The sequence below is a fragment of the Periophthalmus magnuspinnatus genome, chromosome 22 (genome assembly GCF_009829125.3).
Source record: "Periophthalmus magnuspinnatus isolate fPerMag1 chromosome 22, fPerMag1.2.pri, whole genome shotgun sequence".
Classification (NCBI taxonomy): Eukaryota; Metazoa; Chordata; class Actinopteri; order Gobiiformes; family Gobiidae; genus Periophthalmus; species Periophthalmus magnuspinnatus.
The window spans coordinates 22,784,140-23,072,497 of NC_047147.1; the positions used below are offsets into that span (position 1 = coordinate 22,784,140).

General features: G+C 42.3%; 1 protein-coding gene across 5 annotated transcripts; it reads left to right on the top strand.

Moving 5' to 3' along the window:
* The first annotated feature begins 40,910 nt into the window (after positions 1-40,910).
* qkia (QKI, KH domain containing, RNA binding a) lies at positions 40,911-194,393 on the top strand. Of its 5 annotated transcripts, none has more exons than XM_033988888.2 (8): positions 40,911-41,372; positions 96,417-96,559; positions 125,599-125,715; positions 141,168-141,311; positions 180,684-180,771; positions 182,699-183,130; positions 188,262-188,336; positions 191,399-194,393. In XM_033988888.2, exons 1-8 carry the CDS (start codon positions 41,228-41,230, stop codon positions 191,413-191,415), a joined length of 1,161 nt encoding a protein of 386 aa, XP_033844779.1. In that variant the 5' UTR covers positions 40,911-41,227; the 3' UTR covers positions 191,416-194,393. The 5 variants fall into 5 exon arrangements, with proteins under 5 accessions (XP_033844779.1, XP_033844780.1, XP_055087039.1 ...); XM_033988889.2 differs by having other exon boundaries at positions 182,699-182,995; XM_055231064.1 differs by having other exon boundaries at positions 182,723-183,130.
* The last annotated feature ends 93,965 nt before the right edge of the window (positions 194,394-288,358 follow it).

Below are 288,358 nucleotides of genomic sequence, written 5' to 3' on the forward strand. Positions count from 1 at the left end.
GCTGCTGTGGTAAATGTCGACATAGCAGAATGTGACTTCAAAGAGCCCAAACACCAGTGCAGCACTAACACTAGCACGACTACAGTCCTCTTCTGTTCTGGACTATAGGACAGCATAGTCATTTTCAGATTTGGAGTGCAATTATGGTTAAAGGCGCAGTGTGCAACTTTTGTGGTTTAGATAGTGACCATTCAGATCAGAGAGAGGCATTTTAGGTTTAAACCAACTGGTTGTCAGCATTGAAACTGACAACCCAAATGACACGTGAGGCTCATTCAGTTTTCTGATTGGATAATCATCTTGAGAATCAATCCACCATGTCCCATGTTTTATTAATTAAAAATAAATTGGCATTACAATTGTTGTACAATTGTCAGTAAAACCTATATTGGATTGTAACATGTTTACCACGTTTCTGGGGACACAGATAGATCAAGATCTTACATGTAGTTTCTTTAACAATATAATTAAGATACAAAAGTATTATTACAATAAGTGAGCCCTCATTATTGATCTGTTAGTAGTTTGCATGTTCTGCCCATGTTCACCCATCTAGATTGAGGCCATGAACAGTGCACCTGCGTTATCAGTCGCTGGTGACAACATTTGAGTGACCAAATTATCTCTAAAGAACGCACACACACCTCTAACCGTTTTGTTTAAAAACATAAAGTCAAGATTAAAAGAATAAATAAAATCATAATTTAAAAATATTTTTTGCATAAAGATCTGACATTCAGTACATCAAGTTTCAGATTAGTTTCAGTAGAACTGGATGTTATTTTCTTACAGGGAATGAGAACAAAATTTCTGACTGGACAGTTTAGACAGGAGGGGACAGCTGAGAGGGCCTTTGGTGGCAAAACAGACACAGTTTTGTACGTGGAGTGTACATTCAGGATAGTTGATATCAGAACTCTTGATCGTGCTGTATTAGGTGTGAGGGGAGCCATTTTAATTCCTGATCTGATGAGGCTTTCTAGGTGGTTGAGAAGGACCATGGATGAAGGTGGGGAGGAAGAGGAGAGTGAAGAGTCCCTAGAGGGAGTAGATGTAGCAAAGGGGACCCAGGGCTGGTCTGTGGGCAGGGGAGGTGAGGGGGGTGCTGCTTGGACTGAAACCTCTGCTGGGGCTGTCACAGAGAGGTTCCAGGCCTGTGATGAGGGCCCTGGGGGAAGTGACGATGGAGATGAATCCTTAACTGGGGAAGGTGGAAGTGGTGGTGCTGCTAAATCGTTAGATGGAGGAGCTGTTGACTCGATCCCTGATGGAGGTGTTTGTGCCCCTGAGTTGTTTGCTGAGGGAGGTGGACGTGCTGCTGACTCATGCTGTAGTGGAGGTGGTGGTGCTGGTGATGACTCCTTCTCTGGGGTAGGTGGTTGTGGTAGTTGTGGTGGTGCTGGTGATGACTCCTTCCCTGGGGTAGGTGGTTGTGGTAGTTGTGGTGGTGCTGGTGGTGACTCCTTCGCTGGGGTAGGTGGTTGTGGTAGTTGTGGTGGTGCTGGTGGTGCTGACACATTGACTCGGTCTCTGGCTGGTGCAGCTTCTCTCATTCCTCTTTTCTCTCACTGGCCCAGGACCCTGTCCCGGCCGGTGCCTCAGAGCGTGGAGGAGGTCATCCTTCAGCTCTCTCACTCCACCTCTGCTCAGGTGCGGGCCATTTCCCTTGAACAGGTCCTCTCATTTCCAGAATAGATCAAAGATCTCAGTGTACTGCAGTCCTCTGGGTGCACACGCGTTGAACAGCCGTGTGTTCAGCTGAAACAGCCGGGTAGATTTGTTCATCTTCCTTCTGTCTATGTTAGGAAGAGGTCCACTGATGAATGTCTTAACCTCCACTTTATCAAGCTCCTCAAATAATTTAAGGAAATTCTTTTTTGAGATTTCAGTCTGTTCCATTCTGGTGTCAACTGCACCCACGTGCACAATCCGCTGTTTAACTTCTTGGTGTGTTGACAGAACATTTGGCAGGAGTTTTATCTTCTAAGAAACAGCATAACTGAAATGAACTATATGGAGTCCTCTGAGGCACACACCTCTGAGCACCAAAGCACCGTGTCTTAGCAGTAGCGTATCTCTGACCTTGATGTTTGGCACAAACATTGCCTGTCTGCCTGCGCTCTTTTGCCAACTTCATTGCTGTGGTTTTGTGACAAAAATCCATTTTTTGTTCATATATTAACATCAGTCTGTGACAGTGCTAAGCTTTATTTTGGGTGATGTAACCATATTAGTTACTGCATTAGGTTGGCATTGGTCTTTACAAGGTTTTGGAAAAGATGCAGAATTGAAAATAGCAGTTTTTTTTCACCCTCTTCTCTGAAAGTAACTGTGGGCTGCTTACCAATGGAAGTCACAGAGAGTCTGGTGAAGTCCTTTTTCAGATTTTAAAACAAATATCTGCGCTTTTAGCTCATTCATTTCTTGTTGATAGTTCTGACAGTGTTCAGAGAAAGAATTTCTTTGATTTCTTCCCCCAAACATGTTGCTGGCTCATTAGATAACTTGTTGAAAATGTAAAAATGGCTTAAAAGTCTTAGTTTACTTAAAAGAAAAAAATAGCTAAACAGATTTTCCAGCACTGGAAGAGGTAAAATTATTATAAAGTAAAGACAGAAGAAGCAGGAGCAGACAAGGATAGCATCCACACTCATCTACATCATTTCTGACCCAAGATCTTTAAAGGGTCTCCGCTTAGGTTGCTTTCACTTAAACTTAATTAACCCAAAAACCCCAATTCACTTTCCTGGGATGCAGAACACACACTTCTCCAATACTTTCCAAAGATGTAAGTCTGGTCACCAGTGAATCTCCTTTAGTTCAGATGGGTTTGACTGACAGGTGGATTATCGAATCAGGGACACACATGGCCACCAGCATCAAAACAAATATGGCTGATATGAGAAAAAAGAAGTGAAAAAATGTCACAGAGACTGAACTTGACTTATTTCTGCAGAATCAATGAGTGAAGCACTAAACTCTGTTAATCTGATGTGAGAGATGACCAATGAGCTCCTTTGTTTCACATGCATAACTGAAATAAGGTTGTCAAAAGTATCAAAAATCAAATGCTAATTGATACTAAAACTAGTATCGAGGTACAGGTTTAAATACTAAAAAAGTCACACTCGCAGGACAGAAGTGAACTTTTCCTGCATAGTTTAAAAATGATTTTGACCATCATTAGAAGATACGCCCATGGACCACTATGGAACCTGCCTTTAAGACTAAGGGACTACACAGATATACAGGCCTATAGGCGGAAATCACAGGGAGGACGGGGGTGTCCCAACATGGTGTTTGTTATGGACAAACTGTGGCTAGCACAGAAGTCCAATAACAAAACACCATTCAGGTTCAGATCAGGGAGGCCGTTCTTCCTGATAATGCCCCTCCAGGTGTCACTGTCGTTACCCACGTGAGCACTGAAGTCCCCCAGGAGAACAACAGAGTCCCCGGTCGGTGCACTATCTAGTATCCCTCCCAGGGACTCCAAGAAGGCTGGGTACTGCACTGCTGTTTGGCCCGTAGGTCGACACAACAGTGAGAGACCTGTCCCCGACCCGATGGTGCAGGGAAGCGACCCTCTCATTCAGCCTACACCAGCCCGTCGCCGTTCCCCGCGGGAAACGCCAGTGAAATGGAGAGTCCAGCTCCTCTCAAGGAGATGGGTTCCAGAGCCCGAGTGTGGAGGTGAGGCCGACTATATCTAGTCGGTAGCGCTCAACTTCCAGCACAAGCACAGCCCCCTTCCCCCAGCGAGGTGACATTCCATGTTCCCAGAGCTAGTCTCCATGTCTGGAGATCCAGTCATCAAGGCCCCCTCCTTCGACTGCCGCCCAGATCTCTCTGCACCGGCCCCTTACGTATCCTCTCGCAGATGGTGGGTCCATGTGAGGACAGCCCCACGTCGCTCCTTCGAGCTGAGCCCAGCCGGGCCCCGAAGGGAAAGGCCCGGCCAGCAGGCGCTCGCTCTCGAGCACCCACTCCAGGCCTGACTCCAGGGTGGGGCCCTGGTGATGCTGGTCTGGGCGACAGAACCTTAGTCATGCACTCGTCATAAAGGGCTTCTGAACTGCTCTTAGTCTGACCCTTCCCCCTGGACCTGTTTGCCATGGGTGACTATACTAGGGGCATGGAGCCCCCAACAACATAACTCCCAGGATCATTAGGGTGCTCAAACCCCTTCACTATGTTTAGGTGTTGGCTCAGGGAGGGGATAAAAAAGAAAATGCATTCATTTAATTTTGAAAATGGCATTTAATTGTCCAATTTAATTGTCATTGTGGGATATGAATCAGTGCTGAGTACTATGTTTATGCCTTAGTACCAAAATCAAGTATGACATTTTTGTGTTGTGACAACAGTACACTGAAAAAGCAAATGATTGAATGTTACTGTCTGAATCTAGCTCGAGGTGCGACAGAGGGAGTGGTGACCAGACTGATGTCGCTCTGTATAAAAATAGACAGATATCGTTTTGGACTTTCCAGGCAACTAATCAACCTCAACCATCTTCAGTTTTCTCACCACAGTTGGAGTCCAGTGGAAAAGTATCCTTAATTAAACCCGACAAATGATGACTGTTTGGTTCTCACAATTCCAATCCCCAAAGCTCAAAATACTCTGCTCCACCTTGTGCTATCATTCAGTGGTAGTTTTAAGGCTAACAGCTATTTTTATCCTCAATCGAACAGCTTTACTCTTTAATACTCTAGAATAACCTTAAGTTGTTGCATTTTTTAATATTTTCATTTAACCTTTTGTACTTGAGTGAAGTGAGGAGTGAAGTAGTTTCAATGAGGCTAAAACGATAGCTGTAACTTAAAAGAGGCAAATGATGAAAATTGTCCTAATTAATGTCCCACTTAATGACATCACAAGGTTTTTAGATGGAGAGAAGAACTCAACCCAAAGATGCAGGGTTTGTGTGTTAAACATGTGTGAATGAAACACAACAAAACTTTGAGTATGTTTGTGATGTGGAGACTACATTATAACTCATATATTGCATCATATTATTCTCACCATAGCTACTGCATTTTTCATCCAACTGCTTCCTGTCCGGTGGAAATAGCTTACATTCTGACCTTAACCATCCCTGTCCTCCGTGACCTCGCTGTGCAGTCAAATGGCAAGACTTACAGCGTTGTATAAATGTGATAAGATAACAGTGCTAGAGTGTGGAGAGAAAGAGCGAAGTAAAATCGCCTGTACCCTCCGCCGCTCCGAACACAACCCATCTCCAGTCCCCTCCTCGGGCTTTTCGATTCTCCACGTGGTGCCTCATTACGTCTCGAGCTCCGTGGTTAAAAGGCTCACCCGCAGAGACAAACTGGCCCGGGTACACAGGTGTGGAGAGAATAGCAGTGGAGGTAAGGGAGGGGTGGAGATGCTAACCTCCCTGTTAGCTCTGACCCAGACTCAGAAGAAGACCGCAGAGGTGTTGAGAAGTCCACGCACTGTCATCATTGTAAGGGGCAATGGATGTTCTTTTGTTGCAGAGATGTGACAAGGTGATGACAAGTTTAGCTTCGAGAAAATCAAGGTTTTATTTATGTTCAAAGAGTGTTTTGGTCTTTTTTTGGTTTTGAAGTTGGGGTAATACTAGGAATATGATGCATTAGTCTCATATAGCAATTTTCCAGATGCTCAAAGTCACTTTTTAGTTACGATTGTATCCATAGCTGCCTTGAGACAGACTGACAGAAGCGAGGCTGCCAGTCTGCACCAGGGCGACAGTAGCTCAGTTGGTAGAGTGTTTGTCCACTGATCCAAATGTTGGCGGTTTGAATCACACTGGTTGAGCGATCAGATCCACAGAGCAATAGGTTGACATTGCAATTGACCATTTCCCAGTGGTCAATCAGTCAGTAAATCTAAACCTTTCTCATAAGGTGATTTCCTGGAGACTGATGGTAAGCGTATCTATAGTCACTTGACATTAAACTAAACCCTAATTTTAACCAACTAATGTCATGGGGACCAGATTATTGTCCCCATAATCTGATGAATACCTGCTTACATCGAAATAAGGAACATAAAGATGAGTATTAAACCAACCCGAAACATGCACAATAGGTCAAATCCTCCAGTTACAATAGTCCTGACCAAGACTAGCTCGATAGCTGGAGATGGGTCCATGACAAATTTCCCAACGAAGAAAATAACGTGTACCTCAACCTTTCAGCCGCCTGGACAAGGAGTAGAGACACCAGGACACTGACACAGGGGCCCAGAGGAGAGATGACACATGAGGAGAGTGACAAAATATCACGAAAAGACTGATATCTCTCTGTATTTGTTTTCCTTCGTTGGGGCACGAGCCAGGCTAAAACATGACTGTCCAATCAGATTAGTTTAATTCCCAATGGGAGCTGATGACGCCATAAACGTCATCACAACAAAGAGCCGTGTAGCGTGTCACTCCATATACAAAGTTCGAGTGAGTCACTGTTGAGGAGAAACATCTATACTAACTCTGAAAAGTCCATTTTGCAGATTTGATCATAACAGAACCTAATCTCTCACCTCAGATTAACAGAATTCTTTCGTTGCAGAAAATCCATGATGTTTTTCAGTCGTTTGTGATTTTTTTCTTCTTTATTTTTACCTCGTAAGCAGCCATATTTGTTTGGATATAGACGGACCAAGCATGTCCCTGATTGGCTAATCCACCTGTCAGTTACGTCCATCTGAAAACAGGGACCAGACCAGAAATATTGAAGAAGTGCGTAATCTGGATCCTACGCGACTCAAAACTCAGTCTTACTTTACACATTTCTTCTACAATTCAATATAAAATCTAGACTTAGAACTCCCACATTTCTGTTCCACTACCGATACATCCATTCTTTGACAGCACAACCCAATTTCTATATATACCATCTCTTCTAGTACAAAAACGTACTTTGTCTTTTTTCTTTGAATTCACAGAGAGCATTTGGGGCCCTTCAAAAAACATAACAAAATTCATGATGCTTTTTGTGATTTTGTCATTTTGTATCTGTTCTTTTTCACTTTTTTTGTCCGCTTCTTTGCGCCGGTGGGCTCGGGCAGGTTCGCTTTTGTCTGCCGTCGTACAGTGTGCCCATTCTGTCAGGGGCGCAGCTGGAGTCCCTGCTACCCGTCAGGAGCAGAGGCGACGAGGAGATAGTGGCAGACAGGCTTCCACTGGAGAGGAGGAGTGCGGTGCAGTGCCATCTCTGAACTTGTAAGGCCTCTGTGCTTTGGGCGCGTTTGTTTTTTGTTTACAGGGACTGAACTCCAGCGCGCCAGCCAACATGAACTGACTTGTCGCTTGTGTGGAAGCGTCAGTGCGCGAGTTTGAAGTGAAGTCTTTAAAAACCATACAAACTACGTTGTACTGGCCCTGGAGAGAGGCACTAGTGCTGTTCATGTGCGGAGAGGATTTCCAGAGATCGTCCTAGTTATCACTCTCAGTTGTAGCCAAAATCTTGTAGTGTCTCTTCTTGTTATTGATACTTTGCGGTGGCATCAAGCTGGGAGGGTTCAGCATGTATGTCTACAGACGAATGTTCAGCAGTTAGCATCGTGGCACAATGCATCAGTAAACACAGCCAAAAAAGTTTTAAGATAGTCTGAAAGCTCAATGAAAAATATAAAAGTGATTTGAATAACACATTTTCAGGAGCCTGTGATCATGATTATGTTTATGTATTTGATTTTTAACAAAATGTTGAGAGTGACTAACTAAGAACTGTTGACTAATGCTAGATAGCTCATTCAGTTTTACTATTTAATTGCAAGCTTTGTATACAGTAAAAGAGTGTTTTACATGCTTCTAAAATTGTGTTTAAAAAGTAATTAGTACTTTGAGTAGTATTTTTCATGCATACTTTTATTTAAGTACTCAAGTGGAGGACTTGAAGTATCTCTGGGTCTTGTTCATGAGTGAGGGGAGGATGGAGCGTGAGATTGACAGGTGGATCTGCAGCGTCTGCAGTGAGTTGGTCGCTCTATCAGACTGTTGTGGTGGAGAAGGAGCTGAGTCCAAAGGCAAAGCTCTCGATTTACTGCTCAATCTACGTTTCTACTCTCACCTACAGCTGCGTTAGTCCCGGTTTAGATCTCTGGTCCTACTCTCACTTATGCTCATGGGCTTTGGGTAATGACTAAAAGGACAAGATGGTGGATAGAAGTGTTTAAATGAGTTTCCTCCACAGGGTGGCTGAGCGCTTTCTTAGAGATAGGATGAGGAGCTCAGTCACACAGGACGAGCTTGAAGTGGAGCTGCTGTTCCTCCACATGGAGAGGATCCAGCTGAGGTGGCTCGGGCATGTGTTCTGGGATGAGGCCCACACTGTAAAAAATCTAACTTGAAGTTACTGAGGCAACTAGGGTTTTTGACCTACAATAGCCAAAAAATGTAAATTGTAAAAACTGTACTACATTAGTTGTCTCAAGAAACTTAAATGCATCATGATCAGAAGTTGGCCTCAGATCACATTTTTGTTGACAAAATGAAAAAACACAGTTTGATAGTCATTGAGCCAAAAAACCTTCACTGATCCGTTTTAGTCATATGGGTTGTCCGCAGGAACTTTGCAAGGACTCCGGCCGCCATTACCATCGCACAAGGACTTTAAGGCATAGAAGTATCTTTTTTATGCTTTAAAACAAATTTTATATAGTTCAACCAAACCAATGATTTGGGAAAATAGTTATATTGTGTTCCTAACTTTATTCTTTCTAATTAATGTACTTGTTCTAATCAGCATGGTAGAATGTTATAACTCTTTAATCTAATTAGCAACGTATTTTTTATTACTTTCATATAATGTATTTACTTCAATCTTATAACCATTAAATAGTGGTCACCAATTGTAGCCCATTTGTTTAGCAATTTGTAGGGATGGTTTAGTCGTGCAGGGGAAGACCTAGGACACGCTGGAGGGACTATGCCTCGCGGCCTGGGAACACCGTGGGACCCCAGCCCCTGAAAGAGCTGGAGGAAGTGTGTGTGGAGAGAGAAGTCTGGACATCTCTGATCAGACTGCTGCCTCTGCGACTGCCCCTGAAACAAGCAGAAGAAAATGCATGGATGGCAGCAGTACTTGAGTAGATTTTTAGTCATGTAACTGTACTTTTACCAGGTCTTCAGTGGAGTCTTTGTCTCCCGCTCTAACTCACTGTAACTGACTGTAACTCACAGTAAAAGCATGTGCACAGGCCTGCTCCGCTCCATTCTTCTGCCGCGACACTTTCATAATACTTGTATTTCAAACGCACATTGTGAAAAGAGAGTGAGGAGAAGCGGAGATACGGAAGCGGAGTGAAAGAGAGTTGAGAGGAGAGACAGGACGATGAAGAGAGACAGAAGGAGACAGAGAAGGAGGAACAGAGCGAGGGTAGAGAGACAGAGGGAACAGGGAGAGGACAGGATACAGTCCCGCCATTTGATACTGGAATTATTGACGCTATAAATAAAATATAATAAATAAAATAAAAGTTTGAGTCCAGAGCAGATGTTGGCACCACTCAGGAAGGAAAAGGCGGATGATGTTTTGTTGTCTCTGCCCTCTCTCTCACACTACAGCCGTGGTCAATAAAACCTTCGCTGCAGAAAATCTCTCAAAATACAGATTGTGCTTGTGTCTGCTATAAAGTTATACAGTAATCCATGACACCTGTGGATCATTATGTTATATTTTGGAAATTTTGTACGTGTTTGTGGTAAAATGGCTAAAGGATGCTGATGATTTATGTATCACTGTTTAAGAAAAAAGAACAGAAAAGAAAAGTAGAACATGAAGAATAGAAAATTGGGCATGTCTGGGGGATAACTGGGTCTTTGGAATAATGGCGTCTTGACCTGCAGGACAAACAAACACGCATGAACATGTTTGAAGTGGAACCAAACGCTAAATCCATGTTTTTGTGTACGTGGTGTTTTAATAGCATTGTCTACGGCCGCTAATATTTATTGGCAATAGATACATTTGCAGCTTTCTGGTCAGAAACGCCTCAATCAAAGAGTTTGAAGTGTGGACACCTGTTAGACCAATCACACTGATTCTCATACGTCCAGACCCTGCCCCTCCTTTCCCCTGACTCTGTTCTTTAGTCCTCCACATAAACTGTATAAAGAAGCGGACTAACTGAGTGTGAAGTCACCCGTAGCGTTCATCTCCAGTCAAATGAAGCTCATCGAGGCTAGAGGTTATGGGGTGAATTCGAGTATCATAGTAACCAAAGAGCCAATCCGGAGCGAGGCTGTTGAAGGTAACCCCCCCTTCCTGCCCGCACTGCTGGTTCAGTGGCGATGTCAATCAAACCTGTTGCTAACGCTAGCAAGTGCCACCTCAGGGAAAGAAGTCACCTGATTTCTCTTTACAGACACAAAAGCAAAATAAAAATACCAGGATCATGTAGGTGAATATGAACATTTTCAGACCAGAATGACGGACCAGACAGCAGCAGTTACAGAGAGAGGGGTGACAGTTTTCCAATGTAAAGTGAATTGGAGCCAGTCGATGGATCTGGAAGTGCGCCCATGATCACTTCCTATTTGTTCATATATATATACACAGTCTATGGTCCTGCAGATGCTACCAGTTTAGCAGCTCTATTTGAAATATGACTGTGGCCTTTAAAAGCTCTGACAAGCCCAGTATGTAACTTTCTGCATGTTTTCATGGAAATTGAAAGTTAAAACCATACTTTGGAACATTCTCCATGGAGATAGATACATTTTATGCCAAACTATGAAAGATGATAGCCAAAGGAACAACATTTTCACTGAAACAAGCAGGTTTCCCAGGTTTATGGAAATGCAAGCTAAGCAAGATATTTTTCAGTGCTATAAACACAACCGTACTTTTATTTGCACATCTTTTATCTAAAAAAGTTACATACTGTGGCTTTTTGCATGGAATGTGCCCTTTAAACATGTCGTATGCTAAAGGTAAATAGCACCAACGACTATAGTGCAAACAGAACAGATACCAAACAGCAGCAGCTCCCACACGCTTTTATGACCAAGATTATGAGTTTATGGTACGATAATGAAACTTTACAGCCTTTACAGCTTTAGACAGGACTTTTACATCACAAACTACTACTTCTGACTACTACTGACAAATACTACTACTACTACTACCAAGTAATTTATGCATTTTTTTGTCTCTCGTGTTTTATTTTTATGAGAATGCAGATAGCGGCCGTGTTGAGTCTCAAACTCCATTCTGGGGTAAGGAAGCAGAGGGCCATAAAAGTGCACTTCAGATAAGATTAGAGCTACTGTTTGTCATATATGTGCGTGTGTGGGTGTGTGTGTATGTGTGTGTGTGGTGATGTATGAAACAGACAAGCTGGGGCAGGCCTACTGCACATAGTAAAACACAAGAACAGTTTGTAAATGTGTAAATCATTCACTTTTGCTCTTTTAGTACCAAGACATCGTTGGAAAGCTCCCGTAGCAGTTGTATACATGCTTTTTGCAGTTTAAATAAAACACTTCACTTTTAGATGGATGGGAGTAACCTGTCTCACTCCAGATTCTTTTGAACGACCCTCGCTGAAAGTCATAACTAGTATTTGAATCTGATTGGTCAAAGTGTAGCAGAACAGCAGAACAAGACAAACACCAAACTTCTGTTGCATCCAGTTAAGAGAAAAGCGCAGACATCCTTCCTGTTTGTAAGAAAGGGCTTGACTCTTTTTTAAAAACACAAAATAGTCTATAGTATTTCTGCTCGGATATGTTAGGGCTACAACTAACAATTATTTTAAGGTCCTATATTACAAAAAAATGGATTCTTGTGAGCCTTTAGCCACGTTAGCTCCTCAAAAATCATACTCGGGAGTTGTGTTTTGTTTCATTCACATGTTTCAGTAACCCTGGTTTATGGGGTCTACATCTGCAAAGCTCAAAATGCTCCGTTCCACCTTGTGATGTCATGAAGTGGTAGTTTTCAAGTTAGCAGCTAGATTTTACCTTTAGTTCAGAAGAGATCCCAAGGCTAAAATGATTCTAGTGAAGATGTGTGGACGTGTGCACAGTTCCAGCTCCCACAGATGAATGCTGCTGTTGTGTCCTTGGGCAAGACACTTAACCTATCACCCCCAGTGTCTGCGTACGCTGGTGTATGAATGTGTGCGTGAATGTGTGAGTGGTTCCTTGATGTAAAGTGCTTTGAATGTCTTGAAGGTGAAAAGCGCTGTATAAAAATGTGACCATGTTTACCATTTGTCAAGTAGGCGACAAATTATTTTTACTTTTTGTTTTAGTGTTTGCATAGTCCAGTTTGCCATTACAATGATTTACTTTTAACAATAATTACTCATGAATTAGTGAGTGTTTCAGCCCTGGACCATATATAAAACTCAACGCATTGTTTATGACAGAAATAACGATCAAATGTTGAACCATATTAATAGTTTTTAAGGGTTTAGCTCCACAAATGATTCATAAAATTACATCTGAAATCCTTTACAGTTACAGATAATGCGATACATAAAAAGGAATAAAACACCAAGATATCCTGTCTAGCTAGTATTAAATGCCAAGGGGGCCCATATTACGCTATTTTCTGATCTATGTTATAACGTTGTTTCCTCGTCACAAACAGGCCTGGAGTTGTGTTTTGTTTCATTCACACGTTTAACACATAAATCCTGCATATTTAGGCTTGAGTTCTTCTCTCAAACAGAAAACACTCTGTCCCACCTTGTGATGTCATGAGGTGACATCACAAGGTGGGACAGAGCATTCTGAGCTTTGGAGATGTAGACGGACTAATAGTAAAGTGTTACTCAAACATGTGTGAATGAAACAAAACACAACTCCAGGTCTGTTTTTGATGAGGTAACAGTAATTATAACATGACTGAAAGCCCATAGGAGTCTATAGGATCTGAGAGACAGGGGGCGCTGTTCCATAGTCTGGGCACTACAGTAACTCCCTCAAATAAAGAGGGAGTTTAATTAAACACAATAACATTTAGAATTTTGTGTAATGTGCTCTTGTCTCTTAGTTTTTGTCTCTCAGTCCAAAACCACATCCGTCCAAATGAAATACAGTCCTAATCTCTAAACTTTAAACTGTTTTCTAGAAAAGCATAACGCATTTTTAGTAGCACAATCAAATCATAATAATGCATTGCCCATTAAAGTGAGCATTGTATCAACGTGACCTCCAGCTGACCCGGATCTCTGCCGCTTAAGGGAGCTGTTATTACTCGGGCTCAATTAGGCCACATCAGAGGAGCTAATGGCTAATAAAGGCTAGCGCTGTGTGTTTGTGTGCGTGCGTGCATGTGGTGTGTGTGTGTGTCTTCTCACAAAAGCACTGGAGCTCATCACCGGGGGCAACAGAGTGTAAACAAACAGCTCACGCACACACACACACACATACACACACACACACACACACCTATCTCAGGCTCAGATGCACTCACACTTTTGTTTGGTTTCTTAAGCTCAGACTGATCTACTGTATGGGACAATCAATCAAATTAGCATCGTTATAGAATTGGTTTATACCAGATTTACTCCCCGTGGAACAAATATGAAAAATTTAGTAAGAGTCCAATGAGATTCATCTGGTGTGCGATCATTTATTTTAATAGATTCTTTTTCTAGACCAAGGTTTAGTTGTTTTCATACCTGACAGTTTCATAGGGACATAGGTCACATTTTCATATAGCGCTTTTCCGCCTTCAGCCATTTACTTCACAGGTGCTGTAGGTACAACTTTAGCAGGATCTCGTCATACACTGTGGACTTATGAGGGCCTGAATCCCTTTAACTCAAAGTCTTTAAAATAAAACCATAAACTCTTAAACATTGAAACTAAAAACGCAAAGACATTGAAACAAAAAAGAAAAGAACTTAACCCAGTTCTCCCCTCCACATGGTCCAGCCCAAGACCACACCCAAGCTTTTAAAAATGGCCGACATGGAGCACGTCCACTCTTTGTCTGGACCATGTGGAGAATCAGGTAGTTTTTTCCTTAATTTCTGTTGCTTTTGTTTTAGTTCAGCTCAGTTACTTTTAAATATAACTGTGTCGTAACGGTGGGTGTAGCGGACCAAAGAGTGCAGACTCGGGGAATATTTACAGTGTTTATTGTACAGATTGAGACAAGATACAAAACTGAGGGTTGATCTGATGGTGAGCAGGAAGCCAGGTGCGGGCCAGGATCCAGGAACGTGGAGTGCAGGGAAAAACCAAGACAGTACCAGGGCTGAGAAGCAGGGTCGGAGCAGGGTCAAAGCAGGGTCAAAGCAGGGTCGAAGCAGGGCTGAAGGCACACATAGGATCCGGCACCAAACACAGATAATCCAGTACGGAACAGCAAACACACATAATCCAGTACGGAACAGGGTGAAGCAACACAGAGCAACACAGGAACACAGGAGCGACAGGAATGAAGGGACGACGGCACAGAACAGGGAGAAGAATGCAGACGATCTCGCACCGAGTGTCTGGCCCCAGCTCCTCTTATGCTCCGCAGCAGGTGGAGGTAATTGCGCTGGTGAGCTGCAGGTGCGTGCAGGAGGAGCCAGGAGCTCAGCCCAGCTCCGGCAGGTGAGGGGGGGAAGGAGCAGGACAGGAGGTAAAACGTGGAGCGGACGGTGCGGATCATGACAAACTGTAAATATGTATTCTTTTTCCACGGTGGACCAAGGTGCCCTGTAATAAACTTTGGTAACAGAATTTTTCTAGGTTTGCCTCTTACTTTGACCACATCGGACCAGCTTCCCCTCAAAGCGCTTTACGTCAAGGAACCGCTCACCCGTTCACACACACGTTCATACACCAGTGTACACGGACACTGAGGGCGAGGTGGGTCAAGCGTCTTGCCCAAGGACACAACGAAATCACTCTTCTGTGGGGGCTAGTTTAGTGGATCCAACCGCTCAACCAATGATGTTTAGGTCGAGAGCGGGATTCAAACCGCCAACCGTCACATCAGTGGACAAACACTCAACCAACTGAGCTACTTTCACCCCTCTCTCGACCGACGACAACAAACATTGCCGCTGGATTAAAGAGGCTATTGAAATACAGAAATGTGGCCACAGAGCTATTAACCGGGATGAGGGGGTCTTTTCACTCTCATGGACCTAAGACACTGCCCTGAAGAAGTCGGACTGCAGATGGCACCGTCGTCCTGCGTCTACCGGTAGGAAGACGCCGCTAAAACCTGTTTAAACCAGCTGTGCAGAGGCGACACGGCAACATCACATGACCCCTGAGGAAGAGCGCTAGTGAAGAGTCCAAACTGTCAGGGATGAAAACAAACTAAACCATGTGTTAAAATACTAAAAAAACCTGATTATTATTATTATGGTGTAGATTCAGTTAACCAAGACTGAGTTTAAATCTGGCAAGAAGCACTTATTAATACTTTGCAGCCGATGTCATTAACATTCCATGGGTGGTGTGACGCTAACTGTTGGCACTGCTCTGTCTGAAGCTTTGTTACTCAAATCAGACTTTAATCTGAGCTTTGTTTTAACACAATCTGACAAAAAGGTCCGATCTACTTTCTTTCTATAACCCATTTAAAAACAGTCTCACTCCTCTTAAACACTTTACCGTCAAATCAGCTTGTTGTGCAGCTCTGCAATGCTCCTGACAGCCAATCAGAAATCTCGTGGTGCTGTTAGTTAGCGTCAAATTCCTGCAGACCACAAGAGCTGTGATTGGCTGATTCACGGGTTTGAGTTTCCTGCACAAGAGCCTAATATAATGGAATAATATAATGGAATAGAACCACAAAAACTAAATAAATAACCTCCCTGGGGCTTGGACCTCAGAACGCTCGGGGTGTTGTGTTACTATTGTCGTTGTGTGAGCGCCAACAGTGGCTCATAACTGGAAGGCTGACAGTCCAATCCAAGTCGCCACCGGTTCGTACTGTCCTTGCATCCTTGAGCAAGACACTAAATCCCTTCGCTTGTGTGAATGTGTTGTGTGAGCGATGAGGTGATTAAAAGCTTTTGGCATAGCGACAACCCACATCTCATCAGTCAGCCCCAGGGCAGCTGTGGCTGTGTGTGTGCTGGTAATGGGCTGTTGTAAAGTGCTTTTAGATCTAAACACATGCCAAGGTCAACATGATTTCAGTTCACTGTGAGTAATATACTTTGTGATCTGTCTGTGCGCTTTAGGAAGAAGTGAAACGTTTGTTCAAGTCTGCGAAAGTCCTTCAAAATAGTTAGTGACATCAGCACAGCCCGTTTTGTTGCAACTGCTTAGAAGGACAAAAATGGTACAATTAAATGTATATCGCCTTAAAGTTACAAGTTAAAAGACTATAACATCACAAAATAACCGGTAAAAGCAAAACAAATATAGAGAACAATCAAAGGAAGGAGCCGGGTGTTTCATGTTTTATAGGCCAGTCTGAAGATGTGGGTTTTTTAATGAATTTTTAAATTTGGAATCCTTAAATTTTGAAAGAGCAGAGGGAGTCGGTCACAGATGGATGGTGGGAGGGAGATCCAGATTTGTGGGACACAGCAGCTGAAGGCCCTCCAACCCCCCAGTTTAGTGTATGTAAGTCATCTCTATAAATGACAACCAGATGATTGTTTTAGAGCGGATTCACCCTAGAGCAAGTAAAACGCTGGAAAGATGCACTTATTGATACTTTGCGGCAAACGTTATCAACATTCCCTGGGGGTGTGAAGCTAACTGTAGGCGCTGCTCTGTCTGAAGCTCTGTCAAACGTCTCACAGTCAAGCTAGCGAGCATTATCCATTAGCCAGCCAGTCACTCTCAGCTTTTTGTTGAAAATCAAACGCCTAAACAGGACCATGAGCGCTCTTATTGATCACAGGCTCCTGAAAATGTGCTGTTTAAATCCATTTTGTGTTTTTTCATGGAATCTGCTGAACATTCCTCCATATAGATCCATGTAGACCACCCCCAGAGTGATGTTACTGCAACGTATCAATAGTAAATCGGGCAATAGTAAGTGCAGCTGTGACATAATCCCTTAACAGTCCCATAGCAATATTATTATGTTTGAAACCTTCTGAGGAGTATCTTGGAGGTCCAACCCACTCCTTAGACCTGACTTTGAGCCCAGACCGCCTTGCCCTTGAGTTTGCCATTTCCTCAAATGTATATGTGCCGGCTCCCACTGGGCGTATATTTAAAGCATTTGACCCTGACTACCACATAACCCCCCCCCACACACACGCACACTCACCCCTATACACCTGCCTTTGTCCTTACTGTGGCCCCGCCCCCCCAGCTAATCCCAAACCTGGCCTAATCCACCGTAACTGGACTCCGCGGGTCAGACCGGATCACCGCGGGGCCCCTGGGAACCCGCGCAGCTCCGGGGTATATTATTAGCCGTCCCGACAGCTGCCGGTCCGGGGAGCAGAGGGCATGGTGGCGCGTGGAGAGGGACATGGAAAGCATTTGAGCGGTGCGAGGGGTTTGTGCTTTCACAGAATTCAAATGTCCCTAAATAAATAAAGTTCCATTTGAAGCTCGCTCACCTCCGACTGACCGCTGGGCTCTGGCAGCAACGCGGGGGGATAGAGCCAACGCACGCCACACACCAAGGGCACAGTCTGGAACCAGGAGTGAAAAATGTGGTGTTAATTGTACTGTTTGGAGGCTGTTTATGAACAGATATTAGGCTAGGTGGCTCAGTGGGTAGAGTAGTGTTTGTTCACCAGTTTGACGGTCAACAGTAGGACGCCAGCTCGGACCAGCACGCGGTCATTGGGCAAGACACTTTACCCACTTTAGCTGAATGACACAACTTTAAAGAAGGAGTCATTCAAAATGCAAAAATAAACTTTTTGGAACTTTCTGCCAATGTTGTTCCCTCATGAAAACATGCTTGAAGAGGTTTCATATGCCATCTATGCATGTTTGAGTAATCTAGTGATCTCTCTCAAGCTCTACTTAACATTAGCTGTGGCTGTGGCTCAGAGAATAGACTTTAAAGCAGCTCTGTGTGAACAAGTCTCTCCATGGACGAGCACCAAAGAACATCTCCCACATGTTAGAGCCACATGAACCATCTCACACTCTGAGGACTTCAGGGACCGGCCTCCTGCTGGTGCCCAAAGTCCGGACTAAACGTGGGGAATCAGAGTTTTAGTTTTATGCAGCTAAAACCTGGAACAGTCTTCCTGAAGATGTGAGACAGGCCTCTACTTTGACAATGTTTAAATCCAGGCTCAAAACGGTTCTGTTTAGCTGTGCATACGACTGAAAGGTTTTTACTCTGCACTTCTGTTTTAATGTAAATTTTATGATAATTATTTGTGATTATTTATGTTTTGATTTGTGTGATTTGAATGTCTTTCTTATTCTGTAAAGCACTTTGAATTACTTTGTGTAGGAATTGTGCTATACAAATAAACTTGCCCTGTTTAATACATTTGTCAGTTTTGTTGTAAAAGCAGAACTTGGTCTGGGTGGGTTTTCTTCGGGCACTCCGGTTTCCCCCATCAACCCAAAACATGCACAGAGTAGTGGAGGTGAAAACAGCTGTTGATCAGCAAAATGGCATCTTGAAAATAAGTAAATAAAGATTACTCAGACACGGACGAATCACTCCAAATACAACCCTCCATTGTTATGAACATTATCAGTGCTAGTTTTTCCTTCTACCTTTGAGTCTTGTCTGTTTCTAAGTCCACATTTTGGCCACTCTACTTCCTCTGCCATTTCAGACATCTGTAAAAGTGAGCAGGATCCCCTCTGAAGATGAACTCCTCCTGCAGAGACACGAGCAGATGTGACAGGGAAGACCTATCCATCCACCGCAGAGTGTGTGGGCTGTGGAGACGCACGGAAAGGATGAATGGAGAGATGGAGAGGGATAGAGTGGAGAGGGGGACAGGGAAGAGAGAGAGAGAAGAAAGATGGATGGAGGAGAGGGGGCAAGAGGAGGAGAGGGGAGAAGGGGAGAATACCGATGGTTGAAGGGGATAGAGGAGAGTATGTAGAGGAGAGAGAGGAAGGGGAAATAAGGATCGATGAAGGGCAAGGAGGAGAGGAGGGAGAGGAATGTATGAAGGAGAGAGTGGAGAGAGATAGAAGAGGGAGTGGAGAGATTTAGTACCAAAACACCAGGGCTCAGAGCAGAAGAGGTCCCCACTCACACTCACCCTGAACAGGTGTGACAGCTGGTGCTCGAGCACATGAGCCTCACACCTGGAGGAGCTGTGTCAGGTCCTGCTTCATTCAGTGTCCATGTCCCTCACACTAACAGAGCATCACAAATGAACATCTTAACATTTGAACTGATTATAATCAATTTAATAAAACAGTTACATGTTTTATTGTAATGCTACGGTAAGAATTAAATGCATATCACTTTAATGTGAGCTGTATGCTTTTATATGTGCCTGTATTTAATGTGTACAACGTCCACAAGTGCGCGGCGAGTTTTCAACGACACACGACTCAAATCATTGTAGATTATAGAAGAAAACAGGGAGAGCCACTCTAATGACACGCTAACTTACAATAAAAGTCCTTTATTTAGGCAAATTGACTTCAGGGCAGAGGTAAAGAACATGTTTTTGCTTGTCATCTAACCTCTGATTAAACTGTCTCTTTTGACGTTATTGGAGAGAAAACTATAATCATCTAGATAAGCCCGGTCCCAACCAGGGTTGTACCTGTGGGTTTGTTACTACAGCAACTCTGTGCCAGCTCTGATTGGTCACGTTTTTGATTGAAGATTTGATGAGCCTGGATTTCCCAAATGAGCCAGGCTTTGGCTTTATGGTATACCCCTCCGTCTCTTTAGGACACAGCTGTTTCTTTTTAACCCCAGAATGTGATTCTTCGCCCCCGCACTCACTCTCCTCCTCTTTTTGTCCCCTTGTCCCCTTATCTCCTCCCATCTTATCTCCTTTTCCCCTCATCCCCTCATCCCCTTATCTCCTCCTCCCTCGTCCCATGCCTCCTCCCCCCCTTGTCTCCTTGCTCCCTTGACCGGTTCCTACACCACTCTCCCTGGACACAGATAGGCGCAGAGAGGAAGTATGTGCGGCCCACATAAAAGTCCCCCTGGGAGACATCTGTCCCGTTCCCTCAGCCGCATCCTGGGACCCACTGAGCATGTGCGAACGCCCTGACTCAATGGAGATTTATAACAGAGTTTGTACAAAGGCCAAATGCTCTGTAGGGACGCCTTATGGAGGGAACAGAGTAGGACTGCACAATATATCACAATCCAATCAAAATCACTATTACTGCAAGTATCAAATCACAATTTAATTTAATCTATTTTCTGATCTATGTTATAATATAATGTTGTTTCCTCATCAAAAAAAATACTTGGAGTTGTGTTTTGTTTCATTCACACATGTTTAACACAAACTCTGCATATTTAGGCTGAGTTTTTCTCTCAAACAGAAAACAGAAAAACTTTGTTCCACCTTGTGATGTCATGTGGTAATACAGGAAGTGCTCCACTGTGTTTTTAAACTCCACACACCTTCACTTGAATCATTTGGATCATTTCAGCCCTGGAATTGCCAATCTCTACTAATCTAGGTAGCTATTAACTTGAAAACTATCACTCCAGAACAGAGCATTTTGAGCTTTGGAGATGTAACAGACTAATAATAAAGTGTTATTCAAACATGTGTGAATGAAACACAACTCCAGATATGAGGTAACAACATTATAACATGTCTTAAAGCTCACAAGAGTCACTTTGGTGTAATGTAGGACCTGTTGTAGCAGACGGGGTCCTTTATCTTCACCGATGATTGTCCTAGTTGGTTTGACTCAACATATTCACGGATCTGCGGAGACGTGGCAGTGGCGTCAAACCTTCCTTCCATTTCGCAGTAGGATGCTAGCGCTGGTGAGTGACTGTTACTGTAAAGGGAATGTTCCGTCCAACTTTCTGGGACCTTACGTCTGATCTGCAACTGACTCAGGGACATTTGTTTATTTGTATTTATAAAAAGTGGGTTGGCATGAGCAAAGTCTGCGGGTAAGCCCTGTGTTTTGAAACTGAAATGCCAATTAAAACTCAAAACATGAATATAAATTTGTATATTTTATTGTTCGTCTCTGTCCTGGTTCAATCTTTGGTTTCTCTAGTACCACTAAGATCAGAGTAGCGTTGTTGATATTGTTTGGGGTTGTCTATAAAGTAAAAAAATAAAATAAAATAGCCTCCCAGAGCACTTGTTATGCCACATATACTTTGGCTCGTACTTATATTTGCAGTACTTCTTGACCGTTTCCACAGCTGTTTAATGGTGATATTAAATTAGGGATGGGCGATATTGGTAAAAACAAATATACTGATAGATTGGTTTGTGGTAATAAACATGTTGCAGACTAAATCCTCAAACAGCTGTGTCCTGCTAATGTTTCTGACGACTTTTTTTCGTTTGGATGACTCAGAAATTACACAGGTAGAGGTATTCAGTTTTAGAACTCAGCACTACTTTATGTAATTTTGTGCTTTTTTCCCCCCACAAATTTCCACTTATTTAATGTAAAACTGATAAATACTGACCACATGTACTGTCCCACCAAACCAAGTCATAATTCCCAAAACATGGAAACTCGTCATGTGCACGTTTAGTATTTGTTCCACTCGCAAGTTGCAAAATACTGACTGTGCGTATCCTTAATAGTTCTGATTCCAGGTAATTCATAACATCTTCAACGTAATGAATAATGCAAAAGTAACAGTAAGTCCAGTTCAAGATTTGATTAGGGGGTTGTTGGCGATTGGGGATTGTGGCTCGATGCGGGGACACTGGGAAGAGTAGAGTACATCGGGATTATGGATGGAATAGTGGTTGTTCTAAAAGGGATGAGAACAAAAGGATGAGCGTCTTAAATGAGTGACAAAAATGAGTATAAAGTCACAATTAAGCCAAACATTCCATTAGCATAACAGATGAGCATAATGATTAGAGACTCCACAATGGGCGTGTCTCAATTCGACGGTTGCACACTTCGAAGTACCGTTCAAAGAATCCGACTGACGAAGGATGCTTCTCTGTGTAGCCTTACGTTATGTCGCTTACGTTGCGTCGCTTAGCAATCGTGATGGCTGCTGACTCGTGACCTAAATGTGTAAAATGAACACCAAAGTAATAACAGTTTTATGTTTAATTCTTTATTATTTCATAGAAGAAGAGTCAAGGTGTCGTCTTCACAGGTGTTTATTTCTGTTTAGATTGAATGAAGTAAGGAATTCTTCTTTCCCTTTGAATATTAATAGGCAAATATAATGTTCTAAGTGATTTTTTCCCAATTGTAGCTAATATTACATAACTTCATGAAACTATACCTTGTTTCTCCCATAGAAGAAGTCTGCTTGAACGCACACTTCGTTCACAACTGATCTCCATGCTCACGTTTGTCGGCCGCATTCGTGGGGTGCATGAAATGGGAAATGGGGCCTTGTTGCGCCGGAAGTGACGTAAGTGTCCTTCAAATGCAGCCGACGAAGTGCGCAATCGACGAATTCAGACACGCCCAATGTCAGCCAGCTTCAGCTCAGCACCAAGAGAAGGAACAGGTGTGTTAGGGTGGTAATTATAAGCTTGGAGGTGGAGTAAGGCAACTCAAAGGAGGGCCCAAGGCAGGACAATGGGACTGGCTCAGAAAGGAAGCAGAGCGAGAGGAGGAAAACTTGTATAGGCCTCGACACCTCCTTCGCAGAGGTGTGACCATCTTTGACGCTTCCCAAATTGCTCTGGATGGCTCCAGATGTTGACTGATGTGTGAGGGGTTCCCGTCTGCTGCCGCGTCCCCGCCTCAGCCCTCCATCACCGGGACGTCATGCTGTCGCCCCCCCCTGCCCCCCTCGGAGCCCCTGGAGCCCCATCGGCAAACAAGACTTTCCATCAGCAGATTGGGAAAACCAGTGGAGCGTTCCTGACATGCCCAAGGTGACCCGTAAGAAAACAGAACCCAGTGAGCAGACAGGAGGCGGGCAGACTGTGTGAGGCCTGCTTTGGATTGATAGATTTACACTCAAAGACGGGCTTTTAGTGTGAGCTGCAGTGGGATTAACATTAAAGTCCTATACTACACAAAATTGACTCTTGTGAGCTTTAAACCATGTTAGAAAGTTGTTACCTCCTCAAAAACAGACCTGGAGTTGTGTTTTATTTCATTCACATGTTTGAGTAACACTTAATTATTCATCTGACTATATCTCCAAACCTCAAAATGCTCTGTTCCACCTTGTGATGTCATGAAGTGGTAGTAGTTTTCAAGTTAACAGCTCCTTTTAACTTTAGTTCAGTACGGATTGGCAATTCCAGGACTTACATGATCCAAATGATATAGTGAAGGTGTTTGAAGTTTAAAAACACAGTGAAGCATTTCCTGTATTACCACATGATGACATCACAAGGTGGAACAGAGTGTTTTCAGTTTGAGAGAAAAACTCAGCCTACGTCAATATGCTAAGTTTGTGTGTTAAACATGTGTGAATGAAATACTAACTGCCCAAAAGATATATAAGATGGACACTGGTCTTATCTCCCAAAGTTCAGATGGGCTTGATTGACGGGAGGATTGGCCAATCAGGGACCAGCATGGCTCGCCCATATCAAAACAAATATGGCTGCTGATGAGGAAAAAGAAAAAAAAAAAAAAGTGGATTTGTATGGAATAAATGAAAACTAAACGAAACTTTGTTCTAAACGACAGGTGACCAATGAGCTCCTCCCATGCGTCACTGAAATAAACACATTTGATTGGATGTCTGAGTTTGAGGGAGGAGGGTGACCAGACTGATAAAAAAAACAAAACAAAAAACAGTCTGGACCCCAGGCTTATTACAAGACTTTTTCTTATCTCATCCTATTTTATCTTATCTTCTGCTGCTCCAGACTCGAGACTCATTGTGATAATTACAGCTCTCAAATAGCCTGCAGTGTTCAACTCTGTCTTGAACATGTCTGATGTTTCTGATGGTTTTTTTTTGTAAGTAAAACCAGTTTGGCCCCTGGCTCCATTTGCATGTGTTGCGTTGCGCTGCCGTGTTTTGTTCTATACTGCAGTCGGCGTATATGTGTGAAATGTAACATGGAGGAGACAGGTCCACAGCCCCCGCACTGACCAATCTCCACTGGACATACCGCCCACGTTACATTACATAGTTCGTTTGTCATTTTTATGTTACACAAAAACAAAATTGTCTTTCACAGCCACCACATTTCAGCGCAAGAGTAGATGTAGTAAAAGTAAAATATAGTCCATTCAGTCTCTGGTTTAATAGCCGAACTGCTGCGGAGCTTTAGTAGCGCTAGTTCTGTAGACCAACTTTGGACATGGCGAAGAATCAAAGCGTTTCACTAAAAAAAAACTGTATCGGTGATGCGCCATCTTGATTGACTCTGCTTGATTGAACTCTGGAAGATTTTTGTCACATTTGGTGTAAAAAGTCTGTAGCATCTCCTTCTTAACTCATAGCTTTAGCCTCCTTACCCTTAGCATCCTTAACTATTAGCTGTCGTTTTTTTTTTTTTTTTTTTTGATGTTGGGACGGGCCATTCACTAGTCCATCCTATGCAAGGTCTTCTGTCAAATCTGCCCCCACATTTGGTGTAAAAGTCCATAGTGACCTCCTTAGCTAGCTTTTTACACGGTCTCCATGGATACAGAAGTAACAAACAGCTCAACTCACGTGACGCACTTCTTAGTTTGTTAAAATACATAGATATGACGTTAAAAACTGAGTTCAAAAAGTGCTGCTCAGTGTGTCAACCGGGTAGCCACAAGAGCAGCCAACCACTCTGCCGTTATGAGTATTGGCTTTGCAGGGAAACGATAATTAGTCAGGCAAGGTGAGCGTTTTTAAGCTTTTTTAAGAATCAATGTGAGGCTTATTGTGCTTTCTGATTGGGTAATTGTCTTCAGAAACAGAAACGACTCAGCCATGTCCAGTGTTTTTGTGTGATTTTTAAGCAGTTAGGGACATTATGAACAGTCTCTATCCAATTTACATTATGACGAGCCTTGGAAAAAGTGCGATATGAACCGATATGAGCCAATTTAAACGTAGAACCTCCAATGCAATTCACTTTCTGATCTGATAATTGGCTCATTCCGACATTTTTACATCATTTTGCATCATTTTTACATCATTTTTACATAATGGGTCACCAGTCAGCGCCCAATGTCCTCGCACTTCCACAGAGCCGCCCTATGTTTCCTCGGCGCCCGGAGCCTCTGGTAGATTTACAGCTGCTGCAGTGAAGTCCGCTGAGGAGGGTTGATCTTTTGTCCCATTAGCCTAACACGTCGTGGGCCGCTCAGGGGGGAACAATGCCCTGTCAGAGCCTATAAAACATGCAGCGTTACAGAGGAGCGCTCAGAAGTCCAGAGAGACCAGCGGACCATGAAGGCAGCACTGGTATCACTCACACGGCACACGTATAACTATGGACCTCTGCAGTCATTAAATATATTGATGTGTTTTTATTCAGTGGTGGAAGGTAACGAAGTACAAGTAGTAAAGTACTGTACTTAAGAAGAATTTTTAGGTCTCTGTACTTTACTTAAGTTTATTTTACAGAGGATATTTGTTACTTTTACTTCATTGCATTTGTAACTGAACTGAAAAGTAAAAAGCGTTTTTCGTAGGATTTTTGAGGAGATATTTTTACCATGTTCGTGGAAACAAATGCAAGTTTCAACCATGACCAAACACAAATGAATACCATATTTTTCAGACTATACGTCGCTCTGGAGTATAAGTCGCATCAGCCAAAAAATGCATAATAATGAAGAAAAACATATATAAGTCGCACTGGAATATAAGTTGCATTTTTTGGGGGAAATTAATTTTTACAGACAGACATTTTATCTTTAAAGGCAAGATAGTTATTCAGCTACATGAAGTGAACTGAATACGTGTCTGGTATGTTAACGTAAGATATTATTAAGAGTTAATCAGATAACTAAAGCATAAAGAACAAGCTATATATACCTCCGTGTCGCTTCTGAACAACTCGACCAGCTCTGGAGGTAGATGAAATAATAATAATAATAAAACTTATAGCGACTTATAGTCCAGAAAATACAGTACACAAAATTCATGAGAAAAATTAAGAAGCTGATTCGTATTGCTACTGTTGACCAAAATATATATATAGATTTGTTCACGTGATACTTTTATTTTTACTTGAGTATCTTTTTTACCTTTGTATCTGTACTTTTACTTTAGCAACAAAATTGAGTACTTCATCTACCAGTGTTTATATCTAGTGTTGTACAGAGGAATGGACTCGATACTCAATACCGATCCCAATACCACTATGATAATGAAAAAACATTCTTTCTTTAGACAATCGAACGTGATTTTGAACATTAAATGGTAATATTTCCTTTGTATTCCCATGTGTCCTTATATCTGTGTAATCCCTCAGTCGTCCAGTAGGTTCCATAGTGGCCCATGGGCGTATACTCGTCTTTCTAGTCTTCGTTTTAGTATCGATTAGTGTGTGCTTCTCGATCAAGATCTAAACTACAGTCTTTATGCAGAATAAGACAGGAGGAGGAAATGATGCTACTTCAAAAATTACAGTGTGGAAATGTTTAGTAGTTTTATTTTACAGCTGCAGATCTGGAAGGAAACTTACTAGTATTAATTCCAGAGGGATGCTGGGAAAAATTGTAACGGGGTGCCAGGCGAGCAGAGCCAGAGTTCCAGGAAAAGCGGGTAGTCTGGACCATTGATAACTAGAAACAGGATTATAAAAAATATCGAAAATGTACAAAGAAAGCAAGATATTTATGTATTTATGTCAGAAATATCGGAATATAGTGACAAAGTTGTTACTGGACCCGAAAAGAGAAGTCAAACACAGGTAGAAGTTTTTACAAATGGATTCTACTGGTGCAGATCTGGGAAATAGCTGGGGCCCAGAGTTCCATAGAGGTGCAGGTAATTTGGTGCCAGGGGACCAGAGCCGGGTAAGTGTAGAGCAGGTACTACAGGAGAGGTGTAATAGAGCTGCTACACCGGGCAGTACCTGGAGGACTAAAGACGAGAGTGTGTGTGTGTGTGTGTGTGTGTGGGAGATGGGGGAGGCTCAGTCACCCCAAACACGCACCATGAGCCACGAGAGAGTTCATCAGCTGATCGGTGAACTTATTTCCATGACAACGAGGTTTAAGAGGACAGACAGAGCCCCGTGAATACGCACAAAAGACCTCACTTCCTTTGCGCTGCTTCCTTTGTGTTCTATGTTCAGTGTTCTAAGACGTTTTGAACGACACACAAACAGTAACAGACGAGACTCACCTGCGCAGACTCAGCCGCTCCTAGACCTCCTTTTCCAAGCTCGGACCGGCCCGTTTAATGAGAATCAGAGTGCACCAGTCTCACGGCAAAATTTCTTTTACGTCGACATAACAAGTCTCAGTGTGAAAACGACCTAACATGGCGTAAGTATGACGTGAAACTTATCTATTTCCATGGAGAATGTTCTGAAGTAACTTTAACTTTCTATTTCCACACTGTTGTTAAGTGCGATGATTGAAAACCAACGGACCTTTTGCATTTGTACTTTTTGTGTTTTTTTCTGATGACACGTCTCATATTAAAAAGGTTTGCAGTCATTTAACACTAGCATTTTAACTGCGTGACAAGGTTGAAGATGCTAGGCTAGGATAAGATAGTATTAGCGGTAACCGGCAGCTAGTGAGATGCACACACTGGTAATCCTATGTCATGCTAGATTATTACTACATTATTTACATATTTGATACACGATTTTTGGTGAAACATGTTTTTTAAAGGTAATTCTCTCTCGGTTGATAATAACAAAGCTAGAAATCAGATGTGAAATCATCAACTGGACCCGGACATCATCACTTAAAGGGCCCGTATTACACTTTTCTGATCTATGTTATACACTGGTCCCTCGTTTATCGCGGCGGTTACGTTCGAAAAATAACCCGCAATAGGCAAAATCTGTGAAGTATCAGCTTTATTTTTTACAATTATTCTACATGTTTTTGGCTGTAAAACCCCTCACCACACACTTTATACACTTTTCTCACACAGGCATTAACATTTTCTCACATTTCTCTCTCGTTTAAACTCTCTCAAAGTTCAAACCTTCGTAGGCGTCTTTGTCGGTGCAGAACGTTTCATCGACATTGTGGGTTTTGTCGAGGAGAAAACTCGCAAACATACAGCACTTCAGAGTCACACTGCGATCCAACGTTTATGTAAATTTGTCTGAACACATTCTGTACTGCACAGGAGACACGGCACGGAGGAGACTGATGGACAATGGACTACAGTCCCTCAGCCAATCAGGACGTAGAACAGAATGCACGTTCAGACAATGTAAAAAAAAAAAGCATGCAAAGTTGCACACAAACAAAAAAAAAGTTCTTCTCTCAAAATGAAAAGACTCTGTTCCATCTTGTGATGTCATGTGGTAATACAGGAAGTGCTCCATTGTGTTTTTAAACTCTATTCACTTTCACTAGAATCATTTGGATCATTTCAGCCCTGGAATTGCCAATCTCTACTGAACTTACGGTAAAAGTTCGCTGTTCACTTGAAAACTACCACTTCATGACATCACAACGTGGAACAGAGCATTTTAAGCTTTGGAGATGTAACAGACTAATAATAAAGTGTTACTCAAACATGTGTGAATGAAACAAAACACAACTCCAGGTCTGTTTTTGAGGAGGTGACATTATAACAAAAGCTCAGAAAAGTACAAGGGTATTGGCAAATAGCTACAGTATCGAAATCGGTAGCGGAACTGGAAAAGCTGGTTTGGTGCATCTCTGGTTCGCGCTAACAGCTAATAGCAGACAGCATTAAAACAACACAGATACATTTTAGTTTCACTTTAATACCCAAAGTCACCAGCCGAATCCGGGCTTATTATGCAGACGACATCCCCCCTCTGAACGTTCTCCGCAGACACAACGCGCTTCGGCTTTGATACCATTGTCCTGCTCTCCAGAGTCCTCCAGCTCAAGAGCCTTCCACCGCGCAACCCGGCTCTCCGCTCAGCCCCGCGCACCGCTTTCTTAATTATCTCAATCCCTGCTAATTGGATTAATTGTTGAATAGAAACGCGTGTTATTAAAAATGACAAAAACACAAGGGCAGAGGGAGCAGGAGGAGGATTAGCATGCCTCGCGTCGACTGTGAAGCGGGCGCACACAGACACACGCGCGTACGCACGGGCACGGTCATGTGACGCAGCGGGGACATCGCAATGCGCGCACGCCAGATAACAACTCCCAGCGTTTCAAAGCGGAGTAAATGCCACGGGCGCTCTGAAGTCAGCTGTGAATGCTGACTTTGTTTAACTCAAAGAAGAATCGCAGTCAGAAGCAGAAGGAGGACGCTGATACGGTGTAAAAATGCTATCTGTTGTTACGCGCGCGCTAGCTGATGAGATGCACTTTAAGATGTAACTCGGTACAAATCCTAATTAGCCTGGTCAGCCCGAAACACACGCTTCTGCTTTTCTTTACAGACATGTACTGACTGTGAGCATATCTTATTTTACCCAGTTTTGATTGACAGGCGGATTAACCAATCAGAGAAGCCGTACATGTCCGTTGGCTAAAGCAGACCCTTTGACCCATTTTAAAACGCAATACTGATCTAAAACAACTTAATCAAAAAAACAAGAAAAGCTGTGGTGTCCAATGTGGGTCGCCGTTGCCGAAAATGTCGTCACAACAGAGAGCCGTGTAGCTGTCGTAGCCTCGGATAGCCATGGATAGCTGCACATTACACCAGCGAGTAGCAGATTTTTTATTTCATTTGTACCAAAATTACTATGCAGGCAGCCGAATCCTACATACATCATCAATTAAGAAAATAAAATTGAAGAACAAAGTATGTACGCCACAGTGGGGTCACACCGGGGGCTTGAGTCAATGCCGGAGTTGATCAGCAAAATGGCGTCTTGAAAAAGTGATTAAAGATCACTCAAACATGCACAAATCACTTTAAATACAACTTTGCGGGAGTAAAGGAGTAAAGAGAAAACCACTATAACATGGTTAAAGCTCTGAAAAGTCTATTTTGTAGAATGGGTCTAATTTAACCCTATAGCGTCGGATGCTATCGTCGGCGCTAGACTCGCGGTTGTGGACTTTCCATTACTTCCTTAAGGATTGAGCACATTATAGACCATTACAGCTCGCCTAGAGTTTTTTTTTTTCTTTTTTTAGCCATAAAAATCATGTTAAAGGAAGTATCAGCATGTACTTTGGCCTTTTTTCACACAACTTCCTCTATTTTACATATTCATCCTTATTTTTCCTGTGACGCATCAAATAACTGACTGGGAGAACCTGCGCTCTGATTGGTCGTCTTTGAGGGCGACGTAAGCACATTACCATAATGACAGTAACATATTTAAAGAGCCCCATGTCTCTGCTTTGAGACGCCGTTTGAATTTACGTGAGAGCACAATTGGTTTCAGAGTTACGGTAATGGAAAATCCACAACCGCGGGTCTATCGGCGAAGATAGCATCCAACGCTATAGAGTTAAAGGAGCAGTATGTCGCCTATTCTCTTACAGTTTTAGCAAAGGTTTTCCAATCACAACTGAACCTGTGTTGCCAGTGCCTCAACCTGAAGATAGACGACGCATATATGTTTTTCTCATTCTCAATATATGGACTGGCCTCATGTGAAAGCTCAGAACCTCCAGAATTAACTCACTGAGCTTCAGAGGCTGCACTAGCACTGATTCATGATTGTCTGCAGGTGCTGGGGTTTACGTAGTGACCGTTCAGATCTGAGAGAGGCATTTTAGGTTTAAACCAACTGGATTTCATCATCGGAACTGGCGACACAACTGAGAGGCTCATTCTGCTTTTTCACTGGATAAACATCTTGACAACCGAAGTACCAGATTATGATTAAACAACTTGCCCATCATGTCCAATGTTTTTATAATTAAGAATAAATCTGCATTACAATTGTTATCAGTAAAAGATATATTTGATTTGAACGTGTTTGTATCTGGGGACACGGGTCATTAAAATATTTCGTATGATTCCTTTAATAAATAAAAGTTAAACTGCACTCAATATTCAAAGTGCTAAAATCTGACGAGAGAGAAGTTAGATTATTGTCACACATAAAAGCAGGATATTGAAGAGTTGGATGTGATATATAGCGGGATCGGATCGAACAACAGTGTTACAAAAACCTCCTCTTCTATCACGTCCTGTTCTTCCCCCAGGGTCTGACTTTCAGGGGGACAGGCCTGGAACATGTCCCCAGAGACGAGTCCTCTCCATAGGGCACGTGAGGCAGATGCCCGGCCTCCTCTGGTCCTGCTGGGTCAGTGAACGCCTCATCTCACACTCACACTCTCACACACCTCAGCTCACCTACTGCAGCCGGGATCCAATCACAAGTCGGCGTCGTGCTCACTTTTTTGTAGCCATATTTTCCAGGGTGAAAGGTTAATCGCAATAGAATACAAACTCGAATGTACAAAATAAGCGACCTTTTTTAAGTACAATCGTTTACATTTTTTTCTCTTATTCTGCATAAAAAGTGCTAACCCTGTACTTTACATCTGTACAATCACTGGTAAATGGTCACATGTACCAAGGATGTTAATGTTGAGAGTGGGATTCGAACCGGCAACCTTCAGATCAGTGGACAAACGCTACCAACTGAGATACTGTCATTCTGTCATTATTACACGTTTTTCCCCAGTCGTTCAGCCCTAATCCATAGAATGATGTCGCAACTGTTTGGTCACAAAAGAACTTTTCCGTAACCTTTTTACTTTGACACTACTGTTTCCACTGTTGCCATAGCAGCATTTGGACTTTTACTAAATAAATACATTGAAATACTGTAAAATGCATTTCTTTCCTTTAAGATGATCAGTATAACAAGTGTCTTAGTTGTGAAATCCTCCCCTTCCTCTTATCTCACCTCCCTCTTCTCTCCTCTCCTCTCTTCCTGTCTCCTCTCCCCCTCCTCCTGTCTCCTCTCCCTCTCCTCCTTTCTCCTCACCCCCTCCTCTCTCCGCTTGTCTTCTCTCCCCTTCCCTCTCCTCCTGTCTCCCCTCCGCTCTCACCTTCTCTCTCCTCTTGTCTCCTCTTTCCCCCTCCTCCTGTCTTCGCTACCCCTCATCTCTCCTCCTGTCCTTTCTCCTTTCCTCCTCCTGTCTCCTCTCCTCCTCCTCTCTCCTCTTTCCCTCCACTCTCGTCCTGTCTCCTCTACCCCCTCCTTCTGTCTCCTCTACCCTTCCTCTCTCCTCCTGTCTCCACCTCCTCTCTCCTCTCCCCCTCCTCCCTTCTCCTCTCCCCCTCCTCTTGTCCCCACCTCCTCTCTCCTCCCCCCTCCTCTCTCCTCCTATCTCTTCTCTCACCCCTCTCTTCTCTTGTCTCCTCTCATCCTCCTCTACCTCTCTCCTCTCCCTCTATTCGCTCCTCCTGTCTTTACTCCTCCTCCTTTCTCCTTTTCTCTCCCCCTCCTCCTGTCTCCTCTCTCCTCTTGTCTCCTCTCTTCCCGCTCTACCCCTCCTCTCTCCTGTCCCTCTCGCCTCCTCTCCCTCTCCTCCTGTCTTCACTGTCTCCTCTCTCTTCCCTCTTTTCCCTCTACCCCTCCTGTCTCCTCCTCTGTCCACCCTCCCTCTCCTCCCCTCTCTGTGTCTTAAATCTCCCATTATCAGCGCCGGGCCCTTATCCAGCGTGTTGTCTCTCAGATAGTGCACTGATACGGTGGCCTCTGAGGACCATAAATCATGTTGTGGGTAATTAGTGTCTTCAGACGCATGAGGCCAACTGCAGAAGCTCTGATGTTTCCTCCTGGTGTCATGGAGTGATGGAAACCAGAGCTGCAGGCAACAGAGGAGAGGAGGAGAAAAGAGAGAGGAGGAGAGGTGATGAGAGAGGGGAAGAGAGAGGAAAGGACGAGGAGGAGAGGTGAGAGGAGGACAGGACAGAGAGAGGTGAGGAGAAGAGGGATGAAAGAGGTGGGAGGCAAGGTGAGAGGAGGAGAGGACAGGGAGGAGAGGTGAGAGGACAGGGAGGAGAGGTGAGAGGAGGAGAGGACAGGGAGGAGAGGTGAGAGGACAGGGAGGAGAGGTGAGAGGAGGAGAGGACAGGGAGGAGAGGTGAGAGGACAGGGAGGAGAGGTGAGAGGAGGAGAGGATAGGGAGGAGAGGTGAGGAGAAGAGGGACAAGAGAGGAGAAGAGAGGAGGAGAGGACAGGGAGGAGGAGAGGTGAGGAGAGAGGGAAAGAGAGGGGAAGAGAGAGGAGAGGACGGGAGGAGAGGTGAGAGGAGGAGAGGGACAAAAGAGAAGAGAGGAGGAGAGGACAGGGAGGAGGTGAGAGGAGGAGAGGACAGGGAGGAGGAGAGGTGAGGAGAGAGGGAAAGAGAGGAGAGAGAGGGGAAGAGAGAGGAGGAGAGGATGGAGAGAGAGGTGAGAGGAGGAGAAGACAGGGAGGAGAGGTGAGGAGAAGAGGGACGAGAGAGGAGAAGAGGGACAAAAGAATAGAGAGGAGGAGAGGACAGGGAGGAGGAGAAAGAGGGGACGAGGGATGAGAGGTGTGAAGAGAGGAGGAGAGGAGGAAAGAGGTGAGAGGAGAGAGAAAGAAAAAGTAAAGAAAAGTAAAGCATGAAGAAATATAAGAGGAGAGTGGAGGAGACAGAGAGGAACAGACAAGAGCGAGAGAAGGACAGGAGGGGAAAGAGGAGAAAAGGAAGGAGAGGTGAAGGAAAAAGAGAAGAAAGGATGAGAGAAGGACCAGGAAAGAGGAGAATGGAGGAGAGAGAGGAACAGATGACAGAGAAGAGGACAAGAGGAGAGAGAAAGGCGGAGACGAGTTAGAGAGAAAAGGGGAAAGAACGGAATAGAAAAGGAGAAGAATAGAGGAGAGGGATGGAGTAGAGAGAGAGGAAGTGAATCATTCCCAGGAGAGATCGCTAAATTACCCAAACACGCATGGACGACATCTAAAACCTCCTCAGGAATGTTTTTGACCTGATAGCTCCTCTTTTTAAAAAAATACCTTGGAGCTGTGAGCGGGGTCAGCTCTCCACAGATCTGACCCGTGACTCGTCTCGTCAAATTGTCCCCCTCGTCTACAAGTTCAGCGCCAGGCAAAACACGTCAGCAATGGCCGATCCTCCGTCAGAAAAGTGACACAGCGCGGCTTTTAATATGTCCTCCTAGTCCAGTGTGATCCGGTGTAAGCTTTATTGCCGTACCGGACTATTATCCGGCTCCTGATCTCCGGCGTGGGGGTCAGCAGATGTCTGAGGCAGATGTGAACACAACAGCTGGCTTAGGATAACCAGGGATAAACATGGAGGCCTGAGCTGCATTTAACAAATCTAATGTAATGTTAGACGCCCAATATGAGCCACGAGAGACAGATGCCCTCCCTGTGTCTCCATGGGGTCTTACTCTGTGTAAAAAGCTGTTAACCCTGTAGCTTAGATCAGCGGTTCTTGACCTTTTCGATCTTGGGGCCCAACTTTTTATGTACAAAGTAACGTGGGGTCCAATCTCATATTAAATCCATTATATTCTGATTGTGAATTGGTTAAGAAAAGTTGCATTTTTATATATATATATGTTCCAAAATTGTGTTGTAAATTATGAGAAGGCTGGGTTATATCAGCTTGTTAAATACAGACACTTCATTGGAAATTAATAATAATTCATTGGTCTGACCACCACAAATACTCCGACAACATATTCATACCGTGTGGCAATGTGGGTGAAGTGTCTTGCCTAAGGACACAATGACAGTGGCAGTCGTATTGTCGTCAGGGTATATATAATTGTATAAAATAAGCAGGAGGATCTAGTGCTTAATTCGCAGCCGACTGAACCACACACACTGCATCTACACGGTCCAAAAGTACTCAAAATACAATAAATACTACTAAATCGCATCCTTTTAAACTTATTCAAAGCTGCACTGTGTAACCTTTCTGATGCTGTGTCTGTCACCTGCTTGTCTCCGTGGGGATGTCATTACTTTCCATGTAATGTTACACAGTACGGCGTCAATTCCCTAGCATCATTTCACTACAGCTTTTTATTGCTCAAACATACCTCGAAAAAACATTGGTTTGGCAGCATCGCCGGCTCGTCTCCGCGGAGAAAGCTGAGTCCAATGCCATACTGTGAAATATTTTGGGCAAAGCAGTAACATCTCCACGGAGACTAGCGTACAGAGTAAGAATAGTGTTGGCGGGCAAGGCAAGCAGTTGTTGATTTAGCTTCTTGTCACAAAGGAGTGTACTCATCATGTTTTCTCCATAGACCCGCTTCTCTGCACACATCAACACTAACAAACCAACGCAGGAGGCGCTTGCGGCTTGCCGTGGGACAGGGGTGGGGTGGACTAACGGAGCCAAGGTCGAGGGGAGGTCAGGGCGGAACCGGTAAGCTCCTCCGTATGGACAGCTACCCGCTAACTGACCGGACCGCCAAACAACCAAAACTCCCAAAACAGCCTGATCACTATGTTTATGTACATGCGCAGACAACTCCAAGTGCGCTAAAGTGCAACCAAATTCAACCAAATTCAACTCAAAATTACCCACAATGCACCTTGAAAAGTAGCGGGGAATGTGGACCACGGTGAGTCGCGAGAGTCGAGGAAAACAACAGAGCGGTGACACATGTTTAACTGGACACAACGCAACTGAATGAAAGCGGATTGAAGCATCGGTTTGTCGCGGTGTTGTTACTGATTATGAATAAACCACAGTAAAACAATCTGTTGCTGTGTAAAGTTGCTAGCGTTATAGCAAAAGACGAAATTTAAATCTGCCAACTGGACAAATCGTTGAAGGAGTGAAGATGTTTCGCTGCTCATCCAAGCCGCTTCTTCTTCAGTTCCGGTCAGATTGCTGGTGGACACTGTCTTATATCAATCTGAAGTGAGGAGCTACAGTAGCTACACTTCAAATTCAATTCAACCTGTAATGGCCGACTATTGTTCTCTTTGTTCCTGTTTGTTTTGGGTCCACCAGCAATCTGACCAGAACTGAAGAAGAATGAGCAGCCAAACATCTTTACTCCTACGACGATTTGTCCAGTTGACAGATTTAAATTGCGTCTTTTGCTAGCGTTAGCCGTTCGCCTTAGCTCGAGCGATAATTTCCACATCTCAGACAGAAATGTAAAGAATCTAGTCTGTTTCTGCGAGATCCAGCTCGATGAAAACTTGCATTATTAGTCCATAAATACTCGTGCGCCGATACAATCTGATCATTGTTTAGCTGGCTTTTTTCGCGCAGACGCCAGAGTCACGTGACCTGTGTATCCCAATCAGAAACAGCCCAGATTTACAGCAGGTCACAGAACCCAATGGTGCGAACAGGAGGGCTATGAGGCGTTCAGGAGTGACCAGTAATGTAGAAAAACATACATCTATATCGTTTCATCGTCTCATTTACGTTTGAGCGTTAGATTTTCAGACTTGCTATGAACTACCACGAGTTATTTGCTCTAGTGACGTGACATTTGCGTATGAGTCGACTCTTTTCAACAGATTCTTAGTGTGAACTGTTAAAACCGGATCAAATTTTTCTTTTTCGTTCGACTTTTTTGGCATTTTTATCCAGACTAACGCTGAACCAAGATGAGAATCAGCACAGAAGAATAGCAGACGACACGAGTGAGAGCATTTGTGCACAAAAAAACAGATTTAGCGTCATAATAACAGTTTTTGAGTTGTTATTATTGTAGTCCAACGTTTTATTTTGATTACGCATTATGAATTTCAAAGGGTAAACCGTAGATTATGGACTAAGGGAGTGTGACGTCACCCGCAGCGTTCGGCTCCAGTCAAATGAAGCTCGTCGACGCTAGCAGTTTGGAGCCGAGTTTCGTATTTGGAATTCCGACCTCGAGTATCATAGCGACCAAAGAGCCAATCCGGTGCAAAGCTGTTTGTTTTTCCGTGTAAAGTGAATTGGAGTCAATGGAGCCGGAAGCGTGCCCATGAGAACTTCCTATTTTTTAACACGGAGGCTAACGGTTTAGCTTTGTCTATGGGGTAAAAACACTTCCCACTCTCAGTTTGAACCATTTTAAACACATCTGAGCCTTGGCCATTTCTTTCTGTGATTAGCTTTGTAGATAAAATAAGTTTTCACACTGGCTTCTATCGTAAAAATAAAAAAATAAAAGAGCCAGTCTTTTGAATGGATCCAAAAGATTCGTATCCCCATAAAGGAGTCGAAAGTCCCATAACTAATTTGATCTCTGAAGCACAAATAAACACACTGAAGCTCTGGCAGTTTTTTTCTTTTTCTTTTTTTTTTACTTTAAACGCCTTGTAACTGAGTTTTCCCATATATTTGAGCACATTTTGTCTTGCCCCTGTACAGATATATTGTATAAGCAGCTCTTGAGGTCAAAATACGTCTGCGGTGTACTGTCTGCGTTTTATTGTCCGACGTCCGACCTTAGCAGTACCACAAATCTACACGGAGCAAAGGAAAACAGGTTTTAGATTCTACGTCTCTCATTTATGAAACACTCTCGTAAAGCAAAAACTCAAACTAAACGGTGTAATTCCCTTAAGTAAATGTAAACACACTATATCTGTCATCTTTTCAGAGCGTTGTAACTGTTTTAACTGAAGTCTGTAGACTATAGTTTCAGTATTTATTTAAATGTACATTTTTATATACTGCTGTTCCATCTTCGAGGTAGTATTCACACACAACAACAGTATTGGAATCGCACCGCCAACCTGTGGATCAGTGGATCTGACCGCTCTACTAATGATGTTTACGTCAAGAGCGGGATTCGAACCACCAACCTTCAGATCAGCCCGTAAATGTTTATGTTTTAACCGTGTACTCAGGACTCCCTTGAAATTAAGATGCAGTCTCAATGGGACTTCCTGATAAAATAAAATAAAATAAAAAATGTGCGTGCTAATTGTCGTTAGCTTACCGTCATGGCGAAGCTCTGACCTCTGAAAGTTGTAACTCCTTACGAACTCATCGCGGTGAATAATTGGGATGCACTGAATGAATAAGGTGAGTGAGGAATAACTTTGGACCACTGCAAACCGTTTCAAATAAACTAGTTCTGTTTTTCACGTTTTTAAGACGATAAAAATCATGTACGGCGATTTTAACTTAGCGAACCCCAAACAATGAAAAAGCATGTGTGAGTCCACGGTGGAGGGGTTGTACACGTATTATCTCAAAATTTATCCATCTGGTTTTACTTACTGTGCAGTTGAATGCCTCTCCGACTCTTAATACAACGGGCATCACAAACTTCTCCAGATGTGTTATTGGAATCTTTGAGTTTTGCGCTTGTAGACACTGAGCGGCGTGGACGAGCAGCAAAACGTCGTCACTACTACGATGTTTTGTCCAGCCGGCAGATTTAAACTTCAGCTTTTACGACGGATCTGGACCCGGACGACGCAGGGATTACGCAGATATAGTGAGTATGAGTACCATGTCAGAGATGGATGAAGTACTCAATGTTGTTACTTAACTTAAAGCACATATACAGAGGTAAAAAGTTACTCAAGTAAAAGCTAAAGTATCACCTGAAAATTCTGCTTGAGTAAAAGTCTTTAAGTCGCTGTTTAAAAATGTACTTTCGGAGTAAAACGTAAAAAGTGTAGTGTTAATATTGATTTTAAAAAGTATACATATTTTGGTCAGTAGTTACAATACGAATCAATTTCTTATTTTTTCTTATGAATTCTGTATATTTATTTTGTTTCGTGCAAAGCCAAAGCTTGAACTCGAAAACTTTAGTCAGGATGTTTCCACGAACACGGTAAAAATAACCTCTGAAAGTACTTTTTACTTCTCAGTCCTGTTCAAAAATGTAGTAGAGTAGAAAGTACAGATACTGCTCTCAAATGTAGTGAAGTAAAAGTTAAAAATATCCACTGTAAAAACGTATTTAAGTAGAGTGCTGATACTTAAAAATTCAACTTTAGTACCGCTTCCACCATTGGCCCCTCCACGCCGACAGCTGCCCCAAACCCGGCCCGGCGTCTCGCTCTCCCTGCCGCCCAGGACGCTCTTTTGGTGCCCGCGCATTGATCAGTGATGTTAATCTTCAGAGGATATGGAGAGAGAGAGAGCTCCTCCCAAGGACAGCACAATAAAACGCTCGTATCGATCAGCGCTGCGTCGATCAATCGTTCCCAAGACGCTAACAAGATGTAGGTCTGCGTGAACAAAAAGGCCGCGCCGAATCGTCCTTTTCATGTTCCATATCCCCAAACACGCGTGCACTGACTCTGTGTGTTGTGTTACCGTGGCGATGTCATTGATATTTTTATGCGGATGGTGCGGTCAGACGGCGTCATCGGGGCTCGGGGTTTAGCTATGGGCCGACTTCCAACTCTATCCAAATGTTTTTATCTTACGCTCATTTGGGGGATTCCAAAAAGTATGTTGTTTTGTTTTTGTTTTTGTTTTTTTTTTATTTAATCGTGTTATTTATTCATTATTTTGCTTAGGATCATGAGCTAGTCTTGGTCAGGACTGTCTTAGTTTTGGTTTGATGGTGTTTGAAACCTCACCGCCCAGACAAAATCCACCCAGAACCAAAGAGAACGTGCATAATCCTCACTGAGACTTGAACCCGTTACCTTCTCGTGACGTGCTTCATGCTCAGCGGGGTTGGCCGAGTGCTTGTCCTCTGTCCGGTCGTTCGTTCGTTCGAGTCCCCGTCCCAGCGTAAACATTGTATCGTTGGCAGAATGGTCAGATCTACACATCGTCCACCTGCAAGTTCACAATCTTTAGTTTTACAGTTGATACAGAAAAGTGGGAGGGCAAAGGTCACGGTCAGAAAACGCCGCAAACCCCACTGACCCTATTTCTGCCGGGGTTCAAATCCCGGGATGTAGAAAATCAAATCAGGGTTAGTTAGGTAGAGGCACTTCCCACAGTTTAAAGCAAGAAGCACCACAGACTCTCCAGAACTCTCTATGAACGCCGTTGTTGTGTCCTTGAGCAAGACTCTGCGTACACTGCTGTATGAATGAATTTTATTTTCAGCTCCATGTGCAAAAAAGGAATGATTCTATTTGAATACCGTCCTAGTTAGTAGTTACGAGCTACTTTTTACCTTTAGTTACGTAGAAATTGGGAACTCCAGGGCTGAAATGATCCAAATGATTCTAGCGAAGGCGTGCGGAGTTTAAAAACACAGCGGTGCACTTCCTGTATGACCACATGATGACATCACAAGGTGGAACTTCTGGTCTTTTCTGTCTGAAAAGAAGGGTTTGCGTGTTAAACATGTGCGAATGAAACAAAAACACAACTCCAGGTCTGTTTGTGACGAGGAAACGACATTATAACGTAGATCAGAAAATGGCGTAACACGGGTCCTTTAAAGGTTAATAGTGCGTTTCAACATTTTGCGGATCATACTAGTGGATATTTCTTTCCAAAACTAAAATATAACTTCAAATTTGTACGTGTGAACCTTGCTTATCAGATTTATTGCTGTGTAGTAGTCTAAGGACAGTGGTAAGGATATAGACTCTGTGTTCTGGGCACTGTGACATACTGGCAAAATGACAAGCTTGACTCAACCTATTACACGAACATTTTTCTTAGTTTCCGGTGCGTTTTCTGGTCTGTACGAAGAACAAAATTTTAGTCAGCCACCATCTATTATATATGACAATTGACATGTTGTGTGTGATCAATTATAGAAGCCATTTTTCTGTAATATTCTCAAATGGGAGCAGGCATCTGTTGACAACACATCAGAGGCATTATGCACATTCCTGCGCACGGCACGTCATTGGCCCGTCGCTCTGTCAATCATTCCCTCGCTCCCGCCCCCTCCGCACGTTCCTCAAACCCCATTGGCTCCGCTGTCAGCTCTTTGGGAGGCTCCGTGGCCAATGGGAGCGCGGGGGGGCGGGGCCTGACGGGTGGATCGGACTCTCGCGCCTTCAGTGGCAGAATCCCCGAGAGCGAGTGCACACGGCGGACACGAGAGCACCGCGACCGACCGACCAACCGACGGCTCTCCGCACGGACATAACGGTTTCTTTTTGGCTCCTCTCCGCGCGCGCCACGAGAACTAACCCGGCCTGATTTTTTAAGGTTTTAACAGATTCTTCTACTCACGAGGAGGAGGGAAACGTGGGATTTGAGATTTTAAGTTTTTTTTTTCTTTTTTTTTTTACGTTTTTGTTCTCCTTTTACCCCGAAAGAGGATTCTGTGCTGTGCGTTTCAGCGGTGGTTTGTGTTTCGCTCTCGCCGCAAACATGATGGTCGGAGAGGTGGAAGTGAAGGAGCGACCGAGGCCGAGTCCCGACTATTTGATGCAGTTGTTAAATGAGAAGAAGCTCATGACCAGCCTGCCAAATCTCTGCGGCATCTTCACACACCTGGAGCGGCTCCTGGATGAAGGTAAGACGCGGCGCGCTGGAGCCGAGTGACCGCGGGGAGAGAGCACAGGGGACCGGGGAGACAGCCGAGGGGAACCCGGGGAGGAAGCGGGACTGAAGCGCAGGGTTTGGGGGCTCCACGACAAACCCCACACGGTCAGGCGCAGCGACGCTTTGTCCAAAATGCTGACCAAGCCAAGGGTTGAGAGCAGAAATATAACCCGCTCCGCCAAAGCGCGGAGCTTCTGGACGAGAATAAGTCGAGTTTGTTTGTTTACTACCCCCACTGCTCTGAGACACTCCAGAGTCATGAGGCTAACCCGTCAAGTTAGTTGGTTCACTCTCGACTTGTGGAGACAAGTCCAAAACTTTGTTTTTCTTCTCCAAAATGAAGGGAATCTGAGTGTGTGTTGGCGTTACCACTAAAAGGACTAGTTTGACTAGTTTGGAGCGGGGCCGTGCGTAAAGAAGGCTTTTTGGAGCGGAGTTGTGACGGGGCCTGGCTGCACATGTTGGAGCAGCGCTGTAGCTCGGGTTAGCCACATTTGAGGCTAGCGACTCCGGGGTTTTTCTCAACTCAAGAGGAGCCCGAGCGCTGCCTCCGCTGCGGCTGTGTGCGCAGAAGACAGCGCCAAATGTGACATGTTTGTGTAAATGTGGCGTTGTGCGCGTCACAGCAGCGCTCACGGACAGTTGTTTTTACATGAGGGGGATACTACTGCCCAGCGGCCGAGCTCAGAGCGGAGGAATGTGTCTGCTTGTTGCCCAAACAATGGCCCGCGCGCAGCTGAAGGGAGGAGGAGGCGGTTACAACCGGACAACTTTTCCTCGTGACGGGGCTCGCTGCGGTGACATGGCCGTGCTCGGTGCCACATCAGCGGCTTTCACGGGGATATTGTGCCCGTAGTAGCACATGCCACAGTGTCCTGCTGCAGTCGTCGTGTGTGCCCGTGTAGCAGCGCGTGTAGCAGCGCGCCCAACCAAAACTGCGTCGCCTTTTTGTGTGTCCAGACGGGATGTGTGCGCTACGTCAGCTCTGAGCAGAGCTGCTTTGGGCTCAGATAAAGACGCTCTTGTGTCCCTTCTGTTGGTGGCATCCGTGGCATAAGCCGGTCTAAGCGGTAGGTTGAACCCGGGCTTTATGTAACGGAGCGGGGGACACTAGAGAGCGCCACAGCCCCCTGCGCACTGTCCCCGTGCGCCACAGCCCCCTGCGCACTGTCCCCGTGCGCCACAGCCCCCTGCGCACTGTCCCCGTGCGCCACAGCCCCCTGCGCACTGTCCCCGTGTGTGAGTGACAGCACAGTGACAGGCTGCACTCATGTCATCATGTTAAAGCATTCCACAGAGTCCGTCTTTAATAGCAGTGGGTTAAATATGAGGTGAAGGACAAGAATCTTCAAATGGACATGTTTTGACCTGGTTTATGATTAAAACCCAGTAGGTTATTATTGGACCTAACCATCAAAAAACAGCACAAAGTTCAACGTCTTCTCTGTCAACAAAGACAAACCGAAGTGACTTTTTAGTTATCATTTCACCCAATCCACAAAAATAGTAAATATGTGAGGTCAGAACATCACACACAAAAGCACATTCAGCTCAGCACGTGTGGATTTGTATCTGGATATTTAACAATATGTCACACGTACAGTCATCTCGACCCATGACCTCTATTTAAAAATGTGACATTTAAATTGTGAGAGGCGATGCACTTGAGCAGTTGTGAGTGTGTGGGTGTTGAACCAGGCCGGCTCTGTGTGACGGCAAGGAGCAGCACCAGTCAGTCTGCAGTAGCTCAACCGGTCGGTGAAGATTCCCTCCTCTGTGTGAGCTGATAAACGGCACACTTAGCAAATATAGCCATGTATTGTTCACCGGAGTCTGTGCTATGCAAACAATAATCCAAGATACTACAGTACAGGCTTTGGTCAATACTTCTGGAGCACAGTGGTAGTTCTTATCTTAAAAATGAACACTCGCTGAATAGATTCCACTACTGCTTTATTTCATGAATTTATACAATGTTAAAGATTTTAATTTAAAACTTGTTGGGTTAATTCATCATGACTGACTGATTTTAGAAGTACAATACAAAACTTTATATCTGTACTGGGGTCAAATACATGGGTACAATGCCTTTTAATAAATATGCTGATAGAAAATGTTACCTAGCCTAAAGATTTTAATTAAAATGTTTTTTTTTCTTTGCTAAATACATCACAACTTGACTATTTTACAAGTGAACATTTGAATTTGTTTTAAAATAAGTTAATTTGGAGATTTATTATGATGTAGACTATAACTCCAATGATGCGTACCAGAGAACACGCTGCACAAATCCCACATTCTTAATTAAATTCTTTTCATTTAATTTAATTTCTACTGTTTCAACAATAGAAGTACATTTTCAGAGTAACAAAGGCTCACTTTTCTTATGTTAATTCAAGATTTTATAGATATAACAGATGCGCTTTTGTTAAAAACACATTTTCAGTCAAGTTTACATTTTAAAATCACTATGCATACTATTTTATATATACTATACTACGTTATATACTATCCATTCTGTTTATGTATGATCGGGGGAATAATGTGAGTCTTTGTGACGTTCGAGTAGCTTTTCAAGGCACCAGTTGCGCGCGTTGAGCTAGCATCCTGGGCGTAGTACATCTGCTAGCTCCATTTGGATCCATAGGGGTGTTTTTGTTTTGCAGCCCGGCACGGAGTCAGGAAGCCGGTATGTTTATTCTCCTCCCTCCCTCCTCCTTTTACCGTAAAGCCCCCCCCCCCCCCCCTCAAATTCACACCACAGCGAAATACCAAAGACGCTACAATGTGATTTTTAGTATTTGTTTACTCAGAGATCCGCAGTAGTTTGCAGTCTGCTGGCCCGTTGTAGTCCCGTTTGTTTTGTTTTCGGGGGTATATTTGTGAGAGGGGATTCGGAGAGAAGCAAGTGACAAACAAGAATCGTCTTCCTGCTCTGAAATGATTTGAGCAAAATGCGTAATTGCTTATTTCGCCGACAAATCCGGCGGGTTTGATTAGAGTTGAGATTTTGTAGTTGGGAAATGTCAGTGTCGAGTTTGTATTAAGATTTGGCAGAAGACACATCTGAACAGCTAAACTAATCCAAGAATCCCATGCATTTCAGAATATGTTTGCGAAGGTGTAAACTACAGGGTTAGTGTTTTTTATACAGGATAAGGCCCCACAGACACACAGGGAGGGCATCTGACACACAAGGATATGTTTGTAGAGGTCTAAACTACAGGGTTAGCAGCTTTTACACTGAATAAGACACAGGGAGGGCATCTGGTCTGCACCAGGTCGACATTACAGGGTTAGCAGGTTCTATGCATAATAAGACACCATGGAGACACAGGCACTTTTAGTTATCCACAGAGGGCCTTATATTATCCAAATAACCTCATCCTTCGTCATTTGCTACTTCGCGATCACAATCATAGGACCAATCAATAAAAAAAAAAGATGTAATCCAGAGAAATTAAAAAATAAAAAATAAAATCAATTATCTGGGGGCTTGTTTTGCTATTCCTCTAAAGTCAGAGTAAAGCTATTTCTGTAATTTACTAGCAAGGCAAAGCGAGGAAAGTTTATTTGTACAGCACCATTCGTACCCAAAGTAATTCAAAGTGTTTTACAGAATAAGAAAGACATTAAAATCACAATAAAACAAATCAAAACATAAATAAGCATCATAAAATTAACATGAGAAGACAAAGAGTGCAGAATAAACCCCTTTTAGTCACGCTGTGGCTACAAAACATGGATCACAACACGGTTCTATATCCATAGTCTTCTAAAGGTTAAAGGTCGACAGTGCTCCAGTTGCAACACTTTATTTTAGGTTATATTTATTAAACTTGCACTATGTAACTTTCCTGTTTGTCTCCGCACATATTCAACGTATTTTTCACATTTATTCAATTCATGATGTGCCGAAGTGTTCAAAAATACCTCGGAAAAAAAAAACCATGCACTGTTATTGTGCGCGTGCTCGCCTCTCAGTAGATCTGACCTGTCACCTTTAACAAAACACTAGCTGCTAATTAGCATCCATGTACCTGGTTAATTTGATGTCAGTTACTTTTCTGACCTTGTTAATGTCGTCTCCTGCGTAACCGGAGAGGAGGTTGTGCCGTCACGGTGAAGCTAACAACAGCTAGCATTGTGCACTTCCTGATTAACGGACGATAAAACGTTTTTTTTTTTATTATACGCAGGCAGTGTTTTGACCTCAAGAGCTGCTTATAAAATATTTCTGCAGTGGGGTGAAATACATGGGTAACTACTAATAACTACTTTCAAGAATGCAAATTAGCAAATCGTTAGCGAGGTTAAAAAGTGTACGTTATTATAAAGCGTTAATTAAATTCTAACCTGGAGCCAGTCGTCACTTTCAAATTCAAATGTGGGTAGTACTCAGTTACATTTACTTAACTAACTTTGAAAAGAAATTGTACTTTTCTAGCAACATACTTTTACCCCTACTTGAGTAATATTTTTATTGAAGTAACAGTACTCTTACTTGAGTAAAGTCGTGGTCCAGAAGTGACAAACGCTTTATGTTGATGATACGGAATGATTGGAGTATTTGTGTTTCTTGCGGCGTTACTTCAGACACAGTTTAGTTTGTGTCATTTTTCACTCATTCACTCTTTGACGATACCAGATTTTGTGCATTATTTAATGTTTTAAGTCGCATCAGCTTCAAATTATTATTGCGTTTCAACAATTACGCTGGAAGTTACTCTTGTACTTCTACTTTTGCAATAGTATTTTGAAGTAACAGTCCTCTCGCCTCTGATCAGATTACACATTTCGCAGTATGTCATGTCTGGCCGCTAACCCGCCTCAGCCGCAAATAAAATGACATTTATCGAGCACAGCTGAAATATCTTCACAACAAGTTTATTTGCGTTTCCACGACGACAGCCCATACTTCACCCGGTGGCTAAATACTACGAGTAAGTGTGATGTAATGTACCCGCTGCGCCTCGCCTGTGTCTCTGGGGCTGGTTTAGGGGGAGGCTTGTTTCGCCCACCCTTCGGCCGAGCGCTCCAGCTGACATGTGGTATTCTGAGCCTCTCTTGTAACGCCCTCGTCCCACCCGTGCGCAGCCTGTCCCACCCTAAACCAGAGCTCACTCCTCACTGCGGTATTTGGCTCTTAAAGTCAATATGTGGAACTTTTTTTTGTTTTTTGAGAGAGAGACAGAGAGAGAGAGCTAAATGCTGGTTGTATTTTGAGCGTGAGTTTGCGCAGGGCACTTGGAAGAATTGTGCAAGATATTTAAGCTTCCTGTTTTTGTTAGTTTACAGTCTGCTGGTACTTGAAAACATTTTCGAAGCTAAAATGTACTTAGGAAAAATAAAGGAGTGTTTGTGTTCAAATATTTTGTACCCACGATGTTTGAAGGCAAAGGAGATATTTTAGGAGAGAGTTTGGCGTTAGTCCTTCTTTTGACCTACACTAGACCTGGTTTAGTTCTGGGTTAGTGCTTCTTTTGACCTACACTAGACCTGGTTTAGTTCTGGGTTAGTCCTTCTTTTGACCTACACTAGACCTGGTTTAGTTCTGGGTTAGTCCTTCTTTTGACCTATACTAGACCTGGTTGAGTTCTGGGTTAGTGCTTGATTTAGACTGGCACCAGACTGGGGTTAATCTTTGTTTGGGGCCTATACTAGACCTGGTTTAGTTCTGGGTTAGTCCTTGTTTGGGACCTACAGTAGACCTGGTTTAGTTCTGGGTTAGTCCTTGTTTGGGACCTACAGTAGACCTGGTTTAGTTCTGGGTTAGTCCATGTTTGGGACCTACAGTAGACCTGGTTGAGTTCTGGGTTAGTCCTTGTTTGGGACCTACTCTAGACCTGGTTGAGTTCTGGGTTAGTCCTTGTTTTGGACCTACACTAGACCTGGTTGAGTTCTGGGTTAGTCCTTGTTTTGGACCTACAGTAGACCTGGTTGAGTTCTGGGTTAGTCCATGTTTGGGACCTACACTAGACCTGGTTTAGTTCTGGGTTAGTCCATGTTTTGGACCTACACTAGACCTGGTTGAGTTCTGGGTTAGTCCTTGTTTGGGACCTACACTAGACCTGGTTGAGTTCTGGGTTAGTCCTTGTTTGGGACTTACTCTAGACCTGGTTGAGTTCTGGGTTAGTCCTTGTTTGGGACCTACACTAGACCTGGTTGAGTTCTGGGTTAGTCCATGTTTGGGACCTACTCTAGACCTGGTTGAGTTCTGGGTTAGTCCATGTTTGGGACCTACACTAGACCTGGTTTAGTTCTAGGTTAGTCCTTGTTTGGGACCTACACTAGACCTGGTTTAGTTCTAGGTTAGTCCTTGTTTGGGACCTACACTAGACCTGGTTGAGTTCTGGGTTAGTCCTTGTTTTGGACCTACACTAGACCTGGTTTAGTTCTCGGTTCCTCCACACTGGTCTTGGCTTACTTCTGTTTTTCCTGTTTTGGCAAAACTCCAAATCCGGACTAAATCCCGGTCTCTCTTCTCTCTGGACTGCAGCGTGGGCCTAATCAGAGCACAAACCTCCAGACCAGAGCATTTCAAAGTGTTTCCCTGAAATCGCTGCTCCCTTTGGGCCGTGCGTCCTCTTCAGCAGCTGCCCTGCCCACTTCCATGGAAAACACTATAGTCGAGTCGTGTATTTAACTTTTTAATGTTTTGAAATGAAGGTGTGGTTTGTTGGGTTAGAACAGGGTTGTGCCTAAGTTGTTATGACGAGGGGATTTGAGTGTCTTACTCAAAAGCACAACATCGGTACACAACGGTCAGAGCTTGGATGGAACCTCCAAACTTCCGGCTAGTGGGTGAATGTTTTATTACTATACCTCTAATTCTTAATAAATTCTTAATATAGTATAAAAAAAATTGCCCTAGATAGTTTAACACATCCCTTCCCCCCCGTCTTGCTCAAAAGTACAACTTCAATATGCAAAGGTTGGAGCTGGAATTGAACACGCAACCTTTTGGCTTTGGGGCAAATGCTTTACCGCAGAGACGATGATACTGAATTGTGGTTTCACTCATATCAACACGTTTAGTTTCAGTTTCGTTTTTTTTGCCGCTCTGTTTGCTCTCTGCGCTAAGTCACTCCCCTTTCAGAGCTCCATCACAACGCTAATGGAACTACAGCACATCGCATCAGGTTTGTGAAGACGTAGTGTATTTTTTTTGTATATTTATAAAAAAAAAAATCCGCGCGGGAGCATGGGTGACGTAGGCTCGCGGGTCGAGTCTCCTACGGGATCGTACCTCTAACCGTAAGGAGGGTTCGGATAGCGCCCCGGATAGAGATCGCTCGATTACTCAAAGTCGACTCGGCGCCACACGGCATACTTTAACTTTCAACAACCAACTGTCCCGATGAGGTAGTTGCGCCCTCCCTCCCTCGACACTTGTTCACGTCTACACAGCTGTTTCCAGTTCGGGGCACGAGGGGGGGGGGGGGGAAGCTGATATGCCCCCCCCCCCCCCCTCAAGGTCACACTGCCCCCTCCCCCCTTACACACTCGCGTATATATATTTGAAATCCCCTGGCAGTTGTTTATCTCTTCGGGGTGACACTCTTCCGACGCTGTTTTTTTTATCCGCCTTTACGATGTGCCAGCCCAACAGGCCGCTTCAAATTGCTATATTTTCTGTTGGCAGGAGGAGACAGGCCATATAACATCCCAGCGCTGAGGAGACGCAGTTGGAAGTTAGTCGGGCATAGAAGAAAGGAGCTTTTTTTTTTTTTTTTTTGAACCCATGTTTGTCGTGTAAAATGGTGGTTTGAGTGACATAACCATCCCTCCCTTTACAGTTGTTTTGTTACATTGAAATCACTTAAAGAGCCCGTATTATGCCATATTTAATCAATGTTATAATGAAAACATATGTGGAGTTGTGTTTCGTTTCATTCACACATGTTCACATCCGTCTACATCAAGCTGAAAATGCTCTGTTCCACCTTGTGATGTCATGAAGAGGTAGTTTTCAAGTTAACAGCTCCTTTTTAGCTATCGTTTAGTAGAGATTGGCAAATCCAGGGCTGAAATCAACCAAATGATTCTAGTGAAGGTGTATGGAGTTTAAAAAAACACAGCGAAGCACTTCCTGTATTACCACATGATGACATCACAAGGTGGAACAGAGTGTTTTCTGTGCAGGGTTTGTGTGTTTAACATGTGTGAATGAAACAAAACACAACTCCAGGTCTGTTTGTGATGAGGGCACATTTTAACATGTCTTAAAGCTCAATTTTGCAAGACCTTTTTGAAATCTCAATCTTTTTATTTAAATGTTCAAATGTTTTAAAAAATGTATTACATAAAATTCAAAGATAAAACAGTGAGGATTCTGAAATCTCTAAATTTGAATAAATCTGACTAGTTAAGATTTAGTTTGTCTCACTAAATGGTTTCATTTGTTTTGTGGGATTTTAGAAAGAGAAAGCTTGATTGCCAATTAGCACAACCACAATGAACAAACTCGGAATGTTTTTTGACTGTTTGGTTCACGCAAGATGTACTACAAATAAAATGAATATCTACATGTACTCAAATATTCTAAGAGTAACAAAATTGTACATGAGTAGTTGTACATTTGACAGCGTAACAGTACTCGAGTAAAAGTTGTGAGTAAGTCTACAAGCGACAAAAGCTTCATGTTGACGCGATGAAATGATTACGTTTGCGTTTCTTGCGACGTTTCTTCAGATCTTATTTAGTTTGGACACAAAAATTACACAGATTTTGTAAGTTATTCAATATTTTCTCCTTCTAACTTCAACTTAGAAATCAGACATCCAGATAATTACCCCCAGATACTGTCAATTGAATTATTTCTTGAGCCACAACTTTGTACGATAACACATGTTGAAGCACAATATATACCGATAAACGATAATATTGAAACTACTTTATGCTACTGACACAATAACAATAACAAGAATGAAGCAATAATTAACCATACAAGTAACTTATTTTACCCTCTAGAACTCAAATCTTATTATATTACAACTAAAATAACAAAAATCTCACCACTTTTGCAAAAGAAATGTGTGTTGTATGTCTTTTTTTTTAAATATTGGCAGTACATTTACTTGAATACATTTTTTTTTAACCCCGCCTCTAGTTAACGTCTCGCTTTCTTTCATTCAGACAATTTTATTAGCGAGATGTATTTATCCCCCTCGACTTAATCCTCCAGAGCCCTTGTTTTTAGGACCAGCTTGTGGGTGGGTGGGTGCAGTGGGTGGGCTCTGAGTGGGCAGTGAATCAGCAGGACGTTCCCCCGAGAGCCGTAAACGTTTTGGAGGACAAACGGGACCGTTGTAGACCTGTCCTCAGGGAACGGCTAATAAACAAGAGCCGTCTAAACAGAGAAGGATGTGTCAGTGTTTACGGTAGGACGCAACCATTTGGGAAAAATGTCACATTGGGATTTTTTTTGTTTTTTTTGTCTGAAAGCATAACATTTGGATTGGAAATGGATGTTTTAAAGGTGCCGCACCTGATTTTTTAAAATGATTTTTACTTAAAAATGTAAAAATTAGACCTAGTTGATTTAAAACGGTTTGAAGTAGAAATAGATCGGCCGATATTTTGACCTTTTAATATATTGGATGTCAGCCTTAAATCTCCAGCACATGTCGATATTTCGTTTTGGTCAATCTGCTGCCTAAAAATACACACAAAGCTTTATGTTAACACTTTAATATGTAGAAATAGCTGGGCAAAACATGACTACACAAGTCTCTTATACGTTTGTGGTAAAGAAAAGAGCTTGGGGGGAGTTTGTAGTAAATTTTTATCACATAATTTGGAGAAAATAACCAGACTTGGCCCTATATATCTTTCTAAATGATCAGTATTGGACATGAGAAAACCTGTAACGGTTGATCTCTAGTTTGCAGTGGTCCAAAGTTATTCCTCATTTACCTTATGCATTCTGTACTTGCTAATTATTCACAATGATGAGTTTAGAAGAGCTCTTCACAACTGAGACCAGAGCAGCCACGGTAAAGCTAACGGCGCCTACAATGCTACGTGCTAAATACAGACAGCACGCAGCGGACTTATTTTGACCTCAAGAGCTTTTTATACCAAAATATCTAGCTCAGATACACAGGGGAAAAAAATCATTAAAAAAATAATACGATTCTGTTCAGAGTTCAGTTTTTAAACACGCCCCAAAAGAACTGACAAAAAGACTGAAATCTGAACTGACAAACTAATACAAGAATCACATTTCTGAACATGTTTGTACACATCTAAATGACAGGGTTAGCAGTTTTTATTCAGAATAAGACAGGAGATTTTGTTGTTTGTGGAGGAAATTGTGGGACTTCGGAAATTGCAGCCTTGTCTCCAGGAAAAAGGAATATGACAAGAAAACAAAACGCAAAAAAACATGTCAAAAAATGTAAAAAAAATTGAAGATAAGATTATTAAACCACATTGCTTTTGTGCGAAGGCAGATTTTGTGAGTTAAATATTTTATTGATTGATGGAACAGACTTTTTTGAATGTAGATGACGTTTGAGTCAGATGAGGTTGATTACACGGTCACTGGTTATTTCTCATAATGTGTGCTTCCATTTACTTGACATTTGACACGAGTAATCCTGTTTAATTGTAAAATATTACATTTGCCATATGACATTTCACCAGCCACAATGGAGCCATCATTTGTCAGAAGTGAATTAATTTCCCTGGATGATGAATGCATTGTTTGAGTCTAGCCTTTACATGACTTGCGTTCTAATAAGAAATATATTTCCGTTAAGATCTGTACCAACACGTTCTGAAATGGGATTCTTGTATTAGTTTGTCAGTTCAGATTTCAGTCTTTTTTTTGCAAATTATTCTGGACGTGTTTAAAATGTGAACTTTGAACGGAATTGGATCATTTTCCCAAAAGATTCAGCCCTATTGGGTATGTGTATTTCATAGTAGAACTCAACACTACTTCCTGAATTTGATTTTTTCAACTTTTGTCCCACAAACTAGGGATGGGCTGATATGGATTTATTATTATTTTTATTATTATTATTATAATATTTTTTTGCTGATACAGATACCTGATATTTGCGATAAACATATTCAACTTTTAAAATCCATAGCAACCCTCACAAATATATCTTAGGATAATTTGTGATCATTACTTTAGCTTTTCACTTTTGTAAAAATAATAATAAAATGTATTTATCTGGAATATAAAGTAACTTGTTACATGTTTGTGAGACATACAGATATATAGTGCTCTTTTATTTACGGTCTGACTCATGACTGTACAAAATGGAAAAAAACAGAGAATGGGGCAGCACCACAAAAATATTGGTATTGACCGACGGAATAGAGTTTAGTTATGTGTCGATATCGTTATTGAAGGGTCAGTGTTGATTAGAAATGGAGCGATATGGGTTTTTTCATGGCCAATGTCGATACCGATTGTTTAGAATACGAGTTAGAGTGATACAGATAAACTCTGCTGATATTTTAGGCTAGATTTTGATTATTTTCCTCAAATTATGTCATTTAAATTTACAACAAACTCACAGCCCTTTTTTACCACAAACCTTTAAAAGAGTCGCGTAGAGACTGCCGTTTATACCTCTCTAATATAAAGGTAATTTAAAGCTTTGTATGTATTTTCTAGGCAGCAGATTGACCAAAGCAATATCAGCCAGCGCTAGCCAATACGCTAAAAAGGCAAGACAAGTTTATTTGTATAGCACAGTTCGTACACAAAGTAATTCAAAGTGCTTTACAGAATAAGAAAGACATTAAAATCACAATACAACAAATCAAAACAAAATCATCATAAAATTAACATTAAAAAAGAAAAGTGCAGAATAAAAACCTTTCAGTCATACGTCCAAATATTGTCCGTCTAATCTTGATCAGTCGATACCAGATAAATCACCCATCCCTGCCACAAACTGTCACTTAACCGATGCAAAACTATGATTCACATCCGTCCCACCTAAGCAAGAAAGCGAGAATTAGAAATAAACGTGAAAACCTGTCTTAGCACTTTAAGCGACATGGCAGGAGATAGTGTTGGTGGGTTAGCAGAGGGACAGAGGGACAGGAGGCCAGAGACGGGAGGTTAGGCAGAGGCGGCGCTGATAAGACGGCTCCGGCTCTCACGGGGATCCAGGGCGAGATAAGCGTCGCGGAGCTGTCGGAGGATGGCTTTATCTGGGAGGCCCTGGCAGCTGGAGCGGGCAGAAGGGGAGCGCAGATAGAGGACCAGAAACACGTCCTGGTGCGACCTCAGCAGCGCCCCCTGTCAACCAGCTGCTGCCGGGACATTTGTAACTGTGAGGAAAGAGGGGTGCGGCGGAGAGGTAAAACACAGTGGACTTCACGGCTGGTTTGTGGTTACGCCCGGTCTGTGGTGTGTAGTTCAAAAACTGAATAACCACGGAATCAACCACAACTACTGAAAATCAAGCTTAAACATTTGAATGAAGCAAAACACATCTCTGCGTATGTTTGTGATGAGGAAACGACGTTATAACTTAGATTAGAAAATGGGGTGATACGGGCCCTTTAAAAGCATTTGATTTGTCTGTGACTGCAGCCTAAGTGACGTCGGGGGTTTTATTTGTGCATTGTTTTTTAATTTCTGTGACACCGTGACAGATTTGCTTTAACGCAGCTGGAACGTAACAGCGGCTCCAGTCCCCGCGTGTCCCTCCGCTCCGAGGAGGGAGGAGGAGTGACGGGGAAGACGGGCTGACAGGCAGAAGCTCTCATTAACTTGCTCCGTGGCACGTTTAAAGCTCTTCACAATGACGAGAATAATAAAGTGTTGGATGAACGCGCGTGATGCTGGGCGTCTTTCCAACACCTGTATGATGGCGCTGTGACAGGGATGGAAGCTCTGATCGTCCCCGCCTCAGTTTTTACCGTTTCCACGATGTCGCGACAATGTTAGTCTCGAGCTCTGGGTATTTGAGCTTCGTGATTAGACGCAATCGAATCGAATCGGCTGCAGTTTTTGAAGTACTATAATGTTTTCTCCAAGCAACCAAATATCCTGTTTTAGTCTGCAGATCGTGTAAATATCGGTTCGATGTATCTGTCTTTCTAACGTATCGAATATCGGTGTTCAATCTCCAGCACAGGCCGATGTTTTGTTTGCTGCCTAAAAAGAGCACACACAAAGCTTTAAGGCCAAAACATAACTACAAAACATGACCACACAGCTCTTTTTAAAGATTTGTGGACGAGTGTGTACTAAATTTAAATTCCATCTTTCCGTCGTTAAATCTGCCCAATGTATCAGCCCCAAAAAAATATCGGCAAAGCTGTTCGGCCATTGGTTTCTCAGTTTCAACATCGGTCGTGAAAAAACCCATGTCGGCCAATCTCTACTGCTAACTGTAGTTAACCAGTGCTTTTGAAAACCTCCCCGACATAAGGAAGTCCACCCCTGTTACTTCATCACTATATGTTGACCCCTGACCCCCTCGCCCCCATCCCCACCGGGCCTTATCCTCTGACACAAAGTCAATCGGGGGCTAACAACACTGAGGACTGCTTTACACAGCCCAATCCAGATGAGAGAAAACAAGGTCCAGTGATAGTGATGGACAGGAGGGCTCCCAAGTCCTCTTCTGTCCTCCCCCTGAGAGCTGAAAGGTAATTGTAGACCTGGTTTAGTTAGGTTTTTCCACGGTTAATCCTTGTTTGAGTTTGGGACAACACTAAGGTCAAGGTTAAGACAAAGGTTAGACTAAGGTTAGTGCTCGATACTCCAGACCGAGTTCTGCACTACAATAATGAAGAACAATATAACAAAAAAAAAACAACAACACATTTTCTGCACAATATAACAGTGTTTTCTTTAATTTCACATGTGGTTCTGTTCTGGTGTACTGGTAAAATTCAAGATTACTCAAATTTTGTTGTGTTTATGGGAGTGTTTTTCTATTTTTGATACTGGTTTTAGTATTAAACATTGGATTTATAGAGCGCCCTTCATGACACCCAAAGTGCTTTACAGTGCATTATTCATTCACCCCACGCTCGATAGTCATAAGCTTGTGTAACCACAGCTGCCCTAGGACAGACTGACAGAAGGAGGCTGCCTATCTGCGCCATCGGCCTCTCCGACCACCACCAACACACTCACGCACACGCCACATTCATACTGCCAAATGTGGCCCTCGACAGGGTAAATTAAAAGTATATGTCTTAAAATGTTGTTTTATTGGGAGATACGCAGTTACACAGCTATATTTTTTACATTTTTCTAAACAGATATGTTATATTTGTCACTTGAATAAGTAATAAATACAAAAACTGTTCATTAAAAAGTTTAAAAAGTAGTTACGATTATTTTATTTCTGGCCCTTTGACGGCAGCCATTTTGTTGATATGGACCTCGGTGAAAATGTGTTCGACACCCCTGTACTAGACAATGTGGATCAAGTGCCTTGCTTAAGGACACGACAACAGTTTTTACCACTGGCGCCCCACTGTGGCACCTGATATTCCCAGCAGTCTCCCATCCAAGTACGAACCAACCTCGGCCCTGCTTGGCTTCTGAAATCCGACGAAATCAGGTTACGACAAGCTGGTATCTGATTTTTGATACTTTTGAGAACGCCAAGCCTTTTTCAGGTGTGATAATACATTGCTATTTTTGTATAATCTCTTTGGTTTATTATTGAGAATCAGAATTTTGTGTTAAGTTTTGGCTCCTCATAACACACTGTGAGGAGGCGCAGACCAGCTCTAGCTCCATCCCTGTCCCCGATCTGTGCTCTGACTAATTTAGATGACATCAAGAAGCATTCATTGCGGTGAGCTTCTTCCAGATTTGATATTTGACCGCGACTTCCCGAGCCCCACCCTGCCACATTCTTTAAATGCTTCTCGTACCCTCCCCCTCTCTCCTCAGCACCGGCCCATTCACACTGTACTTCCCTTTATGTGTTGTGTGTGTGTGTGTGTGTGTGCGCTGTTCTCTGAAGGAGCACAGCTGTCGGGGCCGTGCAAGACACAGGCGTTCACATGGTTTAAATGTATGTTTTTATTACACATCGACCAATGATGCTTTTTTTCCATAACATACAGATTTTTTTTTTTTTTTTTTTTATTCAGAGCAGCTGACGGCCAATATTTAAAGGCACTGTACCTTATTTTTACTGCTATAAAAATGTGGAAAACAGCTACTTAATTTTATTCTGTTCGCGGTGGTTCAAAGTTATTCCTCGCTCACCTTACATTATGTATTCTGAGCACCTTAATTATTCACAGCGGTTAGTTTATAAACACTTTGCACAACTGTCTTTTACCGTCATGCTTCACCTAACAGCTAGCATGCTATTCGCACATTTCCAGATTCTCAGCCGTATTCTGGAGCTTTGAGGTGGATAAGCGAAAAAGAGCAAATAACTTTTTTCTTTTTTTTTTTTATCCAGTGAAGGAATGCACTCTCCTCTGATGCCCTCCCCTGCCTGTCGCCTTTCCATGTCCCATCTATATGCCCTCTGTCCCTGCTCCTACCCTCTGCTCCTGCCCCCTCTGTCCCTGCTCCTACACTCTGTCCCTGCTCCTACCCCCTCTGTCCCTGCTCCAACACTCTGTCCCTGCCCCCTCTGTTCTTGCTCCTACCCTCTCTCCCTTCTCCTGCCCACTCTGTCCCTGCCTCTGCCCCCTCTGTCCCTGCTCCTACGCGCTGTCCCTGCTCCTACCCCCTCTGTCCCTGCCCCTACGCTCTGTCCCTGCTCCTACACTCTGTCCCTGCCCCCTCTGTTCTTGCTCCTACGCTCTCTCCCTTCTCCCTGCCCCCTCTCCCTGCCTCTGCCCCCTCTCCCGGGGCTCGGTGGCATTGGCTGGAGCTCAGGAATGCACCAGGAGCACAGTGGCACTACTTGACCTCTATGCAGTGTTTGTTTTCAGCTCTCACTCTTCAGAATGTGCTACACTCTGCTCTGTTCAAAGGCAGCACTTTGCAGTAGTTTAAGACGAAGACCAGTGACCCAAATGTTAAATATAAAAAGTTCCTTGTGCTTTCTTACTGCGAGCGGGCTCACCTCTCCACAGATGTGACCTGTAACTTCGTCTGGTGGTGCCACCTACTTGTTTTCATGGATAAATTTAATACCATATTGTGAAACATTCCAGACAAATCAATAATATCTCCAGTCCATGGAAACAAACGGGCGTCTCCATACATTTTCAATCTTCTAAATAAAGCTTAATACTGGAATTTTAACCTTTACTAGTGCTGGCATGAAAACTATTTTGATATGCGTATGCCCTGTATTGACTTTGAGGACATATATATTGTCATTTTCAACTCTAAATAAACTTTGTTACGTTATGTGATGTACTATAGCTTAAGATTATTCTAAAGTTTTTTGGAATAGGTCAGTTTTTGTCACATTTATGCAGTTTTCTTGTTTAAATGAGTATCTAGTTTTGGTATTTATTACTATCTGATTTTCCGACACCCCTATGACACCCCTATGACACCCCTATGACACCCCTATGACACCCCTATGACACCCCTATGACACCCTTATGACACCCCTATGACACCCCTATGACACCCCCTATGACCACCCCTATGACACCCCTATGACACCCCTATGACACCCCTATGACACCCTTATGACACCCCTATGACACCCCTATGACACCCCCTATGACACCCCCTATGACACCCCCTATGACACCCTTATGACACCCCCTATGACACCCCTATGACACCCTTATGACACCCCTATGACACCCCTATGCTTTACACTGCAGTCTTGTTTGGGTTTCTCTTTCACGTCTCCCTTCTTTCTCAGCCCCGGTACAAGAGTTTGCTCTCCAGCCTCTGCCTGTGACTGCGTGTGGGGCAGTCTAACCAATAACTCCCAGATGAATAATTCACCGTTCTCTGCAGCTCCCCGTGTCGTTCCTGGCCCCAGCTCGCCTCAGGGGCCAGGGGACGGCCACTCCAGGGGCCACTCAGTCTCAGCTCATCCAATATAAAGCAGAGCGGGCTTATTCACGCTACAGCTCAGTTCGGATCAGAACAGTCTGTCTTGTATTCGATGGGTTAGGATTAGGACTCGGGTTGTCAAAAGTATCGAAAATCAGATGCTAATCGATACTTAAACTCGTATTGAAATCAGATAGTCAATTGAGCAAGTGTTGATACTAAAAAAGGCACATTCACAAGACTGAAATGAACCTTTCTTACCTTTAGAAATGACTTTGACCTGTATCTTTCACAAGTATAAGACACAAAGACACATGGACCACTATGGAACCTAGTGGACAACTGAGGGATTACACAGATATAAGGCCACATGGGAATATAAAAGTACTATGATTTTAATATTGAAGAAAAATTGTTAATTATCATTGTGGTATCAGAATTGGTGTTGAGTATCGAGTGAATACTGTGCTGTATCAGATATCTGCTTCCAAATGTCTGGTTACGACAAAATAAGACTATTTGCTGGTTGCCGTTGGCCCAGAAAGCCTCAGAATGTTAGAATTTTTATTTGTATCAAGTTGTTCTGTAGACACTCGAGAGATAAATAACAGCTACATAACACAATAACTCTAACTTTTTCTTATTTTATTTTTGTTTTACAGAAATAAATGTCATTTCTAGTCTCTGCACTGGTGTCGTTTGATGTCGGGCATTGGCAGAAAATGTGCAAAAATATCGATATTGAAATATTGTCTGACACAATCGATATCGCAGGAAAATAAATACATGAATGAGATTTCCGCCACCACATACAAGGTATTTTTGAGCTAATATCTTAACCGCACATCTGATAACGCAGGACAGGTTTTCGCAGTCGTTGGCCGTGATTTGAATGGCGTGCTGGTATTGTTGGCGGTTCGTGTCTTTTTTTTTGTTGTAACTGAAGCCAATTTGATGCCATGTGATCACAGATTCACTGGAGCAGACTGAATGCCCGCGGGCGCTTAAGGAGGAGCCGGTTCTGCCTCATTCCAGCCGCACTCAAAGATGGCACCTTGTCATTTTCACACTAAACTGCTCGCGATGCACAAGTTTAGTCATAACGCAACCACTATTTCAGGTTTTGAGTGATCGCTTATTTTGTTGATATCAGAAGTGGAAAATAAAGTACAAAGTGTAAAGTAAGATCTCTAAAAATCTTGGACTGGACTGAAAAGTAAAAGTAGTTTGAGAGCTGCAGAACTGTCCAAGGGTTTATTTTAAGCACGTCGGTAGTTTGAGCAAACAAAAATGTACTAATAAAAACTGCTGGACAGTTTAAGGAATCAATTCAGTTGTTTGTCTGAATAAAAATCTGCACAGTCACTACATTTTACACAAACATTTGAACATTTTATCTCCATCTGTGTGATATAGTTACTTTTTACTCTTAAAAGTTAAACATTTTTGAACTGATACAGGATTTTTAGTTCATACATTTACTTTTGCTTAGCCTTACTCACTTTTTGCTCCTATATTTGTACTTAAATAACAATTGACCTCTTAGTAGTCATGTTTTTTAAATTCCCTAGTTTAATGTTTGAGCACAAGACCTTGATTTAAACCAATGAAAACAATTGAATCCCCGTTCCAGACGCACATTTGCTAATATTAACGCAGGGATGTTTTCAGGGAACACTTTCTACAATAAATACTATATCAACTTCATTATATGTTAGATGGAACATAAATATTTATTGCGTGTACTTTTTCTTTGCAGTACTGGGACATTTTTTTTTTTTTTTTTTACAATATTGTAGATTATATTTGTTGTGGTATAAATCTGCTCTCGGGTTATTGCATCAGTGGCATAAATTAGTTTCAGTATTATCGTTTATCATCTATATTTTAGGTCAGCAGTATGTCACACTTCATAATGTGTTTGTTATGACAGACCTAAATGAAGGAACTGTGAAAATGTATAATTTTGTAGAGGTCTAATCTAAGGCACAACGCAATTTTTTTTCCTTGACCTTATTCTGGAAGTTGCCGTAGGCGCTACCACCGTGATTCGGGTTGTATTGTTTTGCATCAGCGCTGTCTTGACTTGTTTGGTGCCCATGAACATAGAACGTTTTACACAAATGAACCTACTTTTATATCAGATTCTAGCGGCAAAACGTTTCCCAAATTCTCCATTGTAATGAATGGGATTCCCGCTTAACTGGAAGTGCCACCGCAAAGAAAGTGCAGTTTAGTAGCAGCATTTAGAGGCAAAAGTGGGCAGGGCCGAGTAAGGTCGATAAAAAGACGAGATGTTTTGCTGTTTGCAGACGACATTCTGTTATCCGAATAAGTGCAGACTTTGCGACTATCAAAATATGAAAGCTGGAACAATATATTTTTGGCCTCAATATTTATCGTGAGTACTTTTTCTTTCCAAAACTAAGGAGATTTGGGGTATTTTTGTTGTAATACGATGAGATTTGAGCTGTAAAGGGGCGAATTAGTCCCTTTTTATGTCTAATTATTGGCACGTTCTGCTATTTATCTGTTGCAGCTCATGTCTTTTAATAAAATTGTCTATTTAAAAATGTTTTACTGGGATTATCTTGCATTATTTAAATCTTAAGTAGTAGCATAGTAGTTTCAGTAGTATCGTTTATCGCGATATTTCTCCGTCGTGATATATCGTGCATTAGTCTTGCATTTAAAAGTGCAGCTAAAAAGATTCACACGATTAATATTGTACCCAGAATGTTGTGTCAGTATATAGTCTGCTTTCAATCTCCCGGCTGCAGACCCTCCCTGAGCGGAGACGTGGGACATGTGGCGCACACTTGTTCAGGATTTGCCCCAGACAATTTACGTCTTACTCAAGGCGACCGGCCCAAGTAACAGCCGAACAACTTTTACGACAGCAACAAGTGGAGCTACTGGTTTGTCTGCGCTCGTGGCCCTGCTCCAGGCCGTGACTCAATCAGAGCTTTAGGAACAGATTATGGTCCTCAAGACAATGGCAGTGTTTGTCTGCGCTGGTCTGATGAGTGAAACAAAGGAGCATTTTAGCACTGGTTGGAGAAGAGCGCAGTCTGCTTTTGGTGTCATTTGCAAGGAATTTTTCTGAGCCAAATGAATTCAAATTTGTGTACGAGACAAAAATTCAGATATGGACTTAGTATAATCACGTGATATTTTTGCAATCGATCAGAAATATCCCATAATGTTCAAGTTGTGGTTCAAGTATTGCAAAGGTGAAAGACTTGTAAAATTAACCACAAAAATGCTTGCATGCCGTCCATCACACATTGAGCCGGACACACACATGACTGTCCAATCAGAATTGTTTATTTCAGTCACACATCATTTGCAACAAAACCAAATTTCACATCAGAGTTTGGTGTTTGGCTCATTCGCTCATCCTTTCTATAACTGTACATTATTGCAGAATATATTGATAATTGCAATATCCCTGTGTGTCATTCATTTTATTGTATAGAATGCCGAGTCCCTCTACGACTTCCAGCCCCGTGTGTGTTGTATAGAAAGCCACATATATACAGTGGATGTCTATGTGTAGTGAATGAGGTCATGCTCCCCCCCTGCGACCCCCCTCCTGTCGGATAAGCGCGCACAAAGCCTGTTTGTGCTTTAATGGGGCTGGTGCGCTCTGCTCCGGGTCAAGCCTACCTCCGGGTCACCCACAAGAATGCACTGGCTGCTCTCTGTCCACTCTGCAGCCTAGGCACTTTAACAGCACATCGCGGCGGAGTCCCAGGCAATAGTAGCCGATGGGTTTAAATAAAATTCAACTTCGAGTAAAGGAGTGCCCCAAGGCTCAATTTTGGGCCCGCTACTTTTTTTAGTATATTTATTAATTCCATTGTTTCCAATTTAAGAGAAAGCCACATACATTTATATGCAGATGATGCAGTTTTGTGTGTAAGCGCTCCCTCTGCTGATCAGGATAAAGATAAAGAAAGTCGGCCTAAAAGAAATCACATTTATTCCTCCAAAGTCTTGTGTCTGCTCCAAACCACATGATTTTATTGACAGAGGAGACTATAGACTTCTCCATTAAAAAGACCCGAGCTGCTGTTGTCATTGTAAATCAGAACTGGCATACTCTGTAAAGGCACTAGGTGAAGAGGGGAGAGATATTTCAGTCCATTTGACCCACCCCACAGCCCCTATGAAAAGCTCCTGACTTCTGACACTAGCTCCGGACCGGTAGCGTGTTGCTCCAGAGACGTTAAATATAAGCTCAAATGCGTCGCGTCTTATTTGCGTTGAAAATGTCCCGCTCGAAACACCTGGTGCAGCTGTGTCCGGTCCTCTCCTCTCTCCCTCGTCTTCCCCTCTCTCCTCCCCTCCCCCTCTTCCCCTCTCCCCCCTCTGCTTTCCGGCCCGTGATTTCACAGGAATCCCAGCCTCGCAGTCTGGAGGTGTTGCTTTATTGTGGTGGTGGTGGTGGATGTGATTACAGCAGCAGCTCCTGTGTCTCCCTACGTCTCCCTGCGGACCTGTCAGGGCACGCTCGCTCACTCCAAATAACAGACTTTGGCCCCGAGCGAAATGACTGTTTACTGTACACAGCGAGTGAGTCGACTGCTGCTTTGAGTACAGGCCTCCTTTTAAATGCTTACTCTTGTACTTCCTTTTTGTGTTCCTTGCTTATGTGCGTGCCCTACTTTGTTTGTATCCTTCAGTGCTTGTTTTCCATTTCCGACTTCTTTGTCCCGTTTTTTTTTTTTTTGCTTCCTCGCTTATTAGAATGCAAGGCTATTTTAGCACATAAGAGAAGCAGTTAGAGATGTGGCTTTATGCTCCATAATGCTCCTTTAACAGAACATCTCAACTTCAGGCTTCGTATAGTAAATATGTTGCATTTGTTCTGTGCACCAGCCCTGCTTTACCTGCAACCCTCAGACAACGGCGCCCCCTTCTTGTGCACTCAAGCTAATGTGGCAGATGTGCACAAGTGTTTTACAGAACGTTGTGTTTCTATGATGCAACCCGCTCCTTATTTGCAGACAGTATGGATCGACCCCCATACCTCGCGAACTATGGCACCAAATCCACACCCTTCTTCACATCCAAATGGTCTTCTCTTAACTTGGGCGATATTGAAAATAATTACACAAATTTGTTTGACTTGCACCTGTCTGTCTTGCATTGTTCTGTCACTCTCTCGCTCCTATCCGTCCCCTTGCTCCTTACTGTCTGCTTGCTCCTGTCTGTTTCGCTCCTGTCCCCTGCGCTCCTGTCTCTCTCTCTTTCCTGTCGGTGTCTCATTCCTGTCTGTCTCGCTCCTGTTCCCTGCGCTCCTGTCTCTCTCTCTTTCCTGTCTGTCTCTTTCCTATCGGCGTCTCATTCCTGTCTCCTGCGCTCCTGTCTCTCTCTCTGTATTCTGATTGACCTTCTGCCTCAGACAACTTCTTTTTGGCGCCTTCCCGTCTGTCTCGCTCCTGTCTGTCTCGCTCCTGTCTGTCTCGCTCCTGTCGATCTCACTCCTTTTCCCTGCACTCCTCTCTCTCTCTCTCTCTCTCCCTCTGTCTCTCTGTCTTTCTCTCTTTCCTGACGGCGTCTCATTCCTGTCTGTCTCACTCCTGTCCCCAGCGCTCCTGTCTCTCTCTCTGTATTCTGATTGGCCTTCTGCCTCAGACAACTTGTTTTTGGCGCGCTCCCGTCTGTCTCGCTCCCGTCTGTCTCGCTCCCGTCTGTCTCGCTCCCGTCTGTCTCGCTCCCGTCTGTCTCGCTCCCGTCTGTCTCGCTCCCGTCTGTCTCGCTCCCGTCTGTCTCTCATTCCTGTCTACCTCTGTGTTCCGATTGGTCCTCTGCCTCAGACATCTTGTATCGGGCTGTCTCACTCTTATCGATCTCTCATTCCTGTCTCTCGCTCCTGTCCCCTGCTCTCCTGTCTCTCTCCGGTTTGCCCTCTGCTGCAGACAGTTTGTATTGAGCGTCCTCCTGTCTGTCTCGCCCCAGTCCCCTCGCTTCTGTCCGTCACCTGCGCCCCCCGTCGGTCTCGCCGCATCCTGATTGGCCTTTGCTGCAGACGACTTGCATTACTGACTGTGTGACTCTGTAGTTGAACCAGCCCTCCGCTCGCCTCTTACTTCATCAACACTCATCCACTCCCTGCTTACATCAGCCCGGCTCTTCTGGTACTTTCCACTTGCAAAACAGCGCGGCCAGTCCTCATTCAGGCTCAGAAGGCTGCAGCCGCCTTGGGGCATTGATTTTTAAAATGCTTCATGATTATCACTTTATCACCAGGAAGGGGACAAAATCTCGGGCCACAAGGAAAAAGACCTCGTGAGATTTTTATTTTTATTTTTTCCCACTTGCACTGGACTAAATAAGGGTCAATTCTGCTGAGTTACAACATTTGAGAAGCTTTAGTTCCAAAAAGCAGCGCTACAATGACTGCAAAAATATGAAATAAATTAATAAAAAAATCTGAGGCTATAATTGCGAAGTGAACTGTGCGATTAAAATTCATGTCAAAATCTTATCTTGTCTCGTTTTTGTGAGCCGAATCTCATAAAGGGTCTCGTCTGGTGGAAATTGTGTCTTGTCCTATGCGTATCTCTTTAATTTAATATTGCCAAACTTGTCAATAATTCTTGAAATTTCCTTTGGGCTTAATACAATATCTATGTATCTGCCTATAACAACTGTAATAACTCTGTATTTGACTTAGTTCTTACATCTTTCCCTGTAATAAATGTTAAATGTTGATGTAGAGGTGGACTGTACTATATATAGAGACAGATATATCGGGCCGATATTTGCACTTTTTAGCGTATTTCTCTCTCATATTTTGTTTTGACTGACCTGCTGCCTAAAGAATACACACAAAGCTTTATTTGAACACTTCACTGCAGAAAACGTGACTACAGCGCTCTTAAAGGTTTGGGGTAAAGGAGCTGTGGGTTAAATGACATAATTTAGGGAAAAAATGATCAAAATCTGCCTTGCGTATCGGCCCAAAAATATCGTCAGATCTAATTAACCATCATTTGCTCTGGATTCTAAGCAATTGGTATCGGCATCGGTCATGAAAACGCCAATCAGTCGATCTCTTGACGTACACGGTTTTGTTCTCTGCATTTGACCCATCCTTCAACATCTGGAGACGGGTTGCCCCAGTAGCATTGGCTTATGTTCATGGCAGTAACTTGTACTAATGTTCTAACTTGTCATGCTCCAGTTGTTCCAGTTTATTTTATAAAACAGAAACAAACTATTCCAGTAACTCTGAGATGAGTTAAATTTCCTGTACACACTGACTCATTGTGCTCCATTGTTCCACCGGTGCATTTCCACATGGCTCTAACTCTTTCCCTCTCTCCCTGTTTCATTTCCTCTGTTCTGTGTATTTTAGAGCTAGACCGGGCCGATATCTGCACTTTTTAGCATATCGACTGTCGGCTGTAAAACTCTCGCAGAGGCCGATTGTTTTGTGTAGCAAAGAGGACACTGCGCAAAGCTGCATCACTCGCTTACCCACTTTGTAGCAAAACAAGGTTGTGGATAAGTTTGTAGTCATTTCAAATCTCATAATCTGGGGAAAATAATCAAAATCGGCCTCGCATGTCGCGCCAAAAATAGTTAATCGGTCAATCAATATCGGCATTAGTCGGGCAAAAGCATATCTGTCCATTTCTAGTGTATTTACATGTGTCAAACTCCTCATGTAAGAGGAACTACGAGTATGTATCTGAAGAAGCGGAGCAAGAACCTCAAGTGTTATCAATCAAATCATTTCATATCGTCAACGTAAAGCTTTTGTCACTTGTAGACTTCCTCACAGTGGAAAGCGAGACCACAAAGTTCGCTAAAAAAAAGAGTACTATGACACCGAAAATGTAACATGTTTGTACTTTTACCGACCTCTGGCACCATTGGCACACTTAAGGTAGCCAATAGCAGAGAACCATGTCATATTTAAAGTTTTATGGTAGACCACAGACTTGACTGCGTGCCAAAGAGCAATGCTTTTAACTATTTATAGAATCAAATCAGATGTTTCATAACCTGTGTGCCATGGCAATTTCCTCTGTACACTTATTTACTTATTTACTTTCGACTTTCAATCTGCAGTCAAATAACGACGGCAGTGGCAATTTTGTTTTATATTTATTCCAGTTTGCGTTTTTGTCGTAAATAGCCTCCCGCTTGTCACTATGGAGATGTTATTCCGTTTTCTGTAATGTTCCAAAGTATGGCATTATACTCGTCTGTCTTGTGTATTTGACCTGGGTTTTTATTGCTCAAACATACCACGAAAACATGTTATTCTTACAGCGAGCAGGGTCATCTCTCCGCAAACTTGAGCCGTAACTTGGCGCGATGCACACGGACGATCTTCCACAATAAAAGTTGCATAGTGCACCTTTAAATCTGTAGGTGATATTGACATCCATCCATTTTCTTCTGTTTATCCGAGGTTGGGTCGCGGGGGAAGCAGTCTAAGCAGGGACTCTCAGACTTCCCTCACCCCAGACACTTCCTCCAGCTCCTCCAGGTGGGACCCCAAGGCGTTCCCATGCCAGCCGAGAGACATAGCCCCTTCAGCGTGTCCCGGAACTTCCCTGGGGAACTGAAAAACGGAACTAGTTCATTGTAAACGATTTGCAGCGGTCCAAAGTTATTCCTCACTTACTTTTTATCACGTTGAATAATTTGGGTGCCGGGAAAGCATAAGTTTATAAGCGCTTTTCACAACTCTGAGAGAGCAGAGCGGAGTTTTGTCGTCAAGGTAATGCTAACAACAAGTGAGTTTAGCTAAATTAAACCGAAAACAGCATATTTCTCTTACTAATGAAACTTGCAAAACCAAAACATGCCCAAAGCAAGTCTAAAATTGAAAGCAAAAGAGAAAATTATGTCTGTTTTGTCCACAGTATGCATTTAAAAATATATATACACCTCGATTGAGTTTATAAGCACTTTTCACAACTCGCAGAAACCAAAGCCGAGTTTTATCGTCAAGGTAATTGTGAATGAAATGATGCTTTTATTTTTATCATTAATGCATTGTGTGTTTAAATCAAGTTATAAAGTGATTGAACTGAGTGAATAGTTGAGTATGGTCAACAGATGAGTAACCTAAGATAACAGAAAGGCTGTGTGAATGTGGGGAGGGTTCTGGGATGTTGTTCTACTGACAGATAAGGAAATTGTTGGAATGTCAAACTGTTAATAAAAAGGCTGGTCTGAGAAGGAACGATGGAGAATGGAAGCGAGTCCTTGCAGTTTCTTCTGTGCTCCTTCCCTCTGATCCTCTCTGATCAGAGTAAATAAGTCTAAACCTGTTTTGAGTCTTTTATTGGTAAAACAGCGCGTCGAGAAGAGAGTTTTCTTGACGGTAATCCAACAACGACTAGCATTCCAACGCACACTTCCTAATCATCAGACAATAAAACGCTTTATAATTGGATACGGAGAGTACACAGCGGACTTATTTTGACCTCAAGAGCTGCTTATACAATATATCTGCACCGGGGCAAACCACACTTCTGAATATGCTCGCACATCCTCTTTCTTTTCTTTCAGTTTAGGTTTGATCAAATCCTTTTGTAACTTTCTCCTTTTATGGACAATGTCTTACCAAACCGTCTGACACATAGCCAAAGCGAACCTCTCAGCCCCAGCCCCAGCGAGCCCTGTGTACTGAGCCAGAGCGCGCACCAGCTGACTGCAGACCGGCCCCGCTGTTGTCTCACCTCTCCTCTCGCTCCCATCTTGTTCAATTTCATGGCTGCCGACCGTAGCGGTTGGCGGCGGCCTGGCGGAGAACGCGCACTCGCGGTGTAATTGCGGAGCGGAATTAATTCACGGTTGTATTATGCGAAGAGCCACTAGACGCGCGAGCCGGGCCATTCTATTACTGACACTGCAATAAGGCCAAATGTATAGCCGCGGTTACTTGGAGGAGATTGTGACATCGACTCGAGACCTGTGCTACTCTGTGAGGCAAGACTGCGAACAAGTTGGATGTAGAAGGTTTTTTGTGTTTGCTGAAGTAGTAGTAGGACAGTTTTACACGGGCGCAATGTGACTTAAAATTGTAAAAACATACCCAGAGTTGTGTTGTTTCTAGAGATGGATGGATATGTCAGTTGGCCGTTGTCGCGGGATGATATTTGCACTTTTTAGAGTATCGGATATCGGCTTTAAATCTCTAACAGAGGCTGATATTTGATTTGTACTCACCAACTGCCTAAAAATATGTATATAGCTTAATTCGTACACTTGAATCCACACAAAATATGACTACACTGTTCTCTTATCCAATTGTAACAGGATTGTGGGTGAGTTTGTAATAAATTTATCTCCCCTAAAGTGTTGTATTTTCTAAATCAGCCCGGCAGAGTTTATCGGCTATCGCTTTCTCTGGACTCTAAACAATATCGACATCGGACATGAAAAAACAAACAAAAAAAACATATCGGTTGATCTCCTAGTTCTTTCACTCACACATGCTTGAATAATCCTTTGCTATTAGTCTGTCTACATCTCCAGAAATGCTCTGTTCCACCTTGTGACGTCATGAAACGGTAATTTTCAAGGTAACAGTTTTTCGTCTTTAGTTCAGTAGAGATTCTAAGGCTAAAATGATCCAAATGATTCTAGTGAAGGTGTATTGAGAACTTCCGATATTGCCACATGACATCACAAGGCGTTTTCTGTTTGATAGAAGAACTCCTAGTCTAAATATGCGTTTGAGTTTGTGTGTGTTAAACATGTGTGAATGAAACAAAACACAACTCCGGGTGTGTTTTTGATGATTAAACATTATAACATAGATCAGAAAATGGCAATAATTCTCGTCTCTCGCTTTTATTCAATTACAGGTGCTATTATCCAAAATATAACTTGATAAACATGCATATTGTGAATGGTGCTCGCCTCTCCACAGATATGATATGTAACTTGACCTGTTGGCTTGTCTTCATGGGTGTATATAACTTTATAGCCATAGTGTTTGGAACATTTTTGGCAAAGCGGTAACGTCTCCATAGAAACAAGCAGGTGGCAGGTGACTCTCCAGCAGAAAGTGACATATTGCACCTTTTAGCACTTTTTACACTTGATGTTTGTGGATTTATTTTTAAATTACTACCAGATGACAAGCTGACTAATGACTAAAATTGTAAAAAAAAGTGTTCAATCCAGGGTGGCATATTTTGAGAAAGTACCTGAGTTTTTGCCATATTGCTAAATTAAACTGAAAACGGCGTATTTCTTTTACTAATGAAACTCGCAAAATTAATCATGCGCAAAACAAGTCTAAATTGAAAGCAAAAAACATTTCGACTACTATGTTTGTTTTTTGTTTATAACATGTATATAAAGCTTGACTGAAGCTAGGGATGTCACAATATCAGATTTTATTGTTGCTATTATTGTGAGAAGAAACTAGATTTGTTTTAGCTTTGTCAGTTTTGATTTTGATACTATACTTTTAAATCTTAAACAACAATGAAATGGTACAAAACTGATCCAAACATATGTTATTTATTTACACAAAGTTATTTTGTAGTTACATGAGAGATAAAGGTTCAAACATTGAGACTTTCTGTGCCGCTACCACCAGTAAATTTGTCTAATTACATCAATTTATCTGTCCATCAAGGATAGAGTCTGATATTTGGAAACTGATGTCCAATCCAGATCCCAAGTCAAACGTATCGAGAATCAACTACCAATCGATATTAAAACTAGTATCAAAACTATACTCATTTTAGCCGGCATCGATACTTTAATAAAAAGTCCCGTCACAGGTCACAAATGAACTTTCCTGAATAGCTTTAAATGATCTTGACCTAATAATCTTGACATTCCAAACCGAAGCATTAAAATTAAACATTAAAACACGGCCAGTAAATCATTAGACACTGAATCCCAAATCAGTCATGGCTGCCGCTCATTCTGAATGGGAGTAGTTCGCGAGCTCCTACCACATGTGCAAACAAACATTTAAAAGTCAAGCCCATTTGTGAGCTGATTCACTGGGACCGCTAAATCATTTCCAGTGGATTTCTTTATGGTCATTACTCATCATCAGATTGAAAACACAAGTGTCTGGAGAGGCGAGCAGAGGAGAGTTTTCAAGAGGAGATTGTCGGCTTTTATTACGTGACAAACTGCGCCACCGTGAGAGCCATTACGCCATTAGCCATTTACAGCCTCATAAAGCTAACCTGAAGCTAACAGGTCAGCGCAGGTGAAAGAACATTTAAATTTGCGGTTGAACGTTTTTTGTTATTCAAAAAACGAAGCCTTGGATCATCTTGTTTTTTTTTTAACCGTCATCTCTCCCGGGTTTTTTGTCAGATGTCACAAATTGGCTAAATTAGGGAATTAAAGCCACTAGAATGCATAATATGTGTTCTCTTTTAAACATTATCCCCCATTAATGCAACGCTAATAGAGCTATGTGTTTACTGTGAACACAGCGGAGCCGTAGAATCAGTCCAATAAAAGTTTATGGGCTTATAAACTGCACAAGTCTGGATTTTTTACCTGTGACGCAACAATCCTTGCAAAATACAAACATGTTTTTATTGCTTAAAATATACCCTGAAAAACAGAACTGGTCCATAACTTAACTTGGTGGCAATGGTGACTTACAAGTGTTCAAGAATAAAAAATAATAATGCCATACTACGAACATTCTTGGCAAAGAAATTACAGCAGGCGGCTTGTCTCCATATGCTCAGAGAAGATGAGTTTGGATTAATGGATTAGTGAAACAAAAAATGAAAACAAAAAATACAACTCTAAGAATGTTTTTGATGAAGTAACGGTCAAAAAGTCAAACGATCAAGGTCTTGGAACACTTGTCCGCTATGATTGTTTGGAAGCTTCTGTTCAGTAAAAGTGTCCAAACTTTTTAGTGTATATATACATTTTTAATTTACTTTTCTTCTTTATTTCCATGATTGTAGATTCTCACTGAAGTCTGCAAAACTTTGAATGACACATGGAACGTAGTAAACAAAAATTAAACTCAAAATATCTCAAACCATTTCAGGAGAGTTCATCAAGTGAGAAGGCCGAGGGTTGTTACGTTGACGAACCAAAGGGTGTCCACTTTGACAATTTGAGTTTTGTAACCATTTTTCCTTTTGTCACATATTTCCATAGGTCTTGCATCCTATATTTGATGTCTCCTGAATGAGGGTGTGTCCAAACGTGTCCAAATGTATAAAAAAAAAACAAAAAAACCCATCAAAAACAAAGGCGATTGCAGGTAAACCAGACTCAGGGACCAAAGTGTTACCGCGGCGTTGCAGAATGTGACAGACTGAGATAGACTGCGCTGTGTCTTTGGTGTCAGCTGCGATGTCTCCCTCTCGCTCTGTTTTTTTATGATGTTTGGCTGGATGTGTGGAATTACCCGGGACATGTGTCAAGACAGGGACCGCATGTCAAAAACCCAGACGCCTTCTTAAGAAATACTCACTTCATTAAAACCGCAACGCCATGTAACAACACAGAGGAATGGACCAAAACGCATTAGAATAAAGCAAAGGTGTAATTGTTGCGTTGTTTGGTTTAATGTTTGATGTTCCCTGTGCATCATTATATTACAATATCCTTTTCTCATGTAACTTGTTGTAAATATTACGTAATTTGGAAGATGTTGGCGCCTGTATGGGTTATTGAACAGGGAAGAAAGAAACGTGCAGTGGGGGAAAGAGCAGGAGGAGACATTCGGCAAATTAGGCAAGGATTGGAACTTATCAAGGCTGATGACATGCCCCGAATGCGTGTCCTGTGACCCGACCCCTAGGCCGTCCAGTTATGCAAAGTGATCCTTTTTTGTTAGGTCAGTTTAAAATTGTGGTCATAGAATTTAACTTTTAACTTTCATGTTTTATCCTGGTTTACGCAAGCTGAAAATGTAGTTTTTTTCGTCAGTGAAGATATAATTTGATGCAGACCGAGTAGCTAGAGCTGCTGTTGCAATATCATTTTTGTTAAATCGTGCACAACCCAGAAAGTAAAGCTGCTGCCCTGTTAGCATGCTAGTTGCTTTGGCCTCTAAAAGTTGTGAAAAGCACTTATAAACTCATCGCAGTGACTAATTAGCATGCTACGAATGCTTTGGGCCACTGCAAACAGTTAAAAATAAAACGAAACTGTAATATCTCTGTACTTACTGAGCCTTTGCACATGAAACGCAACAGCTTCAAAGTTTAAAGAGGGAGTATTACGCAAAATCGCCTTTTTAGAGCGTTACGGCTTTCCACGTTATAATGTTGCTCCCACCAAAAACGTGAAACTTTATGTCCTCCGTGTATGTACGTTTGAGTAATCCCGCAATCTCACCCGAAAACGAAATAAAACTAATTACATTTTAATGCGTTGTTTTTCAGCGATTAGAGCAAATGGCAGAACGATAAAATGCAACATGGCCATCTTTGTTGTTAACAATTAATACCCCATAAAAGTGTAATGCCTCCTGTTTAAATCTTATCTGTCAGGGTTCTTTGAGAATTTCGAGAATAAATACTTTTGTTAGTGTGACAATTAACCCAAAAGTTATCGTTTCTGCGTGTAGTTTGACTAAACACGTTATGACAGTTGTGTTGTTTGTGTTAACAGCGTTTTTTTGCAGCTCACCCCTCAGTTCCAAAGCAGTTGTGTATCTGACTGAAGTGTGTTTTGTAAGAGCGGCGCAGTGACCTCATTCCCTAATAATGGCAAACATGCACATTGCTCATTCTGTCACTGTTTAACCTTTTCCCTGTTCAATCTGTGTGTTCCATCTGCTCTCACTCAAACCTGCCGTAATATTCCGAACGGATTTACAAAGGTTTTTACAGTCCAATCCCACGTCTGCACTGGCCTTTTCACGCTCTGCAGCTGTGATTAAAAACGCTAACAGCACGTCGGCAAATTTTTTTTTCTGCTTTTGTGCTCGCCGGCTCCCCCCCCCTCTCCCACGGAACGCGCCGCAGTTTGCTATTGATTTTGAAAATTTGTTCCGCAATTATTTGGAAGCCTGTATGATTGCTCCTTTCAGGCGGAGGGGACAAAAGTGAGCGCTTCAATCACGCAGACATCAAGACACGATCTTTTTTTGGCGACAAATTACCCGCCCACCCCGTTGTTCACTGTTTTTTTTTTTTTTTTCTCCCTCTGTTCCATTATTTGTGGTCGCCGTGGTTACAGGAAGCACACTATACACTATCGCCCGCCCTCACATTGTCAACCCCTTCCTCTCCTCTGCTTCCTCTACTTCCTCCGACAGCTTGGGCCTTTCCTCCCATTGTTGCGCGACTCAGCGGGTATCTGGTTGTAAAAAAATCCCCGTTTGAAAAGTTCTGAAGAAATGAAACGCTGGTGGTTTTAGAACGGCATGTTCTCAACACAGACACCTTGTTGTTTACAGGTCTTTGTTGTAGTGTAAAATTTCAAACTCTAGTTCGATACTAAGGTGTGGACTTCATACCGATACCACAGTGATAATTAAAACCTCATCAGTCTTTCAACATCATTAAATGGTAATACTTTCTTTTATATCACCATGTGGCCTTATATTTGTGTAATCCCTCAGTCGTACACGCCCATGGACAACTATGGAACCTTCCTGGACGACTATGTGTCTTATATTTGTTCTAACACGACTCAAGATCGTACAAAAGCTTTTCAGGAAAGGTTCATTTTTGTCCTTCGAATGGGACTTCGAGTATCAATAGTTGCTCGATTAACAATCTAGTTTTGATATTAGTTTTATTAACGATTAGGATCTAACTTAAGATGCTTTTGACATAACTAGTTCTCTAGTCGTTAAGTCGATTTATCGGTTAATGGTGTCTTAAATGACCAAAATTTGGAATTGGTCGATGAATCATTTTGAGACAACAGCAGAAAGGACAAGTTAGAGAATGAGTTGGCTGAAGATTTGGGTTTCTTTTGGTGTTTTATGTGAAGGCAGGTTAAATTTACAATTCCCAAGATTGATTTCGTGATTTCCCAGTACTTTTTTCTGCATAAATAGTTGTTTTTGCGTGAACTTCCATCAGATACACAGAGATACGTAATGGGTTTGATCGCTTGTACCACGCACCGTCGTTTTTAGTCGAGTATTCAATCGGCAGGACATGTCTTTAGTCAGCGAAGACTCTTCTTAGTCGACCTCAGCCTCGGTTCGCAGCGGCGGTCCCAGTCGCAGTGAACCAGGGCTCCGCAGAGGTGGGATTGTCCGCATGCATCCGGTCCCCGTTCCTGTTTTGCGCCTGGGCTTATCTGGAAGTGTCACATCTCACGCATCCTGTGGCTCTGCTTTTTACATGTTTGTCTGAGCGAGCCCGGGGAGTACTCTGAATACACAAGGTTCCCACGCAACCTGGAAGAAGTAATGGGAAGATGGAAAAGGAGAAAACAATGTCAGGGAGATATCTGTTGGAATTTCAAGCCATGTTTGATTTATGGTTGTCAAAAAAAACAAAAAAACAACTAGAAATAGTCTGAGATGATTTTTTTTAGCTGATGCTTTATGATATTTGGCTGATAATAGATTTGGCAAAAAAATCATACCAAGATCCACAAATTTTACTTTTCCCTTTGTAAAAATATCAAAATGGATGTATCTGGGACATAAATGATTTCTTACAGTGTCATTGTGTCCATAAGCAAGACACTTCAACCGTCTTGCCTTAAGTCTTTCGTTACACTGGTGCATAGACAAAAAAAAGGACAAAAAAAACAAAACACTACGGATGAATGACACGAGCCCTCTCTTCAACGTTAGCAATGTGATTCTTGGCAGTACTACTGTTGTGTCGTGGAGCAAGACACTTCCCCCAGGTTTCCTCCGGTCTCTGCATGCTCTTGTAAATGAATGTTTCAAGAGCATAGGATTAGTGGGTTTCTTTTTTTTTTTTAAGGATAGGAGATATGTCTGTTCAGTATCGGTATCAGCTGATGTTCATACGCATAAAAGCTAAATATATCGGCATCAGTATCGGCAAATATCAGGTATCGACCACAGCAGCAGGACAAAATATTGGATCTTGGTAACGACTCCAAAAAAAGCGATACCAGCCCATTCTTCCTTTTTCCTTTTTTATTTCTTAAAAGATGTAGTCAAGTACTTTTTGTTTCGACTCGCCCAATAATCTGTGTTGTCATAACTTTGCCCAGTTGATTCCCTGACTGAACTCTCCTTAAATAAACCCACACAGTCTGTATTTTGGTCCTACGGCTTTTACCTTGGCGTCTAGTCCTTTTTTTTTTTTTTTTTTGTTAACTGTATCTATCATTTGCCCATGTTGTTTTCTTCTCTCGAAAATCCACAAATGATAGTTTCAGACTAAAAAACAGCGATTACACTACATTTGTCTGAAACGGCAGAAGTCTGTGTGTCTCGTAGCGTTCTCGGCTGCCGGTGGAGTCTTTGAAAAGCGCTCCCTAGAGATGGCCACCCCACAATCTGTTGGTCTGATTGCTTGAAAGCCCCACTCATGTTCACACCGTGTTTGTCTTCATTTTAATTAATCCAGCCGGCTGAAAGCACCTGTCCCGACCTGGCAACCCCGCAGTTTTCCAATCCGCGCCAATTCCTCTCTCACCCCCCTCCATCTCTGTCTATCCCCACGAATTCTTGAAAGCATTTTGCAGCATCTGAGTTTTCTCAAAGCCGGCCCCGTTAAATGACTATTACGCAGGTTTCCAATTTAACGCCACATATCGGCAGCTCTTTAGATTGCGAAAGCAGCAGGAAGGAGGTCTATCTTTGGTTGGTATTTCAGAAGGGAGGGACCCGAGTCTGCGATTGTGCGTTAGCCTGTCTGTTTGAGCCGAGCCAGGAGATAGGGCGCAGACATGGGGAGAGGAAGGGAAGTCTCTGCTGTGTTGGATTACCAAGAAGTAGTGCCAGCAATATTAGGCGTTTAAAGCTAATTCTCAAATGAAGGACTTTAGACGCGGTAATTGTAGCCGCGTGGTAATGTGTTTTTACGGTGGAACTTTTTGGACTAATGGATTTTTTTTACAGCTTCACACTTAACTCTGCTTAAGTTGAAGTTGGAAATCTGTTCTTGGTATTCATGGTATTGTGCTGCGTGATTAACATGGCTTATCATCATGTTTAGGGGTTTTAAGACTAATCTGCAGTGGTGGAAGGTAACAAAGTACAAGTAAAGTACTGTACTTAACTAGAATTTTACAAACATCTGTACTTTACTTCAGCACATTTTACAGTGAATACTTTTTACTTTTATGTCACTACATTTGAGAGCAGGGAATTGTACTTTCTACAACACTGCATTTTTGAACTGGACTGAAAAGTAAAAAGTACTTTTCTCTTTTAATTAACTTTTTTATAGGGGCACTTAAATATTGTTAAGTACATTTTTGCACGTGATACTTTTACTTAAGTAAAAGTATCACGTGCAAAAATGTACTTAAGTAAAAGTATAGATGTATAGGGAAAAAAGTACTCAAGTAACAAAATTGAGTACTTCGTCCACCACAGCGTATCAGTAAAGCAATAATCATAAGTGTTCAGTCACAATAGAAACCCAAAGAATAAATAAATAAACTCATGCACTGACATAAGTGCTCTTTTCGCCGGCTGTCGTATTAAAGGTGCACTCCAGATCTTTTCTGTTGAGGATCTGACCGCCTGATCGTCTGTGGAGATGTAATGACTTTGTCTGAATGTTCCACAGTATGCCTTAACACATTTATTTCCATGGAGATAAATAGCTGTTGCATGTTCTTCATTGCATTTCTTAGCAATAAATTATGTGTACTTGAATAATACAAGACAGTTTAATGTCACACTACGGAACATTCAAAGACCAGACCACAAAGACGTACTGTGTAACTTAAAGTTTACATTCTCACTAATTAAGTTAGATTTGTTAAATCTCACAGACCTGAAAAGAGAAGAAAGGATTTCACTGTAGTTCATGGGGTGAATAATTGTGAATCATAAAATTGTGCTGTTTTTCAAAAATAATTGCTACACAAAAATGTAATATTGTGACATTCCCACTCATGTTTTTACTGTGGGTAAAATTGTGACAAGTCACCATCCCATTATAACCAAACTAGTTTGGATTTACTTTAGGGTTGTCAAAATACTGAAAATCAGATACTAATCAATAGTAAAGCTGGTATTGAAACTAGACGCTCAATACTAAAAAAAGTGATATTAACAGGACTGAAATGAACCTTTCCTGAATAACCTGAGAATGATCTTGAGCTGCATCAGAACAAGTATAAGACACTTAGACTAGTGTATACTAGTCCATGGACCACTATGGAAACCGTTTTAAACTTTTTTAATGTGCCAAACTGAGGAATTAAACAGATATAAAGCCACATGGTAATATAAAAAAGTACTATTATTCAATGTTGAAAATCACATTCTATTGTCTAAAATAGTGTTGTTTTTTATCGTGGTATCAAGTGTTAAGTTTATTCTTTAACACTGAAGTAGAGTTTGAAGTGTTAGTATCATGACATCACTACGTTCTTGGTTGTAGCCCGGGGTGTTTCCTCGTACTACTGTTGTGAGCTGAACACTACGAGATGCTTCTTCCACACACTGTTCGCTCCACTTTTGAATCTAATGAAGCGTGCCGTTTCACATTCCATTTGAAACATTGACCCATCTGCTCACTACTGAAGCCTTTCATAAATATTCATACGCCTCGTGTGTGAGAGCTGGTGCCAAAACCGAGCTCTAAATGTGTTTTTGTGCAAAGGATATTAAATTGATCTCAAACACGAGTGAAATCTGCAATCCCCCAAGATTATAAAGTCTGTAATCTCTCACCGTCTGGATCAGAGGTGTCAAGATTAATCAGTTAATAGGCAATAATTATTATGATTATTCAAGTCATAATGTAATTGACAAAAATGTATTTTAAAGCCGATTTTTATTCAAACCACACTCCAAAAATTCATTCAAGTGCTGCTTGTGTCACATTAACTTTACTCTAACATAATATGGGTCGATCATTCAAAATCTATTCAGTCCACGTCCAATTTTGTCCCATTTATTTATTTATTTATTTCTAGCATCAATACTTGCTTTACAAAGATGTGAGTCTGGTCTGCCCAAGTTCAGATGGGCGGGATCATGGAAGTATAAAAATATCTGGAACGTGAAACCAAGATGGCGTCATATTGTTTTCAGCCTGTGCTCATTGGCACATGGGTCAAAAAAGTTTTCTCTTCAGCATTACCTCCTCAATACATCAAAATCGGTGCGATAACTGCTGGAGCGGAGCTAGCACGGGCTTAAAACAGGACTAACTTTTAGGTGCTTTGAGGATTTAACATTTTTAAACATTTTTTTAAACTTGCGTTGCGCTCTATGGAAGAATTCTGTCTGGGCTCAAGCTTCTGGGAGCTGCAGTACCTATGGAGCGGCCACTAGGCGATCTCGCTCTAGGAAAAAGGGGGAGTGTCTTATCCAGGTCTTGTTATAGATCCATGGGCATGATTGACAGGTGGATTAGCCAATCAGAGAACTACATCATAACAGAGATTAGAAAATAGCACAATACGGGCCCTTTTTTATTTTACTGTTGTTAGGTGACACTCGTAAATAATGGTTAAATCGAGATGTTTCTTCTCACATGAATCACAAAACACAAAAAATGTATACCGTGGCATCCCAAATCGTGTTCCAGAAATCTCCCATTTACAACCCACATCTACACAGGCCCGGAGTGTTCTGCCAGTATCCGCACAGCCATTAAGAGACTAAAATTAGAACAAGGGATCATCACGGTAGATGATGTGGAACTGTTTTATGAGGCCGCGCTGGTGGAGGGACACGCTGGCAGCGCAATGAGCCGTGCTAGTGCCAGTTTGCGGCGCGCGGTGGGGTCTTGCGTGGAGCGGGGTGAAACTGGCAGGGAGGGCCCGGGCTCCACACTGAACCGTAATGGCTGCCGTCTTAATGGGTGCCGCGAGGGGCCGGCGTTCATTACTCTCCGCGTGGGGGGACATTTCGATGGGAACCCGCGGTGAAGATTGTCGGAGCGCACACAGGGAGCGGTCGATGGAGAGAGAGTGAGAGCGAGAGAGAAAGAGGGATGCAGTACAGTCAATGGAACGACTAAAAGGAGGGCTGGACACAAAAGCAGTTTAAAAAAAGAACAGGAGGAAAGCTAACGGCGGGTGGAGGAGGAGAGGTACTGCTCACTGGGTCAGCACAGATTTGGTGAGATGTAGGTCGGAAAAGTCCATGGCTTTAGGGTTGGCGAATCGCTTTCCGTTTATCGTTTTCCTGATTTGATTAAACAGATTTTTAATGTTTGTTGTTTCGTTTTCGGGAGTACATTTTGAACGGAAATGGCCTTCTGGCTCAACAAGGGGTGCACAATGAACTCCAATTGAAATATTCTGACTTTTATGGAAAAAATAAGTAAAAATAACACTTTCTAAAGTGCATGGGGTTCTTGTATTAGTTTAGCAATTCAGACTAAAGTCTTCTCTCAGATATAAATGCAGCTATTTATTTGTTGCAGCTCATGCCACTTAATGATACTGTTTGATTAAAAATGGGGTTATTTGGGATTAACTTGCATTATTATTGTACTAGTGCCTTAAAGTATTTTCAATATCATCGTTTATCTGAGTATATCTCTGTAAAAATGGTTATTTAATATGAAATACTAACCACTAAAGTGTTTAATTGTGCTGTTTATTCATTACTGTCTCATTTTTACCATATGGGTCATTCATAATAAGGTTGAGACTATGCTACTTTAGGGTTATTGTGTGTGGTATAAAGTATTTTCAGTACTATCACGTATTGTAACATTTTTCTGTAGAATGTATCGTATAATTCCAGACGTAAACCCGCAGAGACCACGTTTGCTTATAGTAACACCGGCTTCTATTCTCACCCAGCGCTCCTTAAACCCTCGCTCCTTGTGTGACGGTGTGATAGCTTCGCGCTCAGTGGCAGCAGGGCGCCCAGGCCTCGCTGCACTTGGCCCACTTCTCAAGCACCTTTTTCCAGGACAGTTACGCCACATGTCCCCTCGTCCCCGTTCAAGTGACGAGCTCCTCCTTCTGCCATTTTGTCTTGCCAGTTTTTAAAGTCGCAACTTTTCCGAGCTTTTTACTACGTTAGAACATCGTCGCCTTATCGAAAACATACCTGGGATTGGATTTTGCGTCTTGTTTCAGTAATCCTCTGTAAAAGAAAAAAAAAAGGCTTTGAGTCGTACAAAATATTAGAATTTTTTCAGAATAGTTGCAGAAACCCTCACAGTTTTTAGGTCCATGAATCATCGCCAGTTCTGCTATCAAGTCATGTTGCTGATCACCTAGTTTAATGGTTTTGGTTTGAGTTTGGCTAAAAAAAATCAATATCAATCTGCAGTATTCCGCTTGTTTCTCTGACTGATATACCATAATAGCGTTTAAAATTCATCCATAGCAAGGCCCACACATTTTTCAATTTTGTAAAAACCATAACAAAATGTGTTTATCTGGGATATAAAATTATTGGTTGCATGATTGTGTAAACGTCATCATTTTTTAGCCCGATTGCTCTTCAAAGTCCATTTTTAGTCAATGAGGACAAACTGGGAATGGATATTGACAGATTTTTTTCCCCATGTTAGGTCGTGAACACGTATACTAAAATTGGACAGATTTTTTCCCTACATATCTGTGAAAATCCTTTAATATCAACCAATACCGATTTTGGAGCTAATATGTCGTTCACCCCTAATTTTAAGCTAAGAAACATCTAAAGAATGTTTGACAAAGCTATCATAAATCACGACCCCAGTCAAAGCAGAGTCCGCAACTCCGCACCTCTCCTCCTCCTCCTCTCTTCTCATTTTGGTCTGTTGCTTTGTTTAATTAGCGGCCTAACGCTCTATGGCACGTTCCTATAGCGGCGCGTCAGTGGAGCTGGCAGCGGCCGCGCAGAGCCACATCGGGCCTGGCAGCCTCCGAGCGCCTGCCCCTTCACTTCGACACTGCTTATGATGAATGACTCTGCTGATCGCTGTTCCTGGCCATCACTGCGCCTATACACAATCTGCTGTTAGCATACTCCCAGACGCCTGCGCAGGGAGGGAGAGGAAGAGGAGGAGCAGCAGCTAGCATTTGGATCGAGCATTAGCAGCAGGATGGCCATACATTTACAGAAATAAAATCCACTTCCAACATCAAGTCAAAAATGGAAATTATTAGTTAATTTAATCTCAAACATTTCTGTAAAGCTCTGAAAACTAAAACGGGACAGACAACAGCCAGTTGATCTTAGTTATGAACAGCCACAGGTATAATTCTTCAATTATTGACGTAATCCTCCATCTCTAACCTGTGTTACAGTGATACCGGGTTAACAGCATTTCCTGACCCTGATATGGCCTTAAGCTTTTTTATTAATACATTTAATGAAATTACAGACCGACATGCGCCTAAAAGAATAAAGAGAATGAAAAACAATCCTTGGTTCAACACAGAAGTTGCAAGTCTAATTAGAGAAAGAAATGCTGCCTGGAAAAATGCACTCAGAACTAGGTCAGATTTGGATTGGGCATTTTTTTTTTTTGTAAAATAAGAAAGATCTTTATCCACAGTTGGAAAGGCAAAAAGTACTTGCAAAAGTTTTAGAAAGGTTATTTGCAAATCAAGTTAGTTTATTTAAACAAGTGCTTCATTTTAAAGTCTTGCCAATCAGGTTTCAGAAAAGAGCAAAGTACTGTCACTGCAACCACAGAAGTCTTATATGACATTTTTACAGCTCTTGATGACAAACAAGATTGTGTAACACTGTTTATTGATTTAACTAAAGCTTTTGATTTAGTACATCACAAAAGTGCCTGAAGCAGACTCAATTTGACAATGCTACGTGTATTTGGTTCCAAAATCTTTCAAACAGAACCCAGACGGTAGTAGCTGATCTGTTCGTATATATAAGAAAAGGAGTCCCCCAAGGCTCAATTTTGGACTGACTTTTTTATTGTATTAATTCTATTGGTTGCAATTTAAGAGAAACATTCAAGAGATCCATTTATATGCCCATGACACTGTTGATCAGGTGATTTTAAAATGCCAGCAAGATTTTAATGAAATCCAAAATTCCCCAAGTATATGATATTTTGTTTCTAAAAAAAAAAAAAACGAAAAAAAAAGAACAATATACAGGAGATGTGCAAGCTACAAATCTTTTATACACTAAATGGTACATTGATTGAAAGCGTCACCACCTATAAATATGTTGGTTTCGGGTGGACAAAAATTTCAAGATATCTGTAAATTTATCTCAACAAAGATTTTTTTTTTGTTTTTTGGGTACAGCCACTTTTAAATTTGACACATTCTACATTTTCCAAAGCTCCAACTAAAGCAGTGGCCACTATGACGGCCACTAACATGTAATTAGACGGTTTAACAGACCTGTATTAATAGCAACAATTATTTGACACGTATTACTTAAGCCATATTACCAGGTGGGAGAAAGGAGAAAACACTGTACTGCCTCACAGAATAGGAGAACTTTTTGCTTGCATACTTCTAGCGGTGTATTTTGGTCAGTTATGATGTGAAGGTACTACAGCATTATTAATGTGTTCATACATCTCCCAACTCCACACTGCAACCATCCATTACATCATTGTGTTTTGTTTCATTCACAAGTTTAACACACACACACACACACACCGTACACCTTCACGAGAATCATTTGGATCATTTCAGTCCTGGAACTGACTATCTCTACTAAACAAAAGCTAAACGGTAACTGTTAACTTGAAAAATACCATTTTATGACATCACAAGGTGGAACAGAGCATTCTGAGCATTGGAGATGTACACTGAGTAACCTTTTATTATTTGTCCAATATGTGAATGAAACACAACACCACTCTGGGTCTGTTTTCGATGAGGTAACAGTTTTATAACATTGATTCAAGCTCAGTCAGTTTAGTATAATATTGGACCTTTAACACTCCAGCAGTGCCACTAGATACATCTGTATTCTCCAGATAGGTCCATTGAGGAAGGCACGCGTCTTTGTCTTCCCACTCTGCGGTTCCCGTCTCTGGGGGCCTGCACACACACCGCTCATTAGCCAAAGCTAGCGTGGGCGTCTCGAAGCGTTTAGTGCTCTTTGTTTTCATATGTTCTCGATGGGTTTATTGCCGGTCGTCAGGTCAGCGCGGCGTTGTGTGTTTTGATGAGTATATTGTTTATATGGGTGATGCTATAATGAGGGATTATTGGGTTGTTTCTCTAGATATCGGTATCTGTCTGAAAATTTTGCACATATTGGATGCCGATATTTTCCTGTTTGTCCTCAGATTTGTCTTTTGGAACAGACTCACGAGTAACAAAAAACTATGGCTGTATGTTTACACAATCTTGCGACGAATGATTTCAAGTACATGTGGTTCTTATTTCTCCATTTTTTTTTTTTTTTTACTTTGCTATAATGTAACGTACATTTTTGGTCTTTGCCATAGATTTTAAAATGTTCATATTGGTATCGGCAAATATCAGTTATTGGCGTCATCAAGCCAAATATCCGTAGGTCTGTGTTCGAAAAAAAAAAAAAAAAAAAATTGGCCAACTAAAGACATGTCCTGCTGATCAATTAGCTTTGCCACGCCCCCTTTGTAGTCAACTAACACTATTGCGTATCTTTGTGTATGTGATCCACAAGAGTTCAACAAAAACTATTATTTATGCAGAAAAAAGTACTAGGAAACAGATTAAACTCGTGAATCGTGAGTTTAATCTGCTTTTTTTTTACATATAAATATCAAAAACTACCAAATCTTCAGCTAACTTAACGCAATCGCTAACCTCTCCATATGTGACAATCCATACATAATGTCCACACTGACCGTTTTGCGTGCTGTGTGTATTTTTACAATGGAATGTTTCGTGCTTAGATTGGGTTTAATAGAGCGTAGAGTACGGGAGGAAGAGGTATGTGGATCAATTTTAAAGGCGTACCATTGTTGTTTATAGGGCCAAATCTGCTGAACTTAAAAGTGCAACTCCTTTTCTAGGGGAGACACCACGGACCTGCTTGCGTCCGTGGAGATGTTACAGCTCTTCTTGGAATTTTCCACTGTATGACATTTAAAAAAAAAAAGAAGTTTGTGTGGTTACCGGCACGTCGTGTTCAGCAGTATGTCAATTCAGCAGATATCTGGACCGTAGATTGTAAATTGACATAGCTAACCTGCTAGCCAAGTAGGAAGTGAGCATTTGTGCACCTCAGGCTCCATCGACTCTGGCTCCAATTCGGTTTCTATTGAAAAACGCTCCTCTCTCTGCAGTTACTGCTGCCAGACTCGTCATTTCGCTCTTAAAATCTTCGCATAACCCGTTGTGCGTATTTGATCGGTTGTTAGTTGTTCTAATGGCTATGGCTGGACAAATTAATTCGAAATCATTGGAATAGGATATTGCAAAGGCAGCGATTTTTGAAGTACCATAATTTCAAATCTCCTGTTTTTTATTCTGCATAAAAAAAAAAACTAAAAAAAAACGCTAATCCTGTTTAGATCTGTACAAACATGTTGTAAAATTAGTCGGTCAGTTTAAATTTCAGCCTTTTTGAACAGAATCCCATTGTAAAAACACCTATTACAAATCTTTTTCCCAAATTGTTCGGCCCTACAAACTTGTTTCGATCGCTAAAACTGTCTGAAAGCTAAATTGTGAGTTGATTAATTTTGAACTGCACAGTAACGTCAGCTCGGCACGTTGTAGTCTTCCTCAGCGGTTGTTTTAGCGCTACCTAAACCAGTCCTCTTCTCTCCTCTTCAGCCGTATGCTATTATTGTGCTAACTGCCGACTCATCCACCTGCCCATATCCCGCCGTATCCCGAGCATTATCTCCTCTCCGAGCGCCGTCTCCTCTCGCAGGAGTAACCCAGCTATGGCAGCCGTTTATTTAGCAGCCCATCTTCTTAAAGACCTGACTACGCCGGAGCTTTTTACCCACGATGCCTTGGGAGAATCCATGACATGTAATATAAATCTGTCCCTGTAGGCTGTCAGCGCACACTCAGCCCGCTCGACCTCTCCACGCACGTCGCTCTCCGCTTGAATTTTACTCTGAGCGCTAAACAAACAAGAGGGAAGAGAGATGGAGGCTTTGTTTGGATGAAAGATTTAGGGTGGGAAAAAGCGTTTTGTAATTTCTCTGACAAATATTGGGATTTCATTTGTGATTCCTTTTTTTTTTTTTGTTTTTTAATTAAGATTCAGTTGGCAGTGTGCGTTTTAAACACACCGTGGAACATTAAAAACTGAGGTATTGTGAACAAATATTACACGTATATATTCTCTAATCATGAGGTAAACTGAGGATAAAAGACATTTCTTGCATTGTTGTGTTTCTTCTGTAGGAGGATACACCACCTGCTCGTCTCAATTGACACGATACAGTTTTGCCAGCAATGTTCCACAGTATGGCATTAAACTTCTTGACCTGCGACTTAGCCTGATGATGTCCTTCGCTTGTCACCTTGGAAATAGGCAAATGTAATGCCCTACTGACGCAACTATTCCAGACACAACTATAACATCTCCATGGAGACCGAGCAGGTGGCTGCCCCTCCACCGTAAATGTTCCATAAGCCTCCTTTACATTTACTCTGGTACTGTTGGCTTATTTCAGTTGAGTTGCCAAAATTTATCAAAGAAAATATCTATTCCTGACAGTTTCTCGGTTAGAATAGATTCAATTCCGCCGGCGCCCTTCTGCGAGTTAAAAACAAACCGTACATACGAGTTGGATATGAATATGGATGGAAGCCTTGACCTAAAATGTGGCGTTACTCATTAGCGCGCGGGCATCAAAGGCACGCGTCCGCCCACTGTTAGGTAACTGATTAGACAGTCAAAGTTTGTGTTTGTCCCTCCTTGACAGCGGGGGGAGGGGCATCTGCGAGTCAACGATAACCCCAGTAGATTTAGATCTGCAGACAGGACTAAAATATACTGACTTTTATTTTTACTGGGCAACAATATTAGATTTTTAATATATTACTTCATATTTTTAATTTTATTATATATATTACATTTTTTATATTTTATTTTTTATTTATTTATTTTAATTTATTTATTTTTTTCATTTTTTAATTTTATTTTTGAGTAGCAAAAATTGTAGAAAAAAAACAAAAAAACCCAAAAACAACTCATTACGTGCATATAACAGGTTTTTGTGTTTTTCTAATTATTATTTGATTTAGTGGGATAGTAACTGTGCTAAATATGTTGTAAAAATGTAACTGATTAGACAGTCAAAGTTTCTCCTTCCCTTGTAGCGGCGGAAGAGGGGGGGGAGCCGGCATCTGCAAGTCGACGATAACACCCAGAAACACGTTGGTTTTCACGTCTCTCTCACCCTCGCCTTACCTTGCACTTAAGAGCCAAACGTGGGTCTTTGAAACGAGGCCTGACCACCCCCTGAACCGCCGGAGTGGAGTGTCGCGGATAAAGTCACTCTGTATAAAAACCTTTTCTCCGGTTTGCCTCGTTCCCCAGCTTTGTCATCCCAGCCCTAAAGTGAAAATGCTTGTTCTTGCCTCGGACTGACTTCTCTCTCCTGCCCCGCGTTAAGTTGGATCTGTAGCTTTCATCTTTCTCCCCGTGACTATATTTACCCGGGCCTCCTGCTGCTCGCTCACCTGTTTAAATCTTTAATTGTGCGCGCGTGTCGGAGGACGGGAGGCAGGCTGGGTTAGCGCTAGCCCGTTTGATCTGAAAGGACCCTAAGCGGAGCAGACTAGCGTCGACTGGAACATTTGATCATTTTGGCTCGCCGTTAATTGCTGTTGGGCTCAATATGTTTTGCGTGTCACATATTATCAGGCTAATACCGACTGCTGTTCTGAGAATAAAGCTGATCACTGTGGATTCTCAGCGTGATGGATGCAAAGCTAGCAGTGGTTTGTCGTGCTAAAAGATCATGCTGTATAGTGACTGGATGTTAGCTGTTTAAATGCGAGTCGTCAGCGTTTGTACTATCTGTTTTGTTTTTTTTTCCTGAGTAGGCACAATAATTAGGCTACTACCATAAGCTGTATTTATAAATGGACATGGCTAACCTGCTAGCTGCCGCGTTTTAAATACAAAGTGAGCATAGACTCGCTTCTGGCTCCATCGACTTCAGTTCACTTTACACTGGAAAAACTGTGGCAACTCTCTAACTGCTGCTGCCAAGCTTGTCATTTTGCTTGTCATTCAGTATATTCTCAGTACTAGCAATATATTGGCAACTTTTTGTTAACCTGTGATCTCCTCCTGTAGTAAAATGTGAAGGTTCTCATGAGTCACTATATACACTACCACTAACTGTTTTTACGTTGCTTTTTGACCATCATACCCTATCCTTTCCAGAATGATGAGAAATTAGGACTGTTACCATAGCAATTAACAATGTAAAACAAAATATTATATCTTTTGAGTGGGGAAACAGTCCTCAAAATGTTGCATAGTCCATAGCCTATAACGGGAAGCTGAAATCAATGAATAGGCTATAACATTTAGAAAATATTTGATAATTGAAATGCGCTATCAGTCTTCAATCATGACTAAAATCGTCATCTTCAATGGTGTGATTTATTGGCATATTTTCATTAGTAAAATATGGCAATTCAACGTGACAGCCATACAACAGCAATTTGCCTCTCTATACAATTTGCCTGTTGCTTGAGCTAACACTTAAGCTAGCTGCTAGCATGCTTGACTGTTTCATAGAAGATGGCTCTAAATAAAACGTAGGAAGATTTGCTAAAGTGTTGCGGGCCTAGCGCAGCTGTACAGTTAGACTTGTGTATTGGTGTATTCCCTCGAAGCGCTAGTTATCGTTTGAAACACTCCAGACTAAACTGTATCCGAATGCTTTAGCGAGAAGGCTGCGCTGATCCTGCACAAACCCTGTGTATGTTTGTAGAGCAGGCTGTGGGCGTGTGTCTAATGGAGCGAGCCAGTGATTCCATCTGCACTGTACACCAGTCTCCAAAACATCACTACTGTGGAATTTCACATACTGCACCACTCCAAACTCCTCCAGCTCTAAGAACATGGTTAGAAAGCAGTAACCAGAGCTCTATACAGATCCTAAATAGTGTTCCGCTCGTTTGTTTGTGTACGGGGTCAGATCCTACACAGTGTCGTGCTTATGTTCGCGTATAGAGCCAGTTCCTACATCGTGGCATGATTATATTTGTGGATCATGTGGTCTGACTGCTTTGGAGCCAATCCGTTTCAGGTGGCACTTATTATGGAGCTAGCGCCACGCGACACGAGGCTAAAAGCTAAAGCAGATTTTCCTCAGCAGCCCCTTTACGCAGGGAAGACAGAACTGAAATATATTCTCTTACAGGGCAGCAATTTTACATTTTTAATTCAGTTTTTTTCCGTTGTAGGGAGTATTATACCTCTGACATAGGGCAAGATAAGGACTGAGCTGCCATTTTTTGTATAATTGCTTGTAATTATTACTTTTTGGTCTTTATTTTACTATAAGACGTGCACTATGCAACTTTTTTAGGAAGAGGATGTTATCGCTTTGCCTGTAATGTTCCACAGTTCGGCATTAGACCTACCGGTATTTATTCAATTACAGGTTTTTCTGTTGCAATAAAGTATATTGAAAAACATGCATTCTTCCTGTGAGTGAGGTTAGCTCTTCACAGATCTTACCTGTAACTTTGCCTGGCAGAGATGAGGTTTAGGTTTAATGCCATTCAGTGCAACATCCCAGGCAAAGAACATCTCCATGGAGACGAGCAGGTGGCGAACCCTCCACCAGAAAAGGTACATTTATATGCGAACATGTTCTGAAATGTGATTCTTGTATTGGTTTGTCAGTTCAGATTCCAGTCTTTTGTCAAATCTTCTGGACGTGTTTAAAATGTGAACTTTGAACATAATCTTATTATTGCAAATCTCAACGCGCTCGCTCTGCTCGTCAGCCCTATAATCAGCATTATGTATGTTGCCAGAAAATGGATAGAATTGCATAAGAAACGTCTAGGGTGAAATTCTGAATGTCGAATACCTCGTCAAACCAAATGTTATCTCTGCCCCCAGCCCCAACTTTTATGCAGAGAAGGTGTATTGTTCTACTGCCGTTCACCAGGTAGAGGACATGGGACAGAGAGCAGAGGACATATTGGACACAGGACACTTAGGTGCGAGTGCTATTTCTGGTCTCTTAATGGACGTGTCCTCTTTGTGGAGCAGGTCTGGCTCTGGGATCTAAACCAGTCCTGAAGCTGATTAAATGATCTCCTCCAGGACCTCGCTCGGGTTTTAATATGGCACTGTTCTGTCAGCCTGCCGCAAAACAGCCCTGTGACGTTTAAGTAACATTTTAGTTTTAGCATTTTTAGACAGTTGTTTTATTACTGTATTTTTGCATATAAGTCGCACCTGAGTATAAGTCGCACCCCCGGTCAAAGTGCAAATTATTGTAAAACCCAAAACACCGTAATCTGAAAATTATTCAAATAAAAAAAATGTGATAATGTAACTGTTCTGGTGGAAGGTCAGTCACTTGCTTTTTTTTCTGGATGTCCCACAGTATAGCATTAACAAATACATACGCATTCTCCAAGCACACAGTATGGAACCTTAACACATGTAGATGATATTTAGATTCTGCGTTGTTCATTGTAAAACGTGGTATTGAACTAAAACAGATCAACAGAAACGGGTCCAGCCGCCGAACTGACCGACTCCACCTCTTCATAGCGACGTTTCACCGTAGCAAGCGGCAGGTTACGGCAGCTAAGTACCAGGATGTGGGCGGAGATGGGGGGGGAAGGCAGGTGAAAACAGGAATTTTCTGAGCACGGAAACCTCAAACATACAGCAATCCTCAAACACGTGTCACTCAAAATACAACTTGATGGATAGACGCTGTCATAATTGGACTCGCTTAATTAAATTGCAAGGGGACAGTGCAATTTCGTAAAACATATGATTAAATATGAGGAAGAAAAAAAAGCCAGAATTAGCAAAGAGGCTATTTTTCCGCAGCAATAGGAAAAAAAATGACAAGGTTAAGAGCTTTTGCATAATATGTGTCCATTAAACTTTATCCATCAGGCATTTATTTAATTACAGGTGTTTTTGTTGCTAGAATTGCCTTTTAAAAATCACTTTTCACCACCTTTCTGTATATGTGGGCTCGCCTCTCCACAGGTCTGAAACATGACTCTGCCTATTGACAGAGCAGTCACCAGTCAAATTGCGCTTCAGCGTGCTTCGCCGGTATTTACGGTTGAAGCAGTGTACTTTGAAACGCGCTGACTTCGCTACTCGTTTTGTAACCGTTATAAGCCGAATGGTAAATGTTTGGCTCGGCGAGTTTTGTTTCAGTCCCTCTCTCCCGTAATGCGTAGCTCACTCGTTTTTAAATAGCTTTGTTTCGGTGGAGTCTATCAGCGCGTGTGTGTGTGTGTGTGGGGGGGGGGGAAGGATTGCGTTCCCAGGCGAGAGGCATAAATCCCCCCGCTGCAGTAGGGCCGTCTCTGGGTGCGCGTTGTCGGGGCAGCCCCTCTCTCTCTCTCTTTCTCTCTTTCTCTCTCTGCTGGCTCAGCTTAGCCTGGGATATCCTGGCTCCTTCATCTTTGTCTCATCACGCCTCTCTCCGCTGCCCTCCAAACTCTCCCAAGGTCAATATTTCATCTCTGACAAGCCTCTGTGTGTGTGTGTGCGTGTGTGTCTCCAGGTAAATCTGAGCGGGCCGTGACAGGAGCTGAGTCAGCCCGATGATGACACAGCCGAGCGAAGGCCGCAGACCTCTCAAACGGCAAACACCGGGCCATTGTTTCTCCATAACCGCTTGGGATGGACGATATGTCGTGCCAGTGTAGATTTCGGGGGATGTTTCGTAACGTTCGCGTCGGAAATATTTAGAGCAGATTCCTTTTTCTAGTCTGTTTGTTCCCATCTGCAATTTGCACGTTTTAAAAGACACAGCTGGTGCACAATCAGCATCAAAATACAACACATTATATCGAACCCCGAATTACTTTTTTAAAATACATTAGTAATTAGGATGATCTGCCGTCTGCTTGTCTCCATGGAGATGTTGTTATCCTTGTGCAGCAGAATGAAATCTACCCATATTTGAGAGTTCCAACCATAGACGGCGTACGGGAGTGGACTAGAGAGAGCGCTTAGCGACGTTGTCACTCAAACCTGTTGCTAACGCTAACGGGAGCGTCCTCCGGGAAAGAAGGCGCCTGAGTTGTCTGTTATTAATGTTCATATCGTAAGTCACGGATGGAATAGCTAAATAAAAACGGCAAGATCACGTAGAGCAGGTTAATACGGACATTTTAAGACCAAAATGATGAGGCTAACAGCAGCAGTTTCAATGTAAAGTGAATTGGCGCCAGAGTCGATGAAGCCAGAAGCGCTAGCAGGTTAGCAATGTCCATTCATTTATACAGTCTATGGTTCAAACATCTTAGCGTGCAGTTTCCCGCCCGGTTGCACCAGTTGCCGAAAGACTGGACCAATCACAGGGCAGCATTTTGATTTAAGCGTAGCAAACAGCAAAACGAAGACGGTGATGCAGACAGACTTACTTCAGCCTGTTTAGTTTGTGTAAAACGGGCAGATGGAAACACTTTGTGCATTTGTGGAGGGAAATGGATTTAATTCGATTGAACAAAAGTTTGATTTTTTTTTTTTTTTTTTGGCTCGGTCTGCTGTTGTGGCGCGTCGACCGATCAGATTCAGATATCCGTCGTAATGTTTTGCTTTGCGAGAGCCGTTCCAGATTGATGAATATGTAGAACTCGACTCACAGTGTCGCACATCTGAAGTAGGTTAGATATTATGACTTTGGCCAGAATGTTCCACGATATGACGTCTAGATCTAGGTACAAAGAAAGAAGCAGGCCAAGTTACACGTCAGATCAGTGAGAACGCATGTCCGTGTAGGTTTACGTAGCCCGGTCATGATAAATACTCATATCGACGTATTGTTCAATAGGTTTTTTTGAGTCAGTATTCATCGTGTGTACTTTTTCTTTATGCTAGTGGGGGAAATTTTGGTAATTTTTCGGTACTATGATGAGATTTGAGCTGTATAAAGTTTAATTATGAGTCATTATAGACACAAACATACATCCTAAGTGTTTCATTACATTTATTTATTGCAATTTTATACATTTAGAGTAGTTTTTGTGCATAATTCTGCTCTATGTTTTGGTGTCAATATAATCGTTTATCGTCTGTATTTACTTCAGCAACGTATCGCACTTCACTTTTATGTTCAATCAGTACAATACCAGCACATGAAATCCTACGGCGCGTCTTTAAGTGGCGTGCATTGCTATAGAGTGATATTTTCTGAAGTCAATATCCATATTTAATCGACCATAACTGCAAGACAAATATTCAACAACGAGTGGAAAAAAAAAACAAAAAAACAAAAATCCATACGGAACCATCTTTCCTAAAAGCCCGACCCGCTCCTCCATTGTGGCGAGTGTGCCGGGGTGGACAGCCAGACAAATGGTTTCCCGGGCTGAGCGAGGCAGGGGGTAATTTTTTTTGGCGAGCGCGGAGCTTCACAGAGGAGCGGGCGCGGTGAAATTAGAGGCTGTCAAAGCGCGCCGGTCTCTCCGTGATGGCCCAGCACGCCCCTCTTATGTTAATGTGGCATTTCAGGCACAGGAAATAGAATTAGCGGCACAGGCAGAGCGCGTGTCCCTGTCAGTTACGGCGCTCTCCTGTCTCTCTTTGTTTTGCCTTTGTTTGGGGAGACTGGAGATGTGCGGCTTTTCTCCAAACCATTAAGGCTTCATTGATGGCTGCTACACACATGCTTAGTCCTGCACTGGGCTGTTAAATCTAGACACAGCTTGGAGACGGGGTTATCTTCCTTTTGCTGGCTACTGTTTCCAGTGCGTTTAGAGCCTTTCGTTTAAGCCTGTCACGATAATTACTGTATCGACTTATCGCTCAACAGTGTTTTTTGGGGGTCATGGGTACGTTTTCTTTACACTACTGGGGAATTTCTGGTTATTTTTTGGGTATATGATACGATTTAAGCTGTAAAACGTTGAATTAATAACTTCTTTGGCTCATTCCAGATGCAAACTAAAGTACTTAAGTGTTTAATTCTGCTGTTTATTTATTGCAGCTCATGATTTTTAACAATATTGCAGATTTAAAGTAGTTCTTGCGGTTTAAATCTGCTCTTGGGGTTTTGCGTCAGTGTCATGAATGTTTGTCGTTTATCGTCTATATTTACTTCAGCAACATATCGCACTTCGAAATTTGTAATCGTAACAGGCGTAGATGCGTTAGAATATAACGTACGACTCTTAAATGGGAAAAATAGACATTGTGTAGCTAAGTTCATTTGAAACGGTTCGCAGTGGTCCAAAGTTATTCCTCAGTTACCTTATAAACTCATCACAGTGAGTAATTAGTGTTCTTTTTGCAGAGCGGAGTTTGCTGTTACGGTAATGCCAATAACAACTAGCATGCAAACTGCACTCTCCCTGTTTCTCACACAGTAAAAAGCTTTGTAATTAGATGCGTACAGATACCCAATGGACCCAGGGGACTTATTTTGACCTCAAGAGCTGTTTATACGATATATCCGTACGGGAAAAAAGAACATTTTGCTCAAATACGTGGAAAGAAATCAGGTACAGACCCTTTAATGGCTATTTCAAATATTAGACAGTAGACGTTATACATTTACACGCAAAAGCTGTAGTACCGCACAGGTGTAAGGTATTGCTATGAGCGAGAATACAAACCAAATCACTGATCTAATGGAAGGGCTTCATTTATTCCGGATAATTAACCGTGTGCTCTGGGGATGAGTGCCTTTTTCAGTGCTTTTGTACACTATTAAACTGGTACTTCATATTTGCAACTTCACTGTGGTTGTACGAATACATTTTCCAGGTATATAATTTGATACCGGTACTTGACCTCAGGGAAGTATATCTGTTCCAGTTTGCCTTTTACCGACAACATAGACTGTATATATTAAATGGACATAGCTAGCCCGGTGGCTGCTACGTTCCAAATAGGAAATGATCACGGGCGCCAATTGGCTTTGACTCTGGCTCCAATTCACTTTGTATTTTTCAAAAATGATGGCCCCTCTTTCTGTATCTACTGCAGTCAGGCTCGTCATTCTGGCCTTAAAATGTACGTTTTAAACTATTCTTGTGTTTTTATTTCGCCATTTTTGTCCCTAAATCAAGAACTGAAGAATAATAGATCAATCAGGTGTCTTCAGGTTGGCTTGATTAGCTGCTCTAACTGCTAGCCGTGATTGGATTCAATTGTCTGGAGCCAAACAATATGGCGTCCCTTAGTCTTTTATTTCTATGCTATCGGCAAGAACAATACCTTTTTAATGGGTCTGATCACTTTCAGCGAGAGCCATCCCAGACTGATGCGTAGAACTCTATTCAGAGGACGGCCCATATCGGTCTGGAGAGCCAGGTTATGCTTTCACATTATTGTCGGTGAAACTGTAATGGTCAATGCTGCTCTGACTGCTTCTGCTGCTTGCTAGCATAACATTAGCTCATCTCCCGTCCTCTCAGTGGGAGTAGTCCACTTTTGGGGTCAGATCGGATGAGTCCCACAGGTGCGTTCCAGCTGCTGACCACATGTGGGCGCTCCTCTGACCTTCTCCCCCCGCACACACGGCTCTCCCTCTTGAGTTGGATACATTTGTGTAAACATGACTCGAGACTGTGAGAGTAATCCATAAATCGCGGTGATAGGCGTGGTCGGACATCTGCTAGCTTGTGAGTAATGTCCGTCCCGTCTCCTCCTAGCACACACACACACACACACACACACACACACACACACACACACACACACACACACACACACACACACACACACACCCACACACACACACACACGCTCTGCTCTTTGCCAAGTTATTCGAGCTGTCTTAGTATGAGGTTTTCCAGTTTTTTCCAGTATTGTAGGCTACTCTGTTACCTCTTTTAATCCAATTTGCGTAGCATTTCTATCATGTTGTTTCAGACCTGTCATGATAGTTACTAGTTACTATATCCACTTATTGTATATTTAGAGTATTTCTTTTAGTTTGTTGGGCTAAAACACATAATTTGACTGTTGCATTTTGCACTAGTGCTCGGTTAGTGAGTCCATACTTGTATATTAAGTATCAAAAACTATATATCTGTGCGGTCTGCTCCTCCACACAATAGTGATAGTGTTTTTTACAACTTCATAAATTGCAAAGGGCAGAATTTTATACTTTTAAGACTTATTTGAACATTACATTATATTTCTGTTTGTCTTTCTATAGTATTATTACAGGTAATACATGTATTTGCAAAATTTGTTTTAGATCGATTTAGTTTTGTTTCTGTTTTTTGACATTATTTCATAGATTGTATTGCTGGGTTTCAGATGATATCATGACTTTCTATAGGCCAATAATGTTTAATACAGATGGGGGGGGCTAATTCTAGGGTCCAGTCAATAATAGAAATGATCAGGTTCCACATTCATGCGTTTGGATACTTTATGTAGTAAATAATAATAATTTAAAAAAAAAAATCTGGCTCTTTACCCCCATCTGGGTGTATGACATCATCACATTTTACAATCTGAAAACCTCCAACACTTTACACGCACAGATATATAGTTTATTATGAAGCAGTGGCTTGTATTTTATGTGTAATTCAAATGCCCGGGTATGTGCGCCTACCTATGAACACGTAAATCACAATTATCTACGGCCTGTTACATCGTTTTCAGTTTTATAGAAAAAAATATTAAATGAACTCTGGCGTACAGTCAATGCATCAGCCGAGATAGCGCTTGCAGCTACCTGTTCTACACTTCCCCCTCTCTCCTCCGCTCATCCCCCCGTCTCTCCGTAACCACCTCCAGACGCACAACACTCACGGACATCCACTCTACGATTCCTCATTTCTTTGTTCTCCTCAAACCGAGATTTCCGCGCTACATTAACCCCCGCTCCCACGAGTCCAGGCAAAGTGACAGTGAAGTATCAAGAGATCGGCTCGTCTCGCTAACAGCTGTATCGTTTTGTTTTTTTGTGTGTGTTGCAGAGATCAACAGAGTGCGCAAGGACATGTACAGCGACTCGGTGAACGGCCTGGTGGAGAGACACCCGCTGGAGCTGCCCGAGCCCGCCGGACCCATCGTCCACCTGCAAGAGAAGCTGTTTGTGCCTGTCAAAGAGTACCCCGATGTGAGTACACAGCTCCAAATGCTACACAGAATATACACTGTCAAAGAGTACCCCGATGTGAGTACACAGCTCCAAATGCTACGCAAAATATACACTGTCAAAGAGTACCCCGATGTGAGTGCGCAGCTCCAAATGCTACGCAAAATATACACTGTCAAAGAGTACCCCGATGTGAGTACACAGCTCCAAATGCTACGCAAAATATACACTGTCAAAGAGTACCCCGATGTGAGTATACAGCTCCAAATGCTACACAAAATGTACACTGTCAAAGAGTACCCCGATGTGAGTGCACAGCTCCAAATGCTACGCAAAATATACACTGTCAAAGAGTACCTCGATATGAGTACACAGCTCCAAATGCTACACAAAATATACACTGTCAAAGAGTACCCCGATGTGAGTACGCAGCTCTAAATGCTACACAGAATATACACTGTCAAAGAGTACCCCGATGTGAGTGCACAGCTCCAAATGCTACACAGAATATACACTGTCAAAGAGTACCCCGATGTGAGTACACAGCTCCAAATGCTACGCAAAATATACACTGTCAAAGAGTACCCCGATGTGAGTGCACAGCTCCAAATGCTACGCAAAATATACACTGTCAAAGAGTACCCCGATGTGAGTGCACAGCTCCAAATGCTACACAGAATATACACTGTCAAAGAGTACCCCGATGTGAGTGCACAGCTCCAAATGCTACACAGAATATACACTGTCAAAGAGTACCCCGATGTGAGTGCACAGCTCCAAATGCTACACAGAATATACACTGTCAAAGAGTACCCCGATGTGAGTGCACAGCTCCAAATGCTACACAGAATATACACTGTCAAAGAGTACCTCGATGTGAGTACACAGCGCCAAATGCTACACAAAATATACACTGTCAAAGAGTACCCCGATGTGAGTGACATTTTTTGTAGGTTTAGTGTGTACAGATTTGTGCAGAGTACCCCAATGCGAATACTCGGCTAAGCATGCACTACACCTCACATACTGTCAAAGAGTACCCTGACATGAGGACACAACTCATTTCTATACACTTCACAAACACTGTTAAAGAGTACCCTGATGTGAGTAACCAGCTCCACATGCTGCACAATACATATGCTGTCAAAGAGTACCCCGGCATGAGTCCACAAATGTGCATACACAATACCTTACAAAGACTGTTGAAGAGTACCCGATGTGAATACCCAGTTACGCATGCACTACACCTCACCTCGATGCGAGTACACAGCTCCACACACACCTTACATACTGTTAGAGTACCCTGATGTGAGTACGTAGCTCCACACACTACACAATACATATACTGTCAAAGAGTACCCTAACATGACTACACAAATCTGTGAGGTATTATGTATGCAGATTTGTGTACTCATGTGTAGTAAGACTGTTAGAGTACCCCAACGCGAGTACACAGCTCCACACACACCTTCCACGCTGCCGAAGAGTACCCTGACGCGAGTACACAGCTCCACACACACCTTCCACACTGCCAAAGAGTACCCCGACGCGAGTACACAGCTCCACACACCTTACACACTGCCAAAGAGTACCCCGACGCGAGTACACAGCTCCACACACACCTTACACACTGCCAAAGAGTACCCCGACGCGAGTACACAGCTCCACACACACCTTCCACGCTGCCAAAGAGTACCCCAACGCGAGTACACAGCTCCACACACACCTTCCACGCTGCCGAAGAGTACCCCGACGCGAGTACACAGCTCCACACACACCTTCCACACTGCCAAAGAGTACCCCGACGCGAGTACACAGCTCCACACACCTTACACACTGCCAAAGAGTACCCCGACGCGAGTACACAGCTCCACACACACCTTACACACTGCCAAAGAGTACCCCGACGCGAGTACACAGCTCCACACACACCTTCCACGCTGCCAAAGAGTACCCCGACCCGAGTACACAGCTCCGCACACACCTTACACGCTGCCAAAGAGTACCCCGACGCGAGTACACAGCTCCACACACCTTACACACTGCCAAAGAGTACCCCGACGCGAGTACACAGCTCCACACACACCTTACACGCTGCCAAAGAGTACCCCGACGCGAGTACACAGCTCCACACACCTTCCACACTGCCAAAGAGTACCCCGACGCGAGTACACAGCTCCACACACCTTACACACTGCCAAAGAGTACCCCGACGCGAGTACACAGCTCCACACACACCTTTCACACTGCCAAAGAGTACCCCGACGCGAGTACACAGCTCCACACACACCTTACACGCTGCCAAAGAGTACCCCGACGCGAGTACCCAGCTATGCACGCGCTACATCCTATAAAGACTGACAAAGTATAGCAAGTACACGTTCAGAAATGTTCTCAAGAAACAAAAAGGCCTATTCAAATGCAGTAACTGGAGTATCTGTAATTAGTTACCATCCGCCCGCCGTTGTGGATGAGAGCCAAGCCGGTGGGGAGCGCAGAGGAGCACCCGAGCCCCCCTGACAGGCCTGATAAAGCCCACAGACGGCTGCTCCTTCTACTGTCCCCTCATTAGCTTCAAGTGGCTATTCTGCTAATAGCTCTGCCTCCGTTCAAGCACCTGCACACATGGACAAAGGGAGGCTAATGGCTGTGCCGCGCTCACTTTAGGATTAGCCGTGGCTGTTGTTGAAGCTTAAGGAAGACATATTGTGCTTTTTGGGGTGTTTAATATTCAGCTATAGCATGCGTGGATCTAGATTTTTACGTTTTGTCCATTGTAAACCGACTTATTGTTCTTAAATGGCTAAATGACAGAAAAAAAAAGTCCATTGAGGCGTCCTCTTCATAGTTAGGTTGACAAAAGTATTGAAAATCAGATACTAATCGATGCTACAACTAGTATCGAAACTAGATGCTCATTTGAGGAGGTATCGATGCTAAAAAAGTCACATTCACAAGACAGAAATGAACCTTTCCTGAGTAGTTTTAGAATGATCTTAAGACACATAGACTAGTTTACACCCATGGACGACTGAGGGATTACACAGATATAAGGCCACATGGGGAAATAAAAGAAAGTACAGTTGTCCCTCGTTTATCACGGGTGTAAAAATAACCCGCAATAGTCGAAATCCGCAAAGTAGTCAGCTTTATTTTTACAATTATATGTTTCACAGCTGTAAAACCCCTCACCACACACTTTATACACTTTCCTCACACAGGCGTTAACATTTTCTCACATTTCTCTCTCGTTTAAACTCTCTCAAAGTTCAAACCTTCGTCGGCGTCTTTGTCGGTGCAGAACGTTTCATCGACGTTGTGGGTGGGTGGGAGAAAACAAATTGCAAACACACAGCACTTCAGAGTCACACCGCGATTCAACGTTTGTGTAAATTTGGCTGAACGCATTGAACAGAGGAGATTGACAATGGTGTACAGTCCCTTAGCCAATCAGGATGCAGAACAAAATGCACGTTCAGGCGATGTAAAAAAAATAAATAAATAAATGCGTGGAAAAAATCTGCAAAACAGCGAGGCCGTGAAAGGTGAAGCGCGATACAGTGAGGGACGACTGTACCGCGATTTAATGTTGAAAATGACATTCTGTAGACGGAAAAATCTAAAAGTTCCAGACAATCAAGAATTACTCAAACATCCATGAACTTTTATAACATATATGCTCAAACTATACGGATGATACAAGGATTTGATGTGTGGCTAGATGTTACTGGAAGGGCATCTGACTTTAAAAATCTGTCAATTCTGCATGTGGCGTTTTCACTTAGGGGAAAATCACATTGTGTCTCGCTGGAATCTAATTTTGCCTCATGCCCAGCTGTTGGAGCTTGTGACTTGTGCGGCTGCCAAAAATATTTTCTCATCTTTTTTTTTTTTAAAGTTGTGTTGAAGCTACGGTATTTTTAAAGTACCGTTCCACTTTTAAGTTAGCCCAGTGTTAGCTTAGCGTCGCATCACTGTTTCACATACAGGTTATTGTCACATGACTGTACATTTTTTGCTTCACGTTGTAGAAATTGATGATGTGAAAATTTCAGGTAGAGGGCAGGGGCCTATGTAACAGAATGATCCTGAAATGTTATTTGTTTGGGATTGCCTCGAAAAAATGCAATCTTAATCTTAATAAAGTCTAAACGAAACACTTTTTTTCGCTGCTAAACCTTGCTTTACTAAAACTGAACGAGAATGAGAAAATTTTGACTGGTAAATTGAAAGAAATCGTACTTTTCTAGGATATTTTTACTCACAGTGAGAAGAGGAACCACAGCTTTTACTCGAGTAAGAGTACTGGTACTGCAATAAAAAATATTATTCAGACAGGAGTAAGTCGACAAGTGACAAAAGTTTTATGTTAACGATATGAAATGATTTGAACATTTGTGTTTCTTGCAGTGCTTCTTTAGATATGATTTAGTTTCTAGTTGTTTTTTTTTTTCTATCCTTTGAAAATACCAGATTCTGTGCATTATTTAATGTTTTGCCCTTCAAATTACTTTAACTTTAAATTAGATATCAGATGTTATGACCCTACAGTTATTCTTACTTGAGTAGTACTTCTCGCAAATACATTTTTACTCTTACTCAAGTAGAAGTATGAAGTAGTGGTCAGAGAAATTATTAAGAGTAATGACAGTTCAAAGTAACATTACTCAAGTATGCTTTTTGTCTACTTTCCCCACCAGTCCATCGATGTCGCTCCGTTTCCTTGCTCAAACGCTCACGCCGGACGCGCTCAGTCATTGAAAAGCGCCCTAAACATAACACGCTTCGGACTGAGATGGCTAGTTTATCCACCAGAGATCGAACGATACGGGTATTTTCACAGTCGATGCCGATACCGATTGTTTAGAATTCAGCGCAACCGATATGTCGTCACATTTTGTGTGGTTTTCTCTTCATATTTAAGTGTTAATATAAAGCTTTGTGTGTGCTCTTTAGGCAGCAGATCGATCAAAACAAAATCACCGTACTGGAGATTTAAGGCCGATTGCGGACATGCTACAAAGTCCAAATATCTGCTAAACCGCCTACAAACATATCCCAGAATTCACGAGGTTCTTCTACTGTAGAGTCGTCACAATATCCAAAAACTCTATTTTGATACTCTATAGCGATACTACGATGATAATAAAAACACTTTATTTAGACAGTAACATGTAAATTTCAACTTTAAATGGTAGTACTTTCTTGTATATTCCCATGTGGCGTTATAACTGTGGTTCTCCAGGTAGGTTCTTACAGGTCCATGGACGTGTACTACAGTGAATGCAACTTTTTTAGTATTAATATACACTCAAAGTTGCAGCGCCGATTAGTATCTGAGTTTAGATACTTTTTACAATCCTATAATCATGTATTAGTTTATCAGGTCAGATTACAGTCTTCAGTCTAATCGACCGGGAGTTGGTTACAATGTGTACTCTGAACAGGATCCCACTTTTAAGATTTGGGTTTTGTAGGGTTTTTTTTTTCGGAATTTCTCGCAAGTTTGAATACGCCAAATAGTTCTTCAAGCACTGTACAAACATATCCTCACCTTTCTCTCAGGAGTCACACATTTTTGGAAGCAGACAGTCAGCTGCCTTGTCACTACCGATGAAAACATAAAACCCGATGTCGGAATGCTTTATGGCTCACACAAATCACCCAATTTGACTTAGCTTTTTTTCCAAATAGCAACTTATAACAATTAAAATTACCAAAATGTTCTGTCGTTCTTAAAGATGGATAAGCACATGCTATTTAACTCGTCATTAAAGAAAATATAACGTCACCCATAGCGTTCAGCTCCAGTCAATTGAAGGTCATTGAGGCTAGCAGTTATAGGGGCCAATTTGGAGTCGCGTTTCATATTTGGAATTCCGACAGTGAGTATAATTTCAACCACAAACCGGAATACCTGAGAAATCGCTCTTTCCCACCCACATCACTGGTTTAGCAGGGAGCGGGTGCATGACAACGCTGTCACTCAAACCTATTGCTAACGCTACTGGGAGCAGCCTCGGGGGGAAAGCAGGCGCCTGATTTGTCTGTTATTAATGTTTTTATGTTGATTTACCGACAAAATAGTGAAATAAAAATACCGTGATCATGTAGCGCGGGTTAATACAAACCAAAATGACGAGTCTGACAGCAGCAGTTACAGAGAGAGGGGCCACAGTTTTTCAATAGAAACTGAATTAGAGCCAGAAGCACGGCCACGCTCACTTATTATTTAGAACGCGGACGCTAGCAGTTTAGCTATGCCCATTTATATATACAGTCTATGGTTTCCAACATTTGAATTTCCCCATTGTGGCACAAACAAACGTTATCTTAAAACAACCAAGCTGCCACGCGATACTAATACATTTGAGCCAAAGTGCTTTAAAATGCTGCAAACCTGCTCTGCCTAATCAAACCGCGCTTGGCTAACTGCTAATGCCGCGGCCATAATGAGCCTATGATGTGCTAGATAAGAACCCATTACAACATGTCCCACTGATTTCATTTAAGACCCCTTTTCCTCTGAGGACTCTGCGCTTCCAAAACATGTTACCGCCAAGAGTGCCCCACGTGCCCGTGCAGGAGCGCCCGTTAAAGGAACCCTACCGTACTTTTACAGTCACGTTTGCAATGGTCCAAAGTTATTCCTCACTTACTTTATGCATTCTGAGAATCCTAATTATTCACCGTGACGAGTTTTGCAGCCACGACGATGCTAACAACAACTAGCATGCTAACACGCGTCCCGATTAACGGACAATAAAGTATTACAGTTGCAGACAGTGCACCGCAGACTTATTTTGACCTCAAGAGCCGCTTATGCATTTGTTTTTTTACTACCTGCCGCCATATTGCTTCAAGTGGCTAATGTAAACAAAAGTAGGAAACATGCATAAACTACCCAAATATCACTTTTAAACCATTTTTTTGGAGGAAAATGTCCGCTTTTCTAGTGCTTTTAACCCTTTCTTCCTCTTAAAGGCAGTGCAAAGTCTTATAAAAACAGTTGGGTAGGACCAATATGGCGCCGACTGCCCCGATATCCATGTGTAATCTGCACTGACTGCCCTTTGTGACGTCGGTTAGCAAAAACAATATGGCTGCTGTGGGGCTGACAGACTCAAATACATGGAAATATACATAAATACACACACACATATACACACACACATTCACCTTCAGCCAACTTTCTCTTTTCTGCCATAGTTCTTTTAATGAATCCTTATAACACCAATAAAATAATTAGTCGACTAATTAAAGGGCCTGTGCCTGATTTCAAACCGTGAGTCAGGAACCAGTTTTAGTTTGAGCTTTTAGTCCCGCCCACTCAGTCCTTTCTGCTGCTGTGATATTGCACCATGGCACAGAAACTACCGTCTGGGATAGCGTCCTGCAGCGGATTTTCCATGATTCTCAGCAACAATGTGCCTGATTGGATGAAAACAGTGGACCCGTTTTGTTTCGTCTGTATCGGTTGTTATCTGAGAAATTGCAACGGAAAAGATTATAGTTTATAGTCTCATTTTTTTCTTCTGCTTTTACCATATAATGTACGACGTAAAGAGTGTTTATCTTGATTAGAAAACAGGCAACAGTTGGTAGAACGTTCCATCCACTGACCCACAGGTTTACGGCGCAATTACAGCTCCCACAGACGATTGCTGATGTTGTGTCCTTGGGCAAAACCCGCCTTCCCTGTGTACACCGGTGTATGAATATGTGCGTAAATGTAAACTTGTTGTAAAGCGCTTTGAGTGCCTTGAAAAATTTGACCATTTACCGTTTCGACTGCATTAAAATCAGGTGCACGCCCTCCTTTTTCAATCAGCTAACAACTAAAGGACTACAGCCCGAGTACCCAGCATGCACTGGTCCTCGTCTGCTTGTGTCTCTTCTCATGCCAGAGGAAGCCCGAGTGCTGATCGTTATAGACCGGCACATTTTCGTCCGCTCCAGCGCATCACACATCCAAGAGCCATACGTGTGATGCAATTCCAGTTCCTCCCAAGAAAGCTGGGCACGCAGCGCTGCCAGTCGCGGTTTGTGTTCTTGGCTTCATTCACCTGCCAGCCCACATTTGTCACAGCCTTTCCCTCTCTTATCCTCCCGTCAACACCGCTCCCGAACAAGGCAAAAATATCACAGTTTTGACACCGGTCTGTTCTATACGTTTTATTCAGCGGTTGAAGTCGGGAGTTTTGTTTTTAATGTCGATTCAACAAAGCAGTTTGGGATCTGGCCAATACACGGGTTAAACAAGGTCAAACATCTGTTGCAGGGTTAAAGAGGCTACATTAAGTATTTATTTTATTTATATTTTGTTGTGTGGAGTAAATATTGCTTCGCTCTCATACAATGTGCAAACTAATTTTAAAGGGCCTATTTTACAATATTTTCTGGTATGTTATAATGTTGTTTCCTTATCAAAAACAGACCTGGAGTTGTGTTTTGTTTCATTCACACATGTTTAACACACAAACCCTGCATATTTAGAGTTCACTCTGTTCCACCTTGTGCTGTGATGTCGTAATACAGGAAGTGCTCCACTGTGCTTTTAAACTCCACACACCTTCACTAGAATCATTTGGATGATTTGATTTCAGACCTGGAATTTCAACCGAAAAAAAGGTGAAAGGTGCTTTTAACTTGAAAACTACTACTTCATGACATCACAAGAGGCAACACAGCATTTTGAGCTTTAAGTAATCCTTTATGATCAGTGTACATCTCTAAACGTGTGAATGACACAAAACACAACTCCAGGTATGTTTTTGATGAGGTTAACCACATTATAAGATGGTTTAAAGTCTGCAAGAGTCAATTGTGCTTAACATAGGACCTCTAAAGATGCACTCTGCAACAATTCTGTTTGGGGTCCAACGTCTCCTTTTCTACATAGATGCTTTTGTTTTGCCTGGAGTGTTCCACAGTATACACTTTTTTAAACTTGTGCATCTTGCATTTATTCAATTGCAGGTGCTTTGAGCAGTAACGTGACCTGGCGCATGATCCTCCACCAGAAAAGTTACATAGTGGACCTTTAATATGCAAGGTCCATATTTAATTTTACCTCATATATGGTATTTTAGGGCTGAACAATTTGGTAAAGATCTAGCGAGTCTTGCGAGTTTTCTGTACAACGCTCACAACTGAAACATGAACTGACAAACTAACAAAAGAATCACATTTCAGAACATGTTTGTACAGATCTAAACTATAAGGTTGGCAGTTTTATGTGGCGTCTGGTGGCCCTATAGAGCCATGCATCCTTTTGTCTTTCCGCTGTCCCGGTTTTCATTCAATAATTCCATTTAGATGCCATGTCCCTTCCTCTCTCCCCCTCACCCCTCTCTCTCCCTCCTCCGATGTCTTCTCTCCCCCCTCTCCCCGTTCTTCAAAGCGGGCCTCTTCCTGATGTCGTCAGCGATGCAGAGCGCCGGCTGGCTGCATGAGTGACAGGCGAGCCGCAGTGCTATCTGATAACTTCAACCTTCAATTAAATGCTATCTGCGGCTCTGTCCCCGCGCGGCTCTGGCACAGGGGGGCGGGCGGGCGAGCTGGCAGGACGGGCGGGCGGCGGCGGGCAGGGACGAGCGTGTCATTGTGCCTGACCTTGAGGTGCGGGCGATAGTGCAGTCGACACGTCTTTTAACTGTCTCATATAGACTCTGTAAAAAAAAAAAAAAAAAAAACTTTCTATCTTGATACGTTGCAGTGTCATTATGCTGGGGGATGTTCTATGTGTACCTCTATGATGAAATGTTCAGCAGGTACCATGGTGACACAGTGCACATTAGCAAACACTGTCAACGTTTTAAGAAACTCAAGAAAACAAACAAAATTGATTTAGACTCATTTTTAATAGCCTGTGATCAATATGATGCGTTCATGGTCCTGTTTAGGAGTCTGATTTTCAACAAAAAGGTGAGAGTGACTAACTGAAAAACTGTTGGCTAATGCTAGCTAGCTTGTGACTCTAATGTTATTTGAGAGGGACATGTTTAACAGCTGGAAATACAACAGGTGAGCTGATTTGTGGTAAGTCACTTCTTTCCAGTCAAATTGTGTTAAGACAAAACTCAGATTAAAGTCTTAACAAGCCACAGACAGAGCAGTGCCTACAGTTAGCATCACACCCCAAGGGAATGTTGATGACATCAGCTGCAAAGTATCAATTCATGAATGGAGGCAGCTGGAGGCAAAAGTGAGGTGACACATAAAGATATTTCAGTTAACCTCAATCATCACATAATATGAAAAATCTGGGGGATTTACATTATTTATTTAATAGATTATGACACAGACAAAGGAGAAAAACCTTTTTTTAGGTTTTACTCTCCTGGGATCCAGAATACACACTTCTTCAATGCAAAGATATGAGCCTGTTCACCGGTGAATCGAGTTCAGATGGGTGTGATTGACAGGAGGATTAGCCAATAAGAGACATGCAAGGCCTGGCCGTATCAAAACAAATATGGCTGCTTACAGGGAAACATAGAAAAACTATATCACAAGGGTCGGACAAACATGGCGGATTTCTGAAGAATCAATGAGCAAAGCATAAAACTTATCTGAGGGGAGAGAAATGTTGTTTTGTTCAAAATGTTTCACATGGGTCTCTGAAATAAAGAAATCTGATGGGATGACCATGTTTGAACCAAACACAACTGAGGGCATGGGGCCCAGACTGATATCCGTCTGTATAAAAGATACAGAGATCTGGTATTCTGGACTTGCCAGTAGACTTGTCACGAAAATACAGCAAGATAATCCCAATGAAAGCATCACATTAAATAAACGGCATCATTAAAAGACATGAGCTGCTACAAATAAATACCCGAATGAAGCAATAATTGGCCATAGAAGTGATTTATTCAACCCTCAAAGCTTAGCTTATTATAACTAAAGCAACAAAAATATCCCACGTTTGCAACGAGAAAATATCCACGATAAATATTGAACCCCAAAATATATTGTTCCAGCTTTTATATTCTGAATGGTAATTCGATATAGTAATTATTGTGCCGGGCTTTAAAGAAATGTTAAGTCCTGTGGGTTTTTCATAGTACACATTTCAGCATAGAATTAATGTAACAATTTTCAGGCTAAAAAACAGTACTATCCTTCTTAAGAGAAGCAAACCAACTAACACTCGTACCCTGGCAATGTAAAATGTTGTTATTAAGTCTAAAAAACATTACATTTGGATCTGCTAAACTGTATTCTGCTTCACTTTGCCTCCTTTTTCCTCCATTCTTGAACATTGGGTTTAAAGGGTCTGTATTAGCCGGTGTGTTTGCATTGAGAGCTGAGAGGCAGCTAGCGCCCCCTGGGGTCCCGGGCAGGTGGAGGCTCAAATACATGGAAATATACATAAATACACACACACATATACACACACACGAGTGCTGACGTTCTGAAACTGGAGCCACGCGGAGACGCAAGCAGCTGGTAAACAGTGTGAGCACAGGCCAGGGAAGGTCAAGGCGAGCATGCGAGGGGAGCGGTGCAGTGACGCTGGAGTAGCCTATTCCCGTAAGTTACACTGTTTCATATTGTAAAACCTGAAGATGCAGCGTTTGTCAGTCCTGTGTGTTTAGTGGTGGTTATTTCCATAGAGACAGAATTATATTTTAATAATGGGTCAATATTTTAGCATCTGAAATTGGCTCATATTTTCGTCTGTTTGTTCTGCCTTTTGGTAGCTAGCGTGTCCAGAAAATCGAAATCAAACTGTGAAACTGTGAGCTTGTTCAATAACAGACAAGCAGATAAAACAACATTCACAGGAAAACAAGCACATGGAGAACTGTCCCAGAGCGCCCCCTGTGCTTAGACCCTATTTCAGTAGAAACAAAAAAAGGTAAACCTCGAGGAGAACCACAATGAAGGAGAGATCTGTTCCCATGGACTGGACCAGGACTGGACCAGGACTGGACCAGGACTGGACCAAGCTGTAGATGTGTCCAGGACTGACCTAGGACTTGTTGTCGTGGTAGTTGTAGTAGTGTCCAATAAACCTCTTGTCTTGTACCTTACATCTACAATTACAACATTTTTGTATAAACTCAATGTCAGGACATGTCAATAACTTGGCCAGTCCTGAAGTTTCTTGTTAAAGATTCATTATGTAACTTTTTATTTTTTGCATGTACAATCACAATAAAATCAAATATAGAACATATAAAATATACACAAGAGGTGGTGAGGTATTTTATATACATGTAATGCCATACCATGGAACATTCCATGCAAAGCGTCTCCTATGTCTCCTCTCTGCTCCGCCACAGCACCACCAAAATAAACCCCGACACCATTATCAAAGGAGCGGAGGATTAGCCGCTAAACGCAAGCTACGCGTACATAGCTTTGATGTGCACGCGTGTGTGAGGTGAGCGAGCTAAAGCCAGTGTCCGTCAGCCCGTGTCACAATCAGGCCGCACAGACGCATAATGCTATTGAATATCGGAACATTTACGCCCCGGCCTGTGGAAAAACTGGAGCGCCGGTTTATGCTATGGCTCAACGAAATAAGCACCAGGCTAAACATAGATGCTAATGTTGTTTAAACCAACTCTGTGTAGTGTTAAAAAAACCTCTGTGTCACTTACCAACAATCAATCTCTTTGTCCACAGAAACGGAAAAAATCTGGCCTGTAACTCCGCCCGGTTGTGTCGCCCGCTTGTCTCCATGGAGATCAACAAGTTTAATGCCATACTGCGGAACATTCCAAACAATAGCAACTCCATGGAGACGAGCATCCTGTAAAGCAGCAGTCCGAAATATCGCCCAAACTTTTCATATCTGACCAATACCGATATCTATGAAAATCTACCGACGTCACTGCCATTTTGAAGGAACTAAAACACACTTTGAGTTATTTCACACTTTTTTGTTTGCTACGTTCCATATGTGGTCATTTATAGTTTTGATCCAGTTTGAGTCTCGGGTCTTGCGTCTCGGGTCTTGCGTCTCGTGTCTTGCGTCTCGTGTCTTGAGTCTCGTGTCTTGAGTCTCGTGTCTTGAGTCTCGTGTCTTGAGTCTCGTGTCTTGAGTCTCGTGTCTTGAGTCTCGTGTCTTGAGTCTCGTGTCTTGAGTCTCGTGTCTTGAGTCTCGTGTCTTGAGTCTCGTGTCTTGAGTCTCGTGTCTTGAGTCTCGTGTCTTGAGTCTCGTGTCTTGAGTCTCGGGTCTTGAGTCTCGGGTCTTGAGTCTCGGGTCTTGAGTCTCGGGTCTTGAGTCTCGGGTCTTGAGTCTCGGGTCTTGAGTCTCGGGTCTTGAGTCTCGGGTCTTGAGTCTCGGGTCTTGAGTCTCGGGTCTTGAGTCTCGGGTCTTGAGTCTCGGGTCTTGAGTCTCGGGTCTTGAGTCTCGGGTCTTGAGTCTCGGGTCTTGAGCCTCGGGTCTGAGTCTCCGTGACAACTTTGCTCTTTGCAGTTTGTGTTTTAATAATAGGATTCTGTTTGAGGCTCACAAAAAGACTGAAATATGAACTGACAAACTAATACGCGAATCACATTTCAGGATGTTTGTACACATCTATAGAATTAGCAGCTTTTATGCAGAGTAAGACAAGAGAGTTTGTCATTTGTAGAAGAAATGATGGTACTTGTTGCAGCCTGTGTGATTTGCTAATTTTGCTCATTCAAATTGCAATTTCAATTCGATCGCAATTAATCTAGCAGCCCGACTTCAGTGAGAATCTACAATCTGGATTATCTGGAAATAGTCAAAAGTTTGGGCACTTTTTTTTCCCTCTAATCTTTAGCCGATCTCTTCTGCTCTTCTCTTGAGTGCATCGGTCCAGAGTTTTGGTGCTGTGTCGTGAGTGACAGCTGCGCACACATGAACAGTGCGTGTCGTGTGCAGACTGTGTGGATGTGCGAGCTGTGAAAGCGGTGGAAGGTATGCGAGGCATGAGTTTGACCGATAAACTCTGAGCCAATGCTTTGGAATGAGCCCTTTCCACAATGCCTCTTTGTGAAGAGCAAGCGCAGTTACAGGCTGAGGGAGAGCGGCGGGGCCCGGGGTTGTGCACTGCTAGTTCAGCTATGTACCACAAAAATGTAGTTTTAGGATCTTATCAGAACTTCCCATCAGTTTCACGTTCCTGAATTCCATGTGTGGCAGCAAAATAAAATACATTTGGATTTATGAACGTTCCTTACCTGGTGAATCCAGAATCATGTTTCTCTGTTTGTGTTAAACAGATTGATATCAGTCTGGTCCCCACGTCCTCTGCTGTGTCTCAAGCCCGGTCAAACATGATCATGCAGTCACATACGTTTTGTACGTTTTTGTTTTTTTGGTTTTTTTGAGTGACAGATTTGAGTCACTTTGTTTGTTTTTGTTTTGTTTTTGTTTGTTTGTTTTTTTGTTGGGGGGGGGGGGGGTTCAGTGACAGATTTGAGTCACTGTTTTTTGTTGTTTTTTATTTGTTTATTTTATTTTTTTTATTTTTCAAGTTACAGATTTGAGTCTGTTTTTGTTTTTTTTATTTTTTATTTATTTATTTTTTTTCAGTGACAGATTTGAGTCTGTGTTTTGTTTTGTTTTTATTTTGTTTTTTTGTTTTGTTTTTTTCAGTGACAGATTTGAGTCACTATTTTTTTTTTTTTGCCTTGTCACAATAATTAATATTGACTTATTCAATACATGTAAGGTGGAACCATATATTTTAGGACTTTTTCTTTGCAAAACTGGTAAGATTTTTACTATTTTTATTATTCAACTCTCAACAGCTCAAATCTTGGCGCATTATAAGTCACTTCTATGGCTAATTATCGCTTCATTCTGCTGTTTATTTGTTGCAGCTCAGGCCTTTTACTGATACCGTTTATTTTAAAATGCTTTTATTGGAATTATCTTGCAGTATTTTAATTGTATCAGTGATATAAAATAGTTTCAATAGTATTTATCGCCATATATCACGCTTCAAAATTTGTTATCGTGAAAAGCCTACGGACCATGCATGTCCCCGATTGGCTAATCCACCCGTCAATCACAACCATTTGAAAACAGGAGATTGACTGGTGCAGAGTGTGTATTCTGGATCCCAGACCAGAACATTCCTAGTTTTTATCCTAGGATTTAGACAAAAAAAATACAACTTTTTTTTTGTATCTATCTTTTTTAAATGTTTTTTTTTTTTTTTTTTTTTTTTTCTTTGTTTTTAATGATTTATTTATTTCAGGGACAGTGCATATTAATCAAAACTTCAAAGTAAACATGCCAGAGTTAGTCAGAGGGCTATATTTCATCTGTATTCCCACGACAGATGTTGAGTGTCAGCCTACGATTTTCAATTTCAATTTGCAGTTCCTTTAGCAGTTTCCTTTGCTGTCTGGAACACAGAAGCCCGTCCAGTATCGCTCAACAGTCCATATTTTTTCCGTGGAATACATTTACATACATTCTCTCCAAATAACAAAAGGAAAACACATGGGCCATGGACCACCAAAGTCATCATATCATTTGGGGAAGATCTGATCAAAAGCTGGTCCACATGTTGGTCCAAAAATATCAGTGGATTTTATCGGCCGTCGGTTTGTCCGGGTTTTGATCAGCTTGAAAATTCCATATCTGTCGCTGTCTGCCCAGGCCTATCACGAGAAATACCGTCGACTTCAGGATACGTTAGATGGAACAATCATTTTTGAGGTCAGTATTTGTTGTGTGTACTTTTTCGTAGTACTGATCGGGAGATTTTTGTTGTTTTTTTTCCCTGTTCTACGATTAAATTTGAGCTGTGGATGGTTGAATCGATAACTTCTAACTACCGAAGTGTTTCATTCTGCTGTTTATTATTGCATATAACCGTATTGCACATTTAGAATTGTTATTTTGGGGATAATTCCACTTCAGGATTTTTGCATTAGTGGCATAAATTAGTTTCAATATTATCGTTTATCGTCTATATTTTCTTCAGCAATATGTCATACTTCAAAATGTGTTATCGCGACAGGCCTATCTCTACCACAAACTCACAATTTATCTCGAAATTACAAAACGAACTGTTGGTAGACGATCACAATAACATTTTGAAGTGTGATATATCGCTGAAGTAAATATAGACGATAAACGATAATATTGAACCCCCCCCCCCCAAAAAAAAAGAGCAGATTTAAATCTCCAAAACTATTCTAACTCTACAATACTCCAAAAATCAAAAGATAAATAAATAAAATTAAATAATAAATACAATTAAATAAAAAAATAAAAAACAAACAGCCGAACGAAACACTAGTGCTTAGTTTGCATTTGTAATGAGTCATAGAAGTTATTAAGCCAGTGGTTCTCAATGGAAAACATTTTAACAGGGATGAAAAGAAAGGAGGAGATAAACGGAGGTAATGAGACGCACCCGAAAAGTAAGACGAGGAAGTTTGATGAAGAGTATGGAGCACTTGGCTTCACCGTGACTCCGGTGGGACACGAGGACAGACCGGTGTCTGCTGTGGCAGTGGACAGTATGAAGCCAAATAAGTTAAGACCCCACCTCATTACACTTCAGTCACGCTGATAAGACGCTGGAGTTTTTTCAGCGTAAACGTGTCAAATATTAACAACAATCATCCGCTTTGTAAATGTCACTTAAACCAACGAGCACTGAGCATCATAAGGTGGTGAAATGTTTTCTTCTTTATAGGGGGGGCATGATGGAAAATAATTGAGAAGCACTGTATTAAGCCAAGTTTTTACAGCTTAAATCTTATCGTATTACCAGAAAAATAACTAAAAATGATAAATATTGACCCCAAAAAGTATCGTTCCAACTTTGATATACTGAACGATAAGTCGACATTGTGATTATCGTGACAGGCCTAGTTGTCAGTTCATTTGCTTTTCCTCTTTAAGATGTCGGCAGTCAACCACGTATTTATTTAGTATTTCCGTTTTAGTTGAATATATGTGTTTGCGGAAGTTCTTGACCATTTTCGACGCGTTTTTAAATCTTCACAAGGACAGACTGTTACCCAACGCCATCACTCGTGTCCCGATGCTGTGTCAGCCCAAACCTATTTATTTATTTCCTTCAAACGCTTTACCCCACATCAAAGTCCATAAGCCGCGGCCCGTCTGCGATTCCTGTAATCTACTCCCACCGCGTCACGGTCCAAACAAGCCGGAGAGATTGTTCCCGTGCACGCTAGGACGGGAGGAGGGGACTTAGCGAAACAATGCGAGGCTACGCTAAACCTCACGGGTCAAACTAAGTCGATCCGCAGTCGCCAACGAACCCCATTCAAAAACAACAACAAAAAAAAAAGATGACGCGAGTGCTGACACCCGCCCGGGCCGCTCCGCTTTTGTTGGAACCTAGAAGAAAAATCGGCGACGTCGGATCCCCCTGACGTACAGACTCCCCGCGTGGCTCCCGTTCGCGTTATCGGTCGTTCCTTCGAGTTTCGCCCCCAAACAAACAACCCGAACACGGAGAAGTGACACATTAGCCGAGCCCCTTCAGGACGCGGGCTTATTTTTGACATTAAAGCCTGTTTTTGTTTAGTCAATGTTATCGGCGCCGCGCAGCCGGGTTAGCCGAGAGCGCCGCTGTGTACGGAGCGAACTCTAACCGGCACCCGAGAGCGAGGCCGTATTGTGGTTTGTTGGTTGTTGTCGTTTTTTATTTATTTTATTTGGGAGGAACAATAATCTGGCGGTGTACAATCGCGGCTTTGTGGCGGAGGGGAGACAGGATATGAGATCACGGCTGGGAGAGAGGGGGAGAGAGAGAGCGAGAAGGAGAAAAGAAGAGAGAGGGGGACAGTGAGGGGAGATAGGGGAAGATGGAGAAAAGCGGAAAAGTGCGGAAAGAGAGGGGAAGAAAGAGTGGGGTAAAGAGGGAGAGAGGATGGCGGCAAGGGGAGAGAGAGGGAGAAGGAGGAGAGAGAAGCAGGAGAGAGAGAGGGGGAGAATGAGTGGGATAAGAGAGCAGAGAGAGGATGACGGCGAGGGGGGAGAACGAGTGGGATAGAGGGAGAGGATGACGTGAGGGGAGAGAGGGGGGAGAACGAGTGGGATAAAGAGAAGAAGAGATGATGACGTGAAGGGGGAGGGAGAGAGGGAGAGAGAAGTAGGGGACAGGGGGAGAGAGGCAGGAGAGAGAGAGAGGCAAGGGAGAGAGAGAGAAGCGGGATAAAGAGAGAGGCAAGGGAGAGAGAGAGGGTCAGGGGAGAGAGAGAGCAAAAGGCAGGGGAGAGAGAGAGAGCGAAAGGTAGGGGAGAGAGCGAAAGGTAGGGGAGAGAGAGAGAGAAAGGTAGGGGAGAGAGAGAGAGAAAGGTAGGGGAGAGAGAGAGAGAAAGGCAGGGGAGAGAGAGAGAGAGAAGCAGGTGAGAGAAGCTGGGGAGAGGGAGAGAGCGCGAGAGAGAGAAAGAGGGAGAGTGGGAGGACTTATCAGAAAAAGAGAGCGGCCCGGGCGTGCGAGGAATACTGAGCGCGCATTAGAACAGGCTTATGGAAATGTGCAGCTCCAGTCTGAGCGCAGAGGTGTCAGCGGTTACATGCGAGTCAAGAAAAGGATACCATCCATTTTTATAATTCGTCATAATTCGATGTCACAAGAGGATGCGTTTTATGAAGCAACAATGTGCGACTGAAATGTGAGCTCATGTCAAAACATAAAATACTAATTTAAAATGAACACAAAAATGTATAATATTGAAAAAAAATATATGTAATACTGAATGTTGGTTTGGTTACAGTTTAGGGCTGAGCATTGCAGGTGGATTTGTGATTTATGTTTTAAGGAGGATTCTGTTCAAAGTTCACAAGTTTTAAACCAAATTAACAAAAAGACTGAAATATGGACTGACAATCTAATGCAAGAATCATATTTCAGACATGTTCATACAGATCTAAACTACAGGGTTAGCAGTTTTTATGCACAATACGACGGGAGATGTCTGTGTGGAGGAAATTATGGTACTTCCAAAATTACAGTGTTTGAGATTTGCCAATTTTCTCCGTTCAAATTTCGATTAAATTGTGAATAATCTTGCAGCCCTACATTAATTTGTTCTACTCGTCCCAAATTTCACGAATAGTTATTGCTGTGTGTCTGTAATTTAAAACAAAAAGCAATATCATGAGAATTCATAATCTCTGCTATTGTTGCAAGATTAATCCTCATTGAATCAAAATCACAATTTGAATAGACGCTATTGGTAAATCACAAAGGCTGCGTTTTTGGAAGTGCCATAATTTCTTCCACAACATGATCACATTTTTTCGTGTCCACTTAGACATTTTATCAAACCAAACAAGTAAAATTAACTGCGAAACCCTTCACTAAATAGATCTGGCTAATTAGATTTTTACAAAGTAGTGTTATGTTGCGGACTTTGCTCCCAGTCTCCTCTGTGATCCCATAGACTCACTTTGGGCGGGAAGCTAATCCATCTGGAGCCATGTGTAATTGTCATCAACATGCTCCGCGCTAGCCGCCTGCAGCGAAGACGGACTGGCTAGAAAAGCCCGAGAAAGCCCTGCCCATCAAATATGCATACGCCGTCACCAATTTGAACAGGACGCACATTTTTCTTTAGTGTTTTTGACATCTCCAGCGTGGTTCGCTAATTAATTGATAGCATCTAATACGGCGCCGCTGCGAGAACGTGATAGGACATAAAAGTCGCTCTGCTTTTCAAAATTCATAATAATTTATTGTTTTTAAGCATGCCTTGGGGGAATTTGCAATTTTCCAACAAAAGATATTCAAGTGTTGTTTTTAGCCTGATACGAATATGCTAGCACCTAATTAGCTAGCGCTTCCCATTGTGCGTTGGCATTGCGATTTACCCAAACTGAGTCGGAACCAAATTTACCTCAAAATTCGTTATACACGCCCAGAACTATGGCAACACATTCACGGACAAACTACATCTTATTTGCTATCCATTTATTTTACCTGCCTATTCTATGTTAAAAACGCTGTAGCCTTGCTTGATTTTTACTTTCTTAAAACTGCAAAAAACAGTTCATTTTAAACGGTTTGCAGCGGTTCACTCACTTTCTGCAATCAGAGCATCCTAATTATTCACCTCAATGAGTTTATAAGCGCTTTTCGTGTCTTTTAGCGACAAGTTTTGCCGTGACAGTGACATGAAACACCAACTAGCATGCTAACGCGCGCTTGTTGATACTTAATAACTAGAAACAATCGGGTACAGAGCCTTTTTGAATAGAAGTTTTAAACATTTAATGGCAGATAAACCTAAGCAAACAGATCAGTGCAAAGATGCTTGGAGGTTAACTGACTTGGAGTAATATTTAATGCGTTTGCTGATTACCGCGATAGACTTTTACGAGTGTCTATTAAACTTAAATGACTGGTGAACTAAAGCTACAACTGCCTGATGACATTTTTAACCGTTAAGTAAAACAATGAAAATATAGTCACGCTCACAGCTAGCATGATTGACGCGAATTGGGCGAGTCAAACTGGGGGCAAACGGCAGGTGTCCATTACAAGAGCGCTTGACCCTGACCGATTGATGCACTGCAGCCAATCAGACGTGACCGTGGAGGGGGCGGGGCTAGTGTGCGATCGGTTGCGTCGAAAGTGTAAATCGTCGCGCCCGTCTTGCCACTGAAGCTATAACATGGCAGTGTTTGTGTTGCTAATTTGAACAGTAGGAATAAGGCCGGCTCCGCGCTGACCCATTTGATCAGCGCGGAATGCCTCAGATGGCGCACATGAAAGCAGACGTCCCAATCCCAGAGTTTAATTGGAAAATATTGTACAAAAATAACCCATGTAAAGAAGCCGGGGCAGTCACAATAGAGCTTTGAGTTGAGTTACACAAACAAATGCACTTCTGAAAGATTAACGTCAAGACAGCTGTACAAATGAATGAAAATTAGGGATGGACAGTATATACTTGTCAAAAGTTTGGACTAGGAGTGTGCGAAAACATCAACATATCGTATTATTAAATTTAACGATACAGTATTGATATCGTGGGCTGCTGTATCGATTTATAGTTTTGTATATTTTACCAAATTATTCTGTCACACCACTACAATTGTGTGGCTTGTTTAGAGGAATGAAACTTGTTAGATTCGCTGTTCTGATGATTATAATAGTTGTATTTCATATTAGCTTTGCACATATAGTGATTGTGATTTTAGTATCACAGTTGTTTTTGTAAATATGTTGTGATCTTTTAGAGCGTTATACTGCACAGGTCTCTGTACATGTAACTGTGGAGCTCGTGTAATCTGTGGATGAATAATATTGAGCGTTGAAACAGTTTGATGTGTTCTTCTAGTTAGCAAAATGCAGTAAACGGAAGATAAATGCACCATTATTGTTTATTTTTTGTGGAAAATGGGTCACGAAAGCCTATATTTTCACTGAATCGCATTGAATTGATTTGAAATATGTTGTATCGTATTATATCGAATCGAAAAAGTACTGTATCAAGATATGTATCGTATCGTATCATGGCCTATGTATCGAGACACGTATTGTATTGGCAAAATCTTAATGATACTCAGCCTCAGTTTGGACACTTTGTTTTGTCTTTATTTCCATGATTATTTACACTGTGGATTCTCACCGAAGCATCAAAACTGAATGAAACACATGGACTTTACAAACAAAACAAACTCAAAATAACTGGACTTGTTTTAGATTTTGAAAAATAGCCTTTACCCTTTGCTTTGGTCACTGCTTTGCACATTGTTGGTTTTCACTTCACAGCTGTGCCTGGTCAGGGTCAAGAAATGCCATATCAGGAGACGTCATCGTGGAGCTCGTTGAGAGAAGGCCAGGGGTTTGCAGCAAAGCAAAGGGTGGAAACTCTGAGGATTTGAGTATTTAAAATTAAAAAATGTTACAGTGGTCCCTCGGGTCACGTTCTAAAAATACTCCGCAATAGGCGAAATCCACAAAGTAGTCAGCTTTACTTTTTTACAATTATTCTATATGTTTTGCTGCTGTAAAACCCCTCACCACACACTTTATACACTTTTCTCAGACGGATATTAACATTTTCTCACATTTCTCTCTCGTTTAATTAATTAATAGCAACTCACGTGTATTTCACATTTCCTCTGACCGTGCCTCTTCGTCCTGTAGCGTCGATCCAACATTTATGTAAATTTGTCTGAACACATTCTGTACTGTACAGGAGACACAGCACGGAGGAGACTGATGGACAATGGTCTACAGTCCCTCAGCCAATCAGGACGCAGAACACAATGCACCGCGATATAGTGAGGGACAACTGTATTTCACTTATTTTCTTTTACTTCTTGATTCCATATATCTTGCTTCGTATATTTGCTGTGTTCCGTGTGGATAGTATCGATCAGATATTGAAAAATCTCTCATACTCATCACCTCCTTTGTGTCACTCCCATTTTGTCTTTTTTAAACATTGTAGAGCTACAATTGGAAATAGAAGAGTGATTATCAGACATATAAAACATAAATTATAGCCTGCAGTTTCACATTTAGTATTTTCCAAACTAGTTGTAGTACCAAGTGCACCACGTGTCTCCTCTGGGGTTTGAACCTGCAATCTACTGTTCTTCACTTCACCACTTCATCAGGCAGTCCAAAACATCTGCCCTCTGGTGTTCAATAGTGGAATTAAATGAAAATTATTGTTTCCATCATTCTGACACAAACATAAATAGAGTATATAAGTGCGTATACAGGGTTAAGAGCGTGATACTAAATGTAGCACTCAAACTAGATATCAATATTGAAAAAAAATCACAAATAGTGGTATCAAATTCGGTATCAAGTATCACACTTATTTTCGTAATATCGTATATAATTTAGTATTGATTATGTTTCAAGTCAAATTGCGATATCTGTGTGTAAAATCCCTACTCCACTGTTTCCAAAATGGAGGCGCATCAGCACATCAGGAGCAGACTGTTGAAGAGTCGGGTAGTGACACATGTGGCTGCCAGTGCAGTTTGTCCTATTGTGATGTCCCCAGTGTGCCAAAGCAGGACCCCGGGCCTCCTCTCTCTCCTCTTTCCACTCCTCTCTCTGTCTATCTCTCTTAATCTCTCTCTCCTCTACGCCCCTTTCCTCTGTCTATCTCTCTCCCTCTTAATCTCCCTCTCCTCTCCTCTGCTCCCTCTCATCTCCCCTCCTCCCTCTCCTCTCCTCTGTCTATCTCGCTCCCTCTCCTCTACTCTGCTCCCTCTCATCTCCCCTCCTCCCGCTCCCCTCCTCCCTCTCCTCTCCTCTGTCTAGCTCTGTTCCTCTCAATCTCCCTCTCCTCTCCTCTGTCTATCTCTCTCCCTCTCCTCTCCTCTGCTCCCTCTCATCTCCCCTCCTCTCCTCTCCTCTCATCCCTCTCCTCTATCTCTCTCCCTCTCAAACTCCCTCTCCTCTCCTGTCTCCTCTCTTCCTCACCGTTCACCTCTCGTCTCTCTCTCCTCACCTCCTCTCTCCTCTTCTCTCTTCCCTATGTTTCCTCTCATGTCTCCTCTCTCTCCTCTCTCTCTTCTCCCCTCCCCTTCCGTCTCATCACCCCTCTCTTCTCTCTCCTCCCTCTCGTCCTCTCTCCTCTTCTCCTCCTTGTCCTTTCCCCTCCTCTCTCCTGACTTCTCTCTCCTTCCCTCTCTCCCTCACTTTCTCTCTCCTTCTCCCCTCTTCCTCCTCATCTCCCGTATTATCCTGATGCATACAGACACCTCTCTCCTGGCTCCGTCTCTCCGTACCAGTCCCAGACCCGCCTGTCTCGCCTCGCCGTGCCCCGCGCTGCGTGCCAGGCTGACCTCCGCGGACAGGTGCCCCCCCTAACCCCTCCTCCTCCTCCTCCCCCGCCTCCTCCCCTCTGCGCTCGCACAAACAAAAGGTCCCCTGGCTCTTCTCAGGCTGACGAGAGCCGACAGCCTCCTGAATCACACACATGCATGTTAGATTGCCATGCTTTGCGGGGACGTTACATCGACTTCCACGCACTTCCTAGAGAGTGATCCGAATCTCAACCGTAATGACGACTTAATCTTAAACCCACCGTAAGTCTCGTTAAATCATTAAGTCACGGGGGCTTGATTTTTTTGCTCCCACCAAGGCAAAAGTTACCCTTGATGTGCTGCGTTCTTTCCTTTCTAAAGGCTTTGCGATTAAAGAATGGGTTATAACGTTGTTCCCTCATCAAAAACATGCCAGGAGAGGTTTTAGATGTCATGCACGTTTGAATATTTTTATTTTAGCGATCTCTCCTGGGCCCTATTCAAACCCTCTTTACAATTAGCTAAAAGATTCTTTGCAATGCTCTGCCCACAAGCCTATATAGAAAAACGTGACACACAACTGCCCACAGCGATTTGACAAACCTGATGCGACGTGCGGGAGTTTCATTAGCGGGATGCATGCTTGATTGTGTGTCGTGATGAAGCTCTGAAGGGGGAGTGACTTAACCCAGGGAGCAAAGGGAGGGTTCTGGGCTTTATAGCAGACGCAAACACAATAGACACGGAGTTACGTACGTCTGTGACACCCGCGGATCGTTGTGTTATAATTTGGACGTTTTAAATTGTAATATTCACCTGAAACGACGTTAAAAAAAAAACGAAACGAGGCTGCTGACGTCGGCGTAAACGTCATCGCAACGAGGAGCCACGGAGCTGTCGGTCCCTTTTATGGATAGCTGCACATCACAATAGCGAGCAGCAAGGTTGTTTTTTTTTTTCATTTGTACCAAAATGACTATGCAAAGCTGGTGAATCCTGCACATATCACAATATCGTTGATCAGCAATATATTCAATTCAATTCAAGTTTATTTATATAGCACATTTAAAAACAACCTCAGCTGAACAAAGTGCTTCACATAAAATAACTAAACACATAAAACATCACACAATGAGATATAGTTACATTATACAAAAGAGCATAAAACACAATAACAGTGCAAGTACCAAGACATTCTATCTAGACAGTATTAAAAGCCAGGGAGAAAAGATGAGTTTTGAGCTGACACTTAAACTGAATAAGAGACTCGGATAATCGGACGGACAAAGGGAGACTTTTCCACAATTTGGGCGCTGCCACAGAAAAGGCCCCGTCACCCCTAATTTGTCGAATATATGGTGAAAATAAGTGATTAAAGTTTGCTTGAACATGCACAAATCACCCCAAAATACAACTTCAAGAGGGTAAACGAGAAGGTAAACGACATGAACTGTTTGTCTTATAATGTAATTGTAATGAAATGTGGATTTTAATGTGTGTTCACCTGGCCACGTGGAAAGCAGCAGTAGCTAAATCTGGTACAAATCATCTTTTCTTTTGTTAGATGAATGAATTTGTGACGAATCAAGAGTAAATAAATAAAGAAAGAATGATTAAAATGAGATACGACATGCCTACGTTATAACCTGCAAACTGATACGTCGCTCTGGCCCTACACATCACGGAGAGTGTAGTTTTAATAGCACATTTGACTCCGCTTTGAAGCCCGATCGCCTTCCACTCGACAACACATGTATTAATATCCATACGAGCGCGATCACATTTGCGGCGTTGCGCTCCGACCAGCGTTCCATGTAATCCGCGGCGATTACATGATGCGCGAGGGGTGCGAGCTCGGCCTGAGAACGGGGCGCATGTGGCTATTTTACACTGTACCACATCAGCGTCGCGCCTGCTTAAACACTCAGTCACGTGCAGCGCTCCCAATTGGCCGTGAAGGGTATCGCGCCTCGAAATTTGGCACAGCCCGGAGACCTTAACGTTGTTCGAGATAGTGCAGCGTCATGTGTCTCTCACTCGCCCGGTTTTGTTTACCTCTCGGAGTCTCCCTCTTTTCCTTGCTTTCCTCCTTCCTTTCTGTCTCTCTCATCCCGCCTCCTTTCCTCTCCCTGTCCTCTCCGTCTTCTCCCTCTGTCCTCCCTTTTATTTTAGTTGGGGATTGCAATGGATTATTTCAACACATAGTTTGTTTATCTCTCGGACTCTCCTCTCGCCTCCCTCTCCCATTTCTCCCTCCTCTGTCCTCCCTCCTTTCCCCCGCTCCTTTCGCTCTCTCCACCCTTTTTCCCCTTCTCTCTCCTCTCTCTCCCACCTCTCTCCTCCTTCCCTCCTCTCTCTCTCCTCCCTCTCACCTCTCCTGCCTCCTTTCTCCCCCCTTTCTCCATTCTCCTTCCACTTTTCGCTTTAGTTTTTTTTTTTTTTGGCTGGGAATTGCATTGGATTATTTTTCTTACACATTTTTGCTGTGGTCCCATTGGAATCCAGTTTGGAGTGGAGAGGATTACTCGAGTAAATGCATTTCCCTCCTGTACAAAGCCGCAAAGCCACTCGGCAGTGAAGAGGGGGCCCTTGATAAGAGGACGCTGCACCCCCGTCCCTCCCCGCGCCATCTCTCCTCCCTCTGCCCCTCCCCCCTTTGCGCCTCCTTAACGCCCTCCCCCCCGGGTCCATTTCCGCCATCGTGTCCTCGCCAATTAGCCCCCGCTAAGACTCGCTCGCGCACTTTCCTTTGATTTCGCCAAGGTTTTTTAAGCCCGAGTGAATGCAGTGACGCAAATAAAAGCAACTCTTGAGTCCAGCTGACCAGTGGGTAGTTTTACTTGGCCCGGCGATCCTTTTAAACGCTTAAAAAAATTCAAACGTCTAAAATAAATGTCTTTTTAATAATTACAGCGTTCTGATGGCAGTAATTCATCGGAAAAAAGTGTGTTCGGAAGTTAAAGCCGTACTTAGGAACATTTTCTAGTGGAGATAGATACGTTTTATGTCCTACTGTGGAAGATCGTAGCCAAAGGAACGTCATTTCCATGGAAACGAGCAGGAAAAGGCTAAATAAGAGTCAGGTTTGTGGAGTTGCAAACACTCTCACAGTAAGGTAGGGCTGTAGTTGACTAAATAAATCCTTAGCGGACTAAAGAAATCTCCTTCTGATCGATTATTTGACTGAAAAGGGGGGGTGGAAAAAAACTCTTGTAACTATTACCCATCTCTATGTATCTAACCCCAACTGCATTCACAAGACTACACCTGCAGGGGGAGTTCATGCAAAAAACACTAAGTACTAGGAAACAATGTATTTTTGTAAAGACAGATTGCACTTGTGAATCATGAGTTTAATCTGACGTTTTACATGTAAATACCAAAATACAGCAGATCTTGAGCTAACGCACTCATTCATTTATTAACTAACCCACTGTTGGCCCATATAAATCCTTATAATCTAAATAAAATGACTCCTCAAACTGAATTTTGGTTGACTAAGACGCCATCGACTGATTAATCGACTAAACAACTAAACCGCTGTATGTTTAACAGTGTCATAAACACCACAATGGAAAAAAAAAACATGCTTTTATTTTAGTATTATATGTGACACACTGTGACTTTAAATACAGTATATTAAACCCCTCCTTGCGATTAATCTGCCTTTGCCAAAAATCCTATCAAATAATCCTGTCAAAAAATCCCACGCGACCCCTAAAATGACATTTAACTATAATCTATCGGGGAGAGCCTGACACTCGGGTTAAGAAAAGTTGCTGTTAAATAAATTCTGAAGCAGTTCAATCCATTTCTTCAAAGTCAATCATTTTTATGTACTTAATCTAATACAGTCTCTCTGGAGGCTCCTTACCCACAGGGGGCAGGTGTCTTCGTTTTTGTACAAATCTAGTATCTGATCTGATTAAAGTGACATTCTGCTTAAATGTTTTGGGAGCACCCATGGAAATATTGCTCAACTTGATATAAAGGTGCATTAGGTAACATAATTTCTTTCTTTTTTTATTTTTCCTAATAGAGTGTTCACTTGTTTGTCTCCATGGAATCCATTTAATATTATTCTGTGACACATTATATATATTGATATTGATATTTTTACCTTTTATCTTATCTGCCATCGGCTTTAAATCTCCAGCACAGACCAATATTTTGTTTGGATCGACCTCCTGATCCTAAAGAGTCACACAAAAATCTAGTTTGACACTTTAATGTGAAGAGATAAACGCACAAAAACATGACTGAACTGTTGTCTTATGGGTTGTGGGTGAGGTTGTAGTAAACTTAAATTGCACAATCTGGGGGAAATAATCCAAATCGCTTTTACATTTTGGCCCAAAAATCGATATTGGCCCACGACATACCTCATATCTGTCCATCTCTAGCCCCAATGGTCAAATCTGACACATAACTTGCGTAGTTACTAAACTTTTTACTAGCACCATGTTTAGTTTCATTCATATTGTGTGAGCAGAATGGATTGATGTGGTACTCGTTATGCAATAGTAGGAAAATATGAAATCCTGTGTTAAATGACTCTCCAGTTGTCTCTTGTGTGGAGGCTGTTTGTAGTCGTGGCAGCAGCAGCAGCAGTAGCAGTGAGGTAATGTCCAGTCACAACGGTGGAAAGTCTGAGCGCTGTGTTCAAGCGGGACAAATGTCTGAGAAATACGGCGATTATCTGTTCAAAGATTCTCTAATTGCGTTATTTATTTCTTTTTTCACTCTGACCACACGACATGCAAGCCCCTCCAGTAGAAATGTGGCATGTGAAAAGTATCAAAAATCAGATACTAATCGATACTAAAACTAATATCGAAACTAGACGCTCATTTCAGCAGGTGTCGAGGCTAAAAAAAAAAACTCACATTTGCAGGACTTTTTTATCGCCGTGGAGTCAGAATCAGAATTTTGAGTATCGAGTCTACTCCTTAGTATTGTAATAGTTTGACATTTTAGTATCGTGACAGGACTGCTAGAGATGGACCTGTTTGTACGTTTATCATATCTGTTATCGACCCGAAATCGTTTGCAGAAGACGATATTTTGCTTAAACAATATGCGCTAAGCTTTATTTTAAAACTAGTGCGAAGAGCTATTGTATCCACTTTGTAGTAAAACCGAGTGTGTGAGTTTGCAGTCATTTCAAATCATATAATTTAGGGAAAAAGTTAAAATCACCCCTAAATATTGGCCTAAAAATATCGTCAAAGCTTATCCGCTATCGATTTTAGCATTAGCCGTGAAAAACTCCATATCGGTGAATCTCTTCTCTCTACCTCTCACTTCTTCTCATGTTTAACCTGCTCTGTTTCTTTTGCTTGTCTCTGTGCAGTATAACTTTGTGGGGAGAATCCTGGGCCCTCGGGGACTCACAGCCAAACAGTTGGAGGCGGAGACGGGATGCAAGATCATGGTGCGAGGCAAGAGCTCCATGAGAGACAAAAAGAAGGTAAGCTCAACAAACAACACTGCTGCGAAAGTGTTGTTACGCCAAATAGGTCTCCTCAACCCTGAAGCGAACAGTCTCACACCAAACCAGCCCGGGAACCAGAAAACTCACTTATACAATGTTTTTACGAGGATGTGTGGATATCAGTTCAGATGGGTGTGATTGGCAGGTGGATCGGCCAATTAGGGACATGCATGGTCCATCTGTATCAGAACAAACATGGCTGCATACGAGGATTAACGAAAGGAAAAAAATATAACAGGGGACTTTGAAATATCGCCAATCAGTGAGTAACACACTAAACTCTTCTAATCTGAGGGGAGAGAGGTTTGATTTTGTTCTAAATGACGGGTGACCAATGAGCTCCTTTGTTTCACATGTGTCACTGAAATCATCAAATCTGATTCTAAATTGAGTTTGAGACGTAGCGTAAGTGTAGAGAGCGTGGACCAGGCTGATATTCCTCTTAAATTCAGCGTGATATCAGTCTGGACTTGCCAGCCTAGTAAATTCCACTTTAAAATTTTGTTTGTATAGTGTACTTGTATCGTGAGGTCCTCAAGCAGCATCACTTTAGCTTTATCTGGGTCAAATTTTGTCAAAATGATGAAGTTGAGCGTCAAAATGGTATGTGCTCCTTTTACATGTGATATTTAAAATAAAACAGTTTTTTTAGGGGTGTAGACCGTAGTCATTTAGTTTAAAAATCGGCCTGTATGAGTCTTAGTCGACTAAAATTCGTATTAGTCGACTCGAGGATTTAGACGGAACAACAGCAGAAAGGAGAAGTCCATAGTTTGAATCTGTTTTTATATAAATACATGATATCCTAGTGCTTTTATCTACAAAAATAGTCGATTTTACATAAACTCCCATACGGGTGTAGTCTTGTGAGTGCGGTTTGGGTCAGATACAGAGATATGTTGATCATTTTGAGAGTTTTTTTATTTTTTTTATCACCCAGTCCATCGGCAGGACGTCTTTAGTCCACCAAAAATGTCCGAAGTCGTCCCCAGCCCTAATGTTTTTCCCTATACATCCGAATCCCATTAGAAAAAGTTACACAGTCTTGACAGCGCTCTCGCACTTGTTTGTGAGCATGACCTAACCTCATGTTTGGGGACCACCTCTCCGCCGCTCTGGCTCGGCTGGATTCTGTTACGTGATCCGCCCTGGTGGTAACTCTGTGCTGTGGAAACTCATAAGGCAGGAGTAGAGTCGGAGCGGTCTATTTCTGGAGCCAACGGAAGATATTTGAAAAGCACAGGTGTGACCGAGGGGACCTTTTGTTAATGGGACTTTCCATTATTTTAGCATCTGTGCAAAATGTCAATATATCTACTTTATGAGGTTACTGCTAACGCTACATTTTGGCCATCTTTATTTATTATTCACTCGTAAAGGTTCCCATTTTAGCAACAACATTGTTCTTAAGAGTTAGTGCCGGTAGAGAAATGTGACCTCCGCGTTCAATATAAGTGGGACAAACTGCAACAGCAAGATCTTTTTGGCAGACTGTTGATTAGATAAGGACATGGTAGGGTACACTTTATTATCCCCTGTAGAGACATTTGTCCACTGCGTTTGACCCATCCTTCAACGGGGCAACCTATCAGGGACCAGATCATCTCCAGATCTTGAGCTAGGCTTGGTTAGGTTCTAACTTAGCTGAAAGATTTGACCTGTTGTGCATGTTGTGGGGAGTACCTGGCTTGAGGATTACATGATTTACTTTGGATGGTAAACCAGGGCCACGAAGACACAGGAAAAACTAGCCCCGGTACGATAAATACTGTATAGACTCAATATTTGTTAGATGGAACAATCATTTTGGAGATCAGTATTTATTGTGTGTACATTTGGGGATTTCTTTTGTAATTTTTTGGCTTTATGATAAAATTTTATGCATAAAAGGTTGAATAAATAACTTTTACGACTCATTCCAGATGCAAACTAAGTACTAAAGTGTTTCATTCTACTATTCTACTTATTTCAGCACATGATTTTAACAATAATGTAGATTTAGAATAGTCTTTATGTTTTTTGTTTCAGTATTATTGTTTATCATCTATATTTACTTCAGTAATGTGTCAAACTTCTAAATTTGTTATCGTGACAGGCCTAGGAAGAACGCGCAAAGTCCGACCAGCGTAGTTTTACGTGGTAAATCTGACCCAGGACCTTCTTGCTGTGAGGCGAGTTGCTAAAGTTGTCAGTAATTTTGTAATTTTAGTCCTGAGCGAATGAGTAAAGAGCCCATATCTGAGCCAAACTACACTGAAAAGACCACAACATTGCCGGAGTTCCAAGTAATTAGAAATCTTACGCTAACATCTTTTCTGTTAGCAAAGCGGTGCCATTAGCCACGTGATCGCGCCTCAAGCCATGAGGTTAATATGACAAGTTTGTGGAACCAATCACAGATAAATAATAAGGTTCAACGATTGTGGATCAAAAACAGTGAACTTCCCGTCGACTTGTATAGGCCGTCCTCCAGCTGACTTACTTTAAACCTTCTCCTTTCTGCTGTGATCCAAACAAATCCTTATAAAACTATTCAAGTATTGCACAAAACATAAAGGAAAAAACCCAAAAGTGCAGAAATATCACTTTACGTCCTTGCCTTTTGTCAGTTTTTTTTTTTTTTTATTATAAATGATACGTCGCCCCAGGCCCGTCTCTGATTCCAACTACGATGACGACTCAATTGGTGCGAAACTTGAAAATGGCCGCCATGTTGTTGGTGCTAGCTTGGCACTGGTACTTTACATTCTCTGGCATGAGCAGTGACACTCCATCTGCGGCGTATCTCCTCGGGTTTCTCTGGAGTCGCATGAGGACAATTCTACTACTCTTGATACTTTAAACTCTGCCTTCGAACTTGCAAAATTAAAGTTTATTTTAAAAGATTTTTTCCAGCATTCCTCCCATTTTTCATCTCCCTCTGAACCTCCTCGCTCCTTGATTTGCCAGCCAGTGGTAGTCTTGACTTCCAACTTATGCAAATGTAGCACGGTAAAGTATTTCATCTCATATTTCCTGTAGTCAAACCCCCATGTTGAGGTGAATAGAGCGCAGGGTAAGCACTGATTCGGCTGATTGCGCTGTTGAGTTTACTGACGAATAATTGTTTTTTTGTGATCATTTTTCCAAAGTTATTCCTCACTTACCTTATGCATTCTGAGCATCCTAGAAGTACTTTTCACAACTTTCAGTGAGCTTCAAGGTAAAGATACAGCACACAGACGACGATAAGATTACCTTTTTCAATTTGTCATAAACTGGTCAAAATTTAAATTATAAAAAAAAAAACCCAAACATAATATAAGGACTAATATAACTGAGCTTTCTACCATGTTATAATGTTGTTTCCTCATCAAAAAATATGCCCGAAGTGGATTTATACGTCATCTATGCATGTTTGAGTAATATAGTGATCTCTCCGGGGCTCTATTCGAACAATCCTTATGGTTAGCTGTAAAATTCTATACATGGCTCCGCCCACAAGCCTGCGTCACCCATGCTCCCACACGACAGTTCTCCATAAATACAGAAAAACATGATACAAAACTGTACAAAGCAACTTCACAAACCAGATGTGATGTGCAGTAGTTTCATTAGCTGATTGTGTTGCAATAGCGCTCTGAAGGGGGTGTGACTTAGTCTGGTGAGCAAGGGGAAGGGGGGCCCAAAAGTGAAACTTATAAAACATATTAAGTTTGTAGTTTTTTTAGCGTCATAGCATTTTCAAAACAATAAAAGGTAACATGGTGATCTAAATGTTATGTGTGAATACAGGTAATGCCCCATAGAAGTGACTGTTCCAACTATTTCATTATTGTCCTCTTGTGCTTTGTCAGTGCTGTTCCCCCCCCCCCCCTCCACACAGCTCACTCTCTGCCCTGGTCCCTGCCCACAGCGCCCGCCTCCTGAGCTCTGTTTCAGCCTGATGCCCCGCCGCAGTCGGCCTGTTTATTCAGGAGCCATTAGAGGCAGTGTTTTTCTGCTCTCAATAATTCAGCTCCTGCTCCTGTCTCCTGGGCCCGGCTGCCTGACGGGGACCGGCTCAGTGGAGCTCACCGGGACAGACTCCGCTCACGCACCATCCAGAGGGAGAGGGAATGGAGTGAAGACAGGAGTGAGGGAGAGGGCGAGCGAGAAGAAGAGGGGAGGGAGAGAGAAGTGAAGGCGATATTGCACGGTGCCGGCTTTTAGAAATTTTGAAGGTGTACAAACATGTATGACAATTTATTTATTAATTTATTTTTTATTTATCTATTTCTATTTATTTTATATACTACATCAAGGCAAGGTGAGTTTATTTGTATAGCACAATTCACATGTAAAATAATTCAAAGTGCTTTACAAAATAAGAATTAAACACACAATACAAACAAATCAAAACATAAATAATCATTATAAAATTAAAATTAAAAGAAGAGTGCAGAAAAAACATATCGTATGCACAGCTAAACAGAACTGTTCTGAGCCTGGATTTAAACATTGTCAAAGTAGAGTCCTGTCTCACATCTTCAGGAAGAATGTTCTAGGTTTTAGCTGCAGAAAACCGATACTCTGATTCTCCATGTTTAGTCCTGACTCTGGGACCAGCAGGAGGCCGGTCCCTGAAGTCCTCAGAGTGTGAGATGGTTCATGTGGCTCTAACATGTGGGAGATGTTCTTTGGTGACAATATTATGCATTTATTTTAGTTAATTCATATAGAACATGTACCGGTGGATAGATTAACCAAACATTGTATGCAGCAGGTGTACCATTACTTCATTATAATAGTACTTATTTAGAAGTACACAGATACAGATCACAGTAGCGAGCAGTAGTAGTGTCCTGACATTATGGTCCAGCAGTGCAGCTCTTTGTTGTGATGCAGGTGGGAATCAGCACCGCAGCTGTCTACTGGAAGTCAGCGGACATGCTTATTTATTAAGTTGTTTTAGACGCACAGTGACTCATGGGGGTCGTACATTAGGCCTAGACAAAAAGGCAGTATGTCATCTTTAAAGAGGGGTCTTTTTACTTCTGTTGGGTCTTAACTGCTAACATAACAGATCAGATCACCATGTTACCTTTTATTGTTTTTTGAAAATGCTAAATTCAATAATAACCACATATTAACATGTTATTATGTTATTAGTTTCAGTTTCATTTTTGATGCTCTGAGTCACAAGTCACTCTGACGTGTTTCTCTACCTAAAACTGCTGCACATTACAAGCTGAAATGTAATGTTTTGTGTCATGCTTTTGTATAATGATGTAGAATTATCGAGTGGGAGCTTGGATGACGCCCTCCAGAGATCGCTAAAATACTCAAACATGCATGTACGACATCTAAAACCACTTCAGTCATGTTTTTGATGAGGGAACGACGTTATAAGATGGTAGAAATCTCCAAAAACACTGATTTTGCTTAATATCCTCCCTTTAATATGGGATGACAAGCTCTTTTTGAAGACCCCTCGCTGGCCCAATCTTGAACTCCTACCAGCCACATAACTATTCTCTTGTGTTATTGTAACGTGTCTCTTTTGATTCGCTCATGCCAGACAGACTGTTTCTAGTCCTTGGAGAACACTTGAAGCAGAACACACTACCCTGTCCTCATCTGGTACGTGGTCCTCCTAGTACTGCACACACCAGCTCCAGCTTCAGATCCTGCCCGCTGGGACCGAGCCGGCATGTTTTCTTCACAGTAATTGTCTTACGTTTTGGGAACAAAGGAACTACTTTCTCTCGAGCTTCATCGAACGTGGCAGCTCCCGGTCTCCGCGGTATTGAGGCTGCATTAATGCTAAATGCAAATCAACAACAGGTGCAAACGTAATTAAATAACAAGTATTTTCAATCGACCCGTGTGCCGCGTGGAGAGAGGGAGCCGAGTAAACACATTGTAAACACTCATTCTATTTGAGGCCGATGAAGAGATGCCGGAGCAGACAGCTGTTGGATATAGGATTGTCGAAAGTATTATGAACCAGATATGAATGGATACTAGAGATAGACCATTCAAGCTGATATTTGGACTTTTTAGCATATGCCATCGACCTTAAATCTCCAACATAGGCCGATATTTAGTTTTGGTCGATCCGCTGCTTAGAAAATACACACAAAGCTTTATATTAACACTTAAATGCAAAGAGATGGCTGAAGAAAACATGACTACACAGCTCTCTTATAGGTTTGTGGTTAAAAAAAAGGGCTTGGGGGGAGTTTGTAGTAAATTTAAATGACATAATTTGGGGAAAATAATCAAAACTGGCCCTAAATATCAACTGAAAAGTATTGGCAGAGCTTATCGGCCGTTGTTTGCTCTCTACTGTAAACAATCGGTATCAGCATCGGCCACGGAAAACTCCACATCGGTTGATCTTTAATCGATACTTAAACTAGTATTGAAGCTAGATATACTTTTGAGCAAGTGTTAAAACTGAAAACGTCACATTCACAGGACAGAAATGAACCTTTTGTGAATATCTTTAGAATGATCTTGAGCTGTGTCAGAACAAGTATAAGACACATAGACTAGTACACGCCCATGGACCACGATGAACCTACTGGACGACTGAGGGATTGCACAGATATAAGACCACATGGGAATAGAAAAGAAAGTACCACAGTTTAATGCTGAAAATCCCACTCTAGTGTCTATTTTATTTTTAATTTTTTTGTGTTTTAGTGTCCTAAAAACACTGGTTGCACTAGTCACCCCTCTGTCCTCCACCATTTGTAAATGGCTCCATAGCTAATACAATTGTTTTGATAAATGCTTTTGCTGACGGAATAGGTTTGGCTTTTAAATCTTCACCTTGTGCCAACCATAAAGTGCATTGTCCCTCCCCGTTTGCTCATTAAGTGCTATTGGAAAATCAATACATCTTACACTAGGTTGGTTCATGCAATCGCAACACACATTTGGAAATGAGACTCGCTCCATCAAGTCAGCGGTCCTACCTCGCACGATGGCAATACGTGTTGTGTTCGAAGTTTACTGCAGCTACAGGATAAATCACAATGGAATTAACAATGAGATTTGAAGGGTCGCAATGGGCAAAGTGCAATTATTTAAAGCACACATACTATTCTAACTTGACTTTTTGAGCTTTTGTCCCTTCATCAAAAACATGCCTGTAGTTGTACTTTTGCATCATTCACGGTTTCATCAATCAATTAGCATTTTGCCAGTTTTGTTACGTCACAGATAAAACTCTTTCTCTTTCATTGATCTTTGTGCTGTATATTATTTTAAGTTAGAAAATGTGAAATGGTTATCCCAAAGTTTGCAAAACGCCATTCCATACCCGTTCAATCCTGTAGTTTAAAGATATTACTTCATAGTATATTGGCTTACCTCTGCCATTGACACAGGAGGTCAAAGGTCACAGGAGTCATAGGGGCTATCAAGAAGGAGACGTAAGCCCTGCTATATGAGGAGTCTCAAAATGCTTTATATCAAATTTTACTTTATACGTTTGTCGGGCCGTACACTTTGAATCTACAATTCTGTTTGAAAGATCGCCCAGGATTTTAACATTTAAGAAGAAACTGAATTATGAATTATTATGAACTAATCTAATCCAATAATCCCATGCACTTCAGAATGTGTTTGTCGAAGTCTAAACTTTTACACTGGATGAAACCTCAGACACAGGGAGGGCATCTGGCAAACAGACATTTTAGAACATGATTGGGTTCGTCTAAGCTACAGGGTTAGCAGCTTTTACAGAGAATAAGAGCCTATGGAGACACAGGGAGGGCATCTGACCCACAAGGACATGACTATAGAGGTCTAAGCTACAGGGTTAGCAGCTTTTACACAGAATAAAACCCTATGGAGACACAGGGACACTTGGTTCTCTGCAAATACCTCCACTACCTTTTGCAACTTGCTAATTACAACCGTTCAAGATGAAATTTCGGCTCCGTATTGATTAATTGTCCTACCGCAGACCTTTTGACCGCCTCAACAATTCCCCATTGCAACGTTCGCTCCGCAGCGCTGGTGTATTGTGTATTCTTCCACCGATTCAAAGTTTGGAAGTAGTGACCTTTTACGCTGTCAAGTGTGAACTCCGTAGCGCCCCCTGGATTCGCACATGTCCCGGGCTGACCCTCACCCCACACGCTCTTTTGTCAGGCAGCTGCTGGACAGATGAAAGAAGTCACAGGCTATTTCTGCGCTCCTCTGGCATGTGCTATCATGTACTTGCAAATTAGTCTTGCGTCAGTGCAGATATATTGTTTAAGCAGCTCTTAGGGTAAAAATAAATCTGCTGTGTACTGTCTGCTTCTGATTGTAAAGTGTTTTATTGTCCGAGTATCAGGAAGTGCTCGTGTGCTAGTTGTTGTTTGTTGCTTTACCGTCACGACCTGCACCTGTCGGCCCATTGCCATTGACCTTGGCACTGGAGGTCAAAGGTCACAGGAACCACAAGGACTATCAGGAAGGAGACTTAAGGCCCACTACCGATATATAAGGAGTCCCAAACTTCTGTCTTTCAAATTTTACTGAATAGATTTGTCTGGCTGTACGCTCTGAATCAACAATTCTACATAAAAATGCTCAGTTGGTAGAGCGTTTGTCCACTGATCTGAAGGTTGGCGGTTCGAATCCCGCTCTCAACATAAACATTGGTTGAGCGGTCAGTGCGATTCCAGCTCCCACAGATGGATGCTATCTTTCAGTCCTTTGGCAAGACACTTATAACCCAACCTTCGCCCCCAGTGTCTGCGTACACTGTTGTATGAATGCGCGCGCGAGTGGGTGAGTGGTTCCTTGACGTAAAGCAGTTCGAGTGCCTTGAATGTGGAAAAGCGCTATATGAAAATGTGACCAATGTGACCAACCGATGAACTAATACAGGAATCCCAATGCATTTCACAGAGGTCTAAACTCCAGGCGCAATAAGAATTTTCTATAACAAGCCAACTATTTTGTTCTTTGCAGAGAACATTCTTGTATCTGAAGAATTGCAGCTGTGGCGATTTGTTAAGGTGTCTTTACTGTGTTGTGTGTACCCTCGGGTGCACCAGCTCAAATTTCGCTTCTTTTGCAATATATTCTGCTGCTATGATCCCGAGCAATTTATGTAAACACAAAAAGTAAATTTTTATTCATCCATATCAAACAATAAATACATAAATGTTTGTAGCTCATCAAGGTTGGTGTCAGACAGGGTCATCCAAGTGCCTGTTAATAGTCGTCCATCCTGTAGCGCTCCCCGTCTCCGGTCTTCCTCCTCTCTTCTCCTCCTCAGCTCTGTCCTATAGCGCCCCCTGCCTCCCACTCATACCATCACCGCTCTCTCCTCCTCCTCCTCTCTTCTGCTGTCGCTCCCTCTCACAGAGCAGAGCCTGACCTTGTCCACCCTCGTTCGCTGTAGCGTGGATCATTTTTCTTCAGATCGGGCTGTAATTCGGAGGCTACCTGGGGCCTTAGGTTTCACAGCAGCCTGCCCTGCACAAAGACCACCACACACAGGGTAATGGCCTTATATTTGGGCTAATTTCTCCTCTGACGTTGATCTAAAACTCCTCTTTGATACAAGGTCCTTTCGCCTGTTCTGTGGAGTGACCTCTGAACGGGGCTGGCGCTGCATTGAACGGTCCACTTCATTCAGTACTGATTTATTTCTTTAAGCTGAGGCAAAATGGAACATGTTCTAATAGGACATTGAACACTGAAGTATACTCAGAGTGGTATATTGTATGAGGTTTCAAGGGTCTCACACTGAAGAATTATTAGCACTGTTGCCATAGCAATTATCAAAGAATAACATTGTGTATTTATAACATGCAAAAGTACAATATTCTTTGCCTGCTGTTGTGGCTGTAACCATTATTTGCCAATAGTGAGCTTTTAAAATCTATAGCAAGGCCGAAATTGGTCAAAGTTGATGTAAAAATCACAAATTTACTGTACATTTCAGACTATAAGCCGCTATTTTTTTTTTGCCCATACTTTGAACCCTGCGGCTTATACAACAGTGCGGCTAATTTATAGATTTTTAAAGGCTAATGGCCACCGGGGGGCACTCTCAAACAGTAAATTCAAAAGTGAGACAGACTTGGGGAAAGATTATGCGCTGAAGAATAAACTAGTTTAGATTTTGAACGTGAACTTTTGCACATCATGCCCACACACTCATTACGGAAAACACAGGAAGAAATGCAAATGATGCAGCTTTTAACTTAAAGGCAATGGATCTTACGTCAAAGAAGGAAATGGAGCCACTGCACGTCAGTTTGGCATTAATTAACTGATGGTATGACATTGGACGCAGCAATGGGAAGAACTTGGTCAGTGACGACAAACACTTTCAGAGGAAATAAAAGCAGATGCCTGTATTGGTGCCGTTTTATTTTCTAAACATGCAGATATCTTCATCCTGTGTTGATGGCGTGTTGGTGCCGTACTGCAGATTTTCAGGCACAGTTTGATTAAAAAAATAAAAATAAAAATAAGCATGTCTTAAATTAAAACTTAATAAACCTCTGTGTATCGTCTTTCTGTGGAAATATCTCATGTTACATTATAAAATCCTGCAGCTTATGAATGTACAGATTTAGCTGGTGTGGCCTATATTCAGGTGTGCTCAATAGCCCAAAATTTACAATACTTTTCACTTTAGTAGAATTAATAGGGAAATTGATTTATCTGGAATATAAATACTTTGATACTGTTTGTGTAAGCATACAGTCGTAACGATCTTCTATTTCCATTTGAACACACGAGTCAAACAGACAAACCTGATGCACTGAGGAGAGTGGGAATGGCACATGGGGCAGTAATATACCGCCCATCAATACTCAGTAGGGTTGTAATCCTTTAGTAGTTTAGTTTAGAATGAATTAAAATTGAATCAAAATCGCAATTTGAATAAACGAAATTAGCAACTCACAAGGGCTGCCATTTTTGTACCATTATTTTCTCCACAAACAACAAAATCTCCTGTTTTATTCTGTGCAAAAACGGCTAAACCCTGTAGTTTAGACCTGTACAAACATGCTCTGAAATTTGATACTTGTATTAGTTTGTCAGTTCATATTTCAGTCTACTTGGTAAGTGGTCGCAATTTATACAGCGCTTTTCCACCTCCAAGATACTTAAAGCACTTTACAACAAGGAACCACTCCACACCAGTGACACAAACACCAAACCTGTGGGTCAGTGGTTCTGTCGGCTCTACGTCGAGGCCAGGAACCACCAGCCTTTGAATCAGCGGACAAATGTTCACCAACTCAGCTATTGTATGTGATAACTACTACTAAACTACTACTAACTTTAACTTAATCCCAGAGAGAAATGAACCAAGGATCAGATTTGGTTAAATTCTTCAAACTGAAAGTGGGCGTGTGTCTTTAGACTTTTTGCACGACAATATAAAATAGTCTATTACGATGCCAAATAAACTTTTCTTTAGTCCAGCCTTCTTCAGACTAGTTGTTGCTCTGTTCTTAATTTGCTTCACAGTGAGGCATTGTTCTACCTTGTGACTAAAATTAGCCTGTGCCTGTGTTGTGTTGTGTTCTTCTGTAGTTGCCTTCCACTGTTATGAGCACCAGTTACCAGGTTCACTAATCCAAGTCTTCACATGGACAGTGACTTCCATTTCTTGTTCATAATAATCTTTTTTTCGTAGTTATAATTTGTTATAATAACGTTTGTCATGCTTGTGTTTTTTGCAGTTTATTCCTGGGTTTCATAGTTCTGTTTGAGGACTTTTTCCCCACTTAAAAGATATATTTGCTTCTGCTTACTGTCTTACAAACGGTTTGCAGTGGTCCAAAGTTATCCCTCATTTACCTTATGCGTTCAGACCATCTTAGTTATTCACCACGATGAGTTTAGAAGCACATTTCACAACTTTTCAGAGACCAGAGAGTAGTTTTGCCATGACAGTAAAACAAACAACACTCTTTACACTCTCAAAGCTCTTTATAGTCTGCTAATCAGGAAGTGCGCTTTATTGTCCTATGACCAGGAAGTGCGTGTTAGCATGATAATTAGATATAGACAGGGGATCTCAAGAGCTGCTTATGCTATATCTGCACCGGAGCAAGACAAATTTTGCTTAAATACATGGGGAAAATTGGGTACAGGGTCTCGCTCTGTACAGTTTTTTAGAGTCGATGGAACCGGAAACTCTCGATTCACAAGTGCTATCTGTCGTTATATAAATACATTGTTTCCTCGTACTTTTTTTCCTGCATAAATAGTAGTTTTTAGCTTTTGCCTTTGTGTCTTTAGTCCACCAAGAACGCCCTTAACCGACCATTACTCTACTTCGAACTGTCTCTTCATTTGAAATACTTGTCAGGAAAAACTAACTCTTTCCATTTCTCTCTTTCGTTCCTCTCTCCTGGATGAACGAGGACAATCCTGGCACGGCCACCGGTCCATCCTGCCAGTCATTGTCCCGCTCGGAAACGCCGCAGCCTCTGTATCTCTGCCAACTGTAGCACTATTTGAACCTGCAAAGCAAAGCGCACCATTCAGACCCAACTGTCAATACATCACGTCTCTTCAAACTCTTTTATGGAGCGTCCTTTTGAAACCCTGAATAGGCGCGGGGTAATCGGAGCCGCTGCGCTTTGTGGAGGACATCTGTTAACAGCTGACTCCACGGACAGATAAATGGAAAATAGCGCTTGTGTATTTGCGGAATGAGGGGTAAGCTTCATGTGGTCGGCGCGGTGACGGTAAACGCGGCGAGGAGGACTCTTAAAAGCGCTCCTGTGCGGTATCGCGTGTCGCCGCACAGCCATGAAAGCCAACGGTCTGAAAGAGGACTGTACTTCCTCTGAGGCGAAGCGAGGAGGAGGGTCGATGGGAGAGAATAGGAACGATTTAAGACGCGTGCGGCTCGTATGGAACGCCAACGCAGTCATAATATAGAGTCTATGGGAGGGTTTGCATGTGAATCTGACAAGTCCAGAAGAAACTACGATGTACGCTGCCATAATGTCAAACTTGATTTTAATTCTGGAGAAGATGCTGAGATTGATAAATTGCCTATATATACCATAGAGATGGATATAGACAGAGAGTTAGAGATAGAGAGATGTATATAGACATAGAGCTGGATAGATATACATAGATATAGAGGGTAGGTACAGATATACAGCTTCTTCACCTTTCACGGTCTTGCTTTTTTGTTCTTCACCTTTCTGCGTCCTGATTGGCTGAGGGACTGTAGACCGTTGTCCATCAGTCTCCTCCGTGCCGTGTCTCCTGTACAGTACAGAATGTGTTCAGCCAAATTTACATAAACGTTGGATCGCAGTGTGACTCTGAAGTGCTGTACGTTTGCAATTTGTTTTCTCCCCGACAAAACCCACAACGTCGATGAAATGTTCTGCACCGACAAAGACGCCTACGAAGGTTTGAACTTTGAGAGAGTTTAAACAAGAGAGAAATGTGAGAAAGTGTTGATGCCAGTGTGAGAAAAGTGTATAAAGTGTGTGGTGAGGGGTTTTACAGCTGCAAAACGTATGGAATAATTGTAAAAAATAAAGCTACGACACTACTTAGCGGATTTCGCCTATTGCGGGTTTTTTTCAGAACATAACCCCAGTGATAAACAAGGGACCAACGTATAGATAGATAAGATTCATAATAGAACCACGACATCATTGTGTTATGTTGAAAAGTTCATTCTGATAAAGATTGAGGAGTTTAACAAAATCAGAATCTGTCCTATTATTTTACACTATTAATACTTGTTCAACTGAATATCGAGTTTTGATACTAGTTAGAGTATTGGTTAGTATCTGGGTATCTGGAGTTGTGGTGCTCTGGCTGATAATCGAATGAAAAAGCTGGATGGATTACTCACTTTGTGTTTCCAGATTCTATTGGAAAGAAACCTAAAAAAGTTAACCCTAACCTTAATGTTTTACCCTCATGTATTTACTGTGACGTGATTAATCCACCTGTCGCCCCTTTAGACCATGACAAAGGCTGCACTCACAAGTTTTCAATCGCCACATCTCCCAGTCCTAAAAGAATGAACATTATATTAGTTTATTTGTTAAAAATGTCCCTGAGAATACGGTGAAAGAACATATTATTTCAAAACAATCTACTTTTGCAGATGAGGAGAGTGTAGAGCATGACCTGAGCCTGCCCCCTACTGGTGTAATGACGACAGGCCCTCCCCCCCCTCTCTCCACATCCCCGCTCATGTGTAGAGCTGTGAGGGAGGGGGCTAATTACCCACAATGCATCTGGGCCACTGCAGGAGGCTCACCTGACACGCTTCCCAAAATTCCTCCAGCCACAAGAGCTCGGAGCGGCAGCCCAGTGCCACCCACCTGCTCCCTGCTCCTTCCAGAGCTGTTGTCATGGCGCTGCTGTTTATACACACACACACACACACACACACCTATACGACACACACCCACACACACACAATCATATACAACACACTGGGGCTGAATGATTTTGGAGGAAAAAAAGATATATTAAATGCAATATAAGGTGTTCCCTCATCATTAACTTTTATTTCCTGTATTGTCCTGCATTTGAGGCTCGAGTGCTTACAAAATTCCTGTTTCACCTACCCCCTATCTCCACCCACAGCTCCATAATTACTTGTGATCATCAAAAAAAAAATCAGTTCTACAGATTTGCACAGGAAATCCATGGATCTTTTTCTACTATTAAGCTGTTTTAGATTAATACTGTGACGAATACATTTGGCATTATTTTTTACAACAGTGAAAAGTACATTTTGTGAACTTTAATGTGACTTGACATAAATGTTTGGGTCTCGTTTTAGAATCTCAAACATGGATCTGCTCAGAGTTCACTTAAAACAGATGACCAAAAGCTGCTGGTGTTGGTCCATCTCTATTTGTAGTTCAGTTGTTAACCGTTCACTTCTTCTGGTCCTGTTTAAATGTTAAAACTCCAAATTCGCAGTGTTTCCTGTGTGATTAGAGTTGACTTTCGCAAATTGTAATTGTGAGCATTCAGTTTAATTGTGTAAAATTTAAGAGAGAACTCACAATAGAGGAGCGTACTTGTGATATTGGCTCTAAATATAGAAAGTGCAGATGGTAAAAAAAAAGGAGTTGAAAGTGTATTTATGGTAAAACAGCCAGTCTTAACTTGAAATTAAAATAGAAAATTGAAGTAAAAATCATTTTGACTAGATTTTTATCAATCACTAATAGAATAAAATGTGCAAAATTAAAATAAATAAATAAATAAATACATAAAAAAGCAAGTGCAGTAAGATTTGTTTTAAAATTAATAATAAAACAAAACTCTTTCCATCTGCGTTTTTTTCTCTAAAATAAGCTCAGATCAAGGAAAAAACAAAAAAAATCTATTAAGTATAACACATTACAAAAATGGTGCCAGAAGATTGATTTTTAGTTCTCTCCTTCCTCGCACTCACCTCCTCCTCCTCTCTCTCTCTGTCCCCGCAGGAGGAGCAGAACAGAGGCAAGCCCAACTGGGAGCACCTAAACGAGGACCTCCATGTTCTCATCAGTGTGGAGGACACCCAGACCAGAGCCGAGATCAAGATGAGGAGAGCCGTGGAGGAGGTCAAGAAGCTGCTGGTGCCCGCCGTAAGTCCACTATAATACTCCCTACAGTACGCTGGATCAAATGGCCTGTGTCACTGCAGGAAGATGAGAGCGAGAGTCGAAACATTAACCCGTTTATGACTCACTACAGACACAAATTTGCTATTGTTATTTCAGTATTTCATTGTGTTTTGTATGTTTTGCAGCGTTGTATCGATTTATTATTTATCGATGTCACGTTTAGAAAGAGTTATTCCTCTTTACGGTTGTTGTGTCGGTGGCCTTTAGTAGTTTTCAGTTGGGATTTGCAATTCTTGACGCTAAAATAGCAGCATATCTTTGATTCATTTCGATTCACATTACTCCTCTGTGCATTTTTTGGTGTTGCCGGATACGCACGATCTTATCACTTATGGAACAATGGAGCGTTGGTTAAAAATCTGTCAGTGGAGATGTTTAAGCAGAAGAGTCAGCGCTGCATTAGGATGTCAAAGAAATGGACAGTCACTGGCTTTGTTCGTGTGCACGCAGATTATGTTATTTTGAAACCTTTCAAGGGCACATATTATGCAAAGTTGTCTTTTTGTTCAGCTTTGATCCATGTTATAACATTGTTCCCTCATCATAAAAACATACCTGGAGGTGTATTTCATTTTATTCATGCTGGTTTCAGTAATCCTCTGATAAATCCTTTGCCTCTGAGTAGTCACCACACGTGGGTTGAATTAGGCCTGTCACGACAACATGTTTATGAAGTGCGATAGATTGTTGAAGAAAATTTAAATAATACTGAAACCTAAATGCAGGATTATACTCAAAAATATTCCCCCCAAAAAAAATTAAAATCCAGAGCTGCAATTCATAAATGGCAGAATTAACCACTTTAGCAGTTGGTTTGTTTCATAGAAGTTTTTTTTTTATTAGATCCTTAAAAATATCAAAACGTTCCCGCTAGTATGAAGAAAAAATACCCACGATAAATATTGAGCCCTATAAACTAACTTTCTGTTCATCATTAATTGAACGATAACGTGATTATTGTGACAGGCCTAGTTTGAATTTTCTCAGGATTGTTGTGTCACAGGTAGAGAAACCCTTTGCAGTTTACAAGTGCACGAATCATCGCCAGACTCCGCCTTCAAATCACTTTCATTACAACTGCGACGTCAGTTTTTATCTAGTTTGTTTTCCTCGTGGTAATTCCCTTTGCTGCCAGTAGATGGCGAGCTCCACAAAATCACAGTATGGGGAGCACAGAAGCTGGGAAATGTGTGTTTTTTTTAAATTGGCCATTATTATATGTGTTGTTTCAGATAGTGTAAGTGAAACTACAAAATCTGATGTGAATAACGAGAGAGGCCACGGTAAAAAGATGATTTTGTTGTTTAATGTATATATCATAACCCAGTGGTGAAGGGCAACATCCAATTTGCTGTTGTTATGACGATATTCACTAGTTTTTTTTTTCTTTTCCTTCAATGGTTGGTTGCATTGTTTTGTCCGGATGCCTGTGGTAATTAGGCTGCATATGGCTCCTTCACCTCGCCCCGCTGGCCCTTCCTCTGTACTTCCATATATAGCTGATAGAACAGGTTGTCCATGCCCCCTCACAGCTCCCTCTCCTCCTCCTCTTCCTCTAACTTCCTCTGACACTGCTGCTTTTGGCATCAGATGGGTTTTTACTGTTGGGTTGGTGACCAGGTGGCCGGGCAGCTGAGGTTAACATTTGACACCCAAGGCTAGCTGCTCCGCTCAGCCAGGCACAGTCTATTAAATATAATCCCGGTAATGGGACTTGTGATTTCGCATTCTCTCGGATTAGAAACAGCAAGGACGTTGTCTGACCCAGTTGCATGAAATTTGGGCTTTATGATTTTAATGACCTGATTTGAAGAGACATGGAGAGTACAAAACTGTTTTCACTTTTGAGGTGAGAGCAAATAGGCGCGCAGTGAAGTTTTCCCAAAATGAAGGTTGTAAACTATTAATGGCAATCCTCAGGTTACAGTGGTCAAAATGGGACCACACAAGTAGAGATCCAAACAGAATGTAGTTCGACATTTTGTTTTATTTTGACATATTTTGTTAAAGCTTTCTACCATGTTATAAAGTTCCCTGATCAAAAACACGCCTGAAGACGTTCTAGATGTCATCCATGCATGTTTGAGTCATTTTGTGATCTCTCCCAGACTCTTTTCGAACCCTCTTTATGGTTCGCCTGCGTCACTCATGCTCCCACTCGACAATTCTCCATAAATATACAAAAACATGACGCTAAACTATACTCAACAACTTCACAAACCTGATGCGATGTGCAGTAGTCACATTAGCGGGATGATTGTGTTGTGATAGTGCTCTGAAGGGGGAGTAACTTTGCACGAGGAGCAAAGGGATGGCGAGTCAGCTTCAGCAATGTACCTTAAACTTATTAAACATGTAAATATGTAGCATTTTCAAAACAATAAAAGGAAACATGGTGATCTAAATGCGTTATGTGTTAGCAGTTAATACCCCATAGAAGTAAAATACCCCCCTGATTGGTCCACTAAAAACAAATAAATGCATATAAATAAAAATATGAATGCTGTTACCGCTGGAATAGCAAACCAAAATACGATACGGTCTTGCTCAAAGGATTATTAATTGGATCATCATAATCATAAAACACGTAGACACTTAAAATCAGAAGTTTGACTAGTATTTGGTTCATTTTATTGGCTAATTGTATTTATTTTAATTGTTTATTTTGCCGTTTCAGGCCCTCGTAGCTTCCGAGTGGTGCTGCAGTTTGATTCTACCGTGCTAGTAGTGAATTTGATTTGATCCTCTGCGATCGCTGTTGACCTCCCACGCGGTCCACATTGCGCTTGGACTTTTAATGCACGTTGACTCAATCGCCCGAGCACGACCTAGCTTAACGACTAATTTAAATGTCAATACGGTGACGTAGCTGTGACTGTGGCTAACTGTCCCCCGTAGCCTCCCTCCCGTGGCACATTCTACACCCGCTGACCCCTGCGTATGCGAGGGGGTGGGGCGGGGTGGGGGCCCTATCATCCTAAACTAAACAGGATTAAAGAATGGATGGGCTCGAATGAAGGGCGTCTCCGCCGTCTGTGTGCACAAGCGGGAAATCTCATTTGCTAAACGTACAGGAACGCACTTGAGATGAGCAGATAGAAAGAGAGGGATGAGAGGTGGAAAGGCAGGTAGAATTAAAGTTGAGATGTATTTTACAATCCCCATAGGGAAATCTGTCCTCTGCATTTTGACCCATCCTTTAACGCCGCTCGTTGGGACAACCTGTCAGGAGCAGTGGCCGAGTCTTGAGCTAGTCTTGATCGGGACTACCCATAGACCGTATAAAGAAGTAAACTAAGAAAGTGTGAAAAAAGCGTTCGGTTCGTCAAATAAAGCTCATCCAGGCTTACAGTTATAGGGGTAAATTTGGAGCCGAGTTCCATATTTGAAAGTCCGACCGCAAGTGTCATAGCAACCAATCCGGAGCAAGGCTGTTAAAGGTAACACCCCTCCCGCCCCGCTGCTTTAGCAGGGAGCGGGCGCTTGGTAACACTGTCAATCAACCCTGAGCATCTGATTTATCTGTTATTAATGTTTCAGATCTTGATTTACAGACACAATAGCGAAATAAAAAATATCAAGATCATGTAGAGTGGGTTAATACGGACATTTTATGATCAAAATGATGAGCTTGACAGCAGCAGTTACAGAGAGAGGTGACAGTTTTTCAATAGAAAGTGAACTGGGGGCAGAGTCGATGCAGCCGGGAAGGGCGCCCATGTTCACTTCGTATTTAAAATGCAGCGGCTAGCGGATTAGCTATGCCCATTTATATACACAGTCTATGGGACTACCTTAGCTGTAGGATTTGACCTGTTGTGCGTGTATGTTTTGGGTTGGGGGAAACCAGAGTGCATGAAGGAAACCCACCCAGAGAGAACACAGAGAGAACATGCATTTCTGTAAGTTCTAGATACTCAGCTTGGCACAGCTTGTTTAACTTCTTTTTAGTTGCATCCTTCATGTGCGGTAGATCGGACGTTCACCCACTCACCGGATTGTGGTCGGCTTAATCCACGTTACTGGAGCAGTGCATACGAAAGGTACCTCCCTCAACTCAAATAGTTTGATTATGTCAGAGATTTGCAGGCAGGTTTCCATCATTCCACCCTCAAAGCAAAACATATTTTAACATTTCTATGAATTTCCCCTACTTTGGGTGGCTCAAATATAGAGAAAATCCCTAAAAAGAATGATTTGGCCCATAAATTAAATTATTATTAGTGCTGTTGAAAGTGAAACTGTAGAGAAAGGGTATAGTACAATTTATGCAACACACCGCAGTAGATTATAAAAATGGCTTGGCTCCAAGGTTTAAAGAGCAGAACAAGCCCCCATTATCAATCAGAGCAGAATTTAAGAAGAAGTATGACAATTTTAGAGAAATATAAAATTAAAATCACTATTTAAATCTGCCTAACTGCACAGCCTTTCCCTCACTACCTCCACATTCGGTCTTTATAAACCCATAAATCTTTACTCCAATTCTCGCACAGGTTATTGGACCCATTTCTCACCCTCCTCTCTTTTCGACCTGCCCGGCTCCGCCTCGCCCCTCGGCCCGCGACCCCTGCCACTCTGCCTGAACTCTGCCCCGGGACGCGTCGGCGGAGAGATGAGAGAGCCCGGGCGCCGCTGAGCTCAGTCTTTCAAGTGTGGATTTAGTCTCCTGATCCTACCCGCGCGCTACATTCACACACTCTCCATCTTAAGGCCCGGTGCACTCCAGCTAACCTCCGCGCCCATGCCAGCACCCGTTCACTCTCAGCCACATTGGTCGATTTCAGTTCACTGGCTAGGTGGCAGGTATAAATGGAAATCGGGCGGTTTTGCGAAAATGATTCACGTTACGGCTGCGATGTACCGTCCTTAAGTCCATGTAGGATGTTTGAAAGTGTTTTCTACATGTCTTGCATTCAAATCCTTAGCAAACTCTTAAAAAAAAAAACGCCAGGAGCTTGTGTGGGTTGTGTGAAATGAGAGCTTAAAAATATACCTGCCGCTTTGATTTTGGCGGGCTATTTTTATTCTAACGTACAGACTAAAGTGAGCGCTTCTCTTAAATTAAAGTCGACACCATAACACATTTGGATCATTAACCGCAGACGAGGAGTGGCCAGCTATCATTTTCCGAAGGCCCATATTCTAACCCAGGTGTGTGGCAAAGGACAACGCCATCATCGGTATAACAGGCCAACTACAGATGCCGTTTTAACGTTTGTTTGTTTTATTATTTCAAATCAATTAATCAAATCTAACAAATGCTCTTCAGTAAATTTCTGTAAAATATAGGCGGTGGTAATGTAATAGCACACTCTACACTAATAACTACTATCAAAAATGTACAAGGGACACATTCAAACACGGTTTTCTTTCTTTAGACCGTAGACTGTGATTATCAGCTTTAAATAGTAGCATTTTCTTTTCTATTCCCATGCGTCCTTATATCTGTGTAATCCCTCAGTCGTCCAGTAGGTTCCATAGTGGTTCATGTGCGTTTACTAGTCTGTGTGTCTTATACTTGTTCTGATACAGTTCAAGATCATTCTAAAGATATTCAAGGAAACGTTCATTTGTCCCGTGAATGTGACTTTTAAGTATCGATACCTGCTCACACAAGTATCTCGTTTTGATAGTAATTTCCGTATCATTTAGTGTCTGAACGGGCAAAGGTGTGCAAGCCCCACGTGTGCCGCAGTCTGTATATTGATTTCCTCTGGCTCTGTTTGTGTGTTGTGATTGGCAGATGTCTATATTTGACATTGTTACAAACATAATGACTTTAGCTGGTGGCACACGGGTCAGCGCTCTCTGGAGGTTATGAGGAAATGATGGACGTTCGGATAATTGGGTGAGTCCATCTGTGACCAAGCGCCAGCCCCGTCCTCAGATGACCCTCTCCACACTTCTGCGCCGGTGCTAAGGAGACGGAGGATGCTAAGGTTGCTAATGGACTTAAAAAAAAACAAAAATAAAGCATGAACCGTCTCCTTTAACAGGTATTTTTTTATATATTATGTTAACTGTAAATCACACTATTGATCCAAAACTGCTTAAAGAGGACATATGCTTTTCTTTCTTGAGTATTTACTATTAAATTATAACATGTGTAGATGATTATTAAGTGGCTTAATAAAAGGAAAAGGTGCATCAGCTCTCCACAGATCTGACCTGTAACTTGGTCTAGTGGCGTCGCTTCCTTTTCTTTGTGGTGAAGTTTAATGCCATGTAGTGGAATACAGAAGAATATTCCAGTATTAACATCTCCATGGTGACTAACAGGTGGCGGACCATTTACGTGGAAAAGTTACCTAATTAACCTTTAAAATAAAACATTACTATGAAGTGAATTTTAGTTGTATTGGTATTTTAGAGAAGATCTGAACTGCTGAAGTAACCCAAGAAGAAGATATTTGTAGAGGTTTTTACACAGAGTAATACCCCGTGGAGACACAGGGAGGGCATCTGACACACAGGGACATTTCAGAACATATTTGTAGGAGTCTAAACTACAGCGTTAGCAGTTTTCATATTTATAGCTCTCTGCCATGGACATTATCTCACCTAATAATTCCACCCATTGAAATTCGCCAACTCTGAAGACTCCATGACTAACTTTCCAATACCGTCTGTAAACTTCTACCTTTTGATCTAGCAACTCGGACTTGGTTAGCGGTGCTGGCTAGGCCTCGGATGTCCTGATGCGCGCTCATATTGGCCGCCGGGCGCTGGGATTAGCCTGGTTTTTAAAGCGGAGCAGTACACACAGAGAGAGAAGCCCCAGAGAGCGCTGTACTGTCAGTCTAAATGAAACTGTCACTGGAAGAACAAAGGAAGCAACATGGAGGACCTGCAGCCTCCAGCCATATTTTCCATTTGGAACACAATAGCGGCACAGTACAAGCACTTAACCCCCGCAGTGCGCTGTGATGACGGGCTAAACCCAGGCACGAATACTGGGGAAGAAAATGTTGTTTCTCAATGTGAGTGATGCTGAAATAAAATTTGATATGACACGTGCACATGAGTGTTTGTTATTGGCGCTCTGGTCTGACGTCTGGTATCTGGACTTTGTGGGATCAGCAGCAGCTCATTCCTCTCATCTGAAGGTTGGTGGTTCGAATCCTGCTCTCAACATAAACAATACTGGTAGCATGGTGAGATCTACTAGCCCATAGGTTGGCGGTGCGGTTCCAGCTTCTAGTTGTGTCTTTGGGCCCATGTGGCGTACCATCTACCAGAAAAGTTGCGCAGTGTATCTTTTAAAGTGGTTGGTACTTCATGGCATGCATTAAACATACTGGAACCACTCACCCATTCACAATTCTACACAGACACTGGGGGTGATGTGGGTGTCTTGCCCAAGGACACAACAACAGCATTCATCTGTGGGAGCTGGAATCACTTTTTGTTTTTGTTTTTTTATGTGAAGAGGGGGTTTCAAACCGCTAACCTTCAGATGAACCTTCAGATCAAAGAACAAGCGCTTTACCAACTGAGCTACTGTCGCGACTGTCAAGTTTTAAACCTCTTAATTTTCCTAGTTACACGTCAGATCTGTTGAAAGGCAAACCCACTAATGGTAAGACTTCATGACGTGCAAGGTATTTATGAGCAATCAAAACACCTCAATAAATGCAATATAGATGCGTTTAATCCCATTCTGTGGAAAAAGCAGTGACATCTCAGTGGAGACAAGCAGGTGAAAAGTTGCATAGTACACCTTTAAATAAGTCCAGTAAGTGCTAGTACATTATCAGTTCTATACTATTCTCATCCTCCATCTTCTGTCCATCCTCACTGCGACGGCACCTTGCCTACTGTAGCCAGTCCCTTTGTAACAGGCAGACAGATGGACTGTAATGGACGCCAACTCTTGCCGATCCGCGGGGTGCTAGCTAGCGGCTCCTGCGCCAGTATCCGGCTTGGCAGTAGCATTAGCATCCCTGCTCCTGACAGGAACAACGCGCATGGAACAGAGCGAGAGGGACCCGAGCAGGAGGACGGGTTTTAGCAGCGCACCAACAACGCAATCAATAAACGTTGTATTGTGTGAGCCCTTTTCAGCCCAGACTCTCCCTTCGTCAGCCGTGTATGACAAATGAGTACAAAACACCATCTGGCCGCGCATCTCCAATTAATGATGTTTGCTTTGTTCCACTCACCTATCTGCAGGAACAGTTCTGTTTATTTATTCTTTCATTCTTTCATCATAGTTTCATTTCATTGCGTTTACTGTTTTAAGCGAAAAAAAAGGTTTGCTCACGTCGTGCTAATTTCAAGTGACGGTATGTAACTTTCTGGAGGTGGCGTGTCTTCTGCATGATTCCTCGAAAGTAGAAAGTTAAAACTGTACTTCGGAATATTCTCCATGAACATAGAGGTTTTATGTTATACTGTGGAATATTCTGGCCAAAGGAATAACAATTGAAAGGAAAAGAAGCAGGCCAAATAAAGTCAGGTTTGTGGAGATGCGTGCTTGCCATAAGGTCACATGTTTCTCAGTGCTATGGAAAAATACATAATGAAAAAACATGTTATTTTCTATGTTTATTTGATCTTTTTTGGCAAATGTTATATACTGAGGCTTTAAAGTGTTAGTATTAAAGGTGCATTATGTTACTTTTCTGGTGTACGGTGCGTGGTCTGGCATACAACATCTCCATGAAGAAAAGCAGATGATGCTACCAGGTTAGCTTACTAGTCAGACCTGTGGAGAGAAGACCCATTTGACCCATTCTTCAAGTTAAGGCTGCAAGATTAATTAGTCAAATTAAAATCGCAATTTGAATGGACTGAAATATATCCTTATTCTATCTTATTCTGTAAAAAACACGCTAACCCTGTAGTTTAGATCTGTACAAATGTTCTGAAATTTCTCTATTAATTTGTCACTTTTTGTCAATTCTTTTAGACGCATTTAAATAAATATGAACTTTGGACAGAATCTTATCATTAAAACTATACTATAAATTGCATAAAATCAACATATTTTTCCCAAATCTTTCAGCCCTCGTAGAAACACATTTCCAGTTCTTGAGCTCGTCGAGTCAGTTTTATTTTAAGAGCACGTTTCATGCAGCCGGAGTTAAAGCTTAAAAATGAAATGTATAAAAAGTTCATTATTTGTTCGGGCGTACCTTAGCTGGAGGATTTTATGTATTTTGAAGGATTTCATGTTGTCATCTCTTCAACAATAGACTTGGAAATTGACAATGTTTTGTAAAAAAAAAAAAAAGAGAAATGTGTATATATACTTGTCAACCCAATCCTCCCCGAGCCACAGAGGCACGAGATTTAAAGGGAAGACAACTTTGAGAATTCCAATGCACTTAGCGTCAACAGCCTCCTGCCTTCACACGTTGTAAGTGACCAAATTGCTTCCTGGCTCCTTCATATCTGCTCCTCTGACAGCCCTGGCACTGGCATTAATGAATCCCTGACATAATGTAATTAAACACTCGAGACGCGCCGCTTCTTTGAGAAACGTGTTGTCAGCAGAGCCTCTCCACACGGGCTCCCATTCACACCCCTAATGAGGGCTGACGCGCCGGGCCCGCGGAGGATCGAACCGCGCTCTCCGGAGTACATCGGATCTACCTTCAGAATGCACGAAAAGCCTGTTCACACCTGAAGCTAACGGTGTCCGGTGTAATGCGGCCGTCTCGTGCATATTTGATGACGGGTCTGCGTAGCCTCCGGGGGGAACACTGGCGTTTTGAGAACAGAATATGAAGGCAGATCGGTCAAAGCGCGATGCCATGTTCACACCTGGTACCAGCGTGGATCCCGTGTCCCTCACCGAGTCCACGTCCTTTTGATTCAGAGGAACAAAGAAGGCAAGATGGCCGACCACAGCCTCGAGGCACACTGTTCATTTGTGGTACAATGGGAACGCGTTACACTTACATAAGCTGCTTTCACGGAAAACATGATTTAAAAGTAAATCACATTTAGAACTTGTAATAGACTGGACGGTGTACCAGGGTTGTTAAAAGAAACGAAAATCTGATACTAATTAATACTAAAATTGGTATCGAAACTAGACACTTTTTCTAGCAGGTATGGATACTAAAAAAAGGACAGAAATGAACCTTTCTTGAATAGTTTTAGAAAGTAGAAAGTATAAGGCACATAGACTAGTCACACCCATGGACCACTATGGAACCTACTGGACGACTGAGGGATTACACACATATCAGTCCACATGGGAATATAAAAAAGTACTTCGATTTAATGTTGAAAATCATGTTCTGTTGTTGGTGTTTTTAATTATCATGGAATCGGTATTGAGATTGTGATTGGATTGAGATGTCCCATAGTTTAATGTTTTTCTTTTATGATTCAAAACCACACAAAATGAAATAAACCAATGGCAAAATCCTTAATTCACTTGTTAAACAGATGTTAATGAAGTTATCTTAGTTAAATCAACTTTTCTAGTTAGGATTTTGTACTATTGGTTACATTTAAATCATTTTCACTTCTCTAGGGACAGTCCATGGAGATGCGATTGCTTCACCTACAATGTTCCACACTTAAGATTAAACAACTGTATCTTGCCGTTGTTTAATTAGTTTGCGTATTTAAAATGTCTTGAAAAGCACGCATTCTTACTATGGACAGGGCCACCTTTCCACAGATCTGACCGGCAAGATACACTTACTGGGTCCATTATTCACTATTTTCTGATATGTTTTAATGTTGTGCTCCACTGTGTTTTTGAACTCCATACACATTCACTCGAATCATTGGTTGATTTCAGACGTTGAATTGCCAAGCTCTATGGAACTAAAGGTAAAAGATGGCTCTTAACTTGATGAAGAAGATGGAACAGAGCACTTCAGGCTTGGGAGTTATAGACAGACGAAATAATAAATGTTCAAACGTGTGTGAATGAAACAAAACGCAACTCCAGGTGTTTTTTTTTGATGAGGTAACAACATTATAGCATGATTTAAACCTCACAAGAGTACATTTTGTGTACTACAGGACCTTTAATGTTTAATTTAATACATATCTGTCCCTAGTTTGATCCTCAAAAGAAAACGTGTCAATTCTTTTATAATTTCCAATGCTTTAGCAGCACCAACTTGTCACTATTCAGCATGTATCTTTATGTTGATATGCAAACTAGCCACATGCTCCCTCTAAGCGTTGTAAATATCTTTTTGCGCCTATATTTCTGCCATACAAATCATATAAAACCTCTGCCTTTTCATCCGGTGCGAACCATAAACACGTGCGTATCCTCCGCGCCGCGATGCTAGCCGCCTCTCGTGTCATCCCCACACATGGGATGGCTCCATATAACATCTTTATTGGGCCGGCGTGCTCGCTACAACACTCTGGAGAAGGAGCCTTGTCAGAGCAACAAATCTCCCTGCTTAATGAACGCCTCCGCTACCTGTTAGCTCATTTGTGTACACGCCAGAGCTTCCAAAATGACCACGCTGGATTTAATGTTTTCTCTCCGGCCAGCTTAAGTAGGCTTAATGTAGCTGCAGCGGGCACGTTCCGTCATCTCGCCGCACTTTTCCCACCTGGCCGTTATTAGCTTCATCAGGCTAATGAAGGAATTGCATTGGATCATATTAACCTCCTTGATCCGGGCCTCCCTGGATAGTGCGGTTGCAACAAGCTAGCCCGGGCTGCCTTCTCCCGCTCTCGCGCTAGTGTGTGCGCGGTTGAACGGATGGCGAGCGGCCCCGTGCGTCTCCCATAAGAATGTTAATCATCTTTTTAATTGGCTGCCGTGACTCACCTGACCTCCACTTGACGAAGGGGCAGCTCGAGTCGTGTTGCCCGCCCGAGTGTCCTTGCTGTGGGGGAGTGGGGAGGTGGTGCGCTGGCTGTGGCCTGGAGGCACTGTGAGCGCGCTGTGTGTGTGTTTGAACTACATCTGTGGAATAGTGTGGTAGTCCTCGTGTCATCGTGAAATCACAGTTGGGCCACAGCTGGACTGATGGTCGTATGATCAAGCGGATATTGTTCTGTGTAAAGTAGGACAGTCACAATAATCACCATGGTTCAATATATGAAGGATGGAACAATCACTTTTGGGGTTAAATATTTATTGTGTGTACAGTTTCTTTGTAATAGTGGGGAGATTTTGCCATTTTATGTAAAAATGTCAAATCTGAGCTGTAGAGAGTAGAATAAATAACTTTTATGGCAAACTGTTGGTTCATTCTGGTATGTATTTGTCACAGCTCAAGCCGTTTAATGATATTGTCTATTTAAAATTCACTGGGACTATCCTGCTCTGTGACTGTGGTAAAAAATAGTTAATATTACCGTTTATCTCTAGCAATATATCGTGCTTCAAAATTTGTTATCATGATGGACCTGTCTTTAAGAAGCAGGGCTGTGAATCACAGGGTCCGTCACGATTCAATACGATACATGGCTCATGATACAATGTTATCACGATTTTGTCATACATACGATAGTTCATATATTGCACATAATGTTCTGCGATATATCAATGCTTTTAAAGAAACAAATACGTTTTAGAAACAGTACATCTTCATTAAACCACTAATTGTGCAAAGTAGTTACTTGGAAATACACCAGTTTAAATCATCAAAACTGTAAACATGACAGTTGTATTGCATTGTTTCTTTTAACAAAATAATTTAAATATCCCAAAACATACTCGATATATCAATAGCCCACGATATCGATATTGTGTTACCAAATTTAGTATCATGTCAGTCTTGCCCAATAGTCGGGACAAGACTGTTCATTTGGTCCTACTTTGTTTTCGGAGGACATTCGATTCTAGTGCGATTCCAGCTCCCACAGATGAATGCTGCTGTTGTGTCCTTGTGCAAGACACTTGACCCCCCTCGCCCCCAGTGTCTGTGTACACTGGTGTGTGAATGTGTGTGTGAACAGGTGAGTGGTTCCTTGATGGTGCTTTGAACTCCTCGAAAGTGTAAAAATGTGACCGTGACCACCATTTATTGTCAGCTTAATTACCTGACTGAACTTTAGCTCACCTCTGTCCCGGAGCCTTTCCCCTGTCTGCTAGCCCGCTCGTAGCCCGTCGGCTAATGGTGGCTAGCTGCTGCACGCATGTATTGAGCGTGTGATGTGTAAATCCACTCTGATTAATGACGGCGCGCTGATAAGTGACTAATAGGCATTGACCGTTTAAAGGGCTCACCGCAGGAAACATCTGTGCGGCGCTCGGACGCTGCAGCCAATAGTGATCAGGAGCCCAGCGTAGTGTGAAAGCTGACCGACCGCCACGGGCTCTGTCAAGTCAGGCTTAACTGGATTATCCCATAGAGTTTGAGTTACGTGTTGTTTGGTGTACTTAAACTTTTGGTTCAGCTTTGTGTTTAGTCTGTGGTGTTACAATCGGGGGCATGATAAAATATATATTATTACTACACAAGAGCAGTATGAAGGTGTAGCAGGCAATATAATTTTCTTAGTTTTTAATAGAAAACAATGTATAAATGTTCAAAGTTCACATTTTAAAGACAAATATTAACATCTGAGCAAAGACAAACTTAACTGCTAAACTTATCCAAGAATCGCATGCATTTTAGAACATGTTTGACGAGGACTAAACGATACACGATAAGTTTAGTTGTTGCTCTTGTTGTTGTTGTTTGCAAACTCGATTTCGATACTAAGGAATAGACTTGATACTCAATACCAATTCCGATACCACTATGATAATAAAAAACTCTTTATGTAGACAATAGAATGTGATTTTCAACATTAAATCGAAGTACTTTCGTTTGTATTCCCATGTGGCCTCATATCTGTGTCCATATAAGTTCCATAGTGGTCCGTGTACGTTTACTAGTCGTGTCTTATACTTCTGATACAGCTCAAGATCATTCTAAATCTATTCAGGAAAGGTTCATTTCTGTCTGGTGAATTGTACGTTTTAGTATCGATACCTGCTCAAATGCGTATCTAGTTTCGATCCTAGTTTAAGTATTGATTGACATCTCATTTTCGATACTTTTGACAACCCCAGCAGCCCTATAAATGTCTTACTTTAATTTTAAGGGACTAGTTAAACGATACATTTGACATATTGACTTATTGACTGTTCTTAGTATTACAATAGCTGTTGAGATTAAGACGAAGTAGATTTCACAAATAATGGTTAAACCGCCAACTAATAGATCACAATGTTTATCTATCATTGCAGTATCGCCATAAGCCTTGTCTTTTTATTCCCATCCCCGGTGACAGCAGACTTGTTTCTTTTATTAAGTCGTTTTGGATGAATATTGCGATTTAAAATGTGCAAATTGTAATGTAATGATCCACGGGTGTCATAGATTATAACTATAGTGCAGATACAAGCACAATGTCTTCAATAAGCGTGAAAAATAGAGCCAGTTCATTTTAAACGGTTTTCAGTCGTCCAAAGTTATTCCTCACTTTTCTAAAGCATTTCGAACATCCTAGTTATTCCCCACAATGAGTTTACAAGCACTTTTCACAACTCTCAGGCGCTTCATTTTGCATCTTAGAGCTGTTTATAGAATATCTCCGTACTGGGACAAAACAGATTTTACTAAATTACATTGTCCTCGTCTGCTTTTGTTTTTGAACTCTATCAATATCCACCAAACGAAAAGCCACTCGTTCATTCTAATAATCCAAACAGGTGTCAGCTCTGCAGCTTCCCCGTGGCCTCTCTCCTTTTTCCACTCTCCCCTCTGGCGATGAAAGCTAGAACGCGCCATCCAAAGCCTATTCTAAAACCACCGCCCCGCTGTCCACTTCTGCTGTCTGTCCGGTGACCGCTGTGGGCACGTGGACGTGGCCGGCTCCCCCACTCAGGTGTTGGTATTTGGGCGGACTAACCTTGGCTTCGGGCTGTGTTCCCGCTGTCGCCACCCCTGTACGTTTCCATCTGCCCACCCGGTCCCATGCCCAGTGCCCAGTTCTACGCCTACCACCCAGCTTCCATGGTTCTTCTCCTGGGGGGCGGACAGGTGGGCCCCGAACACAACAAGACCCCCACGGAGGAGACAACCTGCTGCACATTGGACATAAGCCCTCGCTAGTCATGTTTGTGCCAATCTGCCCCTGCAACAGGATTACAAAACAGATAGAATAGTGTTGGGATGTTATTGCAATGGAATTATTTAGTAACAGATATATTAGAGTCAGCTTGGGTCTTTTTAAGGAGAAATCTACAGCTTTACATGTCACTAGAAGCACGATGTTCGGAGCAGATGGAACGTTTCTGCGTTTAATATCGGAAATTGATGGAAAATTTAGATACTTTTTGTCAAATGGCTCAACCCTAAAATTATATTATTACTTTTACTTCACGATTTGCCAAGTTTAATGCCACATGTTGCTCTTTATTACAACCATTGCCGCACTGGTGACTACAGTTAGCAATGTAAGTGTAAATGACATGTCCAAGAATACAACAAACACAGTAATCCTCATTTTAGTTACATTTTCAGTACGTTTGCAGAGGTCCAAAGTTGTTTTTTTTCACTAACGTTATGAATTCTGAGCATCCTAAGTATTCACGGCGATGAGTTTATAAGTCCAGGACCATTCTGAAGACAAAAGTAAAGTTTGCATGCTAAATCGCACTTCCTGATTCTCACACTATAAAGCGTTTTCTAATTAGATGCGGACTGTGCGAAGCAGACTTGTACAATATGTTCAGTTTACTTAAAAAACATGAGAAAAATTGGATAGAGTCCCAATAATTTAAACTGAGCTGGAGACAGGTCAGAAGTCTGTGGTGAAGTTCGCTTTTTAACTGCCAGATTGCTGATTTGTTGACCTGGTTTACAGTTAATCTCGCTGTAATTACTGAGCCTATTCACGTGAACCAAAACCTGTTTTTTTGTTTCATGTGTCTTGTCTGACAGCCAAGCCCAAACAAATAATGACAAGGTTCAATATTTGTGGATCATAAGTTTGGATGTTTCTTTTTCTTTCAAATTAAATATTGGAAAAAAATCATATTGTTAAACGGTTTCTCTCACTTCTGTAGATCTGGGACAATACAAAACGTTTCATAATGAACAAAGACTTAGACTTAGCGCAAAGCCTTCTCTCTAAGCCATAGCTGGGCTCCATTACCGCTGCCCCCTTGACATTATCTGTTTGTCAAAGCCCGCCCCTCCCCTCGTCCCACCCGCTCTAACCATGCATCTAAATCAGGCTTAAATCTGTTGTACATCTTTCCCTGGTTATTTATCCGAACTTTAATCCCCTCTTAATGTGGTTGTGTTGCAGTGTACGCCGGCCCAGTTCGCAGGGATAAACACGATCGCTCACAGTTTCCACATGGCTTCCTCCGTTTACTGTCGGAAAAGCTTCGGAAAAGTCTAATGGGAAGCAGCCCGTTGTGTTGTTGTTGTGAAGAGGGAAAACATTTTGGATCTGGCGTTCCTTCCGAGCTCAGACAACAGAGGGAAGTTTGAAGAGCCTATATTGCGCGATTTTCCGATCTATGTTATAATGATGATTTCTCATCAAAAACATCCCTGGAGTTGTGTTTTGTTTCATTCACACGTGTTTAACAGCCAAACCCTGCATATTTAGGCTGAGTTCTTCTCTCAAATGGAAAACGCTCTGTTCCACCTTGTGATGTCATCATGTGGTAATACAGGAAGTGCTTTACTATGTTTTTAAACTCCATACACCTTCATTAGAATCATTTGGATCATTTCAGCCCTGGAGTTGCCCATCTTGACCGAACGAAAGGTAAAATGTAGCTGTTAACTTGAAAACTGACACTTCATGACATCACAAGGTGGAACAGAGCATTTTGAGCTTTGGAGATGTTACAGACTAATAATAAAGTGTTACTCAAACATGTGCAAGCGAAACAAAACACAACTCCAGGTATGTTTTTGATGAAGTAACAACGTTCTAACACTCGAAAGACAGTTTTGCGTAATATAGAACCTTTTAAGGGATTTTAGAACGTAGCGATGGCGCTTATTAAGCTGGACTCGTCTTACAAGCAATAATTTCTGATATGATCTTCTTGTCTACCTGGCCCACCTCTGTACCTCTACCCTCCCAGCTGCCAGCCGGAGCAGTGTTGTGTGAGAGCGATCCCTTAATCGTCCAATCGCGCGGTCGAATCTTGAAGGGATTTGGCGCGGGATGATTTGGACGCTTTAAATACTGCCAGGGATTTGCATTAGATTCACCATCCCGAGTCCGACCTGATCTCCGGAGCCTGACACTACAGCGCACAGGAAAACCTCAGGGAAGAGAGGGAGGGAAGGAAGGCGGAGGCTACGGCAGGCTTGAAGTGCGTATGACAGGTTTTCGTGGTTTTGTAGTTATGACTTGGTTTGGTGGGATAGTACATGTGGTCAGTATTTCTTATAGTTGAATAAAAGTACAAAAATACAGGACGTAGCGGTGAGTGGCCTGTATCATCAACACAGTAAATGCATTTTTCTGACAGTTTAAACCTATAACAAAATAAAGGTGGTATTTATTTTCATTAGTCTAATCCATAGACTGTACATGGACATAGCTAACTTGCTAGCCGCCAAATAGGAAATGAGCATGGGCACGTTTCCGACTCCACCAACTCTTGATCCTGATATTTTTATTTCTCTATTGTGTCCGTAAATCAAGATATGAACATTAATAACAGACAAATCAGGCCCGTTCTTTCCCCGAGGTCACTCCTGCTGGTGTTAACAACTAGTTTGATTGACAGAGTTGCAGTGTGTGGGCAGGAAGGGGCGTTACCTTCGAACAGCCTCGCTCCAGATTGACTCTTTACAGTCCGCAGCAAAACTAAGCTTCTTTCACTGCACTGACGGAATTGCACACATAATGATGCTTTTTAATATAATTTTTCAGTTTTCAGTTTATTTTTTTGGAGGTCGAAAACATGCCAAAATAGTAATACTAGAACTGACAACACATATTTTTATGCTCAACTGAAGTTTTGCACAGATTTAGCAAAATTCCACTTGTCAAGGCTTGAGGAACACACTCTGCACCAGCTTCAAATCACCACCACGACCGTAAACCCAAGAGTCTCGGTGTGCTCCGAAATGCTCTGCTCACGGAACATTCCATTTTCACAGTACGCAAGCCACTCTCTCCCAGCATCCAACCCCGCGCTCCAGAAAACTAGCTTTAACCGCCGCTACGTCCAGGCTAACCAAAACAAAAAAGGGAGAGGAGAGGGAGATAAGAGCCAAGCCGATGCATGACAACCCCAGGGTCCATGGGGGGGCAGAGGGAAGCCACCAGCCCCCAGCGGAGTAGAGGATCTGGGTGAGGATGGACTTTGAAGGGGCCACGGATGCCAAAGCGTCCAGAATGCGATGAGGGGGCCTCGGGGCTGTGCGGCCGCGGAGCTCCGCACAATCGCGTTTCCCCGTTCGGAACACTGAGGCCCGGAACATTGTGGCTTGGAACGCTAGGGCCCGGCTGTGGAAGCGGAGATGAAAAGCGAAAGCATAGAGTTGTAAGAGTATGTGGTTATCCAGGCTGGCCCACGCAACACCGCCCAGCAGATGGAGGAGAGAGGATAGAGGAGGATGGAGGAGGGGAGGATGGGAGGAGAAGGAATGGAGAGGGGAGGGAGCATGGAGAGAGGAGGCAAAGTGTAGAGAGAGAGAAGAGGTGAAGAGGAGAGGAAAGTGGAGATGGGAACAGACGAGTAGAGGAGGAGAATGATTGGAGGCAGACGGGGAGAGAGAGAGGGAAGACAGGAGGTGGGGAAAGGATAGGTGATGGAGTGTGTGGAGAGAAAGGGAGGAGAGGTGGGGAGAGAGACAGAGGGAGAGGTGTGAAGAGATGTAGGAGACGAGGGGAGGAAGAAAGGGAGAGTAATAGAGAGAGAAAGAGAGGAGAGAAGGTGGGGAATAGTAGAGAGCGTGCCGTGTGGAGATTGGGTCCAGAGCAGTGGAAGTGTCCGGGCCCCACATGAGCTGAGCTGTGTGGGGAGAGGAGCAGGATTAGAGGGCCCTTCAAAGAGCCACAGAGATTGGCCGGGGGCTGGCCTGGTCCCACTCCACGACTCTGGAGCTCTCTGCAGATTACAAGAGGCCTGAGCTATTAAAAATGTGTGGAGGAGTTTATGCAGCTGAAAGTTTTGGAAGAACTTCAAATGTCTGTCCTTTGAGGGCCCAGGTTTAATTTGGTCATTCCTTTTTAGTATTTAAACAAACCGTCTGTAGGATTTTCACTTTGAATTCTATAAACAACCAATCAGTGTTCCCAGAGACGAGGTAAACATCTTCAAATTTGATAGTTTTTATTGGTAACATTGAACAAAACTCCAGCACGTGCAGCCAGTCACAAATCAGCGCTAGTGCAGCCTCTACAGCTCAGTGAGTGAAGGTTCTGAGCTTTCACATGAGGCTTTTTCAGTTTCGCTACCGATTCTAATACTATCGATTTAATGGTATCTACTGACACTATAGCAACCGATACTAGTGCGGCGACTAAAAACTGCATTTGTGACCTTAAAACAAAAGTAAAATAAGATAAGGGAGGAGTTATTTATCCGACAAGTAACTACAGAACAACTTTGTATAAATAAAAGTTGAACCATAATGACACTTTCTGGGCGGACTACCACAAGTAAACAGTCTTCTTACATCAGTATATATGTCCAACCCGGATATTAGCTGAACCGATCCAGGAAATGTTTCAGTACCTGCACTGATATTCAATACCAGTATACTATTTTGTGTTGAAAATGACGTCCTATTGCCTTTTTTTTTTATATTCGTTGTGGTATTGCATCAAGCGTATATGAAAATCGAGTTAGAAATGTAAGAATTGTGACAACACCGCCAATTCTGTCTTTCTCACTGCCCCCTTTTCTGTGCCCTGTATGAGGACACTTGGAGGAGGTCCCCTGAGGTGGCCACATCAGCCAGGTGGATTAGAAAGGAGGTTATTCTACTGCAGGGAATGGACCGGCGAGCTCTGGGACTGGGGCATGCGCATGTGTGCCAGTATTTATCACACTGTGGGGATTTGAATTCTGTACACACACTCACGTCATGGGTCTCTGCCTCCCGTATGGGGACATAAAACACGCTGTAAATCCTTTATTATTAAGTCAACAAATATGGTTTGAATTCAGATGTGGGTTAAAATAAGTACATGTGGCTGTACTTGATAGGAGCAAAATGTGTCCTGCCCCAGTACAGATATATTGTATTGTTTCACTTTCGTTTTTGACGCTCCAAGCCCCCTGTCCCTTTGCTCCCCACGTTAAGTCACTCCCCCTTCAGAGCGCTATCACAACACAGTCAGCGTACATCCCGCTAGCAAAACTGCTGCACATCACATCAGGTTTGTCAAGTTGCTGTGTGCAGTTTTGTGTGTTTTCGTATATTTATGGAGAATTGTCGCGTGGAACCATGGGTGGCGTAGGCTTGTGGGTGGAGCCTTGTACAGAATCGTACATCTGACCATAAGGAGGGTTCTAATAAAGTCCAGGAGAAATTGCTAAAAACTCAAACATGTATGGATGACATCTAAAACATCTTCAGGTGTGTTTTTGATGATGGAACGATATTATAATATGGTAGAAAGCTCAAAAAAATCGATTTTGCATAATATCCCCTTTTGAAAGTTAGGATCAGTCTCCAGGAAATTAATGCAAATCAGTGTAATGTCCCCAAGAAGCATGTAAACCAAACTTGTGTGTGTGTGTGTGTGACGAGACGATGAAGAGCGCTACAGCAAAGGGCCCCGTGTACACTGCAAACATCACTACACTGGGGATCCTTAAAATAAATGAGACGGGAGCCCAAACAGGAAAGACTTCAGACGGATTATCACCAGGCCCGCGTCGAGGAGAAACGGTCCCGGGATGGAGTGAGGGAGCGCGGGCACAACGCAGAGAGACCAGGCTGCTGTGCATCCACTGACTGATGTGCCATCTGTTTATATGAAGAATGGGATGAGAGTGTTAGCTTCCCCGCGCCAGGCAAGAGACAGAAATCACAGAACGCTTTTGAGCTGAGGAGAGGGGAGAGCGTGCGGGAGCTAATGAACTACAGTGCCAAGTTATTAGGGTACAGAAGGGATACCGCTGCCTGGGAACTCCAGAATTATATCTCTCTGGATTTATTATACAGAGGGATATCAGTCTGGTCTAGAGTTTAGTGCTTCGCTCATTGATTCTGTACAAATCTGCGATGTTTGTCAGTCCTTTGTGATATGTTTCCGTCATATTTGTGTTGATCCGGATGCACTCTGCCCCTGATTGGCTTATGCACCTGCCCGTCACGCCCATCTGAACTCTGGGATATTCACCAATGACCAGACTCACATCTTCGGAAAGTACTGGAGAAGCGCGTGTTCTGGATGTCAGGCTATAGGTAGAGTTAAATTAGTCATTTCAAGATGGCGGTGAAGACATTTTTGTAATATTTTCCAAAGACACTGCATCTCATAATGTTAATTTATTGTTGGAATATTCAAATATATTTTAAACTAATCTCATCATTGTTGAGTCTTTATGTTGGGCTGTGCAATGATACAATTCAGTCATAAATAATATAGATTTATTCATGGTTTTGTTTTGTCATCACATGTTTCTGAATCACATTGTATGCCTCCATTTCCAAGGTGCAGTATGTAACGTTCACATCCTTACCATATCACCATGTACATCAGGGGCGTCAAACTCATTTTCACCGAGGGCCACATCAGCAAAATGGCCGCCATCAAGGGTCAGATGTGACTGTGCGGCAGTGTAAATGTCACTAAATGTAACCGAATGTCGACGTAGACTTTAAAGACATACTGATTTTTCTCCTCAAAGCGCAAACTTGAACATTTTGTGATGATTATTTGCAAATATTTCTCAGTTCCACTTGCTGGGAAAATCTCATTTGTTTATTATCAGTGCACACATTAAAGCAGCATAGACTTATTTTAAAATGACAGTCATGCCTTTTAATTTATCTTCTTGCGGGCCACATAAAATGACGTGGCGGGCCGCATTTGGCCCCCGGGCCTTGAGTTTGACACATGTGATGTAGATGTTATTGCTTTGTCTGGAATGCTCCACATTACGGCATTAAACAAGTAGGGTATGCTAACGTGGGAAATTACAGGGCAGATCTGTGGAGAGGCAAGCCTGCTCACAGTAAGAATGCATGTTTTGATGTTTTGAGCATTGAAAACAGCAATTATATAAATGCAGGAAAAATCTGTTTAACGCAATACTGTGGAATATTCCATGTAAAGCAGTAACCACGGAGACAAGCAGGCCACTAGAAAAAGTTACACAGTGCACATTTACAAACATGCTGCATATTTAATGATAATGCTAACAATTGATATAACCCACACCCTGCGTATGTTTGCTAGAACTTACTCGAATAATGACGATATGCTAACAGTTTGTGTAGGACGCAGACGCGCTCCCATTTTTCCGCATTGCTAACAAAGAAATATGGCCGCCCTGACCTCATTAGCCGTCACTATAAAGCTTTGGCTGCGTTAATGAATGGTATGATATCGCACAGCGTAAAGTGCGATGAGAGGAGTTAGCAGGGGACTCTGCGGCGCGCATATGATTGACAGTAATGGGGCGGAGCGGCTTGATGTGCAGCAATAATCCGACCGCAGCTAGGTTCTGCTATGCTAATGAGCTGCTAGCATGACTAATGATGCTAGGCGCTAACTCTGCTGTCTTGAAGCTTGTCCTCGCCAGAGCTTTACGAGAGCCTTTGAGAGATTGTGGTGTTAGTCACTGGCAAATTGAGCCGGATAGCACTCAGTTACTTTTACTCTGTTTACCCGAGTAACTTTTGACACTGTACATCTCGCGGCTAATTCTCAGACGCTGTATTTTAACTCCTACTTATGTAAATGTACTTGAGTAACTTTGATCAAAATGTAGCAGTTTTGATCAAAGCCATTTTCATAAGTCATACTTGGATAATATATTTGACAGTGTAACCGTACTCTTACTTGAGTAAAAGATGTGGTTCCTCTTCCCACTGTGAGCAAGTGACAAAAGCTTTATGTTGACAATATGAAATGATTTGAACATTTCTGTTTCTTGCCCCGCTCCTTCACATATGATTTAGTTTCTCATTTTTGTGTCTATCCTCTAAAAACACCAGATTTTGCGCATTAACTAAAGGTACACTATGTAACTTTTCAGTGATGGTACGCTACCTACTTGTCCCAATAGAGATGTTGCTGCTTTTCTTGGCATGTTCCATAGTATGACTTTAAACTTGTCGATCTCCATGAAGCTCGAAGCAGATGATGCCGCCAGGTCGAGTTACAGAGGCGTTATAAATCAGGCCCCTGATCTTTTCAAGGCATTTTTTGCAATAAAATCACCTGTAATATAATAAGTGCAAGATATACGACGTATATCAGGGGCGTCAAACACATTTTCATCGAGGGCCACATCAGCAAAACAGTCACTCCATTTCCATAGATGTAAAAATATGGCTGTATAACTGTATCTCCTGATAAACTGACATTTTAAGACAGTCAAACCTTTTAATTTATCTTGTTGTGGGCCACATAAAATGACATGGGGGGCCACATTCAGCCCGGGGGCCTTGAGTTTGACACATGTGATATACGTGAACGGACATATTCTAGAACATTCCAGGCAAAGTAGCGAACACGATCAGGTTGTGGACCCGCAAAACAAACTAATTTCGTACCTCAGATAAAAAATCAGCAGTTGGATTGAAACGGTTACTTTTACAATTACTTTCACTTGAGTTGTAGTTTCCCCAAATACTTTTTTACTCATTTCATTTAGTCATTTCCTGGATGGCTACTTTGTACTTCAAAATAATATTACTCAAGTAGCAAGTAAGTACTTTTTTACTCCTACTACTTAACCCACTTTTGCTGCGTGAAGAGGGAATGCAGTTGAAGCCCTGTTCCTTTGTCAAATTCTCACCAATTCAATGAAAGAAGAAGAATTAAATAAATAAAATGACCTTTGACCCCCGCAGTTTGGGAGGGCAGGTCACACTTGCGTCTCTCTTAAAGCCGCAGTTACACGCCTGCTCCGCGCTGTGAGTTTTATTCGTTTACCGCTTGTTGTAGTGAATTCATTGCGCCTCTCTTTGAACTCTCCAAACATTGTTATTGTGAAGGAGCGGCGTAAAAATGGAGAACAGATGTGATATTGTTGTAATGATATCAATGGGCGTTCGGCTGCTCGTTTGCGGGAACGCAGCCAAATGGTAATACCTCGATGTTTGAAAAAAAACAACAAAAAAAACATTACAGTCTGGATATATCTTTGCAACAAGATCTCATTGATAACTCGAGAAATAATAGTACTTTTCTCTACAAAATGTTCTTCAGCGTATTAATCTGTAGCAGTCACTGTAGGTTTAGCTTCTTCATTAGAGATGGATACCGATACCTGATATTTGACCTGCTCCTGTGACCGATAACCGATATTTGCTGATGCCTACAACATTTGTGTGCCTAGCTAAGGATTTTAAAAGTGTATCTTCAGTTGAAAGTAGTTAAAACTAGGGCAGCATAAAAAAAAAAGGTATCAAATATCAGCAGATACTTGATCGATATCTGCCAATACTGATACTTGAACCGATATATCGCCCATCCCCAATCTTCATGATGTATTTCTGTGTTGTACGAGGGAAAGTAGGCACTGAAACGAAGCCTAAATCCCTAAAAAAAAATCACAATTGGCCACAAAAGTCCACATTTGTCTGAGCAGAATCTAGAAGAGTCTTGAACCGGACCGTAAAGCTTTAGAAACCTCCATCCTAACTTGGGACGGTCCAACCACAGCTGCTCATTTCAAATATATAACTTTTTTTTTTACCTGAGATGAATAAAGAGTTTGACGCCTCCATTGTTGTAGAAATCTGTTCATTCCTCCTGTTGTTGTTTTTCCAATTTTACTCGTAAGCCGCCATGTTTGTTTTGACACGAACGGTCCATATGTTTCTCTTATTGGTTAATCGTGGAGATGGGATAATACTGTCTAACAAAAGCGATATCGACATTGATTTTAAATAATGAGCCTTTTCGTAGAAGTTAAAGATGTCTTATCGTGACAACAGTGAGTACGCGGATGAACAACTAGATCAGGCGTCGCGACCTTGAACACCCAGAGAGCCATTTGGAGCCAGTTTTTATGGAAAAGAAGACACTGGGAGCTTTGACATCTAAAATGAAGATAACACTGTATATCTAGTTTTTGTTTTTTGTTTTTTTCCTTTACGCTTTGTATAAACAACTAATTAATAACTAATAAATTAAAAAGCTGCTTAAATTATCCATGTAGCAAACAAAAAATACCATGAGCCATCATCCTTATATCGCCTTTGGGCTTTGGGAGCCTGTTTGAGCGGCGAAAAGTACTAAAATATAACGCCAAATATTATTTTAATATTTCAAGATCACAATAATTTTCCAATTTAGAACTAAAATTTAAAAAAAGAACTGACACAAATAAAATACACTTCAATTAAATACTTATAAGCCACACAGAGCCGCAGTACGAGGGCGAAAGAGCCGCGGGTTGCCGACCTTTGACCTTGATTTAGTGACTTTGTGGACATAATATTCAGCCTTTGCGGATTTAAGTTTGAATATTCACTCCCAACCATCCGTCTTTCTTATATCGGCCCCTGTAGGCTGTGTAAAGAAGTGGAGTGATGGAGAGAGGCTTAAAGCTAACAGCAACTAGCATGCTAACTGCTAAATACATTTATGCGTCGCTCATGTATGTGCGGGGTTTGTGGTGTGTCGATGTTCCTCTCTTTGGTCTCCAGGTCCGCCGCGCTCGTCCTCGCTCCTCTGCTCACCGTGGGCCAGTCTGTAAGTGCTTCTGCCAAACGGAGAGGAGGAGTAATCATTTTCCTCCAGATGTTCAGCGTTGGCACGGGGAACCGAGAGGGGAGGAGAGAGGAGAGGGTGGGCGGAGAGAGAGAGAGAGAGAGGGGGACAGATGAGAGGGAGGAGAGGAGAGGTGGAGAAGATGCAGCTGGAGCTCAGTGTGTCCCACCCAAACCCCAGAGTCAGCAGAGCCACTTCTACAGGCTACACACTGCACATATATTACTTTAAACTCTAATCCTACAGAGAGTGTGGGAATCATTTGGGGTTTTTTTCCTGAAGAAAGTCGTGGCGTTGGCAAGATGCGGCCGTAACTCCAGCCATATGCACCCATGGAGATAAACGACAGAAGCACCCATGGAGATAAACGACAGAAGCACCCATGGAGATAAAGAGGAGCTTCAGACTGGCAGATGTCAAATAACTGCTATTTCCTGTTCTCTGACACATTTCATGCACCACCTTAAACTTAGTCCTCTCCACCTCTCCGTCTCTCCTCCACTGTTCCTCTCCTCCTCTCCTCTGCTTTTCCTCTCCTCCTCTTCTTCTCTTACTCTTATTCCATTCCTTTCTTTCTGTCCTCTCCTCGTCTCGTCGTCCCCTAATCTTTTCCTTTCTCCCCTCCTCTTCCTTCTCCTCTCTTCATCTCAATTAAGTGCTTCTTTTCACTCTTCTCTCATACTCTCCTCTTCTCTCCCTCTCTCCTCCTCCTCCTCTCTTCCTCTCTTCTTTCTCTCTTTCTCTTATTCTATCCCTTTCTTCCTCTCCTCTCTTAATCTATTCTTTTCTTTCTGTCCTCTTCCTTCTCCTCCCTTCCTCTCAATCTAATGCTTCTTTTCTCTCCTCTTCTCCCCCCTTCCTTTTCACTCCTCTCCTCTCGCACTATCCTCTCTTTCTTCTCCCCCGCTCCTCCTCTCATATCCTGTCCCAATTACTTCCTCTCCCCTGCTCCTCCTCTCCTATCCTGTCCCACTCTCTTCCTCTCCTCCTCCTCTTCCCCGCTCCTCCTCTCATATCCTGTCCCACTCTCCTCCTCTCCTCCTTTTATATCCTGTCCCACTCTCTTCCTCCTCTCCCCCGCTTCTCCTTTCCTCTCATATCCTATTCCAGTTACTTCCTCTCCTCCTCTCCCCCGCTCCTCTCCTCCTCTCCTCTCCTGTCCCACTCTCTTCCTCTCCTCCTCCTCTCCCCCGCTCCTCCCCTCATATCCTGTTCCACTCTCTTCCTCCTCTCATATCCTCTCCTCCTTGTCTCCTCCTCTTATAAACTGTCCCACTCTCTTCCTCTCCTCCTCCTCTCCCCCGCTCCTCCCCTCCTCTCATATCCTGTCCCACTCTCTTCCTCTCCTCCTCCTCTCCCCCGCTCCTCCCCTCCTCATATCCTGTTCCACTCTCTTCCTCCTCTCCCCCTCTCATATCCTCTCCTCTTCTCATATCCTCTCCTCCTTCTCTCCTCCTCTTATAACCTGTCCGACTCTCTTCCTCTCCTCCTCCTCTCCCCCGCTCCTCCTCTCATATCCTCTCCTCCTTCTCTCCTCCTCTTATAACCTGTCCCACTCTCTTCCTCTCCTCCTCCTCTGCCCCGCTCCTCCCCTCCTATCCTGTTCCGCTCTCTTCCTCCTCTCCCCGCTCCTCCTCTCCTCCTCTCATATCCTCTCCTCCTTCTCTCCTCCTCTTATAACCTGTCCCACTCTCTTCCTCCTCTCCCCCGCTCCTCCTCTCTCCCTGCACTCCCATGAGGCCGTGGGGCAGGGTGTGTTTACTGCTCAGGTAATTGGAGCAGTTTGGGGAGCCCCTGACCTTTCCCCCATCGGCCTGCGCGAGACCTGTGTGTGCGCGGATATTTACTGCACTGTGGGGACTCATCTCTGTACACACTCAACCAGGTCCATATGACGCAAATCCTCCGCACAGTTTAAAGTTCAGATATAAGTTAAAATAGGTTGAAAATCGACTTTTTTGAGCTTTGTACCGTGTTAAAACATTGTCAAAAACATGCCTGAACAGTTTTTAGATGTCATCCGTGCGTGTTCTTTAGCGGGATGTACGCTGATTGTGTTGTGAAACTTATAAAACATGTTAATATGTTGTTTCCGGCATTTTCAAAACAATAAAAGCTAACATGGTGATCTAAATATCTTACGTGTTAGCAGTTAATACCCCAAAGAAGTAAAATACCCCCTTTTAGATCTCAGCGCTTCTTCTCAACATTTTTTCCCCACAAACTGCCACTTAACGGATGTAAAACCACGATAAATACTCACCACAAGGACCGTCTCGCCAAACTAACTCATAATTACAAAACATTTCACGCGCACTTTAAGGTTAGCCAAGTCGTTATTATGTTTGAGGTTAGCATCAGTCAACAGGAAGTGAACGTAGGTCGATGTAATGTCCCCAAGAAGGATGAAAACCCAACGTGTGTGAGCGTGCGTTGAGTGACAGCCGGGCCGAGCGGGGAAAACGTTGCGCCGCCCGTGTCAGCCCACCAGGGAGCGCACAAATTGGTTTTCAGTGCGCCATGTGTCTTCTCCTGTCTGCCCCGGCCCTGCCACCCTTCCACTCTCCCGCGTATCTCCGCATCTCGCGCCATCCTTCATGTTTGCTCTTCTGCTAGCTTGTGCTTTTTCCTCGCGTTTTGTTTGTAGTTTTTCTTTCTTTCCATCTTCCCCCCTCCCTCTTCATCGTCTCATCTCCCGGAGCCGAGCCAAGCTGCACTCCGCGGATGCCAGATAGCAGTGGAAGAAAAAAAAAAAACGCTTTCGGGTTGGGCGGCGGAGACCGGAGCAGATTCTCGCGAGCTAATCCCGACGACGCGCGTGTTTATCGGCGCGGAGATGGATGGGCGGGGGGTGTAGATGGATGGGTGCGGGTGAAGATGGATGGGTGCTGGGGCCGGGTGTCACGGGGAAAGTGTGGGTGCACATTCATAAAGGCGCTGACAGCCGCTCATCTGTCGCCCGCTGCCTGTAGAGAGCACCCAGAGGAGTCACGGCGGCTGGTGTCTGTATACTATGGTAGAACGGGGCTATATAATATAAATATCAATCTTTTTTCTGTTTAAAGCTGCACTGTGTAACTTTTCCAGTGAGGGGAGCACCACCTGTTTGTTGTTTAGTCGATTAAAGACAGAGTATTACACTTCTACGGGGTATTATCTTGCCAACACATAACATATTTGGATCACCATGTCGTCTTTATTGGTTTGAAAATGCTATATTTTACGTTTCAGTTTCGTTTTTTTTTTCATTCTCCCCTCCCTTTGCTCTCTGCGTTAAGTCACTCCCCCGTCAGAGCACTATCACAACACAATCAACGTGCATCCCGCTTCACATCACATCAGGTTTGTGAAGTTATAGTGTATTGTTTTGTATTGTTTTATAGTGTATTGTCTTGCTTTTGTATATTTACAGAGAATTGTCGTATGGGAGCATGGATTGTGGGCGGAGCTTTGGCCCGAATCGCATAGCTAACCGTTAGGGGGGTTTGAATAGGGCCCGGGAGATCGCTAAATTACTTAAACATGCATGAAACAAACAAAAAGAAACAAGAGGAGGGGAGATAGGAAATGGGAGGGCCATTAAAGGTTGAATAGGGTTTGAAACTGGAGATAATAGCTGTTCAGTTTTAGTGTAGCTAGCTCCTCCCTTCAGATAGATTTAAGGCAGTGTCCACCAGGAATCTGACCAGAACTGAAGAAGCGGCTTGGATGAGCAGCGGAAACGTCTTCACTACTACAACGTGGCGTCCAGTTGACAGATTTAAACTTTGTCTTTTGCTTTTAAACATGTGTGGACAACATACAAAATGTCACCTCCTCAGGCATGTTATAAGGATTTTGCATAATGCCCTCTCTCTGTCTTGTTCCCTAGTGCTTATTTCTGCATAAATAGCTGTTTTTTAGTGAACTCCCGTGCAGGTGTAGTGTCGCGGTGCACTTTGGGTCAGATACACCGAGCTTTCAAAAGTGTGAATGAAGTTAAATGCAACTCTACGTATGTTTTTTTTGTTGTTTTTTTTCTTTATACCATGCAGCTCCGTGCTAGGAGAAGTCACCCAGGATATTTTTAGCCTCTTTTCATTACTGTACCCTTTGTCCTTCCATCTTGTTCGCCTGCTGTATCCTCCCTCTAACCACGGACAAATCGTTGTAAATGATGTTTCGGGAGAATGGCCTCGCTCACCGTCGGCTCTGGCCCCAAACCTGCGCGCGGGACCGTGGCTTCGGCGTCGTCTGCGGATGTGTGCGAGGGAGAAAGGGGAGGGGGGGGGGGGGGGACACGGCTCACCTACTTTAGCTCATCACCTCTCCCCTCTCTCTCTCGCTCTCTCCCCTCCCACCATCACCACGCGCCCGCCCTGATAGCTTTGCCGCTCTGCTGATTTCACAAATAGGCCTCATTGATTGGATCTGATTCTGGTGGATATAGCGGCTTTATTGAGTGGCTGTTCCGCTGATGGACAGGGGCCGGCGAGCGCGCGTGTGTTTGTGCGCGTGCGTGTGTGTGTGTGTGTGTGAGTGCGTGCGTTGGTCTACGGAGGGCGCGATAAAGGAAAACTTCCCTTTCACATCCCGCCCGCTCGGTAATCCAGCCGCTGCCTCTCGTCTCCGGGGGAATGGCCCAGTCTGCTCTTCATTGTTACACAGGACACATCAGCGCCGCGGAGGTGCTGGGGGGGCGGGAGGGGGGGAGCGGGGTGGACAGATTCAGGAATGCCACATTAGAAGGGGCGGAGTGAGGAGATTGACAGGTGGATGTAACCAATGTGCATTTAGTGACAGCGTAATTATTACCCAGTGGGAACATGCTGTTAGAATAATAAAGTTGCGTTTTACACGTCCCTAAACATTACAAACAGACCTGGAGTTGTGTTTTATTTCATTAACACGTTTAACACAGACAATAAAACGCTCTGTCCCACCTTGTGATGTCATATGGGAATACAGGAAGTGCTCCACTGTGTTTTTAAACTCGCACACACCTTCACTAGAATCATTTGGGTAATTTCAGCCCTGGAATTGTCGATCTCTACTGAACTAAAGGTAAAAGGAGATGTTAACTTGAAAACTACCGCTTCATGACATCACAAGGTGGAACAGAGCATTTTGAGCTGTGGAGATGTAGACGGACTAATAAAGTGTGACTCAAACATGCGTGAGTGAAACAAAACACAGCTACAGTTATGTTTTTGATGAGGTAACAATGTTCTAACATGGATTAAAGGTCACAAGAGTCATTTTTGTGTAATAAAGGCCCTTTCATGAAAGCATATCCGTGCTGTCTGGTCTGGTCCGGTCCAGTTGGGTCCAGTTGTGTCTGCTTTGGTCTGGCAGATGCTGACACTATGCACTGTGCCTTTACACTCTATTGCACCACAGCTGGATTGAACTGAGCTGCGTTTGTCATTTCTGCTCCAGAGACCACAGAGCACATGTCATGGGTGAATAAAGAGCTAGACCCACGTTTACTCTCATCACTCGTCTGTCCTAACGTGCTCATGTTTTCTCCGCTTTGGCCCAAATATTAAATGAACATATTAAAGAAATTCCCGATCGATTGGTCGACTTAAAAAGGGGGCATGGTAAAATCCCTCAAAACGATTGCGTATGTCTATGTATCGGACCCAAACTGCATTCGTACTAGAAGACTACGCACAGAAAAAGCACAAGGAAACAATGTATTTATATGTAAAAAGGCAGATTTTAACTCATGATTCACTCCCAGATAACTCACTGCATGCTTTCCATTTTGTCCCATATAAATCCTTCTAATTGAAATCAAATAATTGGCCGACTAAAGATTCAACCGACTGATTAAATTTGGACTAAAGCCCCACCGAAAAGCTTGTTGTTCTTGTTTTAGCATTAGCTTTATCTTTAGCCTGTGACTGTAATCTGTGGTGTTCACATGAGTGTAATCCTGTACTGTACATGTGTCCAGTGTCAACAGTGTTTAAAATGTGCTCATTCGTTCATACAGCTGTTAGAGAGAGAGAGAGAGATGGAGAGAGAGAGAGAAAGAGACAGAGACAGAGAGGTGTCCCACATAGAGCCGTTTCCCTCGCTATTTATCGATCTATCTCTCTGCCCATCTCTGTTTCTCTATCTCCCTATTTCTGTCTGTCTCTCTCTAGCTGTCTCTTTCTCCATCTCTGTTCATTTTTCTCTCTTTATCTCTATCACTCTATCCATCTATCTATCTCTCCATCTCCCACTCTCTATATAACTCTCTCTGTCTCCAGGGCAGAGGTTTCTCTCCTCTCTCTTTCCTCCTCTCCTCTCTACCTCCTGCCCTTGTCCTCCTCATGCTCTCTCTCCATTCTCACTTCAATCTCTCCTGTTCGCTCTTCCTCCTGCTTCCCTTCTCCCCCCTCTCTCTTTCCCCTCTCTCCCGCTTTCATACCTTGTTCTCCACCCACCTCTTTCTCCTCTCCTTTCTCCTCTCGCTCTCTATCTTCCCCATCTCTATCAAACTCTATCGCTCTCTCCAGGGCAGAGGTCTCTCTCCTCTCTCTTTCCCCCTCCTACCCTCTTCCTCCTCATCTCCTCTCCTCTCTCCATCCTCACCTCCATCTGTCCTGTTCTCTCTTCCTCCTTCCTCCCTCTCTTTCCTCTCTCTTCCCCTCTCTTTCCTCTCTCTCCAGCTTTCATCCCTTGTTCTCCGCCCCCCCTCTCTCTTCTCTCCTTTCTCCTCTCGCTCTCCATCTTCCCCGCTCTTTCCGATCTCTCTCTCCTCTCTCCCTCATTTTCTCTCTCTCCCTTGCGGCCGTTTAACCTCCGGGTTCTGGGACATCCATCATCAGACTGCACACAAACGCCTCTCTCTCTCTCTCCGCTCATATCCCAGCATGCACCGGGCCTCCTCACATTAGCACATGTCCTTTCACCCCTGCCATCGTCATGACAACATTTGGCTTCCGTTAGTCTAGAATTTTATGTCCAAATCTGTCAGCAGAACACTCTGAAGCAAATATTTCAACTGAAAATATACAAAAGTTGAGCTTGTCATTTTGCAAAGCCTGCAATTTTGGAAGTGCCATCGTTTCCTCCACAAACACCAAAATCTCCCGTCTTATTCTGCACAAAAAACACCAGCCCCGTAGTTTAGATCTGTACAAACATGTTCATATTTCAGTCATTTTGCCAATTCTTCTGGATGTGCTTAAAATGTGAACTTTGAACAGAATCTTGTCCCATCTCGTGCCCCGTCCTTCGCCCTTTTGGCTCTAAGAGGCTGTGCCGCTCTCTGGCCTGGAGCCTCGCGTTTCACCTCTACATTTAGCTGTATTCTAGGCCGTTTACCTGCTCTGAGTGGCAGGAAGATGTATTCTCTCCTTTTCCTCTCCTCCCTCCTCTTTCTCTCCCTCTCCTCTTCTCTCCTTTCCTTTCTGCCTCATCTACTCTCTCCCCGCTTCCTCCTCTTTCTCCTCTGCCTCTCCTGTCCCTCTCCATTCTACCTCTCCTCCTCTCATCTCTACCTCTCCTCTCTCTGGTCTCTCTCCATTCTACCTCTCCTCCTCTCATCTCTACCTCTCCTCCTCTCATCTCTCCCTCTCCTGTCTCTCTTCTCTCTCTGTTCTACCTCCCCTGTCCTCTACCTCTGCTGTCTCTACTTTGTGTACTCTCTCTACCTCTCCTCTCTTTCCACTCTCCTCCTACCTGCTCTTCTCCTCCCTCCTCTGCCCTCTCCTGTCTCTCTCCATTCTACCTCTCCTCCTCTCTCCTCTCCCTCTCCTGTCTCTCTTCTCTCTCTGTTCTACCTCCCCTGTCCTCTACCTCTGCTGTCTCTACATTGTGTACTCTCTCTACCTCTCCTCTCTTTCCACTCTCCTCCTACCTGCTCTTCTCCTCCCTCCTCCCTCTCGCTCCACCCGGCCTCCTGCCCCCCGTGAACGGGTGCAGGAGGCCGGGTGGAGCGATTAGCGTGTTCTGTCTGCCCTCTGCTGCAGTTTTGTCGAGCAGCTCGTCTTGGCTCACGTCCAAAACCAACTGACACACTTTCACTGCGGTAACCGGAGACGGGCAGAGAGAAGAGCAAAAGATATAACTCAAGTAGAGGACGGGGGTCAAAAATCTGAAAATACTTAGTTCTGATTTTTCTCACAAGATTTTTCAAGTCCAGTGAGGTTCATCTGGTCTTCTGTTGATTCATTTTAATGGATTCTTTATCCAGACCAAGGTTTTGTGTGTTTGGACTCCTCACTAGTGCTCTTCCTCACACTGGTCATGTTATTATTTTGATCAGCTGATTTAAACCGATTTTTGGCAGTGTCTTCCTACCAGTGGAGGCAGGACGACAGCGCCATCTGCAGTCTGGCTTCTTCAGGACAGTATCCCAGGTGTGTGAGAGTAAAAAGGGCCCCTCATCCCGGTTTATAGTCCCGTGTCTACTGTACTATGCTATACTCTCAGGTATGAAAACAAAGTAAGCCTTGGTTTTCAAGACTCAGGCCACAGTGCACCATTTGAACACAGGATTTATTTGGTCTTTCTTAAATAATTGCAGCCGATTATGTGAGAGTTGCTGTTCAAATCTGGTAGACAAAACATTAACATTAGATGGGTTTTACATTTTTACACTTCTGTGGGGTGGTATTGCTTTGAAAATGCTCTATTCGCCAAACAAAAACAATGTATTCAAATCTTAAATAAGTGTACATCCCGCTAATGAAACTACTGCACATCGGATCAGGTTTGTGAAGTTGTAGCGTATTGTTTTGTATCGTTCTTTTGTATATTTATGGAGAATTGTCGCGTGGGAGCATGGGTGACGTGGGCGTGTGGGCGGAGCATTGGACAGAAACATAAAAACAAACAAAAAAGAGAATTAGAATTAAAGTTTCTCTAGTAAATTAACCGAGTGCTACAACGGCAGTAACTCCTCCCCATTCAACAAAGCACATCCGAACCAAGCTCTTCATTATCCGAGTGTATCACAGGGGGCAGCAGAGGTCGGGCCCGCCTCATTTGTGATGTAAATGAGCTGAAGAAGTGACTGGATGCTAACAGCGCGGCGTTAGCGTGTGGTGCACTCGCCTGTTTACAATGTGTTTACACAGTTAACTCCGAGGCCAATTAGTTGTGATCAATGACGAGGCCCAAGCCGCTGCCCCACATGTGAGTTTGACCCGGGGTAAAGATGCAGGGGTGGGTGGGGGGTATCGATGGATGGGTGGTGCGGGGGGGTTTGAGTGAGTGGCGGGGTGGAGGGGTGAGGCTGAGTGGATCTGACAGCTCTTAACCTCCACTAGGGTCTTCTGTAGTGCGCACGTATGCTGGGACGGTTGAATCGTCAATCTGTTTAAAAGTATTTAAACTGAGCTACATGGAAAATGGCAAAATGATCACTTCAGTAGCGTTATTCGTATGCTAATGATAGTGTTAATCGAAATGTTAAGGTATTTTGTATCCACATGTATTTGTTCTGGTACATTTGCATTTGGTGAAAGAGTCAAAATTGGCTTTTTTTTTTTACTTTTAACCATAGTATACTGTTGTCCCCTCATCAAAAACACCTGAAGTTGTAGTTTGTTTCATTCACACTTGTTTCATCCACCCATTAATCCAAAGTCGTCTTCTCTGAGCCTCAAAAATGAACCAGGATTGTTACGTCATATGTAAAACTCTGGACTTTCTTATGCAGCCTTAACGCCCATAAACCATCACCAGTTGAGTATTTCTTGCTTGCCTCCACAGGGATATCATCTCTTTGCCTAGAATGTTCCACAGTCACACATATTCACCGCATTTACCTAGCATTTACCTAGCAGGTGACGTTACCAGGCCAAGTTACAGGTCAGATCTGTGGAGAGGCTAGCCCACTCGCAGTAAGAAAGCATGTTTTTTCCAGATATCTTTGAACAATAATAGCAAATTGAGCAAATGCAAGTTAACTTTAATGCCATACTGTGGAACATTTCAGCCAATTTAGGTTTTGGAGTTATGCAGGCGGCAAACCTTAACCAGAAAAGTTCCACAGTGCATCTTTAAACTGCTTTCCTGCTGAGTGCGGCCGCAGTTGGTCTGACGCTGCTTGTTTTCTGTACATATTCTTGTCCAGTGGAGACGGCACAGTGTGTTGTTGAATCCTCAGTAACATTGAGCTCTTCACAGTGTTTACAAATGAGTTAGCAGCACCTCAAATGTGCCACCAGACGAGAACATGTCTGCAGATCAGTGCTTCAGTTATGGGAAATTATACGTGCGTTTTCAATTCCCTTTTTCTTTTTTTTTTTCTTTTTTTTTTTTAGAACTTATAAAATTAAATCAAGCTTTGTTCATTTGTTCTCATTTATCATTTAATACATATGAGCAAATTTGTTTTTTTTATTTATTATATATTGAAATATCAATCTATTGCTCTCTAAATTTGGTAATACCGTAATGATATAAAGTATTTTTTGTATATTTTTTTTATGTATTTTGTACCTTTTGTTGCTTGTGTAGAGAAATGAAACGTGTATCCTGCCTCTGTATTTATAATCTATATGGTTGCATTTTCATACAGCGCTTTTCAAACCTTCAAGGCCCTCAAAGCACTTTACAACAAGGAACCACTCACCCATTCACACACCAGTGTACCCTAACACTAGGGGCGAGGTGGGTTAAGTGTCTTTCCCAAGGACAGAGCGACAGCATTCATCTGTGGGAGTGGGAATCACACACACCAACCTGTGGGTCAGTGTATCCGACCTCCAAACAAATGACGTTTATGTTGACTCTACTAACTGAGCTACTGAGCTACGATAAATTGTATAGTTTAAATCGCAATATTGACCAAAAACGACTTAAAAGAAACAAATCTGCTGACGTCCGCGTTAGAAAACTGCAGTGTCCAGTGGAAGCCGTAAACGTCATCACAACTAAGAGCAGAATATAATTTGCATGTATCTTGGTATTTATAAACCATATATCAAGTTTGGTGTTCCCAGTCTTACATTTCAGGAACATGTTTGAAGACGTTATATTCCCAGTTACATCCAATGGAGACATCATTGTGTAGTATGTAGAGTGACACAAATATCTACAGCATTTGAATCATTTTTATCGTCATTCATATTGTCGTTTCTGTTTACCGTCCTTCTCCGAGCCCTACTCTACATTATATTGAAGTGTACGAGTGTCCACGCTCCAGTCTGACCCTCCTCTCTCCCTCGGCGGTTGCGGTGAGCTGCAGTCTCTGGGGGAGGCTTATCTCTGAGCCCTCCCTTGTTCCCCCTGTCCTCCCTGTCCTCCTTCCTCTCCATGTGATGTGGTCTTTTCTCTGATCATTGGCCGATGTGCTTTCAGGCGATCCGCTCTGTGACGGTAGCTTTACAAATAAGGTAGAAAACGTGTAGAAAAGTAGTTATTGGTACAGTGGGAAAGTATGCGTCGGAAAGTGGTGAGTAGATATTAAAAAAAAAAAGTTTTATCTCTACGATCACAATTCATCGAGTCATCACCATGGAGACGTGCAGGTGGCATATCGTCCTCCAGGAAATGCATCATTAGTATATAGTTGTAGCGATGCACAGCGGTAGTAGCTCAATTGGTGGTGTTTGTCCTCGGATTTGAAGGTCCTTGGGCAAGACACTTCTCACCAGCAACACCTATATTTGTTATTCCACCCTTCTCCATCGACTTTAAATGTCCCATATTACGCAAAACCGACTATTGTGAGCTTTTAGTCGTGTTATAATATTGTTACCTCCTCAAAAACACGCCCAGAGTTGCGTTTTGTTTCATTTACACGTGTTTCTGTAATCCTTTTATTATTAGTCTGTTTACATCTCCAAAGCTTAAAATGCTCTGTTCCAACTTGTGATGTCATGAAGTGGTAGCGTCCAAGTTTAACATCTACCTTTTGCCTTTTGTTGAGTTGAGATTGGCAGTTCCAGGGCTGAAATTATCAAAATGAAATGGAAAAAAAAACACGGTGAAGCACTTCCTGTATTACCACATGACATCACACATGACATCACAAGGTGGAACAGAGCGTTTTCTGTTTAGGAGAAGAAATCAGCCTAAATATGCAGGGTTTGTGTGTTAAATATGTGTAAAGCTCCACTCCAGGTCTGTTTGTGATGAGGAAACAACATTATAACATGGTTCATAAAATAGGCCCTTCAGATTGAGCCGTTACTTGACCTGTTGATCCGAACGCTAACGCTAACTCTCACGAGGCTCAGTCGTGAACAGCATGTCAGCCAATTGCAGCCACCCCGGTGTTGTCATGGCATTTTGAGCGTTCTCTCGTCTCGGGGCAGACGGTGACGGGAGGAGGGGTGAGGAAAAGGAAGAGGGGAGTTGGGGTGCCATGTTAATTGCTTTCCATGCATAATTCGAGTCCCCTAATTTGGCGGTAATGACGGCGCCGCTGCTTTTGTATTTATTTATCCAAACATTAATTGGCAGGAGTGGCATTGGCCCGGGCGGGGAGGGACGATTTGATTGCGCACACGGGAGCAGAGGAAACGACAGTAATTATGACGCGATATGGATTATGAATATGCATTCCGTCAGTTAACGACTGTGTCGGCGTGCCCGGGCCGCGGCGTGACGATGGCACTTAAGCTCAGGTTGAGGCGGGTAAAGAGTGAACGCTTATTTGGTGTAGGTCTGTTTCTCTTAAAGGGCCGGTACCTGATTTGAATGCGCGCTCTTTATGTTATGGATTGTAGGGTAAAATGTAATCTAATAATCTACGCGCATTGTTACTAAGTAGTGTTGTCACGATACTAAAATTTCAAACTCAATTTCAATACTAAGGAATTGACTCGATTCCGATACAACAATGACGATATAAAAACTCTTTCTTTAGACAATAGAATGTGATTTTCAACTTTAAATTGTAGTACTGTCTTTATTTCCATCCCTCAGTCGTCCAGGTAGGTTCCACTCTTATTGGACGATAAACAATAATTTCGTTTATCGTGATAAAAAGGGTTGACAACAATCGTTTGCGGGACATTTTATATAATCGTGATAATCGCCAACACAGATAATCACCATTATATCACCTGAATGTGCAGAAAAAAACTACTTATCCACAGGGGAGTCATTGGGGGGACAAAGGGGTCTGTCGTCTGGGGCCTCAGGGTCTTAGGGGCCCAGAACTAGACCCTCTAACTATTAATTTGTATTACAGGGGGCGATAGTGGTCCATGGGTGTATACTAGTCTATGTGGCTTATACTTGTTCTGATACAGCTCTAGATCGTTCTAAAGCTATTCAGGAAAGGTTCACTTCTGTCCAGCGAGTGTGACTTTTGTAGTGTCGATATGTGCTCAAATAAATACCTAGTTTTATTATCGACACTTCATTCTCTGACATGGTGCATTTTCAAGAGTGACAACAAAGCAAATAGCTGGCAGAGATTGGAAGACTATAAGCAAACGGCTTCATGACACTCTCCCAGACAGTTGTTTCTGTGCCATGGTGCCATATCACATCAGTAGAATGGACTATATGTGACTTATTCATGGTTTGAAGTCAGCGCTTTAAGTCTTTCTTTCCTTCTTTTTGCAGGCTGAGGGAGAGGACAACCTGAAGAAGATGCAGCTGATGGAACTGGCGATCTTAAACGGGACGTATAGAGACAACAACATCAAAACACGTAAGTGACGCTTAACTCAAGTCGGTTTGTTTCTAGAACTTATTTTTATAGAGCTGCATAAACTAATAGGACTAAAAACATCACATTAAAACATGTTTGTTGTGCTGTTAAAAGGGCAATGGAAAAAGAATGAACCGTGCAGTTACATTCTATTTTTACCACAACAGAATGTTTTGTACAAATTGTTTGTTTTTTTGTTCGCAAAATTTAAATGGTAAAAAGGATAATGAATTTTACTCAATTTAACTTTACCAGTCAAAAGTTTAGAGGCAAGGCAAGTTTAAGTACACAAGGTAATTAAGTGCTTTACAGAATAAGAAAGACATTAAAATCACACAAATCAGAACATAAATAATCACAAATAATCATCGTAAAATTAGCATTAAGACAGAAGAGTGCAGAATAAGAACCTTTCAGTCGTATGCACAGCTGAACAGAACCGTTTTATGTGGATTTATGTTGAACTACTTTCTACATTTTAGTTACATATGGAAGACACCAAATATATGAAGATACATGGAATTATGAAGTAAAAAAAAAAGGTGAAATAACATAACTGTCCTTTGTCAGGGTCAAGGAATCCCAAACATGCAAAGCAGTGATCAAACTTGTTTCAGATTTTAGATTTTTAAAAACAGCCTCTTTGCTTTGGAGTTATTTTGAGTTTATTTTTTGTTTACTACATTCCACATGTGTCATTGATAATTTTTGAGGCTTTCAGTGAGAATCTACAGTGTAACCTGTCATGAAAAGGTCCAAACTTTTGACTGGTAGTGTATAATGTGTTTGTTGGCCATAATTCCATTAAAAAAAGTTAAAAAAAAAAAAGTGTTTAAATATGTATTGAATAATTATTTAATTTGACAAAGTTAATTCATTTCTGTTGCCCATGCTCTTGACAAAAAGAAAATATAAACCATTTTGCGCTAGGGCTTGACAGTAATGTGTGTATATATATATAAGTTTATAATAAAAAAGATATTAACAAGTAGTCAAATCTGAACTCATTAGGTCAGTGCTACTGCCAAGCCCTGTTTTCTGCTATTAATACAACATTGTACCCAATTCTTCTACCATTGTTTTGTCTCCATTTGACTTAATGACACTACCATGCATTATAACTATCTAATCCTGTTATCAGATATATCACCCCATGTTTGTAGGATCATATTTCTGTCCTCCCTTCATCCCTTCATCCTCCCTTCATCCCTCCATCCACCTGCTCTGCCCTGGCTTTAGCACAATGGCACACTCCACTCCACTGCTCTGCTCTGCATGGTAGTTCACGGACATGTAGCGCTTGTTCAATAACTGTGATTTTATATGCACAATGTTTGTCATCTGGGTCTCGATAATTCTGATCAGAGCCCACAGCCGGCTCCTGATTTAGGCCTAATCAAATGGTTGCTAAAATTAACTGAACACGTCTAACTTTAATGCCACTGGTGATGATTATTCCCTGAGCGGACAGCGGGGGCAGCGTGGTGAATGTGTCGTCTGTGTGTAGTTTTTGTGTGTAGTTGCCTGTTGTGTGAGTGCAGAGTGTGTGATCCGGGGTGGACAGGCTGTGCGCTGCAGGGCACCGGCCCAGAGATCGAGGCTTTAGACGGGATTCTCTGCAGCCCTCAGCCCGCCCCCCGGCCCCTGCTCCGCCTGGATGTGCTGCCATGGTGACGCTGTGCTCTCATCGGGAAGGCAGCAGCAGCATTGTGCTTTGGTGTGGGGATGACTTTATTTTGGTTTGCTATGTTGATTTATTTTTGCGACAGATTGTGGCTTTGTGGTTCACCACCATGATCATTGCATGTACTAATGTTCCTTGTGGCCTGTCCCCTCTCTCTCCTCTCCCCTCTGCTCTCTGTGATTCCATCCACGCTCCTCTCCTCTGCCTCTCTTCCTCCTGTTCTTCACTTCTTGCTTATGGCAGCCACCCTTGCGTTCTCTCTTGCAGCGGCGGCCGCGGCCGCTCAGGGCCCTCGGCTCATAGCGGCCCCTACAGGTCAAGTGTTGCCTCCCCCGTCTCTGCGGCCCCCCACGCCCGCCGGGGCTCCCATCATGAATCTCATCCGGCCCCAAGTGGCCGCCATGCTGCCCAACGGCGCGCCCACGCTGGTGCCCCCCACACCGGACGGCGGGCTCATCTACACCAGCCCCTACGAGTACCCGTACGCCCTGGCACCCACCTCCCTGCTGGAGTACCCCATCGAGCACACGGGGGTTCTAGGTAAGAGAGCCTGGGGGAGCGTGGGCGCCGCAGGTACTGCCAGCTTTAGCCAGCAGGCTCAGGAGGCCGGTCTCTTCTACCCGGCCGGGGTGCTGGACGCTGCCTCGCTCAGCCACAGTCAGGACTTACTCAAAGGTAAATATGTGGTATCCACCTGAAGACAGGCGGACTGCAGGAGGCTGGACTTTAAGGACAGGACAGACGCAGCATGGAGGCTAGGCTTAAACCTAAGGCCCTGTGCGCATTTACTCCAACTAAAGCAGGGCTCGCTCAGCAGACCAAACATGACCATGTGATCTTCAGTAAAGCCATGATGCCACTCTCTTTTTCTGCTCTAGAGCAAATGTGCAGGTTTATTTAGACTTGTGTAGAACACTGCCGTCATTTCCCTATGCCTGTAATTGTATGAGGCCAGTGCCCTGACAGTCAGTCTAACCCTTTACTGCTCGTACATAAGCTCCAGCCTTTCCCCGCGGTGTGAATGGCCTCGTAGCCCCGGGTCGTGTCTCAGGTTTCCAATGCCGATGCTCTGTAAGGATCATATAGGAGGACTTGGTTGGTCTTAAGCAGGCAGCTCGCCGTGTAGCCTGCCGAGCCCTTTCATGCTGTGGCCTGAGGCGTCCGCAGTCTGCCAGTGCATCCCGCAGGATTTGTGCTGTTCAGATCAGCACTGAGTTCGTCTCTGCAGGCAGCCCCCCCCCCCCCCCCTCCGCTCCCAGTGGGCATGTCCATTACTATCCTCCCTTTTGCCCTGCTGCGTCTCTGCGTCGCCCCTTTAAACCTCAATGGGGCGGACCTGGTGTTCCCTGGTGTTAGGACAGTGAGCGGAGCCTTGTGTCATTGTGCGTAACAGAGAAGCTTTAGACGATTGAAGAGAGGAATGAGCCGCATATGTATGTACAGAGGCCGAAGCGCTCATCACAGATTCTCCACAGAGCCCCCGGTGGAGCAGAGGCAGCACTGCGTTAAAAGCACACAGAGCTACTGACCTCCTACAAAACAAAACTATTAGCAGAAGCTTTTAGATCAAGGCACGCAATCTAGTTTCTGAATCACTGTTAGCCTTTAATTCTTGCCTCTTTATCTGTAGTAAGTTTTTTTTTTAGATTCCCTTTTGTAACGTTTCTGAACGAGGGTCCATAGAGTCCTTATCTCCATGGAGTGTTCCGTAGTATAGCTTTAAACCTGCTCGTCTGCAAGAAGATAAGTTAATTGCTCGTCTCCGTTAGGGATAAGCGGCTAAAAAAAAGATATCGCAATAAATGTCGTACCTTTACCAAATATCATGACAATATTGTACCGCGAGATTTGCGTATCGTTACATCCCTTTGGAGATTCAGACACGCCAATGATTCAGGGTGACTCAAAACGTGTGCGAATGAAACAAAACACGACTCCGGATATGTTTTTGAGGAGATAACGACATTTTAAAAGCTCGCAAGAGGCAATTTTATGTAATGTAGGACCTTTAAAGTTTAATGTATTCGCTCCGTAGCCTTTGATCCAGAGTGCAGCCCCTAGCTAGCATCGTGTACTTTTCGGTCGGCATAACCTGACATGCACTGTGTTCAGACAGAGATGTACTTGGCCTGTCAGGACTGTCAGGCTTACATAGTGTAGCTCTCCGGTGCCATGTAAGCGCACTGTTTCTGAGTCCACGGGAGAGAGCGGAGGAGCAGGCAGGAGCGCTCATTCTGCTAACACGGGTTACACCAGCTTAGTGCCTTTATTTACTCACTCTATCGACCGCCCCCGGGAGCTACACGGACCTCCTTACGCTCTCTCCTCTCCGCTCTGCTCCTCCATCAGATCTTCCATCAGATCCTGTGCGAAGCCTGCCTCGAAACCTCGGAAATAAAGTAGTATTTTTGGATTCGGGAATGCCGGGAAACAAACGAACATTTTAGTAATCTTTGTCGAGGGGGAGTTAAACTGCAAAAAGTACATTTATAGCGGGGGTTAAAATGAACAGAGGTGGGTACTGTAGTTAAAATTGTACTTAAGCGAAAACATCATTTTTTAAACGTATTACTCAAGTAGAAGTACAAAGTAGTGCTCCGAGACAAAGTATTTCTACTGCTTAACTATGAGAAATTGCAAGAGTAACTTTGACGCAACATCTGATTGACACGACATATTAATTAATGCCCAAAATGTGGTGTTTTCAAAAGGATAGACCACAAAATTTTAAAAAACGAAATCAAATCTGAAGGAACAGCACAAGATAAAACAAATGTCTGTGTCCTCAGTCGTTCAGGTCTGATCTGTAGTAAAAGATGAAGTTTAAAAGACGTTTCTCTGCTCGTCTTAAGTGAGGAAGAAACGTAAATGTTCAAATCTACTCATATCGTCAACATAAAGCTTTTGTCACTTGTAGACTTACACTGTACAATATATTTCTCAAGTATAAGTATAGCCTGAAAAGTGCTCAAGTGCATTTTTACTTTAAATTAGTACCACCCACACGTGACGATGATTTGAATGAGTCGGGATTAGAGCAGTTCTGACGAGGGTACATTTGATCGCTTATGTGATGTTGAATATTTCACTAGTTTCAAGGCGTTTGACTGACAAAAATATAGTTTGGCCAATTGCTTTTGCTCCATTGGGGCTAGTAAAACGTTCTTGCCCCATTATAAAATCATCTGTCTTGAATATGAAATAATGCATTGAATTAGGGCTGGGTGAATAGGCCAAAAAATTAAATCTTTTATCTTTTTTTTTAAAGATTTTAAACTAAAAAGTGAGGGCTGCTCTTTGAAATGGGGTGAGCTTATTACATTTTATTCAAATCATATTTATCCAATGGTACTGCTATGCGAGTATTTGTTTCAATATTTTTTTTGTTAAGTCTGAAGTAAACTGATTTTTCACAATGCAGATTATTAAAAACCAAAAATGAGTAAGATGAGTTCAATCAATAACCCAGCCCTGTATTCAATCGAGTAAAACAATCTAGGCCCATATATGAAATCAATATTAACGACTGATATTAAGATCATTATTCTGAATCTAAGTGATTTTAACTCCTCTAGAAATGGACTTTTTGCAGCAGCCCGCGGGAGGCAGAGCAGCAGCAGATGAGCGGTGACAAATGTAGTGTGGAGATGACGGGCAGAGAGTAGATAGAGCCGGCGGAGGGGAAAATGAAAGAGGCCGGGGCCAGGTGGCGTCAGGCGCGATTCAATTACCATCACAACGCTATCGGACCAACTCCCTTCTGCAAATAAAGACACACGTTTCCCTTCACCCCCCTCCAGACTAGAGCCGGTGAGCCGGGGCATCCTTCTCCAGACCGACCCAATCCAGAGCCACCGTGAAAGGGCAGCGTTCTCCTACACACCCCCGTCCACCCCCAGAACCACTGTGTTTACGTGCACGGAGAACTCTGAGCGAGCTAAAAACAACCAAATTCAAGTCGTCTTTGCCCCCCAAAAAAAACTGCCAGATCACTCTTATCCCAGTCTACAGAGGGTCAAAGGTGAATAGGTGCGAACGGGGGGTAAGAGGCGTTCAAGAGCGTCTAGTAAGTTAACGTTAGCCGTTTTAAAGGCAGTTACAGCTATAAAGTTTAATTTGCTATCATAGACTTAGCCCCACTTTTGGCAGAAATGGATAAGTGACATCTCACGCGAGCAAAATAAAAACACTGAAGCGCTGGTACTTTTTACTTTCACTTTAACATGGAGGATCAAAAGTGAAAAATGAAACACCACATGCTTGTACTCCATGATGGAAGGACTGTAGATTATCATCGCTTCTCATCTAAAACAAGAGGGAAAATGCCCAAACACATGTCTAATATTTCACTGGGTGTTTCTTACCCACTGTAGTTGAATGCCTCTCCCATTTTGCACTTAATATAAATTGGACTGAGCTTTTAAAATGTCCCGATGTCAGTTTAAACTGGACAAAGCCAGCTATCCAGTTTGAATATAAGCGTAGTGAATGCAGCCTGATCACACGAGGAGCAAACTCGGAGAGGCATTCAACTGCACGAGGTAAGAAACTGCCAGGGAAATATTAGACATGTTTGGACGTTTACTCATTTGTTTTAGATCAGCAGCGATGACCCTTATGTTCGTCGGCCAAAAGTGTGGTTTTATATATATATGATAGCACTAAAACCACGTAGCTAAAATCGCTAATAAAAACGGCTAATGCTAAATTACTAGACACACCCAAATGCCTCTTAACCCCACCGTTTGCTCCTGTTCTGCTGTTTGACCCGCTGCAGACTGGGACAGGAGTGGTCTGTGCGTGTAAACACAGGGAGTGACCCAGTGTCCCGGGGCGGCGTTCTCCTCCACCCCACCCCCCTCCAGAGCCACTATGCCTGGGCAGCCTTCTCCAGACAGACCAGCCTCCAGCCTCCAGCCTTTACCTGGCCCTTTACAACCTGAGCACTGTGGAATCTTAAACTTAAGTTATGCATTTGAGGGCTTGGCTACAAGTACACACATATTCTTATACTGTCTGCATTCTGTTCTATGTATTTACTCATACTAGAAGTGCGTGATGCTGTTTATTTTTGCCGATTTGCTTCCAAAGTTTGCAAAAAAGTGGTTGATTTAAGATTAATGTGGCACATGATTGGGCTGCAGGATTGGGCGCATGAGTAAAATTTAATTTGTTAGAAAATTTGACCAAAAAAGATGCAAAATTTGGCAAGTCTGTAATTTTTTGTCAAGTAAATTTTGGACATAAAATCAAAATTGTAGCTAAAATTTTGATTAAAAAAAAAAAAAGTATTTCCAAACATTTTTGCCAAACCTCAGCTTTACCTGTGATTTTTTTTCTTTTCTTGTGATATGGATATTGCATCAACCATACTTGCGAATCAAATTGAATCAATAATTTTGCTAATTTTTGGAAAACTACTACATGGTTAATCATTTTTTGAATTATGAACTCATCCAAGTGAGTGAATTCATTGTGAAATTTGGCTGTAAAAAATAAATTCCAACCGAAACTGTTATTCGCAACTACACCAAAGTCCACGCTGATGAAAACACAATAACTCACAGAACATGTTTGTAGTTTTAGCCAATCCCTGAACCTCCAAAAAAGATGTATTTTTTTCTACTGCATTTTTACGTAAAAACCTGTGCCGTGTGTATATGTACTATAATGTGTATTCAGTTGTGCATTGTACTCGCTAAGCTTTGAGTTCCTGTTAAACTGTGAATGTCTCTACTGTACGCTGACTGTTCTTCCCTCCTAAAGTGAATGGTTGCTAACCCTGTGGACCTGTCACAATCTGTAGGTGCAATGGCCACTAAAGTGCGGCGACATGACACACGGGTCCATCCTTACCAAAGGATTGTGACTACAGACAGAGGTTAGTTTAGTCTCCACTACACTCCTGCATCTCTACGGGACGCCTTAAATGTTCGGCATTTCGGACGGGGCGGGGCTTAGCGTTCCATGGCGATCGGAAGCTAACGAACGGCTGCCGGTGTGATATTTCCAAAGACGAGAAACACCAGATGTAATCGCAGCGTTGTGTTAATATTCAAATATATTAGTTATATTTTAGTGATCCGTTAAATACAGTTAAAGAAGCAGTACGTAAGATTTTGAGTGTATATTTTTATAAACATGATTGTGTCACTGATGGAAGGAAGACTTGTTCAAATCAAAGAGAAATGGTGATGCTATGGTGAGTTATTTTTAAATGCAAAAAGTTATTATATGAGTTGATAAAAATGCAGAAACAATGAATATGAAGTTTGGATAATCGTCTTGACAACCAGCACATCAAATTATAACAGAACAGAATGAGACTCACAGGATTATTATTATTATTATCATTAGTATTATTATTATTATTATTATTATTATTATTATTATCATTAGTATTATTATTATTATTATTATTATTATTATTATTATTATTATTATTATTATTAATAATAATAATAATTATTTATTATTATTTTTTTTATGATTTCCATTTTGTGAGATTTGGGTTGCCAGATTCAAAACAGAAATTAAGCTACTATAACCTTGACTAACACCTGTATTTATTCATTTTAAGTTTTGTGTTCTCTAAAATTGGATAAAAGTGGAGTTGCTGATTCAAATTGAGTTGATAATACAAATTTAATAAGCATTATAAGCCATAAAAGATAAAAAAAAAAGTGGTTCAGGCATAAAAATAAATAAATTAAAAAAAAAGTGTTATACCTAATAGCCTATAGCTTAGCACAAGAATTTGTTGATTATCAGTGTTCAGTATAATCAGGCCGATATTCTAATGCTCCAGCAGGAAGTCGGAATAAAAGTGCTACAATTGGCAGCAAAAGTGAACAGAAACAAAACAGCGGGTTGCCATGGTTACAGTAGAACGTTAAGCCCCACCCCCCGGACGAAATGCCAGACATGTAGGGCGTCCCGCATGTCTACACTGTCCTAATGCCTACACGTATATGCCTCGATGCCTTAGTTGGGAATCTAGTATGTATTTCACTTTACTTCACTTTTCTGTGTACTTGCCATACCCCGCGCCCCACCGTGTAAACCGGGGCGCATGTTTAGGTTTACGATGTATCCGAGCTCAGGCAGGCCGTGTGTGTTTTGTGTGCGCGTGTGTGTTTTGTGTGTGTGTGTGTGTGTGTGTGTGTGTGTGAGAAAGAGAGGGGAGGGAGGGTAAAGACATTCCTCTCCTGGTCCATTCCTGATTCATCTTCCCAGCTCATTCTGTGAGGCACGTTTTTACAGCGGCGTCGAGAGCGGGTTGGTACAGCGTTTCTTTAGCTAGATTTAGAGTTTGTGTCGAAAATGGTGGTTCAAAAATCACATTGTTCTGTGTCGTAAGATGGTTATCCACTGTTTGAAGTGTTAAAGCGTCCAGATTACACTGTTTTTTAATCTGTTATAATGTTGTTTCCTCATTGAAAACAGACCTGGAGTTGTGTTTTGTTTCATTCACATGTTTAACACACAATCCCAGCGTATTTTAGGAGTTCTTCTCTCAAACAGAAAACAATCGGTTCCACCTTGTGATGTCATCATGTGGTAATACAGGAAGTGCTCCACTGTGTTTTAAAACTTCATACACCTTCACTAGAATCATTTGGATGATTTTAGCAGTGAAATTGCTAATCGCTACTGAACAAAAGATTAAAAAAAGTAGCTGTTAACTTTGAAAACTACCACTTCATGACATCACAAGGTGGAACAGAGCATTTTGAGCGTTGCAGATGTAGACAGACTAATGATAAAGTGTTACTCAAACATGTGTGAATGAAACAAAACACAACTCCAGGTCTGTTTTTGAGGAGGTAACAACATGATACCATGGCTAAAGGCTCATGAGAGTCCATTTTGTGTAATATAGGACCTTTAAAAAACAAAAAAAATCATGGTTAAATATAAACTTCCTTATTCGAATCACCTCACACTCGATCTCACTGCTTGATAATAGTGTGACAACTATTAACAAGCAGATATCAACTCAAGTAAAATCAAAATTCTTCCCATTCACTCCTCGTTGTACAGTTTTTGTCATTACATTTGTAGTTTTACTGTTTCAGATGTTGAGAATGACGAAGACTTTTGCCTTATAAAAATATGCCCTTTAATAAAATTGCCTTAAGCTTAAAATGCCCCTCGACGGTAAACGGTTAACGATTAATAACAGTAACGTTTTTTTTGCGTTTTTCCATCCTGCTGGTCGCTATAGAAACGTGCCTGAAAGAGCTGGGAGGGCCTCAGACGTAGCTACGCTGCTGCTGACATGGTTTCATTTATCTAGATTTGATTTTCCTTTGGTAGACAGTAGACACGCACAGACATAGAGCAGAGGTAGCTTGCATCCAGTGTATCGCAAATACTGAAGAAAAAAAAAGAAAAGCTAAAACACATTTTGACTATTTCAGTTGTACATAAGGTACTGTCATTTTCTATTTGAGCATTTTCTATCAAATGTATTTATGGTTCTTGTGTATATTTATATTCTATAAAGATCTACTGCAAAATAAAGAGCGAAGAGAATCGGAAAAGAGCGATTCTGTTATTTCTGCACACCGCACTAGCCTCAGTGTAACCTAGAGACGACTAATCTCACGTGGTCTGCCACACTAAAACACTAGTTTGTTTGTCTCGCTGCTCCTTGCTTCTGTTTTTTGGTATGGGGGCCATGTGCACTTTAAACCACCCATCGGAGGAGGGGCGGGGCTCACCTGGGCAGGGGCGGGGCTTAGTCACCTTAGCGGGGGCGGAGCTTATAGCCACATTAGCGGGGCCATCTCACTCAGGCAGAGGCAGTGGGCTTCATAAAGAGATTGCATTCATTTTATTGTTAAAATGATGTCATTCCAGTCTCTTCTGCTGACACTAATATCCTTTCTATCTTTGTTTTCTGTTTTTTTTGTTTTGTTTTTGTTCCTAACCACCTAGCCGCCACCGGCAACTAACACATGACCTTCTGACCTCTGAACTCTTCACCCAATGACGAGCCGCCCCAGCCTGCCTGCTGATCAGTTAACTGGTAATTGCCTTTTTGCTAACGCCTCTCGGAAACCGCAAGTGACAGAGAGAGAGGCACCTAACCCGTTTAGAGCCACGACCTTCGACCTCCTCCACCGCCAACACAACCGTCCCGGCAGTTGTGTCCTCCATCGTTTTTCCCTCTGTTTGTTGAGTTCAATTCCCATTCTTTCTCTTTCTTTTTCTTCATGAATCATAACTGGGTGGATATTTTAGTTTGTCTTTTTTTTTTTTTGCTCGCGAATCTGCACTGAATTATATAGCAATAATACGCCCACTCCCCCTTTCCACTTTTTTATATCTGAATTCGGACGCCATTTTTGGGTTCTCCACCTCCAAAAAAAAAGTAGTTGTCCCACCCCCCGCCACCCCGACCCGACCCCCCACCACCCCCCCACCCAATATCGCAGAGAAAAAGAAACAGAAGGAACGAGAACACTCACATTTATTAATTTCTGTCATAATTCACAAAGATGTAATGTTGAGCTGACACATTCTGGGTGTGCCTCTCCAAACGGCTTTCTGTTTGAACAAAAATGAGCATGGCTGTACTGATTGCAAATGGAGCTTTTTATGATTTTCGTGTGTTGTATTTTATTTCTCCTGTCATTTTTTCTCTTCGGTTGTTTTCTGTTATCCATATTTGACTAATTAGCTTGTGCTTTCATTGTGACTGGCCAACACCAGGGGGTTTTCTCAGCAATCTAAAGCAGGCTAATGTTACGCTACGAGCAGCGGGAGGGGCTAGGCTAAGCTAGGGTGCAAGGGTCCCTCTTCTTCTACATTGAAAGTCGAGTGTGCTGCGGTCTGGGGAGTCGCTACTGCCCCCACCCGCACTACACCCACATTACAGTGCCTGATGTATTTACAATATATCTCTATGAGTTAGCTAAGCCGAGCTGTGAACAAAAAGACAAAAAAAAAACAACAAAGTATTATGTGTGCGTATTTAGCCAAAGGGTTTTCCTGAGTATATATCTGATATGCAGCGGTGGTGAGTTGGAGTGAGTTTGTGGTGCCTGCCTTCCGCCGCCTAAACAGACGACACTTTGTGATGGAGATGCATTAAACTGTGTGCCCAGTGAGGCAGGCAGAGAACACTAAAGAACACTCACTACACCGGTCACTCTACTCTGTCCTAGATTAGAGTCCACGTCCCAAACTTTGGCCAATTTCCCCTTTTGTTTTGACCCTCGTGTTGTTCCTTGATTTGACCCCTTTTTAGTGACGATGATTTGAGAGTCCTTCTAAAAGTGCGCATCCACAATGTGTCACCCCTGAGACCAGAGCTCCTGAGCCCACTTTGTGTTGAACTCTCTCAAGAAAAACTAGGATGTGAAAGCCATGCCTGCCTGTTCAAAATTGCTTTATACATACGTATTATATATATTATAAATATCTATAAATATATACAAATGTAGATAACTGTCACTGCATATACGAATACAGAAGAGATCAAAAGAGTTAATTTTACAGGGTGCTGGAGAAAAGAAATCAATCTATTTTTGCCAATTTTAGCTTTTGATACTTAACTTGAAGTTACAAAAAGATAAAAAACCCAATAAAAAATGAAAGCAGTTTAGGAGTAAATGAACGGTAAAAAAGTGGGTGGAGTTAGTGCTGTTACTTTGAATATGATTGGATGGTAAGACCAAAAGTCTGGAACGTGATTGGACGAGACAGTTGCTCAGAGAGCTCCATGAGGATAAACAAAGTGCCTTATCTCCAGTGGTTTTGTTTCCTGACTATTCCAGTTGTGTTCAGTGACCCCCGCTCCCTCCGCCATGAGAGGCTAGAGTGTGTGCGGGGTACTCCCTCTGGGGTACTCCCAGCACACCCGGGGTGTTACCGCAGTTACTCTATGCAAACGAATAGCAGTCTTTATGACCAGCTAAATATGTGCCATGGTTTTGTCTTCCTAAACTGAGTTAGTTTTTCCTCGACGGCCCTTTACTCTGCTGTGTGGGCAGGATTTTATTTGTTACTTTTATTTGAACAATCATGAAATATTGTCCTGATTCGTTGGTGACTGTGACTGACTTCCAAGAACAAATGGAACTGCCAATAACCCAAATCTGCCAAAAGGTGTTGAGACGAGCAGAGAGATGGAGAGATTGAGCGCTCGGTTTCAATATCTGAAAAGCCCCGCCTCTTGTGTGCGCGCCCGCCCCTGCTCCGAACTCCGCCGCCCCACAGGGAGGCGCCGGCTGCCCAAAACAAACGCTCCGGGCCCCGCTTCACACACGGCTGCTTTCCAGTTATTGAAACACGGCCCCTGATATTGGACAGAGAAATTGGTAGCTCCGGATGTTGTCGCCTTGGCAGTCTGTTTTCTCTCATTGCTCTTTCATCACGCTGTTACACCCAAAAGGTCAATGACTTTGTTTCTTCAGTGTTATCTTAAAATTGAAATGCAATATTAAGCGAGAGACGGCCGTACGCGTCTCCCAGTATTAGAGCGATTCCCTGTGCTGTGTCTGGATAGGTCCATCAGGGGACAGGTGATCTCTATCGTCTCACTGGCCTGCCTACTACATGTATGATAATGTAATTAACAGCCATTGTTACAGGTTTATAATGTATTTTTCTAATCTCATTTTATATGTGTATTAATCATGTTTCGGAGTGCTTTTTTTAAATAAATCCACTGCTCCTTTTTTCTGCCCTCTCTCTCCCCTCTCCTCCATCTGATCTGTCTCTTGGGGAGTGTTGCCTTTCCCTGTTAAATTTCGTTTTTTTCTGGCCCAGCTTGTTTAACTCATTATAGCGACTTTATTAGTTTCCTTGTCATAAATATTTTTACATGCTTGCATTTAGTTTTCATGGTGTATGCTGTTATTTTTTTTTTCTTATTAACCTCTTGGCATTTATTTTAATAAAACATTCTTAGTAAGAATTTTACTAACTCGCTGGTGTTTGTCTCGTGTTTTTTAACCGTTTCATGACTGTGCTCCTGGGCCTGTTCCCGGGACTAACCTGATTAAACTGGTGTCTGGCCGCTCCACACGTGCACACACTTGGTCACTGTTAACTGGAACGTGCACGCTCACGCATCTCTCACTGCTGCAGAGGAAAAAAAAAAGCTGTCTGACTCTACTGCTCCTGCCCTCCGCTCCAGAGCTCAACTGTCGGTGGACCGGACCTCCTGTAGCCCGGATACTAATCAGTACTGACGCATGAAGCACACCCACGTTTAAAGCCGTTCACGTTTAACACCAAATGGAGTTACAACTGCAACCTAATCACTTGGATAGAATAATATCTACAACTACTTTCCGGTTACACTTTATAACGACTGCACCTTAGTTAGCCTTAAAGAGCCCATATTACGCTATTTTCTGATCTGTTATTATGTCGTTTCCGCATCAAAAACATACTCGGAGTTGTGCTGGGACTTCTCGCAAACAGAAAACACTGTTCCACCTTGTGATGTCATCAATTGGTAATACAGGAAGTGGTCCGTATGCCTTGACTCGAATATTTTGGATAATTTCAGTCCAGGAATTGCCAATTTATTCTCATGTAGCCGTTAACTTGAAAACTTCTGCTTCATGACGCAAGTTGGGACACAGTGTTTTGAGCTTTGGAGACGTAGATGGACTAATAATAATAAAGAGTTACTCAAACGTGAATGAAATGAAACGACTCCAGGTGTGTTTTTTGAGGAGGTAACAACATTTTAACGTGAGAGAAAAATACACAACCTTTAATAAAACTTAAAAAAAAAAAACTAAAACAATGTAGTAAACAGTGATTCAGACTTAGCAACCACAATAAGTCTCATCCTCCAAGCTCAAAATCTCAAAAGGGGATTGAAACATGGGTCAAATGCAGAGAACAAACATCTCTATAGGGACGATAAGTGGAGTAGTTATAAAGTGTTACCAAATTTTCTTTTCTGCACTAGATTTTAAAACCCGCTAACCCTATGCGTTACATCAGGCCATCATCTCTTTGTGACTTCAGGGTCCAACTTTTTCAATATAGAGTAACCAGGGGCCCGTTCGCACATTAACTGTATTGTACAATGTTATTTTGTGGCCCTCAAGGTGGTGTTCTTGGCCCTATGATAAACACTGTGTTTAGATAACCATGTGAGGAGTTATATTATTATTTAGAAGTTAAGTTTTAAATATTCTCTTAGACACCAGTGCTTCAACATCTGCACATCAATTTGAAAATATAGCCGAAGTGGAAAAACAGAAAAATCGCTCTAAATCTCAATTATTTCCAGTGGCGCTCAAGAGTCGAGTCAAATTTAACGTCCGCTCTGGTTCTGGAAGTAATTTTCCCCATTCATTTTTTCCCACAGACTTTCCGAAACATTCAGATATTAAGGGTTTTAAAATGACGAACGCGCCATGTGGTAATTAATGTCCATAACGTGGTTGTTTTAAGACCGAAAAACACATTTAAAACGTAAAAAAAATAATTTGCTACATTGATGTCACAATTTTCAGTCTCCTTTGAATCGCTTGAAAACCTTTTGGTCAAGTGCAGAAAAATAAAAATAAAATGGCGACTATGCTAACGTCAAACACACACAATAAAAACGTTAGCGTGACATTTTAGATGCTAGGTTCAATCGCTAATTTGATTTTTGTCCCTTGTTTATTTTGAATCTAATCATGCATCTAAAAAAAAGCTCTAAAAATACTCAAAACTGTCCAGTGGTGGAACGCAACAAAGTCAAAGTAGTAAAGTACTCAACTGGAGTAAAGTACACGTACATGCACATTTTACTGAAGTGATGTGGGCACGTTTTACTTTTACTTTACTACATTTGAGAGCAAGTATCTACTTTCTACATTACTACAATTTTGAACAAGACTGAAAAGTAAAAAGGTGTTTTATTATTGTTTGGACCTGTTGAAAAGACCAAGAGGTTTATGGTTAAGCACATGGAAAAAAATAAAAAATAAAAATGTATGTGATTTATGAAGTTACAGAATGTTAAATAAAATTGCAGGTCTTGTGTCCATTAGCCCTGAGCAAGTCTTACATTTTATTAAAAAAAATGAACATAAAATAATAAAAATAGTAATAATAATAATAATAATAAATGGGAAATGTACTTCTGGAACCAGCTGCGGTCGGTGCAAATATCGTTTCTTGCTTCATTCGTCAAATCACGTCCAACTGTGACTCGACTCTTCTCGCACACTTCCACACAGGGAACGTTTGTGTTCTGTTTCACTGTTGCCCGTCTTCTTTCTCAAACTGGAAACGCTCTGCTCCGTCTTGTGATGTCATTAAGTGGTAATAACAGGAAGTGCTCCACTGTGATTTTAAACTCCACACACCTTCACTAGAATCATTTTACTTCATCACTTCAGCCCTGGATTTGCCAAACTTTGACTTTACATCTTCAGTTTTAGCCTAACTGAAAAACAACGTAAAAGTAACAGTTTAATATTATTCTAGAGCAGTGGTTCTTCACCTTAGGAACTGAACCCCACCGGTTTCATACGCACGTTCACCTTCTTTATTGAATTTTTTTTTTTTTTTTCAAGACATATGTGTGTTTTACTGGTGCACAAAATGAACCATGCATTAACATCACTGTTTTCAAAGAATAAAACCAATAAAATGCATGAACTCACAACACATTACATTTAAACCTTTTTACAAAGACATGACCTTTTTTAATTCTACCACACTGAAATTACTTAAATTTTTAACCTTATGTATTTCAACAATGAACTTATTGTATTTATTTATTTATTTGTATTTTTTATTTTCACCGCGAATCATATGAGTCGGGTGTGTGTCTTGACTTCCGCCGAACCCCTGGGACTGACTCACCGAACAACTAGGTTTTGATCGAACCCAGGTTAAGAACCACTGAACTAGAGTAAATAACGCAGTTCGATTGAGGCTAAAATAACTGTTAACCTTATATCTACCTCTGAGCGACATCACGGGACATTTGGAGCAGACAGTCTAATAATCCAGGGTCACTCAAACATTTGTGAATGAAACAAAACACAACTCCAGGGCTGTTTTTGATGAGGTGACAGCAGTAGAACATGTCCAGACGCTCACATGAGTCAGTTTTGTTTAATATAGGACCTTTAACAAGAGGGAGCGTCCATTGAGTTGCATTCACAAAATTAGCTTCAAATCTAGGTCACTGGTGAACACATGATGAAACACTTCTTTTATCGCTAACTCAGCTATTCCACGTGCAAGTATAACGAAAACAGGTCATTTATGTACATACTTTTATTATTTTATATATTTTTTGTAACTATTTGCTTTGGGGTCGTCACACTTTAGCACCAGCCCTGCGTTAGCTCACCACTCTGAAAACACATGGCACTTTTACACGCCCTCACGACTGCTACAACTGTTTTTATCCTGTGTATTTGAAAGTGAAAGTGAAAGTGAAGTACTGCACATGACGTCTATACTGGGATCACATTTAAAGGTGCACTACGTAACTTTCCTGGCAGAGCGTTGTCTCCACTTTTCTCCATGGACGTTGCGTTGGCCCGAATGTTCCACGCTATGACACTGGACTTATCTATCTCCGTGGAGAGAGAAGCAGCCGACTCCACCGTAGGCCGTTTTACAGGTCAGATCGGTGCAGAGGCGATCCCGCTCTGAGAGGTAAATGGTAAATGTTTTGTGCCTTGTTCTGTTCATAGACTGTATATATAAACGGACACAGCTAACCGGCCAGCCGCCACGTCCCAAGCAGGAAGTGAGCGTCTTCGGGCTCCATCGACTCTGACTCCAGTTCAGTTTCTATTGAAAAACTGTCACCCTTCTCTCACTCTACATGATCTCGCTATTTTTATTTCACCGTTTAGTCCATAAATCGAGATCTGAACATTAGTAACAGACAAATGAGGCTCTGTCTTTCCCCTGAGGTTTGATTGACAGCGTTGTTGCTAAGCGCCCACTCCCTGCTAAACCAGCGTCGCGGTCGGGAAGGGGCGTTACCTTCAACAGCCTCGCTCCGGATTGGCTCTTTGGTTGCTACGATACTTGTGGTCAACTGCAAATTCGCCCCATAACCGCTAGTCTCGACGAGCTACACTTCGGTTCCTTAGTAGAACAATGTAGGCCTAACGAACTTTAAAAATGGAGAATCACCAATAACATTCAAACAACAACCGGTACCACAGAAGCTAGTCGCCACTTAAAGCGAGCGTTCTCCTCGTTTCGTTCTCCTCACATGAACGTTTTTTGCGAGATCTGGAGGTGTCTGTTTCCACCTTTCCTTCTGCCAAGAGAAACCGAGGATTAGCAACACATTATTTTTGTCAACCAATACCAACCGAGACAACAAACTTACCCTTTCACGTCGGTAATGAGTTGAGATTCGCGCATTAGCCGTCGAGAGCTTTTTTTTTACGTGATGGCGAGACGTCGAGTCGCTCAGACGCGGCGCATACGAAGTGTTGTTTTTAGGCCGCGCGATGGTATATTTGCTGCGTTCAAGTGCCAATTTTCCAGTCCCTTTGAATCGCTGAAAGCCTTTTTGTCAAGAACCAGAATGCTTCATGAACGCAGTGTACAGTCGACGCACAATACACACACAATTAAAGCAGTAGTGTGGGACATTTTTGATACTAGGTCCAGCAGTTACTTTGATTTTTGTCCCTTGTTTCTTTGGAATTTAGTCACACATTTAAAAAAAACAGGACTAATAATTCTCCAAACTGTTCAGTGGTGGAACATAATGAAGTCAAAGTAGTAAAGTACTGCACTTAAATGGATACTTTTTACTTTTACTTCACTACATTCGAGAGCAGGTATCTGTACTTTCTGATCCGCTACGTTTTTAACAGGACTTTTTTATTTGTTTGAAATCAGCTGGAAAGTTTGAGCAAATAAAAAATACAAATAAAATAACTAAAAATAAAAAAATACAAATAAAACAACTACAAAAAAAAAAAGATTGCTACACAAGTCTACACAAATATTTATCAAAATCACTACATCTTAAGGTTTATTAGATCTCAAAATATACACAAAATACTTTTATTTTTTACTCTTTAATCACACTTTACTCCTGAAAAAGTAGATGTTCTCAGGTGATACTTTTACTTGAGTATTTTTTGCTCCAGTATCTACTTTTACTTAAGTAACAAAATTGAGTACTGCAGTACTTTCCAACACACGCGTAGATAAGAAAATGTGTATATATATATATATATGGACATAATGACAAGTTTTGGTTAAAGATGTAGTATGTAACTTTCTGGAGTTGGCCCGTCACTTATATCAGGCCTGCCCAAACTGTGGCCCGGGAGCCAAATGCGGCCCTCAGATGAATTTTTCTTGGCCCTCCAGCTTCCAGGTGAATTGGCCCATGATACTTTAAACAGTACTTTTTATCATATATTTCTGAAAATCTACTTTAACATTATTTATTTAACATTTGTACTTTAGCCCATTTCAAATATTTAATGTGTCCTGTGAGGATGTGAGCGTAAATAAAGGTCGAGCGGTTCAGTCGAACTTGTAATAAACACACAAATTTGAAGTATTCACTGTATTCACGACCCGTCTGGGGCCCTCGATCGGCCCCTCGGCTTCGTCTGTGTTTTTAAACGTGGCCCTTAACGAGAAAAGTCCGGACACCCCTGACCTACGCGATCACACGGAGATTAGTTAAAGTTAAATCCGAACATTCTCCGCGGCGACAGATACGTTTATGCCGTACTTTGGATGATTATCGCCAAAGGAGCAACATTTCCATGGAAACAAGCAGGCCAAATGAAAGTAAGGTTTGTGGAGATACGAGAACTTTCACAGTAAGAACACGTGTTTTTCAGCGCAATAAGTACAACTAAATCTCATGTAGCTTTGGCGGCAGGTCCGATATGTGTAAGTAGAAAAGCAGTTAGCCACTCGCTCTTAGCTACGCAAAAGAACGTACGAGTTATTTTTGACCAGCGTGAACGAAGGAGGCGTCCGGCGAAGACATGAAAACTCCATAAAGTGTCCCCTACAATGACCAAACGCACTGGGACGGGACGTTATCAGAGATGTAAAGCTGCACAACTTCAGTTTATGAAATCCAAATCTCAAATCCAAAGACCTAACCTGCCCGTGGCCAACCGGAACATTTTAACGTAAAAAAAAGAAACGGTAACTGGTCAAGCTTAAAGACGCAGATCTACAAGGACTTTAAGGACAAGTCACACGTTACTTGTTTTGACTTTTAAACACACTCTAGAGAACCTTTCCTCTTACATCTCATTACATTTTACAACTTAAAACAATGACCGTCTATAGAACCAGGCACTATTTATATCGTAGGGCTCCATCTAGTGGCAGCAGAGGGAATTACCATGAAGGAAAAATAAGTGTAGCTAATAACAAACATGCCCCGACGTGTTAATTAAAAGCAGAAATCCTTTTATCAATTTTGACGATGATTTGTAGACGTAAAACCCGCGCGAGGTTTTACTTATGACGCGACAATCCTGGTAAAATTCAAACTGCTTATTATCTTATCAGAAGGGAAGGATTTTTTTTTTTTTTTTTTTTTTTTTACAGGGGATTATCGAAACCAGTGTGAACGATGCGAAAATACAATTCCAGGTGTGTTTTAGACGGGGGAACAATGGTTAAATCTCAAAAAAATAAATTAAAAAAAAGTACATTTGTGTAGTTGTGTCCTTATGAGTACAACGTTCTGCCTTTGTACTTCCATATCAGTCTGCGGGCCGTCGATGGGCTAGCTTACCTGTTCCGGTCTAGCCAACATTCCTCCGCTTCATCACGTGTTTAAGTACAAATATTAAAGAGATAATCCGGGGTTTTTTAACGTTAATGTACCTCAGTATTACTCAGTGGGTCTGTGTAGTACAAGTTTGGAGAAATACATATTAAAACGTTTGATTTTTTTCAGTTCTCAGTCAGAACGCCATCGCAACACAACCGTCGTGCATTCCGCTAACGAACCTACTCCACATCGCGTCAGGTTTGTGAAGTCGTAGTGTATTATTTTGATTATTTTGTATCCCGCGCTTGTATATTTATGTAAAAAGTGGTTCGTACGAGGGGCGTGGGCTCGTACCGCTAACCGTACGATCGTAACATGACTCAGACGCGCACGGGTGACATATAAAAACCACTTCAGGCGTGTTTTTTGATGAAGGGATGACATTAAAACACGATAGAACGCTCCAAAAAGTCAACTTTGCATAATACCCCGTCTTTGAGATTAACAAAAAGAAGCTTAACTCGTCTTTTTTTAAACGACATCCTCCCAATACAAACTTTTATTCCAATGTTACTGGATTTACTTTGCATTTTGTCTGTTATATTTCTGCATATTTTTTTTCTACACATTGTGATTATTAGCCTACCGTAAGTTTGCATTTAAAGGCGCACGAAAATCTGTGATCTGTGTCGAGTTGTTGTTTCCTGTGACGTGTCCTCTGTGTTGTTTTTGTATGAGACTCTGGAGTGTCAGACTGAAAAATGTTCTGCTCAAAAGCTCCCAAAGCAAATTTCATGTGTACAATAAAGAATTCTATTTTCAATCCCCTCGTTCTGAATGGACTGGACTTTATGGGTCTGGGACTTTTGTGTGTGGGTTTGGATAAAGGTGCAGAGCGGAGGATGATATTTACAGAGGGATCAGAGCACAGCCTCCTGTCACTCTGCACCGGACAGTGAGCGGGACACAGGACTAAAGAGGGACAAATCAGAAACCTGGTTATGAGCCAATCGAAAAAGGTTTAGCTTAAAAAAAACAAATCTTTATCTTACTAATTTTATGTATTTTTATAATGAACCAACACAAGAATCAGCACAGAAGCAGAGATGTGCCATGAGTGAGAACTTTAAGCACAAAAACAAAAACATTTGGCATCATAATAGATTTTCATTTTGTAATTATTATTATTATTATTATTATTATTGTTATTGTAGTTTAAAGTTTTATTTAGATGACGCATAATTCCAAAGAGTAAACACACTCCACTCTTGAACCATTTTAAGCAAATCTTAGCTTGGACTTTTCTCTCTATGATTGTTTGGTTGTTAAAATGAGTTCTCACTTTGGCTTCTGTCAAATATATAAATAATAAAAGAGCCGGCTCTTTGAAATGAACGGATCCAAAAGATTCAGATCCCAGACAAGAGCCGAAAGTCCCATCACTGTAAAGGTGTTAGAATCACAACTGGACCTGTGTCCAGAGCCTCATTCTGCAGAGACACAGTTTTTTCTCATTCTCAGTTTATGGACAGGCCTCGTGTGAAAGATCAGAACCTCATAATTCACTCCCTGAGCTGCAGAGGCTGCACTAGCACTGATTCATGATTGTCTGCAGGTGCTGAGGTTTAAGTAGTGAACGTTCAGATCAGAGAGAGAGATTTTAGATTTAAACCAACTGGATTTCAGCTTTGAAACTGACGACCTGAACGAGAGACTCCTGTGAGGCTCATTCTGATTTCTGATTGGATAATCATCTTCAAAAAGTTTGAAACTAATCTGTACTTTTAGAGAATGGCCAGTATTTGACACTATAGAAGTACTTTTATTACTACACAACAACTGAACAACTTTTATGAGTATAGCTGTTGCAAATATTCAAAATGAAAGTGAAAAATAGATAGTCTACATTTTACAAGTGTACTGTGAAACAAAATATGAAACTGCAGCTCTTTTTTTTATCTGTTTCTGTTTTTATGTCTCTTTCATTTGTGTTTTGTTTTCTCTGAAAAGTGCTATACAAGTGTTATGTATTATTATTATTATTATTATTATAGTAGTAGTAGTATAAAGTAACCTGATATTCGACATTCATAATATATATGAAGATCAAATATCAGGTATATATATATATATATATATATATATATATATATATATATATATATATATATATATATATATATATATATATATATATATAGTGAACATGATGTTTGCCCAAATGTTTGGAGAATAAATTTCAGTTGGAACCGACAAATAAAGTTCCATTCTCTACACGCACCTTTGTCTTGTCTGCTGCCTTTCTGTTAGCTTATATATGAAGTCACATAATCATGTTAGCTCATATAGAGTTAGCTCATATAGAGTTAGCTCATATAGAGTTAGCTCATATAGCGTTAGCTCATATAGCGTTAGCTCATATAGCGTTAGCTCATATAGCGTTAGCTCATATAGCTTTAGCTCATATAGAGTTAGCTGATATAGCGTTAGCTCATATAGAGTTAGCTCATATAGAGTTAGCTCATATAGCGTTAGCTCATATAGCGTTAGCTCATATAGCGTTAGCTCATATAGAGTTAGCTCATATAGAGTTAGCTCATATAGCGTTAGCTCATATAGCGTTAGCTCATATAGAGTTAGCTCATATAGAGTTAGCTCATATAGAGTTAGCTCATATAGCGTTAGCTCATATAGCGTTAGCTCATATAGCGTTAGCTCATATAGCTTTAGCTCATATAGAGTTAGCTGATATAGCGTTAGCTCATATAGCGTTAGCTCATATAGAGTTAGCTCATATAGAGTTAGCTCATATAGAGTTAGCTCATATAGAGTTAGCTGATATAGCGTTAGCTCATATAGCGTTAGCTCATATAGAGTTAGCTCATATAGAGTTAGCTCATATAGAGTTAGCTCATATAGCGTTAGCTCATATAGAGTTAGCTCATATAGCGTTAGCTCATATAGCGTTAGCTCATATAGAGTTAGCTCATATAGAGTTAGCTCATATAGAGTTAGCTCATATAGCGTTAGCTCATATAGAGTTAGCTCATATAGCGTTAGCTCATATAGCGTTAGCTCATATAGAGTTAGCTCATATAAGGGGATGAGGTAGCACTCCCCCAAGGGGACATCCAGAGAGACATCCAGAGGGACAGACAGAGGGTTATTCAGAGGGACAGAGAGGGAGGCATCCAAAGAGACATCAAGAGGAACATCTAGTAAGACATGCATACAAGGGACATCAAGGGGGAGATCCTGAGGGACATCCAGAGGGACTGACAGGGGAGCATCTAGGAGAACATCAAGAGGGACATCTGATAGGACATGCAAAAGGACATCAAGGAGGATATTCTGAGAGACATCCAGAGAGACAGACAGAGGGGAATCCAGGAGAACATCCAGAGAAAAATCTTTTAAGACATACAAAGGGACATTAAGGGGGACAACCTGAGAGACATCCAATGGGACAGACAGGGAGGCATTCAGAGAGAAGTTGAGAGTGACATCCAAAGGGACATTCATGGGGACAGGCAAAATCCAGAAGGATGTCCACATTGACATCTAGAAGGACATCCAGGGGGACATCTAGGAGAAAGGGAGTGGTCTAGGCTCCAGTGGCCCAAAGCAGCATTTGTGCCCACCAACTGCTGCATGTTTTCACTGAGAGAGGGAGGAAAAGAGAAGGAAGAAGAAAAGAGAGGGACCGTGAAATGGAGATATGGAGTAAGAGGTAGGAAGAAAGAAAGAGTCAGAAGAGAGTGGGGGAGTGAAAGAGAGGGGTTTGGGATAGAGGACGAATAATGAATGAGAAGAGGGAGAGAAGAGAGAGCCTGAGAAAAGGAGTGAGAGAGAGAGAGAGGTAGTGAAAGAGGGAAGCAGGAGAGGGAGAGACAAATAGGTGGAGGAGGAGGTGGGAAGATGGAGAGAGAGAGAGAGAGAGAGAGAGAGAGACTGTTGTGTTCCTTTGTGGATCCTACAAAGTGCTTCATAAATAAAATGTATTATGATTATTGTCAGAGAGAGCGGAGACAGAGATATGGAGATAGAGTGATGGAGGAAGGAGGGAAGGAGCGGGTGGAGTGAGAGAAAGAGAGAGAGAGAGTAGGAAAAATGGGAGGGGTAGAGAAGGAGTGAAGGAGAAAGGGGCTTGAGGAGTAGGAGGGGAGAAGTGGAAAGAAAAAAGAAAACCAGGACGAGGGGAGTTGTAGAACGAGAGAAAGCGCGAGCGAGGGAGGAGAGAGAGAGAAAAGAGAGAAATAAAGAGTGAAAGAAAAAGCGGAGATTTGGAAGAGAGAGACGGACCAAATGCTTCCTGCGCTATCAATGTGAGGCATTCATTGAGCGCAGCTGTGAAAAAGGGGGAGGGAGGGTTGAGTGGGATGGAAGAGAGAGAAAAGAGAGAAAGAGAGAGACAGACGGAGGGAGGGAGGGGTGGAGTCCGTGGCACCTGTGTGGAAAGAGCGGCTGCCGGTTCGCCGGTCACGTGCGGGAACGACAGGAGCAACAGGGTTTTTCACAAGTCACTGGATATGAAGATTCGGTCCTGATGTAACGAAACGGTCGGGTTACCATGACGACAAAACATCGTAGAGTCGACGTAGTTTGAGACTGAGCGGGACGAGCTTTTTAACTCTCAGACTGCAGAGTTTTTGACCTGGTTTACGGTTAATATCTTTGTAATTATTCGCTGAAACAAAAATAAAACGGCACGAAGTTCGACACATTCTCCGTGAGGTTAAATGAACTCCAAACTGTCCAAAGGTTGAGTCTCGCCGTTACAATATAAGCGACGACGAACGTAAAATGTACGCGAGGGCGGGTGGACGAAGGGTCGAGCGCGTAAACGGTCACTTTTCTATCGTGCGTTTCTACCTTCAAGGCGATCAAAGCGCTTTACGTCGAGGGAAAGTAGGTGGATAAAGTGTCTCGTCGTCCAAGGACACAGCGGTTTTCATTTGTGGGAGCTAGAATTATACCCCCGACCAGGGCGTTTACGACGGGGATTTGAACCACCAACCTTAAGATTAAAGGATGAGCTACTGCCGACCTCTTACCAGTGCTAAACAGTATTTTTTTATTTCATTTTTTAGCACTTTATCCAAAAAAAACGAACTTAAAACGCTGCACAGGACGCTAATTAGCCACAAATAGCGAACGTAGCGATGTCAAAGTGTCAGGGTCTTGAACCGGTAATCTTAGGTTTTCTAGACATACAGTTAAACCGCCGCTTATTCGAGATGTGACAAACTCTTAAAGCTTCTGTTTGAAGGAAGTTTCTCCGGTGCCAGCTGTTAAGAAAACATCACGCCGGGTAAAAACAACGTGTAAGCGTCGAAACCGAAAACCGAAACCCCCGTCTCCAGAGTTCAAGTGTCTAACCAGCTGTGCCACCGACACACGGAGCGTTCACGTAAAGCAGCAGATTATTTACGGACTTGAATCTGGAAACATCTGCTCGTACGGTTAAAGTTTTAAACCAGTGTCGGCGGCGACGGAAGCGGAAAATCGGTGTCAATGTCCGCGGCGTGAAAGTTTACGTTAAGAGCTCATATTGGTCACAGTGAAAGACTTTTAAAAGGTTTTGGTTAAAAATAGATTTAGAGACACTTTAGCTCCGTTTGCCGACGTACACGCTCACATGAAACGCAGGGAGGCTGGAGTCGGCCGAGAGGGAAGACCGAGGTGACGCAAAACTCTTGACTTTACTCGGACTAAATGTGAACCTTAAACTACACCAGCTTCTAGAAACATTAGACCGCCATTAACCAGAACACACCAGGGAGTCACGGCGCATTAATGAAGTTCAGTCCTTCATCGGTGAACACGACTGGGGTACGTGATACTTTAATGTACTCGGGACCTTCTTTCTGTGAGGCTGAATCTCTAACCTCTACTTTGGAATTTCTGCAGTGAGACTTTGGAGTGGGGAGAATGCAGAGGGAGCGCGGCGTGAACGCAGTGGACCACGGGCCGACCCACGGAGTCCGCTGTGACAGGGAAAGTCAAAAACTGCTATCACATATGTTTTTGTACGAATGGACGTTGGAGTTGGTGTTTGACGTGTTCATCTGACGTGGGGATTTAGATCAACTTAATATCAAGTGGCAGTCTCCTCCTGCTTCTGTCTGCGCAGGTGAGTCTGGGTCTGTCTGCGCAGGTGAGTCTGAGTCTGTCTGCGCTGGTGAGTCTCAGTCTGTCTGCGCATCTGGGTCTGTCTGCGCAGATGAGTCTAGTTCTGTCTGCGCAGATGAGTCTAGTTCTGTCTGCGCAGATGAGTCTAGTTCTGTCTGCGCAGGTGAGTCTGAGTCTTTCTGCACATCTGGGTCTGTCTGCGCAGGTGAGTCTGAGTCTGTCTGCGCAGGTGAGTCTCAGTCTGTCTGCGCAGATGAGTCTAGTTCTGTCTGCGCAGATGAGTCTAGTTCTGTCTGCGCAGATGAGTCTAGTTCTGTCTGCGCAGGTGAGTCTAGTTCTGTCTGCGCAGGTGAGTCTGAGTCTTTCTGCGCATCTGGGTCTGTCTGCGCAGGTGAGTCTGAGTCTGTCTGCGCTGGTGAGTCTGAGTCTGTCTGCGCATCTGGGTCTGTCTGCGCAGATGAGTCTAGTTCTGTCTGTGCAGGTGAGTCTGAGTCTGTCTGCGCATCTGGGTCTGGGTCTGTCTGCGCAGGTGAGCCTAGTTCTGTCTGCGCATGTGAGTCTGGATGTGTCTGTGTTTTGTCTAAAAAGCTTTTTCTCCTCCTCCACCAGCGCATCCAGTCCTCACGGTGTTTTAAGTAACGGGTGAAAGAAAAGACCATATATTGGGGAAGCGAGCGTGCACGTGCGTAATCATGGGGCTCTGTCTACTTGAAGCGCTTTGTTAGAGAAATAAGTTTGGCGATCAGCGGATGGACGCTCACATGTCTCAGAGTGCGTGTTTGGGGTGAACGATGCGCAGTGTATGTGAACAAAGTAAAGTAAACGGAACTAAATCTAGCGCGCACTGGGTTCGTCGCGCTAACGTGTGAAAACGATGTCACACTGAAAACAGAAAACAAGGTAGAAAATGCCCTACCTCTTTCCAAATACTTGAAAAGACCAAGTCAGTGATTGGCTGTTGGCGGTGGAGTGTGAGGACTTGAGTATCGGTTGCGCAGGTGTGTGTGTCAGCGGCGGATTGTGTGTGTGCGCAGCGCCGCTCTGCTGGACTGTTGTCGGTGGAGTGAGTCGACTCGAGCAGTAGTGTGCAGGTGCGGGAGTGCGTCGGAGATTGTGTGTGTGTGCGCAGCGACGCTCTGCTCGGCTCTTGTGAAGTGCAGGTGTGGGAGCGTGTGATGGAGCGCTGGGCTGGAGCCAGACGAGGTAAACTGGGTCAGCGTTCTCATTTCCCACGGGCCGTGAACGCACCGCACTCAAATGAGCTGCTTTCAAAGACATGGCAGCACACCTCTGAAGGCAAAACAACACACGCTATTCTCGAACATTCATTTCACCTTTGTTATTGGCTCTTTAGCAGTTTTAGATTTTCTATACAGCCGTGAAGCAAATTAACATCCATCTTCATAAATGTTAGATGCGGTTTGGAGGTTCGTTTTGTCCATGTTTTGGTTTTTGCCTAAAGGACACAGCACCAAGTCGGGGTTTAGCTTAGGGCTACAAGGTTAATCCATTTTTGAAGTACCATAATATCCTCCATAAACAACTAAATACCTCGTCTTATTCTGCATAAAAACCGCTAACCCTGTTGTTTCCACGTAAACAAACATCTTCTGGACGTGTTTACAATGAGAACTTTGAACAGAATCGTGCTATTAGATGTTCCCAAATTGTTAAGTTCTAAGTAAATGGAAGACAAAGCCTGATAAGAGCTTCGATTTTGGAGGAGGTGAGGGCGTGTACAACTGCACCATCATCTGGGTTGGAGCTTGGGTTTCTCAGCTGGAAGTACATTGTCTGTTGGGCCTCCTGGATGACGGAGCTGGCGGTCGGGCTCCCACTGGACGTCCTTGTGGTGCCGAGGAAACGGAAAGAGTCCGAGATGAGCGTCAGTAAGTCCGAGGGGAAGTGTAGGGAGGCTGTGACTGTCCCGAGGTCCGCCATCATCTCAACTGTCTTCTGATCATCTCCACTGTGTCCTCGGTGTTGAGCTCCACGTTGTTTCCACTGCACCAGGTCACCAGCCGGTCCACCTCGCTCCTGTACCAGACTCACCGCCAATCGCCCAATGAGAGCGGCGTCTGCAAACTTGATCAGCTGGAGTTGCAGGAGTTGGTGTATAGGTACAGGGAGAAGAGCGGGGAGCAAAGTACACATCCCTGTGGAGCTCCTCTGCTGATAGCCCCAGTGTCCGAGAGGTTTGCGCTCCCCCTGCAGGTGAATTTGTGCATGTTGATCAGAGAGAGCATGTCCCGGAGCAGAGCGAGGAGGATGGTGTCGAACCACAAACGGGATCCTGGTGTAGGTTCCTCGGGGAGTCCAGATGCTGCAAAAGAAGAAGTCCATGTCCAGGTTGATGCCGTTTTATGTGTGTGGCCTCTTCTCTTGGATTATTATTATTTATAACTACCTTATACATAATTAACTCACATTTTAGACCTAATTACTCCCTAATTAAGTTCTGATATAGTTGGAGTTGTGTTACGTTTCATTCATACTGAACACGTTTGAGTAACACTTAATTATTAGTCTGTCAATAAATGAAACAAAACACAACTCCAGCTATGTTTTTGTGTGAGGAAACATTATAACAGATCAGAAAATATCGTAAAATGAGCCATTTAAAGGAGAAATATTATGTAAAATCAATTTTTATGAATGCTGAACCATGTTATAATGGTTCTCTGTTATTTAATTACTCAATTTGCTGATAAAGATTTATCGTATCATCCTGCATTTGACGCTTGAGATCTCAGGAAATTTCTGTTTTCACCTACCCCCTATCCCCGTCCACTGCTCTAAACTATATCTTCACTTTTTTCATGTTTTATTCTAACAAAATAAGTGTTACCAGAAGAACAATATGTCTTCTGTAACTGTAGGATCATATATTTTTCGAAGAGTTACGCCTCTTAGATTCAATTTGGAAGTATTTTATCTTATAATCGGTTTACGCCTTTTCTAATAATGTGTGAGACAGTGTGAGTGTGACCGCAGCACTGTAGTTTCCGCAGGTGTACGTGAACGCAGCACGCGCCTCTCGTTTCCCTATACAGTACAGATGAGATGCAGCAGCAGGACTCCTCTTCTCATGTTTCTGATGCAGGTGTTTGAGTGTGACTTAGGGGCGTGTCTCCCTCAGGCTCTGCTCCCAGCATGCATTGCAGGTCCACATACTAAATCCACATAAGCCATCTGCATTTAATTCCTTCTATTCTCATCTCCTGGCAGAAAGACTAAGATCTATCAATGTCAACGATACTAAATCTTGAGGTAGTCTTGGTCAGAACTACCTACCTGGAACATTTTTACCTACACGTTTTGGGTTGTGAGGGAAAATTGCCAGTACCATCAACTTGTTTCCTCGGTACATGATCGCAAAAGGCCCAGATCCTCCTTCTTCCCAGTTTAATAATAATAACAGGAAAGCTCAAACAAAAGTCTCAAAAGTGCAGCTCAATAGGTCATCAGATCCTGTGTTAGGGCAGTTTGAGGAGAGTAATAGCCCTAAGGACAAAAGTGTCCCTCCTCTGTGTCCTACACCGTTACAGCACTGTCGAGGGAGAGCCAAGAGAACTTTGGACACACAACAGGAAAGCCTCTGCTAAGCCTCCGCTCTGTTGTTGCCATATTTGGTGTAAAAAGCCTGTTGCGGGGTCGTAAAAAGTCTGTAGGATTTCAGTCGCCATAGTTACAGGAAAAACAAACTGCGCTAATCACACAATCCAATAATCCACAACTTCCGTCCTTTGAACTGCACAAGCTGCACTTCTTAGTTGGTCAAAATCCCCCCCCCAAAAAACTTTTACATTTAAGATAAGAAAAATGTAAAAGTTTAAAAACCACACCTGCTTCCTCTCAGCCATCTTTTCCCTTCCCCCCTCCCCCCTTTTCTGACCTGGTAAATCGGCCCCGCTCCATCCTGCTGACCCCCACCCTGCCAGGACGGGACCCTCTGGCTGTGGGTTCCCCCCCTCACCCCTGGCGCTCTCATCACGAACACTCTGCTCTAATGTAACCTGACAAATGTTTGCCCTTCCCAGACCTTACAGGCGTCCCCCTGACCCGTCCCCTGACCCGTCCCCTGACCCGTCCCCCTGACCCGTCCCCTGACCCGTCCCCTGACTCCACCCCCTCGCGTCTGTAGCAACATTCTGCTAATAATGAGGGACGGCGGGGGGAGAGGGGCTACGGAGCTCCCTGTCACAGTTTGAGTCAGTCACTACGATGACATCTAAAAGTTCTTCGGGCATGTTTTTGATGAGAGGATGACATTTTTCATAATTCCCTCTCTTTATCTGGCAACCCAGGTTCAGTTGTGATCATAATACCCTGATTTAAAGTGCAGGCTATAACTTCAATAATTAATTAATTACTCTTCTGACCTTGATCTGACCACCAGCCTGTCCAGAACATACAGGATCATCTCTCGTTATATCTGCCAATCACTCAAACGTAACATATTCATAATACATTAGTTGTATCAAGGCCGCCTTAAGATACTTTCACACTCTTGCCTAACCTGGTCATCTACAGCCAACCACGTATATATGAAGAATTCAGGATCAGGAGAATCAGGATGTATGTGGTTAGCGTGCTAGTTGTTGTTAGCTTTTATAAATTCATCACGGTGAATAATTAGGATGGTCAGAATGCATAAGGTCAGTGAGGAATAACTTTGGACCATAGCACTCGGTCGCAAAATGAACTAGTTTCACATTTTGAAGACAATTTAAAAGCAAAAACTGTGTGTGATCCAAGTATCAAAAAGCAAATGTACATTGACATTTTATATCCACAAAGGCGCCTTGTACTACTGCTTCAAAACCTACTTAATAGAATACTTCAAAAATACAATACTGCAGTGGTGTAGTCTTTTGGCTGCCTTTAGAGGTGTAATTATTTCAGATGACACGGAGCAGGGGCCTTTTAAATACTCTGTGCTGAGGTTCATTTGAATAGCCAAGGCTGATCCACGCGTCTGTCTGCTCACTCAAGGTCCTGCTTTGATCAGTCTCCTCTCTGAGTCTGGAAGAGCCGAGCACACGCAGGATAGTCTGGTCCTACTGGTCCTGTGCTCTGAGCAGAGAGGAGGCACCGGGTACGCTACATATGTGTGTGTGTGTGTGTGTGTCTATGGATGGGACAGTGTAACTTCAAATCCTGTTTCTATGTAGCCTGATATATATAAAATAATATAAAATGATAAAAGAGATGTAAAAGAGGAGGTTTAATGAACCCCAACTGTGCCGCAGAACCCCCGTCTTTACATTTACCTGCTACAAAATCAATTGAGAGTTGTATTCAGACCCTCTAATTAATGGACTAATGCCCACAAACGTCTTAAGTATCCAATTTTCTCGCTTTGGACGCCAAAAGAGCTAAGGCCAACACTGGTCCCTCTCACAGAACACTACAGTGAGTATTAGAGCGAGTATTAGACATCTGTTTTTTCAGTTAGTCACTAGGCTGCATTCTGCTCATTCTGCTCATTCTGCTCATTCTGCTCATTCTGCTCATTCTGCTCATTCTTCTTTCTGATCAGATAATCGTCTTGAGAACCAAAACACCAAATAAACGTCTGTCATCATCATGTCCAGTGTTTTTATAAGTAGAATAAATCAGCATTACAGTTGTTATGAGTAAAGTCCATGTCTGATTTGAACATTGCCTTGTTTATGAGAGCACAGATGGGTCAGGGTTATGGGATTTAAAATCTAAATGTTACATACAGTTCCTTTAAATCCATTTTGGAGTTTTTTTCTTGAGTTTTTGGACCATCTAAACTTATTATTTACTAATGTGTGAATTGGGCTGGACATTGCTCCACAGACACACCCGTCCCGACACTTTACCAGTGTATTACTCTTCCTGAATGCCTTTCTGTCCCGTACAGACAGATGTTGTCGCGGTGACGTGCAGCCTGTTCCTCATGCTCTGTTTGAAGTTATTAAAATGGCATAGGAGCTGGGGTTATGTATTTGTTGCAGTGTATAATGTGTGAGAGTGGATCCTATATTTGGCTGCATGCATTAGTCTGGGTCTGTTGGGACTCCTCTCTGTCTCACAGCCCAATAACTGCACATTTTAATAACAACTCTGCTCACATATGGAGCGGTGTAACGGGCGTAGGGAGGGTGCTAAACAGAACAGAGTTTGGTGTAAAAGTAAGTTTATTAGTGAATAGGCTTTGATTATTGTATCAACATTTTAGGCTCAACATAGGGCTCCTTAGGCCAAAATGAAGATGAAACAGCACTAACGAGCAGAATAAACTACGCTAATGTTACCGTATTCTAGTCCAGGGCAGCTGTGGCTACGACAGAGGTTAGCAGTACTGAGCGTGGAGGGAACAAATACACCACTAAACAACAACTTTTTGCTACTAAACTGTATACATGTTGTTTTAATAGTCATTTAATAGTCTTTTTTTTGTGCAAAAGTATGGGTGAATTTGCAGTTTTCTGGAATTTCTGAATTTCAAGTACTACATGACATCGGCTGCACTGCGTTTGATCACAAACTGACCGCAGGCTCAGAGTCGGACAGTGCGACTGGTCTCACAGGTGTCCACATTTCAAACTCCACCTCTGTAGTCAGGTGTTCACAGGTGCTTTAATAAGGCCAGTGCAGTGTGATGTCATGCAGTACTTGAAATTGCAGAAATTCCAGAAAGCTGCAAATTCACCCATAGTTTGCACAAAAACAGCCAGAAATTATTATTACACATTAAAGCTGCTACTTCGTGGATTTCGCCTATCGTGGGTTATTTTTAGACCGTAACCCCCCGCGATAAACGAGGGACCGCTGTAATACTTTGTGTGTATATAAATCCCATGCCGTATCCGTCTTCAGTACTATGACGGTAAATAGTGTAAATGTGGTTGCACTATTTTATTTCTAGAAGTTAAAAAGTTTACAAATTGTACAATCAAACCTTCATATTATTGTTATCACTTCATATGTTGAGAGAAACGGTCACATGGTCTGTTCAGGTGATCATTGGGAATAAGTGGAACTAAACAATAAATGAACTTTTTAGCTTACGTAACTGTGTACACGGTGTTTTAATAGCATTCTCTACCTCAGGGGTGCTCAGACTTTTTCAGTATGTGAGCTACTTTTAAAATGATCGTGTCTGAAAGATCTACCACCTAATACAAAAATGTTAAACATATATTTATTTGTAAATGTATTATGAATTCTTACATGTACAGTGCATTTTGATGTACCTTGCACAGCGTCATGAGATAATACTGCACAACACAATTGAACTTCCTACATGTTCATAATTACTTGAATGATGATTACTGCTCTGATGACTTGCACTGAATGGAATCAGTGAGGGATGCATAGTTCGGGCAGTAGCTTCTGACAGGAGCCAGGAGTAAAATTGCATTTTTTGTTTGAAAGCGATAACAGAGCTAATCATGTTGATAACGGTTTGTCTTTTTTTATAGCCATAAAAATCGTGTTAAACGAAGTATCAGAATTTACTGCGTTTTTTCACACAACTATCGGTACTTCTATTTTACACATCCATCCGTATTTTTTCTTTTACGCATCGAATAAATGACTGGGAAAATCCCCTCAGCCCACGCACTCTCATTCGTCACCTTCAGGACAACAGAGGCAGATTAGCGTAATGACGGTAAAATATTTAGATAGCCCCATGTCTCCGCTTTGAGACGCTGTTTGAATTTACATGAGAGCACGACTGGGCGGAGTTACGCTGCTGGAAAGTCCGCAACCCGCTCTATCGGCGACGATAGGATCCGACGCTATAGGGTTAAACTAACTTGCGCTTGTTTATGCGTGTGCAGCACCCATGATGTGACCTAGGGTCAGGTGTAATCTGACTGTTGTCCTGTATATTAGTCATGTGACTGGATGGATGACGGGACGTGATCTACACAAAATGCCGATCGACAAAATTAACACCCCTGCTCTACCTAGTCATATATTTTTGCAGTATAAAACAGTCTAAAAATGTGTGCTGCCCCCAGTGGCCACTACAATTTCAAGTGCTATGCGACATCACAAAAGACTGCCCTGTGTTTCTGATTACAAACGCCTGGCTGCAGGGGGCGGAGTTTGAAGCGTTGGATACCTGTTAGACCAATCACAGTGTTCCTCATACGTCCAGACCCCGCCCCTCACTCCTCCCTTTAGTCCTCCGGGTACCGCCCAGTTCAGCAGCTCAATTTGAAGTGTGATTGTGGGTGGAGTTTAGAGTGTACTTCCAGACTTGGCTTTATATGTTGGAACCATCGACTGTAGATATCTCTGGACATAGCTAAACCGCTAGCCGCCGTGTTCCAAATGGAAAGTGAGCACGGTTGCGCTTCTGGCTCCATCATCTCTGGCACCAAATCGTTATTTTGGTTTGAAAATGTTTATATTAACCCGCTTATATTTTGTCCCTAAATCAAGATATGAACATTAATAACAAACCAGTGACTCTCACCAAGGTCGCTCCCGTTAGCATTTGCAACAAGCTGATTGACAGTGTTGCTAAGAGCCCACCCTTCAACAGCCTCACTCCAGATTGGCTCTTTGGTTGCTATGATACTCGCAGTCAAAATTCCAAATATGTAACTTGGCTCCAAATTCATCCCTATAAACGTTCTAGCCTCGACGAGCTTCGTTTGACCGGAGTCGAACGCTGCGGGCCACGTCGCGCTCGCTTAGTCCACGTCTTCACCGTTTAAAGAAGCGGACGTAAAGTCTATGGTCGGACTGCGCTAAACCGCCCTGAGACAAAACAACACAATAACATCAGTTCTGTCCATGTTTCTCTGAGGGATTAAAAGACAATCTGCCTCACACGTAAACACACACAGGACCACACACACACACAAGCCCGGGGCAACTTTTCATTACTGCACAGTATTACTCCAGACCCATTAAGTCGGGCCGGTCCTAATCTAAATCCAATCAAGCGTGCTCGTGTGTGCCCCCTGTGGCCGCGCTGCCTCCCTGCATCTGCTGGCTCAGACGGGGCATTAACTCCGTGTGGACCAGGATTAAGTCGATCTGGTTTTAAGAGCGGATATAAAGAGTCTTCAGTTCACATTCACAGCTGGTATTCGAGTATAAGTGCCATATTGCTTTAACTGGAAAGTTCCACGGTATGGCATTAAACTGTCTATCTTACATTTATTCAGTTATGTATAAGTTTCTCATACGTCACATTACATTACATCTCTTGACCTCATGCATGTTTGTAATTATGAAGTTCTGTGGTTGCCATGGTCGTGGTTGGCTGCTCTTGTGGCTGACTGGCTGCCACACTGAGCAGTTTGAACTTTTACATTTTTTGTCTTAAATATTTAACTTAAAATTTGGGGATTTTGACCAACAGTGCAGTTCAAAGGAGGAAAGTTAAGGATTGGATTGTGTGATTTGAATAGTCAGTTTTTCCTGTATCCATGGCAACCCTGCAAGGTGCTATCTGTGCTAACTGTGCTAACTGTGCTAACCAGCAACACCAAATGAGGCAGAGGACACTGTCTCATCATGGACCGAGACAAGACAGCAGAGAGAGGCTTAGGAGCGGCTTTAGTTTCTCCAAACTTCACCTGGAGGCTGCTGTGACACTGCAGGACACAGAGGACAGAGAGGACATAGAGGACAGAGAGGACACAGAGGACAGAGAGGACACAGAGGACACAGAGGACAGAGAGGACACAGAGGACAGAGAGGACACAGAGGACAGAGAGGACACAGAGGACAGAGAGGACATAGAGGACACAGAGGACACAGAGGACAGAGAGGACACAGAGGACACAGAGGACAGAGAGGACACAGAGGACAGAGAGGACACAGAGGACAGAGAGGACACAGAGGACAGAGAGGACATAGAGGACACAGAGGACAGAGAGGACACAGAGGACAGAGAGGACACAGAGGACACAGAGGACAGAGAGGACACAGAGGACACAGAGGACACAGAGGACAGAGAGGACACAGAGGACAGAGAGGACACAGAGGACACAGAGGACAGAGAGGACAGAGAAGACACAGAGGGTAGAGAAGACACAGAGGACAGAGAGGACACAGAGGACAGAGAAGACACAGAGGACACAGAGGAGAGAGAGGACACAGAGGACAGAGAAGACAGAGAGGACAGAGAGGACAGAGAGGACACAGAGGACAGAGAGGACACAGAGGACAGAGAAGACAGAGAGGACACAGAGAAGACAGAGAGGACACAGAGGACAGAGAAGACACAGAGGACAGAGAGGACACAGAGGACACAGAGGAGAGAGAGGACACAGAGGACAGAGAAGACAGAGAGGACAGAGAGGACAGAGAGGACACAGAGGACAGAGAGGACAGAGAAGACAGAGAGGACACAGAGAAGACAGAGAGGACACAGAGGACAGAGAGGACAGAGAGGACACAGAGGACAGAGAAGACAGAGAGGACACAGAGGACATAGAGGACAGAGAGGACAGAGAAGACAGAGAGGACACAGAGAAGACAGAGAGGACAGAGAGGACACAGAGGACACAGAGGACAGAGAAGAGGGATGTTACATTCTGCAAACAGGATCTGATGACTCTACCAGTTGAGCTGTGCTTCTTTTGCTTAAGATTTTCTATTATTATTGTGTTTTACTGCTCAATGTGTTTAAATTGTCCTTCAGAGACAAATAAAGTGGTTGATTGAGTCACTGTAAGTAGCTGCATTAGTGATGAAAGGATGTTGTGTTGTGTTTGCAGTCTTTGTGTTTGTACTGTTAAAAGTCTTTTCCTTGGATCCAGAATACACATCCAGTTCAGATCCAGTTCAGATGTGCATGATTGACAGGTGGATTAGCCAACCAGGGGCAGGCACGGTCCCAGGACTGAAAAACATGGTGGATGTCTGCAGAATCAATGAGTGAAGCAGTAAATTCTGTCAATCTGACATGAGAGAAATGTAATTTTATTTGTAAATGATAGGTTGCCCAATGAGCTCATTTGTTTCACTGAAATAAATAAATCTGATTGGCTCAGACTCGAGCGCTGATGAGGGTGTGGGGACCAGATTGATATCCCTCTGTATAAAAAATACAGAGAGATATTATTCTGTCTGTGCCAGGCAATAAAATGTGAGGGTGTGTCTGATGTCCTACTTATGAGCACATCAGTCTTATTGTCCAGCCTGCTCCTGCCCGCTCCCGTCCGCTCCCGTCCGCTCCCGCCCGCTCCCGTCCGCTCTCGTCCACTCCCGTCCGCTCCCGCCCGCTCCCGTCCGCTCCCGTCCGCTCCCGTCCGCTCCCGTCCGCTCCCGTCCGCTCTACTATGAGCTCTGATGGAGACACTACAGTGATAAGTGACTCATTCACAGCTGGACAGCACTTCTCTTCATTTCTCTGTCATTTGTTATTTTTTATTCACTAAACCAAAAAGCCAAAAACCAACAAGGATTGAAATAAAGTAAACACATTTGAATATTAAAGTAGTTGTTTTATCTCAAACGGAAAACTCTGTTCCACCTTGTGATGTCGTGTCGTAATACAGGAAGTGCTCCACTGTGTTTTCAAACTTCATACACCTTCACTAGAATCATTTGCATAATTTCTACCCTGGAAGTGACAATTTCTTCTAAACAAAAGGTAAAATGTAGTGTTAATGTTAACTTCGTGACATCACAAGGTGGAGCAGAGCATTTTGAGCTTTGGAGATTACTTGATTGATTAAAAAAAACACTAAACAACTTTTCTGCTGGAGCCTCCACCTCCTGCTTGTGTCCATGGAGATGTTATTGCAGGAATGTTCCACAATATATTTGAAGTGGTTGCCGTGGTTGTGATTGACTTCTCCTGTGGCTGATTGCCGGGCACACTGGGCAGTTTTTAAACTTTTTATTCAACTTTTAAATGTTTTATTTAACAACTAAGACGTGCCCAGTTCAAAGGACAGAAGTTAAGGACTGTTGGATTGTGTGACCTGAGCAGTTTGTTTTTCCTGTATCCATGTCGATTTTGCGTAATAACTCCTGTCGGTTTCTGTTCCGCTGCATGAAGAACAGACGCAGAGGCACGGGGATCATTCCGTCGATTTTTATTGTCGGTTACAGCAATACAGTCGGTTTAGAGTCTGATGGAGTCTTGTTGAGTCTGACAGGCTGAGATTGTACCGGAGTTTTATACAACTAGAACAGCGGGGGTGGAGCATAACATAACGCAACAAAGTGAGTGTTTTATAACCTTCCCAGAGTAGGTTCCTAGGACAACCCTCGGGAAGGCGCTACAGGGCCATTAAAGCAAGGACCACCAGACTCAAAAAAAGTGCCATAACCCTGTTGAATTCACGTATGCACTGACGTCCCACTTGTGCAATATTTAATACAGTGCAATATTTGTCAGTGCAATAGTTAATATAGTGAAATACTTGTTCAGTGCAGTATGTGACTCTGCAGTATTTCCTTGTAAATTTTGTTGAGAGTTGTAGTCTGGGATGTTTTAAATGTTTTAAACGTCTTAATGTCTGGCACTATCTATCTTAGTTATATTGTGCTGTAGTGTCCCATGTCTGTCTGTATTGGAGGGTGAGTTGTTTTTAATCTCGCTGTGCATGTTGTCATGATCCGCACTATCCGCTCCTGGTTTTACTCCGGTCCTGCTCTTTCCCTCCCTCACCTGCCAGATCTGGGCTGGGCTCCTGGCTCCTCCTGCGCGCACCTGCAGCCCATCAGCGCAATCAACACACCTGCTGTGCATAAAAGGAGCTGGGAGAAGAGACTCAGCGCGGGATCGTCGTCGTGTCACTGCGTTCCTGTCTGTTCCTGCGTTCCTGTCTGTTCCTGCGTTCCTGTCTGTTCCTGCGTTCCTGTCTGTTCCTGCGTTCCTGTGTTCCTGCGAAAATAAGCAATTTATTACATTTGTATATTGTCCACGCTGATTTTTAAAGACAGCGACATTATCAAAGAGTTACCTAAAACATGCCCTTCTTGCCCCCTTCCCGTAGTAGCGGCGCTGCTCCAGGTCGTGCACTCACAGGTGGAGGCGCTGATTGGATTTGGGTGGTGTAATTCGGTGCTGCGTGGCTTTCATGACATGTCAGGCACTATATTGACTCGTAGGTTCAGCTCGAGTCTTCATGTGATTCCATTAGGCCTGTGCTGTAAAAAACAAGAGCAGAAAGAAAGAGGGAAGGGGAGTGATAGAAAGAGAGAGCTATGGACAGTGTGTGATGAAGAGAGAGAGAGAGAAAGCGTGATGGAAACAGATAGAGGAATAGAGCCGTAGAGAGGGACAGAGAGGGAGATACAGAGAGAGCAGAAAGAGCACAGGATTGAGAGGGGGTGATGAGAGAGACGGAGAGACAAAGAGAGACAGTGCAATAAGGGAGAGAGGGAGAGAACGATGGAGAGAAAGAGAGCGCGTGATGGAGAGAGAGAGAAGAGACGGAAAGAGCAAGAGCGTGCGATGAGAGACAGAGAGGGAGATGACGATGGAGAGAAAGTGAGCGCGTAGTGGAGAGAGAGAGTGCGATGGACAGAAGGAGGGGGAGAGAGGAGGAAAGAGCATGTTGGAGAGAGACGGAGAGAGAGAGACTGCGATGGAGAGCGAGAGCGTGATGGAAAGAGAGAGAGAGCGTGCGATGAGAGAGAGAAGAGGAGAGTGATGGATAGACAGAGAGCACGTGATGGAGAGAGAGAGCGATGGACAGGAGGAGGGGGAGGGAGGGGGGAAAGAGAGCATACCGTGGAGAGAGAGAGAGCATGTTAGGAAGGGAGAGAGCGCGAGGGAGAGAGTGTGACGGTGAGCGAGAGCGTGATGGAAACAGAGAGAGAGCGTGCAGTGAGAGAGAGAAGGAGAGGGCGGTGGAAAGAAAGAGCGCGTGATAGAGAGAGAGAGATGGACAGAAGGAGGGGGAGAGAGGGGGAAAGAGAGCATGCCATGGAGAGAGAGAGAGAGAGCACGTTAGGGAGAGACTGCGATGGAGAGCAGGAGCGTGATGGAAGGAGAGGGAGAGAGCGATGAGACGGAAATAGAGAGAGCGTGCAATGAGAGAGAAAGAGGGAGAGAGTGATGAAGAGAAAGAGAGCAAATGATGGAGAGAGAAAGAGAGAGCGATGAGATGGAAAGAGAGAGAGCGTGCAATGAGACAGAGAGAGAGGGAGGGAGAACGATGGAGAGAAAGAGAGCACATGATGGAAAGAGAGAGAGCTTGCGAGTTGCCCGGGGTGATGCTGCCTGGTGATTTAAATAACACAACTGTCTGTCTTTTCATTAGCGCACTTCCCTCTCTCTCGCCCGGGGGCACAGCGCTCCGGCAGCCGCTCAATGAATTTGTGTTTCTCAAAATGAGTGCCGTGCTCCAAAGCGCCGCTAATCTCAAATGCAGAAATTGGAAAAAGTCAACGCAACAAATGCACCGGCCCCTCGCACAAACGCAGTTATATCGATTCAGGCAGCCGGCAGGTGGAGGAGGACAGTAGCGGTGACGGAGGCGTACGTGGCTAGCTCCTTCGCGCTCTCCTAATGAATGCTAATTGTACGAAGCTAACGAGTGCAGATCTGACTGGACGTCGACACGATCCGACCCTGATGGGAGAGAGGAGCTGCGTTGTAAAGGCGTGCATAATTGGGATTTTGGCGTCACTATTTGGGGATTTTTGCAGGCTTTAAACTCTATCTTGACTTTCCCGGTTAATTAAATGAATAAATAAATGCTAATGCTAACTTTCGATCAGAACTGAAGCCGTGTCTTGCAAGAACTGAACAAATTATGACCTGTTGCTCCAAAAATTCTGCAAAATGAATGTAAAATGGAGACATAAAATTGGAAATCAAACAGAGCTGGAGACAGGTCAGAATTCTGTGGTGGAATTTGCTGTTTAACTGTCAGAGTGTCAATGTGTTGACCTGGTTTATGATTAATAACTCTGTAATAAATCTATCCACATGAAGCAACAACTGGCACAAAGTTCACCGTCTTCTTTATCTGCACAAGTAAATAAACTTGAAAACACACATTACACTTTAATATAGAAAGCTGTGCCATTGTTTAACCTTAAAGACGTGACTGCGCTAACAAATTTGGAATTAATTAACTAACTAAGTGTGTTCTGGGCATGTCCCACCAGGAGGAGGCCCCAAGGAAGACCTGGGACACTCTGGAGGGACTATGTCTCGCCTTGGGGTCCATAAGCAGAAGAAAATGGACGGATGGACTAAATGTCTTTCTTGAATATCTAAAATCTGCCGTACGATTGAAAAGTATAATTCAGATACGATTTAGATTTTATTTATTAAGAAAATATTAGTTATGTTTGGATGCCGTCAGTGTCTCACGTGACAGAGCCTTGCCCTCGGACCCGGAGCCGTGCCTGGAACAAGGAAATGCAACTCGACTGGACGGGGCTGCACCGAACCGACCCACTCCAAGGCATCCCGAAGCGAACTGTGCCAGTGTAAAAGAGACTATAGTGTACCTTTAAAGAGGGGGTTATTAATGGACACATACCATCTTTAGATCATCATGTTATATCAATGTACAATATATTACTCAAGAAAGGGTAAAACTATGCTGTTGCGAAGTACTGTACTGTGAAAAGTACAATTTACTGTATTTGAAATGTTACTCAAGTAAATGTAACTGAGTACAACCTGCCTCTGGTTTTGTTTTTGACGCTCTCTTTACGCAGAGCACCTCTTCCTCCCTGCGTAAAGTCACCCCCCCTTCAGAGCACTATCACAACACAATCAGCTGCATCCTATTAATGAAACTACTGCCCATCACATCAGATTTGTGAAGTTGTAGTGCATAATTTTGCATCATGTTTTTTGTATGTTTATGGAAAAATGTCGTGCGGGAACATGGATGACGTGGACTCGTGGACTGAGTCTTGTACAGGCTGCTAATAGGCCCCGGGAGAGATCACTAGATTACTCAAACATGCATGGATGAAATATAAAACCTCTTCACGCTATAACATATCATTATATAAAGCTCTTTAAAAACAACTTTCCAAATAATTTTCATTGTAAATAAGCTAAATGCAAATTATGATCATACGTTCGTGGCACCTGCAGAGTAATAAATAGCTTGAATTCCAGCGGCCTTTTGTTTTTCCTTGTTATGAATGAATAATTAGGCTGCATCTTTTCACAACTGCTTCCACACTCCACAGGAAAACTCATTTCAGACCTGTTTGTTAATGTGCGCGCCGCTACCTGCTCTCCCACAACAATTAAGACAAGCCTCTTTACTGTATCTCCGCTCCAATTCATTTTAATATTTAAAGAGCCACTGCGAGACTTCAGAAGCCGCTAACGCAAGATTAGAGTCAACTCAATTAAATATTGATAGCCATAAATAAACATTCTCATCTGCAAAGCCTCCGTGGAGCCGAGTAAATCAGGAAGAAAAATGGAGAGAGGGATGGAGAGAGACAGACAGAGAGGGAGGAGGGAGGGAGGGTCAGCGGAGGACAAGGACAGGGCGGAGGGCAAGGAGAAAGACACCGGAGTTACAGAGTGAAATGCTACGAAATTGGGGTGGACGCCGTTGGACCGCCGCCTCGTCGTACCGTCTGACGTGATGGAGACTAAATACATCGGCCCTTATTCTTCCACCCATGTCCAAGCACAAAGTCGTCCCACAGGTGTTGGACGTCCGCGATTGACTTTTGCCGTCGTGTCTTCCGACCTTCATCCACTTCGTGTCTTGGTCGTAAAGTCTCTGTTTTTTGTCTCCATGGCAACCCTTAAACCTGGTAGTTGGATGACAAAAGTAACGGATTTCTTTTATGCAGTTTTTTCCCCGCCAGGCAGTAAAAGTATATATTTATAAAGAAAACACCTTGCATTTACAACCACTGAAGACAATAGTGACGCTGTTTTTTTATAGATTTATTGTGGAATTCTGACACTTACATCATCAGCGAGCCCGGAATATTTCCTGTACGTCATCCTCAGGCGAGCGTTGAGGACAGATGCTTTCCAGGTCGCTCAAACAGACTCACGTCATACTCACTAGACACGTTGTAAAGGGATCTAGGTACTCCTTTTGGGCTGTATTGTACACATTATTTGGTATTTATTTGACATAATATTGTATTTTCCATTAAAATAAAGTACTATGTGGGTAATTGCAGCATTAATGAAGACAAGACTATTATTTTCCCTTCTTCTTTTGCATTTGAGGACCTCATCGTAAGGGTTTTCAACTCCCACACACACTCCACACATCTGTTATTTTTTTGTCCAGTCTTTACCATTTTGTCTTAATGTTAACGCTCGCCGGTTCTGTTTTCACGTATTGGCTCTTAGGTCTCTTTAAAACGCACACTAATAAGCAGAAATATAAAGTCCATTCCTTTCAACGTATGTTTTTTTTTTTTTCGTACATCAGGCAAATCAAACGACACCTTCCAGTTGGCATCAGCTATAAATACAGCTGGGCGGAGGTGAGCACATCTGTTACATCTGAAATCACGGTTGTATTGTTTCAGGGAAGAATACTGAAAGAATGTGCTGTGGTTTCTGCTAAACTCTATGGCCTGTATGAATCTCCCCACTGCTGCATGGCTCTAATGACTCCACCCACACAGACATGTTACACCATCAATAACCACACTTTTAGAAACATGAATCATTCACTCACCCTTAGAAGGTCTGTTCTAAACAAGCACAACCGTAAACTCCAAAAGATTGTGTTTGTTTTAGCTCTGAAACACTTGAGTGAAGTCCTGAAAAGTCACAGTTAGTTGGCAGACAGGGCTTTAATGTAAATGGGAATACATGCACAATATATGCACAAGTCGTTATCCTCATGTGGACATTGATTACAGGACTACAATTTTTAAAGACTTCAATGTGTAACTTTATGTAAACTCTCCAGGCGGGTGGAGTCCCTGTCTCATCTGGAGGAGTTCAAGTATCTAAGGGTCTTGTTCATGGGGGAGGATGGAGCTTGAGATGGGACTGCTGAGTTTATGTTCTTATTCTCACTTATTGTTTAGTCCTGGTTTAGATCTATATTTCTACTCTCACTTATGCTCATGAGCTTTTGGTAATGACTGAAACACAAGATGACAGATACGAATGGTTAAATGAGTTTCCTCTGGAGTGTAGCTGGGCGCTCCCTTAGAGAAAAGGTGAGGAGCTCAGTTAAATGGAAGGAGCTAGGAGTAGAGCCGCTGCTCCTCAGCTGTGGTGAGCTCTTGGCTGGCCTGGGAACGTCTTGGGTTTTCCCTGGAAGAGCTGAAGGAAATGTGTGTAGAGAGGGAAGTTTGGAGGGTTAAATCAAATGAAAATGACTTTATTTGTCTCCAAGGGGCTAATGAGAACATTTTGGATTAAACCAGTCGATGTCTTCTGTCCAAGCCAGTGTTTTGAGTTAGTTTCCAGCTCTGAAAACTCGCTGAATGTCTCACTGGCTCTAGTGCCTTGTTAAGCCTGAGAAATCTTGAGAACCAAAACCGTGTATCAAACTCAGAAGCAGTTAAAATGTGACAAGGCAGAGGCTCTTTCTTCTCCACCATAAGAACCATCTAAGCTGCTCCTGTGCCTGACACGTCCCAGTGGAGGGGAGGCCCTGTGGAGGCCCAGGGGCCTCAGGAGCCTGGGACCAGTGTGATAGACAGGGGAATAACTGCAGATAGATCCAACAGTCCTGCTTTAAGTACTGTCAAGTCAGAGAATAGCATTGCACCAAGGTGTGAAGCATGTGGAATTAAGAGTTCATTTAAAGGTGCTCTTTCCTTTGCCACGTTGATGTGCATGAAGATGCAGACAAACGTGACAAACATCCACAAAACTGTGTTAAACTTATCTATCTCCATAGAGACAATCAAGTAGTGCCACCAGGCCCATCCACAGGTCAGATCTGAATGCACACGCATGACATTAAAGGTATTTTTGCATTATCCTTAATCAAATAAAAACAAGATGGAAGACGTTTAATGCCACATGTGGGACATTTCAGGCTATGCAATCTCCATGCAGACAAGCAAGAAAATGACAAAATGCACCTTTAACTTCAATCTTTGCCTACACTCTACCTACCTGACATTATATCGGATTGAAAGGAGGTATCTCATGAATCAGATGTAGAAATCCCGAGCACAGTGTGTTCTACATGAAATAGATTCCAGTGAGCCGTCCTCGGGCTCTGTACACTTCTATAATTCATGTTTCTTTGGTCTAAAGCTCCATAAGAGAGGCTAATACAGGTGTGTGTCTGTGTAAGATCAGCCAGCAGGCGCTCTCTCAAGTACTCCTCACCTTCTGTGACCTGTGACTCCCCCTCTGGAGAAGACATCTATTAAAGGTCCTATATCACACAAAATGGACTCCTGTGAGCTTCATGCCATGTTATAATTACCTCCTCAAAAACACACCTGGAGTTGTGTTTTGTTTCATTCACACATATTTCAGTAATTCTTTATTATTATGTCATGAAGTGGTAGTTTTCAGGTTAACAGCTCCTTTTACCTTTAGTTCAGTAGAGATTGACAATTCCAGGGCTGAACTTGTCCAAATGATTCTAGTGAAGGTGTGTGGAGTTTAAAAACACAATGGAGCACTTCCTGTATTACCACATGATGACATCACAAGGTGGAACAGTGTTTTCAAAATAGCGCAGTATAGGTCCTTCTGTTCCTTTGGATAATACGGCGGGCGGTGGGGGGCAGCTTTCGGAGAGGCCGGTGTAGAAAACAAGCGCTCAGGAGGCAGTGCACGTGCACGCTTGTGAGGCGGTCCACGTGCACGCTCGCACTGACAGTGAATCAGTCATGCAGCGGGCGCATGATGAGAGCTTGATTAAGGACGTGGAGGCCAGACCAGCGCGGCCTGATTAGACCTGGAGTTTTTTTTTTTTTTTTTTACATCAAACCAGCAGCAGAGGGGAGTTTCAGAGTTCAGGAGGAAAGTGAAAGATCTGCACAAGTTTGGAGGTTAATTTCACCTGAGAGACACCACAGCTCTCTAATCTATGTAACAGGTTTTTAAAATTCATAAAACAGAAAATCTTAAAGTGACTGTCCCTGATTTTTTTTTTTTTTTTACATGTATTTGAGGAATTTGTCTTGCACCAGTACAGATATATTGTATAAGCAGCTCTTGAGGTCAAAGTACGTCGACTGCGTGCTGTTTACATCTAACTGGAAAGCGTTTTATCGCCCGCGCGTTAGCATGCTAGTTATTGTTAGCGTTAACTTCACTGCAAAACTTCACAAAGTTGTGTAAAGCATGTACAAACCGCAGATTGTATAAAGAAGAGGACTAAAGCAGTTACGGAGCGAATCTGGAGCCGAGTTTCATATTTGGAATCCCGACCGCGAGTATCATAGCAACCAAAAAGAGCCAATCAGGAGCCAGGCTGTTGAAAGTAATGCACCGCTGGTTTAGCAGAGAGCAACGCTGTCATTTGCCTGTTATTATTTTTGACTTATGGACACAATAGCGAAATAAAAATACCGCGATCGTGTAGAGGGGTTAATATGAACATTTTAAGACCAAAGTGACAAACCTGACAGTAGTTATGAAGAAAATGGCAACAGTTTTTCAAGAGAGAGTGAATTGGGGCCAGAATCGATGGAGTTGGAAGCGCGCCCAAGCTCACTTCCTATTTGGATCGCGATGGCTAGCGGGTTAGCCATTCCCATTTATATATACAGTCTATGAAATGGAGAATGAAGTAAGTACAGAGCAGTGAGCGTGTGCAGGTGGTGCTGTCTTGAAAAGCAACAAGATAACATGCACAAATCACTCCAAAAACGAGTCTGGATGAGTAAATGTTGAGTGGAAAACAACTATAGCTTGGTTAAAACTTTGCAAAGTCGATTTTGCAGAGTAGGTGTGCTTTAAACGCTCCATCCCGAATTCACTGAGCCGCTCGCGCACACACCCTCTCCTCCCTACACCAGGCGGAGCAGAGGATACAGAGGACATGACAGGCCTGACAGCTCCTCCACTGACGCTCATTCAAATACAGTGTCCACGCGGAGTTATGCCGGGGCAGGAGGGCAAGGGGGGAGGCTGGGAGGAGGGGGAAACAGCATGAATAAACAGTGTGTGTGAGGTGAAGTAAACAGGGAGATACTGGAGTTTGGATGGGTCTTTATGACACATTGTGGGGACATGACGCTCTTACGGGGATCAAAATCTGGTCCTCGTAATGTAAATACTTTATTATTAGCTCAACAGCAAGGGTTAAAGTTCAATACTCTCGTCACAAAAGAGTTGCCAAATAATGAATGACAAAATTGAAAGTCTTAATGGTCGTCTGACGCTGCTTCTGATTGGTCGCCTTTACAGTCCATGTGTTTTTTAGCCAATCACAGGCTCTAATCCATCGTCTCTAGTGTCGCTGTCAGAGCTTCAGGTGCTGAGGCGTGAACCCGGAGAGGAGAGGGAGAGGGGGGAGAGGAGAGGAGGGGAAAAGGAGCAGGAGAGGAGGAGGAGAGGAGGGGAAAAGGAGCAGCAGAGGAGGAGGAGTGGATGGAGAGGAGGGGGAGAGGGAGAGGGGGGAGAGGAGAGGAGGGGAAAAGGAGCAGGAGAGGAGGAGGAAAGGAGCAGGAGAGGAGGAGGAGAGGAGGGGAAAAGGAGCAGGAGAGGAGGTGGAGAGGATGGAGAGGAGGGGGAGAGGAGGGGGAGAGGAGGGGAAAAGGAGCAGGAGAGGAGGAGGAGTGGATGGAGAGGAGGGAAAAAGGAGCAGGAGAGGAGGAGGAGTGGATGGAGAGGAGGGGGAGAGGAGAGAAGAGGGAGAGAGGATGGAGAAAAGAAAGAGAGAGGAGAGAGAGACAGAGGAGGGAGGAGGAGATGAGGGGAAGAGGAGCAGGAGAGGAGCAGGAGAGGAGGGGGAGAGGGAGACAAGGGGGAGAGAAGTGGGAGAGGAGAGGAGAGAGGAGAGGAAGGGGGAGAGGAGGAGAAAAGGAGCAGGAGAGGAGGGGGAGTGGATGGAGAGAGGAGGCGGAGTGAGAAGCAGGAGAGGAGGGGGAAATGAGGGGAAAAGGAGGAGGAGAAGAGGAAGAGATGGGGGAGAGTGGAGGAGGGGGAGAGGAGGGGAAAAGGAGCAGGAGAGGAGGGAAGTGGATGGAGAGGAGGGGGAGAGGAGGGGAAAAGGAGCAGGAGAGGAGGGGGAGAGGAGGGGGAGAGGAGGGGGAGTGGATGGAAGGGAGAGGAAGAGAGGAGAGGGAGAGGAGGGGGAGAGGCAGAGAAAAGGGAGAAAAGGGGGAAAGCGGAGGAGGGGGAGAGGAGGGGAAAAGGAGCAGGTGAGGAGGGGGAGTGGATGGAGAGGAGAGGAGGAGGAGAGAGAGAGGAGGGAGAGAGGAGAGAAGAGGGAGAGAGGAGGGAGAGAAGAAAGAGAGAGAGAGGAGAGAGAGACAGAGGAGGGAGGAGGAGATGAGGGAAAGAGAAGCAGGAGAGGAGGGGGAGAGGGAGACAAGGGGGAGAGAAGTGGGAGAGGAGGGATGCAGGAGATGAGGAAGAGAGAGTAGGGGGAGAGAAGCGGGATAAAGGAGGGGGAGAGGAATAGAGAAGAGAAGGAGGAGAGGGGAAGAAGAGCAGGAGAGGAGTCGGAGAGAGGAGATGGGGAGAGAAGGGAGGTGTGGGCCTGCCCTGAGGCCTGTGGAGCTCAGAGGTGTAAACAGAGGTGCACCTGACAGACGCTCAATATTCTGCAGCGGAAACAAAAGCAGATATTCGTGCTTATGTGAGGTTTGATTTTGAACCATTATGGACGAGTATTTTTATTTTGTGGCGGAAAAGAAGTGTAAGTCACAACAATTATCTGCTAAACGAGTGCAATAGCTGATAAGTTGCCTGGGATCCAGAACACAAGCTTCTGCAAGATGGCCGTGATTGACAGGTGGATTAGCCAATCAGGGACACACACGGCTCGTCAGTATCAAAACAAGTACAGCTGCTGAGTGGGGCTGAAAAAACATGGAGGATTTCTGCAGAATCAATGAGGAAAGCACTAAACTAAAATGAGCTCCACTGAAAACAACAAATCTGATTGGATGGTCGTGTTTAGGCCTGGCTCAAAGCATGACAGAGACTGATATCCCTCTGTGTAACTAATACAAACAGATATCATTGTGGATTTGCCTGGTAACATTAAAGGTGCACATCAAAAACATGTTTTTTTTTACACAGATCTGGGGCCAAGACACGTTTGGCTCAGATACATGAGGAGAAAATCAGGTACAGCGCCTTTAAAGGGTCTGTATTACACCATTTTTTTCCTGATCTATGTTATTATGATTTTGTTATTTTGTTTTTGTTTCATCACAAACATACTGTGGTCCCTCGCTATATCACGGTTCACCTTTCGTGGCCTCGCTGTTTAAAAAAACCCCACAATGTCGATGAAACGTTCTGCACCGACAAAGACGCCTACGAAGGTTTGAACTTTGAGAGAGTTTAAACAAGAGAGAAATGTGAGAAAATGTTAATGCCAGTGTGAGAAAAGTGTGTAAAGTGTATGGTGAGGGGTTTTACAGCTGCAAAACATATAGAATGACTGTAAAAAATAAAGCTGACTACAACACAACTCTTAAAATCACGCTCCTTTTAGTATTTTTAAATCCATGCATAGAATTGAGCAGTTGGGATTGCATTGTTCTACCTTTAAACATACAGAACAGTGCAACCTTTATTTAAAAATACAAAAAAAAACCCCACATAGCATAGGCCTGACCCTTTAGTGCGTCTCTGCCGTCCAGCCTGCAGCAGTGCGGGTGTCGAGCGCGGCCAGTGGGCGTGATTGGCAGGGATGATTGACAGCTGGGTTGGCGTCTGCGGTGGTCCTTCACAGCCTGTTTACTGAGGGAGACAGGCAGTTCTATTGTAGCGCCGTCACGAGCGAATCCATCAAAGACACTCAAATCAATCTGATGTCAAAACGGGCCGCTATTAAAGGGAACGCGCCGAGTCCCCGTCACACAGCAGTACGACTGTAGCTAGAACAGTGGCTTAAAAATATTACACAACATTATTTTGGCTGTATTGGGTTTGCCTGGGATTCAAAATGCGCACTTCTTCAATACTTTACAAAGATGTGAGTCTGGTCGCTGGAGAATCGGCCTGTTTTCAAATCGGCGTGATTGACAGGTGGAAAAAATAAAGCAAAAAAGTATCACAGGGGGCTGAAAAACATGGCGGATTTCTGCAGAATCAGTGAGCGAAACACTAAACTCTGTCAATCTGAGGTGAGATAAATTGGATTTTATTTGTAAATAGGTGACCGATGAGCTACTTTGTTTCACAAGTGTCACTGAAAAAATAAAAAAATCTGATTGGATGATGACGTTTGACCGAGATTGAGACGCAACAGAGGACGTGGGCACCAGACCTGGCATCAATCTGGTTTAAAAATACAGAGCGACATCAGTCTGGATTTCCCATGCAAGCCTTGAGGTAATAATGATGCATCACAATGAGCAATTCTGGAAATCTTGGCTCCTTTTCATGGCCTCAGAAGGGAAACAGAAAGGATTTTATCTCAGTAGTGTGTGGTGACTTTTATGGGAAGGCAAACAAACTTGGGGTGGCCATCAATATTTAGTCGATAACAATTTAATTACGCTACTTTTTATACAAACTACATTCCAAATGAGGGTATTTATTTTTACTGACATATTAAATGCAAATATACTGAACCATATGGAGTCAAATTAGAGAAGCCTGGACCTGCATAGTTTATTAATGTTTGTATACACTGCCTCGCCAAAAAAAAAAAAAAAAAAAAAAGTTGCCACCTGGATTTAACTAAGCAAATGTGTTGGGGTTGTTGCAGTTGGTCAGGTCTAAGTTCAGCAACAGTCTGTGCTCAAAGAATGAGGTCAGCTGACACCTGAATATACTGAATGACCAGGTTATTCCATCAATGTAGTTTTTCTTCCTTGATCTTATGAGTGACATGTTCACTTCAGACACAAAACACACATTAAATGAAGAGACACTAACAGGAACAGAGCACTAGTCACACAGGTGCTTTTGTCAAATATATAGTTTTTCTCTGTAGCACTTTGGGGATTACAATGATGCCTATGTATTATTTTCATTTAATTATATTTTTGACACAATGATTTTAGATTTTATTGGACAAGCACCGTTTACACTGATTGCCCTGTTTTAGCTGCACCATCCATCACTTCATTTTATAATTTCATTTTAAAATAATGATTATTTGTGTCACTAACATACTGTGTGTACTTTTATATCATTTAAAGCCACAACATGTAATATTTTAATCCATAAAGTAAACATATTTTTTGTTTTATTTTTTTCATTTTGGTTGTGTTTATTGGACTGAAATTTTTACAAAAGCATTACTGTGAGCGGGCTTGCATCTCCACAAACCTGACTCCTGCTTGTTTCCATGTATATATTGTCCATGTTCCACGGCAGAGCATTAAACTTGCTCCTCCTCCCCCCTCACTCTCCCCTTTAGTCCTCCAGAGCCTGCACCTCCTCTCCCCTCACTCTCCCTTTTAGTCCTCCAGAGCCTGTCCCTCCTCCCCCTCACTCTCCCCTTTAGTCCTCCAGAGCCTGCCCCTCCTCCCCCTTCACTCTCCCCTTTAGTCCTCCAGAGCCTGTCCCTCCTCCCCCTCCTCCCCCTCACTCTCCCCTTTAGTCCTCCAGAGCCTGCCCCTCCTCTCCCCTTCACTCTCCCCTTTAGTCCTCCAGAGCCTGCCCCTCCTCCCCCTCACTCTCCCTTTTAGTCCTCCAGAGCCTGTCCCTCCTCCCCCTCCTCCCCTTCACTCTCCCCTTTAGTCCTCCAGAGCCTGTCCCTCCTCCCCCTCCTCCCCCTCACTCTCCCCTTTAGTCCTCCAGGCCCTTTTTCGCACTCACTCTCCCCTTTAGTTTTCCAGACTCCACCCCCCCCCCCCCCCTTCACACACACACATACATCCTTTTCCTGTTAGTCCTCCAGACCCCGCCCCTTTAGTCCTTTAGCCTCATGAACAAATCTGACAATTACTGCAGCGTATTTGCAGTATATAGTTTGTCCTTTGTGGCCAGTTAATAGACAGTACCTTCGCTACAATAGCCATTTTTTCTCTATTAAATTGCCCATTCTTCTTGACTCCTGGGTGACCTTAAATGCTGACAATAGTTCAAACTCTGTCTTTGTGTGAGTGAATGTCAATATTACCTTATCAGCTCCTCCATCAGCGCTCCGTGGGCCTGCCATTAACACTGTTCTGCTCCACCACCTCCCCCCTCACTCTGCTCCTCTCTGCCCGCCCTCGTGTGCCTGTGCCTGGGGAGAACCGGACGCACGCAGCCCCCGGAGGCCCAAGCCCCATTCACAGCTCCATGATGTTGTGTTTGAATATCTTAACACGTTTAAAGAGGGAACACCTAAACTCCGCCCACACACATTTAAAATAGAGCTGTGAAACTGGGTATTACCTGGAGGACTAAAGGGGAGGGGTCTGGAGGACTAAAGGGGAGAGTGAGGGGGGAGGAGGGGCAGGGTCTGGAGGACTAAAGGGGAGAGTGAAGGGGGGTGAGGTCTAGAGGACTAAAGGGGAGAGTGAAGGCGGGGTAGGGCCTGGAGGACTAAAGGGGAGAGTGAAGGGGGGTGAGGTCTAGAGGACTAAAGGGGAGAGTGAGGGCGGGGTAGGGCCTGGAGGACTAAAGGGGAGAGTGAGGGCGGGGTAGGGCCTGGAGGACTAAAGGGGAGAGTGAAGGCGGGGTAGGGCCTGGAGGACTAAAGGGGAGAGTGAGGGCGGGGTAAGGCCTGGAGGACTAAAGGGGAGAGTGAGGGCGGGGTAAGGCCTGGAGGACTAAAGGGGAGAGTGAAGGCGGGGCGAGGTCTGGAAGACTAAAGGGGAGAGTGAGGGCGGGGTAGGGCCTGGAGGACTAAAGGGGAGAGTGAAGGGGGGTGAGGTCTAGAGGACTAAAGGGGAGAGTGAGGGCGGGGTAGGACCTGGAGGACTAAAGGGGAGAGTGAGGGCGGGGTAGGACCTGGAGGACTAAAGGGGAGAGTGAGGGGGGAGAACGGGTGGGGTCTGGACATATGAGGAACAGTGTAATTGGTCTAACAGGTGTCCACACATCAAACTCCGCCCCTGCAGCCAGGTGTTTGTAATCAGAAGCACCTGGCTGTGATCAGGGCAGTTCTGTGTGATGTCACATAGTACAGCACACACAAAACTGCAAAAATGTACCCAGTTTACACAAAAATTGCAAAAAAAAAGAAAAAAAAAGACACATCAGATCCCCTCCGCTCTCTCCCGGTGCTGGGCCCCTCTCTGCCTGCCTCCATGCGCTCGTGCTCAGGGAGAATCGGACAGACACAGCCCTGGACGCTGCAGTCCCATTCACAGCTCCATAATGCTGCATTCATGAAGTCTTTTATCACGGAGAATTCTCTGCACAGAGCGTTCCATCCGGTCCATTGTGGGGAGCTATTTCCACGGACGCACAAAAATAGCCTTATTTGTGAAATTCTGATGATCTCAAATGGGACCCCAGGGCTTGGATGGAGAACGGGATCCCGCAGACTTCCTCTTCCTCTGGGGGATTTGTGTTTTGTTTTGTTTTTTTCCTTTCATATGAGCCAACATAGCATGATATGATTATGTAAGCATTACACATGGAGAGCTGGTACTAAAGGCATGGATATGATTTCATAGAACTTTTAGAACGTATTTATTTTATTTTAATACAGTATATATGACTCTATATACACATTATAATTTGACTATTTCATATTGATGCTCACATTGTAAACCAATATGCTGTCTGACACTATACATATACCCACACATATGGAAATAATACATAAATACATCACATATTACATTATGTATAATATTTAAATAACTTTTTTTTTTTTTTGCAAAAGCTGTTTAAAAAAAGACAAATAATAAAAATATGAATTGCTAAATAGTTCAAATGTAATGTATGTATAAAATTGCAATAATAATATTAGTGTTATAATGTCTGCATATTGCTCTACCATATTTGTTTCTGGTGGAGAGTATGCACCACTTGCTTATTTCCATGCAGATATTTTAGCTATGCCTAGAATGTTCCACAGCATAGCATTAAACCAGTATCAATTGAATTTGTTATAGTAGCTGTGAAAAACATGCATTGTTACTGCGACAAAAAGTCAATACAAATGTTCTTTTCATGCGTCTCCTGTGAAGCTTACTGATTCCTGACCATCTTCTGATTCTCATTTGGATTCGTTTTCCCTTGAACGCACATGTGTGATTGTGCTGACTGCTCGTTATATGATGCTCCCCCTGTAGGTGAGGACATTTATAGCGCCTGTCACACTTTGCTAATGGATGCTCGTCAGTGTGAACAGATGTAATTACAGACGCGACTTTTGGAACACATCTCGTGTTTGAAACAAAACTCAGCAGAGATGTGTGTGTGTGTGTGTGTGTGTGTGTGACTGTGTGGGGTCTGAAGTGTTAACCTGTCTCACACAGCCTGACTCCAGGTTTCACACATTCTGATCAAGTAAAGACATCTGGATATGAACAAATTAATGGAGGAATACTTGCTGATCTGCTGCAACTGAATTGTTAATTATTTTAAAAATATATATTAAAAATTATTATTATTTAGTACTTGGCCGCTTGACTTAAAGGTCCTATATTACACAAAATGGACTCTTGTGAGCTTTAAATCGTGTTATAATGCTCTTACCTCCTCAAAAACAGACCTGGAGTTGTGTTTTGTTTCATTCACACATGTTTGAGTCACACTTTATCATTAGTCTGTCTACATCTCCAAAACTCAAAATGCTCTGTTCCACCTTGTGATGTCATGAAGTGGTAGTTTTCAAGTTAACAGCTCCTATTGCCAAGTTTGTTTGTGTGTTAAACGTGTGTGAATGAAACAAAACACAACTCCAGGTCTGTTTGTGATGAAGAAACATTATAACATGGTTCAGAAAATAGAGTAATATGGACCTTTAAAGACATCTGAATTTTAATGAATTAATGGAGAAATATTTTTGCTGATCTGCTGAAATTAAATTGTCTGAATAATTATTATGTTTTATTATCTATGTAGACTTTATTTATTTATGTTTTTTTTATTGACAATAGCTACTAAAATTTTAGCCATAGCCATTTGACTTAACCACACAAGAAGTTTTAGTGCGTTCTTCTTACAGAACAACACAGCGGCCCTGAAGAATGGGTCAAATGCAGAGGACAAATGGGTCAAATGCAGAGGACAAATGGGTCAAATGCTGAGGGCAAATTGGTCAAATGCTGAGGGCAAATGGGTCAAATGCAGAGGTCAAAGGCAAATGACAAATGTGTCAAATGCTGAGGACAAATGTGTCAAATGCAGAGGACAAGTGGGTCAAAGGCAGAGGGCAAATGGGTCAAATGCAGAGGACAAATGGGTCAAAGGCAGAGGACAAATGGGTCAAATGCTGAGGACAAATGGGTCAGATGTAGAGGACAAATGAGTCAAATGCTGAGGACAAATGGGTCAAATGCAGAAGACAAATGGGTCAAATGCAGAGGACAAATGGGTCAAAGGCAAAGGACAAAAGGGTCAAATACAGAGGACAAAAGGGTCAAATGCTGAGGACAAATGGGTCAATGACAGTGGCGCAGTGGATTGATCGTTTGCCCATTAACTGAAAGGTTGCATGTTCATTCTACAGAACGTGTTGCTCAGCCTGAATGCTGCACCCTCCATCCACCGCTCCACCCCTCTTTCCTCCTCCCGTATGTGTAATCAGCTCCATGAAAGACCGCTAATTGGACGTAGTCTCCTCTCGCTCCAGAGGCTGCCATCGCCGTTCCGTGCTCCCAGACAAAAGTTCGGAAGAAAAGACCCAGCTGCCATCCGGAATACGGCGGCGATAAAGTGCTACCTGTCGCATGAGCAATCAGAGCGACGTGGTAAATAGAACCAATCAGACCACATTCATCTGGGCTTCTCTTACTCTGCCAAAGCCAATTACCACACCCGCGCCGCAGTCGGACCCGGCGGAGCTCCGAGGATTCAAAGGCGGCAGCTGTAATGTGAAAAGCTGAGCCATGGTGAGGTCCTCCATGTTTAGTTTTTTGGTTTTTTTTTTTGCCAGATCAAAGGCGATGTACCTGATTTACTGTCTCTAAACCTGAAACATAAAACTAGTTCATTTAAAGGTCCTATATTACGCAAAATTGACTAATGTGAGCTTTAAATCACGTCAGAACTCTGTTACCTCATCAAAAACATATCTAGATTTGTGTTTTGTTTCATTCACACATGTTTGAGTAACACTTTATTATTAGTCTGTCTACATCTCTAAAGGTGAAAATTGTCTGTTCAACCTTGTGGTGTCATCAAGTGGTAGTTTTCAAGTTAACAGATGTTTTTGTTTTACCTTTTATTCAGTAGAGATTGGGCGGAAATTGTCTAAATGATTCCAGTGAAAGTGCGTGGAGTTTAAAAACCAAGTAGAGCACTCGGCCTAAGTATGGAGGGTTTATGTGTTAAACGTGTGAATAAAACAAAACACAACTCATGGTCTGTTTTTAATGAAGAAACATTATAACGTAGATCAGAAAATAGCGTAAAATGGGCCCTTTAACAGTTACACACAAGCAGCGACGAAGCAAGTTAAGAAAAATTTGAGGAAAATAGAGTAAATCGAAATTATTTTAACTCAGTCCAGCAGTGCATTCTGGGTCTTGCGTCATCCTTTAAAAGCTGATCATTAGGTCCCTGTTGGCACGTCCTTCCTTTACATACATACATACGTTTTGTGCACTCGCTTTATTTATCAGGTCCGGGAACAACGCTGTGGCGGGATCTGATTGGCTGAGGGGTCAGGGTGAAAGGTCGAGGTGTGAGGATAGAGATGTGTGTCATTTCTGTAGAATAAAACTTAATCCAATACAATAAAACTGTGAACACGAAAATTCTACTTGTATTTCCATTTCTGCTTGAATAGTTTGACCCTGGACAGTGCTCCTTAGCCCTTTACACACACACACACACACACAAACACACACACACACACACACCTCAGCCTGCTCAGTTGCAAAACGCTAAGCTGGGGCTCACTTTTCTCATCCGGGAAGAAAATATAAATTCAATAAAGCTTTCTCCCATGTTATAATCTTGATCCCTCATCAAAAAAGTGCCTGAATTGGTTTTATATGTCATCCATGCATGTTTGAGGAATCTAGCGATCTCATCTGGGCATCCTGTTCTCCTCTCATCTTGCTTCATCTCCTCTCCTCTTCTCATCTCATCTCCTCCTCTCGTCTTGTCGCATCTCCTCCTCTCATCACTTGCTCTCACGTCCACTCATTTCCTTCTCTTGTCACCTCTCATCTCTTCCTTTCCTCTCCTCATCTCTTCTCCTCCTCTTGTCTCCTCTCCTCATCTTCCTTCATCTCTTCTCAGCTCTCCCCTCATCTCTTCTCATCTTCTCCTCGCTTTATCTTCTCTTCTTGTCTCTTCCTCCCATCTTCCTGTCCATCATCTGTCCTCCTCTCCTCTCCTCCTCTTATCTCCTTCTCACCTCCTCTCATCTCATCCTCTTGTCTCCTCTTATCTCCTCCTCTCATCTTGCTTCATCTCTTCTCATCTCTCATGTCATCTTTTCATCTTCTCTCATCTTACCTTTTCTCACCTCCTTTCATCTTCTCTTCTCATCTCCTCCTCTTGTCTTCTCACTTCCTCTCACCTCCTCTCATCCCCTCTACTCGTCTCCTCCTCTCATCTCCTCTAATCTCTTTTCATCTTGTCCTCACCTCCTCTCATCTCCTTCTCACATCTCTTTTCATCTCCTCCCCTCATCTACTCCTCACCTCCTCTCATCTCTTTTCATCTTCTCCCCTTGTCTCCTCCTCACCTCCTCTCCTCATCACCTCCTCTCATCTCTTTTCATCTCCTCCCCTCCTCACCTTCTTTTATCTCATCCTCTCATCTCTTTTCATCTCCTCCCTCGTCTCCTTCTCACCTCCTCTCATCTCTCCTCATCTCCTCCTCTAATCTCTTTTCATCTTGTCCTCACCTCCTCTCATCTCCTTCTCACATCTCTTTTCATCTTTTGCCTTGTCTCCTTCTCACCTCCTCTCATATCTCCTCATCTCCTCCTCTCATCTCTTTTCATCTTCTCCCCTCGTCTCCTTCTCACCTCTCCTCATCTCCACTCCTCCTCTCCTCCTCTCATCTCTTTTTATCTCCTCCCCTCATCTACTCCTCACCTCTCCTCATCTCCACTCCTCATCTCCTCCTCTCATCTCTTTTCATCTTCTCCCCTCGTCTCCTTCTCACCTCCTCTCATCTCCTCTCCTCATCTCCTCCTCTCATCTCTTTTCATCTTCTCCCCTCGTCTCCTTCTCACCTCCTCTCATCTCCTCTCCTCATCACCTCCTCTCATCTCTTTTCATCTCCTCCCCTCGTCTCCTTCTCACCTCCTCTCATCTCTCCTCATCTCCTCTCTCGTCTCCTTCTCACCTCCTCTCATCTCTCCTCATCTCCTCCTCTCATCTCTTTTCATCTTGTCCTCACCTCCTCTCATCTCTTTCTCACATCTCTTTTCATCTCCTCCCTCGTCTCCTTCTCACCTCCTCTCATCTCTCCTCATCTCCTCCTCTAATCTCTTTTCATCTTGTCCTCACCTCCTCTCATCTCCTTCTCACATCTCTTTTCATCTTTTGCCTTGTCTCCTTCTCACCTCCTCTCATATCTCCTCATCTCATCTCTTTTCATCTTCTCCCCTCGTCTCCTCCTCCTCACCTCCTCTCATCTCCTTCTCACATCTCTTTTCATCTCCTCCCTCGTCTCCTTCTCACCTCCTCTCATCTCTCCTCCTCTCATCTCTTTTCATCTCCTCCCCTCATCTACTCCTCACCTCTCCTCATCTCCACTCCTCATCTCCTCCTCTCATCTCTTTTAATCTTCTCCCCTCGTCTCCTTCTCACCTCCTCTCATCTCCTCTCCTCATCTCCTCCTCTCATCTCTTTTCATCTCCTCCCCTCGTCTCCTTCTCACCTCCTCTCATCTCTCCTCATCTCCTCTCTCGTCTCCTTCTCACCTCCTCTCATCTCTCCTCATCTCCTCCTCTCATCTCTTTTCATCTTGTCCTCACCTCCTCTCATCTCTTTCTCACATCTCTTTTCATCTCCTCCCTCATCTCCTTCTCACCTCCTCTCATCTCTCCTCATCTCCTCCTCTCATCTCTCCTCATCTCCTCCCCTCCTCACCTCCTCACCTCCTCACCTCCTCCCCTCAGTACAGTGGCGCTCCTTGTTTTACACACTCCCCGGCTGAGAGCACTTAGGACCTGTCCAGCCCTGACGCCGCAGTGGACAGTGTAATGACTGCGTGCTCTGATACGGGTGACTGGATCCTTTGGGTGTCGGCGGCGCGCCCGTCTCCTGAGTGGAGGGGGTGCGGGGGGGAGGTCCATTAGCGTGTAGAGGAGGAGCAGATTACACATATCACATTCATGCTATTAACACGATGGCTGTCAGAGTGTGCGGAGGTGACAAGAACAGCTCGGGTTTGTATTGAGTTTGACAAGCCTCTCAACGCAATATACTGTATGATATTATTCATTCACTCTTCACTCTGTGGTGGTAATCTAATCACGCAGCCTCGTTCAAGCAAGGTCAGTGAACTCTCGTGCCCACTGGTTAATGGGAGTACTAACCACTCTGCCACCCTATTACGCGTGTCGCCAGTGTTTGTCCCACGATTTGACTTACCAATTTGTAATTAAACTAAAACTCATCTGTTTGGGACATTTGGAAATAAATAAATGAATGAATGTCAGTTGCATATTTTTCTTCCATGGTCCTGCTCTTGTGGCTAACTGGCTGACACGCTGAGCAGTTTTTTTCTTAAATTTGACTTAATATTTGAATATTTGGACCAACAAAAAAGTGCAGCTTGTGCAGTTCAAAAGATTAAACTTAAGGAGTATCAGATTGTGTGATTTGACCAGTTTGTTTTTTTCCTGCATCCATGTTGACCCAACTTGGACAGAACTATGCTAGCTAGTTAGCTCTGGAATGCTGCAGACTTTTTTTTATAACAACGTGACAAGCTTTCTACATCAAACATGGCAGAAGACATTCCAGAGGAAATACATGAAGGAAAATCTCATCACTGACCGAAACAACAGAACAAAGAAAGAGTGAGTCTTTCCTGTTGGGTCAGATTTGACCTGGCTCCTTCTGGACACTGCTGTAATGCTGCAGGACGGAGAAGACACAGAGTATGACACTTTTGTCCTGAGGATTGTTACCTTCCTCAAACTGCATCTGATGACCTGTTGAGCTGAACTTAAGACATTTGTTTCAGCTTTTCTATTATTACTTTTTATTATTATTATATTATTATGTCTATGTCACTATTTTGCACATAATAATGTCAATGTTATGTCAAATAAAAAATAAAAAAGAGCTCAGATACTTGGGTGCCCAACTTTTCTTTTTTTTTTAATGTTCAACAAAAGCTGTACATGAAACAGATTTGAAGCAGAGGGCCACAGACTGATCAGTGCAGTCACTTATTCAGTTGAGTGGTTTTTACAGAGCTTTGGCAGATCCATGTCTGTATCACAGTACAGTGTTTGTTGCTTTGGTTTTGATGCTAGAATTAGTTATATTTGCAGTAAAAAATATTACATATGATCATTTGGGCCAATTTGGCAGGGCCCACAATAAGTGAAGAGTTTGGCTGCAGACCTCTGCCCAGAGGACCCTACACTGCAGACCTCTGCCCAGAGGACCCTACACTGCAGACCTCTAACAGATGCACCTCCACCCACATTTCATTTATTTATTTTATAAACAATTTATTTAGGCTCTCACAAAAGAAAATTCTGTCAACTGGACAAGTGTTTTAGAGTGAAGACATTTGGCTGCTCATCCAAGCCTCTTCTTCAGTTCTGGTCAGATTAATTGTGGACACTGCCTTAAATCCGTCTGAAGGGAGGAGCAAACTACACTGAAACTACCTACCTGTTTGTTTACAGCAGGGGCGTCAAACACATTTTCACCGAGGGCCACATCAGCAAAATGGCTGCTCTCAAAGGGCCAGATGTAAAATAAATCTACTTTTGAATTTGTTAATGAGCTGTTTCTGTATTTATTACTTATTCAAGTTACAAATATTGTGTATGCATTTGGCTAGATGTAAAAAAAAATATGGCTGTGTAACTATGTATCTCCTGATAAAATGACATTTTAAGACCATCATATCTTTTAATGTACCCTGTCAAGGGCCACATAAAATCATGTGGAGGGCCACATTTGGCTCCCGGGCCTTGAGTTTGACACATGTGGTTTACAGTTTCTGTTTGTTAGGTCTATTGAGTTACACTAAGTGTGCACTGTGCCTGAGTCATATTTAGCATAATCATTCCCCGTAATGGGAGCTCTCATCTGTTAGCATACTGGCTAACACGGTGTTTTCCTTGTTTAGATTTACGTCTGAGGCTGGAGTTATAAATAGGAGATGAATGATGTCTAAGCCTCCCATTCTTGTTGAAAGATGGATTGTCCTTCCTTAATGTCCCTCTTTAACTCCCTCTTTAACTCCCTTCTCAATCCATTTCTTTTCTTTGGCTGAGATCTGTATCTCACTGTCTTCAAAGGAGCGGTTAGTGTCTTTGAGATGGAGATGCACAACAGACTGGGGTCCTGAGCTGCTCTCACCATGGTGTTGGTACATTCTGTTATGGAGTGGCTATTTTGTTTCTTTTTTGAGATAGATTTTTTTTTTCTTTAAAATGTCACAAAAAAACAAAAAAACACAGATATTTAACTGTCAACATAGGTCTACTTATACAAATAAATCAAGGTATGAACATTATTAACAGACAAATCAGGCGCCTTTTTTTCCCAAGGTCTCTGGTGCTAGCTCTGAAAACAGGTTTGACTGACAGCATTGCTCAGCTCTCCGAAACCAACATCAACACATCGACCAGTAAGCAGTAAACTTTGGCGTTCTCTTGACATGGCCGCTGTTTGTTTACAGCAGATTGGGCCCTCTGGGTGGAGGTCTGCAGCTAGCCAATCATCTGAGGGCCAACACAAATCGAACTGAGATCCACATTTGGCACCTGGGCCATAGTTTGGACACCTCTGCTCTAAGTACTTTCTGGGTTCATGAGAATGTTACTGTCAGTACTAATATGGAGATGAGCATATAAATAGTTAAGTATTATTCATGTTTGATGTTTTATGCAAATGAGACATATGGCGGGTCCCATATTTGTCACAGAAGAATTCCCCATACTCCATAATTATGATTTTGTTATGCTGACATTTTTAGCTGAGCATCTTTGCACATATTGTGGTCTGACCTGACCCCCGTCTCTGCTTAAAAGGAGAAATATTACCAGGAGAAAAAGAAGAGAGGAAATAAACACGTTGAGGCTTGAACTGGACTCAAAAGTAAAGTACTTTTTCTATTTTTTATTTATATTTTCCATATTTTACCAAGTTCGTAGTAAAATCCTGACTAAAGTTTTCGAGTACAAGCTTAAAAAAAAAAAATACACAGAAGAAATAATAAATAGATTGTACTGCTGTTGACCAAAATATGTAGTTTTTTTTTATTTTATTAATATCATTACATTTAACACATTAACAAATAAAAATAAATAAATAAATAATAATAAAAATTTCATCTTTTGCTGTGGATCAGATCTGGACGACTGAGGGTTTACACAGACATCTTTTACTTTTTTTTTTACTCTTAAAGTACTTTTTTAAATGGGTACTTTAACACACTTTTACTTAATTAGATACTTTTACTTGAGTAACTTTTTACTTCTGATCTGTACTTTGACTTAAGTAACAAAATCACATACTTCATCCACTGTTGGAGCTTAACAACTGAATAATTAAATCATTTTTGCCCCAAAAAACTGTCAGACCGCTCCTGTCCCAGTCTACAGCAGGTCAAAGAACCAAATAATTGTGATCGAGCCTCTAACAATTTAGCTCTAGCGCTAAAACTTTGTAGCTATAACTGCTAAAAGAAACGGCCATTATCCATAAAACCACACTTACACCAGAAATAGATAAGTGACATCTCATTTACATCGAGCATTTTATTTCAGACATGTTACAAACTGCGTTACTTACAATTTATTTGCTCGCTGCAGCACAAATAAAAACACTGTCGCTCTGGGTATTTTTACTTTCACTTTAACATAGTGGAACAAAACAATATACAAACACACGCAAGTCCGTGATGGAGGAGCTGTGGTTTGTCATAGACTGTATAAAGGCAAGGCAAGTTTATTTGTATCGCACAATTCGTACTCGAAGTGCTTTACAGAAAAAGAAAGACATTAAAATCACAAAACAACAAATCAAAACATAAATAATCACCATAAAATTAACATTAAAAGAAGAGTTTAGAGTAAAATCCCTTATAAAAACCTAAAGAAGTGTGGCGCTGAGGGAAGAACGTAGCCTAAATATGCAAAGTTTAAACATGTGAATGAAACAAAACACAACTCCAGGTGTTTTTCTGATGAGGAAACAACATTATAAGACAGATCAGGAAACTTAAATTGGCGCTTTAAACGGAAATAGTCCAGTGATCCGGATTTTCCCGCTGTGCACGTAAACGTAGTGAATGTTGCGAGTCCTGAAGGTGAACCAGCCAGTCACAGCTGAAAACATCGACCATTCAGAACAATACACACACAGCAGGAGACTCGCAGTACATCTAACCATGTGCGGCGATATGTTTTACGCCCCGCGGCCGTTACACTCTTATTTATGGAACAGCTGTGCCTCCTCTGCTTTTTAATATCACCATCAGCAGCGGATTCTCTCTGATGTGCCGATAACCGAGCGGGTGTTCCACGGTGGCAGCTTCATTTATTTCTCAGAATTAATTACTCTTATTAATGAATATAATAAAGTCCCACACTATATCAGGAGCAGTGGCGTCGCTAACACTGTGGGTTAGATATTACGTGAGGAGAGCTGTGGGGAACGGTTGGGCGATCCACGACGATCAGGATGTAAGGAGAGTTTTTACGATGTGGTAACAGTTTGAGAAAGTAAATGATTAAAGTGAATGGACTAAACGCAAAGAAAAACACATATATGTCAACGTACGTTATACATGAACTGAAAAATAGTAACGTTTACCAAAGGTGAGGAGGAGACGAGGGGAGGAGATGAAGGAGATGAGAGGAGGTGAGAAGGAGATGAAAAGAGATGAGAAGAAGGAGATGAGAGAAGGTGAGAAGGAGATGAGGGAGGAGATGGAAAGAGATGAGAAGAAGGAGATGAGAGGAGGTGAGAAGGAGATGAGGGAGGAGATAGAAAGAGATGAGCGGAGGTGATGAGGAGATGAGAGGAGGTGACCAGGAGACGAGGGGAGGAGATGAAAAGAGATGAGAAGACGGAGATGAGAGGAGGCGATGAAAAGAGATGAGAAGGAGATGAGAGGAAATGAAAAGAGATGAGAAGAAGATGAGAGGAGATGAGGGAGGAGATGAAAAGAGATGAGAGGAGATGAGGGAGGAGATGAAAAGAGATGAGAAGAAGGAGATGAGAGGAGGTGAGAAAGAGATGAGGGAGGAGATGAGAAGAGATGAGAAGAAGGAGATGAGAGGAGATGAGGGAGGAGATGAAAAGAGATGAGAAGGAGATGAGAGGAGGTGAGAAGGAGATGAGGGAGGAGATGAGAAGAGATGAGAAGACGGAGATGAGAGGAGGCGATGAGGAGAGTAGATGAAAGGTGGTGAGGAGGAGATGAGGGGAGGAGATGAAAAGAGATGAGTGGAGGTGATGAGGAGATTAGAGGAGGTGAGAAGGAAACGAGGGAGGAGATGATAAGAGATGAGAGGAGGTGATGAGGAGATGAGAGGAGGTGAGGAGACGAGGGGAGGAGATGAAAAGACATGAGAGGAGATGAGAGGCGGTGAGGGGGAGAGGAGAGGCGGTGAGGAGACGAGGAGAAGAGATCTTGACGTGAACATCATCGGTTGAGCGGTTCCAGCTCTCACAGACACATGCTGTCATTGTGTCCTTGGGCAAGACACTTAACCCACCTCGCCCCCAGTGTCTGTGTATATTGGTGCATGGGTGAGTGGTTCCTTGATGTAAAGGGCTCGGACGTTAAGTTTTTCCACGTGATGACAGATCGACCGTGGGAAAACTGTGAGAAATTGCGTTGGATTTTTGCTCCACTGTAAGCGTGGGTAGCTGTTTAGCTCATGAGCAAACGCTTGATAGATGAGGCCCAAAGGCTGGATAACCACGTTTAATTATTTACTGGACCCCCATTAGTCATTATATTATAAAGACTATTCGTCCTGTTGAGCTCCATTCACAAAACAGATGTGAAACTATGAAATTATATTAAACAAATGAACTTCGGTTATAGTTAAGTCCTGTTAAGAGGATGTTTGAGTGATTTTTATTCCACTGCAATGTTGTTCCTTGGGCTATAATCTTACACATGCTGTACCTTTAAGTCGCTCTAGATCGAGATACAGTAGTTAGTTTTTCTCTTTTTTTCAAGTATATGATTAGTTGATTCGCATAAGTAACGAGGATGGAAACACCAAACACCAAACACCAAACATTGCATTTATTCCGGTTATGGTGAATCCTGGCAATAAGTGGGCGAGGAGTATCCCGGTTCCGTGTGCGGACACTGACACGGTGCGCTCGGTCAACTTCCAGCACGGAGGGGACCGAAAACTTCCTTCAGACATTCGCCGAGGAAAGCAGACGGACGTGGGTCTTCAGCTCTTTCAGGTGCACCGTGAACGATTTTCGAGGTCATCTGTTTTAAGCTTTAGCGCTTCGTTTTCTTTTTTTAAGAGGGCACAGGTGGACTCCAACACCAGTTCTCTGCTTTCCATGTTGATGTTTCTGTAGCAGCATCGCTTCCATGTCGGCTCGGGTTAGCATAGCGCCTTGATTGCTAGCTGCACAGTTGGTACATGCGGTATCTTGTTCGTCACTGGAATGGATTTCTTCCTCCACGGGCTCTTCTTGGACTGAAATAGGGTTCCTTGTTGTCTTACCCATCTTAAGAGATATTATAAATGTAGCCACACTGCGTTTTAGCATAATTTTTGACCAGTGTTTGAAGGATTTTACCAGAGCTCTCCCGGTGCAGTACCGACTCTGACATTAGCCAAACCGAAGTCCCAAACATCGCATTTAAAAGCCTTAAGTCGCATATAAGTTTATTCAATCGCTTCAGGTGGAATTTATTTAAGCACATGACAGTTAAAGTGCATTTTGGAAGATGGGAACATATTTAACACAAAAGTTTTAAAAGCTTTTCATTTTTATCTTACATTTTTAACTTGATATTTGGTGATTTTAACCAACAAAGAAGTGCAGCATGTGTAGTTCATGGGACGAAAGTTAAGGACTGTTGGATTATATGATTTGAGCAATTTGTTTCTCTTGTGTCCATGGTGACTCTGCTTGGGGATGGTTATGCTAGTCAGCTAGTTCTGAAATGCTACAGATTTTTTACACCATGATGTGATGTCCAGAGAAAACACTCTGAGGGAGTGGCTCATCTCATCACGAATGAAGCTTAGAAGAGGCCTAATGGAGGCTGCTCTAATGCTGCAGGACACAGAGGACACAGAGGACACAGAGGAGGAACACTTTTGTCCTGAACACTGTTACTCACCTCAAACTGACACTAGATCTGATGACGCTACTTGTTTGCCCTTTCTATTGTATTTTACTGCTCAATGTGCTTAAATTGGTCCTCGGGGACAAATAAAGTGATATTGGTAGTTGGTATTGGGTCAAAAATCATAACACACCTTCTTTAAATGTTATATATTTTCATTATTTCTTGTTGTATTCTACTAGCAGCCACTGGGAAATCATTTGGGAGCTGGACGTTGGAAGCTACTTTGGGCCCTTGAAGCACCATATTTACATTCTTACCTGCCCACACTGGAAGCAAGTCTCTTTAAGTGTCTGGCCTAAAGACACAAGGGCAGCATGCATTACCAGTAGCAGTGATTTTCTGTCTTTCTCTAACTACAGCAAGGCAGTACCACAACAGACTTGCGCTCTGGAGTCCAAACTAAATCCACTCACCCCTCTCAGCCCCTTCTCACTCTCCCTGCTCCCGCCCCCTCATGCGCAGCTGGGATTATGCATGAGGGCCGTGTCGTAAACCCCCTGCGCTGCCCCCTGTCTGCATGGATGACTGTATTAAACTTAAGCAGCTTTAGTTGATATGGCTCTTTCCAGCTTTAATTAGAATAGGACTCAAGTGAATGGACAGCACTCTCACTGGCACTTAGAGCCTGTCACAGCTACATAAACAGTCCAAAAACACCACCAGACCAGCGGGGCAGCAGTATTAAGCAGCACTGCAGCACTCCCAGTCAACTTAGAACTAGTATAATAGGCTAATCTTTCACCTTGGTACTCCTGACTATGGAAAATGCGTCTTTCATTTGACCCATCCTTCACTGATGGTGGGGCAACCTGTCAGAAGCAGTGGGTGACAACACATTTTGGGTTGTCTAGGCCACAATACATTTTTTTTCTCTACAAGGTCCTGGTGTCCACATATGAGGTCATTATACTGCCACTTAACCTCCAGAGACCCGAGCTCTTGCAGGACGTTATTTGCAAAAACTATTAAGTGCCTGAACACATAAATTTTGTGTAAAAAAAACTAAATGAGAAACAATTGTGCCTCTAGGAACAATGTGTCTCATTTGTGCTGCTGACAGGTGCAGGAAGACATTTAAATAAAATAAAAATACTTAAAATACAATAAAAAAAATAAAATAAAATATAATAAAAACAAATAAATAATAAAATAAATAAATGTATTAAATAAAAAAATAAATACAAATAAATATAAAAATAAAAAATATAATATTCTAAACTCTTAGAAATATTCCAAATTGAACATAATCTTGTTGCTATTCTTCAAAAAATTTGCACTGTGGCCTAAACAACCCAAAATATGTTGTCCATAGATGAGGACACCAGGTCTCAGGAGGTTAAAGGTGACAGAAGAGAATAACAAATTATAGTTTAGATTCAAGATGGACTTTTAAAGGCACACGTCTTTACATTATGAGAAAAATGATGCAAAGTTAATTCTTTGTTTTTTCACCCATTAGGTCCCAATCAGCCCAAAATAACAAAGACAAATTAATAAAGCATGATTTCTTGCTGACTTTGATTATCTGCTGAATGTCCCACCCACTCTTCACCCTCCTGTACATGCATATCTGGGTTTTAAATGACATTGCAACATTCTATAGACTGAAAATATTTAATACAGATGGGAGTAGCTAAAATTGATAATTGATTGATTGTTAAAATGCTGAATTGTGAAGTAATACAGCAAGTTCCAATACAAATGTTCAGGTTCAACATTTGTCAATTTACTTTTTGGATATTTAAGGCCAAAGTTCAGTGTTGGCCCCATCTGGGTGTATGACATCATCACATTATACAATCTGAAAAACACCAGGCGGGTGCTCTTTAAATGTCTAGCGAGCTCATGTCATCACTGTGGGGACAAGAGGCTGGACAGGACAGCTGCAAAATGGGGAGAGACATTCGGAAAACAGTCAAGGCCGGAGATAACGACCACATGTGTGCAACGCCGTAAACCACCACACCACCGGCAAATAATGTGATGTGTGTGTTCACCTCTGTGTTAGATCTGATAAATAAACCTCTGTGTTATATCTGATAAATAAAAAGTATAAAAAGTACTTCAGTTATTATGGAGGAAAAAAATGTTAAAAACTGGGGGAAAGGAGAAAACGTCAAGGAGAACCACAGTGAAGTGACTAAACCAGGACTAAACCAGGACTAAACCAGGATTAAACCAGGACTAAACCAGGACTAAACCAGAACTAAACCAGGACTAAACCAGGACTAAACCAGGATGAAACCAGAACTAAACCAGGACTAAACCAGGACTAAACCAGGATGAAACCAGAACTAAACCAGGACTAAACCAGAACTAAACCAGGACTAAACCAGGACTAAACCAGGACTAAACCAGGACGAAACCAGGACGAAACCAGAACTAAACCAGGACTAAACCAGAACTAAACCAAGACTAAACCAGAACTAAACCAGAACTAAACCAGGACTGAACCAGAACTAAACCAGAACTAAACCAGGATGAAACCAGAACTAAACCAGGACTAAACCAGAACTAAACCAGAACTAAACCAGGATGAAACCAGAACTAAACCAGGACTAAACCAGAACTAAACCAGGATGAAACCAGAACTAAACCAGAACTAAACCAGGACTGAACCAGAACTAAACCAGAACTAAACCAGGATGAAACCAGAACTAAACCAGGACTAAACCAGAACTAAACCAGGATGAAACCAGAACTAAACCAGGACTAAACCAGAACTAAACCAGGACTAAACCAGGATGAAACCAGAACTAAACCAGGACTAAACCAGAACTAAACCAGGACTAAACCAGGATGAAACCAGAACTAAACCAGGACTAAACCAGGACTAAACCAGGATGAAACCAGAACTAAACCAGGACTAAACCAGAACTAAACCAGGACTAAACCAGGACTAAACCAGGACGAAACAAGGACGAAACCAGAACTAAACCAGGACTAAACCAGAACTAAACCAAGACTAAACCAGGACTAAACCAGGACTGAACCAGAACTAAACCAGAACTAAACCAGGACTGAACCAGAACTAAACCAGAACTAAACCAGGATGAAACCAGAACTAAACCAGGACTAAACCAGAACTAAACCAGGATGAAACCAGAACTAAACCAGGACTAAACCAGAACTAAACCAGGACTAAACCAGGATGAAACCAGAACTAAACCAGGACTAAACCAGAACTAAACCAGGACTAAACCAGGACTAAACCAGGATGAAACCAGAACTAAACCAGAACTAAACCAGGACTAAACCAGGACTAAACCAGGATGAAACCAGAACTAAACCAGGACTAAACCAGAACTAAACCAGGACTAAACCAGGACTAAACCAGGACTAAACCAGGATGAAACCAGAACTAAACCAGGACTAAACCAGGACTAAACCAGGACTGAACCAGAACTAAACCAGGACTAAACCAGGAATGAACCAGAAATAAACCAGGACTGAACCAGGACTGAACCAGGACTAAACCAGGACTAAACCAGGAATGAACCAGAACTAAACCAGGACTAAACCTGGACTAAACCAAGACTAAACCAGGACTAAACCAGGACTAACCCAGGACTATACCGGGACTGAACCAGGACTAAACCAGGACTGAACCAGAACGAAACCAGAAGTAAAAGAGGACTAAACCAGGACTGATCCAGGACTGAACCATGACCACACAAGGACTAAACCAGATCTAAACCAGGACTAAACCAGGACTAAACTGAGACTAAACCAGAACTAAACCAGGACTGAACCAGAACTGAAACAGGACTGGACCAGGACTAAATCACGACTAAACCAGGACTAAACTGGGACTAAACCTGGACTGAACCATGTCTAAACCAGGTTTAAACGAGGACAAAACCAGGACTGAACTGGGACTAAACCAGAACTAATCCAGGACTAAATCATGATAAAAGTTCAAAAACTGTATTTTTCATAATATCCACACTTTCCGCACATTTGATCCACTTGTACACATCCCTGCTGCAGTGCGCCTCTCCACCTGCGCACAGTGTAACACGTCCCACCTCCTGGCTTCGGCGCGATCACATTTGAGCTGTCGGCGCCGTGTCTTTGAGCGCTGGGACTGTGTGAAACTGTGGAAGTGAAGCAGACGCCAACATTTCACAGAAGCTTGAGTTGAGTTAGAACCAAGTTTAAATGTACCTCAGACTGTCAGCTCCTCACTGGCTGTACAGGAGCAGATCTGCACACACACGTCCTCTTCTGTTCAAATCAAAATACTGTTCAAATCCTACTCTGTGGCGCTGTGCTAAAGTCAACCGTGCATTGAATCGACATCCATTTGACATGATTTAGAGCAACTAGACAATATCTAAGTCCCAGTGGTGGAAGGTAATGAAGTACAAGTCGTAAAACACTGTACTTAAGTTGAATTTTTAGGTATCTGTACTTCACTTATGCACATTTTGCAGTGGATATTTTATACTTTGACTTCACTACATTTGAAAGCAGCGTCTGTATTTTCTACTCCGCTACATTTTTGAACTGGACTGAAAAGTAAAAAGTACTTTTCGTATGTCATTTGAGGGGTTATTTTTACCATGTTCGTGGAAACATCCTGAATAAATACACAAAAATCATGAGAAAAGTAAAGAAATAGATTTGTATTCTTTCTGTTGACCAAAATATAGATCATTTTTAATCACTATCACCACACGTAACACTTTAAACAAGTACTTTAATACTATTACTTAATGTTATCATGGGATACTTGTATTTTTGTAACTTTTTACCTCTGTATCTGTAATAAAATTGAGTACTTCCACTGTTGCTATGTTCCCATTTGTTCTTGTTGTTTGTCTTTTATCCCATTTTTTTCATGACCAAAATTTGTCTCGTCCCTGTCCAGATATATTGTATAAGCAGCTCTTGAGGTCAAAATAAGTCGGCTGTGTACTGTCCGCACCTAATTATGAACTGTTGCATTGTCCGATAAGCAGGAAGTGCGTGTTTGTATGCTAGTTGCTATTAGTTTAGCCGTGACTGCAGAAATCTGCTCTGAAAGTTCTGAAAAGTACTTATAAATTCATTGCAGTAGATGATTAGGATGCTCAGAATGAATAAGGTAAGTGTGGAATAACTTTAGACCACTGCAAACTCTTTCATTTTTCACCTTTCCAGACGGTATAATTAAAGTGACTGTATTCACTTCATCACAACTAAGAGTTAAAGGGGATATTTTACTTCCATTGGGTATTAACCGCTAACACAACATATTTAGATCTCCATGTTACCTTTTATTGTTTTGGAAACGCTAGAAACGCTGAAAACCGTGTATGAACATGTTTTAGAAGTTTCACACTTTCATTCCACGCTCCCTGTGTTAAGCAACTCCCCCTTCAGAGCGCTATCACAACGCAATCAGCTGCTTCCATCGAATACTACTGCACATCACATCACATCAGGTTTGTCAAGTTGCTGTGTATAGATTTGTATCACGTTTTTGTATATTTATAGGGAATTGTTGTGTGGGAGCGTGGATGACGTAGGCTTGTGGGCGGAGCATTGCATAGAATTTTACAGATAACCATAAGGAGGTTCAAACTGAGCCCAGGAGAACTCGCTCAAATACTCAAACATGCATGGATGACATAAAACCTCTTCAAACATGGTAGAAAACTCAAAAAAATCGATTTTGCTTAATAGTCTCTCTTTAACTGAAATAATTGTCAACTAATTTAGCGATTGAAAAAATCTTTGTCTGGTCTAAACACAGACTCCAGAGAAGGTTTAATGACTCAAACAGAGCAGCAGCTGCATCAAAATGAAGTGGACATTTTGTGTTTTTGATGATCACTTTGGCTTTATCTGGGTCAATTTTAGTAAACAAGACAATTACTTCTAACTCAACGGGCTGCCCTATGAAAACCCAAGGATTTTGTGTCGGAAACAACTAGATTATTTTGTTTTTATTTTATTTTTTTAATTATTTGTCTTGGGCAAATGGACATCTTTTCTCTTTGCATAGCCTAGGCAGCCACAATCGATATCAATCAACACAATGATACAAGAGTAAAGGAAAAATAAACAAAAACAGACAAACAAAACACACACACACAAAAAAAAGAGTATCTCCGATTGCCCAAAAAGGAGTGGGAAGAAGAAAATTTATTTAATCCCACCCCCTCTGTTATTATTTCTTGAATTTAGCATACTTTACTTCCTTTTCATGATTGTATGATGATTTGATTAGCAAAATAATAGTTAGCTGCAACCATAGACTGTACATATAAAAGGACATAGTTAACCTTCTCGCTGCCTCGTGCCAAACAGAGAGTGAGCTTCATTTTTTTTTTTTTTTTTTATGGCCCTATGTTCCCTCAAGATCGTGTTCTCACATTTAAAGGTTTAAAGTTTGCCGTGAAAACTGAACATGGGGTCAAGCTTTCAGGGCAACAGTTTTTCCACAGAGAGACAGGATATTCACACTGTCCTTAGAAACATTAAAAGGTAAAAATAATAATAATAAATACAGAAAAGTGCCCATTGTCTCTACATTTCATAAAAACTTTTTCAACTATAATAGACTGTAGTGGAAGTTGGCTGCCGTTTCCTGACTTCAGATGGGTAAAGTGCATCTGCTCATAACTTTCCCCCTCTGCTCTTGTAATTCATGGGATATAGGAACATATGAAAGTTTAAATTATTCTTTCATACATGTGGAAGGGCATGTTTTGTAGCTAGAGTGGAGTCTCCTGTGCTGCTCCTCACAGGCGTCCCATGTGTGAGCTGTGGGGGACTGGAACTGGTAAACCCCACCTCCCTGTTTAGTCTTGTTAATATTTTATTTTATTTTATTTTATTTTATTTTATTTTATTTTATTTTATTTTATTTTATTTTATTTTATTTTATTTTATTTTATTTTATTTTATTTTATTTTATTTTATTTTATTTTATTTTATTTTATTTTATTTTATTTTATTTTATTTTATTTTATTTTATTTTATTATTTTTTAACTGTTGAATTCAAGCTCACTAAAATATAAGAAACAAAAAGAAAAATATAACAAACATCACATACCATTGATTTTGCACCATTATGCTCAGCTCTCATCAGACTCTCACAGTGGCTCAGTCGGTAGAGCATTGACGGTTCAAATCCCGCCCTCGACATAAACATCACCGGTAGAACAGTCAAACACTTGATCCACAGGTTGATGGTGCGATTCCGGCTCCCACAGATGTGCCGTGGTGTATGAATGTGTGAGTGAAAAAAAACAAATCTCTCTCTCCGGGCTCTATCCTGCATCACTGACACATTTGGAGTCGCCGTCTGGTTTTAACTGAAGAGAATGGAAGCAAATTTTAAAACCTGTGCCACAAAGGAAGTGAAATACAACATTTAATCAAGCATAAAGCATGATTTAAAAGCCTTTGCAGAGTAAATAAATGTTAACTTACCTAAAATGGACCTGCCTCTTTGTCAGCAAATAATCTATGACTTATGTTTTTGTTTAGTTCATTTCTTTATCACTTTAATTATTTTTCTGGGTTAAACGCTGATGGTCTTGTTGGTTTATTTTCATCTTATTATAACTTACACATATATTGACTTTATCTACCGTGGAAGAGGCACGTGCGTTCAGGTTAAATACAAACTGAGGAACTAAGAATTCTGCAAAACAAACCGCTCAAGATCTGTTCGCTCAATTCAACGTTTACACTGGAAACTAGTCCTGTCACGATAATCACTATATCGACGTATCGTTCAATATATCATAGATGGAACTATATTATTTCGGGGTCAGTATTTATCGTAGTGGCAGTAGTGGAATATTTTTGTTTTTTTGGGGTATTTTTTTGCAATATGATACGATTTGAGCTGTAGAAGTTTGAATAAATAACTTCTATGATTCATTATAGATGCAAATTAACTACTGAAGTGTTGTATTTGTTTTTTTGGGGATAATTCTGATTTTGGTTTGGTTTCAATATTATCGTTTATCGTCTACAGTACCGCGCCGTGTCTCCTGTACAGTACAAAATGTGTTCAGACAAATTTACATAAACGTTGGATCGCAGTGTGACTCTGAAGTGCTGTATGTTTGCGATTTGTTTTCTCCCTGACAAAACCCACAATGTCGATGAAACGTTCTGCACCGACAAAGACGCCTACGAAGGTTTGAACTTTGAGAGAGTTTAAACGAGAGAGAAATGTGAGAAAATGTTAACGCCTGTGTGAGAAAAGTGTATAAAGTGTGTGGTGAGGGGTTTTACAGCCAAAAACATATAGAATAATTGTAAAAAATAAAGCTGATTATCTATTGCGGGTTATTTTTAGAACGTTACCCCCGTGATAAACGAGGGACAACTGTAACAGCAATAATATCAGGCAATTAGCAGGAGAAGCTACCTTAAAAAAAACTGTATATTTCCATTACGTTACACATTTAATAGCACCGTAAAAACATGGCTCTCAGATTAGTGTTTTAGTCCAGCACTTTTGGACGTCGGTTTCTGGTGTGCAGTCTGTGACCCGGCTGACCCGAGACGCCCGCCGGCCTGTGTATCTGACCCGGGTAACAGCCTCCGTAAATCCAGGGCAGAATGAATTTACAGTGCGAAAGTCCAGAGCAGTGGTCACACATTGCGGAGCAGAGAGGGTCTGGACTGGTCATAAAGCCGTTAGCCTAGCGTGCTCAGTGGAGTGCTCGTAATGGCTGACGATGGCTGACAGTGGAGCAGAGGGGAATTGGAGGTGAATGTAGGAGCAAAATTAAGTGCGCGTAAACTCTCTCACGCGCTCGAGCGTCTGGGCAAAGGGCCGGACTGAATCACGACCCGAGTTTAAAGTAGAAGGCTGCGCTGGGACAGGTCAAATCCGAAGACCAAAACCAGCTCGAGATGTGGAAATGGGTCCCCTGGGTGCAGCATTGCAGATGAAGGATGGGACAAACAAATTTCCCGACGGGGGACAATAATTTGTGCCTTAACCTTAAATCAAGAATACAGTATAAACCGGTAGAAGCTGCGATCGTACCCACCTGAACTGCCAACTTTCATGTCAGTGATTGAACGCTCTACCAACTGAGCCGCTGCTGCAAATTACACTTAAAGAACACATATTATGCACAATTGACTATTTGGAGCGTTTACCCGTGTTATACTGTCGTTCCCTCATTAAAAACATACCTGGAATTGTATTTTTGTTTCATTCACACTTGTTTCATTAACCTAAACCAAAAGCGTCTTCTCTAAGCATTCAAAAATGTTTCTCAATATTGCCTGTTTAGTTGCGTCATAGGTAAACCCCACCCGGCTAAGTTAAACATCTGATCTGCGGAGGAACAGCCATGCATGTTTTTTTTTGTTGTTGTTGTTTTTAAAAGATATTTTTAAGCAATAAAAATTGTTAAAATAATAAATTCAAAATAGATGAGTACAATTCCATACGATGTACTATTCACCCGGAATGGAATGGAATTATATTATTATTATTTTATATCAGTGAGCCGGATTTAAAGGTCCCGTATTACCCAGAACTGACTCTTGTGAACTTTAAGACATGTTAGAATGTCGTTAATTATCCAAAACAGACTTGGAGTTGTGTTTTGTTTCATTCACATGTTTGAGTAACTTATTATTACTCTGTCTACATCTCCAAAGCTCAAAACGCTCTGTTCCACCTTGTGATGTCATGAAGTGGTAGTTTTCAAGTGAACAGCGACCTTTCACCTTTAGTTCAGTGGTGATTGGACGCTCCTGAAATGATCCAAATGATTCTAGCGAAGGTGTGTGGAGTTTAAAAACACAATGGCGGATTTCTTGTATTACCACATGATGACATCACAAGGTGGAACGGGGCGTTTTCTGTTTGATAAAAGAACACGGCCTAAATGTGCGGGGTTTGTGCGTTAAACGTGTGTGAATGAAACAAAACACAACTTTGGGTATGTTTATGATAAGGAAACAACATTATAACATAGATCAGAACGTAGAGTCATACGGGCCCTTTAATTTAGGCTTAAGAGGTTTTGTTGTTTTTCAGTTGAACTTTACTGAAGTTATGGCGAGTGAACACGTAGCTTTTTCTACTGGGCTGGGCGTCCGCACTTGGTGATTCTCCGGGCGATGGCAGAGTCTGTCTGAGATGGAGCTGTCAGGCCAGTGAGGCGTCTGTCTGCAGGGGTCAGTGCTCTCCCCTCAACACTTTAGCATTCCTCTCCATCACTCTCCTAACCTGCCCGCTGTGTGCAGGGAGGGGCCGGCCTTTGTGCTTAGAGTGGTCAAAAACTGTACTCGAGTAAGGGTAAAAAGTATTTGGCAAAAGTACTACTCAAGTAAGACGGGGTATTTTACTTCTATGGGGTATTAACTGCTAACACGTAACATATCTAGATCACCATGTTCTGTTATATTTGGCAAAAACGATGTAACAACGTACGTTTTCAGAGCGCGAGCACAACACAATCAGCTAATGAAACTATTGCACATCGCGTCAGGTTTGTGAAGTTGTAGCGCACAGTTTTGTATCATGTTTTTCTATATTTATGTGCAATTGTCGTATGGGAGCATGGATGACGTAGGTTTGTGAGCGGAGTCGTGCACAGAATATTACAGCTAACCTTAAGGAGGGTTTGAATAGGGCCCAGGAGAGATCGCTAAATTACTCAAACATGCACGAACGACATTTACAACCTCTTCAGGCGTGTTTTTGGTGACGGAACAAAGCTCAAATCTAAAAAAAAATCTGATTTATGATTTAAAGTTGGTGCAATGTGAAGGGCAAAATATAAAAAAATGCAAAAAAATCTGGTGTTTTTAAAGGACAGTTGCAAAAATGATGAAAAACTAAATCGTTTTCGTCAACATAAAGCTTTTGTCACTTGTAGATTTACTCGCAGTGGGAAGAGTGACCACAACTGTTACTCTAGTAAGTGTACTGTTACTTTAGTAAAAATATGCTGCTAGAAAAGTACAATTTCTTAAAAAAATTACTCAAGTAAATGTAACTAAGTACTACCCACCTCTGGTACCAGACCTCCTAATTACCCACTACCGAGTTCCAGTGGATCCCAAGTGAGTACCCCGACATTATCTGATTACTCAACCCGCACGGCACGCTCCCATTGGCTGTCGCTAGGCTACGCTGGGCTCCAAACACAGCCAGCGCCGGGCCAAATTTGACTGGGCTCATTAGAGGAATAAGGTGCAGACCTAATTTTACACTTTCACGGGAAAAACAGTGAGCGTGGCAAAAACATATTGGATGAGCCTTGTTTGTGGTGCTAATATGTGATCGCTATTATTAAAACAAACAGTGTCAACACGGACCAGGGGGAAGTTACAAAATGCATAAAAATTAACTAAATGGAGGCTTCAAGGTCTTTTTTCTACTTAACTTTTTGGCAAGAGTTTAAAGTAGACGTGTTGTGTTTGTGTCTACAGTTATAATCTACGACACCCTGGATCATTATGCGATAATTTGCAGATTTTAAATTGCAATATTCATCTAAAACGACTTAATAAAAGAAACATGACGGCTGATTTCTGTGTTAGAAAACTGTGGTGTTCAGTGGAGCTGACGTCGCCGTGTTTGATTTGTGTCCTGATGGAAAACACAGCTGGGACCATAAGTTTTATTCTTCCCACTCGTTTTTGAGCTTGAATAAGAACAGAGTGTGAGATGAGCTTGAGGTGAACCTGTGCTCAAAATATAAAAAAAAAGAATAAATAAATGAATGAATGAATTAATGTATGAATGAGTGAACAAATGAATGAATAAATAACTGAATGAATAAATGTATGAATGAATGAACAAATGAATGAATACATGAATGAATAAATGAATGAATAAATGAATAAATAACTGAATAAATAACTGAATAAATGAATGAATGAATGAATAAATAAATGACTAAATAAATAAATGGGTAAATAAATGAATGAATAGATAAATAAATAAATGACTGAATAAATAAATAAATGAATGAATGAATAAATGACTAAATAAATGTATGAATAAATAAATAAATGAATAATTGAATGAATGAATAAATTAATAAATGTATGAATAAATAAATGAATGGATGGATAAATAAATGAATAATTGAATTAATGAATAAATAAATGAATAATTGTATGAATGAATAAATTAATAAATGTATGAATAAATAAAAAAATTAAATACATAAATGTATGAATAAATAAATAAATAAATATATGACTAAATAAATAAATGTATGAATAAATGAATGAATGAATAAATAAATAAACTACAGAGCAGTGCGTATATATGCCGATGGCAGAGAAAACGGAGGTTGATCGACAAGATGGCGTCTTGAAAAAAAGCGATTAAAGACACACACACACAGATACTCACACACACTCAAACATGCACGAATACAAATACAAATACAACTTCAAGAGGATAAACGACAAGGTGAAACAGCAACAACATGGTCTGAAAAAGTTGAGTTTGTACATATAATAGGTCCGATTTAACAGCTCAAAAACAAACCTGGAGGTGCGTGTTGTTTCATTCACTCATGTTGGAGTAATCCTGTGTTTAGGCTGTTCTGTTCCCAGGACGTGCACCTCCTTCAGCTTTGAGGGTGACAGTGGCTTAGTGGTTGGAGCGTTTGCCCACCAACCTGATGGTCAGCTGTTTGGTGGGATAGTACAAAATGTGGTAAAACGTATCATAGTTTTACGTCATGTCAGGAAGTACAAACAGGAAGTAGCACTGAGTCTTAAAGTGGAATACCTCTGCCTATGTTATCAACAATGCATTTAACTGGGTTTTAAAGGTCTTAAATTACACAAAATGGACTTGTGTGAGCTGTAAGCCATGTTAGAATGTTAAAACCTCATTAAAGAACAATCAGCAACACATTTTATTAGTCTGTCTACATCTCCAAACCACAAAATGCTCTGTTCCACTTTGTGATGTCATGATAATAACAACTATAATAATTATTAACAACTACCTTTTACTTTTAGTTCAGTAAAAATTGGACATTTCAGGGCTGAAATTATCAAAAAATACTCTAGTGAAGGTGTATGGAGTTTAAAAACACAGTGGAGCACTTCCTGTATAACCTCATGACATCACCAAGTGGAACAGACCGTTTTCATTTTGAGAGAAGAACACAGCCTAAATATACAGGGTTTGTGTGTTAAACATGTGTGAATGAAACAAAACACAACTCCAGGTCTGTTTGTGATGAGGAAACATTATAACATAGATAATAAAAAGTGTAATATGGGCCCTTTATTGAAATGAGTGGTCTAACTTCTCATACGCACTTTAAAACTGTCTCGTCTTTAATGATTCGTGAATTTGGTTAAAGAAGTGTCATTCACATTCTGCTTCTGAACAAACTTTTGAGATGCGTCATGGAGGAGTGTGTCTGGCCTCAGGAGATGTGCTCGAGTAGAATGTAAAGCTCCCCTTATGCAGCTGAGAGGAGCAGAGCCACATCTACTTCATTTAAAGGTTCTATATTACGCAAAATTGACTCTTGTGAGCTTTAAATCACGTTAGAACATTCACACCTCCTCCAAAACAGACCTGGAGTTGTGTTTTGTTTCATTCATACATGTTTTTGATGAGAAAACAATGTAATATGGAGCTTTTAAAGTGGTCTTATCATACAAATTCGACTTAATATGTGTTTTTTTCCCATAGGTTTATATATTTTTGTACAGATTTTAAATATAGTGACTCTCAGCTGTCACCAGTGCAAAGGTTAGACATATAACTGAATGGAGAGATGCTAACGCCGTTAAAAGAATCTTCCTGCAATAAGTTTGGAGAATACAACTGTAAAACCTCGAGCTCGGACGTGTGAAGTGATGAAAACCAAAGATGCCCTCCCCCGTACACTTTACAGTACAGTACAAAAAGTTAGAACTAAAGTTGCATCATACGACTGTACATGTCCATCTGCGACAGTTTATTTTCCAATGCAACACTGAGCAACATGTGCGTTTGCATTTGCTTTTGGGGACCTGTCTGCAGCCTTGGAACAGCGGGTTTCTCCTATTTACGTCACTTAAGGCCTCAGTTATAAATACAGGCGCTAAACTGCTAGCATAAACTGAAAAATAACTTGCGCAGTTTGTGGGCGTGTTGCGTGCGATTTACCAATGGGAAGCGTTTGTACAATGTCTGCTGCAAAACTGAAATGTAAATGAGAGCATTCAGCGAGGGAAGAAGTTTGTGTTCCTCTTGTCGAATTGTCGAAAAGCTGTTGCAATTCTGACCTTTTTTGCACAGCGTTTGAATTAAGGAGCGTTTGACGGGGACTTGGGAAAACTTTGAACAGTTAAGCAGCGTTACCTTTTTCGTTTTTGGACTTAGACGGAGGATGACGGATGGCAGTAGTACAAAGATGTAGGCGCGTTGTGGAATTGGAGCGGCGCAGGGACAAGCGGACACATGTCTCAACTAGGATTGTAAGCACATGGGACAGTCTTTAGGACATGGGACGGACACGTGAGAGACCGCTTTGATGGACAGCTGCTGGGGAACGCTCCGTAGGCAACGTATTTTTACAGTGTCGCGTGTGAAAACATTCCTCTGTGTCATTTTGTGATAACTGTAGACTATAAAAAGTGATCTAATCGAGTGTGATGTCGGGTCCTGTCAAACGAAGCTCATCAAAACTCGAATTTGGAGCAGAGATCCATATTTAGAATTCGGACCGTGAGTATCATAGCAACCAAAGAGCCAATGCAGAGTGAGGGTGTTGAAGGTAACACTCCTTTCTGCTTGCACCACTTATTAATGCTCATATGTTGATTTACAGGCAAAATTGTGAAATATATAATGTTAAAATCATGCACAGTGGGTTAATATGAAGCAGTAACGGAGAATCGGAGTGAATCGGAGCTAGCAGGTTTGTATAAATGTCCGTTTATATGTACAGTCTATGGTCACAACATATTTTTACTTTCACCAGTAAGGACCACGCCACAACAATGGTACAATAAAGATATTTACTGATGATATGAAAAGATGTAGAGGCCGAGTAGAGACTCAGGACGGGGGCTCTATAGATGGTGAGGCATTCGAGTTGAAAGATGAACAACAAAAAGGGGGCGGAGGGGTCGAGAAAGCGCAGACAGACTTGTATAAATAGGGCTTCTGGGTAATTAGAGGTGTGGCTGAGGTGAGCTGTGGTTCGCTGGAGAGGAGCAGGAGGAAGTTGAGGCGTGGTTCTTCTCCTGAATCATAGTTAATCGTATTAAGTCCATTAGTTCTATAGGAGTTGGCTTCTTTTTTTTTTTTTTTCTTTTGTAATCACATATTTTTCAGTGTTGTCTGTGATTACATCTTTTCTCAGTGTATTAAGAAACATTTTTACAATATTTTTTTGTTTGTTTGTTTTTAATGTAATGACATTCGACCGTGTGATGGTGTCTTTTCACAGTGTTTTTAGGTGACATATTTTTCAAGTGTCGTGTCATATTTTTCAAGTGTCATGTGTGGTTATGTCATGTGTGGTTATGTCATGTGTGGTTATGTCATGTGTCAACTATTTGAGTGTTTCTCAATCAGAGGTTCAGGTATAGAAGGATTTTGGAAGTATGATGAAGACTGGGTTTAAAAGGCGCAGCATAACACTTGATATTTATGGTTAATATCTATTTAATTACTGTGTCTAACTATAAAACAAACAAAAAAAAAATCAGTGATAAAGAAGACATTGTGCTTGTGTCTGCTCTGGAACGGCACTAAACTGGTTCAAGTCATATGTAGAAAACAGGAAGTACTGTGTTGAAATTGGAACATCTGTCTCACATAAAATGTCCCTGACGGGGTGCCCCAGGGGTCAATCTTGGGACCCTTGTTGTTCAATCTCTATATTACAAAACCGCGGTGCCCAATGGGAGCTGATGTCATCGTAAACATCGTCACAACAAAGAGCCATGGAGCTCTCGGGCTTTACGATGGACAGCTGCACATCACACTAATGAGCAGCCTTTTGTCATTTATATCAAAGTAAATACAGAGAAGTGTATGTATTCCGGTGAAAACAGGGGTTTCTGGGGGCTAAAATGGCGAGATTGAAGATTGCTCAAAAATGCACGAATCACTCCAAATACAACTTTAAGAGTAAATGAGAAGGAAACAACTATGACATGGTTAAAAGCTCTGAAAAGTCCATTTTGCAGAATAGGTCACTTTAAATGTCTTCATAATTGCTTCAGAGAGCGGTGCCATTATTTAAACCCAGAGACGTTATTGTCAGTTGAAAAGACTTGAATTTCCAAGATCATTACAGCGACTTTGTGGGACCAATCAATAATGATAAGGTTCAGTTATGCAGATCTTAGTTCTTTTCAAACAGTGAATCTCCCATAGATATATCGGCCCCTGCCCTAAATCTGAAATTATGACGTCATCGAACTGTGAACGCAACATATTTACACCTTAATGAGCTCAGTTAATACAGATAATGATTGATTATTATTCATGTAGCCTATAAATTCAGAAAAGTAAATATTTGTGATAGAGAATATGTATTGCTGGGCCAGAGCTGGGGTTTGGGTGCACCTTGCCAGGACATTTTTAACCGTTGATGGTTTTAAAAATGATAATTTCATACTTTGACAATTCAGATTTAAGAGGAAACACTGCTTTGAATTTATATCTTACCACAAACATTTAGTATTCAAGTTTTGTTTTTGTTTTTTTTGCGTAATTATTAACTTAAACGTACAGTAAAGGTACTTTCTGGAGGTGGCATGTCTCTTGAATAATTCCATGGAAATCTAATGTTTAAATGATATTTTTTTAACATTCTCCATGGATTGATAGATACTGTGGAATATTATAGTCAACGCAACAACATTCCCATGGAAACAAGCAGGTATTAGACCATCCTCCAGGCTAAGTAAGGGTCAGGTTTATGGAGATGCAAGCCTGAGTAAAGACGCATGCTAGCCTATGTTTTTAGTGCAATAAAAACATCCATCCATTTTCTTCCGCACGCTGGAGGAACTATGTCTCTCGGCTTGCTTGGGAACACCTTGGGGTCCAACCGGAGGAGCTGGAGGATGTGTCTGGGGTGAGGGAAGTCTGGGAGTCCCTGCTTTGACTGCTGCCCCACGCGAAACGACCTCGGATAAGGCAAGGCAAGTTTATTTGTATAGCACAATTCGTACACAAGGTAATTCAAAGTGCTTTACAGAATAAGAAAGACATTAAAATCACACAAATCAAAACATAAATAATCACAAATAATCCTCATAAAATTAACATTAAAAGATAGGATAAGAAAGAAGAAAATGGCAATAAAAACATCCAAAATTTAAAAAAAAACATGCTTTTATCTTCGTCTATTTTTTGCTCAAAAGCGACATACTGTGACTTTAAAGAAAACCATCGCTACTTGCATTCGTACAGGCTTTTCCTTACACAGCAATTCCACAAATCATTCCACTGGACAGTTACAATCATATATTTACTGTACTATATTTCCAACGCAGTAACTTTGCCCGGCTCTTGGCACATGCACAGTCAGGAAATTCACTGGCAACGTTCCCAGCAAATGTGGTCTGCAATAACACATGGGAGAACACGTTGCCAGATATAGTAAAATTCCTCCTCGGACGACATGTAAAGATTTAGCGTGGAAATATGGAAGGGTGCCCGGTAAGAAGGTTGTACTCACATGTTGTGCTGAGTGCATCGTGGTGGGTGTCTCCATCTCCTCCTCTGACACATCCAGCTTTGTGTTGTCTATCTGCGGACTCCATCGGGCTTAAAGTGTACATGACAAAACATGAGCTGCACAATAGTTATGACTGGACCATTCAGAATAAATGACACCGTTATGTTGCTAGAAACGCTTTTTTTTTTTTACACTGCCTTACTCTCGGTTCACTTTTATTAGCACAGCGTTGTCGATCCCTCTGACCTTCCCCAGCCCCTTCCTCTCTCTTTATATCGGTTAAGGTACTGCCCCCTTGAGCAAAGTTGGGGTCTAATTGTGAATGTGTTTTTTCACTGATGTGGTTGGTTGATTACTCTTGAGGGGGCAGTCCCTTAACTTACATAAGTGGAGAGGAAGGGGGTGTCTTGATACCCGAGGAAGGTCAGAGCAGCTACAACGTTGTATTAATAAAAGTGAAACGAGAATGAGACGGTTTCTTAAAGTGTTTCAGTCAAGTGCGTCTCCTCCAGTGCACCGGTCTGCCAGTGAGTATACACCTTTACTTTGTTCAAACAATTTTTAAACTCACAAAAAACGTTCCTTGCGTGTAAATTCTTCCTACACTTTTAAATGGATTTTTTGGTGTTAATGGTTTGGATGAAGGTTATCCATTTTAGAACACACCGCTACTTTGTGCATTTTTGTACTTTTCAGGTTATAATAATCTGATTTCAGAAACGGATCACTACCTTTTTTCCACAAATGTTTTTGGGGCACCCACCGCCAGGTCTAAAGCAGAGGTCCATAAAGTATATCTTACCTTTAAAGATCCTATTTTACACAAAACTGACTCTTGTCATGTTATAATGCTGTCGCCTCCTCAAAAACAGACCTGGAGTTGTGTTTTGTTTCATTCACACATGTTTTAGTAACACTTTATTATTAGTCTAACATCTCCAAAGCTCAAAATGCTCTGTTCCACCTTGTGATGTCATGAAGTGGTAGTTTTCAAGTTAACAGCTCCTTTTACCTTTTGCTCATTAGAGACTGGAAATTTTAGGTTTGAAATCATCCAAATGATTCTAGTGAAGGTGTGTGGAGTTTAAAAACACAGTGGAGCACTTCCTGTATTACCTCATGATGACATCACCAGGTGGAACAGAGTGTTATCTGTTTGAGAGAAGAACTCAAAGCCTAAATATACAGGGTCTTTGTGTTAAACGTGTGTGAATAAAACAGGACCTTTACCTGGTATCCTTACTCTGCAGCTTTGGAAATAAAAGCAGACTGTTCAGACGACCAACTGCACCTTTCTACAGGTACACTGTAACCTACAGGACCTCGAGCATCTCTGTTTACTCACCTCTCACACTCCCTCTCGCTTCCTCCCCCCGCTCCCTCCATCTCCTCTGCTCGCTCTGCTGCCGCTCTTTCTGATGAACTGTCTTCTTCTGCACACTCCTGCCCTCCATGCCTCATCCCCATCACCTTCGGAGAATAGAGAAATCCAATATGAATTGCTGTCATTATTACAAGGACAGAGCGAGGCAGTGAGAGCCGGAGACAGCGCGGTGGAGGGAGATAAATAGTGCAGAAAGTAAAAGGAGGTGGGTGGAGGAGGATAAGATCTATATAGAGAGTGTGAGTGGTGAGCACACAGGAACACACAGGAGCCCAGGGGCCCCGGGGCCAGGCCAGGCTTTTCAAAGGAGGTAAACGAGGGCGGGAAGTAAAGACCTCCGCTTTTAAAGGCGTCTGCTCTGTCAATACAGAGGCCACTGGCTCCGCAAAGTACAAGAGGAAATATACACTGGATTACATGTACTAGCAAGCCAATGGAGCAACAGTGGGCACGTACGACGCAATACCATGATGCAACAGTCATATATAGTTAAATGTTTCATCAGAACAAATAAGAAAGCCTTTTTAGTGCAGTTTGAGGGTCAGGATGGAATCGTTAAATATTTGGAGTATTTTTACTATATTATAAACTGTCACTCCATGGAAAGGATATAGACCTGGATTTGGACCTGGTTTAGACAAGAACAGGGGTCGAACCAGAGACCAGGGCTACACCAAAGCCCAGACAGATTAGACCTTTGTGCAACAGTAGCTAAGTTGAAGTGTTCATCCACTGAGATCCATAGGCTGGCGGTTCAAATCCCGCTTTTTCTATAAACATTGGTGGAGTGGTCAGATCCACTGGGAATCCAAGCCCCACAGTACTGTTGCCGTGTCCTTGGGCAAGACACTTGTCCCACCTCGCCAGTGTATGCATGAATAGGTGATTGCTTGATGTAAAGTGCTTTGAGTGCACTACATAAATTGATGGTATATAAATTTACCCATTTACCATTTGTGTCTGCAGGAAGAGCTGTCAGATCTTGTGTCAGGGCAATCTGAGGTGAGTAGTAGCCCTCAGGACAAAAGTGCCCCTCTTCTATGTCCTGCTGCATCACAACAGCCTCCAGGGGGAGCTAGGTGAACTCTGCAGACACAACAGGAAAGCCCTGTGTTGTTTTATTTGATGGTGAGACATTGGTGTGCCTGTCAGAGCTCCACAGCCAGCTCCATGCAGAGTTGCCATGGTCTGACAAGCTTTTCTTTCTCACTCTGTTCTAACAGATAAGAGTTGGCCTGCATTCTCTGTAACTGTTACAGTCAAGATGGTGACAGCAGCAATTTTATCCTTGTACAACAACCAGGACATGTCTTCAGAACCACTTACTGTTGACAGTGTAACTTCACTTCACATTTACACAGAGCAGTACAGACGGCTTTGGCTGCAGGCTCAGACCCCTGCAGTGAAGCTACACCCCTCCTCCTCCCTCCCCCTTCTATTTACTCATCCAGGCTCCTTTAGTCGGTAACAATTTTCAATTCAATTTAGTCAAAAACAATAAAAATGGCTTTCAAGTGAGATCTGTCGAGAGGCGACTGAACTTCACCTGTGAACGGAATATTTATTTATGGTCAACAACTTTCCGTCAAGTGTTGTGATTTGCCAAAGGAAATGGGGGGTTGGAACAGCTTACCTTGTGGTTAGTTGTTGAGCATTCCAAGCGAGTACTCAGTGAAATTTCCATTATGTTCGACACGACTGCTCTTGAAATAGTCCACATTATGACAGGTAAAGTGTCAGAAGCTGTAAACGTGCGCACTTTGTCTGACAGAATAGAGATGACACTTATATGACGTATATGTAGCTATAGTATCACTGTAGACCACATGCTTCGCTCCCTTTTATCTGTCACATTACTGCTTCTATATTGTCCATGAATAACACATCCTGCTCTAGACGGGTTACGCGCAGACATACAGGTGAACACAGCCGGAGCTACGCTAACGCAATATAGAAAAGCCACCGTAGCACATACTTTACATAATGCCTCATGTTGTATTTTATTATAATGCGATTTTTTTGAATAAATGAAACGAGGGAGTGAAGTCATGGGAGAATGCGGCAGAATACATTTGGTTAAAGTACAGGGCTGGGTGATATCATAAAACATTAATCGTGATCTGCGTTCTGTGACAACATGGTACTTTAGTGACCGCATGATTCAGGGCTTTTCTGTTTAAAAGAGTTGTACCTGATTTTTACTGTCTTAAAACCGTAGACTGTATATATACCGTATTTTCCGGAGTATAAGTCGCACCAGCAAAAAAATGCGTAATAATGGAGGAAAAAAATATATATATAAGTTGCATTTTTTGGGGGAAATTTATTTTACAAAATCTGAGACCAAAAGCAGACATTTTAGCTTTAAACGCTATAATAACATCAATAAAATAGAGAATAACAGGCTGAACAGCAGAACAGCACGCTAACGTAACACATAGACAACAAACTGAATATGTGTCTGGTGTGTTTATGTAAGATATTAACACTTAATCAGACGCTAACTATGCTAATGTAACATGTGCCGACTTCTCCACAGTTCTTTTCACTGATGTTTACTGTGGTCTTACTTTTTCATCACAGTTCACACCGTAGAACTAGCAAACACATAAAAAAAATAACATTAGCTCTGGCTCATATTACATATACGCACAAAACGCTTGGAAAATATACATATCACTTTGTTCTGCTAGTAAACAAACCGGTGAACTGAGAACTTTATGTTTTACTTCTGAATTGTTTCTTAAATAATGCTCTGTCGGGTAACATTAGCATAAAACGGTGAACCAGAAAACAGGAAGGAAATGAAGGTGCTGCTTCTGTGTGGCGCCGCGCAGTTTTCAGTGTGACAATATCAAAGATTATATATTTTAATAATTTCACATAGAAGTCGCACCCCTGGCCAAACTATGAAAAAAAGTGCAACTTATAGTCCGGAAAATACGGTAAATAGACATAGTGAACCTGCTAGCCACCTCGTTCCAAAGAGGAAGTGACCATGGGCTCCAATTCACTTTAAAAAACTCTCGCCCCTGTGTAACTGCTGCTGTCACAATCGTCATTTTCATCTTAAATGATCTTGGAATTTTGTGTCCGTAAATCTAAATATGAAGATCAATAACAGACAAATCAGGCGTCTTCTTTCCCCAAGGTTGCTCCTGCTGGCGTTAGCAACAGGTTTGATTGATAGCGTTGCTAAGTACCCACTTCCTGGTAAATCAGCAGTGCGGGTAAAAAGAGGCGTTACTTTCCAACAGCCTTGCTCCAGATTGGCTCTTTGGTTGCTATGATACTCGCAGCCGGGATTCTAAATATGGAACACGGCTCCAAAATCTCCCCTTAAGTCTCGATGAGTTTCATTTGACTAGGGCCAAACGCTGTGGGTGACGTCACACTCCCTTAGTCCTCTTTTTTATACAGTCTATGCTTAAAAAGTGTAAAACAGAACCAGCTCATTGTAAACGGTTTGCAGTGGTTCACCTTATGCATTCAAAGCATCCAAATTACTCACTGTGATGAGTTTATAAGTGCTTTACACAATTCTCAGAGACCAGAGTGGAGTTTTGCGGACACGGTTAAGCTAACAACAACTGATATGCTAGAACACACTTCCTGATTATCAGACAGTAAAAGTTTTTATAATCAGATGCAGACAGAACACAGTGGACTTATTCTGACTGACCTCAAGAGCTGCTTATAAAATATATCTGTACTGGGGCAAGAAAACACATTTTTGCTAAAGTAAAAAAAGGGTACAGTACTTTTAAATGCAGCTCTACACCCAAATACAGACACCCATTCACTAATCCTATAGACTGAGCCTTGCATTTTTACGGCGCCGCCCGGCTAGTACCAGTTCTCTCAGAAACTGCAGAGCTGCTCCGTTCATTCCCCATGAGGATTTAGCAGAGTTGTGCTAAAATAAATCACTATTTAAATATCACACCGTGGACAGCAAGTTACGGATGGATGTAAAGACTTAACCCGAGGAAACATGTGTTTTTTTAAAATTAGGTATTTGTGTGTCAAAGCTAATGCTAAGCTAATCTAAATCTCAAAATAGAACACAAAACAACTTTATGAAAATACATCTTAATGACAAGTCAAGTGTTTCTGTGTAAAATCATTCAGACTGTATTGCTATTTTAACATGACTAATTATTTATTTTTATTTCAGTTAGCATTAGCGTCAAAGCTTTTTCTTTCAGATCCAGAAGTAAGTGTGTATTCAGGACGCACAAATACCTACTTTTCTAAACATAGAAGCTTCCTCCGGTGACGTATTCACATCGTAGTTAAGGTCTTGTCGTGTTGTCTGTGATCTCTCTGTAACATGCTCCCTGGTATTTAATTATTGATTCATTTTACCATGACAATTTCGCAAATTTCAAATGCACAATGAATGGTACAGGAAGTGTATCTCCATGGTTATTTGAGAGAACCAGAACTAACCAGGCGGCTCTGTGAAAAGGGGCTATTGGTCTGTGTCCACCATGATCTGAATAAATGACAGGTTTTGATACAAGTTCTCGGAAAATTGTAATATAAATTTGTTGCCATATCACTTCGCCCAGGGCTGTCCAAACTACGGCCCAGGGGCCAAATGCTGCCCTCAGACCAATTTCTGTTGGCCCTCATGCCTCCTCCTAAACTGGCCCAATTGATCTGGAAGTATTTTTACTACAAACTGAAGAGATTCTACCTTTATAATCTCAATAATATCACATTGCATTGTGACACAGACCTAAAAATAATCTTCCAAATCTTATTAAAGGTACAATGTCTCTGTCAAACCTGTGTTAAATGCACCATTTGACCCCCTGTATCGACACTGGTCTGTGGCCCTCCGCTTCAAATATGTTTCAGTCTACGACCCTTGGTGAAAAAAGTTTGGACCCCCCTGACTTAAATGCAGATTTTTTTTTTTTTTTAAATGGCCTGTCCAGCCAAAACTACACTCTTTAACAAACCTTTACAAACACGTGCGGGTATGGAACTACGCCACTGAGGAACATTCGTGGAACCCACCCGAAAAGTTGCATAGTGCGACTTTAAAGCACAGATCTGTTTTGTAAGCACTCAAGCCTCCAACGCAAGGAAAATATAAAATTACTCAAACATGCACTTAAAATAAGATTAAGCTAATGACGAGGCAAACTATTAACGCCCCATTATAAACTCATAAAAGTCCATTTTGAAAAGTGTCTCCATTGAAAGTGGCAAAAAACTCCATTTCGGAGAATATAGAATAGGTCCCTTTAAGTCCCCGCATCCCTGCTTTCTGTAATGAGAACCGTAATCATCTCTTACTCCCGCGTTTGGCTGGAAATCGCCCACAGCAACTAAAAGCATGCCTCCATTTTGGCTCTGTCATTACCTGCACTTCCCTATTCACCTGTGAGCGCTAATCATGCATTAGCCGCCTGCGCGCACGTCGTCATTTCCATCTTCCGCCAAATGTCAAGTTGTTTTTATTCCCCCCTTAAAAACATAATCTCTCGCTGCTTCTTGGATCACAGTTATTATTGGATACAGTCGTACAAAAAATAAAAAATCCAGACGGTCGAATGTGGCTCCTGCGTTTTGATTATTTGTGTTTTCCGGTGCAGTTTTTCCATCAGTAGATTTGAAAAGATTGATAGCGGGGTATCTGTTCCAAACATAAGCACTTGACAAATTCCCATCTGACAGGAGCGAGCGTATTGCTGGTTCTATTTTGTGTTATGATGTAATCTGTGATGAAATGTGTGGGTCGTAGTGCACACTGGAGCTCAGATTGACAGCGCGGGATAAGGCCAGGTTTATCTCCAGCACAAGCAGAGAAAATGCCACTGTCCCTCCTGACATCTTCATTGATTCAGACGTGTTCTACCCAAGTCTGCTTCCTGCCCCAAACGACTTATCTCGCACGGCGGAAGGGTGTTGTGTTCTTGCAGTTTGGCACAATTAGGCCCAAAGTGTATAAAGAGAAACGTACAACTGATAACTTATATGATATATAACTAAAGCTTTCACAACCAAGCCCGCCAAAAAGTAAAAGTCTATATTTTTGTGGATATCTGTGTAAACCAGGGGTGTCAAACTCAATTTCACCAAAGGCCACATCAGCAAAACGGTTCGTCTCAAATTTGCAAAGATATAAAAAAAAAATATGTCTGTGTAATTGCGTAACTCCTGATAAACTGACATTTTAAGACAGTTACACATTTAAATTTACCTTGTCGCGGGCCACATAAAATGACATAGCGGGCCGCATTTGGCCCCCGGGCCTTGAGTTTGACACATGTGGTGTAAACCCTCAGTCGTCCAGGTCTGATCCGTAGCAAAAGACAAAGTTAAAATCTGTCAACTGGACAAATTGTTGTAAGAGTGAAGATGTTTCGCTGCTCATCCAAACCGCTTCTTCAGTTCTGGTCTGATTATCTGAGGGGAGGGGCTAACTACACTGAAACTGGAAACATCTATTTTCTCCAGTTTCAGCGGGGGGCCTGAGACATAACCTCTCCTCCATCTATAACTCCATCCTCAGACCCAAAACAGCGAGAACAATAGCAGTGTCGTTAAGGGCTGAATAGGGTAGTTCCAATTGAAACTGGAGACAACAGATGTTTACAGTTTCAGTGTAGTTAGCCCCTCCCCTCAGACAGATACAAGGCAGTGTCCACCAGTAATCTGACCAGAGACTTGAATGAGCAGCGAAACATCTTCCTCTTACAACGATTTGTCCAGTTGACAGATTTAAACTTCGTCTTTTGCTATTTTTGTGAATGTTAACGTCACAGTATGTCACTTTTTAGCTAAAGAAATAAAATAAAATAAAGGTTTGTTTGTGTTGTGTTTATTGTATTAAAGATGGGAGTGGATCTCTTCTTCACTGTGGTTCTCCGAGGTTTTCTCTTTTTGCCACTGGTTTTTTTTTAGTGTTTCCTTGCCGAGAAGGAGTGTCTAAGGACAGTTATCCGTTCTCCATTTGCTTGTTTTCTGTTGATTAATTTGTTCACCTGTTTCTCTTTCGTTGTTGATTTTCTAACTTTCTGTTGGTTAAATCAGTTCTCATGTTCGAAGAGGCGACTGCTGTTGTGATTTGGGGCTTTACAAAAATAAATTGAATTGAAAAAACACGCAGCCTTATTTCAAGCAGACTTGCATCTCCCCAAACCTGACTCTCAGTTGGTGCGGAGGACGACCGTCTTCCATGGAAACATCCCACAGTATGGCATAAAACGACTGCAGGTCTATGTAAATAACCAGTCCACTCTCTCCAGTCAGCAACACTAGAATCAGGATTAATATGTTGAACTCAAGTTAAATGTAGATATAGACAGATGTTTCTGTGTGTTTGAGTTATATAGTGTTTAATCTGAGCTTCCCCAAAATGGCAGAGAAAGTATCCGTTCAGTGAGTTGTTCATTTTGGGTCTGTGAGGAATGAACTAAAAGCACAAGCAGACAGTCGGAGGAATCAATAATTACAATTTTAAAGGTCACACCTCGAAAAGAGCTCTGTGACTGTTTTATTAATTCTGCACGTTTTATTTTACTATTTAAAGAAGACATATTGTGCTTCTGTCTGGTGTACAGTGCTAATCTATGACGCCTGTGAAACATTACGTTATAATTTGCACATTTTAAATCGCGATATTCATCTAAAAGTACTTAAAAAAAAGGAACTGATTCTGCAAAATTAAACCGCAAAGCCCGCTGGGAGCTGACGTCGCTGTGAATGTCATCACAAGATCGGTAGGATAGCTGCATCCGACGTGTATCACCGATTAAGAAAATAAAATTGGAGAACAAAGTACAGCGGTGGGCGTGTGCAGGTGAAAACGCAGAAGAACACAGATACTAAAACATGAATCTATTTTGCAGAAAAGGTCCACTTTAATGTTATTTATGAAGCAGTGCTCAGTTTTACATACCCACAGTTATTAAATTTGAGGTCATTACAGCGTTGGCGTCGCCTCTACGTGCCTCCATGCGGCGAGCTGGTGTGTTCTGCTCAGATGTTCCCCAGCAGACACATTCAGCAGACCCATCACTGAGCCTGACCAGCGCACAGACAGACACTCACTGCCAGCTCCATGTTCAACAGATGGCTCCTAATGTCCCACCACCAATCATCTTCAGCCGCCGACAAGCTCCACCTGCTCCAAAGGGGGTGGAGACGATCCAAATGAACCATCCACTCAAAACAGGCGCCGATTACAGAAGCAAAGCGACTTTACCGTTGCTGAAATGATTCGTTTTATGTTTTTTAACGGTGAAGTTTTTCGAGATAAACTTTGCACTTTATCCATTTTCAGTATTTAAACTCACAAAGAAATATCCGACAAATTTAAGTTTCCAAACCGGAGAGATTCTGCTACTTCGTTTCACCGTGTATCGTGACATTTTGTAGTTTGCGTTCCAGTAACATTATCACTATGATCACCCCACGAGTCCGTACATCCTTTGGTCAATCATCATTTCAGTTCGCTGCACCCAACGACTGGAACAATCTACAAAAAACTCTAAAACTTAGTACTATGATACCAATAGCTTCATTCATCAACTCAATAAAATCTACAGTACGTGACCAATGTACTTGTTTTTAGCTCTGTTTTTAAACTCTGCTCACCCGTGTGTATATATGTAAATAGTGGAAAATAGTAACTGTCTTAGTGTTGTTGTTTTGTCTCGTCTTTGCCTGTATGGATGTTATTCTGTTGTATCTTGAAATTTCTGCTTCTTGGCCAGGTCGTCGTTGAAAATGAGAATTCTGAGAGTTCTCAACCGACCTACCTGGTAAAATAAAGGTAAAATAAAATAAAATAGATAATTGCATGATCAGTTTTGACCCCATGTCTTCGGTTGCAACGTAATCGTCCAACCACAACCGTTTTTATTTTTAAGTCCATAAACCATCACCGGGCTCATTCGCTGGCTAGTTTGTTCGCGTAATGCATGGCTCTATTAGCATAGCTTTCACGTGGCATAAAGACTACACTTGTTCACTCCCTTTCCTGTCAACAGAGGGAGCTCCAATGCCGAAATACCTTGTTGGAAATAGGCGTTGTTTGAAGTGTAGTTTTCCAAATATAGACATTTTTTTTTAAAGTAAATACTTCAAAGAATGCATAATATGTGTTCTGTAAAGCACGAGCGGGCATGTGTCTGGGGTCTGAAGGTATGCAGTCGGCGAGGTAAAGTGCCCTTCGTGGTGAGTCTTGTTTCATGATTAGCCGTGTGCTATAGACATCTGCAGCTCACGGCTCTCCAGAGGGCCGTCCCGGAGCTCGTGTGTCCCGCAGGAGTTTAACCTCATTCAGAGCGGATGTGCCCAGAGAGCGTGGATTTTTCCTGTCAGCACGCACACTTCTATAATGTCTGGTCAAAGATGGAAATGTGCTCACTGTTCCTGCACCTCCTGACATGAAGAGGGGCACAAAAATTCAGTCTGGCTTGTAACGATCTTAAGGTAGAGGTGAGTAAAATAGAAGAGGCTAGGTTCGCAAACTGGCCATATTTATACGCTTTATAAGAATCAGGTTTTTGAACTCTATTATGAGCTTGAGCAACAGCACGGGAGCAGCATCACTCCTTCTTCACTCATTTTCAACTTGTGGGAAAGTTTGAGCTCGGGTGTGTCGACGTGTGCACGGCGTTCTGCGATACAATCCTGAAATGTTCAACTTTTGTCACTGTCGCCTACTCTACAGCCAATCTGCGAGAGTTTCTTTGAGGGATGAGCTGACATGAACTGTACAGTACAATCCAGAACCAACATGCAGGAAAAATAATACTCTCTGTGTCCGGTTTGACACGCTTATTACTTTTTTAGAAAATGAAACTGTCTCAAAAAGATTACTGGGATTCAAAGAAAGCTGCTGCCTTTTAGACCTAGGCTCGTCTGCTTTTTCTTTGATTTGTGAAGGAGTCGAGATGATATTTCAGTCAATTTGCGCAAAAAGCCTTGGTACACTTCATGCACGTGCAGCTGAAATACATAAAAAACAAAAAACGTGCTATCATTAGGTAAGTATAGACGGCTGCTTAGGGCCCTAAACTCCTTGAGGCCCAAAGAATTAAACTAACAAATGAACGCCCTGTACCTGAAGACGACCCAGCTCTGTGGTCCAACGAGATACGGAGCGGTGCAAGTTACTGCGAAAAGGAACTGTTCAATTAGGGGACGAGGCAAAATATGTCCTACAAACAAAGAAGGATGTAAATTCACCACCAACGATTACTACATCCATTTGAAATTTGTACTGGGAAAATGACAGCGCTGTGCTTTTCTTGCCGTCTGTTTGCTGACAAAAACATGCTCTCAGAGGGGATGGATGTAGGACCTGGGAGAATATGGCAGCCCACCTTAAACAGAGTGGTCTCCTGAGCGTATATCTAACAAGGGGAGTTGGCACACTATTACAGAGTTTACAAACAAACAGGAATTGATCAGCTTAATCAAGACATAATTGTGCTAGAGGTAAATCGATGAAGGAAATTCTAAAGAGAACATTATCAGTTGTGTACCATCTCGCAGAGCACAGAGTTGCTTTATGTGAACACTCAGAGAAGATATTGTGGATTACCTTGGTGAGGTTGAGCTGATGGCTCCGTTTGACCCTGTTATGAGAGATCATTTGAGAAGAATCCAGGCTAAGGAAATCAGTGATGCTTATTTTAGCAAGGACATCCATAATGAGCTCATCTCTCTTGCTGCAAGGTGCACGAATGAGGCCATTGTCCATAAAGTAAAACATGCTAAATATGTATGTTGTCTGTTGTCCTGAGAATAGTTAAGTGTGAGCTTTCAAAAGGCATTTCTATCCAAGAGCATTTTGGTGGATTTGTCCAAGCTGGAAACACAAGTTGTACAGACTTATGTTATATATTTTTACGTCGCCTAAAAGCTCTAGGTCTAGATCTTTCAAACAGCTGGAGATAATTTTATGACAATAGCAGCAACATGCAAGGAAAAATAAAAGGAATGCAAAGCGGAACACTAGAGTATTATGTGCAGTGTTGGGAGTAACGGCGTTAAACTATAACGGCGTTACTAACTGCGTTACTTTTTCAGTAATGGAGTAATGTAACTAATTACTTTTCCCAGCGTCGTAACGCCGTTACCGTTACTGACAATAAAATGTAGCACGTTACGTTTAATTGAGTTCACTCTGCTCTTCATCAGAGTCTCAGAGATAAAAGGCTTGTTTGAGATGAGGTGGGCGCAGATACGACGCCGTCGATCGGTGCGCGGTGCATGCCGGTTAGTTTTGTGTCCAAGATGCCACCGACTTGCTCTGACGTAACTTGTGCGCCGGTAACGGGAAGTTTTTGAGAGAGGCGAGCGCAGCAGCTCTCCACCGACTGCGGCCGCCTGCATGGACTACAAACGCGTAATGCATGATGGGAAATGATGTCCTGTCCACACGTGCATTCACAGCAGATTAGGTCCGAGTTGTGTTTTGATCAGAAACGTGACTGTTCTCTCCAAAGAGGAACAGGCTCAGATCAGAGGTGATTAATATTTGAATACTGGGCAGAGAATTACAGTGTGTGGCCAGAGAAGGTTAAAGGTTTTGTCTTATTTTACATGGTTTACATTTGAATGCCTTAGTTTTGCAAAACATGGTAATGAATCTTTTCAGTATTATACTGAAAGCACTTTATTGTTTATTTTAATGAAGAAAATACTTGAAGTACAGTTGACTGAAATTGTGTGACATGTTGATTTATTTGCACTTCAAATGAAATGTTTTATTTTTTTATTTTTTTTTGATAAATTCTATAATTTACTTGGAAACAAATGCAAAATAATTACAGTCTGTTAAAGTAAAATAAATGTTAAAGGTTCACATCTGTTGTGTTTTTATTGTTTTAACATAATAAGTAACGTGGAGTAAAGTAACACAGAGTAGTTACTTTGCCTAGTAACTAGTTACTTCTCCCAAAAAGTAACTGAGTTACTAACTCAGTTACTTTTTGGGAGAAGTAACTTGTAACTATAACTAATTACATTTTTGAAGTAAGATGCCCAACACTGATTATGTGTGCTGTGTGGAAGCCATTCGCATGTTGTTGGTGATGCTGCCTTTAAACCCGTTAGGTACTTGTGTTAGTTGCATTATCTCTGCACTATGTGTAGCTCCTCAGACCTCACAGCTGTCCACATCACGATGTAAAAGCTGTTCACTGCCAGCTGACAGAAGTTCTGACAGCACTGACTGCTCCTTCAGACTATGTGAAAGAGTAACTCTGGTCCTCTCTGGTAATATATGGTGTAATATCAACAGAGTGAGGTAGATGCTGCAAAGCCCCAAAGTTCCAGTTGATACCATGAGGAAAATTCAGTTATTGACAGAGTTCTTTCAGGATTTCAGGGAGAGGTTCAGATGCCACAGAAATGACAGAAAATATGTAAATAGAGATGAGCTGGCTGGACGTCTGTCAAAGGAAAAACTGGAAAATGTTTAACTTTGAGGGAGAGCATGAAGTATTAGCTAATGAAGAGCACTGTAAAACGTCTTTCAGTTGGTAGATTCAGCATCATCAAGAGTGAGGAAAAGACAAGCTCATATAGAAGGTATCAAGGAACTGTTTGGCTTTTCTCTACTATTAATTCCATCAGAAGCTCAGGAAAGAAGGCTGAATGTTGCCACAATCTAGAGAAATAAATACAAGATGCTGAACCAGGTGACCTGGAGCTGTGGATTAGGAGTGCCATGACGTTCTTTCCATCAAGCATCTCAGCACCATCTAAGATAATATTTTCTTTGTAAATAGGGTCAAGCATCTCAGCACCATTTACAAAGAAAATGTTATTAATAATAATATTATATCCAAACAACAGTATTGCTCTGCATCTGCAACTTGGGTAGAGACGTTTTTTCTCCTCTGAAGCTGATTAAAACCTGCCTCCAGACAACAATATCCCTGAGAGCGACCGTCGGCTCTGAGCACTGTACTGCTGTGCTGACTCCTCTGCCTCAATGAAACAGTATCACATTTAATATCCACATGTTCATAAACTGTTTATTTTAATATGACCCCCTGTTAACCAATTGTTTGTAATAGTATTTGACATCAGTGCCATTATTATACTGGCCTAATATGCACTTCCTTACTTTGATTAAAGGACAGTGAACACCTTCTCTCCAAAGTGCTCACCCTTCTGCTTCAATGAAGAGGAATCAAATTTAATATCCATATGTTCACAAACTGTTTATGTTAATATGATTCTCTGTTTAATAATGTTCCTCTTGCTTTGTGGTTTAGACATCTGGCACATATCTCTATGGACTGGTGATTGTGGGAACGTCAGAGAGAGCGCCCCCTACCCTGGTTTGCCTAGAGATCCAAAATGGCTAACTCCACCACTGCTCATTTGTGCTGCCAATGTGACTATTTCGTGTGTAAAAGCACAGTAATTACTCATCTATTAACCATAAACCATGTCAAAACATCTGCAGCGAGTTCTCAAACAGAAAACACTCCACCTTGTGATGTCACGTGGTAATACAGGAAGTGCTCCACTGTGTTTTTAAACTCCATACAGCTTCACTTGAATCATTTGGATGATTTCATCTCTATTGAACTAAAGGTAAAAGGAGCTATTGAGTTGAAAACTACCACTACATGACATCACAAGGTGGAACAGAGCATTTTGAGCTTTGGAGATGTAGACAGTTATTCAAACATGTGTGAATGAAAATAGTAAAAGCCAAAAGTAAAATCTGTCAACTGGACAAAAAGTTGTAGGAGTGAAAATGTTTCGCTGCCGCTTCTTCAGTCCAGAATTGAAGAATCGGCAGCAAAACGTCGTTACTGGACGACTGAGGGATTACACAGACACACATGAAACAAAACAAGTCTAGGTATGTTTTTGATGAGGTAACAGTATTATAACATGACTTAAAGCTCACAAAGGTAGATTTTGTGTAATATAGGACCTTTAATGTTCTACTGCGGTTAAAAGACGCATTGTGCCATAGTATTCTGACCTGCCCTTCAGCTCAATGTATCAGCACTGTAAACCGTTATATTATGTTCAGCTCCATGGCCTTTTAACTAAATAAGACTGTTGTATATTGTTATTTGTCAAGCAATAGCAAATGTGTAAATTAGAGAAGCTTTGGCTCGTGTTTACAGTATAGACAGATAGTTACGTAGTTAGTTATACTTTTCCATGTGCAGTACGTCACAGACATCCCAGCACACATACACAGATTTAAAATAAGCATTAAAAATAGTCATGCGTTCTATCGTGGATAAGGTTACTGCTAATATATCCCAAATATTGGATGACAAGCTGAAACCTTTGAATGAGCTCTCTGGTAAATTCGACAGTCTGATCGAGAGGATGGATACGGTGGAACAGAGGGTGTCGGATCTGGAGGATGCCGCGGTCACGAGCGAGCCCCGTATTAGTGCTTTAGAGGCCCAGCTTCAGAGAGCACTGGAGAGACTGGAAAGTTTTGAGAATCAGAGCCGTAGGCAGAACGTAAGAATCATTGGGCTGCAAGAGGGTGCGGAGGGTGCTTCGCCAGTGGTTTTTTTTCAAAAGTGGATACCAGAGGTCCTGGGCTTGCAGCGGGATATGGTAGTCGATAGAGCGCACCGCAGTGGCCCACAGCTGAGACGTGCGGGCGCGGCGGGACCGCGCGCTGTCTTGGTTCGGCTGCACTATTATGCTGATGCGCAGAGGATTCTCCGTGCTGCGAGGGCGAAAGGTAACGTGGTGACGGCAACAGGTACAGTGTCCTTCTACCAGGATTTCTCAGCGGCCGTGGCGAAGAAGAGACAGGAGTCCGCTGATGCACGGAGAGCGCTCCGAGACGCGGGGGTCAGATATTCCTTTTTGTATCCAGCTATTGTCAAGATATTCAACCCCGATGGCTCCAGTCTCTCCCTCAAGACCACAAAGGAGATGAAGGACTACGTGATGAACCTGCCGGGAACCAAATAAATGGAGGTGCAACGATTCATACTTACAACGCAAATCGATTCCTGAGGCTTATTACTGTAGCATTAGTTGATTATTAACGAGCCACTATGTGTATGCTTGATTTTATCCGGTGCGGGGTGTTTTAGAATTCCCCTTATAGCTGTACTTTGGAGTAGGGTACACCTAGTTCGTTGCTTTTGGTTTTTGTTTTGTTTTCATATTTGTTATTTTATTATTGTTATTAATTATTATTTTTTTTTTTTTTATCTCATCTCTTATGAGAGGGTTGTTTGGTCCAGGCCTTGTGTTGAGGTTTTGCCTGGTACTAGTTCTGTGGAGTTTAGGTTTGGGGTTGCAGGCTGGTTTATTGTATATTTGGCAGGTTAAAAAAACAAACAAAAAAAAAACAAAAAAAACAAACAATATTTACATAAATTATATTTAATATGTCACTAAAGGTAACCACTTGGAATGTAAAGGGGTCCAATAATGTTGTTAAGAAAAAGTCCATTCTGAATACCTTGAAAAAAGATTCAGTCCAAATTGCTTTCCTGCAAGAAACTCATCTTACTGATGACGAGCATAGGAAGTACTGCAGAGAATGGGTGGGTCAAGTTTTCTATTCATCTTACTCTACAAATAAAAGAGGTGTCTTAACCTTAATACATAAGAACCTCCCATTTACTGCTATAGTTACCCATAAGGACAAAGAAGGAAGGTATATTTTTGTAAAAGGTGTGTTATATGGGGAAAATGTTCTTCTTGGTAATGTTTATGCCCCAAACATACAGGATGAGGAGTTTTATACAGTGTTACTTGGGCAATTGATGGACATGGAATGTGATAATGTAATACTGGCAGGGGACTTTAACTGTGTGTTGTCCCCAGAGTTGGACAGACTTCCTCCACAATCTACTTTAACTAGGAATTCTAAAGCACTTTTGCAAATTCTTAATGAAGTAGATCTCGTTGATATTTGGCGGCATCATAATCCACTCCTGAAACATTTTACTTTCCATTCATATCCTCATATGTCGGCATCCCGTATAGATTATATTTTCCTATCAAAACGTATATGCCAACTGGTTGAACAGGTAGCTATAGGCCCTTTGGGTCTCTCTGATCATGCCCCTGTATTCCTCAGTATGCAGCCCTTGCGGGTTATCGAGCGATCTGTGTCCTGGAGAATGAATACACTGCTCTTTTTAGATGATACATTTGTGAAATTCATAACAGAGCAAACAACATTGTTTCTAGAGTGCAACGATAATGAAGGGATTGACTCAAGAACCTTGTGGGACTGCTATAAGGCTTATATGAGAGGTATGATTCTCTCGTTTACAGCTAATAAGAAAAAAGAAAGTTTAGCAAGACAACTGGAACTGGAAAACACCTTAAAACAACTAGAGAAACACTATTATGAAACACAGTCATCTGAAACACTAACTGAGCTCAAAGTGATTAGAACAACTTTGACTAACTTAATAACACGTAAGGCTGAAAAAGATATTCAGTTTGCCAAACATAGGATGTATGAATCAGCTAATAAGCCCAACCGTTTTCTAGCTCGTATTGCAAGAAATGCTCCTTCAAATACTTTTATAACAGCAATTATGGACTCTAATAACGTGAGGTGTGTAGGAAACAGAGAGATTAACACAAGATTCAGAGATTTTTACATAAAATTGTATAGTTCTGAGAGTGACACTTCAAGGCTTAAATCAGGTTTTTTTCTGGATAACCTGGAATTTCCCAAGCTATCTGATAGTCAACTTAATATGTTGGAGTCACCTATAACTCAGCTAGAGGTGGACAAAGCAATATCTACACTTCAGTCTGGGAAATGTCCTGGGCCTGACGGCTTTCCAGTAGAGTTTTTTAAAACCATGAAGGCGAAAATAGGCAGCTTATTACTTAGAGTTTATAATAAATCTTTTGAAGAAGCCAGGCTCCCTAAATCTATGTATCAGGCTAACATTACACTTATACCTAAAAAGAGTAAAAATGTAGAATTATGTTCATCATACAGACCCATCAGCCTTCTTGGTGTTGATAATAAAATACTTTCAAAAATTCTTGCTCTCAGGCTGGAGAAAGTAATGTGTTCATTAGTGGAAGCTGATCAAACAGGTTTCATTAAGGGCAGAAACTCTTACTATAATACGAGGCGCCTGTTCAATATTATTCACTTTCTTAACTGTAATAAAATGCCTGGTGCGGTAGTTTCTATGGATGCCGAAAAGGCGTTTGATAGAATTGAATGGGAGTATGTCTTTGAAATAATGGGAAGATTCGGCTTTGGACCAAATTTTGTGAATTGGATCAAATTACTATACAAAGCACCAGCGGCCTCTGTTTTAACTAATGGCCTGCTGTCCCCTCCTTTTGAACTAGGCAGGGGTACAGCTCAGGGCAGCCCCTTGTCACCATTACTCTTCGCTTTGGCCATTGAACCCCTGGCTATGGCCATTAGACAAAATCCAAATCTTCATGGGGTCACAATTGGGGATAAAGAACATAAAATACTGTTGTATGCAGATGACATCCTTCTGACATTGACTGATCCTTCTAAATCTCTACCAGTACTGATTAGCTGTGTCGAAGAGTTTGGCCTTATATCCGGATACAAAGTGAACTTTGATAAATCTGTTATTATGACTCTGGCAGATTCAGGAAATGTTGAGCCTAAATATGTTAAGCCCTTTCGCTGGGAGCCGTCAGGTTTTATATACCTGGGAGTTAAGGTTACACCAACATTGAGTCTTTTATACAAAGAAAACATTAATGGAATGATTGTGGGTCTTAGTGAGATGTTGACAAGATGGAAGGCTCTACCAATCTCATTCCTGGGACGAATTAATCTTATAAAAATGATTATCCTACCCAAAATATTGTACCCTACTAGTATGCTCTTTGTGATTTTAAAGTCTGAAGATATAAAAGTAATTAACAAAGCAATGGTGGACTTTATTTGGGCAGGAAGGAAACCGAAACTCAAGTTAGAGACACTTCAGTTGCCCAAAGAACAAGGAGGATGGGGCCTACCTAATGTAGAGTATTATGTCCTTTCAATGCAAGCTAGGATTATTTCTGTCTGGATACATGAAAATGCAGACCTGCCCTGGTTGAATATTGAGGTTGTTTTGTGCAAACCATCATCACCTGTCAACTTGTTGGGGAGCAAACTAAACAGTGTAACAGATACAGTTAAAGGTAATCCTCTACTCTATAATGCCCTATGGGCGTGGGGAAGACTAAGAAAACTGTTTAAAAGTAATCAGCCATTCCACATTTTATCGACTTTGATAAATAATCAGGACCTATTGCCACAAACTATAGGAACAAGTTTTACAGGATGGCACATTGCTGGGATTCATAGGTTTTTTGATCTCTTTACAAGGGGAGAATTCAAATCTTTTGAATTCCTGAAATCTCAATATTCTTTACCAAATAAAGATTTCTATAAATATTTGCAATTAAGGCATTATGTACAGCAAAAAGCTAAATCTCTTAAGCTTACACCAGAGTTGTATCATCTGGAGGTATTTCTCATTAATAATAAAGAGCATAAGCATTTTATATCTAAGTTTTATTTGGAAATATATTCCCTCAGTGTGGATAAATTGGCATGGTTAAGAAAATCTTGGGGAATTTTGCTTAAAAGTGAAGTTGATTCACAGCAATGGGATAAAATCCTAACCTTGCCATCTAAAATCTCCATTTGTAATAGGTTTAAAGAACTGCAGTACAATATTCTGCATAATGTATATATTTCTCCAAATATTTATAGTAAGTACAATGTGGGTACATCGCCAAATTGTCAAAAGTGTAAAATTCATGTGGGCACGAGGTACCACTGTTTATGGGAATGTGCTTACATCCAAACATTTTGGAATGAAGTCTGTGCCAATATTAGTAAAGCTATAGGTCAGCAGGTGGCAGGAAACCCAATGATGTGTTTACTGGGACTTATCCCTCCTTCACTGGCACAACATGAGCATATTGTTCAATCATTCTTAATGATGGCTAGGAAGAGCATTATGGTAAAGTGGGTGGGTGATGATCCTCCCTCTGTTTCCCTGTGGAAATCTCTGATGTCTGACCTCTTGTCTATGATCAAACTTGGATATTATATTGATGGAAATTCTCAGCTCTTCATGGACAGATGGAAGAAGCCACTGGAAGCAATTGGACTTAAATCTCAAATAGACTCAAATGGACAACCACTTTGGACTTGAACCACTACACACTTTTATGGATCCTGGATTGGAATATTTTATATAGATGTTTTCTAGACCAGCCTGTAACCTGTACTGTTCGTTTGTGTGTTTCATGTTGTATGTAAAAAAAGTAAGAAAAGTTATAAATAAATAATAAAAAAAAAAAAAAAAAACACCATAAAAAAAAAAAAAAAAAAAAAAAAAAAAAATAGTCATGCGTACAAACCATAAACAGGGCAGTACAGTGAAGCTATGGTTGCAGTTATGGAAGTACTTCTACCTCCACTTTAAGTATTGATTTCCCCAAATACACTTACATACTCTTAGTTTAATAATTACTTGAACCACTACTTTTTCCTTCTACTTGGATAATATTGTCTTGTACACTATTCGGCCACCGTACTCACCTCTAAAACTGCCTACTTAAACTATCAAGTCATTCCCTGGAGTTGTGCGTTATCCCCGTTGCGTTGCAGATGGGATGTTCTGTAAACACTTTAATATTTTGATGTTTGCTTGAAAGTCCCTAATTCCTCTGAAAATCTGCCAAAATGCTAATGTGAGTCAGTCAGCAGCGTCTGGGGAGAGTGTCATCATGAGAGGAGCTGCCCGTCCTGCTGCGTGTGTCGGATGTGTGGGTCATGGGGGTAGGGGATCCTGTCTGCGCTGATCCCGGGGGGGAAAGTGAGCTGGAGCGGGGCCCATCTGCCAGAGCGGGGGCCTCCTCAGAAGCACTGACCTGGACCACAGCTGCCCGGGCGCTGGACTCTTTAAAAGGTGTACACAGCACGCAGCCCTGGAGCTACAGTAACATCTCTTTATAGTACTATCCCACGAGTACTTTTGTGCGGGAATGAACCATGAAAAATAAATATTAGTGTTTTAGCTACAGGACCATCATTCTAACACCTAATTTATACCAACCATAGCTGTTTCCCCTTCTCATTTACCCTCCCATTGCGCACTGTAGATTTCTAAAGCAGATGTTTCATTTATCAAGTCGTTTTAGATCAATATTGCGTTTTGGAGTTATTGAGTTTTTAGCACTTTTTGAAATACTATATAAAAATCTGACCATAAATGAAGCGTAATACATGTGGTGAACAAATTAAAACACAAATTGAGTCCAGAAATGTTCCGAACGAGCTCTCAAAAGTCCATTTTGCAGGATGGCGGCGAAAGAAAATGTTTTATTTTGACAATATTTAATTATTTGGCTGGCCTGGGAACGCCTTGGGGTTCTACCGGAGGAGGTGTAGGACGTGTCTGGGGTGAGGGAAGTCTGGGAGTCCCTGCTTAGACTGCTGCCCCCCCGACCCACCCCCGGATAAGTGGAAGAAAATGGATGGATGGAATATTTTACAATTATTTAATGTTTTTTCCTTTCAGCTTTACATTATAAATCAAATGTTACAAAGTCGCAAAGTGCTTCACAACCCGTAAAAGCTCGTAAAAATAACACACAATTGCAAAAGAGTCAATACAACAGCATAACGGCGAGAGCAGCCCCTGAAGAACAACCGCACCTTAAAACACTTGCATCCTCATCCTCGACAGCACACTTTCCTTCACCTCCCGTATCAACAACATCACCCGGTCCGCCTACTTCCACCTCAGAAACATCCACCGCCTCCGTCCCTCACTCACCCCACACACCACCGCCATCCTCATCCATAGCCTGGTCACTTCCCGTATAGACTACTGCAATTCTCTTCTGTTCGGACTCCCACAGAAATCACTCCATAAACTCCAACTGGTCCAAAATTCAGCCTCCCATCACCACATCACACCTGTCCTGCAACAGCTCCACTGGCTCCCCATCACGCACCGCATACACTACAAAATCATACTCCTTACATACAAATCTCTCCACAACCTGGTCCCTCCATACCTGTCTGACCTCATTCACATCTCCACACACACCCGCTCCCTCTGCGCCTCCTCTTCCCTGCACCTCACTGTCCCTCCTGCCCGTCTCGTCACTCTGGAACTCCCTCCCCCATGACCTCCGCAACACACACTCACTCCTACACTTCAAATCTAAACTCAAAACTCATCTGTTTAGAAAGGCCCACTCTGACCATAACTGCATTGTCTTTTAATCTATATTTGCTTTAATCTATATTTGTTTAATGTATTTTTAATCATTTTACACTGTTTTATTGTCTTGAATTACGGCGACCTTGAGAGCCTTGAAAGGCGCCTAACAAATAAAATGTATTATTATTATTACTTGACCAAATAAATGCACTTTCAGTCGGCTTTTGAAGGTATC

Bases quoted from the DNA above. Each gene is read 5' to 3' on its own strand.
- qkia (XM_033988888.2), top strand. From the start codon at position 41,228: ATGATGGTCGGAGAGGTGGAAGTGAAGGAGCGACCGAGGCCGAGTCCC. The intron at 41,373-96,416 runs GTAAGACGCGGC...TGTGTGTTGCAG, and splicing joins GGAGCGGCTCCTGGATGAAG to AGATCAACAGAGTGCGCAAG. The intron at 180,772-182,698 runs GTAAGTGACGCT...TGCTTATGGCAG, and splicing joins AGACAACAACATCAAAACAC to CCACCCTTGCGTTCTCTCTT.